We start from the raw sequence: 251113 nt of genomic DNA, 5'->3' as shown, positions 1-251113 counted from the left end.
TAAACAACACATGGCTTGCTGCTGTCTTGACTATGGGATAAAGAAGGAGTCATAGCCTCACCACTGTTTTAATTAAGGGCAGTCACATGGCTAGAAGCCACCTCTGTTATGTGTTGGAAAAAACAAAAATTAAAACAATGTTTCTTGCTTATTGACTCTAACAGCCAAACCTTGTAACATGATAAAAACACACTTGATATAAATTTTGAAGGTATTACATTGGTTTCTCTTGTTAGAACTTAGTTTTTGTCTTCCAAAATTTATGGTTTTGCTCTATGTCTTTACTCTTTAAATGGCACTTTATTTTAAAATGCAGGTGCAGTTTAGAGCAGATAACTAAAAACAGGCAAAGATTGTTTAACTCAGATATGCTTGGTGGGAACCAACCCTCAAACCTGTCAGAGAACCTGCTGAATATGGCATTTAAGATGCTTTAACTCACCATGACAGAGACTCCCAAATCCACCAGTGACCCCTTCAAGGTCTCCAAGAAGATATGGGCATAACAACAAAGGACTCCACCTGGATTGTGGTACACTGATGACAGCTCATAACTGCCCCAATGCCTTACCCGCTGCCAGAACCCTGTCCAAATTATGGACAAATTGGACACAGGACATGTAATGCTTCAAACAAAGTAAGGTCAGTCTCCTAATCCTCCACAGGAAGGTCTCTCAGATTTGCCAGGCCTGGCAGCCAAAGACTGCCATGTACATGTACATGGGACCTATGTCCCCAATAAAGCCATCGACACCAATGGAAACCTAGTGGGTTGGCCATCTAGGTAACTGGTAAGTCTCCACCACTTTGATTGCTACTTAGATCCTTTGAATTATACTTCCTGCTTACTCAGGTAAAATCTATTCTTCTCAGGTCTCTGAGAAGACTAGTGAAAGAAGTAACTTTTTATTATTCCTTTATCTAAAGAAACTCACTTTCCAGTAACTGATCCCACTTACAGCCACCTGTGTCTCATGATGAATAATTGGATAGGAAAAAAGTGTAAAATTTAAAGTTTATGTAAGGACTGAGGATTCAAAAGTTCTGAGAAAATGTTTGAGGGTCTAAGAAGGTGTTTTATGGTTGGTAAGTGCAAGTTAGGAGTGTTAGAAGATGTAACAAAAAAGTATGGAAAAGAATGAAAGAAATCCTTCCAGTTTCTTTCCTTCACTATGGTACTGGTATAGTAAGACTTCCAGAGTGGTATTGTTTTTAACTAAAATCATTTTACTGTAGCTTTTGTTGGGGATTGGTTCTAATGCTTTGAATTAATCCAGCCCCAAATCAGGAATCCTCTTATCCACACATTGAAGGTCCTTGTCTCCATTGGTTTTTGATCGACCAATAAAGAGTCAACGGCCAATGGCTAGGCAGGTAGAGTTTCCTTGCGAATAGTACATGTTGTTTAGCAGTGCAGAATTAAGTAAAGGATTAATTACTAGTGTTCCTTTCTCTGGCAAGCCAGCCAGAAGGCCCTCACCGCCCAGGCGAGAGGCTCAGAGCTCGTTAACTCTTATTGAACCAGAGAGAAAAGAAAAGGAAAGAAAGAAGTCACTTACACATACAACACATACCAGACAAAGCTGGAAATGGATACACCACCATTTTTTAAAATTACTTTTAGCTTATTATAGCTTTTCAACAAAATGTTCTCTGTATAAGACATAATTACCTCACAGATAAAATATTATAAAGAAAGGAGAAAAATTAAAATCCTTCACACAGGCAAATGTGCACAGATGCACATACATTAATACACACACATTCATACACACACATTCATACACACACATTCATACACACATTCATACACATACATTCATACACACACATTCATACACACCACACATTCATACATAAACATTCATACACACACATTCATGCATACACATCATATACACACATTCATACACACACATTCTGCTTGGACCTAACCACATGTTTCATCTCCTCCACAAGTGTTCATGCATACCTACACACAGACAAACAGACATACATATCTATATTCAATGGCTGGACCTGAGCCCCAAAAGCCACACACATACATTTGAATGGATGTATAGGACAGAGCCCCCCCCAAGCCAACACCTTATTTCTATTCTCTGGCCTTTTTAAAGACAAAAGTTCTTAGAAAATCACCTCATAGATAAAGTGTTAGATAAAAGGAGAGTTACAAAAGGATATTAATATTAAGTTCAAATCAGTGTTCATTATGAGTTCAAAAGTTTCATTGCATTCCTTATAATCCAGCCTTTAGTACTATTTTGTGAGGAGTCTGTACATTCTATTCTTGATTCTAACTTTATTAGATCTTTCTGGCAAAACAACTAAAACCATTTCTTAAAACTTTCTGCCTAAAATTATTTGAATCAAGTCAGGAATTCTATAAGATAATTAATTCATCTGAACAGTATAAATTCATGACAGTTCATCTTTATGTTAATTTGCAGGAAATCTGCTCAATGGGGTGAGCCAATGTCCAGGAACCCTTAGGTGCTATAATAGTGACAGGGAAGGTATATTGGCAGCAAGAAGCCATCCTGGGTTGAACTCTCTCGGGACCTGGCCTCCCATGTGACCTTGGGAATGCAGATATGTATGACAGTTCACCTATGTTAGGCCATGCGAAAAGGCAGGTCACCTTCAGCAAAATCACCGCTGGCCTTAGCCTCTCCTACATGGCTCCTGACAGACACTTAGGCTCATTCTTTAGCCTAAAATCTTTTTCAAATAGGAATGCTTAGTAGTGACAATTTGATCATAATATGTGTCGATCTCTTTGGTTAATCTCTAAGCTATTTTATAGTCTGAATGTAATGTGTTACTAGTATAAAGTTTCAGGAACTATTTTTCTTTTATTTATTATTATTTTAAACAGTAGGGATGTAGTGTGCATGCAATGGTGCAGATGAATAAGTGCTTTTCTTCCCCTTTTGCGTGGGTTCTAGGATTGAACCCTGACCATCAAACTTGTATCTTCTCACAATGTCAGTTTCTACCTTTTGAGCCATTTCACAGGCCCAGTTTCAGTGAATCAACAACAACTCTTAGAGATTAAATCTTTACTTTGTGAAGCTCAGAAGCGAGTCTGGTCTTGTTGTTTTTATTTGTTTGCTTTGTTTTGTTTTTGAGTGTGTGCAGCTTTGGCTTTTGAGAAGTTGACATTGTTAGAAGCGGGGCCTCTTGAGGGTTACCAGACCTTAAATAAAATTCTCATCAGTGTGTGATGACAACACTCAGTAACAATCAATTCTTGAAGGAAATTTGTCATGTGAAGCTCTTCCAGAGGCACAGATGCAAGGCAGCACTTCCCCACTGGGGAGAATTTTACCCTGCAGGGGTCACTTTGACAATATCTAGAGAAGATTCTTACTTTCTCTCATGTGTGATGTACGTGCATGTGTATTGGAGGCTCAAGGTTGGTGTTATGTGTCTTCTTTTCTTACCTTATTTGTTGAAGCAGTCTTTAAGTTGAATTCATAGCCCTCAGGTATGGCCAGTCTAGCTAGCCAGATTTCCCAGGAAAGCCATGTCTGCCTTCCCTGCATTAGAAACATAGGCAGGCTGCCACACCTACCTGGCATTTATGTAGGTGATGGGGGTATGAACTATGGTTCTCATGCTTCTGTGTGTGGCAAGATCTTTAGCCATCAACCTGTTTTTCCAACCACAAGATACAGTTTTTGATTGTGTGGCAAAGGAGGGGATGTTGCTGACTCCAGTGGCTGGAGCTGTAGAAATAGGTTATGTTCTGCTGTTCCATTCCTGGCCCCATCCAGTGAAAAATCACTTGGTTCACAATGTCCTTAGTGTTGCTACTGAAATACTGGCACAAGACACAAGATGGCAGAAGACTACTGTTTTCCTCAGAGATTACACAGAACTTTTGTGTCAGGTTGGACACAGCCTCTTGAGGAAACATAAAAACTAGGACATAACTGAACAAGGGCTGAGTGTGAAGCATGGCCTTTCCACTTCTTTCTCAAATGCAAGCCTCACTACAATTATTCTGAGCTTGAGTTTCATTAAAACTCAACTGTTTCCAGGTTCCTTCTAAAGGTGTGCATGTGCATGTGTGTGTGCATGTGTGTGCGTGTGTGCGTGCATGTGTACCTGCGTGCGTGTGTGTGTGTGTGTGTGTGTGTGTGTGAAAGTGTGTGTGTGTGTGCAAGTGTGTGTGTGTGTGTGTGTGTGTGTTTGAAGCATTTGGGCTTCACATTTTTCCCTTTGGCTGTCTACAAAACTTCGTTGGTTTCCCTTTTCAAAAACTGCTCCTGTAGTTTGACATTTGTGTATAGAGATGAAGAAAGAAAGTAGACTGAAAGGTAGATCATTTCCAGGTAATCTTTAATCAGAATAACTCATCAAAGAAAGCAACAACCATTTAACAATTTGTATCCTAAAGAGCAAAGAGACCTGTGAAAATACTGCACTGTGTAAAGTGTTTCAGATCCTTATTTGCTAAGGAAACCATGTGCAACATCTTTTTTGCTGCACCAAGGTTTCTCTAAGTAGGAGCACACCAGATCCTCTCTGCCACATCCCTGGAGCTTCCTTTCCTCAATGGATGGCTTCACTGAAGGAACTCTACTTTCAGCCAGGAATTTCCTAACTTTGCCTCTTTCATTGACACCCTGCTAATGGCCTGTCACAACCCCAGTTACTTTTTAAAGGAAGTCTCCTGTTCTCTGAGCAGGTAGATACCATGGGAAAGGCTGCCCTTCAGTTATTCTGATCTCTGAAGTCCTTTTCTTCCTACTTTTAGGATGATCTACCACCATTTACAGTGCTGATAGAAATCCCAGGATAACTGTTTTTGGAAATTACAAATAGATTTTTGGAGTGTGTCAAAATAGTGAAGGGATTCTGATTTGATAAAGTCTGAGAAATAATACAGGTTCAAAAGATGATTTTGCCATCTGTTTAATTTAAAGAAAGAGGATTTCACAGCTTGCTTGAGGTCTAGCTAAAGTAGCTGTGCTGACCTGCCTGGCATCACCACTGGAAAAGGAGAATTCCTACTCTAAAGCTGACATATGCAGAGGAAGACTCTGCTTGATCTGAATAGAGAAAAGTATTCTTTTCTGAGCTAACTTGCAAAACTCTCTGGGCCCCACAGTTCCCTTTTAGCAACACTGTTATCCCCACCCACCTACACCCTCCATGTTTGTTGTGATTTCTCTTACCTTTAGATTGCTAATTAAGGACATAGCTCCTTGCCTCTGTCCTGACTCTTAGCACAGAATAGGAGACAGAGAAACCTCTTCAAGTGTTTTAGTCCTCTGTCTTGCCCTGTGTCGCCCTTGGGTGCAGTGGGTGAGAAGGCCTGGAGCTCAGACTCTGGGAGCAAGTGAGAATGGTGCGGCAAGCTCGTTTATTCTCTGGGAGCGCCCTTTTTGCCCTCCACTGGTGTTCCATCGGTCCCAAGCAACCATGTCCTCCAAGCGTAGCACCCGACTGGCTGTCACTGTCTGCGGCACCAATCCCTAAGCTCTCACGCAGGCTTCAGTTGGTCCCTCATATGGAAGTTACCTCCACAGCAGCGCGGCCCCACTCACTGTTTATGTGGAAGTGGCCACAGCCTTGTCAGTGAAGCCTGCTGCTTCTCCGACATTCAGGAATGCTGGCCGGATGCCTGTTTTCTTCATAGGGTGGCTCAGATTATTTTGAAAAGCATGCATGTTTTTCCAGTTTGAAACTTAGGCATGTTGACATGCTTCCTCAGTGTAAAGCAAGAGCTCTGCATACCCACGTTAGTGAATTCAGGAGAAGAAACTGTGAATGATTTTTCTAAGAAATGCTATTTGCAGCTTGCCATTACATATCAAACTTTCATCCAGCCTACAACCAAGTTAGTAATGTGCTTTGAGATCTTTATGATTGTTCTGCTTACTTACAGTGTAGTCAACCTATTCAGAATTAATTGTCCTTTAAGAAAAACAATGTATTCAATCTTACTATGCTTTGGCCTCCCTAATGTGTGATTTACTCTATTTCTCCTTAATGATTCATTGATTCCTCACTCAGAGCAATGTATTTGTGCAAAAGATGTAGGGGCTAGAACTATGACCATTTGCTCGAAGCAGTAAGGTTTGAACATTTCCCTCCAATGTTGAAAGCAGTATGTGGGCATACACTAATAATAATACCTGGTTTTTGTCCTTGGGTGGTATTCTGAGTCAGTAGGGTCAGAGAAACAATTTTTCCCTTCATGAGACCTCTGTGAAAACTTAAGACAAAAGTTCCTCATTCCTTCCCATACCATATTTGCTCCGCTGTTTAATAAATAGATTGGACAGAATGGCCTTTGTTCAAGAGATCGGGTCAAAGGTATTCAGACAAACCGATCAGACTCACTCTTGGGTAAATGACACCAAGGGTCAGCTTCCTTTCTTAGCATCTGTGATGTTCCCTCCAAGATGAATTGGCCTAATAACCAAGTCCCCACACTTTGGAGGGGTGTAGGGATTCGAGGTACTGCCTTTCATGGAAGCATTTCCTGTTCACCCACTAATCAAAGATTGAGCAATGGCCTATTATAATGTTTGAGCAAGTCTGCTGGCTCCCAGAAACAGCTGTTAGATATCTTCCTTCTTCCATATGGTGTGTGTTTGGGGGCAGGATTAATTATTTTAAAAATACTGGAAGGAGCTCACAAGTTGATTTGTAATTAGATAAGCTAAAAATTATTTTTAGAATTTTATCCCAAGACAGAGTGTTTTGGACTTACGATAGTATGAACACAGGACAGATTCAGCAGAAACACACTTTGCATGTTGAATTTTCATCTTTTCTTGATCTGGTGCTGTGTCTCTTTGGGGTTCTTTACACTTTGCTCATGATTCTTTTGTTTTCCTTTAATGTGGAATCTGTGTTTTATATTACTTTGAAATATTTCAGCATCTGAGAATGATTTGTGTCTAGTAGTTCTGTAAAAACTTGAATCTATGGTATTTTATCTTCCCTTCTTTTGCTTTGTTTGATCTTGAGGAAGAGAGAAGTTTGCAAGCTGATGTGGCCAGCTGTGGGGGTCTCACCTCCTGTTGAATGGATTTCCTTTTCATCAACAGTTATTCATATTCATTTCTCCCTGCATCTGCTTCATTTCTCCCTGCATTCATTCATTTCTCCCTGCATTCATTCATTTCTCCCTGCATCTGCTTCATTTCTCCCTGCATTCATTCATTTCTCCCTGCATTCATTCATTTCTCCCTGCATCTGCTTCATTTCTCCCTGCATCTGCTTCGTTTCTCCCTGCATTCATTCATTTCTCCCTGCAATATTCATTTCTCCCTGCATCTGCTTTGTCAAATTGTTTTTCTAGGATTTATACATAACACTGTATTAGGCTTCTTTTTTGCCACTGGGACAAAATGCCTTAGAGAAACTCTTTAAAAGGAAGTAAGTTTTATTCAGACTGGTACTTTTAGAGATTCAGCCTGTGGTGAGGTGTAGCGTCATGGCTGAAGGCTGAGGCAGAATAAGGTCCCTGAAGGTCAGGAAGCAGAAAGTCAGCAAGCCCCAGAGACAGAATATACTTCCCAAAGGCCTGTCCGCTGTGAACTGCTTTCTCCTAGCAGCCGCACATCCTAATATGCCCTGTGGGCTGTGTTGTTATCAATTGCTCATTGATGAAGTCAGTGGTTTCATGAATCAATTATAAAAGCCCCTAAACAGGCATCCATGATTTCAGCAAGTGGAAATTTGGAGACATTTCATATCTAAGCTGCAAGAGTGGGCTGGACTCATTTTCCTGTCTTCTGGTTTTTGTACTCCTGATGAGAAGACTATGTTCAATTTTGTTGCAATTTCCAGTGACCGGATGCCTTTTCTCTGGCTCTCTTGAGAAGCTCTCCTGTGTCCATTTCTTTTCATATTCACTCACTAGGTCTTTGTATATTTTTTACTAATTGTTATATAAATCCTACCTACTCTACAATCATAGTTAGTTTGAGAGTCTATTTAATGGTATCTTTTCCCAGACCAAAACAAATCTCATTTGGTTTTTTGGACAGTGCATTACTTAGTATGGTGGTAGACTGAGGTGATTGCAGCTTGCTCCCATGATGGGGTCCTCCCATTTCTGGCACCGCTGAGTTGCAGCTCTTCTGAGGTCTAAACTGGAAACATGACTATTTTCTAGATTTTTGATGAAGGAAAATGGCTTCTGTTGTTTCCTTTCAGTCCCCTGGACTCTTGTGGTGCTATGCATTCTTTTCTGCTGCCACTCTTCACTCTGGCATGTGCTTCTCAGGGTCTGTGGTCTCATTGGCAAACCTCTTCTGAAAAAAAAATAAGATCAAATGGTGGACACACTCCTGATCCTCCCAATTCTTACAGCTATTTACTTAATATATATTTTATGTTTGTCTGGCATCTCTAGTTACATACAATGAGAAAACTTACCTGAGGCAGTTTACTACACTGTCCAAGGTGAGCATCACACTGTTGGGCTGATGTGAATGAAGAACAGCTTTTCATATGTAGGCACAGCTGTTCTCTGAACTTTGTACACGAGAAGACACAGAATCTCCCCAAGCTTCCTGTCATCCTAGTTTAGTATACACAGAGCTAGCTGTGTCCCTTTGAGAGGCTGGGCTAGCTGGACACTGGATGTTCTCACCCAGAATTAAGAGAAAAGTTCCTCATGCACAGCAATAATCCAAGGAAACAGCTTCATCCAAAATCTCAAGTACAGGTTTTTTGGCTGTTGCTTTTAATAATTTTATAAGCTTGAAACATTAGTCAGACCGACTTTTGAAATCAGAGGACCATTTTGTACTTTTATTTACTTATTAGTACCAAGCCTTGAATCACAGAAAAAGATAAGATTTAAATTTCCAAATTTCAATTTCCTTTGTGGGTAACACAATCCTAAATAATAAATTATTACTCAGTTTAATTCATTCATAAAAATTAGAGACCAGTTGTTTCAAAGATGACGCATGATATACAGGCATAGTATGCTGCAATATCTAAGAAATAAATTGGGGAATTTTGGATAATAGTTATCAAAAGAGATGGGAAATGTCTGGGCATGTTTAATAGTAAAGTAAAATAGGAATGTTTACAAAAATAGAACCATATTAAAAAAAAAAAGTACAGTTGGTCCCAGAGTGGCTGTGGGCCTGGGAGGTTTCTCAGAAAGGAGATAGATAGATGAATAGACAGACAGACAGACCCTGGAAAAGACAGAAAGCCACAGAAATGCAGCAGTATACTATCATCAAACAGTCATTTTAAGAGAAACAAGGTGTAGGAGGGAGGAGGCTAAAAGTGCACACAGCAGTGATGGGTACGGGAGAAGTTGAGGCCTCTCCTCTCAGGGACTGAGCATCAGCAAGGCATCTTTTTAAAGAGATCGCTGATATGACAATAGTTCTCTCTCCCTCCCTCCCTGCCCTCTCCTTCCCTCTCTCCTTCCCTCCTTCCCTCACTCCCTTCCTGCTTCTCTCTCTGTCTCTGTCTCTCTCTCTCCCTGCTCTCTCTCTCTCCTGTTATTCTCTCTTGCTCTCCTTCTCCCAATCCAACTGACATGCCAAATGCTTCATGAAGAGATAGGAGCAAGTATGAAGGCACTTCATGCTGGAGACTGGCCAGTAAGAGCCTCTAGAGCAGGGGTTCTCAAGCAGGGGTCATGGCTCCTTTGTGCAGAGGTTCCCAATCTTCCTAACTTTGTAGCCCTTTAATACAGTTCCTCATGTTGCAGTGACCATGAACCATACAATGTATTTTGTTGCTACTTCATAAGTATAATTTTGCTACTGTTATGGATCATAATGTAAAACCTGTGTTTTCCAATAATCTTAGAGAACTCCTGTGAAGGGATCATTGGACCCACAAAAGGGTCACAGCCACTGCCTTTGGGGTGTCCCCAGAGTCAAACTGGTACCTATCTTTATCTTTCCCTGGCAAATCTTAAACGTCCATCAGGAAGAGATTCATTTAAAATACCATTCTCTAGGTGAACAGAACCCAGAAAACTCCAACAGCCTGATCGGTGAATGTTTGTGATTTCCTACAACCAGAACTATTCCCCTTTTCTTGATTCCTTTTCTTCCAATGAATACTTTTTCTGAGTGTTTGAAGTCTGAGAAAACAAGACATTGTTTTACATATTTGAAAGAAACATGAAAAAACAAAACCACACTGTATGTCAACAGAGGCCATAGAGCTGCATGAAATAATTCTAAGACATTTCTTCTCTCATGTTTCATATTAAATGTTTCAAACTTCTGTGCATATTTGCATTTATTGTAGGTTTAACATACTTTACAAATGTTTATCTTCTTAAATCATTTGCTTTTCCCAAGTAAGGCCATCTCTTCTTCTAATGAATTGATAGAGTAGTGTATATTAAGCCCTCTGGGTGTCTTAATTTCTGGTAACATCTTTCCTTGCCATTTTCTGAAACCTGTCTGCTATCATTCTGCTCTGTCCTTTGTGTTTTTCTTTAACCCAGTCAATACCACAGAAATAATGAAGTTTCATTAGTTCTGGTCTCCAGTCCACCCTCAGAGTACCAAGCACCAAAGTACCAAACTGGCAATGAAGTTCTGCTATTTTAATCTTTCCTTGGTGACAAAAAAAACAAAAAAACAAAAAACAAATTCCTGAATCCACCTCAGTGCTAAGGAAGAGAACCTCACCTTCCAGAGTGGAACGTTTGACGTTAGGGTCTCACTCTAGTTATTTATTTTACTGTCACAGAGAAGAGTAGAACTTGTAATACAGACAGCTCATGTGCATGCACAACATGGTAGTAGTAGTTTGAAATAAAATTGTGTGATTGTTGTGCCATTGGACAGAAAGTTTTTTTTGGGGGGGGGTTGGTTTTGTTTTTGTCTGTCCTCCCACCTTTTAAAAATTCTTTGCACCAATGCTGAACTGTTTTTGCAGAACAGATTTGGTCTTCTTGAAAGTTTCTGTCTCTATTGTTGATTGATTTAGTTGTTTCCCTGTGCAATAGGCATCTATGGCTTTATTCATTGATTATTATCCCCAAATCTTTATTGTCAACTGCTTCTCCTCGTTCTTAGAAGCTACTGAATTCATATAATCATGTCTGTAGCTGTTTGGCCCACTGAATAGAATTGTGTTCTACTGCTTGTGGTCTTAAGCCTATCTAAGATATGCTATTAAAAATAATGTATTGTCTTTCCCCTTGAGGTGATTCATGAGGATGAAAATCCTGTAATCATGAAAAATTTAAAAATTAGTTAAGCTTAATTTATGTAAATGTGGTAAAAATCCTACAGGATACTTTTAAGAAATCATTTTCTTTCATTTATATATATATAATTAAGATAGTAATGAGTTAAGGGTAATTTCCTCTGCTTTTAGGCAATGTATGTCATGTGTTGGAAGAGATCCCTGTGCATCCTTGTCTGCTGTGCCACACAGAGACTCCAGCCCACAGCACCCCAGGCTTGCCCATGATCCGCACGGCCCACCCCAGCCAATGACCTCCTCAAGCTTAAGTGAAGAAAGTAGTGCATAACAAGTATAACAAGTGTGCCTTCAAGAAAGATGAGTAGACTTCTTACATAATAAAAGTATAAAAAAGTAATGATAAAGAACTCTATAGGATTTACAGTTGAGTGAAAGGAACTAATATGCTTTCTATGTAAATAACATCAGAAGCCAAATACAATGACATGAAAATTGGATCTTAGACATGTACCTAAGCCTCATACAGCAAAGAGCTATGGTTCCCATGATTAAAAGATAGAATCATGTGACTTTAAGAATAGTGTATGACTTTAAAGGAAAGTCTTGCATCACTAGCTGAGTGGCTCTTCTGGCTTTTCTGTCTTTGGTGCTCTTATTTAAATATTTCAGAAATCTGTATAAGCTTGCATTTTTAAGTATAAGTTGTATTTACAAATTTTTTATTTTTAATATTTTTTATTTATTTCATTTTTTACAGTACTTATTTATTTTTACAGTAATTATTATTACAGTCCACTGTAGCTGTCTTCAGACACACCAGAAGAGGGCATCGGTCACATTACAGATGGTTCTGAGCCACCATATGGTTGCTGGGAATTGAACTCAGGACCTCTGGAAGTGCAGTCAGTGCTCTTAAGTGCTCCAGCCTCGTATTTACAAATTTTTATCTTCTTGAATTCATGAGCTTTTTCACAAGACCACGTGCTCCTTACTTATCCATGAGGTTGTGCCTTCTGAGGCCTCTGGGCACCTAAATTTCATGTTACAAGCTGAAAATGTCCTTTATCATTTGCTAAATCTTGCTGACCATTGTCCTGTTTCCATGCTGGTAAATAGCAGGTTGTGAGCTGCATTGAGACACTGATGTAGGGAAGGACTCTAGCCCTCTTTCAAAGCACTGACATGCCTGTCCTTAACATGTGTCTCTTTCTGGAGAACACAGATTCATTTAATGACATTAGTATTCATACAATAGCATTTAACTTATTGTACTGCGGAAAACCAGTAAAGGTCACTATCTCATGTGGACATTAGATCATGTTATAATCTAACTTGGTGCAGATAGTCTACATAGATGCAAGACACTGTCATGAGGTGTAATCTAAAGTACAATTTAGACTTTGTTGTGTCTGCCAGTTGGTGTCCCTTAAAAAAGATGGTTTTGTGTGTTTCTCTTCCCCTTTTCACCTTTTAAAAGTGATTTGTTCCTACCCTGAGCTTTTTATTAGGTTATTTTCTTTCCAATTCTGTCTCCATGGTCATCTAACTTACAGCTTTCTTTTTTTTTTCCCTGAGACAGGGTTTGTCTGTATAGTCCCGGCTGTCCTGGAACTCACTCTTGTAGACCAGGCTGGCCTTGAACTCAGAAATTCCCCTGCCTCTGCCTCCCAGAGTGCTGGGATTACAGGCATACGCCACCACCGCCCGGCTAACTTACAGCTTTCTATGTGGTCATTTTCAGTGGCCGTTTTCCTCAACCATTTCCCAAGATTACTGCTGTTTCTTTTAGAAGAAGCAGAATCATTTTTATAGTTTATGATTTGTTAATATCATTTAGCATTATGCCATATAATTATAAACTGCCCTATATAATGTGAAGTAAAATTAAGCATTTTTTCCATTTGATCATGTTTGATAATTAAGGTTCTCAATAACTTAGGTTTGCCTACTAGCTATTTACTGACAAACAAAACAAAAAAGGGCTTAAATGTAGTGTTTGGGCTAAAAATTTTTAGGTAGGGTAAGGTAATTTCTTTTGCATGAGGCATCCTTTCTGATGGATTTTTTATTATTATTTTTATTCATATGAGTACACTGCAACTGTCATCAGACACACCAGAAGAAAGTGTCATAATGGATGGCACCTTTACAGGTAAGCCACCATGTGCTTGCTCGGAATTGAACTCAAGACCTCTAGAAGAGCAATCAGTGCTCTTAACCACTGAGCCATCTCTCCAGCTCCATCCTTTGTGATATTAAAAGTCACATAATTCTCTCTTTTTTTAAATTTAACAAATATATGCTGGTTGTAATCAGCACTGTAACCAATACTAAGTTAAGAATGTTGGTTCACAATCTTCTACTCTAGACAAAAGTAAAATCTTTTTATTTCTTATCTATAGCTAATAATGGTGTGAGTAGCAGAGTATACATGTAGATATGTATTATTTTAATTGGCAAATATTAAGTAGTTGTTCCTTTTTCTTCATCTGTATGCTGAAATATGTAAAGACAGAGTCATTTTGCAAACAAGCATTCCAAACATGAAACATTCCACATTCTCATCTTCAAAAATATCTAAAGAACAAAACTAAAGAAAAAGTATGACGGAAGTTCCTATACCCGGAGCAGCCTGCTGCCAAGACAGCGAAGGAAGTAGACCATGGACACAGTGGACCCAGAGCATGCTGTCTTAAGGAAATCATTAAAGATCACAAAGTGAGAATTTGCATAGTTCTTAGAAAACATAAAAACAATGTTAGTTCTAAGGAAGAACGACTACCTCATATCTCTAAGGGAAAAGAAAGATTGAATGTAACTCCATTTTACAAAACAGTACATTTTCTTTGAGAGAAAAGATGTGCTAGCCCATGTCTGCAGTGCTATAGAGTGGCCAGATAAGGAGATCTTATCAGGACAGCTTTGTTCATGTCCTGGGCCTCATACACAACCTCAGTCCAAACTGAATCCTTCTCTACTGACCATTAAAGATGTAAGTGAAAATAAACTACACTATGAATATAACAAACCAGAAATTAATAAGCCTTGTAAACAAATGAAAATTCTTATAAAATAAACAATAATTATAATAATAAAATGGGATCATGGTAAAAGACTAGCTACAGCTGAAATAAAAGGAACTGCTTGTTATGCAAATGAGTACAACATAAAACACAACATAATTAACTATACATTTGATATTAGACGTGTGCCAATGTGTGGTAAATCATAAACGCAGTGGCTCCCATATACAAAGAAATAAATCCTGTGACTATAAAACACCTTGTGATCATACTTGCCAGCATTGGGATCCATGGGTCTTCTGCCTCTGATGTTTAAAATGAAATATCTCACAATTGTGTAGGTTTGCATTTTAAAGTATGTCTTCAAAAATATTCATATTCTTGAATCCATGTACCTTTGCCTGGTAAGCCCACCTCCCACTACTCTATTTATTCTGATCTGTCTTTCAAGTCCTGTAAATCCTCAGATTTCATATGAGAAACTGAAGAAAATGTCCTGACATGTGTCTGGCTATTATTTCACTCTGTCAGGAGTGGGGGACTAATTTTAGGAAAGATTCCTGCTATTTATATGTTTTTCCTGTTATCATTATGCATTTATAATAATCAATAAGTAACAGCACACCCCTTTGGAGCAGATCTCTGCAGATCCACGAAGTCTTATAATGATGCTATATAGACAAATAGATGACTTTAGTTTTAATGATGATCCTATAAGAGTTCCTAAAATTATATCTGTGATTATTAAGCTCTTTAATAGTGGAACTTCTATTAGGTCCTTTTCTGATAGTTACAACTAAAATGAGAACTCTGCCAGTCTCCCAAGAGTCACCAGTTAATTGCTCTTAGATGGCAATCAGACTTTCTCCTACTCAGCACATTCCAAGAGGTTGTAAAACAGTTAACCTGCCTGCTGGTTGTGGTGTACACATGCCTGAAATCCCAGCACTTGGGAGGCAGAGGCAGGCAGATTTCTGAGTTCGAGGCCAGCCTGGTCTACAAAGTGAGTCCAGGACAGCCAGGTCTACACAGAGAAACCTGGTCTCGAAAAAACAAACAAAACAAAACAAAACAAAAAACAGTTAACCAAAGGTCATGAAAAGGGAAGTTGGATATATAATAGGTGTTAGAAGATAAAATATTGACTGGGTTTATCTATACAAAACTTCACTTATAATGTAGAGAAGACAAATAATAGATGTCTAGCTAGATAATTACTCCTAATGGATATGCATGTAAATATTCTCTGTTGTAAACTTCTATTTCAATTTATTATGGTATTTTGAGTGAACTTGTGATGAACTTTATAACATGTGTTCATGTATTCTGAAAGATGTTTAAGGGCTGAGGACAAGAGAAGTCAGGGCAGAAGAGTTTAGGAGAGGAACAGAGCTGAGAGAAGAACTGAACTAAGGAGAAGTTTTTAGTCAGAAGAGAACAAGATTAGGTGAATCCAGAGTGGAATAACTTAGAAACTATAGGTAACGTAAATAACTAAGAGAACAATGTGTAGGATGCAGAGGGAAAGAGGAAAAAAGATGTTGCGGAAAGCAGAAGGAACAGGCAGTCTTCTTACCGTGGGACAGGACAGGTCCCATTAAGAGAAACAAAGCCTTTTTCTTACAAATATGGATTTGATTCATTTAGCATTGAAAAGGTGGAAACTTTTTCTTTCTCGATGTAATAAATACTGGAGTCCATTTTTCATCCAGAATGAGTGAGTTCTTTCTGCACTGGTGCTGGTCTTTTGCTCCATATGCATATGTAAGTATGGATGTGTGTGTAAGTATGTAATTGTGAGAATGTATGCATGTATGTGTATAAGTATGAATTGTGAGAATGCATGCAAGCTGGGCCCAGATTACTTCATGAAAATATGTATGGAGCTGTATGTATGAATTTCTGTGAGATTATGCATATTCACTTATGTAAAAGTTTTTCTTTCTGCAAGTGTTATTCTCTTCTCCTGGCTCAATAGAAGTTTACTGCTCCTCACTTCACCCTAGACTGACAAGCAAAAGGCATCTGGACAATGGGGAAAAGGCTCTAGCTACTAATCCTTTAATCTCCTGCTGTTTTTGGGTGAAGTGCTAAGTGCCTGAGACTGCAGTCTCTGGCTTCAGAGGAACACAAAGGGCAGATCTACATTAGCATAGTAACTTAGACTTAGATAAATAAACCTTTTATTATACAGCACCCCTAAATTTTTGATGCTCTTCCCCCCTCCACTACCTCAAAAAAAAAAAAAAAAAACCAAGAAGAAAAAAAACACCTCTGCTGGGACTGACTCCAGGCTCTCTCTCTCTCTCTCTCTCTCTCTCTCTCTCTCTCTCTCTCTCTCTCTCTCTCTCTCTCTCTCTCTCTCTCTCTCCTCTGTCTCTCTTCCTCTCTCCCTCCCTCCCTCTCTCCCTCCCTCCCTCCTTAAATTCCAGATGCTTGATTGTTTGATCCCCTGTCATGAGAAACCAAAATGACACTGGGTGGTGTGCAGGTGAGCAGAGAACCAGAGCCCTCCCCACTAGAGTAGCACACTGTCTCACAAGCTCTAAGCTATTTGTTTATCTGACACTTCTAGACTCTTGGAATCATTTCAGGATCTCTCCTCCTCTTATTACTGCTCCCCTGCACATTGATCTCTCCAAGCCAGGAACAAAGGGTCTACAAGGGCAGAAAGAATGTATGTACTCCCATCACCAATGACATCCCAGCAGTTCCTTTCACACCACTAGACTGTCTACCTGTTTGCTTTATTCCAAGGGGCCAGAGAGACCTCAATTGAGAATCTCCACGAGGTTCCCAATTTTCTCTCTGACTGCATCTGATGCCTGGCTGACCCTTGGGAGGACCAAAGGAAGAAGGCTGGCTTGCAGATGATGGCATGAGCATTTGAAGGCAGAGAAGACAAGGTCAGTCCCTCTAACCACTCTGATTATCATCATCACTTCTCTCTAGCTCCCTCTGCCCCCTTCCTCTCCCTCTCTCTCTCCAAGCCAGGCCACCCAGTATTGCCTTACTTTGTTTCTTTACTTGTTTCCTTAATTCAAGGTTAATTATATCTATTTATTTTTCTCTTCATTTCATTAGTTGAGGGTGCTTAGCCCTTGAGACCAGTACCTATATCAGGCCTGCCTCCAGGTCATAGAGCTCTGCCTGTCTCCATCTACTGTGTCATGTGATTAAAGACACACAGCACCATACTTTTTTCATTGTACATGTAGTTTAATTTCAAATTTTATTCAAGAGAGAGAGAGAGAGAGAGAGAGAGAGAGAGAGAGAGAGAGAGAATAAGAATTGTAGGCTACACTTCAATTCTTCAGTAACTGTGTGACCACAGGCCATGTTTAACTTTCTGTAAGATAAAGCACAATGGTACTGATTATATAACACTGCAGACTTCCACTAAGCAAGCTGATTTTCACAACTCCTCTCTGTCTTTTAAAAATTTGACTCGACGACAACACCAGGGCTCCAAAGATGATTGTTTCCTTCATTTTCTTCTTCTTGATGTTCTCTTTTTGTTAGAAGTCAGAGTCAAGGTAAAACAGGAAAAAAATGACCCAAAGTGATTAGTGTGTCACCCTCTGAGTTCTTTGTCCTTTCTTTTTTGTCTTTGCTGTTCTCTGTGCTTGCTATCCTCTAGATGATAGGGATGTAAATCCAATTTACATGTGGTGACTTGTAAGGAGGCTCTACTGATCTAGAGAGTACCCTTGAAATAAAATGAGAATCAAAACAAGAACTTGTAATAAAATATATAGACAAAATACAATTTCTATTATTAACCTCCCCCCAAAAAACACAGCAACACTTTACTGACTAGACAAGTTCCTTTTCTGCACATCAATTATCTCCCCAATAGCTAGGTAGTGTGCAAGTCTGTCCTAGTTTGACTATCAAGGTTAAGAAAAGTGAACCATCATCAATACTAGTTAGTCTTACATATATTAAAGGACAATGAGTTGTAAAACATTCACACTAAAATTATGACTGATTTCATGCTGAAAACTGTCCATTGGAAAGACATAGGTCAGAATTTAAGAGCACTGGCTGCTCTTCCATTCCCAGGCCAACTGACACCCTTCTCATAGCCTCTGTGGCCACCAAGCTTTCTCAAATAGTTTGCAGACCAACAGACATGGCAACCCCCCTCACACATACAGGGAGATGTAGTTAGGTGTGTGTGGCAGGTATAGGTGTTGAGAAGTGTACAGTGCAAGAAGGAAAATGGGCTGTACCATATTTAGGGTACGACCTGTAGATCAAGAGGAAGGACCATCTTCTCTGAGATTGATCTATCCCTTGGGAAGAAGGACAGTCAGCCCAGATGTGCTGGTATGTATTCCTGGTTCTTTATCAAAAAGACTTTGACTCTGACCTTGCTTCTGATTCCCCAGTGCAGGTTAGGAATCCAGCACAGATAGAAAGCGAAACCACACCAAGGAAACCAGCATGCAGGAAAAAAGCAAACCAGAAAACATGTTATGTTGGATGCAACAAAGCAAGCTCACATTCACAAATCTGTGAGCCTAAGACTCATCCCTGGCTGAAAGGAGAGAACTGAGTGTAGCACACACACAGAGTTGGTCATCTCTGAGTCCATACTCACCCAGGCCCGATGTTCACGTCACTAGGCCACAGGCTCTAACACCTCACTTTATTACAGATAATCATGGTGGATCAAGCCTTTAATCTCAGCAATCAGATCTCCACTTTCTGGGTCAGCATGATCTCTGGAGTGAAAAGAAACAGATGAAGAAAAAACTCAATATTTCTTTGTTAAAACAGTTATTGTAAGTTTTAAGGAACATAATAGTTTGACATTAAAAATCTCTAGTTCACTATCACCTTTCTCACATGTCTAAGCCAATGCTTCCTAATGAGTTCTTCCTTCTCCATGACTGTCCCCCATCCCTGGGTGTTGTGTTGTATAGTGAATGTGTGTGTGTGTGTGTGTGTGTGTTCGCACATGCACACAGGACTACCATCACTGGAGGATTAAATATAAACAAACAAGACAGGAAAGCTGGAGGAACTATAGAAATAGCTGAATATTTTCTTTTTATCTTTTCATAGAAAGAAAAAAGAAAAAAAGAGCTGCCACTGCAGCAACATCTGCCACCATCATCTTCACCACCACCACCAACAAAAGATACTTGTCAATCTCCTTTTATTATAATAATTAAAATTTAAAATTGTGTGTGCTTGTTGGTGATCTATAGCACAACCCTCACAGGAGGATTAAATAAAATTAACTAAGAGATCCAAGGCTATATAATAAAAATGCTAAAACATAGATGATAGACAGACAGATAGACATATAAACAGAGACAGACAGAGATATAGAAGAGCATAAGAAGCCTTCCCCTCGAAAACAAGGAAGGCTGGAGAGAGAGGTCAGCCTCCTTATGTTTATTAAGGCAAAATCAAAAGAAAAAGTGAAATGAAACAAAACAAACCTAGCCGAATATTTTATTTTTCTTCAGATATTAAAAATATTTTTAAAAAGCACACAATCATCCAAAAGGGAGAGAGAGAGAGAGACAGAGACAGAGAGACATAGTGAGAGAGAGAGATGAAAAGATCTATTTTTTTACCACTTTTTATTGTAATAAGAAAGTAATGACTTTAAAAATTAAAGCTGGCCCATCTTACTTTAACACTTATTAATACAATTTATTCTGTTGAGTAAGACAGGGATACCTGGTCAACACCCCCATAATTTAATAAGGAATTTTAAAAAAACAAGAAAACAGCCAGTAAACTGCTTGAACTCATTATGGTTTTTATTATTAAAAAAGAAGGAACAAAATAAAGGTTAATGGTTGTATTTTCTAATTGTTAATAAATAATCATTAAATATTAAAAATCGGTCCACTTTTCTAAAAAAAAAAAATTGGTCCATCTTATTCACTGTTGTATCATGAGTACTGTACTAAAAACAAATTTTGGTTTTAATAAAAAGGACAACTTGTCAACTAGGAATCAAGGTGACATGGAGAACAGAATACCAACTTCACCATTGCCCTAATACTAGAGACCAAGAGTGATATACACAACAACCAGGCAACTAGCTGACAATCCTCTTAGGAAAAGAAAAGTTAAGGAAAATGGCCAACTTAAACCTCATTTAAATAAAGGAAAAAAAAAGTCCAGATCTGACATCTGGTAGATCTGGGGTGGAGGAAATTATGATGCAGATGGGCAAAAATCTGGCCAACATAGCAACATACTGGACTGGAGAGATGGCTCAAAGGTTAAGAGCACTGACTGTTCTTCTGAATGTCCTGAGTTCAAATCCCAGGAACCACATAATGGCTCACAACCATCTGTAATGAGATCTGACACCCTCTTCTGGAGCATCTGAGGATAGCTACAGTGTACTTACATATAATAAATAAATAAATCTTTTAAAAAAATAAAATAAAATTAAATAAATAAATAAAAAAACATAGCAAAATACAAGACAGAAGGAGGCAGGGGTGGGGGTGGGTTGCCTTTCCCCTACCCAACATGTACCATATTGTCATCATGCTTTGAGGGAATATAGAGAGTGGAGAAAGTGCCTACTGCCAGAGATCTGCATATCCCATCTAGATGGACACCAAGCCTAGGAAGCTAAGGTTCCCACAATTCTCCAGTGCCCCAGGATGAAACACAGAGATGGGTTGGGGCACAAGAAACATGAGGATCAGGTCCTTCCATGAGCAGACTAGCACCTCTGCCCACAAGACACTGTGTTATTCCCAGCTTGAAGGAACTAGCTATCCATCCCTCCAGGACAAAGAGAAACCTCAAGCGAGGTGTGAGGGCTGGAGACCAGAGAGACATAGGTTTTATCCCTCACCTTCTCCCTTGCCTGCACCTCTGAAAGGATGCTCTTGGCTATGGTAGGATAGGAGTGATAAACGACACTCAGCTCCACCTACAACTCCCCTACCACCGCTAAACTTAAACATGCTTGTACAAGACCAGTGGATAGCAGAAGTGGCAGCCACAGGAAACAGTCCACATGGTTCCTCTGAAGGAGGAGCAGGGGAAGCAGTATTGGTAGCTAGAGAAGACCAGAAAGGGAGACCCCATTGCCACCTTGTACAAAGGTATGCTTAAGAAACTAACCATAAACAATGAAGCAAGGCCTAAACAAGTTCAGAAAGTTACCCCATGATCTACTGACAAAAATCACTAAATCTCAAAATATTCTGAAAACAGATAACAGCTAATAAAAGCCTTAGAAAACTTGAAAAACTCATTTTATATATATAATAAAGTATAAATGTGTGCCTACAATTATGCTTCCCAATACACTGTGTAAGGAGATGATTACAATCAAGAAAGACTAATTCCAGAAAAGAAATCCAGATACCCAGACTCTGTTTTGCCTCATCTGGGTCTTTTATAAAATAATCCCAGTGTTTTATATCTGACAAAACAGGGAACCAAAGTAACTTGGATAAAACCCAACTCTAGATCCTTTCTACTGTGCTATATATCTGTCTTCTGGTAAATGCTTCTCTAAAAGAATGATTTTTTTTTAAAGATTTGTGGTTTTAACAATTTATTCCACAAGGAAACCAATGAGAAAGGATTCCCAATTTCTTTCAAATTATAATGCAAGGTAATAAAAACACATAAAGGTCTTATGAATGTAAAGAGACTAGTTTTCTAAGACAGCTATGAAAATATTTCTTCTAAAAAACAAGTTCACTCAAATGAGGCATTTAGATTCTGGTTCCAAAAGAGGTTGTGTCCTTTCTTAAATCAGGGTTTCCCTAGTCTGTAGCCTTCCCTTGAAAATGCTGTTCTCCTGGTGCTATCTCCCAAAGGCTGGGATTAGGTACCACCGTGTCTACCTTTAAATTCTTAAAAATACTGAAGAACACAAACTTCAGTGTCTTCACTGTGACATAAGCCAAATGGCTAATAACTTATTTAGTTAATACGAAAACAATTCACACCATGCTTTACAATCCCAATCTAAATTTATACACAGTAGATTGGGTTTCAGGAAAACACCATCATCCAATTCCAGAAAACATAACTATGCACTGGTCATCTGCTCAGATTTAGATTTTGTTGTGATTCAAGTTGTCACTTGTAGAAGTTTGCACATAGGTCTTCTTCCCAGCCCCATGCTCCCAGAAATAAAACTCAGACTCAAAATATGTATACTTACAAATATGTTGGCCTTATAGCTAGTCTTCTCTGACTAGGCCATAGTGCATTATAACCCACTTACTCAAATCTACTTTCTGACACATGACTACTTACCTGGGCTCAGGTACCATGTGTCAGTCTCGTCACATTTTCCCAGGCAAATATCTCATCCCTGGCTCTATCCCAGAATTCTTTCTGCCTTCTGAATGTCTCATCTTGTATTCTACACTTTCCTATAGGCCATAGTTTTCTTTTAGTACAATACACAAGATATTCTCTCTACAGTCACTAGCATCCTTAAAACCTTCAAATTCAAATTCTTAATTATTCTAATTCTACTTGTACTTCTAAGATACCAACACCACCAGCAACATCCAGAGGTTACTATGGCTTTTAAACACTCATGTGTACCTGCTTCTCCTTTCAGGATTTTATTTTGGTAATACTGCCACTCCAGCTGGATGTTAGCACCAGGATGAAAAGGTGACCTTCCTGTGCCATGGTTGCTGACAGAGCCACTGTTTTTCCTGTGAGAAAAAAAAAATTGAATTGTTTCTCTAAGTACAAAAGGATGTTAAGGTCATGTAATAGAATTTTTTCATGCAATTTTAATTATATAATATTTGTTCTTTAATCACTTATGCATTGAATCTTAAAAAGCATCACCATATAACATCACCTAATTTTTTTTAAGACAGGGTCTTCTGAAATTCTCTATGTAGACAACGCTGGCCAGGAACTCACTGATGTTCACCTGATAGGATTAAAAGCATGCACCACGCATGGCTCCAGCAATGTTTCTGATAAACCGACTCAATCTAAAATCAGCAGAGTCAGTTTTCCATGGCTTTTCATTTCTTACAATGAAAAGCAGACAACTCAGATCCCAGGCTCAAATTGTAGGAGTAGACAACAAAACAAAAACTATAAACAGACTTTTACAATTCAGATATAAATACGTTTATCCTCCCATTTTATTTTTTTTAATTTGATAGCAATAGAAACAAACTGGAGATTCATGCACAGCAATGAAAATCTGATGTTTAACATATAACCAAATGTGAATTTCAGACCCCCAGATTTTGCTTTGGTTAAGAACATTACTTTAATGTATCATTTCCTTTCATGTATAAAATGATAAGACAACAATAATGTTGTAAAATTGATGTGTAAGTAAAACACCACAGGCTTAGAGGGCAGGAGACTCAGAACAAAGAAACACATAACACAGAAAGTCTTCTTGCCTCTTCATATAAACTAGAAAAAAGAACAATTTACTAGAAGGTAAGTTGTCCCAAGGTTAAAACTAATTCTTTCAAATTCAAAATAATACTTTTCAGAGCTAAGTTACAACTACCTAGGACAAAAATAAAGCCTTGTTGGGAATCTAGAATTTTCTAGGATTTTCACATAAGAGAAAAACTGACTTTAAAAAGAAAACACTAGTGTAGCTATCTTGTCAAGAAAGAACTAAGGAAAAATCCTAAATAAATGTTTCAATACTAGTAAGTAGTACACACATAAACCTAAAATTTCATTTAAAAAAAAAAAAGCAAGACTGCCCAGATGACTGACCTCTAGAATATAAAATTATCAAAACCCAAAGGTTAGTATGTTTACCTACATTCATGGAGGAGAGTTACTTCAACAGAAGAACAGAAAGTCTGAAGACACAGGATAATAGAAATTTCCCCTTAACAAACAATAAAAAGATATGAAAAATATCCAGAAAATATCCTCATCTATTTGAGATAATACAGTCCTCAATTTAAGATACTCTTCTCTGTATATTTCAGCTTACACCAAGCAGTAGTTTTCTAATTTTCCTACACTTGTGAATATAGGCTCCAGCCAATTTGAACAAAGGAATAGATTTAACTAAGAAAAATCAAAATACATTCCAAAGAATACATTGTTATCAATTCAGACACACACACACACACACACACACACACACACATTGATATGTATCAACTTTCTTAAAACAAACAAGAATACAGACCTTTGAGATCTGTTATATTTCTTATAGCCCCTGAGACAAAGAAGCCATCAATATCAACATGTCTTACAGAGCTCTGCTGTCTGGGCCAGTTCAATTTGCCTAAAAGGAAAAAAGAACATTCAAACCCAAACTAATACTTATCATTTAAAACAGATTAGTTAATTTTAGAAATCACATTCAAGAAGAATGGTATCATAACATAATATAGAATATACTATGGACTGTATACCACCTTAATAGATGAATTTCAGTTTCTCTAGTTATCTGATAGAATTTTAAATCACTTCTAACAACACCATGGTATTCTTTCTTATTCTATTTTCTAATTGTTTTCTTTTAAAATTTAATTTTACAAGATAAATTTGATTATTTGTAACAATTTTGGTATGTGTAGTTTCACATACTTAGCTTTAATAAGCTCCATTCTGCACAACTCTACAAACTTTATTTAATGAAACAACAATAACAATGGCTACTGCCTCCCAGTGTTCCTTATAAGTATTAAAAAAAAGAGGTTTACAGGGGGATAGATTAATTCTCACAGCACTATGGAAAACATTACTACCACCCCCACCTTTTATAGACTAGTAATTTAAGTCCCACAGGTGATGAAAGCCCAAATTACAATTTAACTCCAGTCTGCTTGATTTCCAACTTTTTAGGCTATCATACTACTCTTCTAATTAGACATATTTCAAAAAGTCCACAGAAAAAAACAAAAATCTACATACAAAGGTAATTTTTCTTTCACCATTAGATGTTACTAGTTCTGCAGCACGTTTATTGCATTTATGGAGCTGAAAGTTAATATTATCTCGTAAGGACAATTACTGACTTAGAAAAACCAGAGATTGTTTATAAGGATTATTATAATCCAACTATTAGGATAATATTACTTTATAATAATTTTATTACAAATACCCCTCATTGTGTTCCAAAATATAATAGTACAGGTCCTAAATCTAAGAATCTAAACTCTAAGAACTTTCTAAGCTTATACCAAGTTCTGATTTCAAAGAATATGCTTGCGTATCAGCTTTAAACAACAAAACAAAACAAAATAAAAAACTTACTCCGGAACAACTGAGCCACTTCACGTACTAACTGTGAGGGGATTGTCTAGTCCCACTAGGTGCAAGGCACTGAACCTTTCTCCTTGCTGCTTTTAAGCAGATGTATGCTGGGCATCACTGATTCCTGTCGTTCCTCTTGCAGAGAGGAAATAGGCAAGAAAGGCAAACACCCATGCATGCTCCTGTCGCAGAAAGTGGCAGAGCAAGGACTCAGATCCAGGTTACACTAAATCAAACTCTTGCCATCCTCTATGTAAATTTCACTAATCACAATCTTTCTTTTGTAGAACAAGGTATCAAACTCAGGGCCTTGAACATGTAAGGCAAACAACAATCACAATTCTACTCTTCAAAGTACTATGAAACAGAAGGTAAACAACCTAAAAAATGTTAAATATTTAAGGGGTACAGAAGATTTAAATGAAATGCCTATCACATGGTTTCTTACAACATATAAATTTAAAAATTTACTCCCATTCATTGACCTAACTCATAATAGTATTCTAAAGCTTTCAAGATCAAGTGACCTTTGGTTTAAAAAAACCAAGAGACAAATAACAGATGGCATTATTATGAAATATTCCAAACTACTGACTAAAAGCCTATTTAGATATACAAACAAATAACATAAGAGCAACAAACATTCACATAGAAAGACCCTGCAACTTTCTAAAACCCCATTAGCATCTCCCTCTTTATGCCTCCCTTTCCACAGTTATAAAGATTACTATCATATAATCTTGAACCTTACTTTTTGCCCACAAAAAAAAAAAAAAGAGACCAAAACCTTTGTCAAAATAACTGAACTAGAATCTAGTTTAAGTAACAACTATCACAAAACAGCTTCCTGTTGGATTTGGATGACAAGTGTGAGCCACACACAGAAATGAGACAATCTACATAGATGTTAAAACAATCTCCCTAAGTTTACCACATAGTTACAACAGTTCTATTTCAATGTTAATTTTTAAGAGTGCATTATTGAAACAGCCTTCTAGAAAATCTCAATTACCGTTACCAATCAGCATCATTCTCACAGGAGATTAGGAACGGAATATAAAATGTCACGTTTACACAGCTCATAAATTCAGCTGTTTATAAAGTCCCCATGAAGAAGGAAAGCTTGGAATCCCAGTGCACACAGCACTGAAATGACCTGACATTTTGAGGTAGCCACAGTTAAGTTTAATGGGAAACATAGTAGCAAAGTTTTCAGTTATAGTTACTGTAACTTATATAACCTAACATTCCTAGAGGATTTTTATATTAAGAAGTTTGGAATCATTAGAATACCAGTAAGAACATCAGAATGAAAGCATCAAATAGAACTGTTTTGAAGAAAACAATTTTAGTACCTACCTGTGTCAGGTACAAGGGAAGACCAGCCTGTTTTTATTTTGTTCCAAATCAGAGGAAGCTTGCCTGTTAAGATAAAGGATTGAGCAGGAAGTGAAGATCCACTTAAATATATTTAAAGTGCAAATTTACTAGGTATCACCAAACACCCAGAAGTCAACAAAATGATGTATTTAAAAAAAAATCAAGCCAGGTGCAAGACTTAAACCACAGCACTCAGAGACTGAGGGCAGGCAGATCTCTGTGAGTTCGAGGGTAACCTGGTCTACAAAGTGAGTTCCAGGACAGTCAGGGCTATACAGAAAACCCTGACTCAAAACCAAAACAAAATTCTGACAGTTAGCTTTAGTGTTGAACCATTATGACTCTAAATATCAATAGTAGCATATCCGACAAACAAATATGCATGTATTACTGGCAAGAAAATACACTGTTAACAAAACATGTCTATGCTGCTACAGCAGACTAGACAAAGGCATATTTGGAAAACAGCTGTGTAAGAAATATAGTAAAACACACATTTAAATAACTAACACTATTTGGATTTGTATTAAAGAGTCAGACCACACAAGCAGACCATCATGTACTTAGGTGATGCCATGTGAACCTTCTCTCTATTTTAATTGGTCAATCAAAGGTTAGAGTCTATGATTGGGTAGTGGAGGGGAAAGGTGGGACTGGAGGCACAAAAGGGGGGGGGCAGGTAGAGGAAGAAAAAGAGAGAAGGAAGAGGAGAGGAGGAAGCCACTATGGACCACGTGGATGGGAGAAAGCACAAATCTTAGTGATTGGGAAGTAAGTATTTTGCCAATGAAGACATATGACTTATAATTAAAATATTTGGATTATGTGTCATTTATATGGGCTCTATGGGTTGGAAATTTTAGCAACAAATTTGTGCACCTTATATCCAGCTTAGAACTGAACTAAATTGAGAGGAAAATCCAGCCCCCTATATCCTAAACAACCAGAGGTAACAATGCAGCCCTGAGCTTGGCCACAAGGTGGCGCCAATGTCACAGCACAGTTGGGGTTCCCTGAGCCTGAGAAAAATTCAAGGACCCAAAATCAGTGCTGCCTGAAAAGCAACATTCACAGCTGAAGATCAGCAATTGAACAACAGCTATCTTTCCAAAACTTTCTTCACAGACACAGCAGACTGATCTAGGCATTTCAGCCGCAAGCTAAACTTCCCCTGCAGCTTTCGAATTTCCAATATCCCCCCACCACACTTCTAAACAGGGCACAGGACAGACAAACCAGCTCTCCCAAATGCTTACACTGCAGGCTGCCTAATATCAACACACATGCTGAAGGCTATAGGCCAGACAAAAGATCCAGAGGGCAAAAAAACACAAAAGCCAAGGATCTTTGTGCGGTCAGCCCCTCCCTACTAATAAAAGACCATTAATAAATACTAGTAAAGACTAATAAAAAGACCAATAATAAATACTAATAAAAAACTAATAATAAAAGAACCACAATTTTCTAAATCCAACACCAGAGGGAAACAAACATACGAAATAATAAGACCAAATAATAAGAAATAAATAGTAATTACTGCAATTGTTTGATCATTCATTTCCTCCCACATGAATAAGGTGCTACAGAGAATTAAGGAGTTTCTTAACTAGTGATTATAAAGAGCAATGATATTTTTAAACAATTTTTTGTTTCTCAGAGTATATGTGACCGAAGTCTAGAAATTAAATTTGCCAAGGTACATTGAAGAAAATTTTGCATTTTCTAGAGACTAACTCTAAAACCTGTACTACGATAGACTCTGAAGTAACACTTTACCAGCAAAACTTGTAATTATAAACAATATGATCTAACCTCATTAAGCAAAGCAAATATTTTGATTGATTAGTACTTAGTTTTAACTCAACAAACCTGTCCCTAATAGTTAGTTTTAGTCATCACAGAGACAACAGTACAATACTATACTAATGAAAATGTAGCTCTAGCTTTTGTCTCTATAACAAGGACCTACACTAAGGACTAAAGAGTGCTAATAATCACATACATTAAGAGTCACAGCCCAGAGAAACAATGAAATCATCTAAACCAGTAAGACAGACAGGCAATTGAGCAGTGATGTATTAACAGAGATCTTAAATGCTAAACGTGCTTCGGACAGCTGCACAGGTCAAAAAAAATAATACTGACATACATATTGAGAACAATTTACTGTGGGGACAAACATACACAAAAGTGACCCTAAGAAGACTCAAAATTAAGAAAAAAATTGGGGAGTAGTACCCAATAAACAAAGACAAGTGCTAAAATGATCAGCAAGGAAAAGAATTTAGATTGGGTAAATGAAAGCTCAGAAAGAGGTTATTTGGAATCAAAGGGAAAAAAATAAATAAATATCTGGGAGGTGGAGAGAAACTGATGGAACAGTCTCACTGAGCAAAAAAGTGGGTGAGTAGGTATCTTAGAGTTTTATTGTTGTAAATAGTCACCATGACCAAGGAAACTTTTATAAGGAAAACATTGCATTGGGCTGACTTACAGTTTCAGAGGTTTAGTTCATTATTATCATGGTGGGAAGCATGGCAGCATCCAGGCAGACATGGGGCTAGAGAAGTTGCTGAGAGTTCTAGATCTTGATGTGTAAGCAGCAGCAGGAGACAGTGTCCATACTGGGTGTAGCCTGAACATAAATTAAGACCTCAAAGCCCACTTTCATAGTGACGCACTTCCGTCCAATTTGGCCACACATGCTCCAATAACACCACACCTCCTAATAGCACCACTCCCTATGGGACAAGCATTCAAACCCATGAGCCTATGAGGCCCATTCTTATTCAAACCATCACAGTGGATATGTCTTCTGTCTGGAGCCAGCCCTGGCAGAGGTGTTTCTTTCTTCTTGGTTCTTCTTGAGGCAGCAGAAGGGGGAAGAGCATGCTGAACCCCTTTAATACAGTTCCTTGTGTTGTAGTGACCCCCAATTACATAATTATTTTCATTGCTACCTCATAACTGTAATTTTGCTGTCATAAATCGTAATGCAAACATCTGTTTTCATATGGTCTAAGGCACCCCCCTCCCTTATATGTGGGTCATGACCCACAGCTGGGAGCTGCTGGGCTGGGGATTAGGTGTTTACATGCAGCCTTACCAGTCTTGCTGGGGATTAGGTGTTTACATGCAGCCTTACCAGTCTTGCTGGGTCCAGCATTTTCTGACTGTGCCCGCAGTCCTCCTTTTAGGAATATAGTAATGTATATCTGTGCCACTGCATGCTGAAGTTAATACACATTTAGAATTCACAGGGTCTTATTGAGACGGTGGAAGATTATGGGGGCTTCTGAAGTAGGATTAAATACACTTTGCATTATAATAACGGCCTCTTAGCCTTTGGAGCCTGGGAGTGGAATGTAGTGGTTTGAATGAGAATGTCTCCCATAGGCTCAAATATCAGAACCCTGGTGGTGACTTTACAGCTATACCTTACCAGGGGCAGGCTCTGAGACTTGCATGTAGACTAGCCTCAATTCCAGTTCACTTTCTCTGTTCATGTTTGGGGCTTAACATGTGATCTCCCAGCTCCCTTCCATGATGGTCTCATCCCTCTGGAGGCACAAGCCAAAATAATCTCTTCCATAAATTCCCTTGGTCATGGTATTTTATTACAGCAACAGAAAAGTAAATAATACAGACTATAAATAATCAAAGATTAAAACAATTTTTACTTAATCTTAAAAAATTCATGATAAAATTGGGCACCAAAAAAGTAAAATGTACTCACCACAGTCTGTATTGCACTGACTATTGCAGCCAGTGTCCCTCTTCCTGCGTGGCAGAACGGCTGCTCCAGCTTCTGGACTCAGCCACAACCAAGAAAAGGCAAGACAGTAAACAACAGTTACAGCTCCTGCCACACAATTTACTTAAAACCCCCGACAGATTTACAAGTGCAGTCTCAGGTTTTAACCCTAAAATAATTAGGCTCCACTGTTTTGATTATTTTGTCTTTGATGTAAAACTATAGGTGACAACAATGGTATGTGCTGTCCAAATTGCAAACAACTTGTTTTAAACAGATTATTAAAATAGTATACATTCACTGTGTTTTTTCAAAATTTAGAGACATAAAAAGAAAAGGTTTTACTATATACTTATGACACTATGTACTAGATACTTGTGCAATGTTCCTAATTCTCAGTATTACCAGCAATGCTGAGATAAACTAAAATACGTTAAATTGTTCTATGCAAAATATCTACTTCCTCAGGACAAAATTCTTGACAGTAAAGTGAACTTTAAGGGTTACAGTTTATGAACGCTGAAAACACAGAGTTGGTGTATAAAGTCACATCATACCTGAAAGCATATCATAAACTAAAAAGAAAATAATTATATAGACATGTAACTGTCTTTATTCATTAAAACACACCCATTTTCCCAGTCATCATTCTCAGATTGCTTCCTCCAACAGCACTACCTCGTGGTGGGTAGAAAAAATTAAGTCAATTTTATATAATAATGTACTCTTCGTTGATATTTATCAAGGGAAATGGGAAATTTGAAAATTCAAATGTCCAATTAACGGAAGACAAAAGATTAATGCCAAGTAAATTTTGTCAAATGCATTATTTTCAGGATGCTTTATCAGTACAATCTGTCCAGAGAACTTCCTCCCTACAGGTTAAGCCTCATATTTAAACACATTTCAACCTTTCAACTGGCTGAGTGAGGTCTATAGAGAATGAATCCATGCCCTCCTGAATAACAACACTTAACATTCACTTTGCATAAAACATCAATAAATCAAATTAATAGTCACTTACTTGTTACCACTAATTAGTTACACAATCTACTAAAATATTCCCTTTGGAGTGTTTGTAGAAAGATACAGAGAGGAGGGGATATGTTCTATGGTGATGTGGTGAGGTATGGGAGAATGGGGTGCCTCAGCGGGCCCATGCCAAGGCATCCCTTCCCCCTGAGGACCAGTCACATGTTGGTATAGTATAGAATAGAGTTTATTAAGGGCATGGGGAGGGGAGTTAAGAGGGTGGTAGAGGCAGAGAAAGAGACACTAGAGAAGTAGAGTAGAGATGTAGAGGCCAACCATGGCACGTGGAGAGAGAGGGGGGAAGGCAATGAGAGAAGGGAAAAAGGGAAGCAGGAAAAGAGCAAGGGAGGAGCAAGAGACCAAGAGGGCAAGAGAGCAAAGAGGGGGCAACCAGGCTCTTTTATAGTGGGTCAGGCCTACCTGGCTATTGCCAGGTAACGATGGGGTGGAGTTTGGACAGAATGCTAACATCCTTCATCATATGACAGAAAATGGCTCTTAAATTGGTCATACTAGCCACTCAAGAAAACACACACAGTATAACACATCTGTCATGCAAACTGCACCCCGTGAGAAGTTCATTAAAAGAACACAACACAAGGGACTGATTATCATGAAAACAAATGTAATACATGAGGCTGAAATATAATACAGCAAGGGGGTATTACTGCACACCCATTCCAATTTGTGCTCTTGAGAAATTACTACATGCAAGAGATCAGGTGTGAGGAGGTTTACTGGGAGATGGCAGAGGGGTGAGGACCTGCAGACTGGGTAGAGGCAGACAAGAGTAGAGCCATGAGGGCAGATAAGGGAAGAGGGGGCCAGAGGACAGAAAACACTGGCAGAACTAAACTGTACCATACAACACCAGGATTACCAAACGCTGACACGTCTCTAGCTTCAGTCTTAGGGACTAACTAGTAAGCTCATTATTAGACCAAAAGAGGCAGAAAGTCAAATTTTTCTAGCCACAACTTAGACTATCACTACATTACATTTCATAAATTAATACAATATTTACACTGCTTTTGGTAATTATGCATGTTTATATCAAAGATTATTATATGAAGCATTAAATACCCTATTAAAGTCAAATTAGCTTTTGTAAGATTTAGAAGAATCTTTAACACTTAAAACATATTTTATCCACACACATGACTCTTTAGTTTTTGAAATGACCTTTTATTTGGTTTCTCTTTCTGAAATTTGTATTAATGGCATATTATATACAGGAAATCTGGCTAAAGACACACAAAAGTTGTCAGCTAAGTCATAGGAGTAAAAAGAAAATTTAAATGTTTTATGGGCGTATGGAAAAGGCCCTGAGAATAAATTACTAATTCTGCGAACAGAAGAGTTTTGCTTTCAAATTTGCTCCAGGCAGGTGTGAGGGTGTTCAATGGTGTATTCATTACAAGCCCAGAACTGCCATATGTTTCTCTTAAATTCTCCTTAAGTAGCTTATTTGCCAGTCCTGAAGACTTTATCACTTAAGAGTCAGAGAAATTCCTATTAGAAAATTACTGTTTCCAAGAAACTCTGAATCTATACACCTACTTTTAAAAGCAAATGACTTGAGAATTCTGCTAATGTGTATGTCACAGTCATTAATGTAACTGAAGAAGAATGTCCCCACAGACTCAGATATTTGGACACTTAGCTGGTGGTGCTCCTTGGAAGGGATTAACAGATGCAGCCTTGCTGGAGGAAGTGGATCCCCAGAGGTCAGTTTTGAGAGGTTAAAGACTGTTGCCATATTCAGTCTGCTTTCTCTGCTTCACACTTTGTGCCTGCAGATGTGAGCTCTCTGCGTTCTATTCCAGCTGCCATGCCTGCTGCTTGCTGCATTGCTGCCCATCATGATGTCTATTAAACTATAAGCAAAGTTACTTTCTCATGGGAAAGGGAGCAGGAAGGTCGCTTCCTCCGGTTTGCAGCTTGCTTGGGAGAACATCAGGTTCTCTGCGTGAGGAAGTGTCTCCTCTGTCTTGGTTGGCTGAGAATGACAAAGACCCTAGGTTGCCTGGAAACTAGCAAGCTGGGAGCAATCTCCTCATGCCATTTCTCTACAGATAATAAAATATATCTTCAAATTTAAAGCCAGGTATGGGGTATTACACCTATAATTTCAGTGTCTGGGAGGCAGAATGAGGGGAATCAGGAGTACAAGGACAGCTTCATTTGCATAATGAGCTCAGGACCTGGCTAGGCTACAGAAACAGTATCTGTTCTGAATGAATAAATACATACATACATACATACATACATACATACATACATAAAAAATTAAAAATAGTAATTCATTTGATTGCTCATTTAAGAGCACCTATGCTCACCAAGGTTTCTGCTGTGAAAAGCCAGTGAGAAAATCCTTATTGATGGTGTAATAAGGAGGGTAGACAGGTCTGATACTCAGATAGATGCTTAGACTATAGATATGGATCAGGAGTGCAGTACTTGCCTGTCTTTCAAGAGGCTGTGAGCTTGGTGTCTATATTGAAGGAAAAACAACACCAAGCAAAGCCCACAAGAAACTAAAACTGTATTTTCTATACAAAATTGTCCCAATCAAAGACACCTCCCAAGTAATGGAAATTAGTCAAGTATCAGAAGAGAACCAAATTTACAAAGATCTGCTACTTCTTCCCAAATGGGGTTCTTTCCACTCTGAGACCAATCTGTCAACTCCAGAGGAGTGGCTGAAAAGTAGCCATGTTTTTAACAAACACCATACTAAAAGAATGAGGAGTGCAGTCTACAAATCTTCCAAATATTCTGATCTCTATATAAGGGCTTAGTATCTCAGAAATAAGAACAAACTAGAAGTAAACAAATCAAGTTTTCCAGAAATTAAACCCTACTTCACTTTAGTTTATCTGTGAAGTGGACTGAAGTAACTGGCAAGAAGCAACTGGCAAGACCAACTATATTCCATGTAGTGGCTATCCCTGGTGGTCAACTTGACTATATCTGGAATGAACTCTGACCTGGATCTTGGCTTAGAGATCTTGAGACACAGTGGCTATGAATCCCAGAAGATTTTGACAGGGAAATTTCTAAGTTCAAAGTCATCAGGGAGCAGGGCGGTGGTGGTACACACCTGTAATCCCAGCAGTCTGGGAGGCAGAGGCCGGTAGATTTCTGAGTTTGAGGCCAGCCTGGTCTACAGAGTGAGTTCCAGGACAGTCAGGACTATACATAGAAACCCTGTCTCAAACAACCAAAAAAAAAAAAAAAAAAAAAAGGAAACAAGAGTTGAACCTAACCAACTCTACAGTCTACTATCATTCTATACACTTAAAGAAAACAACACACACAGATACACACAAACACACCCACAAACACACACACACAAAAACCCCTCATGGGCTAGAGAAATGTCCCACTGGCTCCACAATTTAGAGTACTGAATGATTGTTTAAAAAAAAAAAAAGGATTTGTATCTAGTACCTTTATAGAGGCTCACAATCACCTGTGACTACATATGAACAGATACCATAGGCAAAATGCCTACCATATTCTTTAGTTTTACCCTCCCTAGTACAGAGGATCAAATTCCTCTTTTATTTTTATTTTTGAATTTTCGAGACAGAGTTTTTCTGTATAGACCTGGCTGTCCTAGAACTTACTCTGTAGACTAGGCTGGCCCTCAAACTCAGAAATACGCATGTCTCTGCTCTCAGAGTGCTAGGACTACAGGTATGTACCTGTACCAAGGCCTGGCGAAATCCTCTATTCTTAAAGGAAGTTTTGTTAATTCAATATCAAGAACACATTTGTAGAGTCGGGCGGTGGTGGTGCATGCCTGTAATCCCAGCACTCTGGGAGGCAGAGGCAGGTGGATTTTTGAGTTCGAGGCCAGCCTGGTCTACAGAGTGAGTTCCAGGACAGCCAGGGACTACACAGAGAAACCCTGCCTCGAAAAAAATCAAATCAAAAAAAAAAAAAAAAAAAAAAAAGAACACATTTGTAAAATGTTAATATCTGGGAGTGGTTGGATATGCAGAGAAGGAACATTTGTAATCAGTTTAATTTCTTTCTTTCTTTCTTTCTTTCCTTCCTTCCTTCCTTCCTTCCTTCCTTCCTTCCCTTCCTTCCTTCCTTGTTTGACTTCTGCTTACTTTTTTTGGATTTTTCGAGACAGGGTTTCTTTGTATAGCTAGCCCTGGCTATCCTGGAATGCACTCCTGTAGCCCAGCTATTGTTATGCATTTTGATTAAAAAAAAAACTTTTAAAAGGATTTGGTTCATCTGGCACTTAAAAGAAATAGACAAAAAGCAGGGAGAAAAACATGTGGCTGTGACTTCTTTCTGGTGGCTTAAGTGAAAAACTCTGACTGTGAGTTTGAGGGCTAGCCAAGTTGACAGAGCAAGTTCCAGGCCAGGCCTACAGGGCCTACACAAAGAGAAACACTATTTTGAGGCCAGACAAAGCAAAGCAGAAAAGGTTCTGCTTTTTAATTTACAGACATATGCTTTTTGTGTTGTTGTTTGGTTGGTTTTTGGGTTTTGGTTCCCCACCCCCACCCCCAAGACTGGGTTTCTCTGTATAGCCCTGGCTGTCCTGGAATTCACTCTGTAGACCAGGCTGGCCTCAAACTCAGAAATCTGCCTGCCTCTGCCTCCAGAGTGCTGGGATTACAGGCATGCGCCCACCGCCTGGCCTTTTCTTTTTCTTTTTTTTTGGGTTTGACGTATGCTTTTTCTAGTACTATTGACCATAGAATTTTGATCATGAAGGCATGTTGGATTTTGTTTGTTTGTTTGTTTTGTTTTTTTGTTTTTCGAGACAGGGTTTCTCTGTGTAGCTCCAGCTGTCCTGGAACTCACTCTGTAGACCAGGCTGGCCTCAAACTCAGAAATCCGCCTGCCTCTGTCTACCAGAGTGCTGGGATTACAGGCGTGCACCACCACCGCCCGGCAACAAAACCAACTTTTAATAAACAAAGTAGATACCAGGAAATGCTCACAAAAATACTTAGCCTTTATTTCTCTTTCCTATAACAACCATTCAAAGAATGCAGAGATAATAGTAATTTTTAATTTTTATTTTTTCAAAGTAAAAAAAAGGCCTCAGCCGGGCAGTGGTGGCGCATGGCTGTAATCCCAACACTCTGGGAGGCAGAGGCAGTCAGATTTCTGAGTTCAAGGCCAGCCTGGTCTACAGAGTGAGTTCCAGGACAGCCAGGGCTACACAGAGAAACCCTGTCTTGAAAAAACCAAAAACCCAAAAAAAAAAAAAAAAAAAAACCAAAAAAGGCCTCAAACCAAGACAACTACAAGATAATTTTTATGAACATATATCATAATGAAATCCATTATTTTGAATACTAATGAAAAGGAATAGATTTTAATTGTTCTTACTAAAAAATTAGTGAGGGAATTAATGTATGCCAACTAGATCAATTTTGCTATGGCACAAGTATCTAGATATTGTGCAATATCTGGCTTCTCATAACCGTATTTATCCTACATATTTCAAAATAATCCATTATACATAGATTATACAAAATAATCCATTATACATAACAAATTTTTATTTTTATGAAAATGTGGACACAAAGAGATGCATATACGTAGTAAGTTTCACGTTGAGTTTTATTAAGAGAGAATAAAAAGGGTAAAGGATTGAAGGAGCAGTTATTAGGCAAATACCTTACCGCAGCATCTACATTTGCAGGTGAGTCTCCATTAGGATCTGCCAGCATAGAAATGACACTAATCATGATGGTTTCCACAGTATGGATAGGTAAACAGTGTTCCTCTGGCTTCTCATAACCATATTCATAACCATATTTATCCTCCCCAGGCTCATGAAGAATAGAAATGCAAAACATCACCATTTTTATCAACTGTAAAATTATAGAATAAGAATTGTTTAAATTTGGTTACACATAATCTATTACAAATGCATAATCTGTTACTTATGCATATAAAACATTATTTATATGGAGATTTCCTAAATGTAATCTACTAACTTTTAAGAATGTTACAGATTAACTATATTTTACATTCTTTAAAATTACAAGTAATTGCAGACCTCCACTGCTGTCCCTGATTCAAAGGACATGCCGTCTCTTTTCTACTTCTCCAATTCTTTATTCTCAGCATTTACAGTTGTCTTTCTCAAATTCTAGTTAAGATGGTCCTCAAGGTTCAGCAAATAAAAATTTTAAAGGGGGAGGGTGATGTAATAATAATAAAAATTAACAGACTCAAAGAAAGACACACATTGGAGAGATATCTCAGTGATTAGAAGCATTGGCCATGAGCTGGAGAAATGGCAGCGGCTAAGAGCACTGACTGCTCTTACAGAGGTCTTGAGTTCAATTCCCAGCAACCACATGGTGGCTCACAACCAAATGTAATAAGATATGATGCCCTCTTCTGGTGTGTCCTAAGTCTGCTATAGTGTACTCACATATATAAAATAAATAAATATATCTTTAGAAACACTGGCTGCTCTCACAGAAGACCAGAGTACGATTCTGAGAACTCACATGAGAGTTCACACCCTACAGTCCCAGAGAATCTGACACCCTTTTCTGGCCTCTGTGGATACCAGGCATGCATGTGGTATACAGACATATATATATATATATATATATATATATATATATAAGCACAACATCCACATACTAAAAATAATAAAATAGGGGCTAGAGAGATGTTGCAGTGGTTAATAACACTGGGGCTCTTGCAGAGGACCTAAGTTTAATTCCCAGCACCCACAAGGCAATTCACAATCATCTGTAATTCTGCTTCCAGGGGAGCCAACACCTTTGTCCTACATCCATAGGTACATGGTACACATACATATATGCAGACAGAACACTCATAAACATAAATATACACAATAACAAAAGCTTTAAAATAAATAAGTGATACTCATAATCTACTTCACAAACTCATTTTAAATGCAAGTTCCATATAGTAACAGTCAGTGGGGTAGAAATACAGAAATATCGTCAATTTTATAGGGGATAAAGAAAGACACAACTATATCTCACTTTGCATTATTTTATCCAAAAGTAAATATTCTCAAAAAATCCTACAGTGTTAATCTATAAACATATTCAAATAATTATATCAGCAATTAATAAAAGTAACTTTTCACAGTAAATGTCTTCTGTCAAAAATACTATTACTTGAAGAAGTTTACAAAACAAGTAGGAATAAATAAATTTTCTGAGTATAAAAAGATTTCAATCAGTAATAACATATGTATGCTTGTTTGGTTGGCTGTTGTTTTGAAAGAGTTTTAACTGTCCCTGTTAGCAATCTTCCTATCCCAACTCATGGTTAAAGAACACAGGGAGACTGAGGGAATAGGGAGAGACAGAAACAGAAGGAGGGAGGGAGGAAAAGAGGGCGGGTGGGTGTTTGTATGTCAAGGGATATAAAATTAATCAATCCAACAAGTACTTTTGGAAGCCCTACTGTAAAGCAAAATTACTCTTCACATGTAATCAAAAACTCATGTTTTTGCTGATTTATACAGAAACTTTCCTTTAACTGAGGTTTCTCTTCTTAACCCACTCCCATGGCTTGTGAAATCCAACAAAATGGAATTAACAAATAAAAAAGGAACAGTATTAAACATTGTAACATTCAGCCCAAAATGTTGTTTTTGTTTTCCACTACGTTTTACAAAATAAGGAACTGTCTTTGAAAAAATGAGATTGAATAATTGTATATAATTCCATCAGAAGGAATCTACTTAAGATCAAGATTTGGAAGATAGGAACTGAAGGGTATATGTAGCTCAGAGAAAAGAGGACTTGCCCAGAATGCATAGCCTTGGTCCCACATCCAGCATCCTATAAACCAGTCATGACAGCACATATTTATAAGTTCAACACTCAAGAGGTAAACATAAATAGAAAGATTAGTAGTTCAAGGATATCCTTAGCTACAAGATCAAGGCCAGCCTGGAATGCATGAGACCTTGTATCAACCCCCAACCCCCAAATCATTAATGGGTCTGTTAAGATTACTCCATTGTTAAGAGTATTCGCTGTTCTTCCAGAGGACTTGAGTTTGATTCCCAGCAATTATGTGGCAGCACAACCTTATATAATTGTAGTCCTAGGATATACAAAACCCACTTTTGTGATCTTGAGGCACCAGGTACACATATACAAGGACCCACCTACATGCAGGCAAAGCACCCATACACACAGAACAAATTAATAATAATATAGTGTGGTGGGCCATGCCTTTAATCACATAATATAGGAGGTGGAAGCAGACAGATTTCTGAGTTCCATGCCAGCCAAGGGTAGATGATAAGACCTGATAGATAGATAAATAGATAAGATAGATAGATAAGATAGGTAGAATAGATAAGATAGATAGATAAGATATATAGATAAGACAGATAAGATAGATAGATGATAGATAAGATAGATTAGATAGATAGATAGATACATAGATACATAGGATAGATAAGATAGATAGATAAGATGGATAGATAGATAGGATAGATAGATAGGATAGATAGATGATAGATAGATAATAGATAAGATAGATAGATAAGATAGATAGATAGATGATAGATAGATAGATAAGATAGATAATAGATAGATAGACAGATAAGATAGATAGATAGATAGATAGATAGATAGATTAGATAGCTAGCTAGCTAGATAGATAGATAGATAGATAGATAGATAGATAGATAGATAGATGGATAGATAGATAGATAGGTAGATAGATAGATAGGATGGGTGGATACATACATACATACACACATACATACATACATACATACATACATACATAAGCAAACACCACAATAATAATAATAACAATTTTAAAAGAAAATGACTTTTAAAAAGCAATCATTTGGTAGAACAGTAATGGTGAATGTTTTTTGTCCCAGTACTCAGAAGGCAGAGGCAGGAAGATCTCTAAGAGTTAGAGGCCAGTCTAGTTTACAGAGTGAGCTCCAGAACAGCCAGGACTACACAGAGAAACCCTGTCTCAAGAAACAAAAACAATTACTAGTCATTTAAATTTGAATCATTTTAGATTTAAAGCTATAGAATCTTAAAATATTTTAATTTTACACATCACTTCAAAAATGAGAATATCTATCTCATTAATTAACAAATTAATATCTGTTGACATGAAATTTATTTTTATTGTACTATATATAGCAAATAAAATTACAATTTTTTCCATTTCTCAGTTAAGAATTAAAAATCACAATGATACACAATTACAACCACTATACATCTTCCTCAAATCAAATTGCCTATACAAATTCTTTACTTTCCCTAAATCTTCAGTGTCTAAAATGCCCCGTTCTATTTTAATTAAATATTTCACTGAAGCAGAATCACACAATCAGTTTTGTTCTTTTAAATTTGTCATATTTCAATTATCATGTCTTCAAGATTCATCATTAAATGTTGGTAGAATGCATTCCAAGTTGAATGACCAAAATTAGAATCATGCCGAATCACATTTTTAAAATAAATATGTCATTTATATAGTCATCAGAAATAAACACTGATGCCATTATGGCTGTCTTATTCAAGACAAAAGTTCTTCTATACTGACACTGTTTAAATTCTAGTGATCTCTGATTTAAGCAACGTTTCCAAAAGTATGTTGAATGACAACTATGTTCTCTGTGAGATGTTAATTATTAACTCTATAGCTAGCTATACACTTAATATTTACATTTATTTTGCCAAAATGCTCTTAATTCCCCATACAATGTTTTGTCTGTTATTTTTTCCCTTTCATCTCATTGCTCTTTACAAATGGATTTATTTCTAATACTAAATCCACTTGAAAACCCTGTCCAGTCAGAATGGCTAAGATTAAAAATTCAGGAGACAGCAGGTGTTGGAGAGGGTGCGGAGAAAGAGGAACACTCTTCCACAGCTGGTGGGGTTGCAAATTGGTACAACCACTCTGGAAAGCAGTCTGGCGGTTCCTCCGAAAACTGGGCGCCTCACTTCCAGAAGATCCTGCTATACCACTCCTGGGCATATACCCAGAGGATTCCCCACCATGTAATAAGGATACATGCTCTACTATGTTCATAGCAGCCCTATTTATAATTGCCAGATGCTGGAAAGCACCCAGGTATTCCTCAACAGAAGAGTGGATGCAAAAAATGTGGTATATCTACACAATGGAGTACTATTCAGCCATTAGAAACAATGAATTCATGAAATTCTTAGGCAAATGGATGGAGCTAGAGAACATCATACTAAGTGAGGTAACCCAGACTCAAAAGGTGAATCATGGTATGCACTCACTAATAAGTGGTTATTAACCTAGAAAACTGGAATACCCAAAACATAATCCACACATCAAATGAGATACAAGAAGAAAGCAGGAGTGGTCCCTGGTTCTGGAAAGACTCAGTGAAACAGTATTTGGCAAAACCAGAACGGGGAACTGGGAAGGGGTGGGAGGGAGGACAGGGGAAGAGAAGGGGGCTTACGGGACTTTCGGGGAGTTGGGGGGGCTAGAAAAGGGGAAATCATTTGAAATGTAAATAAATAATAATAAAAAAAAGAATTGAAAAAAATCACGTGCAATTTGGGATAATTTTGTAAGGTTTTCATTAAAGGGACTTTGTTTCTAAAAAAAAAAAAAAAGAAAGAAAGCTAGGCATGACAGTACAAATCTTTAATTCCAGCACATGACAGGCAAAAGCAGGATAATTTCTGAGTTTAATGCCAGCCTGATCTACATACATAATTTCAGGCCAGCCAATGTTACAGTGACAACCTGTCTCAAAAATAAAAGAACCAACCAACCAAACAAACAAACAAAAAAAAAAACTAAACCAAAATGACAAACAAGTAAAAACCAACAACAGAAGAGAGAGAGAGGTCTAAACTGACATACATCTAAGCTACACAAATTACTATTTGCTATGTAGTGTTTTTGGAAATTATTTTATTATTATTATTGTGTGTATCTATGAACACATAGGCCACAGACCATGTGCAGAGGCCAGAGCATAACTTAGTGGAATGCGATCTCTACCTCTATATGGATTCCAGGGATCAAACTCAGATTACGAGGCTTCCATGGCAAGAACTTTAACTCACTGAACAATTTTACCAGCTATCTCCATAATAACTTTAACACCCAACACATTATTCATCTAGTTGAAGCATACAATCCAATTGTTTCTATATAGTACACTTCTCAGTTATACAACCAAAGCACACACATTTTTAGGAACTTTTGTCGTCATTACCACCCCCACAAATTCTTTTATAATCTATATTGACCCTTCTCCCCTTCAAGCTGTCCAGCAGTCCTAAACAACCATGAATATACTCTTCAGAGTTGCATATTCTTGAAATTTCATAAGTGGAATTATTAAATGATTGCTTCCATCTGTTTGTTAATTTGAAAAAAATATTTATTTTCCATGTATGAACATATGCCTGTGTATGGCCGTGCATGTGAAGGCAGACACTGACAGATACCAAAGGCATCTGGTTTCATTTTTTTGTTACCAAATCATACCAAACACTTTTATAAATCAAATCACGTTTCATTATATGTATATGCAGTAGTTTGCTTTTACTTTCATCAACTGATAGGCACTAGTATTATGGCTAACTTTTAGCCATGACTTTTTAGCTAACATAAATAATTCTGCAATCTATAAGATTTTGGGATACGCCTTTACAACTTTCTTTGTTATATAGCTAGAAGAGTACATGTTTGCATCATCACCACATACATTTTATGCAATGTTGAAGAGCAAATCTAAGATTTTGTGCATGCTAGGTAAACATTCCCAGAGTGTGGTAGTGGCTCTTGCCTGTAAGCCAACCAATTGGCAACTTAAGACACAAAGATTACCAAAAGTTCAAGGCAAACTTTAGCTACATAGTGAGGTCCATGTTGATCTGGAACTCAAGCCTGCTACTCCTCATCTCCAAACAAAGCAGAAAACTAAGAAAAAAGAAAGAAAAGGGAAGGAAGGAAAGGAAGGAAGGAAAGGAAAGGGAAGGGAAGGGAAGGGAAGGGAAGGGAAGGGAAGGGAAGGAAGGAAGGAAGGAAGGAAGGAAAGAACCTAAGAACCTTTGTATTTAGAGTCAATTACAAGACCATATGCACAAAAAAACCATAAAATCACTTAGCACTTTTACTGAGATAGTTGTGAAATCTTTAGTGACAGATCATTAAACTTGCAAATGTGAAAATAAAATTAGAAAACTTACCATTTGGGGGCCAAATATCTGTAATGAATTTCATTTTAGGAGGCCGGAGGGGATAATCTTTTGGGAAAATGAGATAAGCCTTAAAAACACCACCTTCACTGAAAAAATAAAAGAAAAACCAGGTTCATGAATTTAAGTTATTCTTTATAAGTACTCAATCAGACAAATAAAAGGGTACAGATGATAAGCCAACAAAAAAGGTAGACAAAAATACTAGTTTCCTAAATACAAATACACAATTTAATAAACTACTATAAGTTCTGCTTTGCTAAACTCTCAGATAATTAGTAAAACTAAAAGGAACACTTGGAAACAGAGGTGTCCAGATCAGATTATTGGTGATATGGTAAAAGTCTTTTCAGTACATGTCTTCAAATGAAATTCAGGAAGTTTAATCTTGTCTACATGATTCAATTTGCTGAATTTTCTATATTGGTTTCAAATAATCTTTCTTCTATGCTCTGGTCATACCCAGACCTCTTTCTCATCTTAAAGTTTAGGCATATATTTTGTGATTTCCCTTTCTGATATCAGATTGCCATACTTCTATTTATCTCGTTTGTTCATTTCATCATATATTAAAACTTCATTAGAAGGACAGTAATAAATAAAAACGTCTCCCAGAGAGGTTTTATACTACTAACTTTCCAGAAAGGAAATGCTGCAATATTGATACTCTGTCTGTACTATCTAATGTACTACCCAGTAACACTCTGAAAATGGCTTGTGTCTTGGTTAGTTTTTATTATCTACTTGACCCTAGAACCACCTGAAAGGAGAACACTTCCATTAAAGAATTTTCTGGGTCATATTTGCCTATGATAATGTCTGTGAAAGATTGTCATGACTGATGACTGACATGGGAGGACCCAGTCCACTGTGAATAGCAATCCCTGAGCAGATGAATTATGTGAATGCTAACTGGAGACTACAGAAATTATTCAATTGTTAAGAGTACTTATTCTTGCAGAGGATATAGGTTTGATTCCCAGCACCCAAATGGCAACTCACAAGTAACTGTCCATACAGCTAGAAGAAATCAAGCCAGCCTTAGGAAGCAAAAATGACTAAATGGTGATATTCACATGGAATTCTAGCACCTGATATCTAGCTCAAGGTCATCCTGGGCTACACAGCAAGACCCAATCTCTAAAAGGTGTGTATTAGACTGATAAGATGGTTCAGGAAATAAAGGCACTTGATACACAAGCCTGACACCTGAGCTCTGTCACCAAAACCTACTTAAAGATGGATGGAAAGAACAAACTCTACAAATTTGTCACCTGGCCTCTTTATCTATGCTGTGGAGCACATACCCACATACACATTATGCACACTCACACTAATAAGTTAATTTTTAAAAGATGGGGACAGATGTTTGTACACTGACATAAAAATAGAAACACAGCTGTGGTCACAGCCAAGTGGTTAAGGCAATAGACTAGAAATCCCTTCTCCAAGCACAGGTTCCAATCCTGCTGACTATTTGCTGGTCTGTTTAAGCCCATGTGTAATGTTAACACTCAACAGAATGCTGTTCTTCATCCTTCAAGTTTGAGGGAAGTCTCTAGTCACTGTGGTTATGAGCTTGGAGGATTGTAGTGCGGGATTATGAATAGAGATATTGCTATATATGTATACTAAAAAAAAAGTGAGGGGCTGGAGAGATGGTTCAGCAGTTCGAGCACTCATTGATTGCTCTTCCAGAGGTCCTGAGTTCAATTCCACATGGTGGTTCACAACCATCTGTAATGGGATCTGATGTCCTCTGATATATGTGAAAATAGCTACAGTGCATTCATAAACATAAATTAATCTTTAAAAAGAATATAGGAAAGAAAAAATGGCAGAGATCCTATCTCAAAAGAAAAAAGCCAGGCTCTGAGTTGGAAGCCAGCCTGGTTTCCAGAGTGAGTTCCAGGACAGCCAAAGATACATAGTGAAACCCTGTCTCAAAAACAAAATCAAATGGTGATGATGATGATGATGATGATGATGATAACAGCAATAATAACAATAAGAACAACACGTTACATGTAACAGTTATCAACTGTAGGATATAAGACATGGGATCCTTTTAATGTGCTTTGCACATTTCAGTACAGATTGAAATTTTAATTATAAATACTGGATTTTATTACTTTTTTCTGCTTAAAAAATGTTTGAGATTATTTAGCAGTTGAGGAAACTAGCTGATATTCCAGAAAACCAGGGTTTAATTCCCAACACACACAGAGACAAGCATCTGTAACTCTAATTCCAAGGCTATCAGCCGCCCTCTTCTGGACTCCATAGGCACTGCATGCACAGGGTAAACATTAAAGGGGACGTGGGGAGCTAGGGCGTGCTATTAATATCAAATATTTCCAAATAGTAAGGAGGTAAGCTGAGGGCTCAGAGTCTGAAAAGAAAATCACACTTGATGAAAACAGTAAGAAAAAGTTCATAAAAGATTAAATGGAAAAATGGTAAAGCGCACAATGAAGGGGATAATTTGGTGAAAAAATTAACATTTATATATGGAGAGTCTGTGTGGTTGTGCATGCTTGGCAACTCAAGGTGATTCTCATAAGTTCAAGGCCAGCCTAGTCAAATAATAAAGACCATATCAGCCTGAGAAAGATCTTTTCTCTTGATTTTAAGGGTGGGGGATTAAAAGAGGGTGGTACATAATACAAATAAAGGTCTCTAAAAAAGGAATAAAACTAGTTTCTGAGGCAATGGGAGGAGACTAGCAGAAAGACAACTAGGAACAGAGGTCCTCTAATATATAGCAAGGTACTGAAGGCTAGTCTTGGATACATGAGACCCGGCCTCCAAATAATAAGTCATCAGAAATTAGCTAGAAGTGAAAAAAATAAAATAAAGCTAGTATAAAGCATAACCATGAAAAAGGAACGATGTAAGGCTGGAGGAATGACACAGAGCACTTACCACTCTTGCAAAGGCTCAGTTCTCAGCATCTGCATGTGGCAGCTCACAGCTGCCTGGTCCTCCAATTTCAGGGATCCAGTGCCTTCTTCAGGCCTCCAGGGGCACCTGCACCCATGTGATGTTTATATTACTCATTCAGACACATGAACACAATCTTTTTAGTTTTTTTAAAAGCTGTTTTTTCCCATGGAGGGATGAACATAAAATGTAGCACAGATATCAAGGATTAAAAAGAAAGTAATTAGTCTTAAAAATAAGCATTTTAAAATTAGAGTAGAAAATAAGTAGACAGACAGAATTTGAGAAAGCTAGAAATCCATAAAAGAGCCAAGAATATATGTAAAGGGGTATTAGAAAAGTCTCTACAAAATATCTGCACCTCATTTCTCCCAGGTCACTTCATTTTGGTTGATTTAATTCATTCAAAAGCTTCACAATATCTGACTGGAATTCTCATGCTAAAAAGTAGCTACTGCCCCTCCAAATTGTGTAATTAAATAAGTAATTGTCAAATTTACTTAATAGTGTTGCCCTAAAAAATTTTAAGGCAGATGTTTTTCTAATAAATACGCTAGTTCTCAAATGTTTTTTTTAAATGGATTCACTTATCCTCTACTTTACCTAAGGATCATCTACCTGTGCCTCTCCTACCTCACTTTACCCACTCCCCCAAAAAACCACATAAATAAATAAATAAATAAATAAATAAATAAATAAATAAAATAATTAATAAATTAAAAAATTAAAAAAACCCACCTGGCTTAGTGGCAGCCAATTTGTGAGTATACAAACTTTCAGTGTCAAGTTAGGACAGAGGAACTAAAAAACTCATAGGTAAAAATCACAAAGTAGACAGACAGACTGTATTTATTATTGTTCACACATAAAAAGATTTGACTATGGGGAAGAAAAAAGACATTGAAGTAGCAGTGAAGTAAAAATATTTCTCCATGTAGAAAGTATTGGTAGAAAGTATTGGAACAATTAACATGATGTTAAGGAATTATATAACCAACTGCTGAACATTTGAAAACCAAGGTCATATTTCTGGCACAAAACCTCCTTTTGTTATTTTTGTAAATTAAATCACAAAAGTCTTAACTGGGTATGGCACATGCCTATAATCTAGCATTGGAAAGTATGAGGCAGAAGGCCTACTGAATTTAAAGTAACCCAAACTACATATCAAGACCCCCTTTTCAATTAAAAACAAAAACAAAAACAAAAAACTCTATTTTGGGGTTCAGAATCTGTCAGTGGTCCAGCACTTGCCTAAAGAGCTTGGTCCTTTCTTTCCAAATGTTATACACATAAGAAAAGTTACTTGGAGGAAGCGGTTTGGGTCAAGATAGGGTTTCTCTCTGTAGCACTGACTGTCCTAGAATTCTCTCTATAGACTAGGCTGGCCTCAAATTCAAAGATCAGCTTGTCTCTGCCTCCCAAATGCTGGGATTAAAGCCATGCACCAGCAAACCTGGCTAAGAAAATCTATTCTTGGCAGCACTAGAAAAATTCAATATTGGATACAGATTTAAAAAAAATTATGCTAGGTGAAGATGGGTAAAATAACTACATGTCTTAGGGTTTTACTACTGTGAACAGATACCACGACCAAGGCAAGTCTTATAAAAGGCAATATTTAATTGGGGTTGGCTTACAGTTTAGAGGTTAGTCCATTGTCATCAAAGCAGGAATCCAGATACTCACTGGTACAGGAGAAGCTGAGAGTTATATATCTTCATCTGAAGGCAGCTAGTAGGGCTGACTTCGAGGCAGCTAGGGTGAGGGTCTTAAGCTCACACCCACAGTGACACACCTATTCCAACAAGGCCACACCTCCTAATAGTGCCACTGCTTGGAACAAGCATATAAGCCATCACACTACATAAATACTCAGTAACTATCAATCTTTTTGTTTTGTTTTTCAAGATGTTTCTCTCTGTAACAGCCATGGCAACTATCAGTCTTAAAGTAACACTTAAATGTACTAGGCACTGATTACACAGACTGTAAATAGTGTGGAGTGTCCTTTAGTAATTAAGTGAAGGTTAGTTATACTATCACAAAACAGCATACCATATTTTTACAGAATTTTGGCATAACACTTTCTCTGAGTTAACACCTCAGACCACTATCACTGAGATTTAAATACCACTCAAATCCATGCCAACTTATTTTCAATCAGTCTATCCTCTTCACATTATTGAAATAACTACAAGATCACTTTCTTGCACTTAAGTCAATAAGTGCTTTTTAAGAACATACTATAAAGTACTTAAAATTAACAGCCTTGTAAATGTCATTTAAGTCTGTCTGCTTTTCCTTGTCTTCTTTATCTTTTTTTTTTATTCGATATATTTTTTTACTTCCATTTCAAATGATTTCCCCTTTTCTGGCTCCCCACTCCCCGAAAGTCCCATAAGCCCTCTTCCCTCCCCCTGTTTCCCCATCCACCCCTTCCTTTAAGGTTTATTTATTTTATATATGAGTACATTGCAGCTATCTTCAGTCACACCAGAAAAGAGCATCAAATCCCATTAACGATGGTGGTGAACCACCATGTAGTTGCTGGGAATTGAACTCAGGACCTCTGGAAGAGCAGTCAGTGCTCTTAACTGCTGAGCCATCTCTCCAGCCCTTTATCTTTCTTTTGTAAGCACACTTCCCTAACACAGTAGTTCTTAACCTTTCTAATGTTGCAATCCTCATGTTGTGGCGACCTCCAACAATAAAATAATTTTTTGCTGCTACTTCATGACTGTAATTTTGCTTTTGTTATGAATCATAAATGTAAATATGATATGCAGGATGGTATCTGATATGACCTCTATGAAAGGGTCATTCAACCACCACAAGGGGTTGTGCCTCACAGGTTGAGAGCCACTGCCTTACCACTTGGCCCTTTCCCCAACATTTTGTGCTTCCTTACTCTTTTTCTAAGCTCCCTCCCACCCTCCACCACAGCCATGTAAACTAACCTCTTATGTGGACAGTTTAAATGGCAGGGTCTTCTCCTTCTCTCCTCCGTTGTCCTCCACTAAGAAGGAATTAAGATTTAGTTTGCCAGATCTCGGGTTTTTCTTTCAAACTCTAATAAAATTGTCCTAGTACCTATCTCCCCCAACAAGTAACATTTTAGAAAGCTTCCATTTATAAAGTCTTTCCCTGTCCTTTGTCCTGACACCTTTCTAGCTATTTTCTCAGGACCTGTCCCAGGCACACGGTCTCTTCTTCCCTAAACAAAAGTTACAGATTTCAGAAAAGCACTGGATAAAGTGGCCAGTGTCTCATTAGTACATTCAAAGTTGCCACAAACATGTCTGCCATTCACATTACAAACCAACAGCCAACACTTTTAGAAACATACAGTGAGAAATACATTTTATAACCCACAATCAGAGTTGAATAGATGGCAGATGGTTCAGCAGTTAACAGCATTGATCTGTTTGAGGAGTCAGGTGGCTCACAACCACTACAAGCACAGTTCCAACGAGATCTTACAAGTTCAACCTCTGAGAAGCAACTCCACTCACATACACATACCTACACAGAGACCTGTATATGTACTGGGTTGGCTTGATATTGCTTGTATTCTAGTGCTAATACTGGTTCCTCAAGACCAGTATTAGCATTGCTCCAAAGACCAGAGAGTCCTAATGTAGAGTCAATTGATGCTATGTGACCTGGGCCCCAAGTTATTTCCCATTGGTAAATAAAGATGCTCACAGCCTACAGACATAGGCAGGGATTAGGATTCCAGGGCTGGAGGTCAGAGGAAAACCTTGAGAAAGGGAAAGAAGGAAGTGAATGGAGGAGAAGCTGCCTCCAGTTAGATTAATCTTGAAGTAATGGCCATGTTGTATGGCCAGTTAGAGTTAAGTGCAACCCAGAAGAAACATGGCAAATTATATAATAGGACTATTGGCTGGGAAACAGAAATAATAGTATACAGGATAGATATCTCCCCAGCTCTTAATGCTGATTAAGGCTTATTACAAATACAAAGTTTGAGTGTGTCTTTTATCCAGGAACTGAATGATCAAAGGAGGGTAGAAACTCGGGATTGGGATTTAAAATTTCTACAACATGAGCACATAATTATAGATAATAAAAATAAGCTGGGCAGTAGTTATACATGCCTCTAATTCCTGCACTCAAGAGACAAAAGCCAGCAAATTTCTGAGTTTGAGGCCAACCTAGCCTCACACACGTGCGCAGGGAGGGGGCAGTAAAATGGGGTGTTAATAAAAAGAATGAGCTGTTAACTAAAATGGTCTTACTATATGGACTTTATATGAGACAGGGTATCACTATGGAGCCCTGCTGCCTGGTGCTGGGATTAAAAGCTTGCACCACATGCTCGAGTAGCTATCTTTTAAAAACCCAGAAGTGTGTGTATTTGTTGATCAACTAATAATACTTGACACAAATGCATGTAAGGATAAAAAATTCAGTGATCCCTTAAGAGTTGAAGCTTTAAGCCTGGATTCCTAAACAATGTTCCATAAGAACTTGGTTTAGGAGAATAATTCTCATTATTTTATAGCTACACTAAGGGTAAAGGAATCCTATCATCAAAATGTTCCTCTGTATCCCCTAGAGGTACTATGCCTGGAGGGAATAAAACCAAACACTATTTTAAACACAGAAGAATAAACATGAAGAACAGACCAGAACTGTGTTAGGATCATAGACCAGGTTACTTACATAGTATGATTTGCAAAATTTATAAAATTTACCTCAAATAACAATGTGATTGTGAGGGAGTTATCTCTAAACTGGTTTCCAGTGGCTACTGGCAGCTATGAAAGAATCCTAATGCCATGCCATGACCAGATTCACCTAAATCAACTGGCAAAACTGATGGATGCAAATATATCAATTTTCAAAGAAACATATGTTGTTTTCAAAGAAACATGTGAAGCCGGGCAGTGGTGGCGCAAGCTTTTAATCCCAGCACTTGGGAGGCAGAGGCAGGCGGATTTCTTAGTACAAGGCCAGCCTGGTCTACAGAGTGATTTCCAGGACAGCTAGGGCTACACAGAGAAACCTGTTTCAAAAAACCAAATCCAAAAACAAAAACAAAAACAAAAACAAAAACAAAACAAACATATGAGCAACAATGACTGCTAAAAACTATAACAAAGCATGAACCACCCTTTGCCCACTGTGTAAAACATGAACTCCCACATTGCTTTAACTTTTTCCTCTCTTTTTCCACCTTATTTTTGAGGGAGCTTCCCTCATTTCTGCCAAATGTCTACTCCAAGATAACTGGGTTAATTCTCCTCTTTCTATCTCTCATCTTGCAACAGGAGTGTTGGGATCACAAACACAGGCTACTACATTATACTTTTTTTTACATGGGTTCTGGGAATTGTCATCACATTTCTATAGCAAACATTTATTGAGTCATCTTCACCAGCCCTTCTTTTTATATATATCCACTTTTTGAATATATATATATATACATATATATATTCAAACAGCTACTTGAGGGCTAGGGGGAAGGACTTACAAGAAGGAAGTGCAGTCCCAAAGAATTGCAGATGTAAAGATCTGTTATCATTCTCTAGCTCATTCGCCTCATTTTCAACAACTGGTAGTCAGTTAATAAGTTATTTTATGTCCTAACACTAAACTAACAAAATATAGTCTTATAAACTATACTCTGTGAAGACCAGGTTATAAAATTATTAAAATAGACCTTGAAAGTTCCCTTAAGTCATAAAACACAGATATACAGAATACATTCTATGTAAAAATCTCAGGGCCAGAGAGATGTCTCATTAGTTAAGAGTACTGGCTGTTCTTCCAGAGGCCCTAGGTTCAATTCCCAGCACCTATTGGTGGACAGGTCACAGCCATCTATAAGTACAGTTCTAGAGGTTCCCATGCCATCCACCTCCTCAGATACCAGACAAACACAGTGAAAATATATATGCATGCAAAACACCATACACATAGATATTAATTGATTTAATTACATAAAAAGGAGCTGTTTTTAAAAAGAAAAAAATTGCAATCTTATTCTTTAATAAATAAGGCATTAAGAACAGTAAAACTGGGGCTGGAGAGGTAGCTAAGCAGTTAAGAGCACTGGCTGCTCTTCCAGGGGACCTGGGTTCAATTCCCAGAGCCCACATGGCAGCTCACACTTGTCTATAATTCCAGTTCCAGGAGATTAAACACCCTCACACAGACCTACATGAAGTCAAAACACTAATGAACATAAAAGAAAAATAAATTATTTTTAAAAAGTGGTGTTAAAAAAATAGTAAAACTGTCATCCTTAATTATGGTGTTTCCTTTGGGGTCAATGCATGGTAAACATGAGAAGGAAAATCATTTCCATAGGGAATTGAACCTAGGACCTCAGTACTCTTAACTACTGAGAAATTTCTCTAAATTGCATAGGACTTTTTTATCTTTTGGCTGGAGCAATGGCTCAGAGCTTAAGAGCCTCTAAAGGATTTGAATTTGATCTTAATACTCATATCAAACAGTTTATAATCAGGTGTTACTCCAGCTCCAGGGGATCCAACAGCTATGGCCTCCTAGTGCACCTTCATTCACATGAACATAATCTCACAGAAGCACACATAAATATATAATTAGAGATGAAATTTTCTCTTCTCCTCTAAGCTTACAAAAATAATATCCTAAATTATAGAAGGGGTGTGTGTGTGTGTGTGTGTGTGTAAATTATTTACAGTCAGGCAATAGTAGCACATAGCACACATCTTAAATCCCAGGATTAAGGGGGCAGAACCACGCAGATCTCTGATTCTGAGGTCAATCTGGTCTACAGAGAAAGTTCCAGGACAGCCAGGGCTACACAGAAAAACCCTGTGTGTGTGTGTGTGTGGGGGGGAGGGTTACATATAACCTCACTAGAAAAAGCTTTTCATAACATATTTATTCCAGCAGCAACATAGCTTAAATTTCTGAAGCTATCTTTTTAAAAACATGTTTTAGACATTAGAGCTTCAAGCATAACACAAAGGCTCTACACATGATCACATTGAAATGATACTCGATATAACCATTTTGCTTGCTACTTTAGAATTTTTTTCAATTTTCAAAATTAAGTTTTAATTTTAGTTGAAGGAGTGAAGATGTCAGTTCCAGTATACTTACTAAAGTGTATCTGGAGGACCAATAATAAGGTCTTCCCAACAATAGAGATCATTGTCATCTATTAAACCTGCTGAAAAGCCTCCCACTGGATTTTTGTTGAGTTCTGTGGAAAAAGAAAATTTCAATAAAAACTTTAAAACAGTTTTTCTCCAACAGGTAAAGTATGACCATAAATAAGCTATAAACTATGAAAACTATTAAAATGCTACTTCATAACTATAACATTTCCATACAACAAGGAAGCCATGGGTATATTAACCTATCCAGATGGAATTGTTTTGTCTTCCTACATCTACCTTGGGATTCAACCAAAGCTCTTAGAATTCTGGGTAGGTTTTATGAGAGGCAATCAAAATGCAAATAAGGCTGATTCTCACAAGAGATTTTAGTTGAAAGAAAATCAAAAGTCAAATCAAATCAGAAATGGCAAGTTTTCTATAGCCTTTAAGACTAATTCTTAAAAAACAACCAAAAGCACTTTTACGTCAGAATTGCCGAGTGTTTTCAACTCTTACTTACATTAACATTTGTCTGATTGCCATGATGCCTTGAGGTACATTCAACTATGCAACAGGAATAGCTTTCTAAGAATAGCTGGTGCCTACAGAAATAGTGATGGTATCATAAGATTCTTCTCTTCTAAACAGTGTTCTGCCATGAAGAATAGATGATGAGGGCAGAAAATTAAGAATCGAGACAAGCAACTAGTAAGGTAGAAAAACAAAGGCCAACAAAGGATCATCAAACAACAGGTTAGGAAGAGTATAACCTTAAGAGTTTACAGAGATGGACGTAATAAAATAAGGATGTCTTTGTAATGGGCAGATCACATGAGTTTTTCAAATAGCCTTAAGTAAGTGTAACTGACATTAGAGGTATACTATATATACCTATAGGTATATATAATAGGTATACTATATAATTTGATAATTTTAATATACTATCATCTTTGAAGGCAGGATAAGAATCATGATAGTAAGTATACACAACAATCACCAGAAAAGTTATTATTTTGTCAAGAGAGCTGAGGACTGACTGATTCAAACTGGGCAGTGAGTAAGGACAAAACATGTTTAAGAGCAGTTTAGAAAGGACTTGCCAGAAATCTAAATGAGTACATGATTCTCATACAGTACTTGCCCATCATCAAGATAAGCCATCTAATCATGAAAGCAAATATAATACAACACAGAGTACTATAAAATGCCAAACAGTGTGCTGGTAACTATGGAAGCACTAACTCCATAACTTTGAGCAATCAAAGGTGGTTTTAGTTCAACAATTACAACTTCATATAGGGCTATTAGGTCCATCTTCATTTGTCAATCTACTGGAATTTGAAATTACTTGGGAGACACACCTCTTGTGCATGTCTGAGGGTGCTTCTAAAACAGTTTAATTTGGAATGTGGTTGGAACTATTCTAAAAGGATTGTGAAACAGAATACAAGACTCATACCCACTCCCATCATTTTACTGCTGTCACATTGCAGCTATCATACCTTACCAAGCATGACGAACTAAATAATTGATGAACCATAAACAATTCTTCCTAAAGCTGTTTTGATCAATTATTTTGTCCAACTAACAATAAAGTAATTAATGTACATCACAACATGCAGACAACAACAACAAAATGATAAAAATAAAGAATTAAATTGTATTTTAACACAAAGAACTTCTTTTCTTGGATTTTGAACACAGATTTTATAAATCTAATAAGCAAAGCAAACAGATAAAATCTGTATTTTAAAATACCATTAAGATATGATTTGCATTTTAAACTTATTATGTTTATAATCATATACCTTTCACTGAATCCCAACTATGTTGCTAGCTACTAAAAAAGAATACACATACACACTTTAGTGTTGATGGGAATGGTTCCTTTGAGGTCTAGCTCAAGAACTGCCCTCCTATCTTTGAAACCTTTTTAAAAATAATTTATTAAATAATCTTGACTTCTGTTAAAAATCCTATTCATTATAGTTGCAGCCTGTATTGTATTACCTAGCATTTGACTATCATGGGTTCATTGTTCCAGAAAAATATATAAGTAAGGACAATGTGAAATAGGTAACCTAAAAGTAGTACAAGGAATAGGGGTTAAAGAAGTACAAAAGAAGGGCATATAACAATCTTTAATAGCTTTAAAAAAAAAAGGCAGAAAGAGCACCACAACTCTGAGGCCAGCCAAGTCTATATTGTGATGTCTAGTCTCAAAAGTTTAAAAAGGGGGAAGGGGGTACAGCACAGAGGGACACACACATTTTATTCCAGAACATGGGAAGTAGAGGTGGGTTAAGTTGCAAAATGACTGTGACTAATAATGAGACCCTGCCTTGGAGGGAGAAAGGGAAAGAGAAAGACTTATAGAATATCTACAATGAAGAACTGGGCCTATACTGAACAAAGAGGCATAAATGAAACAAGACAAAATGGCAAAAACTTGAAAGTAAAGGCGTTTGTTAGCCATATTAAGTTTCAACTTCATACATGGAGCAATGATAACCCTTGGAAGAATTGGAATGTATTTGTTCTTAATACATTTTCAAAAAGTAGGGCGAGCTTGGGAGGTTTAAATGTTCAAAAACCAGTTTTAGAAGTTGGATAGATAGCCGGGCGTGGTGGCGCACGCCTGTAATCCCAGCACTTGGGAGGCAGAGGCAGGTGGGTTTCTGAGTTCGAGGCCAGCCTGGTCTACAGAGTGAGTTACAGGACAGCCAGGACTACACAGAGAAACCCTGTCTCAAAAAACCAAAAAAAAAAAAAAAAAAAAAAAAAAAAAAAAAAAGTTGGATAGATGGCTCAGAGCTTAAAAGATGATATACCAGGGAGCTTGAGAGATGGTTCGTTATTTAAGAGCACTAACTGCTCTTCCAGATGTCCTGAGTTCAATTCCCAGCAACCATATGGTGGCTCACAACCACCTATTATAGGATCCGATGCCCTCTTCTGGTATCTGAAGACAATTACATTGTACTCATATACATAAAATAAATAAATAAATCTAAAAAAAGAAAAAGAAAGAAAGAAAGGAAAAGAGAGGAAAAGAAAAAAAGAAAAAGATGATATAGCAGTTGCAGAGAACTTGAGTTTGATTCCCAATACCCATATTAGGTGTAACTCCAGCTCTAGGGGAGACGATGCCATCTTCTGGCCTCAAATGCACAAACCCATATACAGACACAAATGTATACATAGTTAAAAAGAAAGCAGTCATTCTTTAAAAACCATGCTAGGCATGTTGGTACATACTTATAAATAACACAAACACTGAAGATACTTGATGAAGTGGTGAAATGGTTTTGAAACTAGAAAAGGTTAATGGTTGTATAATACTGTGAACATAGATATGTTTATCTACTATTATTTGTATATATGTTGTTTATTACATTTGAACATAGTATATCTCATCTTAGTTCTTAAAATGACACAAATGTATTAAAATAGGAAACACAAGATGAGATACTTGTTTGAAAGGGGGAAACTTACTTAATGTTAAATTTCTACAGCACATATATGTTGTATATGTTGGGAGAGGGGCTGTCTTTGCAGAGTTATAGACTGTACTTTGGACCTTGCATACACTAGGCAAGTCTTCTACCACTGAGAGACATCCTCAGAATATATCAGGGTTTTTGCCAGAGAGGAAAGCAGGAAAACAAAGAAGCTAATATGTTTAACAGAGTAAATAGCCAACAATGATAAGTTCACTCTTCTACAGCATGGAAACGCTATTTCAATTAAGGCCATTGGGTTCAAAAAAGAGAGCCAAAACCGTCTTCAGCATAAGCAGTAAAGATAACTAGAACAACACTAACAAGGTTAAGGTGGAAAAGTGCAAGTGAAAATTGTTTCTCTAAGGTTTCGATAGATAGAAAAATTACAGTAGCCATAGCCACGAGCAAATGAAATTCATGCAATCAAGTAGTTTTATTTGGTTGATTTTTCAGGTTTTTTTGGTTTTGTTTTGTTTTTTTTTAAGGCACGATTTTGTCTTAGTGGGCCTGAAATTTGTATGTAGACTGGCTGGCCTTACCCTTTAGCCTCTTTGCTAAGACTACAGACACATGACACTATAATGGTTGTGGTTATTGCTGCTGTTGTTTTAAATAGGATCTTCCCTTGCAGCCCAGGCTATAGAATCAGACCTCGCTCTGAGAAATAATCAACTAATTTGGGGCAGGGGGAGAGGCATGAATCCACAAAAACTAAGAGTAAGCATAATAGTGTATACTCTCTGATTTCAGCTTTTGGAGGGTGGGAAAAGAAGATCCTGTCAGACATGTCTCTAAAAAGATGAGAGCATATGAAAAGTGAACAAACATGAATTATTAGGATCAATACAAATTCATAAAGTGTTTTTTTAAAAACTAGGCTTATACACCAGAAAAGGTTCAGGGAAACAGTCATCTCAGTATGATGAACATTCCTAGTATCCACAATATGGTCTTCTAATACAAATTTACAGCTAACAGTGAAGCAGGGTTTTGTGAAGAAATGACAGATTCTAAGTCTGAGGCATAAGGAAAAAATATGTTAGGCTCTTCTCAATACTCAATAAAATGTGTTAGGCTCTTCTCAATACTAAATAAAACAAAAGCTATCAGTTAGAAGCCCCACTGGCTAAAAATGTTATGAGTTGAGTATTAGTATGAATAATAACCGTGAAGGATAGACAAATGTAGTTCAATACATGAGTAACTAACATACACACACAAAACCAACCAGCCATGGCTGTTATAATTAGGTGCTAGTAAACCATTTTGTCATTTTGATTTGGGTCTTATCCCACAGCTGGCTTAATGCCAGCACTCAGGAGGCAGAGGCAGACAGATATCTGTGAGATCAAGGCTAGCCTGGTGTATAGAATGTGTTCCAGGACAGCCAAAGCTACAGAGAAAAAAGGATGGGAGGGAGGGATATACTTCTTCAACCATGTAAAGAATCAATCTCAGGTCAGCAGGCTTGGTAACAACATCTTTTCCACAGAGCCATCTCATCATCCAATTCTTGGCCTACTCTGTGCAAGCAATACATTATTTTGAAAACCAAAGAAAGTAGAAGAACCTTGCACTCTATTATCAAATACTGAAATAATAATTATGTTATCAAATAACATTTCTCTCTAAAAAACTCCAGTTATGCGATTGTTTATGGAGCCCCTGGGTATGGCTAAGTTGAACATGCACAATTTTCTGAATTACTCAAACAAATTTAACTTTTCCTGATTCAACAGACATAGCTTCTTCTTCCTCCTTTTTATCTTCCTACTTTAAGAAACTGCAGAAATTTAAAGTTTGCCTTCTCTGGGTTTTTGGGACTTGTTTTGCTTTTTTTCTTTTAAAGCAAGATTGTCCTCTGGCTTAAAAAATAAAAATACATTAAGCTGAAAAGTTTCAGAAATGTCACTTTATTACTTTTTCTACATTTTTTAAAATTTCTATGTAAAATGAATAAGCCAAATAAATCTTTAAAAGATAAAAGTCATTATTTTTGAGGTAATCTCATGTAGCAAAACTGAACCTGTTCAAAGCTCATAGTAAGAGTCAAATATAAAACGGGGCGTGGTGGTGCACACCTGTAATCCTAGCACTTGGGAGGCAGAGGCAGGCGGATTTCTGAGTTCAAGGCCAGCCTGGTCTACAGTAGAGTGAGTTCCAGGACAACCAGGAAGAAACCTGTCTCAAAAAAAAAAACAAAAAAAAAAAAACAAAAACAAACAAACAACAACAACAACAACAAAAAAGAGTCAAATATAAAACACACAGAGAAACACGTTAAGAGAATCCCTGTTATGAATATAACTAATAGAAGCTACATGTGAGAAATTATAAGGACAAGACCTGGGATTGCAAGCAATTTTCTATAGAATCTAAACATTAAAGAGGTGAGAGATGTTTATGAGTTAACTGAATATATGAAATCTGACTAGATAACAGATATTAAGAAATATCTGCCAGGCAGTGGTGGCACATGCCTTTAATCTCAGCACTTGGGAGGCAGAGGTAAGTGAGCGAATTTCTGAGATCCAGGCCAGCTTAGTCTATATAACAAGTTCTAGGATAGCCAGGGCTATGCAGAAAAACCCTGTCTCAATAATAAACAAACAAACAAATAACAATGATGATAGTAATAATAAAAATAAACATTTTGGTTTTTTAGACAAGGTCTCACTATCTGTCCCTAGATAGCCTGCTCTGCCTCCCTAGTGCCCCAGAACTAGGGTTAAAGGCAAAAACCATGACCCCAAACTTAGAGTCCCATCTTTACAGCAGATCCTCTTTGAATCTTTTTTTTTTAACTTTCCATCTTTGCAAGTTTCTGGCTTTCTGAGGTAAAGTCTCACTATGTAGTCCAGGCTAGCGTTGAATTTATAATCCTGCCTCAACTTAGAATTGAAATTACAGAAGTGCACCATCATGCCCAATTCTTTAAACCATTAAGGTAACATATAAAACCTTTTATCTAAATATTCTGTAGATTCTCTTAAGTAAATTATGGTTTACCAAAATAATGTTAGCACTCTATCACAGGAATTGCTACACATCTACTGTAATAGTGTTGAGAAACAGAAAAGAGGTGTGTTTTGTAATTACTGTAACTACACAAACAATCATTTCCTCAACCTTCATTAATAAATCAATATTGGAAAAATACCAGTGGTGGTTTGAATGAGAACAGCCCTCATAGGCTCATGTTCATATACCTGGTTCCCAGTTTGTAGAACTGTTTGGGAAGGATTAGGAGGTATGGCCTTAATGGAGGAGATGTGTCAGCAGCAGTGAGCATTGAGATTAGCACTGTGTTTCTTGCTTGCTGTTTAAGAGTCAAATTCTCAGGTGTTCCTGCCACCATGCCTTTATTCAACCATCATAAAGTCTAATCCTCTGGAACTGTAAGCCCAATTAAACACTTTCTTTTATAAATTGCCTTGGTCATGGTGTTTTTTCACAGTAATAGAAAAATAACTAATAAAGTGATATATCAACAAACAACTGCAAAAATTTTATTACATTTCTACTATAGTTTTTTTTAAAGATCCAATCTAATAATCTTTATAGATTTCTAATCAACATTAAAACTGCTTACAATTAGAATATTTTCTTTACATTTGAGTCATAGGCTACAGTGAGCTGACTTCCTAACTGGTTAAAAAAAAGGGGGGGGGGACCATGGAGCAGACAGGCAAAAAACAGTCATTCCATATTTATAAAGACTTTCTAATATTCTGCCAAAAGGATTTTCTTCCTTAGAATTAACAGGTACATTCTACCACCTACATCTGACCATGGTGTGTCATTCTCAGGTTAAATAAAGCTGTTCTGTTGTCAAAGTCATCTAAATTCTCATTCTTTCTCTCTCCCTACAAACTTAAATGACTCTTATATTCTAAACATATCCTGATGAGTTTATCTAGACATATCCTGATGCCCTTTGTATGTTGTAGCTCGTGCTTAAATACAACATCATCAGCATACTTCTCTGCTGAAATCTGATGCAGCAGGAATTCCTGAGAACAGAAGACCATATACATTATATGGTATTATATGTCAGGACTAAGTCTGCATTTCAATTCTCCTTAGTCTTGCCAAATTTAGTCATCTCATTTTTTTTCCCAAGCTTCATTTTCTTATCCATAAAGTAGGATAAAACCTATAGTGGTATTATAAAACAGAAAAATAAGATGTGTGCATATAAGTGCTTGAGTCTGGAAGGCAAGGACCAACAGCTGGTGGTTTCAGATTTGAGACAGGGTCTCTCGCTGAACTTTGAGCTCACTGATTTGACTAAATTGGCTAGCCAATGAGCTCCAGGGCTGCCCCCGGCCCTTCTAGCATTAAGTCCCTGCAGGGAATCTAAACTGGGATCCTCTCAAGCTTTGGAACAGGCAATTTACTGACTGAGCTGTTTCCTCATCACCAAAAGAAGACACAAAATATTGTCCTATCTTAGGATACATGTAGAAAATGTTAATTATCCATTGTCTTCCCATAGTCTAACAAATACAATGTTCTTTAGAATCTCAAGAACAGTCTCAGGAAGTAGAAGGAGGGTCTTTGAGTTGACGGGTAGTTAAGACAGCATGGAGAGCCGGGCAGTGGTGGCGCACGCCTGTAATCCCAGCACTCTGGGAGGCAGAGGCAGGCGGATTTCTGAGTTCGAGGCCAGCCTGGTCTACAGAGTGAGCTCCAGAACAGCCAGGGCTATACAGGGAAACCCTGTCTCGAAAAAACCAAATTAAAAAAACAAAAAACAAAAAACAAAAAACAAAACAAAACAAAAGAATCTCAAGAACAAGCCTATACCTTCGCTACCACCTTTTAAGAAAAATACTAGCCAGCTCCAAACATCATCCAAACTATGTTTCTAATGAGAGTTGCTGTGAGCCCTCCTCCCCTGACTCCCTGCTTACAGTAAAAATATTCTAACTTCCAATATTCCTGAGGGAAGACTTTTTTCCTCACCATTTGTAAACCTACAAGACATCTATTAATACATGCTTAAACCTGTATTAAAATGTTTACTAAACTCTGTCTGCTTCATAATATGCTGTCTAGTCCTGACTTCTTTTCAAGTCAAATTCACAAATGCTGGTTTGGCTTGAGTCAATTTTCCTAAAACTCTTTGGGAATATGTTAGGCTGCTGAGGTAGACAGTGTGAAACTGCCTCCTTTACCTGTATCTCAAAACGCTGACAATAAGATACTGTATAAGTTTACTTTTAAAATGTAGTTTAAAAAATAAAAATGACTAACTATAAAAGTTGAAGCTAGAGAAATGTCTCAGTGTTTAAAAGTCATATATAAGCTTTCCGTAATAAATACAGCCTAAACTAATTCACAAGAAAATAAAAATATAGAATAAATAGAACATATTTGAGCAAGAAGTACTAAACTTAAAGCAATAACATGGGCATCTAGGAGAAGGAAATCAAGTAAAAAAAAATGTGGGCAGAAGAATCAAGTTGGTCTCAGATTTATTTCTCCATAACAATGCATAGCTGGTAGTGACAAAACTACAGAATTCTAAAGCAAAGTGTGATACAAAGAATAAGGAAGTCAAAGAAATCAAACTAGGATGAACAAGATTGTGGATGAACCTTAGAACTTGTTTCTTAAATTTTTTTTCTTTTTTACATCATTTATAGTGTGAACATGTACACTGCACCATACTGTACATGTGGAAGTTAAAGGACAGCTTGCAGGACTTAGTTCTCCCTTTCTACCATATGAATTGAATTTTGGTGGTCAGGCTTCGGGACAGGAACCCTTACCCAGTGACCCATCTCTCTGGCCTGCTTCTTGTACTGCTAAAAATGAATTTTGTAATCCGAAACACAAATAATAATTACTGAGTCCACACAAACACCCAAAACTAAAAATATTACCACAAGCCTAAAAATATACACGATTGCTCAGCAGTTAAGAATATTTATTACTTGTGAAGGTACCTAGGTTTGGTTCCAGCAACCAAATCGTGGCTCATAGCCATCTGTAACTACAATTTTCAGAGATCAGATACCCTCTTCTAGACTCTATGTGCACCAGGCATGCACAAAATATACAAAAATATATGCAGGTAAACCATACATACAAAAAAATTAAAAGGCAAATTAATACATATGTATGTGTACTTTTATATATATACATAGATTGGTTCAATCTCTGTAACTGCATGGACTGATGATTTGGTCAAGTACAAGAGTACTGTTTTTATCTAAAAATTGAATTGATGAGTACCAAAATAATTTGGCTGGATATTTTTTGGTTGAGACAAGCATGACATGAAAACTTAAGTCACATAGGTCAGAATAACAGTCACCTATACAGAAATATATCACCTTAAATAATAAAGTAAAAATACTTATATGATTAAGTAGTAATCTATTTTCATGTAACTATAGAATATTTATAAAAATACAAACAGTATACAAAACAAACACTCAAATATATGTATTCTAAAACACTGTTGAGAGAGCTAGAGCAATGACTCAGTAGGCAAAACACTCATACATATGATGTAAAATCATTCTTTTGAGAGGAGGGAGGGAGGGAGGGAGAGAGTGTGGGAAGGAGGGAGATGGAGAGAGGAGGGAGAAGGAGAGGGAGGGACGGAAGGAGGGAGGAGAAAGAAAGAGAGAGAGAGAGAGAGAGAGAGAGAGAGAGAGAGAGAGAGAGAGAGAGAGAGAATTGAGAGCTAGAGAGCTGGTTCAACACCTAAGAACACTTACTATTCTTGCAAAGGACCCAGGTTCAGTCTTAGCATCTATGTGGCAGCTCACAACCACCTATAACTAAAGATCTAAGAGGTCCAATAACCTTTTCTGGCCAAGGGTGGTACACTTACAAATATCCAGGCAATATAATCATACACACACAATAAACCTATTTAAAAAAAAAATCAAGCCAGGTGTGGTGGTACAAGCCTTTAAAGCAGAGGCAGGCAGATCTGTGAGTTCAAAGCTAGCCTGTTCTACAGAGCAAGTTCCTGGACAGCCAAAGCTAGAGATTTCAACAGCCCCTACCCCTGCAAATCTTCCACTACTTCTTAGACCTAGGTGTATGGGAGAAAATAATCTTAGCTAAGCATCAGGCCATACCAGGTTCAATACAAGGCATATCAAGTAAGACAGTATTTGAACCAGCTATGATACACTCTATTATGGTTTAAAAATATATGAAACATCATGTATGTTCACGCGTGGAGCATTTGGCCACCAGCTGGTGTTGCTGTTTTGGGAAGTTGTGAAAATTTGAGGATTGTGGCCTAACTAGCAGAAGTGGACTGGTGAGACAAGGCTTTAAAGGTGATAGTAATTTCTGGTTCTAGCACAAATGCTCTGAATCCTGATCCATTAGGCTATAAAGAGCTCCAGGAAAGTGATCTATCTTCCTGCTGCAACACTATTCCTGACCATGAAAAACTATACTTTTTAAAACCATAAGCAATTGGGTGGGTGGTAGGCGGTAGAATCTTGGTGGGGGGGGAGGAGAAATAGAACCATGATCCAAACAAAACGAACTTTTCCTTAAGATGATTCTGTATTGATCATAGCCACAAAGAAAGTAATGAATATACAGATGCATATTGATTCACTTTCTGGTATATCCCTCTATCATGCTTTAAATTCATTTTCAAATCTTTACCTAAGGTGATGGAAATAATATACTTCTGTGATCCGAATCATGACTGACTTTATCCCTTATTCACTTTCTAGTAATAAAAGGGAGAGTTCTGACCATTCAGAAATGGTATACATGCAATCAATATAATCTTTACTGAAAGGTATTCTGGGCCTTTTCACCATTAAGAAGCTTTGAAGAAAATAAGACATTATATAAAAACAATGAGTATAGGCAGGAGGCCTAGGAAAGCACATGAAACAAAATAAAAGAGCAAAAGGGAATGAGGGGATGAAAATATATGTGGCCATTATGGACGAAGTATGGAGGTTCTTTATAACCTCAAAAACTAGGACTGTCCTATCCAGCTACATCAATCCTATGTATATACCCAAAAGAATCCAAAAACAGCATTACCACAAAAGGTACCTGCGCGCACAATACTTACTGCAATTCTATTCACTATTAAAGATACAAGTCAGCTTAAATATCCATCAATAGATGAAGACAAATAAAATGTAATTATGTTTACAAAATGGAATTTTATTCAGCTATAAAGGATACAATGGCTTAAAGGGCAAAGTACTTGTCATACAAGACCAACAGCAATTTTAATAAGCAGAATCAACATGAAAGTGAAAGAAGAAAAACAACTTGACAAACTTGTTCTCTGACTTCTACAGGCACTCTGTAGTACAACTGTGCAAACACTTACTCATAAAATATCACAGTTTCAAAAAAGTAATAATTTAACATTTTAAAAAAGGAGTGAAATATGTAACTTGCAAGATAATAAATAGAAATAGAACCCATCATATGTTGAGTGAAATAAGCTAAACTAAGATAAATATTTAATGTTTTGTCTTATAAATCTCTCAAGACTATATTATGCATGTATATGTGCACATAAGTATATTTGCATGTGTTTGTATATCATGAATATAGAAGGAATACTATTTGAGAAGTGGAAGGAAACAAGCAGTAGGGGAGAGGAAAGAGAACAATAGAAGTGGTCATAGTGCAAGTGCGAAAACCAAAACAACTTAACAATGAACAAAGCCATAAAAAAAAGCACACATTAAGATTGTTTTCATGGGACTGGAGAGATGGCTCAGCAGTTAAGAGCATGACTGCTCTTCCAAAGGTCCTGAGTTCAAATTCTAGCAACCACAAGGTGGTTCCCAACCATCTGTAATGAAATCTGGTGCCCTCTCTTCTAGTGTGTATGAAGACAGCTATAGTGTACTTAGATATAATAAATAAATCTTTTTTTAAGAAAAGATTGCTTTTATGTTAGCTCAGTGGGCTCATGCTAACATACATAAAGGCAAAACACACATACACATAAATTTAAGCCAAAAAAAAAAAAACCCTCAGCTGGGAGGTAGTGATGCAAATCTCTATTTGCAGTACTTGGGAGGCAAAAACAGGCCTATATCTTGAGTTCCAGGCCAGCCTGGTCTACAGAGGGAGTACCAGGACAACCAGGGCTACACAGAGAAACGAACACTGTCTTGGGGGTAGGGGAAAGGAGATTGTTTCTATGCAACAGAAAAGTGAAGGTGAAGATGATTTACACGTTTTCTGAAAACAAGTGGTAATTTGCCCCACAAATTTATAGACACAATCAATATGGACACTACTGAGCACTGCATGAAGAACAGTTGTTCAGTATCTTCATAGTTCTAAAAGACAAAAGATAAGTTGCAAAGCAAGCCATGAATTATTTGAGAAGATTAAAAACTATACCTGGAGGCTAAGAGGATGGTTCCACACTTGACTTATAAGCACCAGAACCTAAGTTTGATCCCAGAACCCACAAAGAATTACCAGGGTTACAAACGGCACATAGTTAGTTGTAATCCTAGTCGTGAAGAGGCCAAAACTAGAGAATCCCTGTGGGTCTCTGATCACCTATCTCAAAGGAAATAGAAAGTGTCCTGAAGACAACATATAAGGTTGTTCTCTGGCCTTCACATGCACACATATGCACTGGCATGTTATGTGTACATACACATATACACTTTTTTTAAAATAAAAAAAAAATATTTTTTGAGACAGGGTCTCTGGCTGGCCTTGAACTCAAGAGATCCACCAGCCTCTGCCTCTGAAATGTTGGGATTAAAAGGATATACCATCATCCCCAGCCTTAAGATATTTTTAAAATAATCCATAAGGAGGACTGGACAGATGGCACATTGGTCCTTGCTGCTCTTGCATAGTATACAGCACACACATGGAAGCTCACAATCACTTGTAACTCCAATTCAAGGGAACCCAATGCTCTTTTCTGGCTTTCTTAAGACACTAGGCCTACACATGGTATGTATGTATACATATATACACACATACATGCAGGCAAACCCTCATTGTTAACAAATAATTCTTAATATATAATTAACTTTTAGAAACCTACAGGTAAACACTGTAGCACAGAAAGACCTATAATTCCAGCAACTAGCAAGCCTGATGGAGAATACCTAGGGTTCAAATCCAATCTGGGCTACAGAGTGAATTCAAAACCAGTTTTGGCATTAGAAAAGAGGAGGAAGGAAGGAAGGAAGGAAGGAAGGAAGGAAGGAAGGAAGGAAGGAAGGAAGGAAGGAAGGAAGGAAGGAAGGAAAAGAAAAGAAAGAGAGAGAGAGAGAGAGAAAGAAAGAAAGAAAGAAAGAAAGAAAGAAAGAAAGAAAGAAAGAAAGAAAGAAGAAAGAAAGAAAGAAAGAAAGAAAGAAAGAAAGAAACAAAGAAAGAAACAAAGAAAGAAACAAAGAAAGAAACAAAGAAAGAAACAAAGAAAGAAACAAAGAAAGGGGAAAGACAGAATGCCCCTCTAGCTCTTGCAAACTTGCCTAGCATGTTTAAGGACATAGGTTCAACCCCTGGTACCACAAAGCAAGCAAATCTACAAGAATATTTAAAAGTCAGTGATAAAGCAGTTTATACAGTTAGCACAACTGTAATAGACTTCCCAGCTAACTATAGAAAACAATTATTAAACATGAAAATATTTAAAAAATAAATTTGGGGAATCTGGAGAGATGGTTCAGCAGTTAAGAGCACTGAGTGCTCTTCCAGAGGTCCTGAGTTCAATTCCCAGCAACCACAGGGTGGCTTACAACCATGTGTAATTGGATCTGATACACCCTTCTGGTGTGTCTGAAGACAGCTACAATGTGCTCATATATTAATTAATTAGCTAATTAATTAATAAGTCTATCTTTTTAAAAAAAGGTGAATTTGAAGTAGTGAGATGGCTCAGTAGACTGCCACCAAGTCTGATGATCTGAATTCAAGCCCTGAAACCATTACATGGTAGAAGGAAGAGTACCAATTTCCACAAGTTGTCCTCTAACCTCCACATGAGCACATTAAACACACAATAAACACATTGGGGTGGTTTAAACTAAAATGTCCCCAACAGGCTCATGTATTTGAATACTTGGTCACCAGCTGTTGTTGCCATTTTGAAGATGTTATGAAAACTTTATGAGATTTGACATTGCTAAAAGAAGTCTATCACTAAGAGATAATTCCTATTTTGGCCATGTGCTGCTATGTTCCTCAGCCCCACACCCTTGACATTATATTCTTCTGGAACCACAGTCAAAATAAATTCTTCTCTAAGTTGCATTTGGCCAAGGTATTTTATCACAGCGAAAGAAAACTAATACATGGATAAATATAACAAAAAAATTTAAATGAATTTACAATCCCAACAAAAAATTTACAAAGTCTTCTAGTGGAAACACATGTGGAAATAAACATAGTCTAAGAATTTGAATAGGCCACCATAAACCAAGTTAGAGTAAGAAAGGAAAAAACTTGCACAACTTTTTTAAAAAGTAAAGGACTTTCTGTGCCTCTATTCTCTTATGGGGTGTAACCAAATTTCTTTGACAAACCAAACCTGTCCTCTAAGATTTTACTGTATCTCAATCCTATTCATCCTCTACTGATCTGGACTCCTGACATTCTCACGTTGCCTCACAGTTTCTTCCATCATTAAACCCTTCCAAATTGGAGGGCAACTCTTCAAGACATGGAATGAGACAAAAGAAAGTGAAACCATATGATTTAAGACAGGACATTTATAGAGAAGTTAAACATTGTATGCAGCAAGGACACTCCTTAAATTGTGGGAGTAAACTACTCAAAACACCTTCAAGAAGTCCTTGAAACTCATTAGATTCACTAGGCTCCTCTTTTCCCAAGCATATGCATAATGTAAAGACTGCTGAGAGTTACTCTCACACATTCTGAGTTACCTAGAAGAGGCAGACACCAGCTAAAATGAATGCCCCCAGGGGGAGGGGGACGACGACTAGAAAGGACACCCCCAAATTGCTGAACTGCTATCAGGTTATAAAATGAAGCCCAGGTTTACAATTTTCATGAGCTGTCACCCGTCTGGGTGGCTTTACTGATATAGTGTCTTCTGAGTCATTTCTGCTTTATCACTGACTTTTAATTTAAATATTCTTGTAGGTTTGTTTGCTTTGTGGTCACTTTTGAGCCCCCCATAAAAAAAATTTTTTAAAAGCTAGGGTGGTGGTTCATGCCTGTAACCTCAGCACTCAGGAGGCTAAGACAGAAAGATCTCCAAGCCAAAGCTGAGATAACTGGAACATAAAAATATTTTTGCTGGAAAAATTCAATAATAATTCAAGTAATTTTAATTACAACTTTAAAAACTCAAAATGAAAGAAATATTATAGTACCAGGATATGAAAAAAAATTACATACCTATTTAGTATACTTTGAAAGAGTAGATGCTGACATGAGAAAATTTAGTTGTTTGAAGAATGAAATATGGCAATTTGTAGCTGAGAGCTACAAATTAAGTTTTGGGCCAGCCTAAGCAAAGACTTTCTTTATATTTATGTGAATATATCTATGTGAGTTCCTCCTGTAGCTTCTATGGCACTTCTCCCTATGTAAAATGTTCTCTTTTTTTAAGATTTATTTATTTATTATATGTAAGTACACTGTAGCTGTCTTCAGAAGACACTCCAGAAGAGGGCATTGAATCCCATTACAGATGGTTGTGAACCACCATGTGGGTGCTGGTATTTGAACTCAGGGCCTCTGGAACAGCAGTCAGTGTTCTTAACCACTGAGCCATCTCACCAGTCCCAGAAAGGTTCATTTTAATCTCATTGATAAAGACATTGAAAACAGAAATAACTTCACATGGATACAAACATTAAATTAAAGGAGGGAACCCAGAACCCTCCTTTCAGGCAGCTCAACATATTGGACAGAGAGCGCTTCCCAAGGGACGCAGTTGATCTACATCTATTTCACATAGCTGGGTTGGGTTTTGAGTCTTTGCAGCTTGGCTTGTTTGAGAGTGATTCACACAGCGGCTTGCCTTGTTTATTCTTTGGAAGAAAGAGCCTAGAAAGTCTGGTTACTTTCAGGGACTCTTGATGCTAGTTGGAGTTGTTTCTCTTCCTGCTGAAAAAGAGAGTTCCTGTGGACTAGAAAGCTTCAGTCTCAGAGGAAACTGTTACAGAGTAACAGTGCAAAGCTAGAAGGAGGGTTATCTGAGGTTTCTTGTGAGACAGTGCTTTAGAAAGGGTGGACACAACTTAAGTTAGTAATCTAAATAACAAGTACAAAGAACACACGTCCATGGTGATTCGAAGAAAATGTTCCTCTTATATAACCATGCATGCCACAGATAGATGGGTTGAAATCAATCCTGAGAATAATGATTTCACAGTTATCACTGTCCATTTTCATTTAAGAAATTTTCTCCAGATTTATTAGTCCTTTTGAAATGTATAAATGAAATGCATAGTCTTTCCCTATAGTCCCTATAGTCCCTATAGTCAGTGGAACATCATTTAAAAAATAAACTAATGATTTTTTTACATATATACAGATTCTTTTGACAACTGTTATTGGCAATATTTTCAAACTGGAGACTGCTATAAGCCCTTCAAATGTAAGATATTTAAAATTAAATATAGAAGAATATGTTACATGGGTATGAGCATACCTACAAATAATACACAGTAAAATTGATCACTAAATGAACCTCCAGTAATGATTATTGGAAAGAAAATCCAAAAGCCCAAATACAGCTTATGCTCCTCAATATACAATATTCACAGAAATAAACCACAACAGAAATGGAAAATGGGTTGATAATGGGTTGAAATGGGTTGAAAATGGCTGTATCTGACTCTTGGTTAGGGGGTGTGAACTAGTTTTAAGAAAATAATCTACCACTGATAAAATACTTACTTTGAGATATATGTAAGTGATGCCAATAGCACCTTTTCTGCTACATTAATTACTGGTAAATTATACCTCCTTCAAGGGAGGATGTCATCAAACCACAAGTTTTTATATGCTTCAAATCTACCTAAAAATAAATGTAGTAAATAATAGAGCTTTTAATAAACAATATCTAATATAAAGATTTAGAGAACTTGGTAATTTCAAGTACTGTTTCAATGTACTTGGGATTTAAAGAGTTTCTACCAAATTCGGCTGTAGATGAGGGTATTGTAAAGTTTTGGAAATTCATATTTTCCTAACATCTCAACCACAACATACCCCCTATAGAAGCGGTAAACACCCTGCCTGGACAGCTTTCTTACACCAGAGTGAGAAGGTTAGTCTCTGCAGCAAGCGTTCCTTCATCTTCTCCTCTGCTGTGCTCCAGCGAGGATCAGTGCAGTCCCCTGGAGCCTTTTACTTGTGGATCTCTGCTGACACTACTTGCCTAAAGTCTGTACTTCTAGCTCCCTGTCTGCTCCGTCCATCCACCCCTGCATTCTCCTATCTCTCTCATTCTGAGGGCCACTCAGAAATAAGGAAGTCATGACAGCCTTTACCCCTGAGTGCTTTGCTATCCATACCCCGTTCTCCCACAGTTATCTCAGCAATGTCTATGCACAGGAGTCCTGAGTCGTGCGTTGCTTTTATCAGGTTCACAGTTTCAAACAGCAGGGAACCAATAAAATGTACTCAGTTTAGGTGTCCCTAATTCTTCCTCATGATTAGATTCAAACTATGAATTTTTATAGAAATATTAGGTCTCATGTCAGAAGGTGCATGATAATGAATTTTCCTGTTGTTGGTGACATTAATCTTATCTGTTTTGAAATGCTGACTCTCAGGTTGCTCCTAGCAAAGTAACAACTTTGCTATTTGTAACTAGTAAGCATCTTGTGGAGAAGTGCCTATGACTACAGACACCTTCCAGCAAACCTCAGATTTCTCCTAAAGTAAGGGTCAAAAAATTATTTCATAATGGTATTTTTTATATATTTATTGTCTTGCCTTGTACTTTAATTTAAAATCTTTAACTTTCTTTTCTTTTTTTTTCTATATGGGCTCATCCTATAGCCCAGTCTAACCTAGAAATGTGTGTAGTATAGCTGAAACACTTGTGAGCAAAAGAATGTAAAACACAACTACTATACAATATAAAAATATGATTTATCTAATGATGTTGGTCAGAGTTCAACAGCCAAAATATTACTATAAAATTGTTGTGTGTGTGTGTGTGTGTGTGTGTGTGTGTGTGTGTGTGTACTGAGAGGCCAGAAAATAATATGAGATCCCTCAGAGCTGGAGTTCCAGGCATTTTCAAGATACTCAGCTTGTTACCTGGTGCTAGAATCAGAATTCTAGTTGTCATGGTAGATTAGTAAGCCCTTTTAGCAACTGAATTATCTTTCCAGCCCAATAAAAATGTTACTGAAGCAAAAGATGAGAAGCAGCGTAACTAGAAAAGAAAGAGGATAGGAAAATGACTTATTTGAGATGTAATGCTGGATGAAATTTATTTCAGTAAATAGCTAAGGTAATGCAAGTGTATAGCTCATTCAGTATGTTTATCTGCTGTGTATATAATATTGAGTACAAAGCAAGAACAGGGCCACATCCAGTCTATTGTTATATTTTTAAGGTTGACAGTATATTTTAAAAATTAAACTATCAATGCATTCCTTCCCCATTATCCTTTCCTCCCTTCAGCTTCTACTATACCCACCTCAAAGGGACTAGTCTTCTTTAAATGTGATTATCACACACACACACACACACAATTTAAATTTCTTTGGGTTTTGTTGTTGTTTGTGTATTTGCTGGTGCACACCTTTAATTGAAGCATTCACGAGAAAGAGTCAGGTAGATCTCATGTCAGTCAAGTTCACATACTGAAGTTTAAACTACTCAGGGCTACACAGTGAGAACCTGTTTCAAAAAAAAATACACACACACACACACAATAATTTAATATAACGTAGTTTATTTGTTTGTAGCATGTGGGATGGGAGAGGCACACATGAGGAATTAAGATGTCAAGTCGTAGGAGTCTGTTCCATCCAGCTACCTCGTGGGATTCCAGGGCCAAACACAGTTACTCTGGCCTGCTTTGAAATGCCTTTTCCTGCCAAGGCTTGCTAGTCATAAAACACTTTTTTCTTGAAGAATTTCTTTTGTTTTTTTTCCATTTTTATTTAAGTTCCAAGTAAGGTTAGCCCAGAATCCCTAAATACCCAAGGCACAAATCACATAACAAATGACTCCCATGAAGAAGTATGGAGAGGGTCCTGATCCTGGAAAGGATTGATCTAGCATTGGAGGGGAATATAAGAACAGAGTTAAAGGAGGGAGGTAATTGGAGAATGGGTGGAGAGAAGAAGGTTTATGGGACATATGGTGAGGGGGGATCCTGGAAAGGGGAAATCATTTGGAATGTAAACAAAGAATGTAGAAAATAAAAATATTTAGAGAGAGAGAGAGAGAGAGAGAGAGAGAGAGAGAGAGAGAGAGAGAGAGAGGAGAGAGAGAGAGAGAGAATCTCTTATAAGCATCACCTGACACTAAAAAAACCTATGGCCAATGAGCTGAGGTAGGAAATCGGAGGTGGGGCACAGGCAGGAGAAGAGAGGATTCTGGGAAATAGTGAGACAATGAAGAGAGATTCAAGAGACACACTGGGAGAGATGCTGAAGGAAGACAGTAAGGAAGAAGCAGTCAGGGACTGAAGGAGCTGTAACTAACCAGCAGGTAGATGAATTCAGGATAAAGGGAGATTCACCAGGGAACACTGTGGAGGCCCAAAGCATGAGATCTGAGCAGAGCTTGAGGAGATGTACATAAGCCAGCAGGTGGCTGAACTCAGGATAGAATAAAGAAGGTTAGCACCAGGCTTGGACATACGAGGCTGAGGACCGGTAAGTAACTGTGTGGTAGAGAGAATAGTTTCATTGGGTTACATAAGTTATGAGTTAGTAAGGAAATGAACTAAAGCTTACAGCCTAGGAATCTATTAATAAATGATTAGTTTCAAAGTCATCATTGTGGGAGCAGGGGCTAGGAGGAAAAATTGAATTTTTTAATCATTTCTGTATTATTGTTAAATTTCAAAACTGTTGGAGGAGCTGACAAGATGGTTCAGCTGGTAAATTAGGCATTTGTCACCAAGTCTGATGACTTGAATTTAATCCTGGCAAGGATTAAAGTAATCTAATATTTTCTAAACCCCTCCCCCCAAAAGAATAGATTGCATTGGATTTGAGGTATGCAGTCTCAGAATTGATTGTTTTTTATACCCTTGTGGCTCTGGGTCGATCTCTATCACCCCAAACCATTAAGAAGCCCCTTTTATCTAACTAGTAGTTTAGCCTGCTTAGGGCTAAGAAGCAAAGAAGAGGGCCTCCTCTCCGCCTGTGCCTGGCCGATCCCCACTCCTGGGCTGAAAGCTCTCTTGAGGCCAGTGAAACCAAGAATTGGGGCGCAGGGGTGGAGGGAGTAACTTCAGAGAGTTCTCAGAGAGTTCAGAGCTAGAGTGGCTCTGGAAGCTTAGCACCACCTTAGACCATTCTCTGATCTTCCCCTGACTCGCAGGATAATGACTGAGAAACCAAGTGGACTCAGAACAGGGGCTTGAGACCTATTATTGACTTCAGCTACCTCAGTTTCTGAAGGATCGCCCTGGGACAACTTTGCCTTGGGTGCAGATCACAGGGTCCAGGGACTTTGACCTCAGCCAAAAAGTGAAAGGGAGCTAAGAACAACCCTGGGAGGCCTGGGAACTTTCCTACCTCAGTCAGGAAGGGCAGGAAGGAGAGCCTGGTGCACATGCTGAAGCCTGCAAGGACCGGTCCTTCCCAGTCTTTGTGCCCTGCTGCTTTCCAGCCTGGCAGTGGGGTTGCCAATGTCAATGTGACCTGAGCCAGGTAGCTCTTAGGGCCTCTCTCTCCTCAGATTTACCCTTGGTCTGTGTCATCTCTGGAGGTCCCAGCTCAGTTGTAGCTACTCAGGACTCTTCTGCTTATATTGGGATTAGTGTTCATTCCTTGTTAAGATGATATTTTTTTCTTTTTTCTCTGGGGGGTGTTGTTTGTGTTTATGTGTGAGGAACTGTTGACTGGCTGTGCACAGGAATGGAACGCTGGTGCCCATAGACTGCAGCCTGCTCCATCTTCCCTAGCTGTGCCTGAGGCAGCTTGCTGGGGATCCTGGCTTCTGAGAGAACAGGTGTCTTCCCCCCCCCCCTCGCTCTACACTTGTTCCTGTTCTTTGACATAATTTTAGTGAAGCTGAAAGCACAGTTCAGTAATAGATTCCTACCTAGTTGTGTAGGAGTCTGCAGAGTTAGGACTTGTTTATTCTTGGCAGGAAGGCTACTCCTGTGGGCTGGGAAAAGAATACAATGAAACATTCTTCTGGTAGTCTCTCAAGGCCTGCTTAAGCACTGCAAAAGCATCCAAGAAAATCTACTGAGAGTGTTTAAGTATAAAATGGACCTAAAACATAATGAAATTTGCCTTACTTTTATCAGAGTTTTGGGTCAAAGCACAAAATAAAACTTAGGGAGAATCCACTTGAGTGCTGGGAGCTCTGTAGCAGCATGGGAGCGAGGGACCACAGCAGGTGGGGTGGCTTGGGGTTCAGGTACAGGTGTGAGGCCATATGATTTCCCCATTGCTCACTCCCCATTGCTCACCCCAGTAAAATTATGCTCTCATCCCACAGATTTACAAAGAGGAGCGCTCCCATTTGTCCTGGAGCCTTTCAGGATGGGGAGCATGCCCACATCTGGTGCTTCAGGATGCCACCTCCAGCTATGAGCTTCACAGGAGTCCTTGCCTGCATGCTAACTCCCTGTGTAGGGGTTGTGGCCAGAGCTGCCGCCAAACCTCCTAACACAGAACTGTGGATTGTGAGGAGGATGGTAAGTGAGGGCTGACTCAAGGAACCTGCCAGTGGGTTTGGGTATGTGGGGCCATGGTGGCGGCCAACAGAACTTTGGGAACAGCAAATCCCATGGGTGAGGATGTGTCTTAGGTTGACCAGCAGCACTGATTTCCCCCTCTAATCCACAGACTGCTATGTGGCAGTTTATGAGGTGTCAGGAGCCTCAGAGCCACTACTCAAGTGGTTCTCCCTGACTGTAGTCCCCGGGGCTCCTCAGCTGAAGGTTTCTACAGCTTCTTTGATCATTCAATTCCTAGATGAAAGACCTAAAAATTTCATATTAATAAAAAGGCTTACTGAGCACTAGAGCTGGGCAGAAATCTACCCTCTCTGCTGTTATGTTGACCTCTCTGCCAATAATCCCACAATATGATTTGTCATATTCATCTAGACTGCTCTTACTCCACCTGGCCAGCCCTCATGGCCATGTTTTCAAGATTCCTAACCCATGATCTCTTCTCTTCTCTCTACCTTCTTCTCTTTCCCCTTGTAGTATTGCCTCAGACCACAAAGATAATAGTATTGTTGTTCTTGCCTGAAGACAGACTCACTTACATTGTGAATCAATATACCATCCTATACTATCACAGCTTTTTTCTAAATGTTCTTGAATTTTAGCAGAATGGTTATTGGCCAAGGTAACTTCAGCCCACAATGCATGTTTTATTCCCCTATTGGTTGTCAACTTGTTCAGATGCCTCTATTAAAATATGAATTTCAGATTAAGTTTACTCAGCTTCTAGTGTAGTGTTTTGTCACTTAGAGAGTCATTAGGTAGCTCAGTACAATTTTTTATTGACATCTTTCTGCATTTTTTCATATGCAGTCCCATTTGCATATGAGAATTGTGTATGCCTCTTAACAAAACCCTTTACAGCTTGTGAATTTTTGCACATGTTTCAAATTGAGCATGGAGAATTCCTAAAACTTAAAATATACAGCAAGAAGAAAAGGGTAAAGATGATCTTTTAAAACCTCAACAGTGATCATAACGTTTTTTTAAAAAAGTCCCTTGCCTTTTTTTTGTATGTATAGGAGGCATCACATCTCTCCTGAAACTGTCAGAAAGCCAAGTCATTTTCCTCTACCACTAGATAGATACCTCACATACACTCATTTATTTTCTTGTTTGGAATCATCCACTTCCAGAGATCCTAGTTACGAAACACTTAAGGAGTTAATAGCTGACACTTCAATGGGCTATATTAGTTTGCTAATTTTAGACAAAGAATTACTAGAAGAAAAAGGGTTTAAAGAGCACCCTGTATCATCTTATGGTTCTGTGGGTCAGAAGTCCATACAGATGAGTGGGTTCTTGACTTAAGATCTGAAACCCAGTGCCAGTATGGGAGGGCTGGGGAGAAAGCCACTTCTAAATTGTTTCTGGTTGTAGACAGTGAGTGAACTTTTTCATGCAGCTATAGGGCAGAAGCCTTGTTGACTGTTGATCAGAGCTCACACTCAGCATGAAGAGCCTTCTCTCAAGGCCTTCTTTGCAGCTCATCATCTTCAAAGTCAGCAAGGGCACTCTAAATCAGTCCCATGCTTCAAATTTCTCTGACCTCTCTCCAGCTGTCACCAGCCATAAAGAACACTCTGCTTTTAGAGGAATGTAATGAGATTGAGCCCAATCACATGGCCTCTCTTTTGATTATCTCAACGTCAAGTCATTGTTATTTTTAATCACATCTTCAAAAATTCCTTTAACAATAACATTATATGATCATGGGTTGAAAATATGATAAAAATCCAAGACTTAATTAAACGTGACTCTCATCAGATAAAAATTTGTGGCACTGATTACCAGCTGGACATGCACAAAGCCAAAACTAGAAGAGAGACAACTCAGGGAGCGGCACATCTCAGCCTCAGCACTGTTGGCATATGTGTCCAGATGCTGGGATGGGTTCCTCCCCCAGAGGGTCCCTAACACTTGCTTATGGGATCCATTATCATTATTTTGACATTATTTTTTAAAATAATATTTATTTATTTATTTTATGTGAGTACACTGTAGCTATCTTCAGACACACAAGAAGAGGGAAACATTCTTCTGGTAGTCTCTCAAGGCCTGCTTAAGCACAAGAAGAGGGATCAGATTTCCTTATAGATGGTTGTGAGTCCCCATGTGGTTGATGGGAATTGAACTCAGGACCTCTGGAAGAGCAGTCAGTGCTCTTAACCTCTGAGCCATCTCTCCAGCCCCTATTTTGAAATTATTTTCTTTTTTTAAAGATTTGTTTATTTTGTGTATGTGAGTACACTGTTGCTGTCTTCAGACACAGAGAAGAGGGCATCAGACCCCATTACAGATTATTGTGAGCCACCAGGTGGTTGCTGGGAACTGAACTCAGGAACTTTGGAAGACCAGTCAGTGCTCTTAACCATTGAGCTATCTCTCCAGCCCTGTATTTTGGAATTCTTAACACTCTGCTCACACAGCCATGTAAGAAAATACTTCTGTGTCAGAGATGAAAACAAGACTTGAAGGGATCAGTGAGCATCCCCTAAGGCCAATCAGCTCCATGGGAATGGAAATAAGGCTATGTGTCCATGGCCAACCATCCATCCATGTCCCTAGAATCCTGCACGGGCTCCTGAACCTGCCATGTGATGTGTCACCAGAGTGCATCTCACAGTTCTGAAGGAGTCTGGAGCTGAAGTGTGAGGAGGGTCTTGTTCCCTTGGAGCATTGCAGAGCAGACTTCCCTTGCCTCCAGCATCTCCTTGTGGTTTCTGTCCACCCTTCCCATACTCTGACTTGTAGATGTCTCACTCCAGTCTCTCTGCTCAAACATCCTATGGACACATCTGAGTCTTCAAATGGCCTTAATGAGGACTCCAGTCATGGGTTTGGGACCTGTCCCAGCAGCACTGCACAACCTCATCTCAAGTCCCTACATCTGCAAAGGCACTGCTTGCAAAGGAATCCACATGAGCATGAACTGGGGTGGGGGGTGGGGGGGGAGGGCACTATTTGATCCACTGCAGTCATTGGGCCATACTGCCTCCTTCAAGGGATATGACTGCTCTGAGGAACTCTTTGGTCCAGGAAACTATGAAAAAAAAATCATCTTTTGATATGGCATGACTGAAGATATATTACCATTTGGATATTGATCAAGCCAGCTCATAAAAATGACAGTTGTCTTTTACCTGCTCAAACAGGAAGCAAAAATTCATCCTTAACTGATCTGTGCACCTTGCACATTCCATGCAAATATCTTTTTAGAACTAAATATTGTTTGTCAGGTTATATATTACAGAATGACATACCAATAAGGCAGCTCTGATAAGTTCACCATCATGAACTGACCTGCTGCTCCAGCTCCTTGCCTGATCTTGACTCATACTGATGCTGTTTCCAGAGATTTGAACACTTCTCCTATCATTGCTCAATGTCTGTCCCAAAGCTTCTCTCCATTGAAGATGCCCACAGTTCAGTGCCATCAAAGGCCACAGTGTGGTAGTGGCTGTACTGGGGTGTCCTCAGGCCACACAGATAGAACCAGAGTAGGGAAAGCTCTACAGAGAAGCCCTCCCTGTCAGAAGCTTAGCCCTGACTCCTGGCAGGCTCCAAAAGCCCAGGCTGGCAATCCACTTGCCACTCTCCCAGCTTCAGCTCTCCCTGGGTAAAACCATCAAGAATCGACTCGTGCACCATGCTGCCCTCTTGTGGCCACCAGGAGTCTACACACAGACAATCTGGGCAAGCAATAAGCCAGAGGCTTTCAAGTTTGTTTACTGCAACCTCAGACAGGGATGCCCAAGGAACACTTAGGAGAGGCACTTGTCCATGTACAAAGCAGCCCCCAGATACGCACGCACGCACAACACAATTTACTGCTTCAGGAAGCCTGTATTAGGACTCTGAGTCTCCTTTCTCTCTCCAGAAAAAATCACGAATCTTTCCTGCCACTGCAATCCCTGAGCCTCAGGTGCAGACATCAAAGGGCATTGGGAGGAGACCTAGGGCAGCAAGTCTCCAGCATCCCTGTCTGCTTTGTGCTCCTAGCTCACTGGGCGGGGACATATCAGTTCATCTGTCCGTCAAGTTCTTCCTCTGAAAAAACTGATCTAGCCCAAATTATCCTCCACTTCATTTTCCTGATTTATGGTTCAAAGTCTTGATCTTCTACCTAACTCAAGTCCTCCCAGACATCCAGAAACAGAAACAACCAACATAGTATTAGACTCCTCACGGAGCCTGTGAAGGAGGTTGGTCACATCACCCACTTAATAATGTCCCGTGACCCTGCAGGAAAGGACAAGTTAGCTAACCCCACTGCAGGAGTAGAAACTGAGGCCAAAGAGGTTCTATGATATAGCAAGTCCATACAACCATAGGGCAGCAACAGTAGGGTTTGCCCAGCAATGTTTGTGCTGGACTCTCTAGCTGTCTCCATGGGGGGACAATGATTGTCATCTCTCATGCTCATGGCTTTTCCCTACAGGACAGAGATGATACATCTATGAGCAAGAGACACAACAAGTGTAGGAAGAGGAAGGGGCCGCAGGCAGTGAAGACTACAGATTCACAGAGACAGCAAAATGGAGGCCCAGGAAAACCTAGGACTCCCCACCCAGGTATGCGACTCCCAATCTCAGGTGCCAACTCTAGCTAACCAGCTCTTTAGATTCCCCACCACACACCCTCTCTTGTATCTGAAGAGTGTTCTGATACCCTAAAGCTCTAAGAGAAGTTACCCAGCCCTCTCCTCCCCTCTCAATGTGGGAAAGCTAAGGGTGCCTGGAAAAAGGGTGGGACACAGCCTCCAGGAAGTCCAGTACTTTGGGAACTGATTGGGGAGAAACCAAAGCCTCCCACCAAAGCCTCCCTCTCCATTAGAGGTCTGTCTGAGGCTTGGTTGTTCTGCAAACACTATCCTCATAAGCATCCTGCCAGCCTTCCCTGCACTACCAGCCAGAGTATTTCTCACCCATGGAACTAGAAGGGTGTGAAATAAAGCCTTGAGAACCTCCCTGACTTCATGTCCAGCCTCTTATTTTATTATTAATGTATCAATAGTAATATATTCACCTATGTGTGCCTGTATATCTAGGCACATAATTATATTTATTTATCCACAGCATACAGAAGGATATAGACAGTCACCTTAATATTCAAAAGTCAGACTGTATGAAATCAAGGTCCTTCTTAGACCCAGTTTTCCCATCTGTAAACAGGACTGGTGTATATTTAATTGACAGTGTTGGAGCAGTGTTCTAGGATACATTAAGTGTTGAATAAATGATAAACTATAATCATCTATGTAGTCCTTCCTGTAATCAATTATCTAATACTTGATACTGTGATCAGTTACTGACCTCTCAGTAAGAGCTGCTCTTAGTAGCAGTGGTCATGTGTGGGTGGTTTCTCTTCACCAGGCTATGCCACGGGACACTGAGTTTTAACAGTGCTCTCCTAGGCTAGTTCCCATGTCTTACAGATAAGAAACTTGAGGCCCATGAGAGCAAAAGGGTTTGTCCAGAGCTAGAGAGAAGCCTGGCTGGGAAGAGCAGTGGGAAACAGAAATGGCCCAAATCTCCAAGTCTAATGCTTGAAATTAGAATCCTGAGTCTTCAACCACCCTAAACCAGACGACCCTTTCTGGCTGTGCAAGCCAGGCAGAGGCAGCAGAGACAGGAGTTGAGGCCAGGCAGAAGGACTCCCAGTCCTGCTGAGTGCCCCATTCCCCCAGCCACCCATGTAAATAGCTCAGCAGAGCCCTCTGAGTTTCTTTGTAATTGGAGTGGGCTGCAGGCTCCAAGGAGCCCTGGGGCTGCCAGCTTTCACAGGATTGCTGTCTCTGGGGACCCTGAATTTGTAAACATTGCCCCAGAGGGAGACACAGGAATGGAGGAGACTCTGCCTTTGGCAAAGTTCCCCCAAAGAGGAGGCAGGGTCATGCAAGAGGCCACATCCAGCACCTAGTTACCTAAGACTCCAGTTCTACTCTTGTTTAATGAATCTGTAAAATGGGAATAATCAGCCCTGCTTATACTACTCAAATAGTTCTTGAAAAAAACACCTGAGCAACTGCAAACTGGGACTTGTGATACAAATGCCTGTGGGCAACTCTGGACGATGCATCCACTGCTGAAGGCATCATTTGAGTGACAGCGTGGCTCCTGGGGGATGTGACCAGCATTGAAACCTGTGATAGAGAAAGGAACCACTCCTGGGCCCACTCAGCCTGGTCCCATCTTGTATCCCATGTATCCATACCAGTTAACAAATGCCTTCAGCAAAGAACTGAGTAAAAAGTAGGAGAACAGATTCCAAAGTCACCTCTCCTGTCCAGTCCCCTCCAAATGCCATGTCTACCACTTGCAACAAGGGCAACATGTTGTTATGCTTATGCATGATTTAGCAATAAAAAATATATGTCACAAAACCCAAACACTTTTATTTATTAAATTACCATATGCTTGGATATCTCTAATCCATACATTAAATATTAAATTTCTCCTGTTGTAGGCAGCAAGAATATTTTGCAATAGATGTTCTCATTTTTCCCATACACAGTGGGAGCTGCCTCCCTCCAGCAAATGGAGGACACCTTAGCAAGGACATCTCTTCTAGGCCTGAGCCCAGGGCTGGGAATGAGGGTCATAGAGTCAGTTGCCCAACCTCTAAGGAAAGGCTAAGGACCCTAAAAACAATCTAGAAGTCCACACATTTGGTCCAGGCAGTTAATGAAAAATTGTGTCCTGTGTCACAAATTCCGCCAAGTTCTGGTTGACCTGACATTTCTAGACCTGGGGAAGAAAGATTCTCACAGCCAGGGTGGACTCACCTGTGCCCTACTCTTAGTGGTATCACAGGGTCACAGGGTCATTCTAATTCCACAAGAGAGACCCTTAAAAGAGGCTAACTCTCCTGGGGTATGTTTCCTGGTTCTGAGAGGGCAGATGTCCAGGTTGGAAGGGACACTCTGACCCATGGCCTGAATTCATAGTGAGAGTTACAGGTTCGAAGTGTCTGCAGCCCTCCAGAACAACTCAAGAGAGGTGGGGGGAAAGCCAGGATATAACTCACTGTATCCTGTACCTTTCTTATTCCTAGTCTGCCACTGTGCCCCCCCAAAGGCACATGAGCCCTGCAAGAGCCTCTCAATGGAGAACCTGAGATGGGGACTCCAGGTCACAGAGAAAATGTCACAACACTGCTAAGGGCCATAGGCAGAAAGGGCCAAGGATAATCATATACCATGTACTCAAGATTCATCTGGAGTTGGGGCCACCATCCTTTTCAGATGGGAAGGGTCAGCTGGCATGGTTGGGCAGGGCAGAGATTAGGGTTTCAGTGCAGGCCACAGAGAGCAGTTGGACCTCTGAAGGACCCTAAGGAATCTCCCAGACTCATTGGCAGTGCATGAGTGCCATATTTCCTGAATGTGTTGAGAATTAATAATGTCAAAAATCAATAATATAAAATCAATTATTATATGTCATAGGTTATGATGTATTAATTAGAAAATAGATATTCTAACTTGTATTGAACTGTGAATTAACTGTATAGTTAATAATGACTCATATGTTTATTTGAAAATAATTAGAAGATTAAAGTGTTTTAACAGAAACCAATGAAAATGCTTGAAACAATGGATTGATTACTGATGCTGATTTCAAGTTTCCATAATGTAGATTATTTATTTACACAAGATATAATATCTCACTGATGTTTAGAATTGGTAAAATTCACTGAAAAGCATTTTCTTAAAAAAGCCTGAATATCAGGCGGATCAGTGGAATAGGATTGAAGATCTAGAAATGAACCCACACAGCTATGGCCACTTGATTCTCAACAAAGGGGCTGAAAACATCCAATGGAAAAAAGATAGCCTTTTCAACACATGGTGCTTGTTCAACTGGTGGTCAGCATGCAGAAGAATGTGAATTGATCCATCCTTACCCTCCTTGTAGTAAGCTCAACTCCAAATGGATCAAGGACCTCCACATAAAGCCAGACACTCTGAAACTAATAGAAAAGAAACTAGAGAAGAACCTTGAGGACATCAGTACAGGGGGAAAGTCCCTGAACAGAACACCAGTAGCTTATGCTCTAAGATCAAAAATTGACAAATGGGACCTCATAAAATTACAAAGTTTCTGTAAGGCAAAGGACACCATCAAAAGGACAAATTGGCAACCAACCAACTGGGGAAAGATCTTCACCAACCCTATATCTGACAGAGGGCTAATTTCCAATATATACAAAGAAATCAAGAAGTTAGACACCATAAAACCAAATTTTAACCCAAAGAACTTTGGATAGCTGAGAAGCATCTTGGAAAATGCTCAACATCATTAGTCATTAGAAAAATGCAAATCAAAACAACCCTGAGATTTCACCTCACACCAGTCAGAATGGCTAAGATTCAAAACTCAGGAGACAGCACATGTTGGCGAGGATGTGGAGAAAGAGAAACTCTCCTCCACTGCTGGTGGGGTTGCAAATTGGTACAAACTTCTGTAAATCAGTCTGGCAGTTGCTCAGAGAACTGGGCATGTCACCTCCTGAGGACCCTGCTATACCACTCCTGGGCATATACTCAGAGGATTCCCCAGCATGTAATAAGGACACATGTTCCACTATGTTCATAGCAGTCCTTTTTATAATAGCCAGAAACTGGAAAGAACCCAGCTATCCCTCAATAGAGGAATGGATAAAGAAATGGAGTACTATTCAGCCATTAGAAACAATGAATTCATGAAATTCTTACACAAATGGATGGAGGTGGATAACAGCATACTAAGTGAGGTAACCCAGTCTCAAAAGATCAATCACGGTATGCACTCACAAATAAGTGGATATTAGCCTAGAAAATTGGAATACCCAAATATATAATCCACACACAAATGATGTCCAAGAAGAACAGAGGAGTGTCCCCTTGTTATGAAAAGACTCAATGTAGCAGTATAGGGCAATACCAGAACAGGGAAGTGGGAAAGTGTGGATGGGGGAGTAGGGGGAGGGAAGAGGGCTCATGGGACTTTCAGGGCGTTGGGATCCAGAAAAGGGGAAATCATTTGAAATGTAAATAAAAAATATATCGGAAAGAAGCCTGAATATTGAGTATTGAAATATGATTATCAGAAAATCTAATTTTGTGTCTTTGATGCTTTAGGGTGTATTCAGCAATCATTCAAAGATAACTGAGACCTTTTAATACAATTCTGTTATGTATATTGGCACATGCTATTTTAATGTTCTTTGGATGATTAGCTGCTAGACCCATTCTATTTCCTGGCTCTTTGAAACAATGCAGCCATAATCATGCATGTGCAAGTATTTGTGTGGAATTGGTTTGTCAATTAAATTCTGCTGGCCTATAGTTTAGACAGAATGTAGGACGTGGGGCATACCGGAAGCAGAAAGGATTTAGGGACAGTGCTGATTGGACAATTCACCTCGGAATATGTCACAAGACAGACATATGGTATCTGAGGAAAGGTAACCAGACACACAGCAGAATATGAATTAGAATAAATGGATTAATTTTTGTTATGATCAAGTCAGAAATTAGCCTAACTATATGACTAGAGTATTTGTAAATATATGTTGAGTTTGAGTCTTATTCCTGGGAGCGTGGGGCTGGGAGGAAGAACCAAACTTAACTTCTACTGGGCTGGCTGCCTCTGCTCAGATGAAAGCCAGCAACAAACTGAGTAGAAGACAGGGATATATACCTGTTCTTGGGGTTGGGCACAACTCTTTGAAGATAGGGATTGGTGGGATTTCGACTTGTGTGCTTGGGCTACTCTGTTAGGATGGAGTGTGGATGGGGAAGACTGAGGCCTGCCTGGAGGGCAGTTAGAGTGTTCTCTACATGGAAATTGGCAGTTGGAGGTACTCAGGGGAGTTTTGCCACTCCTGTGCCTCAAGCGATTTACACACACTGACACTGCTTGAGTGGCCAAGAACGGAAAGTAGATATTCAAAATACTTAAGTGATATCAATCCTACAGATCTAAAAATGCATGCATAAATAAATAAATGTAACAATTTAGTTGGTTCTTGTGATATTCTGATATACTCATAAATCAGTGCCTCATTTAGCCATCAGAGGAGATTTTTCATGTATCTGATGGGAACAAATACAAACAATCAGACATTATGAGATAGAGAGACAGAGATACATACAGAAAGAATAACAGACAGACAGACACACACAGAGAAAAGAGAGAGAGAGCGACAGAGAGAGAGAGAGAGAGAGAGAGAGAGAGAGAGAGAGAGCAGCACACACCACTCCATATGAGATATCTCTATTAAATACCCCTCCTCAGAGTTAAGAAAATCCTGAAGTAGAAAAATAAGAATAAATAATATACTTTCCATAAGATAGACTAGATACAAGGAGAACAAAGTCTTTTAAGTCAACTGATCAAAGCTTATTTGTATACACAGACACTGAGGCAGCAAACATGGGACGTACTGGGGTATGCAAACAAGTCTTCCCCAAACCTATCTTTCGGTTTAGTATTTTTATGGGACTCCTGAATGTGCAAAACTATGTCTCAGTTTCTTGTGTCTTCTCCTAAGCTCTTTTCTTTTGTTGGTTTGCCAAGTCTTACTGTGTTGAGCTTTTCTGTTTGGTAGCCTAAGTTTCATTATCAAATTAAATATACAGATCTAGAAGAGAACCCCCTTCCTGAAATTATCTGCTGGTCTCCAAACCTTTATCCCTTTAGCAACCCATATCAAACAAACAAACCAACAAATGTTAAGTATCTTAGATGAGAGGTAGAGAGCTGCTTTAGTGATTAAGAGCATGTACTGCTCTTGCAGAAGATCCAACTTTAGTTTCTAGTACCTCATAAGATGGCTCACAACCATGAAAGTTGAAAGTGTCCTTTGCCTTACAGAAACTTTGTAATTTTATGAGGTTCCATTTGTCAATTCTTGATCTTAGAGCATATGCTATTGGTGTTCTGTTCAGGAACTTTTCCCCCCTGTACCAATGTCCTCAAGGTTCCTCCCCAGTTTCTTTTCTATTAGCTTCATAGTGTCTGGCTTTATGTTTAGATCCTTGATCCATTTGGAGTTGAGCTTAGTACAAGGAGACAAGGATGGATCAATTCACATTCTTCTGCATGCTGAACTCCAGTTGAAGCAGCACCATTTGTTCAAAAGGCTAGGTTTTTTCCATTGGATGTTTTCAGCCCCTTTGTCAAGGATCAAGTGGCCATAGGTGTGTGGGTTCATTTCTGGATCTTCAATCCTGTTCCATTGATCTACCTGCCTGTCACTGTTTTTAACACTATTGCTCTGTAGTATTGCTTGAGGTCAGGGATATTGATTCCCCCAGAATTTCTTTTATTGTTGAGAATAGTTTTAGCTATCCTGGGGTTTTTGTTATTCCAGATGAATTTGAGAATTGCTCTTTCTTACTCTATGAAGACTTGAGTTGGCATTTTGATGGGTATTGCTTTTGGCAAAATGTCCATTTTAACTATATTAATCCTGCTGATCCATGAGCATGGGAGGTTTTTTCCATTTTTTGAGGTCTTCTTCCATTTCCTTCTTCAGAGTCTTGAAGTTCTTGTCATACAGATCTTTCACATGTTTGGTAATTAGAAACAATGAATTCATGAAATTCTTAGGCAAATGGATGGAGCTGGAGAACATCATACTAACTGAGGTAACCCAGTCTCAAAAGATCAATCATGGTATGCACTCACTAATAAGTGGATATTAGCCTAGAAAACTGGAATACCCAATACATAATCCACACATCAAATGAGGTACAAGAAGAACGGAGGAGTGGCCCCTTGTTCTGGCAAGACTCGGTGTAGCAGTATAGCACAAAACCAGAACAGGGAAGTGGGAAGGAGTGGGAGGGAGAACAGGGGGAGAGAAGGGGGCTTATGGGACTATCGGGGAGTGGGGGGGGGCAGAAAAGGGGAAATCATTTGAAATGTAAATAAAAAATATATCAAATAAAAAAAAGAAAGTGGAAGGTAACATAGAGCAACATCGGAAATTGTCTTCCGAGCTCCACATTTGCATGCTGTGTGCACATATCCACCCATTGTTCAGGTGACATTCCTTACTGTATATGAAGGTGCATCTCGGTATTTTCAATTGTTAAATCTGTACTGACAAAGAGCTAAGTGATGGCAGGAGTTTGATGCTGTCATTTCTGAACCATCACTGTATTTTGTATTTTAGATTTTACATTTTGTTGATCTATAGCTGCTCAAAACATGAGTGTCTTTGCCTGGTGGCAACCCAAGAGATATTCTGGCACTGCCTTACTGCTGATTGCTAATTATAAATATCTGACAGCTAATAGGCAAGTCAAAAAAACAAAACAAAACAAAACAAAACAAAAAAACCTACTGGGATTGACCAGGGCAGGAGACAGACAGAGGGGAGAAAAGCAGATGCAGGAGTATGAAAAGATACTGATGGAAGCAGAAGATAGGGAACAGAACTGTAAACAGTGAGAACCAAATGGGTAGGTAGATTGTTGTACAACTTGAAGTAAGTTGAAATGAGCTATCCCATCAAAATGCCTACAGCTTTGACCTATCCAGAAATCTATGTTTTATTTATCCTGGGAGCTGCTCTGTGAAAAGCCCTGTTTTCACCCATGATCACAACAATACACACCTGCAAAACAGTATGTGATGCAGCTTCTTGGGTGTATGGATGATTAAACTGATGGACAATCTCATGGTTTCCTACATAGAAGAATCCAAGGAAGCTTCTACCCCTCTTCCAAACACAGTTGACTTTCTTGCCTAACAAGTGTAGCCCAGCCTTCTCACATCTCTCTCTTGCTCAAATACCCTTTGAGCCTTGGTAACAGGCTCTCAGGGCAGCAATAGAGCCTCTGAGAACAAAGTCTTTGATTTATTGGTTGTGCTGCATGCATAGAGGCAGAGGAGGCCCACACAGAACTAAGTACACATGTATGAATGCTCACATCTACAAGCATAATCTCTCACTCATGGAGACCCTCATCTCTGTACATACTCATGTATCACACACAATTGGAGAAACCTCCCGTGACAGAGAGGCACATGTAGAAACACATACTGCAAAATGGTTGTTTACAATTATATAGCCATTTTCTCTACTGTACACTTGAGAAGCTGCCCTGAGTCACCATGAAAGCAGACTTGTATGTTAGTTCATGATAACTGTGGCATCCACTGCTTCCTCCTTTTCCTGGACTTCCATCAACCACTGTCCAATCAAGTTCTCTTTCAGATATCTCTGGATAAAATGGCTAAGGGTCCTGGAATGCCAACTGCAGGACCAGTGTGTTGACCAGTCTTTCAGCCTGGTACATCTATCAAGAAAGCCATGTCACAGATGGAGGTAGATGCATAGTGCTCTCACAAGGCAGAGAGGGGAGAGGCACTCAACAGTAAGTGACAGGCATGCCACTTACCTCATTCAGCTTAGAATCTCTGTCTCCTCAGTTGGCTCCAGTCAGTCTGTGGAGAACTCCATCTCGTTGCTCCCTCGGAATCTTTCTTGACCATTTAAAGGTATGTCACCTAAGAGATCACAACAACACAGGTTGTGAGCAATGAATATTTCTTTATTGTCACCTGTGCCTTTGTGTAACTATTTAGTATCTTTTAGCTTCTGGCAGCTATATTGGTGATTTGTGGGGTTTGGATCTCCAGAACTTGAGCATGCTATATCATTAACTCTGGTCTAAATAGAACATCAACATCACTGTCATTCAAAGCTCAGTGAGGTTGAGGTAAGAAAATCATGTGGCTAGCTTGCCTTATATGGATATCCTACCTCACAAACTGCATGATTGTCATTCAGGAATGTCATTGTACCTGACACCTCATAGACTACAAATGTTCTTATTATGCAAACAGGAAAATGCCAGCAGCAAGGAGGATAAACTGCTCTTTAAATGTGTTAATGAAATCACCTGAGAGGTTCCTTGCTTGTGGATGGAGAATCACAAACATATCAGCACATCCCTTCTCTCCTCTCTAGAATTGGCTTTACTTGTGATCAGGTCTAACTATGTAATCCAAACTGGCTAGATGCCTGGGTATATTTCTGTCTCTATCCCAAGAAGCAGGACTTGAGATGTAAGGTAGAATAGCATACTTTTTGTCTTCTGGGTGACTTATCTGATTACCTTGAACCTTAGTGAAAATGAAAGGAAAGATATTAGCAACTTTCTACCTAAACGATCATGAAGTTCAGAACATTTGTGCCTTCTTCATTGCTGAATTTCCGCATCCCAAGTTCCTTCAGACACTGTTTAAATTTTGCATTTAACTGAGCCCAAAACATATATACGTAGTTTATCCCAGTCACAATAAACTCCTAGAGCAATTCCTGAGGGGCCTATGCTCAGGACACTAAACAATAGGAAAATCGGCAAGATTTTCTATCTTTTATTATCTCCAACAGGTCCTCAACTTGTAGCCACAAGGTCTCCCCAGAAAACACATTCAGAGTCTACAACATAAATACTATTATTCTTTCTCTGGTTCAAATTAAGGAGAGCTAATGGCTGAGTAGGAAGTCCGTACACACCTGGCTAAAATATTCCATGTTCTCCTTCTCTTGCTGTCGTGGGGTTTTCAGGGACTTTAAGCTTCCACTAGAACTCCACAGTCTCTACTTCCCCATGGTTTCTTTGCCTGATCCCCCACCCCACCTCTCCTTCAGTACTTGCATCAAGACTGAGGAAACCCAGGCAGGCTCATGAGCAGGTACACAGTTACAGAGTTCTATGTTCATGGATTTCTATTTTTTTCAGAAGACTTTGTGCATGTGAATTTTGGTCTATATGTAGTTATATGAATTCATTACTAGAACCAAGATTACCGGAGGAATTTAGAAACTGAGTACAGAACTTATGTGCAAACATATAGGTGCTTAGATCAAATAGGATCCAGATTGAATGTGTTCATAAATTAATTTGTACTCTAGAGAGCATTGGAGATCAGAATGCTTTGTGTCCTCCTCATGTTTTGATCTAGGAACATTAACAAGTGATGACCTGGCCCCTCAGCCTAGTCCTATACTGATAGTACCACCTAAGTCGCCCCAGCAGCTCCTTGGAGGTCACCAGGCCAGCCAAGGCAGCGAAGATGACTGGGACAACAAGTGGGACGACATCTCCACGGTGGCCTAGGAGCCAGCGAGCATACCCGGAGCTGGCTGGCTGGGCAGAGTCGGCCAGCAGCTACCTCGGTCCACATGCTTGGACCTGTCACTGGGCTCACGCAGCGTCTCAGCACCCCCGCTGTAGCAAGCTTCTGGAGCCAATAGCCACCCTTGCCCTTATTTAAGATGAACAGGAAGTAAAAGTAATCGTTATTCATTTTCCTTAGATTTCCATTCCTTCCGAAACATCTCCATCAGCTTATGCACTAAGATAACTCCCAAAATGTTATAGAAGCACCCTTTGCTTTATGAAGGCAGTGTTTCTCTCACTCCCCCAGGTATGTCCAATATTCTACCTTGATATTGTCTGTTCTCTCTTAGGCATCAGTCGTAAAATCAAGCTTCAATCGGCTGTAAACATTTTTAGATGCCTCTGAACATTTTTATCTAATCCATAATTACCTCCTTTCCTATAATAGTGAAGTGGCTACTTTTTGGTGGTTTCTTTTCTCTACCCTGCTCATACAATATAAATATTAAAATTATATATTTAGTGACTATAATTCTCACCAAAACATATGACGTCTTTCAAAGAATATGTAGAGAGACACCAGCATTTATGTGGAAAGCCTATGAGACCCATGAGATTCAAAGTCAGGAGGAACAGCAGTCAATGGTTGTCATCGCATACTTCAAACACTAATGTGAAGATATGTTACAAAATAATAGCAACTAAATTTTGTGATGGACAAACTGAAAGGAAATTAACATGTCTGGAAAGTAGTTCCTGTCTAATTAGAATTAATGTTCAAATATTCAGAAATATATTCCAAAGAACAAAATATGTGTTGTAACTATAACAATTTGAAGAAAACCAGGGAGTTCTTAGGTTTAGGGTCTACAAAAAAGAATGACCAATTCTTTTAAAAAATATTTGTAGTCATGGTGGTTAAAACAATTGGGTTGCATATAAAACAATACTCAAGCATAACCTGGACACTTTTTTTTGGTAAGATTTACAGAAATTGTTCTCCTGTATGCTTAAAGCATACCTCCCTTCATATAATAATGTTGTTTCTACAGAAGATTGGTACCGAATATGGCTTGAATGTCTACCTTTTCAAGAAACCACTACTGAGTTGAGAGTTAGTTCATATGATCTAGAGGAATAAATAGAGAACACTTCCTGATATGATTAAGCTATCATGAGAAACAAATTACTTATAAAAAAAATACCTTTTTGGTGGAGCCTGGAAGGGAGAACCTTTTAATAAACTCGAATTTTGCCTTTCTAGTCCTGAATAGCAAACTGGTGACTAAGGTTGGTATTCAAGCTACTGAAGTTCGAGGATTCTGTAGCAGTCAGGATGAAGAACCATTGTGATGTCAGTATTCTAAGGGCCATGACAACGGACAAAAAGGCACACGCATTTCTTTCCCTTACACTTAGTGGCTTTAAATTTGAGCCATACATCTTTGTAAGGATTCACATATTTTCACAACCATATATATACTGATAGCTACTCTTTCGGTAATTCATTATGCTACCCTGCTCATATAATTTAAATATTAAAACATATTATGTGAATATCAAACTGTTCAAAACATATGACATATTGTTCAAAGAATATGTAGATAGACACCAGCTTTTATGTAGAAAGCATTTGTGAGTCATGAGATTAGAGGAGTCAGGAGGAACAGCAGTCACTGGTTATCATCACACACATCAAACAATAATGTAAAGAAATTTTACAAAAATAATACCAATTCAGTTTCATGATATTAAATATTAAAAGTAAATGAACATATGTGGAAGATGATTCCTTTTTATGAATTAACATTAAATCTTCTAAACTTTTTAAAAAACACAATGTATTTAAGAAAAAAATAACAATTTGGGGAAAACTGAAGCATTCATAAATTTTAGGTTGAAGTTTGACCAGTTTACAAGAAAAGTTTGTGTTTTAATGGGTAAAAACAAATTTGATAGTCTAGAAAATACTACTGTCTTATGTTCATGGTAGGTATTTTTTGAAGACTTATAGAAAGCATTCTCCTGGAAACAAAAAGCATAGCACTCCTTAATAACTTTGTTTCTTTAGGGAACTGGTACTGAATATTGCTACTGAGTAACTTTCCATGAAGACACTGCCAAGTTAAAAGCTAGTTTTCTAGATCTGGAGAATCAAGATAGAACACTTCCTGATTCCATTAGACTATCATAAGAATCAAATTAGTTATTATATACATACATTTACAGTGCAGCCTGGAATCGAGAACCAATCAATGGATGTGAAATGATCACTTTCCTTCTTGGCACTAAATACCAAACTGAAGACTGCAGTTGGTAAGCCAACCACTGAAGTCTGAGGATTCTTTAGTAGCCAGGGTGACAGGCCTGCAGTAAAACAAGGATAGTCCTGTCACCGACATATTTGTATGTGAGGATAGCACCACATTCCTGAACTTACCAAAATGACAGATTGGTAAAAGGATACCTGATTCAATAGTTGTTACTTTCAAGCACATTTTAATTCCTTTGCATTAGGCAAAAGAGAGGCAGTAAAACTAAGGAAGCAATTGTCAAAGGGATGTGTCCAGTTTTGAGGAGAAGCTTTAGAATAAAAATATATTGCATGAACTTCAAAGAACAACCAAGCTACCCACAGCACATATTTTAGATAGGTGACAAACAAGAAATACTATATATGAATCTTTAAAATTGTTAGAGATGTTCAAATTTTTTTGGGAGGGTTAGAAACCAGAAAAGAAAACACACATCATTTCCATTTTGACTACAAATCCTATGACTGGAACTGTATTTGTCCTCATGATTTGAAAATACTAAAAGACTACTGGAAGAAAAAATTGTATTGAGCACTCTTGTAAATGATTTCCAAAAATATTATTATATATTTCTTATATATCTTTTAATCATTTCTCGGAAGTGCTAGGTTTTATACTAGTCAAAAAGTTTACTCTGTCATATCTCTGGTGAGCAGATGGTCTGGTAGTAATGTAAATCACTGATATAATTTTTAGCTTTCTCGATTTTGTCCCTCACCTATCTAGGAAATGATTTCTCTGGTGATAACTAACACATCATGCTAATGAGAGAATCTAATACACAACAGAAAAATGTCACTACTAATAATATTTGCATGAAGTTAAATAAAGCAACTGTAAAAGAATGTCAGACAGTTGTTCTTTAATAAGACACAGTTTCACAATGAAATTATGTTGTTAATTTTGTTACATCATTGGGTGAATCCTAAATTACTCCATAATGATGCAAGGCGTCATTTATAATTCTAACTTGGTATCTCACTCTACTCTGAAAAGAGACCTTATTAAGGGATCTGCATTTTATTTGAAACAGGTTAAGTATACCTGAGCAATAATAAAAGGTATAAACACCTCTGGTAATATGGGAAAAGTACACTATCACCATTATCTGCACAGTGTCATTTCTTAAAAAGATTTCAATTAGATCGAACTGTACCTGCTCTTAGAGGAAGCTATAAGGATTTTATTTGCTACTGTCTCAAATACACAAACGTACAAATTATGTAGAAAAAACAGCTTTCAAAGTATGATTAAAAAAAACAAAACAACCTTCCAAAAGCAAGCTCCTTTCTCCTACCACCCCCATCTGTCTTTTTAACAACACCTTAAGAGAGTATCCTGAGAAAAATAACCTTTGAAGTTTTAAGAGATAAGGAAAAGGAGAAAATGGTTTTGGACATTATCAACTCATAACTGAATCCAGAACTCTCAGTTACAAAAGTCAACAGCTACACCTCTCAAGTATCTTGCTACAAGGAAATATTATTTTTCTAAACAACAATAACAACAACAAATCATATTGATTTTTAGAGGAATAATCTTTGATTTTAGGGAAAATAGTGTAAGGTAGGGAGATGAAGCCAGGAAGTCCCATTTAAAGCTTTAAGGGGAACAGACTTAACTCCACTGAGTCTGAGTCCAATCATTTGCTAATGTTAGATAAAGGAAAGATTTACAGTTAAGGAAATCTAACTTTGTTCAGGGGAAATGCAAGATACAGATTGTCCCATGCCTCTGCCTAGCTTACGTTTAGAAGACACAGACCTAGATTCTTCAACTTCAGCGTTCATCAGATTCCCAAGCATACATTTTTCTGTAGCTAACATCATATGTGGTGAGTTCTCTATAGCTCAGTCTTTAAACATCTTTTACTGGCTCTAGTTGTCAGTTTTGTCCAATGCTTACCAAGATATTCAAGGAAATATTAATTTTTATTCTACTATAGAAAACTGTGAAAAACTGTACTTAAAAGATTTCATTCACTCTATGAGCTAAATTTTTACTCAGAGATTAAAATAATCAAGCAGAAAAGCCTCTTTTATCCTAAACAATTATATATATAGAATTGTACATATTTGATTAAATTAGAAAAAAACCTTTTTATCTTTAGCAAAAGGTGGCTTAATGTGGATATTGAAACTATTATTCTTCAAACTGTTGACTTTTAAGAGAGCATTTCAAGAATCATTGCCTCCCCCCACCCCATCCCCCATGCACACACTCTGTCCCACTCACACTGAACCAGCACTGCTGACCCACTACCCATAAGGAAAACAAAAACATTAGGCATGCACAGCACAGGCTTATATTTAGGCAGATTTTGAATTTAAGACTACACACTCTGAAATGGCATCTTGAAAGAGAAAGAAAAGTACATCTACACATGTAAACATATACTCTTCTTAGATGACTTCCAAAATACACAAAAGGTAAACATTTAGTAACTCTGAAAGTAAATGGGAAGCTAAGCATCACTAACAACACCAAAACAACAACAACCACACAAAAAAACAAAATAATAACAAACTACAGCTAAATGGTTGATTTACAATACTTTTTAAGTTTGTGATTTTCATCCTTTGTCATAGTGTTCTGTGTCATAATCTGTTCATCAAGCATAAAGGCCTTCCCTGTGTCTATTCTCACAGGCACCAAGGCTCATAGTCCACATACATTCATACAGGTACACAAGCAAACACACAGAAAACACCACAGTGAGCTGATCATACAAGTTTCTCTATGAGGAATTTAAATTATTTTCCTAATTCTGACCTATTTTTATGTAATTTGCTTTTATTTCTTTTAGTCCTAAATGTTTTGCATCACTTAGTCTCCTTAGATGCAAATCTACTTGGAAATGGGTTCTTGCCAAAGCAGCAATCTAACACATCTATGTGGTTCAATAGCCATTTATCTATTGATCATTATCTCTATCTGTTTTATTAACTCTTTTTTCACTAGAGGGAAAAACCTAAAGCAATCTAACCTTTCACAGCATGCATGTACATACACACAACTCAAGGAAAACCCGGATTGGTGATATCTAAATTTTAAAGTGGGGCACAAGTTATTAGATTCTAAGGTTAGTGAAAACACACTCTGTTCCAACCACAAGAGAGCCACCCAGACAGAAAAGTGCTTCAGAAAAACATCTCGAAAAGTGTTCTGCAGAGACAAGCAGCATCTCTGTCAGACAAGAAAGGAACTTTTCAGTGTGAGAAAAAAAAAAAAAAAAAAAGGATTGCACATAAAGAGTTGCTTACTGGGCTTATGTTGATTGCATTTAAATGTCAGCTTCCTGGATCAGTAGTTATCAGGGTCCCTCTGCAGGATGTCAAATACGCCTTATTCAAATACATTTCTCCTATCTAAAACTGGCTGATAAAACTGTTTACCAATTAAATGTTCAAGAGCTGGGCTTTATGCACTTTCTTTGGCAATTGTTATTTCAAATCTTCTGGCAGTTTACAGCCTTTAAAGTAGTTTTATTTCATTACCAAACATTTTAAAATCTACCCCAAAGTATTCAATTTCCACGAACTCTTACATACAAATGAGCAGTTGCAGTTATTTTAAACCAGTGGGGCAAGACCAATCTTTAAACAACTGCCATCTACTTAACATCCCAGTATATTTGTTAGTACTACTTTGGTGCTGCATGGAAGATAAACTAACTCTTGCTTTGTATGGGTTTGGGGTAGGCTTCTGAAAAGAGGAAAGTTTCTGGGTTGTTTCCCCTTTGCCTCCACTTAACCCTCGCTCCCCCGCGGAGCCTGAGAGCCTGCAATTGTGCAAGAGGAGCCGGGCACGTAGGGCTGCAGGGCGCAAAGCACTGAGCACTGCGGGTGATTAATCTGCTGCTGCCCTGGCGCTCTCCAGGCAGCTCTCCCTGCAGGGCAGCAGCGGAGCTGCTGGTGGCTGAGCAAGAAGCGGCTCTGGGAGAACGCAGGGGCCGCGCCCAGTGTGAGTGCACCATGCCAGGCGGTGGGCGGCAGGCGGCAGGCGGCGGGCAGGTGACAAGCCGAGCTGGCTGCACCTGGGCCAGTGGAGCACAGGGGAGAGCGAAGGCACCGAGCCACCGAGAGCCAGAACGGAGGCCGAGAGCAAGCCTGAGTGCAGCCTGCCGCCCTTCGGCTTGACCCGGCCCGCAGGGAAGCCTGCACAGCCTCGCTCGGGTCTGAGTCCAGCTGCTCCAGACACCAGAAGTCAAACCCGCTGCTGTGAGGGGCCCGCGCTTTATGACTGTTCAGTTGCAAGACCTACTTCGAGACAGCAGACACTTTGACCAAGTCTTTCACAGTCAGAAAGATACATTTGTTGAGTGGCCTTTTCTCTTTTTCGCGGGAAACAAAGAAATAAATTAAGGCAGGGCTCAGGCTGCACAAGGTGAAACTTTGCAACAAATGCCTTTGCTTTCTCTAACTTCGATGTCCTTTCCCCCCTTTTCCTTAAAGAGCCCTTGGGGAAGCCATGAAGTAACACTGCACATTCCAGTAACACAGAAATGACAATATATATATATATATATATATATATTTTTAATTTCAAAAACATTTAGAAAGAAAAGTAGCAGGAAGAAAAGGGCACATAACAACTTGAGGTTTCTTTAAAAAAAAAAATGAAAGAAAAAGTTACTTACTTGTTGGGACATTCTGAATAAGAGGTTAGTATCAGCGTTTTGCCATGTCCCCATGAACCCTGGTCCAGCCGCAGTCGTTCTGGTTCCGAACTGCATGGAGTTGTCAGTACAGGAGTCTCTTAAAGTCAAGTCTCTTGCCCTCTTTGGCTCTCTGTCTCTCTGTATGTCTCTTTCTCTCACATCCACTTCTGCCTCTTCTGACTGAAAAGTGAAGGTGGATTTTTTGAGCTTCTTGGCAGTCAGTAGCAGGAGTACAGTGTAGGTAAGAAGCTGGCTGAACTGTGCATTTCATTCGGGAAGGGGGAGATCTGGGGGAGGGGGGGGGTCAGAGCTTCCTTCGCACCTTCTGCACAGATATCCCTATCATTTATGCATAGATTGTGACTCCCCTAGCTTGCCTCTGCTCAGTTTCACAGCTGCCTGTCAGGTGCGCAGGCAGCACTGGAGACCCAACCATCAGCTTCAAACCCTCAGCCACTGCATGTCATTGGACAGCAGAGCTAGGAGTCAACTGCACTGTTCCACTGTCAGGCACCAAATGACACTGTACTAACCCCCCTCCAGATACACAGATAGACACACACACTGGTGCATACTCCACGGACTGCCACGATCACCATCCACAAGGCCAGGGAAAGCCAGGGCTCTTCCATGGGAATTTTTGCCAACAATGCTTTCTGCTGTAACATGTTATATCCAGCACCAGTCCTTTCTTTAACACTTGCAAAACTATGACATTTAAATATTTTTAATTAAACTGGAAGCAAGTAAAGATTCATCTGGAGGAGAACATAAAGTTTGCTTAGTGGCTTTTTAAATATTAGCTGCCACAAGTCACACCGTAATGCTGGGGCTATTTATAACCACATATAAACTCATAGGGAAAATAATATACAGAGATTTGACCTTATATTATAAAGGGTGAACAAGCAAAGCTACCAGTTAAACATGGAAGATGTACACTAAACATATGCAAAAATAAATATATATCACTTAATACCCAGCACCTCAGGCCATTAATTACCAAATGGAAGGTTAAGTAAAGAGACACTGAAGGAAGAGAAGAAAAATGAATACCTTTTCTTAAAGCTCACATGCAGAATAAAATCCTTTGTTAAAGTTCTCAGGTAAGACATCTACATCAACCTTTTAAATCTTAAAAAAAGGGCAAAAGATGAAGAAAAAAAGAAACCTGTCCTATTTCAGGCAAAAAGTAATGCATATAAAAATGCCATTTTTCATTTAGGACCTCTATGGAAAATTCTATAATGTTTCCCTGCCTGATGAAATATAACCCTGATAGCAGGTCATATTTTTAATTAAACCAGTTTTAAAACAAAACAACCATTTGTTAGCTAGTATTTATCTCCCTTATTTATGGAAAAAGCAGAACTGAACAAAATCCACTGTACATAAACACTGTAACTTCAAAATGGAAAGCTAAATTCATGCCATCTCATAAAAGTAGTCAGCAGGAAAAAGCCATCCTTCCTAAATTAAAATGTAAGGAACATTAATCTTCAGCCACTTACAAATACTGAGGACAAATGTAGCACTCTGTTCGCTCCTTCTTAACGAAAGAATAACAATAAACCTTCCTCTCAGAAACAACAAAAGAAACAGAAAAGCGTTTCGATGGCAGCCTGTGTCATTAGTGGACAATGAGAAAAGATGAGCAACCGTACACTATGTTGACACAAAAGTGCCTTCCCTTCTAGAACTGACATCTCCTGAAAGCTTTTCTGTTAAACTTCCCTCCAGTTCACCACCATTAAGCACAAAAAAGTCTCAAAAGAAGCCAATTCAATATCTGAAAGGAGACAAACAAGAATCCAAAGAATTGTTGCCTTAAAATATATTAAGTCTACCTGTGGTCAATAAAAATATTCTTTCGAGGGGGAGGGCGGGAAAAGCCCCTATGAGTCAATTGTCAACGGTGACTGTACCTTTATTATTACCCACTTAACTCCCTCTAAAATTTGCTAGCCTCTTGATTTCTGAAGTGGCACTCAGTGCCTCAGTCAAGCTGCCTGCTCAGCTCCTGACCTTCCCACTAATGGCTGTTATTTGTGGGAGGCTTAAGGACACTGTCAACAGCAAGCTTCCTCCTTGCTCCCCTCAAGCACTGTTGTATCCTCTGCCTGCATGTTCTCTCTGGCCTCTTCTGCTTCCTCTCCCTCTCTCCTAGTCCTTCCCCCTCCTTCCCCACTCTCCCTCACTCCCTCTTCCTATTTTTCCAGCCCCACCCCTTTTTCTCATTTCTGAGATCCTCTTCTTTCCCAGGTATTTCCCCTAATCCCCACACATGCGGGCATGAACGAATGAACACACACATACACACACACACACACACACACACACACACCATACCACACCACACCACACCACAACACAAAAATCAATTTTCATGCAGCAGCAAGCACCTGCAGTAATAGACTCTTTTATTAAAACTGTTATTCTACAAGACTTGAAATTCCCCAGGGATCGGGCCATGTCAAAGCCGATATAATTAACTAGAGGCTCAGCAAGGGATCAATTACCAGACAAGCAAGTGATAGTGAAATCAATGAAAGATCATCAGCCACATTATCAGTGTTGCAACTCATTAGGGCAAAACTGAGAAATGGGCTCAACGCGAGCCCAAGCAAGGTGGCATTACAAAGCAAAGGGCTAATTTGGAGACCCTGCTGTGAACAATCTGTAACTGAATTAGCCCTTTTCCCCCCTAAACTGCACAGCTCCATAACTAAATGTGACAGACTGAGAGAAGCAGTTTATTAACACACCAACCCCAAGTTTTTTTAGTTCATAAACTCTCTCCTAGAAAATCAATACAGTCTGTACAGGGTTATCAGGTTGACTAGCTAATACATCCAAATCTGCTATGCCCAGCCACAGTCCTCTGACAAAATGCTACCCAGAGTATGCAAACCGGTCTCTCTCAGACTGCAAGGTCTAACCAAATAAGTCTGCAGCAAAACTATTACCTAAATATTCCTGCCGTAGCCACGCCTTAAAAACATCAGGATAGGGCTGGAGAGATGGCTCAGCAGTTAAGAGCACTGAGTGTTCTTTCAAAGGTCCAGAGTTCAAATCCCAGCAACCACATGGTGGCTCACAACCATCCTTAATGAGATCTGATGCCCTCCTCTGGGGAGTCTGAAGACAGATACAGTGTACTTACATATAATAAATAAATAAATCTTTAAAAAAAAAAACATCAGGATAGCCTCGTAAGATTCACAAGAAAAATCTCAACAATTACACAGTACTGTACCTCCTAGATGGATTTTGTCAAACAAAATTTTAGTTAATTCCTAAAATCAGTTAAAAAAAAAGTAAAAGCTTCATTATAACAACAGACACCAGTCCAAAGAGTTAGCTATATATAAACATGCTAAAGTACAAACCTTGAATGTTTATGTTTTGTTTATTATGTTTAAAACCATTTTTTAATAAATTTTAGAACATAAAATTCTGACTCCTATAGAAAGTCCCAAAATATGTTATGTGAACTTGCCATCCATTTCCATAGGGAAATGTAGAACCTTGATGCTTTTCTAGCCAGTAAGAGACTTGAATTGTTTTTTAGAGACTCAGGTCCATGACTAACAACAAAACCAAGGCACCAAGACATCTCCTGAGGCTTTCCATTGGCTCAACATTCTGTAGATTACAGAATAACCCTCTGAAATCCTTTGTATCCAAGATATTTACAACTAGGCCATGGGGATAAACTTCATTTTCACAATTATTGCTTTCTTCCTGATTCAAAGTCATGTACTTCAGATTAGGGGATCACAAATCTGAAAGGTCACGTGATGCTCCTCACAGTCCCTGAGACTGAGAGTTAGGCTGTGTACACTGAGAGATCCACCAAGGAGCTCTCAAGGTCCTGAAGAAACTGTAGAACTAGGAGTAACTAACTCTTCTTCATAACACACAGCAGTAACACACACACACACACACACACACATACACACATACAACTCTGAAATACTTTTACAACAGTAACATAAGACCAGGAGAGTGGACAAGGTAAGCAGCTCTGGAAATAACTAATGATGTTTTAACACTTACAATGTTTTTACTTATTTATTTATTTATTTAAAAAAAACCTGTACTATTAACATGCCATCAGTATACTCAACTGGCTTCAAATTCTAAATCCTAAATGTTAATTTTAAAAAATAGTTTAAATTCAATTTACAGATGCTACAATTACACATTTGTTTTTAACTGGTATTTATCAAACATTTCACCAGTCATGCTTCTAATAATATTTTTTAAAGTTAAGCATATATACTAACCCTGCACTAACTGCACACTTTGGATAGTAATTAAAAGTTGTAATTACAGGAAATTCATACTTTTGAAAACCTTTTTGCACATAACTACACACTGTGCATGTACCCTCAATGAGATCCAATTAGTTACAAAGAATTTGCATTTCAGTTAGTGTAGGATAACAAGACTACAGAGAGGTGCAGTGCAATCCCACCAACAGAGGAAGGCAGTGTGTTCTTTCCTGTTCGCTCTGTAAGCAGTAATTCCCACAAGTGATTGCTTAGAATGTTACTATCTTTTTAATATTTTGTAGTGAGGTGAATTTGGGTCTTTTCTTTTATTTTCTCAAAAATTACACAGTGATGGAAAAGTTAGTCACATTTACTGACTACTGACAGGCCAAAGAATGCTCTTTTGCATATACTTTTGGAATAAACTAGTGTGGGAAGCCATCCTGAGCTATTCGGACTATTGCTTACTCATGGCCCTAAGGTGGTGGCTGCTAAAATATAAGAACAATTAACTAGAGCCTCTCCCGTGGGCATTGGTTTAGTCATTGTCTCGAAGATAACTACAGAATGATCCTGCCTGCACCATCACCCACCGACTCCAGTAATTGCGATGGAAGGAAGTCCTGAGATAACTGAGGCAGGCTCCGGCCTGTGCAAACACCTGTTGTCTCCACCGGAGGACTCTTATCTCCTCCTGCTGAAACTGCTAATTGCCCTTCCTTCCTTTGTCCCTACCTTGGGGTACGCCCCTCCTGAAAGCCTTATAACGTGGGTACCCTAGAACATTAAACGAGGCTTTGACACAACTCAGAGTGGCTTTTCATTCTTGGTGCTTGGCCTCCGTCTCTCTCCCCCCCCTTTTGACCCACAGGTAGCACCCCTTCGGAACCCTGGAATAACTGACCCGCGGGACGGGTTACAGTGGCGCCCGAACCAGGGACCCGAAGTACGGTCAACTACCGGACGACGGAGGAGAAATCCCGGGAAAAGGAATGAAGGACCCCACAGACCGCATCGCTCGTGCGTCGCTGGAGGGGCAGGTGAGTGGCCAAACATTGTTGTCCGATTGTCATTGGGGAAATAAAAAAAGAGGCTAAAGAGGCTTGATTCATAGGAGAAATCAAGCAATCATTCAGGGAGAGAGGAGTAAGAGTTAAGAAAAAAGATTTAATTAAGTTCTTTTGTTTTGTCATGAGAAATGTCCTTGGTTAATTTTAAGTGGACCTGACATTCACCCGTTAACTTGAGATAAGGTTGGTAAAGAAATTAATAAGATTTTAAAAACAGGTACAGGTGAACCAATGTTTGATACATTCTTTAGTTACTGGAGGCTCATTCAGAGTGCGAACGAGGACCCTGCTGAATATTGCCTCCGCCCTTTGTCGCGGGCAGCTTCTGTGACCTCACTTTCCCCTAAAAAGAACTCTCCAAAACCTTCCTTGGTCATTATAGACAGGTCTGAGTCCCCGCCATCCGCTCCTGTAACTTCTCTTTATCCTCCGCTCCTGAGGGACCCATTCCTTGCTGATATGTCATTAAGTTAAGAGACCCCCGGGGAGAAAGCCAACTTAGAGGAGAAAAGTTGCAGAGAGCAAGCAGTCCTCTTAAAGGAGCTACGAAGGACAAATGGTCATTCTAACTTCAAGATTTATTTCAAAGTCAAATGCCTAGAAAAAGCCAGAGCCAAAACAAGCCCCTCCACGTGGCCCACCACCCTATACCCGGCGATAGGCATGCAGCGTGGCTCCTCTCAGCCAAGTCCCTCAGACCTTAACTGGGTCCAGGCAATCACCAGAGATCGTCCTATACTCAGCCTTAAAATAAATGGTAAAAGCTTTGAGGGCATCTTAGACTCAGGTGCCGATTCTACTGTGATCTCGCAATGTGCTTGGCCCCTGCTTGGCTTTTGCAAGCCTCTCTGACCCTTCTGCAGGGGATTGGACAATCAAAAAAATACTCTCCAAGAGCTCACAGTTGCTGACTTGGGAGGACAGAGGGAAATACTGGCTCTACTCAGCCCTTCGTGGTTCCTGGTCTGCCTGTTAACCTCTGGGGAAGAGACATTCACTCTCAAATGAAAGTCCTTATGTGTGGTCCCAATGAGGTTATTGCTCAACAAATGCTCTCCCAGGGCTATCTCCCTGGACAGGGACTAGGCAAAAATGGACAGGGGAGACCCATGCAGGTAGAAGTCAGAGACTGCTGCTGAGGCGGCCAGAGAAAAACTGCTCATGGGCAGCATGTAAGACCTGGACTGCAGAGAAATTCCTGGGCTCTCCTCCCACCCCTCTCCACAGGTGTGTGTGTTCGACTAGGCATCCTCCTTCCCCCTTGTTAAATCTTAAACAAGAGAAAAAGCAGGTTACAGAAAAGCAGTTTTTCCATGTGTAGGATACGGTATCAAAAATAAATAAATAAATAAATAAATAAATAAATAAATAAATAAATAATGGTTAGAAGCTATTTCAAAACTCTCCTGGAAAGGAGAAGAAAACGGGAGACGTCCTGTTTTCTCTCTGAAACCTACTGGAGATCTCCTTAGTTCAGGTTAAGATATTTGGATCTTTTGGGACATGAAGTTCCCTCGTTGTCTATTGTACGTCTTTGGTGCACCAAAACTTGTCTATATGTGTGTCAATTCATGTTGTCTGTTGTTTTGTTTGGCTGAATGATTGGTTGTTTTTATGTTTTATGTAAAAAAAAAAAAAAAAAAAAAAAAAAAAAAGGTAAAAAGGCTTTATCTTGCTGGCAGTCCTGCCAATTGTGGTTTACACAGAAGAGGCTAATTTGAGGTGCCTCACATTCTAAGGTAAGAGTCTAAGACAGCTGGGAAAAAAAGCTGCTTCTTAAAGGGCCAGGTGCCGGACAAGTGGAAATGGTTAATTCTCCTAGAAAAATTTCTACCATGATGATGATTGGGTTCAAAGTGCTTTATTCCTCTGAAGTTACAGCTAGAAAAAAATATATATTTGGTTTAAATTTATGAGATTTGTATGATCGCTTCATTTTTATTTCTAATTAGTCTTAAAGTTATAAATGTTTTACATATCTTGGCTATAGAGTTATAAATTAATTGGTTATAATTTAAAAGGTATAGTGTTTTTAAGAAAAGGTTAGTTTAAAACTGGTGATTTAGTGTCAGAGCCATCTTAACTAGCTACACGTGACATGACGCAACCCAGGAAATACAGGCCTCTAAGATGCTTTTAAATTGACATGGTATTTTGTGTGAATATTGGCCTGGAGATTGGATTTATAAGAAATACGATTTAAAATAATGTCTCTTCAATAAGTTACAAAGTCATACATTCAAACACAAGATGATGCACAAACTTTACAATATAAAAATATATTTGCCATTAATTTTAAGGAGAAAAGATTGTTTAAAACTGGGTTTTGCTTTCAACAAATTGTAGTTATTCTTTGATATTACAGGTTCCTTTTGTTATTTGACCTCTATACAATAGGGTCTGATTACAGGTTACTCTTTACAGGACCTGGTGGGTGTAGGTCTGGCCTTAGAGATAACAAACTCAAATCAGGAGTTTTACATTTGAGTTAATACAAAGCTCAGAGCTGCCTCAAAGCTGCTCAAAGCTGCAGAGGCTTGAGAGATGCAGTTTTGTCTTGCAGGCCTCACTTAGAGAGTTTCTGGCCAAAAGAACATTTTTAACAGATCCATACAGATGTGGTTCAAAATGAAGTTCAAACTTAGATCTAAAATTTTGGCCTGCCTACTACATACAAAATTATTATAGATTTAAGATTTTCATTAGAAGGTTATTCCTCAAGAAATGGTTTGCTCTTAACATTGGGCTTTTAAATTTTTTAAGAAAATGATTTTCAAAAGATGTTAAGATAAATATTTTGCCTAAGACACTGCTTTAAGCTTGTCATTTAAGTCTCTGATGTTCTCAAGATAGATGCAAAACAAATACTGAGAGACATAACTTGGAGAAAGCTACCATAAGTATTTGTCAACAGTTTATGATATATGCTCACTTCCATTCCTTAACAAAGAGAACATTAATGTAAAATCTCTCCAAATACGATTTTGACATCCTCCAATAAAGATTTGATATAATAATAAAATGTTACAAAATAAAATAAAAAAATATTTTAAAAAGAATGTTTTAAGAGCATGATAAAATGTTTGTTCCTTATTTTAAACAACAATCAAATTGATTATTATTAATTGTTAATCTATTACATGACAAGCCTTTTTGACAAAATTAATAATTGTTATCTAAAAGATACAATTTTGTTTTAAAATGTTAAAAATCAAACTTGATTTTTATATTAATAATATACATATATAGCTCATGGCTTGCAATTGCTTAAAGTTGTTTCCTTTTAATGATACTAATTCTTAACTTTTACAATTGTTTGTACAAATACAATTCAAAAAATTAATCAAAAATATACATACGACTATTGACAGCTTTTCAGGCTTTCTAGTTATAACTGTTTTAACATAAGAAACAAAAATAAAATTAGTCATTACATATGTTATTTTTTATACTAAATGTTCCAAATCAGATTAAGACAAATATTATAACTGATTATTATAACCAGTCATTTAAGATGTCTTATTAACAATTTGATATTAGTCATATTACTGAGATTCCTCATAATTCGCAAAGACAAGATATTATAGAACAAGCCCATAGAACTTTGCAATATTTTTATAATAAAAATAACTTTGCAATATTTTTATAATAAAAGAGGGGAGAATAACATCTCTATATACCATAAAAAATTTTAAATTTTAATGCCAGGGAACTCTAAGTGTAGAGAAGAGGTATGTTTGTGTTTTTTCTACAGGATGCTGAAGGAACATGCTAGCTGCCAGAATATGCTGATGCTGAGATTTCACCCTGACTTTCCACCTTGCTCTCCAGCCTTTTGGGGCCCCTCCTGGGTCTTTTGTTTCTTTTGTCATTTGGCCCCTGGGCCTTTAACAGATTAACCAGTTTTGTTAAATCACAGATTGATTCTGCCTTGACAGACATGGAGGTAGCAACCATCTCGGCCTTCAGTTCTCTACCCTTGCTGCAGGCACAGAGCTTTCTTGGTTCCTAAGCAGTAGAAACGTCAATGCCAGAGAGGGTGACCTCCAGCTCCTAATAGTGGCTGAGGGCCATAAGCTGTGGAGTAGCCAATGACGGGAAATATTGTGGTGCCACAAGCCAGATGCACACCGCCTATTGGCTGCAGGGTGACTCCATGACGGGATTATTGTGAGTCCGCTACCTGGAGGCCCGTCACACCCACCAAGGGCCTGATTAAGCCATTGGAGTGGGATGTGATGCCAGGAGTGGATGCAACTTACATAGCCTAAGACAGAGGCCCTGCCCTACTAGGATCAGAAAAGGGCCTAGTTACTGCGGTGCTGGACGTGGGGGCAAAACCACATAGCCTAAAACAGGCTCTCCACCGACCCTCTTTCCATAGCCACCCCTCAACTTAAGAAAGGAAAAAGGAGGAGATGTGGGAAGCCATCCTGAGCTATTCGGACTATTGCTTACTCATGGCCCTAAGGTGGTGGCTGCTAAAATATAAGAACAATTAACTAGAGCCTCTCCCGTGGGCATTGGTTTAGTCATTGTCTCGAAGATAACTACAGAATGATCCTGCCTGCACCATCACCCACCGACTCCGGTAATTGCGATGGAAGGAAGTCCTGAGATAACTGCAGCAGGCTCCAGCCTGTGCAAACACCTGTTGTCTCCACCGGAGGACCCTTATCTCCTCCTGCTGAAACTGCTAATTGCCCTTCCTTCCTTTGTCCCTACCTTGGGGTACGCCCCTCCTGAAAGCCTTATAACGTGGGTACCCCAGAACATTAAACGAGGCTTTGACACAACTCAGAGTGGCTTTTCATTCTTGGTGCTTGGACTCCGTCTCTCTCCCCCCCTTTTGACCCGCAGGTAGCACCCCTTCGGAACACTGGAATAACTGACCCGCGGGACGGGTTACAAACTAGTTTATTTATTGTGTTGCTTTTTGTTTGTTTGTTTGTTTGTTTATGGGAATATAACCCATCATTTCTTTATATATATTACAATTATTTTTTTTTAAAGACAGAGTATCATCATGTAGCCCTGGCTGGCCTGGAACTCACTTTATTGACCAGGTTGATTTCGAAAGATCTGCCTGCCTCTGCCTCTCCAGTGCTAGGATTAAGGGTGTGCTCCACCATACCCAACTTTACTTTTCTTCACTGGATTTAATTTCTTCAAAACACAGGGCTTTCTTAAGGTCATTCTGTGACTGGGAACATAGCAGCTATATAAAGGTCGTGGTTCTGTGCTAAGAAACTCAGGCCCTGCACTAAGAAAGCACTTGAAGGCTTTCTTTCTTTCTCTCTCTCTCTCCCTCCCTCCCTCTCTCTCTCTTTCTTTTTTTTTTTTCAGTTTTTTTTCCTCCCTAGCTAGGGCTACAACGTAAATCCTGAACAAATATAAAATAAATGTATGGCTTGTGCACACAGTTTAAGAAGCATCCGCAGGACTACTGACAGCTTACAGAACCGCACCTGTGACTCCCTGGGCCTGTCAGTTCTCTCGCTGTTAGCAGACTCTGTAATCTGTAATGACAGTGTACTGGCCTTTGCTCTTCCTTCAGTCACAATTTACTTCCAAAGCTTGGTTAAGTACAGACCTGGGTTAAAGATCAGTGGTTTTTCATGTGACACACGCTGGTATTCATCTAATGGCTTGTCAAGACAAAACTGTCCCTGTTCTTGCCAAAATAATAAAAATGATGCTTCACATCGCATGACAATCAGCACTTCCTCGTGGTGGGACAGCTCGAGCTTTCTGTAACTCATCTATTTTATAGAAAAAAATATTGCTAACTGGCTATCCACTCTCAGTGTACAGAATCAGGTTGCCATCCTCAAATCTCTTTCCTTCTCAGAACTCTAAGGCAACCTGTATACTAGTCACTAATGACATGCGACCTTAACATATAAAGGAATGCTGAAGCTCAGGTTCCTAATGCATTAAGGCACATAACTTAATATATGCAAATTATGCAGGAGCAGCAGGCTGGTCTCAGTCACAGAGGTGGGGCAGGCAACTGAGGAAATGTCATTTTTCTTGAGAACGAAGTGTAGGACTTGCTTTGCAACATCTGTTGGTCTGTGTGGAATGCTAACAGATGTGTTAAGTGGGAAAAAAAGGAGAAAGAACTAATGAAGGAAAACTCCTCTGAACAGATATTTCCCTCACTTCCATACTCCTAAGGAAGAAGGTTGACAGCCACCCTTTCCCCTAGTGAAGCCTGCCACCCTTTCCCCTTGTGAAGCCAGACACCCCTACTTTATTGTGCCATTTCTTTTCAGACACAAAGTTAAGGAGGAACAAATTTGGTTCAATATAAAGAATAGGAAAAAGTAAAGCTAATAATAATTTCAATTTTAAATTTTAAATAATAATTTCAATTTTAAATTTTAATTTCCACTTTTTTGTTTGCTTTATAATTGTATAGTTATCTATGTTTATACAATTTGATGAGACGACAGTAAAATATTTGTTTCCCTTAACACATATAAACCCAAACATAATGAGTACACAAGCACATCTATGTGCACTCTGTGGAGAAAAGAAGAAATGACATTTAAAAGTACTTCTTAAGATCAAGAGCTGCTTGGTTGATAATGTTGTTCATTTGAAATGTAAATAAGTAAAATAACCAAAAAAGATCATAAAAATAAAAAATGATAAATAAAAGATCAAGATCTGAATTATCTTTTCGGTTTTGTTTGGTTGTTACAGGTGTTTTTGTTTGTGCTTTGTATCGTTTTGTTTTTGAGACAGGGTTTTTTCCACATAGCTCTGACTGTCCTGGAACTTACTATGTAGCTCAGCCTGGCCTCAACTCGAACTCACAGAGATCTGCCTGCCTCTATGAATTATCTTCCTTAATGTAAAGATACTCATTGTTACAATTAAGATTCACCTAATATTTACACCTAAATCTTTGCTTGCCAACTGATTTCCAATTTCTTTCTTTCCATTTCGATCTCTGTAAGAGATGGACAACTGTGTCTCGATTGCCAATGTTCCCAAACAGTAACATCTGGTAATCATGGGTCCTCATGTTTAAATTTTAAGGAACCAGGAAAATTTTTCTTATTTAGCAATTGTTTTTCTTGTTTCAGTTTATTCGGTGACTGAGCTGTAAGTAGCAGACTGACATGTATGTAGCAGTCTTTAATTCAGGTTAAAAGGATGACGCATGGCAGGGGGTACATGGGGGTACATGGTGGTTCAGATTTTAATCCCAGCCCTTGGGAGGCAGAGGCAGGCAGACCTCTGTGAATCCCAGGCCACTTTGATCTCTATAGTGAGTTTCAAAGCAGATAGGAGTGAGATCCTATCCTCAAAAAGATATATGATTCATGCACGCCAACAACTAAATGTAACCAAGTGTCATATGTAAACGATCTAAACTACACAGTCTATTACTCTTTCTATTAAAATCTTTATGGTAAGAGTTTAGGTTTAGAGTCCATGAATTAGCTAATTTAAAATTAGCTTAAAGGGTCTTTATGAAAAGGAGAAGAAAAATCTAAATTCATGTTATCATCTTTGATTGGCATCTCAATCCTTCTCCTCCAAGAGTCTGTGTTAGAATTCACTTGTTCCTTCATATTTATAATATTCATATATAACTATATATAAATGCCAGATGGCTTTGACAACCTAGTTGGACATTTCAACATATAGTAGCTTCAGCCAAAACAGCCCAAAGATTCTGAGGAATAAGACCATTGTTCAATTTTTAAGTAAGAGTACCCATGCCTTCATTTATAGTCAGCTTTCTGCCAAACCATTATAGACATACTAAATACTCAGATGTGAACTCACAGGAACACCAATCACATCAGTGCACGAGACATATATAACAGCTGCTATGCACTGAGAGAAGAAAATGGTGACCAATACTAACAGAGAAAACCTTATGCAGTAAAAATATCTTTATGTGACCAGAAAAGGAACACAAGCCCCTTAAACAAGGTTCGAGCTACTTCAGAGAGTGACATTAACATTCCACTTAGGAAAATATTGCCTAAACGCTTTACTGAAAAGGAGAAAATGCTCCAATTGACACTTGTCTAACTTGCCTGAGATGCTGTGTCTGACACCCTAGTCAGGGCTGAGCGCCGGAATACACTTCCAGGAAATGTTAAAAGGCTATAATCCATGGATGCAAAAGATCAGAAAATGGACAGATGTGGTTAGGTACAGTAGATCAGGTAGCTTACAAAATGCTAAGGAAATGAGAATCCCTTGGAATCAAGATTCACATTTCAAAAAAGCATCTTCAGTCAGTACAAATCTTATGCCTACAAAAGATCAAACATTTTCCTATTTTGTTTTGATCTAAAAAGTAAAAAAGTGACTTTAATTTTTTTGTGTGTACAAGCAGTGACAAAAGCTGTCTTACTATCACAAGCTTCAGTTGATGTCCTGTGAGAAAAATCTTCTGAAAGAATCAGTGGTATCTTTCCTTAAATGACTATGAGGATAAAAATAAAAAGCAAAAGCAAAAGACAAAAATCCAGCAGGCTGGGGCACGGAAGTGCACTGGGGAATTACTTTCATATGACCACGAAAGTTGTGGGATTTTAAGATAATATTAATGCTTTTATTTACTTCCTTCTAAAAACTGTAGCCTGAGATGCTGGCAGCTCTAGTAAAAATGTCACAGTAATAGTTTAAATTACTGTCAAGAAGGAAGATTGAGATTCACTTCTGCACAAGAAAACCCTGTTACAAGGCTCAATACACACAAACACACACAAACACACACATACATACATACATACAAACACATATACAAGTACTCACAAACACACACACATACATACATAAATACACACAAACGCACACATACATGCACAAACACATGCACACATACTAACAAACACATATACAAGAACATACACACATATACATACATGCATACATACACAAACATACACAAGCCCTTACAAACTACTTAGACACAAAAACATGCTTACACACAAAATCATGCATATGCCCACACAAACATACATTTAAGTGAAAAATATTGATGCAAAGAAAATTTGTATGATTTCTGGATTGTTTTTCAAATTAAAAAAACTTAAATGGGAGAGTGGGGGCCTTTGGTGTAGGACCTCGGCTGGACGCAAGCAGGCAGGAAGCTTTTCACACACAACTGCACTGTCTGTCCATCAGCTGATGTCCTGGTTATGATCATCTTAGGGAAACTCATTAGTCTGCACGTGTATGTGTGTGTCTCTGTGTGTGTGTGTCTGTGTGTGTGTTACATATGTGTTACATTTCAATTCTCAAAGATTACTACCCTAACACATCCATTTTAAAAACAGTGACAATTAGAATAAATCTTCCCTAGAACTATGTGTAAAAAATGAAAAGGGGAAAAAGGGGATGAAATAAAAGAAGACACTTTATCACAATCAAAATCATTCGAATTATTGCCACAAAATTCTATTTCATGCAGTATCTTCAGAGGTTAAAAACTGTTGAGAAGCAAGAAAACACATTCATTTCCTAGCGTGCACATGAGTGTGAAAGACAGTAAGAGGGTGGAACAAAGAATAATTATGTGGGAACAAACCTCAATAGGACAGTCAGAGAATGTGAGCATATTTAAGTGACTTAAATAAGAAAGAACAACATACCTCAAGATGAGATGGATCAACTCCACAGCATGGGACTTTAAAATGTGCTTGCCAGTCCTGGTCACCAAGCCTGCCTTCTGATTTGTAACTGAGGCAATTTGGAGGCGGGGAGGGCACAAAATGTGCCTGTTGAGAGATTAGAAGAGGAAATTTTATATAGTCTGCAGGCAGTATTTTACAGAAATCCTGGTTGCATCAAGATACTTTATCTTAAAAACTACAGATATAATATACTCCTCTGACCACTCAAACACTTGTAAAAAAGAGTTAATTACTAAGGTGTATAGCAACCAACAGTTAAATATATGAACCATAAGAAAACAACAATGAGGAATAACAGAATAGCTAACTGAAGGGTGACAGGACAGGGGAGCCACTCAGGGCTTCTTGAGTGCAAGCCTGTGTGCTAAGAAGCCAAACCAGCATTGCACTTAAGATTCTTTCTTTAAGGAGGAACTGGACAGTCGGGTGGGTATCTGACACCGGGGCTGCCAAACACAAGTTCTACCACTGAGCCACACTCCAGTCAATACCCCAACTTACTCCATTTTCTTCTACTAATCATCAAGAAAATCATTATAAAACTTTTTACTCACTGTTGAAGAACTATTTATCAAGCTTCACATACCAAGTACAAGAAGCTGTGGGGAACACCAAAATAAGACATGGTCCCTGCTCACAGGTTACAGAATAAAAGCCATGCGCGAAAACGACCTAACATAAATAGAGATAGTGTTAAGGCAAGCACAGTAGATCCTTATGATTTAGGGAATGATGCCTTCCCTCTGATATGTGAAAGAAGCATCTAAGAAAAGGCTGCCTTTGTTCTAGGCCCTGAGAGACCACCAATATTCCTCTAGAGAAGTGATCTAGTTTCACTAGGGCGCAGGGAGGATGATGGATAAAGCAGTAATAAATGGGAAGATGCGTGGGTAATGGAACTATGGGTAAGAGTCCCACAGTCCACTCAGTTGCTATTCTGTTATCCACCAAGTGATCAGCCAACTCTACAAAAAGACAACCTCAACACAGGGTAAATATTAATATTTTTAAAGAAAGTACATCTATGACAACAAATTAAAACATAACTAAAAGAAAGCTAAGAGATCAATCAGGGAACTATTATAATAAACAGGTAAAATAAGCAGATAAGGCCGATGGAAAAAAAAAAGCAAAACACAAAAGACACCGTGGGAATGAAATTAAAGCCCTAGGAATGACAGACAGGACATGTGTAAGGACATGGGACAGATAGCTCACTGGTTAAGAGCACGCTGCTCTTGTGGAGAGCCCAAGTTAGTTTTCATGTTGGGTGGCTCACATCTGCCTGTAATCTTGTTAATTCCAACTCCAGGGGATCCAATGTCCTCTTCCAGCCTCTGTAGGCACTTGCATGTATGTGCACACACAAGCTCCCCTCCCAAGATGCAGACACATACACACGATTAAACATGTAGATCACAAGAGCCAGTGTGACACTAGGGATCTGGCTGGCAGCACTTTCTAGAGAAAGGAGAATACAGTTTAGCTCAGTCTGAGGAGCAAAGGAATGTGTAATTTGGGGCAGGAACAGTAAAATAACCTTGGGGCTTGAAAAGCTAGCAGGGTTTAAAGAAGTGTCCCTAGGAACAGACAGCTTGTTTTCCACTATGGGAGGTTTAAAAAGAAAAATCTAGAGTGAGTGAAGGGTACCAAGACAGTTAAGAGGATATTGAAGATCTAAGCCAGAGGGAAAATGATATAAAGGGTCCTAGGAGAGAATGTGGTAAGAACACAAATGAAAAGGTTCTCTGAAGAGAGGAAAAAAATCCCTCAGACACAAAGGAATGATATAGAAATTTTTCCCTGGTAAGAAATTCAGGCATTAAGGCCAGGCAGTGATGAATACCCCTTTAACCCCAGCACTCAGAAGGCAGAGGCAAGTAGATCTCTGAATTTGAAGCTAGCCTGGTCTACAGAGTGAGTTCTAGACAGCCATGGCTACCCAGAGAAACCCTATCTCAACCCAACAAAAACAAAGAAATTCAGGAATTGGTGTGTGTGTGTGTGTGTGTGTGTGTGTGTGTAAATAGGACCTACTCAGTCTACTCAGTTGCTTGCATATACATGCTTTGAGGACCAGACACTTGGCATTGAATAACCAATGAGAGGGCATCTTCCATAGGGAAGACAACCTCTCTCAGCATCCCTTAGTTGCCTGTAGTTCTTATCTGAGGTTGGGGTCCCACGGGATTCCCTCTTCCACTTTTCCCCCCTCATTGTCCTTGTTCAGGCCCTGCCATATTGTAACAATTAAAGAAGATGAGGCCAGAAACTTGAGAAGGAGCAAGGGTGGGCCATGGAAGTTGTTAGACTAAGGAAAGGGAATGGAGAGAAATGATGTAATTATATTTTACTTAAAACAATAATAAATACACTTAATGTTTTTAAAAAGAAACACAGATATTACAACTCCAGTTAAGAGCACAAACTAGAGAACAACTGGAGAAGAGAAAAGGAACAGTCTACTTAAAAAGGCACAATGAAAGAACCCAGGTATCCCTCAACAGAAGAGTGGATGCAAAAAATGTGGTATATCTACACAATGGAGTACTATTCAGCCATTAGAAACAATGAATTCATGAAATTCTTAGGCAAATGAATGGAGCTAGAGAATATCATACTAAGTGAGGTAACCCAGACTCAAAAGGTGAATCATGGTATGCACTCACTAATAAGTGGATATTAACCTAGAAAACTGGAATACCCAAAACATAATCCACACATCAAATGAGGTACAAGAAGAAAGGAGGAGTGGCCCCTGGTTCTGGAAAGACTCAGTGAAACAGTATTCAGCAAAACCAGAACGGGGAAGTGGGAAGGGGTGGATGGGAGGACAGGGGAAGAGAAGGGGGCTTACGGGACTTTCGGGGAGTGGGGGGGCTAGAAAAGGGGAAATCATTTGAAATGTAAATAAATTATATCGAATAAAAAAAAAAGGCACAATGAAGGTCAGAATCCATGAGTGGTGATCAGAAGACAGGTCAACTGCAGAGAGGGCTGCCCCTGAAAGTACTTAGGAAGTCTCCTCCCAGTCAAGACAATGTTGGCTTTAAGACAACGCATTGGGCTTAGTAGTTAAGAATATGTACAATTTTTTTTTTTGCATGGGATCCAAGTTTAGTTCCCAGTACCTACATGAGATGGCTCACACCTGCTGTAACTATAGCTCCAGGGGATTTGATAATCAGGTGCATACATACATACATACATACATACATACATACGTATGTACATAGGTGCATTCGTTTTCTCTCTCTCTCTCTAAGATTTATTTATCTTTTAAAATTTAAAGAATTTTTTTTAAAGGCAATGTAGTTAGGAGTTGGAAATACTGACACTGAAATCTGAAATACTGAAAACCAATAAAGGGTTCTGAATGCAGAGAGTAATGCCTTGCTCCAGAACATATAGCCCAGGAAAGAAACAGAACTTTGGGAACTACAGTGATCACATACATTCCCACACTGATGAGTTCATGTAAAAGAATTAAAATGCCAAGAATACATTTTAGACCAAATTATTTGATCTTTATTTATTCATAAACCCAATTCTAAATATATACAGAGCATTTTTTTAAAAAAAAATGGCTGCAAGTTTACTCCTGGCTAAAGAAATTCCCCAAAGCAAATAAAAACTGGAAATATTTTGAACTATATCACATATATGATTTGAATTAAGGAGAGAGGAGATGTCTAAGAATATTGCTTCATTAGCAGACATGAGACAAAGCTGAGGAGGTAAGCCCCCCATCCCTTACTGCCGACTCCTCCCTCCAGGCCCATGTGATCCAAAGTCACATCAACTCTCTACCCAATTAGTGAGGATTGCATTAGGAGAACTCAGCACTTTTAGTCCAGAATCCCTCTAGAGACCAGGGAAAAGATGAGTTCCATCACATGGCCAGTATCAACAGCCACTGAACAAATATCTCAGGGACATGGACAAAGACATTTATCTCCTGTGCTGGCAGCCACTACAACCAGCCTTCCTAACAGAGTCCTTTCTGTAAGGACCGCTGTCTAAGTGACCTGTCATATAGCTTTATAAAGTAGCATTAATACTGTGGGCCAAAATGAGATTGATCTTTGAGCTTCGTGGTCTCCTGTTGTCAACAGTGCATTATAAAACCAATACTAAATACTTTATAAACAAGTCTCCCTACAGTGTATTAGAGAAACAGTGCATATTTCATGCTCCATAGTTAGGTAGCCACATATCCATCAAGCTAATAAATTATTTATTAGATACCCCGAAGTGCAATAAGAGTCAATAAACTAACTTCTGAATACTTGTATGCGATGAGAAAACATTCTCACTAACAATGGCAGATGGAAGACCCTCTCTCAAGTATACCATTAGAAGGGAGCACATACGTTGAGAGAGAGAGAGAGAGAGAGAGAGAGAGAGAGAGAGAGAGAGAGAGAGAGAGACAGAGACAGAGACAGAGAGAGAGAGAGAGAAGAAATTCCTGTCTAGAAGATAATTTTTGTTACTGAACTTTAAGCGATACCCAACACCATACACATTTCTTCTGTTTGTATATACAGGCCTCTGATTCCCCCATCCTCAGGGAAATAATAATTGGTAGAAACATGTCTATCATACCTCAACTCAGATGACAGCTCCTACTAATGCTTTGCAGTTGTGATTTCAAAGAAACTATGCAATGCCTTGAGAGTGTATACAACAAGGTCTGTGATATACACGCAGTAAGGAATGCAGAAGTTATTAACCAAAGATTTAAAGGAACTTTAATTTATTTTTTCATTTCTTTTTTTCTCCCCTTGTACTTTTGGTTAAAGCTGCCAAGCCCTTAGATACATGTGATGCAGTCCCCAATGCCCAGTCCAACATCACTAGACTAGAATTAATCAGTGGTTAATTCTACCATTTCTGAAAGAGGACCTTCTGTTCTGGAATGTATTCCAGCCCTCCAAAGAAAACATTTCTTCAGCTGGGAGTTATTTCTCAAACTATCAGAGGCGTGGACCTCTGTGTAGTATTGCGGTGCCATGGTTTCACATGCTGGCCACATTAATAGTGAAGAGCAAGCATCTGTAACCCACAACTGTGTGTGCTCCAGCCCCAAAGCCCCCACAGGGCCGGTGCCAATGCAAACCACTCTTCCCGTCCCACATCGGAACCACACTGGTTTTCTTCAGGAGTCAGAGACTCGAGATACAGTTCTGAAAATGGGTTTTTTGGTACTTTCCACTCACGTGATGGGTATGGACTGTCAAGAAGAATACTGTCAGGGTCACTGGCTCTTTCCTTCTCCCCACCCCACATCAAGTGGATAAGCTAGAAAGGGGAAAGTGAGGGGGGAGTGCAGTGGAGGACAGGCTCAATGAATAGCAGATACATCTATAAAATGTGCGTATATGCACAATGAATATATACAGTGAAAATATTTTTTTTCAGAGAAGGAAAAACAAAAGTTATAGTGTTGAAGTATCCTAAAAAGCCCCTGGGAAACAACCTAAACAGATAAACATATAGGGTTTTTTCCCCCACAGTATTTTTATTTTTCTTCCTAATATCTTATAGTTTTATTCCTATAGGCAAGAGTTGTGAGGGTTGAAACACATTTTATGAGGGTTAGGTGAAAAAAGCAGAAATAAAGGAGGAGCATGAGAGGGATGATTTCACATTACTTTCTCAAAAGACACATCCCTGAGTCCTAGGCATCATGAAAGCAGATAGCAAAGCACAGACTGAGACTAACTTCTTTGTATTATTTTCGCTACTACAACCACTACTGCTAAGATGACTCTTCATATTAATGACTTTGGTATGTAGACAAACTATAAAAGATGCAGTCTCTGACCTCAAGTACTTATCGATGTCTGTGGGGATTTACCACTCTTGCTAGATTTACTTTCTTCTTCATACTCTAGCCCAGAGGAAGTGATCATCACTCAAGACTTGGAGCCTTTCCATGAGTGGGGTTTATATATGGCAAGGAGAAGGGGTATTTGCCCTTGGACACAGATGGTACTAGATCTAAAGCTCAGTGAGTCTGGTTTGCTTGCAGCAAAGAGAAAGACTAAAATTTCTTTTAAAAAATGACAATGATCTAACTGAGCTTTATTAAAAAATCATAAAGTATAAAAGTACACAGTACTCAGTATTTTATCCTATCACGCACATGTATGCACTGAACTGGTATCATACAGCTGTCTCCATACGACTCAGCAGCTTCTGCCATACAGCAGCCCATGTGCCATTTATTCACATTGCATGCCCAGCAGTCAACTGTGCATGTGGTTAGAAGTCCAGCAAGGAGACGTTTTTTAAACATAGGATTGACTATCTGTAGAAGCTTTTACTTACTGACCAAATCACTTAACCCAAATTTTCTACCTCCAAATGGTAGTAGTAGAAGTAATTCATAGAATCATTGTGAAAACCAAATACTTTGGTTAGTACAAAAGGTTTACCTAGTTTCTAGACATAGATACTCAACAAATATGAATCTCTCTCTCTCTCTCTCTCTCTCTCTCTCTCTCTCTCTCTCTCTCTCTCTCACACACACACACACACACACACACACACACACACATATGCACAGTATATGTGTGTGTGTGTGTGTGTGTATAGATTTCAAACTAGATGGCTTTGGGCATTTTTGTTTGGCCTGTGTTTTAATTAATGGCCAACATATAAAGTTCACATATAAAGGGTGAGTTAGACAGAGACAAAAGGTAAGTGTTGGGAAACTAATGGTATAGCATAAATATTCCTTTTCAACAACTCTAAACTGGGGTGGAACAGAAGCTACTGTCTTTTTAGCAGGCACCCCTCCCCCACCAGTCTCTTCAACCATCACCTGTTTTCCTCATTTTGTTGTTTGCCTGGCTACTTGAGCCTTTCAAGTACTACATATGGAGAGTTCATTCCCACACACAAAGGAAAATAGTATTTAAACAAGGCTGGCCTTGAACTCACTGAGATCCACCTTCTTCTGCCTCCTGAGTGCTGGGATTAAAGGTGTGCACCACCATGCACAGCTCCACATGTTTTCCATTGCATTTTCTTTCAATCAATGGAAATCTTTTCTCTGAAAAATGAAGATGTGAATTCTGAACATGGGGGAAGAGCAGTGCAGAGCCTGGGTGTCTTAGCCTTTGTAATTTGAGGCATCCCGCGGGGAGGTTGGGGGTGACTAATTTAATATGATTGCTTTACAACCAAGGAAACTGAGGCTGAACACAAAATGAGTTGGTAACAGAACCAGGACCATTTTCTGGGCTTGGGTCTACCATATTGCTTTGACAGCAGAGTTTAAAGCAGTGGCCATATATTGAAAACTCATGGTATACCAGAGTTTCTCCTACTGACCTGACAAAACCAAATATTAAACTTTCAAGAAACTTCCCAGGCAAATTGTATCTAAACTGAGAACTTAAAATAGGTAAGATTGGAAGTCATCAACAGTTGGACAGATTCTAGCTCTTTGCATATAGCCCCATGAGCCAGACAATGAACTTTTCTAAGCACAAGCCCTGGTAGATACTCTGACTCGTGGCTAACTCCAGCACTGGGCATTCTATATACGGTGCATAGAAAAAACAGTGTTTCCATGCCCTGCTTTCCAGAGATTGCAAAGCCAAGCCATATCCTAAGAGTTAAGGAAGAAAGCAAATATGTCCATTGACTAAGATCACTCACTCTATAAGGCATAGTGACAAGTTACATAAAGATGGAATTGGTCAAAAATCCAGCAACTAGAATTCTTACCTTAATCATTATAAATAGACATTTATTGCATTCAGTGTTCACCTGCTGTATGCCAGATACTGTGAAAAGGATCAAAATTCCCCTACATACATTCCGTTTTTCTTTTCATAAGCCTTATTATAAAAATGCAAATGTCCCCAGAGTCCCAGACTGCCCGCCGCTCACCTAAGGCGCGGGGAAGCCCTCGCTCCCGTCCGCCCGCCCGCAGGCGCCTCGAAAACTTGGGGCCAAGTTGAGGGGTGGGGGTGGATTTCGGGAGCGCTGCCGGCTGCCCCGCCTCCTCGCTGAGCGGCGCTAGAGGAGAACGCGGTCCACCGCCGCCGCCCCGGGGCACCCCAGCTCTGTCCCTACCCAGTGCAGCCGCAAGCGGAGAGGTGGTGGAAACTTCTTACCTTCTCGGCGCGCTGGTTGTCGAGTGCAGCCCCGCCTCTTGGTCTCCTCTTAGCGGCCGCGCCTGGACCCGCCCCTTGGCCTCCTCAGCTCTCCGCTCCGCCTGCTCCCCCCCCCCCCGCCTGCTCCCCCCCCCCCCCCTCGCCCAGGTGCTCCGGCTGCGCTCGCTGCCCGCGCCACTCCCCACCCGCCCGAGCGCCCTGGCCGCGGCCCCTCAGGTGATGGATTTATTTACACCCGCGCCCAGGGTCGCGCTAGCTCCCTAGAGCCGACGCTCGGAGTTGTCCCGCTCCTCCCCGGGCCGAGGGAGAAAAGAAAAAAGGGAACGGACTGTCCGGGAGGGGAGAGGGGCTGCCGGCGGGGCACATATGCTATCCACATATAAAGTACACTGTGTGTGGTTTCCTAAATGTAGCTTTATATAATGGTATCCTGTTTGCTTTTAATTCCTAGATTTATAATAGGCAAAATAAATCTTGTATTTCTCTGCATCTATGAAGGAAGATAAAATGTTTCCCTCCTATCAAACCTTGATAATTTTATTTTAGATTTTTTTTTAATTTTTTTTTGAAAAGTGCTTTTTGGCAAGGCAGGAGAAAGCAATGTGGAGCCTGTGTGATGGCTGTTCACACTTGGTAATGAATAAACTCTGTTGGCTTTCATGGAAGTCAGAAGGGAGTCATTGGTTTACTAGAGATGTGGCCTGCAAACACCAAGCCAGCTCATCCAGGCTCTTGATCTCCTGCCCTTCCTCTGGCAAACCATGTGCAGGATGTGGTAGGAGAAAGAATCTCCCTTTCAGCAGCAGAATGTGTGCAAACTACACCCTGAATGGTCCTGTGATGACCTTGCAAATGTAGCACATGCCCTTGTGACCACAAGACCCAACAACTGTAATTTCCTCTGCTTTTCATTAGAGCTCTCCTGTTGCTGGCAGCAGGCATAGCTTGCTCAGATATAGCTGCTCTGGGACACCCAGGACACCTGCCCTCCCCCACTTAATGCATATGTGCAAAAGAAGGGTTCAGTAGGACACCAGCCACACTGGTTATGTAAACTCGGAGTCTGTCCTCCTGAATGAACTGAGAGGACTTGCTGATGTGTTCTGCAAAGCCAATGGAAGTTTTTTAGGCATTATCTAATGCACTTGCTGAAGTCATTACAAAGCTCAAGATTAGGCAATTTCTTGGGGCAGTGCAGTGCACATGTGGAAGAGGATTTCCCCCAGTGATGTCACCAAGGTTGCTTCATTTGTGTATGCACCTTTTCTACTTGCTAGGCTCCAGACATTGCTCTAAAGTGCTGGTGATAAGCCTCTGAATAAGGTGCTGCTTTCTCCTCCTAGCATACATTTAGTGGAGAAGACAATGAAGAAGTTAGCAAATTAAACGTGTAGATGGCAATAAATTTCACCAATTTATTTTATGAAAAGAAACTATGGTCTGTGAACTCTGGTGCCTCAGGGCTGTTGATGTCACAAAACTCTAGGTAGACCAACCTAGTCACATGTTTAAGAAGGGATGCGTTCTGAGAAAGACTCAGGTATGGATCTTCCAAGTAGAGACCTCTATTGAATCGAAGTTACAGTGGACCCTTGGGTACATCCTTCTAAACTGTATCTGGAGGCCAGATTTCTGCCCATTGAAAATCTCCAATTCCAGTTTGATCAGCACTACCTTTCAAGGTCTCTGTAAAAAGCTTGTAGTGACTTTTACAATATATATTCTCTCTCTCTATCTCTATCTCTCTCTCTCCCTCCTTCTCTCTCTCTCTCTGTCTCCCAAAATTATACTAAGAGTAAGACATGTACATGAAGAAATAGCTATTTCCATAAACATGAAGTGGCTCAACATTCAAAATAAAGACCCTCAGACCCAGTTAAGTGCTAGCTAGCCATGTGTTTTCTAAACTGTATTCAGAATGTTCACCTGGCCTTCCACAGTCACTGGTTTTTATTCTGCCTCTCTGGTCCTCTGAAGCCTCCCATGTGCCTTCATCTTCCCAAGCTAATGGGCATCCTTTCCAAGGAACACTATGTGGCCTTAGCAAAAGAGCAACATACCTGTGGTTGGGTACTGAGTGAGCTGGGCCAGGAGACTGGGGAGCAAGCCTTTGTTCCCATCATTGCCAGTCACTCTGGGAACCCAAGCTAATCAAGTCCTCTCTGTGCTTTAATTTATGCCCATGCAAAATGGAAAACATAATACTGTAATAGTGAGCTGAACATGCACAGCCAAATAAGTTGGGAACAGAATGTTTGGAGTATTTGATTTGCTCCAAACTCAAAGACATGATGACCGGATATCTCTGGCCGCAGAGACCAGGCACTCTTTTTTTCTTTCTTTTTTCTTTTTTATATTTTTTGTTTACATTCCAAATGCTTTCCCCTTTCCCAGTTCTCTACTCCCCATATGTCCCATCAGCTCTCTTCTCTCCACCCATTCTCCAATCACCCTCTCCCTTTTCTCTGTCCTGGTACTCCCCTACAATGCTGGATCAAGCCTTTCCAGGATCATGGCCTTCTCCTTCCTTCTTCATGCTCCCATGAACATGAAGATATGCTAATTTTATGTCTTGAGTATTCAGAGCTTGTCCCTCAATGGAGAAATGGATACGGAAAATGTGGTGTATTTACACATTGGAATACTATTCAGCAATTAAAAACAATGAATTCATGAAATTTTTAGGCAAATGGTTGGAAATGGAAAATATCGTCCTAAGTGAGGTAACCCAGTCACAAAAGAATACACATGGAATGCAATCACTGATAAGTGGATATTAATTAGTCCAGAAGCTCTGAGACCAGGTACTCTTAAGGGAACCTAACATAAGATAGGATAAGGAAAAATTAAGCCCTGAACTACTTTGGATATAAGCATTTAAATCTGATCATTATGCCTTATGCCTGAATATTGAGAATAGTGAGAATATTGAGAAAGTTAATCAAAGACTAGGTTGCATAAATATCCTCCCAGCAAAGGTTGCCATTCACTTATGTATGCCCATAATCTCATTAAATTCAACAATCTGCTTTCACTTAAACTCTCTCTTAACTGACCTAGGCCCACAGAGAAAGGTTCCATTTAAATGCATTCTTATTTTAGGGCCGGCCTGGTGGTACATAGTTGTAATCCCACAAATCTGGGAGGTGGAGGCAAGAGAGTGTCAAATTCAAGGCTAGTAGTGTGGGCTGTGTAGTAAGACCCTGCCTCAAACACATCAAACACAAAAGTCTTGACTTAAACTGGACCATTGTGGTCCCCACTGGGGGACAAATGTTGTCCTATACTATGGTTGTTTACAGTGTATAGGATATGGGGCAGTACAAAAGAAGTGTCATCAAAAGAAGACCCGAGCATGGATTTATAGTAAATCTAGGGAAATGAGATATTCTTATGCTCAGGGAATAAGTAGAGGGACCCAGTAAGATGTCAGTAACAAGGGCTGATTCTAGATAGAAAAAAAAGTGTTGTTTAAAAAAAGTGTTTGAGAAGTGATGGGGGAAGAACAGAAAGTTATAGAAAATAGCAGTTACTTCTCAACCTGTTCTGAAGAATGAACATGGGAAAGTTAATAAAAAACACAGGTTTCTGGGCACCTCCCCGCCTTTTTCAAAGGAAGAAATATAGATTTTTATGCCTCTTAAATTAATAAATGTAATTTTAGTTTTGAAAATGATTTTTACAAACAGGCTTGAGTTATGCTACAGGAAGATTTGTGGGAATTGTAGAAACTTACTGTACTGGATGGCTTTATGTCATTTTGACACAAGTTAAAGTCATTGGAAAGGAGGGAACCTCAATTAAGAAGATGCCTCCATAAGATCTGGCTATAAAGCATTTTCCTAATTAGTGATCAGTGGGGGAAGGCCCAGTCCATTGTGGGTGGTACCATTGCTGGGTTGGTGGTCCTGGGCTCTATAAGAAAGTAAGGTGAGCAAGTCGTGGGGAGCAAGCCAGTAAGCAGCATCCTCTATGGCATAGGATCTTCTGCCTCCAGCTCCCTGCCTTTGTGAGTCCCTGCCCTCATAGCTTTTGATGATTGTACTGTTAGATTGACTGAACTGTGAGCAAAACAAAGCCTTTCCTTCCTAAGTTGCTCTGACCATGGTGTTTCACCACAGCAATAGTAATCCTAACTCACCATATTTGAACATGTTTCAGAGTGACATTGTATAAGTCTTACTTATGAAATTGTGTATCTTATCATGAACAGCTGCATCCTAAGCAGACATAAGGCCTGGATCCCAGTCCCAGAACTGCCCAAACTGAAACAAACAACACAATGAACTAACTTAGTAACATGTAAAAAGAAAGAAATCTTATTTGTTTCTGGGTGAACGTGTGCTTATTTGCATGATTTCTGTGTATATATGTCTGTTCTAGGCTATCATACAAACTATCTCTTAGTAATTTCTTAAGTGAAAATAATGAAAACATTTTGAAGATGGTACATATATACATATATATGTACATATACACACATATACATACATACAAACATACATGTGTATACACACACACACACACTCACACACATTGATTTTCTGAGACTAGGTTTCTCTATGTAGCTCTGGCTGTCCTGGAACTCATTATGTAAACCAAGCTGGCCTCTAACTCACAGATATCTGCCTGCTTCTGCCTTCTAGTTGGTTGGATTAAAGGTATATGCCACCACCAACTGGCCTTGAAGATGGTATTTATTTTTGATGGTAATTGGAAAGATAAAGAAGGTTTTAAGATAGAATGGAACATGATCAGATTTACTCTATTGAAAAATATGTAGGCAAAGCTTATAGGGTGGATTTAAGTGAAGAAGAACAGCATGTCAAAGTTAAAAAGACTATATCCATCACCAATTTCTAAGAATCAGACTAAATATTCATAATTTCTAAAAAATATCTATATTACTAATAATTATAGATGATGATTTTCTTCAATGGGTTTGAAAGCATACCAGGTCGAACAGGCTATTGTTACCATCTGTTAGAACATAGGTTATTAGGTTTACATCACCAAGGAAGATGGGCCCAGGGTAATTATTACATTATGGACAGTGTCTTAGCCCATCTGACTCAACACCACAGAATACCACAATTGATTTATAAAAATCAGATATTAATTTCCTACAGTTGGGGATGCTGGGAATGTCAAGGCCGTAAAATGTAGTGCATAATAACGACAGTCTTGTGGAGTCCCCATATGGTCGAAGAGACAGAAGAGCAAAGGAATAAAAGGAAGTACTGTCCTTACCTGGTGCTACTCCTATTCAGGAAGACTCTCTCCTCAGTACTTACTAACCTCGTAATGGCCCCCAAGGTCATTTCAATCTCTTAGCCACTGAGTTTTGCTTGTTTTTGTGTTTCTGTGATGGAGACTTCGACTCTTGTGTTTCCCTGGTTGGTCTCTAAAACCTAGGCTCAAATGGTCCCTTTATGTCAGCCTCTCTACTAGATGGGATTCCGTGTGTGTGCATGTACTACTCAGAGCAAATATTAACACACTTAACGCATGAACTCCAGGGGTCACATTCAGACCATTTAGCAAGGAAACAAAGAGATTTAAGAAAATAGTTTTAGGGAAAGGCAGGCAATATACAAATGACCAATGAATGCATATATATCATTGGCCATAAGGGAAGTGTCAATAACACACACACACACACACACACACACATGCACTGAGAGAGAGAGACAGAGAGAGAGAGAGAGAGAGAGAGAGAGAGAGAGAGAATGTATTATAGCATATGCCAGACCTGAGGAAAATTGCCCAGTGAATAAACCAATAACTCAAGAATGAATACTGAATGGTCTGCTTACATGAGGTACTTGGACTTACTAAACACTTATGGTGAATCCACTTTAGGAAACCATCTTGACAATTCTTCAAAAAGTTAAATACAAAGTTAATTTTTAGGTATATTCAAGATAATTAAGAACCTATGTCCACAAAAATTTACAAGGGAATATTTGTAAGACATATTTCATAATATTCAAAAGGTCAAAACAACCTCAATATTCTTCAATTAGTAAATGCATTAAAGGTGTCCAAGTACAGAGTCTGAAGTTGTGTGTCACCATGCTTGGCTAAAATAAATCGTAAAAGACATTGAGGGAGGGACTTGAAGGGGTGAGTTCTATAGATATAAATCATATCTCATTTTAGAATTGGAAGAAAACTTACCCTTAGGTAAAAAAAAGAAAATACGGAAATTTATACTTGCTGATTAAGAGTACATGCTTAGAAATCAGACTCCTTGAGTTCAGAGCCTCAGTTGAGGGTTTCATTATGGAAAGCATAATGAAGTGGTTTGCTATAGAAAATGTATTTAGTTTCTGTGTGCTAGAGTTGATCTGAAACAAAGTAATAGCCGTACCCCTTAATAGAGACCTTGTAAGAGCCAGTTTGTAAGTCAAAGAAAACAGCTTTCTACCCCACACATTAAGACCTCAGTAAATGGTGGCTAATGTTAAGAGTTTTAAATTTATTTCAAAAGTATAGAACAATGTTGTCTGCATCATGAAGGACTAGGCTAAAAGGATCCATGACTTCTGAAACTAATGTTTGTTTACATCTCCACATGGGGATGAAAGCTTTCTTGGTGCAGAGTTGGTACTATTCCTTCTTGCTCTTCCTGACTTCTAGGAAGCAGAGGTTGCCCCACAACAGGTGTTCCACGAGAGAAAACAACTAGACAGCCTCCTTCTGGTGTATATTCAAGTCCATGTTTGAATCTAGTGTGTGTTACTGTGTCATCAATGACTTTTCTGTGGACACAGAGGAATGAATATTCAGAATCCAGTTAGACATTATGGTGTTTTGGGAAAATGGCAGGAGTAGGTTCTATTGTAGGTTCTATGACCACTCCAGTCATTGGTAGCTGGATAGGTTTACAGTATCAGGTATGAATTCCCTATTATTAAATGGGCCTAGAGTCCAATTAGATGCCTTTAGTTATCCTGTAGATGTAAGTTACATATTGTACTTTTGGGGGTATCTGATGCTTAATAATCTTAAAATGTAAAGTCATGTTGGCACAACCATGTGTTCACAGCTAATGGGAGTGCTAAGTCAGGAACCCATCTTAAGTCCAGGATTTTGAGAGCAGTCTACACTGGCCCTTACCTTCAAAGTAAAGCCAATCTTAGGCGCCATATAATTATAGATGCAAGAAGTTTAGCATCTGGCAAATGTTACAGATGCTTTATTTGACTACCAAAAGTTCTAGGTCAGAGCTGGAGACTGGAGCTCCAGACCCAGTACTAATTTTATTTATTTGCTACATGACATTAGACAGATAGCACAAGTGAGTTTCCAGGCCCTAACCAAGGAAATTGTGATGCTAAATCATTACCCACCATTGTTTGCACTCAGAGTGTGACAAAATGTGCTTTCTTCTTAAGACATTATAGAAAAGCAACTTGGAATAATAGTTACTGAAGTCAATAATTACCATTTTAATACTTTCCTGCACAAAAGTGTGGAGAGCAGCCACACCCATGTACTGCTGTGGAAAGTATAAACTGGTCCATCTGAGTGGTAATTCAGGTAAGAGACATCTTTCTGCTGTACTTTGTGGTGCTATTTGCGGGGGGAGGTGCTATTGAGTCTTCAGGAGTAGAACTTTCCTGGAGGAAACACATCCCTAGGGACCCCACATCCTGGTCCCTGTCTCCCTCTCCTTCTCCCTATCCCTCCTCTCCCCCTCTCTCTGCTTCCTGTGTGTGGATAAAGCATAACCAGACAACTTCCGGTTCCTGTTGCCATGTTTTCCGGGCCATAATGGTCAGAAAACCATTTGGCAGCATGTGTAGTAATTACAAAAGCATGTACCCTTTGAATTTCTAGAAAAGCATAGGTGTATTTCTATTTGAGGAAAGCAGCACTGTCATTCCTGGGAGCTTTGTTTAGAATGACAAAAGACAGGAAACCAGCCTGGCAGTTGTGGCTCACACCTTTGATCCCAGCACTACAAAAACAGGCAGATCTCTTTGAGTTCTAGGCCACACAGAGAAATTCGGTCTTAGAAACAAAAACAAAACCAAAACCAAAAAAAAACAAAAAAACAAAAAAAAACTAGGATCCTAGCCAATGTCAGTTCAACAGTGTTTAAAGACATTAGGATAAAAGAAATAATAATAGGTTGCACTGGTCATGGTGTCTCCGCATAGTAATAGAAAAGTAGCTAAGACAGAGTTGTGCCTGCTGCATTCCTGCCCCCCCCCACTCTGATACACACACACACACACACACACACACACACAGCCTCTCCTTTTGTCTCTCCAGGGGCAATGTGCTGCAGAATAAATGTGGTGAGGAAGAACACCTTCAGCCTTTGCACAAACTACAGTCTGTACCAGCTAGGAGTAGGCCTGTGAATAAGTTCTCAATGATAATAATTCTCCCCAATCTGGGACACCTTGCAATTCTTTCACCTTGAGTGTTCAAACTTGGGAAGAGCATTGGAGATCTGGAAGCTGCCTTTGACCCCAGCAAGTATGGTTTTCTAATCTAATTATACTCTCGATATCCAAGTGTGAATGCCACTGAATTGTGTGGTACAGAGTTTAAGTCACTTACATCCCTACACCACCCTTGCTCTAGTTAATATTTGGCTGCATACAGCAGACTTTGCAGAACCAAAGAGTTGATATGACCTTCTTGCTAGATTATTAAGAAGTTTTAAGACAAAACCAAAACAGCAATAACAGCAAAACAAGCCTTCAGGCAGGCATTCATCGTATTAAATAGGGTAACCTTCATCAGGTGACCCACGTGTACCAGAGATATTTAATAAGGCCTGGAGGAACGTAGCTGCTTGTACCAGGGACATGTGAGTTTTCAATGTCTGTCAAAAGACTGTTGAGTAGAGCTACAGTGCATTTGAGTCTTGTGCCCCTCAACACCAAGCCAGTGTCTAGCACATAACTGGCTCTCAACAACTGCTGGTTAAATTATTGACTGACCAAATAAAGACTCCATTGAAATAAATTCCTGGGATCTACTGAGGAACCTTCAAACATTTTGTGGAAAATGAACATTTGAATATCTTGACGCTAAAGTGTTTTTGTAATGGTATAAATTAATAGAGAGAGTAGGACTAACCTTTGAGAGAAAAAATTACAAGCAACTGTTGTAATAGACTATTGGTGTAATATTTTCCTTTAAAAAATGCTTAAATTTTATTTTATGCTTGGGGTCTGTGAAAGAGCAGGAGAGGGCTCTTGTCTGTTTGCAGAAATAGGTTATTTAAAGCCAGGCATAGTGGTGCTTGGCTGTAATTTCCAGACGTGAGGGGAAGAGGCAGGAGGGTCGAGAGATCAAGGTCATTCTCAGCTACCTAGTTGAAGGCTAGTCTGGTCTACATGATATTCTGCCTGAATTTGTTTTAAAGGATAAACTATTTAAAATTTAAAATAAGTTTTCACTAGATTGCCACTGGGTTGGGGAGGTATGCTTTTATAGACAGGGTTTCTCTGTGCAGCCCTGGCTGTCCTGGAACTCAATCTGTAGACAAGGCTGGCCTTGAACTCAGAGATCCACTTGCCTTTGTGTCAGAGTGCTGGGATTAAAGACTTGCACTACCACTGCTCGACTAGATTGCTGGTTAAATTTACCCAAAACAATAAACAGACAAACAAACCATGAAACCCTCCTGTCTGCCTTTTCTTTAGGGGAGTACAATTAAAACAGCTGCCATGCTCTGCAGAGAGACTAGAGCAGTGCCCACCAGCTAGACAGGCACTGTGTTCCTGAGTGAAGCCCACAGCCTCCAACCCAAGAGGCCTGCACTTGATTGTGTGCCCTGGGCATCAAGAAATCACTACAAAATTAAACCTTATATTTTTTGGGGTTTGACTCTTAAACTACAGAAATATAACACTTAGATATTATTACATAGTTTCTTATACTTTGACAGTATCTATGAACACATATACTCTGGTATCAGTACACTTTAAATATTTCTTTATGATAGCAAACAGTATGTGTTCCTGGTGTTCCAGTATTTCAGTACAGACTGCCTACTAAATGCTAATTCTGTGTTCTGAGCACAGAGTCTAAGACCCATCTTGACCAGAGAGACAGTGGAAGAAAATGAGAAAAAGAGACAATCCATGCCAACTGTGGCTGAGAGTGAATAGTGGCTCTGTGCTGTCCTAAAAAGAAAGCTCAAAGCCAATCTGGGTTCAAATTCCAATTCTTCTACCAACTAGTCCTGAAAACTTAAGGAAGCCATGTAGCCTCTGGAGAGCAGAACCCTCTGCAGGCGGCTGAAAAGCACAGGCTTCCTGATTAAAACCAGCATAGCAGCTAGAAAGACAAAGTATCAAAACGCTGTATGCCACCCTGCTGTATGCCATGAGAATTTCACACAACAGCATGCGTACACCCACACAAACATAGATACAGACACAACACACACAATATACACAGTATATTCATAAAAGATACCAACTGTGAAAAAGTTGCAGATATCATTTCCAATAAACAAAAACTGAAAGATATGTTTATTTTCCAAAAACAAATTTACAGGGCTGCTAAGTACTTGTAGTCTCAGTCTCCTGGCAGGTTGACATAGTAAGATCCCACAAGTTAAAGACTACCTTAGGCAACATAGTGAGATACCACCCATGGAAAAATTAAACAAAATCCAGTAACAGTATTGACAAGAACGACCATGGGCGTGGTAGCATCCTAAAGAACCTGTATATTGCTGTCCCTCATATCATTTCCATATTTAATGCTGTAAGTATCCTCTTCAAGTCAATGACTCAACTTCAAAATCCTGAAGGAAAATACCTAAGTTCCCCTTCCCCTTCCCTCCCCTTCCCCTTCCCCCTCCCCTCCCCTGCTCTCCCCTCCCCTCCCCCACAGGTCCACTCCCCTCCTCTCCCCTCCCCTCCCCTCCTCTCCCCTCCCCTCCCCCACCCTTCCACTCCCCTCCTCTCCCCTCCCCTCCCCTCCCTTCACCTCCCCTCCCCTCCCTTCACCTCCCCTCCCCTTCCCTTCCCTTCCCTTCCTAAGTGCACACACCTGAAGACTAGACAGCTTCTCAGGAACAGCAGGGCCTTAGCATGGGAGTAACTCTTAAAAGGATCAGTTTAACTACTTGTGACTCAAGATTCCTTCAGGATGACTTCTGGTTAGAAGGCCGACCCAGGCAAACTTCCCCCTGCCTATTCTAATTTGTGGTCCAGTGATCCGGTCTATCTTTGTGTCTGTCTGCTCCAGACCTGCTGAACAATGTTAAGAGTGAGGAAGCCTTGGCCACTTAATAACTTCTGAGTTGTGGTTTTCCTAGTGAGCTAGACATGAGAAATGATAACTTCACAAAATGAAGCAGGAGAGAGTTAGTCTTTTTGGAACGGGGACAGCATATAGGTTAGATATACCTGCTACAGTTTCCTGGTATCATGGCAGATCCCCAAGGATTCACCACTGGAGAAATCATGTATTAATAGGGCTTGCAAGATTAGAGTCTAGTTGTGGCACCCAGAGATTGAGTTACCAGTTGTTTCTGAACTAAATTTGTGCTGCATTTTCCTTCACTCAGCAGCTCATCTGGGTTTAAGAGAGAAAGCTACAGCAGCAAAGCTTGTGTTTGCCACATGTGCACCACAAAGGCCATGGGGGATTTGAAGCACGGATTGGCATGGTAGTGACTTGCCAGTGGGAACCTAGCGAGCTGGGTGGAGACATTTCCGGAGCTCCAGGCCAGTGAATCCCAACAAGATAAGAACAGGTTGTCCAGACAGTAGCAGGGCAAGAGCGGGAACATGACGGTTCTACTTTTTTAATATTTCACTAAACATACACATATATATCAAGATAGATATATATGTACACACACACACACACACACACACACACACACACATATTAAGAATGCTTTCACCTTTCAATCATCAGATCTAGCTTATGTCACCCAAACATCGTTAGCTATTGGTAGTTAAGACACTTGTTATGTCCTTTCTTACTGTGCATCCATTCTCTGTTCCTTAACTGATGATGGAGATTCAGAAACAATATACATATAGTTATGTGTCTATAAAGAAAAGGATAGTACAGGTTGTAATGTTAATTTTTTCAAACCTTACTTTTAATAATGGTTCTTAAACACTTTAACCTCCTTTTAGCCCACCACCTACCAGAGGTAGCAGGGGTGGTGGGGGTGGGGGAAGGATACAGGGGAAGTGGACCTGGTTAGAAATGGTTCTCTGGAGCAACTCCTGTCTGTGTTGTCTGGAAATCGGCAGTTTACTTCATGGTTAGAGATGGCAGCTCCATCCATACCCGAACACTTTATAGGTGTACCAGCAGTCTGGTTTGGTAGAGTAGGGACAGCAAACATAAATCAACTGTGGTGGCACTACCTAGAAGGGACAGCCAGGCTTCAGTCTCAGCACAAGTTAACAGGAGGGACCAGGGAGGACCAGGAGAAGTTCTGGGCTGTGCCTCTCTGGGTAGTGAAGATCAGTGAAGACACGAGACCCACAAGATTTGCACTAACTGGTGCTGTAAGCAAGTCAAGCTCATCCTCCGCCACTGTCTGTGAGACCTATTTATTTTAAAGATTATATTTATTATATGTAAGTACACTGTAGCTGTCTTCAGACACAGCAGAAGAGGGCATCTGATCTTATTATGGATGGTTGTGATCCACCATGTGGTTGCTGGGATTTGAACTCAGGATCTCCCAAAGAGCAGTCAATGCTCTTAACCACTGAGCCATTTCTCCAGGCCCTGTGAGACCTATTTATATCCTCCAAGCATATCCTGTCCTCCACGGGTCTTGCTTCAGCTGACATCACGCTGCCAGTAAGCCCGAGTCTGCAGAAGTGGTAAGAAAATATGGCATGCCACCAGATGGTTTTTGGTGCATTTCTCTCCATGGAGTCCTGAGAAATGCAGTTCAGCTATGCAATATAAGGCCGACCAATACATGTATGTTGTTAGCAAAGAATCGTTCATCATGTGTCTAATTAGATTTAACAGATATATATAGAACATTCTATCCTAAAGCAAAAGAATATACCTTTTTCTCAGCACCTCATGGTACCTTCTCCAAAATCGACCATATAATTGGTCACAAGACAGACCTCAACAAATATAAGAAGATTGAACTAATCCCATGCCTCCTATCAGATCACTATGGAGTAAGAGTGGTCTTCAATAGCAACAAAAACAACAGAAAACCCACATACACGTAGAAATTGAACAATGATACCTTGGTCAAGGAAGAAATAAAGAAAGAAATTAAAGACTTTTTAGAACACAATGAAAATGAAGACACAACATACCCAAATCTATGGGACACAATGAAAGCAGTGCTAAGAGGAAAACTCATAGCCCTGAGTGCCTCCAAAAAGAAAATGGAGAGAGCATACATTACCAGCTTAATGACACACCTGAAAGCCCTGGAACAAAAAGAAGTTATTTCACCCAGGAGGAGTAGAAGGCAGGAAATCATCAAACTCAGGGCCGAAATCAATCAAGTAGAAACAAAGAGAACCATACAAAGAATCAACAAAACCAGGAGCTGGTTCTTCGAGAAAATCAACAAGATAGATAAACCCTTAGCCAGACTGACCAAAGGGCACAGAGAAAGTATCCAAATTAACAAACTTAGAAATGAAAAGGGAGATACAACAACAGAAACTGAGGAAATCCAAAAAAATCATCAGATCCTACTACAAGAGCCTGTACTCAACACAACTGGAGAGTCTGGAGGAAATGGACAATTTCCTTGACAGATACCAAATACCAAAATTAAATCAGGACCAAATAGATCATCTAAACAGTCCATAACGCCTAAAGAAATTGAAGGAGTCATAGAAAGTCTTCCAACCAAAAAAAGCACAGGACCAGATGGTTTCAGTGCAGAATTCTATCAGACCTTCAAAGAAGAGTTAACACCAATACTCTTCAAATTATTCCATAAAATAGAAAAAGAAGGAACACTACCCAATTCCTTCTATGAAGCCACAATTACGCTGATACCAAAACCACACAAAGATCCAACAAAGAAAGAGAACTTCAGACCAATTTCCCTTATGAACATCGATGCAAAAATACTAAATAAAATTCTTGCCAACAGAATCCATGAACATTTCTTTAGGTCCTTCTCAGCCTTTTGATATTCCTCAGGTAAGAATTCTTTGTTTAACTTTGTATCCCAGTTTTTAATTGGGATATTTGGCTCTCTGGAGTCTAACTTCTTGATTTCGTTGTATATATTGGATATTAGTCCTCTGTTGGATGTAAGGTTGTTAAAGATGTTTTCCCAACTTGTTGGTTGCCATTTTGTGCAATTGACACTGTCCTTTGCCTTACAGAAACTGTACATTTATGAATTCCCATTTGTCAATTCTTCATCTTACAGAATAAGCTATAAGTGTTCTGTTCAGGAAATTTTCCCCTGTGCCCATGTGCTCAAGGCTCTTCCCAGTTTCTTTTGTATTAGTTTCTGTCTGTCTGGTTTTATGTAGGGACTCTTGATTTACTTGACTTAAGCTTAGTACAAGGTGATAAGAATGGATCAATTTGCATTCTTCTGCATGCTGACCTCCAGTTGAACCAGCACCATTTGTTAAAAAGGCTACCACTACTTGGCATATACCCTAAGGATTCCCCAACATGTAATAAGGACACATGTTCCACTATGTTCGTAGCAGCCTCATTTGTAATAGACAGAATATGGAAAGAACACAGATGTCCCTCAATGGAACTATGGCTACAGACAATGTGGCCTAATTACACTATGGAATACGACTCAGCTATTAAAACAATGAATTCATGAAATTCTTAGGCAAAAAGGTGGAACTGAAAATATCGCCCTAAGTGAGGTAACCCAGTCACCAAAGAACCCGCATGGTATGCACTCACTGATAAGTGGATATAGCCCAGAAGCTTGGAATACCCAAGACACAATTCACATATCAAATGATGTCCAAGAAGAAAGAATGAGTGGGCCCTGGTCCTGGCAAATCTCGATGCAGCAGTGTAGGGGATACCAGGACAGGGAAGCAGGAGGGGTTTGATTGGTGAACAGGGGGAGGGAAGAGGGCTTGTGTGACTTTCAGGGAGGGGAACCAGGAAACAGGAAATGAGATGCTGATTGCCAGCAAAAAGAATGCAAACAGGCAACCTTGGGAAGTTGGAAGTTGAGGGGAACCTCTAGAATGTATCAGAGACCTGAGAGGAGGGACTCTCAAGACTAAAACCTAGGGACCTTAGATAAGTCTTAGTGTTTACTGACTCTATTGAATACAATGAATTAACTGTTTGTATATGATTTGTCAGAAAACAGATTCCCCAAATAAGAGATACCTGTGAAAGTATTAAAAGCATACAGATCATCAAGTAGACACATAATACTCAAATATTACATGTGCAGAGGAATCAAAATAGTAAAATCTATGAAGAAAAACAACAATGTCACATATAAAGGCTGATTAGAACAATGCCTGACTTTTTATTTACATAGAGATATACTTATATAAATAGTATATATATATATATATATATATATATATATATATATGCCACATAATCAACAGATAGATGGTGTTTCTTAGTCTTAAGTCAGGCTGAGGAGTGAACGACTTCTCTGATCAATTAGTGAATTAGTTTTGGGGACACTGGCAGCTGTGGGAATGAATGACTCCAAGTACTACCCTAGAGCTATAAGGAAAGGAAGCTGGTCCCTTCTTGATTCACCCCATTCCTTATGTTGAACAAGCAGGTAGGCAATAGAAAAGCCAGGATTGTCTCTACACTTGTCTATCCCTGGACACTGGGGGGCAGGAGGATGATTCAATTAAAACTGCAGGTTTATTTTCTGTTTACACTTTAAACATTTTGCACTTGGGAGAAGGAAAACTACAGCTGGGTCCTCCCTCTGAGGTTTCTCTGGTGGCAATGTAATGCATTTCTTTGTTCCTGTTTCTCTGCTCAAGCCCTGGCTTTGAGCCCAGAGGGCTAATAACCAATATATACAAAGAACTCAAGAAGCTAGACTCCACAGAGCCAAATAACCCTATTAAAATGGGGGTACAGAGCTTAACAAAGAATGTTTACCTGAAGAACTTTGAATGGCTGAGAAGCACCTTAAGAAATGTTCAACAGCATTAGTCATTATGGAAATGTAAATCAAAACAACCCTGAGATTTCACCTCACACCAGTCAGAATGGCTAAGATTAAAAACTCAGGAGACAACAGGTGTTGGCAAGGATGTGGAGAAAGAGGAACACTCCTCCACTGCTGGTGGGACTGCAAAATGGTACAACCACTCTGGAAATCAGTCTGGTGGTTCCTAAGAAAATAGATAGAATATCTATCTATTTTTGCACTCCAGATTTTATTCTCATCATCTGCACTCTGACTGTTCCACTTCACATACCTCCTCCCCCTCAACCCCAGTCTCCACAAGGATGTGCCTAACACCCTCACCACACCCCCGCTCCATCCCATCAGATCTCTAAATCCCCTGGGGCAGCTAGTCTCTTGAGTGTTAGGCGCACCTTCTCTGACTGAAACCAGACCCAGCTGTCCTCTGCTGTACATGTGTGGGGAGCCTCGTATCAGCTGGTGTATGTTGCCTGGTTGGTTGGTGGTTTAGTGTTTTGAGAGACCTCGGGGTCCAAGTTAATTGAGAGTGCTTTTTCTCCTACTGAGTCGCCCTCCTGTTCTCATTCTTCTAACTTTCCTCTAATTCAGCCATGGGAGTCAGCAGCTTCTGTCCATTGGTTGGGTGCAAATATCTGCATCTGACTCTTTCAGCTGCTTATTGGGTCTTTCGGAGGCCAGTCATGATGGCACCCTTATTCTTAAATCTCCATAGCCTCAGGAGAGTGTCAGGCCTTGGGGCCTCCACTTGAGCTGGATCCCACTTTGGGCCTGTCCCTGGTCCTTCTTTTCCTCAGTCTCCTCTTCATGTCCATCCCTGCAGTTCTTTCAGACAGGAACAATTGTGGGTCAGAGTTTGTCTGTGGGGTGGCAACCCTATCCCTCACTTGATGCCCTGTCTTCTTGCTGGAGGCAGGCTCTATAAGTTTCCTCTCTCTACTGTAGGGATTTCATCTGAGGTCCTGCCCTTTGAGTCCTGAAAGCCTCTCACCTCCCATCTCTGGTACATTCTGCAAGCTCCCCCCACAACCTCCTACTTCCTGAGGTTGCCTGTTACCATTTTTTTCTGCTGGCCCTCAGGGCTTCAGTCCTTTTCTGTCACCCAATAACAGACCAGGATCCCCTCCCCCCACCCAAGCTCCCATCTGTCCACGTTCCCTCCCAGTTCTTTCCCTACCCCCTTGTGATTGCTTTCTTCTTACTCTGGTGGTACTGAGCCATCCTCACCTTCAGCTTGTTTAACTTCTTGAGTTCTGTGGACTGTATCTTTGGTATTCTGTATTTCTTTGTCTTTTTTGTTAATATCCACTTATTACTGATTACATACCATGTGTGTCATTTTGTGTCTGAGTTACCTCACTCAGGATGATATTTTCTAATTTCATCCATTTGCTTGCAAAACTCAGGATATATATAATGTATTAATGTCTCTGCTTAAGGAACTGATATGGGCAAACTAACAATGTAACTGGGTTCTACAATTCCTTTCATGGTTCTTCGAATGTATAAAAGGAAGAAGCTTACTGAATATGAATATTCATCATCCTCTGCTTCTCAACTAGGTAAAGGATTTCACTATTTACAACCTCCTGACATCCCAAGTGCTCTTTGATGATATCTTGAGCCCTCAAATAATGAGCTATTTTTCCTAATGTAAACAATTTTCTAGAGCACCATTTTACTGGAATACTATTTTCTTTTAAAAAAAGTGTTGCTCCAATGCACAGGAGTGAGTCTGATTTTATTGTACAACTAAATAGTTGACACATAGCCATGGGGAGTATTTTATAGTGACAATATGGAAGAATTTGGGTAGATAAATCCCTACCTTTCATTTATTGAGCAGTACATAGAATGCCCATTTTTGGAACTTTGGAAGAAACAAATACTAACATGAATCTGTCACAGGAATACAGGTGCCTAAGTAACAGAGGTGAAGGAGAATACTGAAAATGCCATTTTCCAAAGACTATGGAGAATCATGAATCAGACAAATTGGAGTCTAAGCAATAACATAATTTAATACCATTTATTAATATTAATAGATAAGAATGTGTAATACACAACATAAAATAAATATAGTGAGTGAAACTATGTAACAATATGGTTAAATATAAAACTGAAGTTGTTTCTCATAATAATCTTTTCTGCTGTGGTTAAGAGGGAGGTAGAAGGGAACATTGAAATAAAATGACCAGCAACTTCTTCAGTCATGAGGAAATTTCCATTGTGAAAAGATATATGTTGAAGTTGTTTCATTTTCCCCTGCTAAAGGAAACATAAAAATTTCATTGTACAAACATTCTCAGATGATAGATTCACCCCATTTCAGATAACACTCGTTTTTCAGTATATTTTATGAACAAAGAATCTACACAAAGAATTACTTGAGTTAACACTATATCTGAATTTGAATAATATTGCAGGTTAAGATTCTCACATATGTGTTGTGGTAGATCCCATGCAAATTAATATTTATACCAAATGCTAGGCATTTGGCAAGATCATCTCTCAAACATCATTGTTTTTGTACAAGGATAGCACAGCTTGCTGTCACATGGTTTAATCTTGTAGTAAGTAAGTTTAGGGCATTTTTAAATCAAATAATTGTTTCTAAGTGAACTTTTTTAAAAATAATTTCATATCTAAGTTATTCTAAATGACTTATGGACCATGGGAAGAAAAGGATAGAAATATAGCAAGTAATATTCTGGAATTCTTACAGGGTTTAAAAAAAGAATTCCCTTATCATACATACATGTATGTATGTATGTATGTATGTATGTATATATGTGTGTCTGTATGCTTACCTATGTATATATACATATAACCACATAATTTAAGTGTTGTTTAAAATATTTTCCAATGCTTTAATACCATGATATGCTAAAATGCTGTTCTGATATTTACACATTTATGAAATCAAGAAATGATATTATTGTTCATTCCCTGTGATAATTAATTAAAAGTTCTCTTAACTTGTAGGACCTTCCACCTGAGGAGCATCAGATGAAATCTTTACTTCTGTAGTATGAGCATCTGTGGTTTCCCACTGTGGCCATTCATGTTTTTTTATCATAACAAGTGACTTACCAGCAGTATTTACTGATGTCTTTATGTCATCTGACCTCTTTTGGTTATGGTCACAACGATATTGTTATTCTATCCAAATATATCTACACAGTTGTCAATCATGATATGTATGATAGATATCTGTAACACCACATGGCCAAAAAAAGATTGGATAATAAAAAATTGATATCCAAAATGATAAGGAAAGTAGCAGTAACTACAAGCAGATATGAAACTGTGAAATGAAGTCTATGTCTGAAAGGGAGACTCTAAGTTCTTTGCAACTAACTTAACCTAGTTAAAATTTCATATATATTGCAAAGAATGGGGAAACTACTAAAGCAATGTAACATTTCAGAACTGATATGCTGCCATAATGACTGGTGAATCACAGCAATGACTTCCAAGGTTTCTTGAATTGGTGATTTTTTTTGCAGGGGTTTGGGGACAGAGGCAAAGTTTTATTTTGATGCTTTGAATGGGATGGCCGTGTAACTGCAGGCATCACAATATATGACACCATCTTTGTGACAACTTTTGGGTGGTTGAAGTGGCTTGGCCTCCTCATAGGAGGTTTGTCATTGATTAAATTTAAGGTCACAGAAGGCAGGTGCCATTTGCAGTGTACTCTCTGTGCTTTGTGTTTGCTGCCTAAGATGAGAGCCACCAGCTCTCTGCTTCCTGTTGGTTGTCCTACCTTCCTGCAGCTATGCTCCTCTGTCATGACTGTGAAGGACATTAATCTCTCTGGATATCTAATTCCCAAATAAGTATTTCATTCTATGAGCTGCTTTAATCTCAGTGCTTTATTAAAGCAATAGAAAATGAATAAGACAAGTTGGTGAGAAGAGGAATTTTAGTTGAGAAACTGTAACACCAGATTGGCCGATTGTCTAGGGAAATCTATGGGATATTGTCCTGATTAACAATGGAGTTTGTAAGGACAAGATCTGCAGGATGGTGCCACCCTTGAGCTATATTGAGATAAAGGAAGGTATGAGGTGCAGGTCATGAGGCAGCACTCCTACACAGCCTCTGCTTCAGTTCTTTCCTCTAGATTCCTGCATTGCTTCAGTTTGGGCCCTGACATTCCTCAGTAGTTAACTGTAACAAGGAGTATATTGTGAAGTGTTAACCTGTCCTCTGTAGGTTGCTTTTCACCAGTGTTTTATCATAGCAACAGTAATAAATTAAGACACTTTCTAAATTTAGGAACCTATTTCTTGGCCTATCTTCCTCTTTTTTGAGTAATACTAGTATGACTTTCTTCCTGTGGACGTTATTTCTGGAAGCTAGTTGTTAAAGAGAATCCTAGCTTTCTTTTCTTCTTTTGTTATTGTCTTTTTTGGGTTGTCTAACTTTTTTCCATTTCAAAACATATGGTATTTATTGATTCTCTGTGAATTTCCATCGTGCCATCCAGTAACACTCCTTTTCTAGTCTGACCACATCTACTCTTTCCCCTGGAAACTTCCACCCAAAATTAAAAATTAAATATAAATTAAGTAAAGTTTTAAATTAAAATTAAACCGATAGACGAAGGGGTTTTGAGGATGGGACTTAGAGGAGGGTACTGCAATCAGTCTGCTGCCCGGGCATGCGCAGTCTGCCTAGAATCTTGCTTTCCACATATACTTTCATTTTAACGTCTCATTGAGGTTATGCTTTAAACAAATATGGACTAGAGATGCAATTTTACACATTTAGGCAGATAGGAAGTTTACATAGCAAAGATATTACCAGAATTATTCCATATGTATACCAGTACCCTAAAAGTGACAGAGTCCTAAATAGAAAGTCCCAGAGGATGAGAAAGATAGTAAACGTAAAGATGTAAAATATACAGTGCTTTCCTTGTCCTGTGCCCCCTTTCTTCTCCGATATAATCCAGTGGCCATGAGCATCTTCTGGAAGCTGAGCAAGAGGCACACAGTCTCATGCACTGCCCATACCTGGGTCTTCTGGATTTCAGCAGAGAGCCTTTCAGGAAAGAGCCTCATTCTTATACTAGAAGATTGTCACTGGGCAAGGCAGAGAGAGGCCTTCACTGTCAGCAGGTCCAGACAGCTACTTGTCTCTCTCAGTGGCCTGGAGGAATATCCAGAAATGTCTCATAGAAGCCTCCAAATGAGTAGCTCCTAATTCTGGTAACTCTCCTTGCAAGTTTCATAAAATACCTTCTCTTGGTGTTGCACCGCAGCCAGATTCCACTTCTCAGGGAAGTATGCACAGGTGACATTTGACATCAGGTTCCCAGAAACTTTTCCATGGAGGACAAAGGACTAACTGCCTCTAGATAGAGAGGAGACAGAGGTGATGCATAGGTAAATGGAGATTATAAAGGTAAAATGGAGAACACTCCTCACATATTCTCTCTACCTCTCTAGCCACGCAGATTTATATTCTCCATTTTTTAAGAATAACACACACACACACACACATGAAAATCAAAACAAACAAAAAACAATAATATAAACAACGTTTTAAAAAATGAAGGAAAGTGTTCCCACAAAAATTCATGAATTCTATATTCTCTGGTTTTCTAATTCTGCGCAGCAAACCTGCCCTGAAATATAGATGCTATACTAAGTGAAACTCTATTGGAGAAAACTGATTTTCCCTATGCCAGCTTATGTCAATGGCAGATAGTTTCTTAGTTACAGCGTGGGACCCATGTCTATGACCAGTTCAGACTCAGACATGGTGATAGAGTGCCTCAGGGATCTAGGTTCTAGCTATTTTAACTACCTGAAAGCTACCTAGTCTGACCATAACCCTCTCAGTGTTGGGGTGCCTGTGTGGGTCATGTGCATGACTCCACAGTCACTCTGATTTCATATGTGCATCAGTTTCTATTGTGTATGGAAGTCACTGTTTCCTTAGAGTCAACAGTCAACACAGGTTCTTACAATGTTTCTGCCTCCTCTTTGTTGCAGAACCCTGAGCCGTGAGGGCTGCATCACTCCCTGCACAGTACTAGTCGTGAATCTCTTTGTCTGTTAACATCTTCTACAAGAAGCTCCTCTGATGTGAATTGATCAAGGAACCAATCTATGGGGAGAACAATATGTCATTAGGATTGTCTTATTGTTATGTTCCTTAGCAGAATAAGAGCACTGTGCTTTCACAAGATTCCAGACCTATCTAGTCTCAGGTTCCTGGTCATCTCCAAAGGACAGAGGTGCCTATAAGGGGGAGGGAAGGAGCTTTAACTTCTCTACCCCTGCGCAGCAGGGAAGTGCAGAGGCAGGCTCCTTGTGTCTCTTCACATTGACTATACAATTGGTGTCTTCAACAACAAGGATTCACCATCAGGTTATGAGCAGTGTGATGGTGGACATACTGTTTAAATGATAATTTACTGGGCTGTAAAGGCTTGTTAAAACAAAATTGCTTTTAGCTTGTATAATCCATGAGGATATTGTCCCTATCTTGAATATACCCTGTCAGCTAACTTGCCTAAGAAAGACAACCTCCCTGTGCACTTAGGCTATTATTAGATGCTTTTGATTGCTGTTAAATGATTCACTACTTCAGCTTTTCTTACAAAGAATAGGTAATGGGTCACAAGATTAAACAGGCTAACTGCCAAGTTTCACTTTTGTGTGAAATGATTGCTTGCTTGGATGGCTGAGTCACCTACTGGGTGTCTGCTACATAATCAATCTTTACCTGCACCCAGACAGGAAATGAGTTAAATTGGCTCCCTAAAATTATACCTTTGTGCTTTTGTCTTCCTAATCCTTGAACTGTCCACAGCTGACTAGAGGCCTCACCTACAGAACTCTTTCTGGTTTGTTCCTGTCAATTTATTATTATTATTTTTTAAATAAAAAGCATCTATTTTTTTCTAAAAAGAAAACTTTAGTTATATTGGTGAATCTCTGAATGGACCCAGACCCACAAGAGAAGCTACCACTCTTGGCTATAGCCTCAGATGTTTGAGGAGAGGGGTGTCTATGGGACCTTTGGAGAATATAATTATTACTCATGGCTATAGCCTCAGGTGTTTGAGGAGAGGGGTGTCTATGGGACATTTGGAAGTTACAATTATTGCACCAACTTAGTCCAGAGTCTGTAAAATATGCACTTTACAAAGAACTTGAAAGTTATGATTATTTGCCTTACGTTTTAATGGTTGGTAAACTTTTAAGTAAACTCAGTAAACAGTTGTATTACAAAACTTCTGCTTCTTACCCCAGATAGAGAGCGCAAAACAGACAAAAGTATGTATACCACACAAGTATAATTAATAAAACAGTGAGTTTTATTGGAGTTATTTACAGAAATACTGGTGAGAGCTTACTCACAGGAGAACAAATGATTCAAAAACAATCGCATCATCAAAGTCCACCCCAGAACTGGCAACATCATGAAAATTTTGGGAACCCAGAACCCTCCTTTCAGGCAGCTCAACATATTGGACAGAGAGCGCTTCCCAAGGGACGCAGTTGATCTACATCTATTTCACATAGCTGGGTTGGGTTTTGAGTCTTTGCAGCTTGGCTTGTTTGAGAGTGATTCACAAAGCGGCTTGCCTTGTTTATTCTTTGGAAGAAAGAGCCTAGAAAGTCTGGTTACTTTCAGGGACTCTTGATGCTAGTTGGAGTTGTTTCTCTTCCTGCTGAAAAAGAGAGTTCCTGTGGACTAGAAAGCTTCAGTCTCAGAGGAAACTGTTACAGAGTAACAGTGCAAAGCTAGAAGGAGGGTTATCTGAGGTTTCTTGTGAGACAGTGCTTTAGAAAGGGTGGACACAACTTAAGTTAGTAATCTAAATAACAAGTACAAAGAACACACGTCCATGGTGATTCGAAGAAAATGTTCCTCTTATATAACCATGCATGCCACAGATAGATGGGTTGAAATCAATCCTGAGAATAATGATTTCACAGTTATCACTGTCCATTTTCATTTAAGAAATTTTCTCCAGATTTATTAGTCCTTTTGAAATGTATAAATGAAATGCATAGTCTTTCCCTATAGTCCCTATAGTCCCTATAGTCAGTGGAACATCATTTAAAAAATAAACTAATGATTTTTTTACATATATACAGATTCTTTTGACAACTGTTATTGGCAATATTTTCAAACTGGAGACTGCTATAAGCCCTTCAAATGTAAGATATTTAAAATTAAATATAGAAGAATATGTTACATGGGTATGAGCATACCTACAAATAATACACAGTAAAATTGATCACTAAATGAACCTCCAGTAATGATTATTGGAAAGAAAATCCAAAAGCCCAAATACAGCTTATGCTCCTCAATATACAATATTCACAGAAATAAACCACAACAGAAATGGAAAATGGGTTGATAATGGGTTGAAATGGGTTGAAAATGGCTGTATCTGACTCTTGGTTAGGGGGTGTGAACTAGTTTTAAGAAAATAATCTACCACTGATAAAATACTTACTTTGAGATATATGTAAGTGATGCCAATAGCACCTTTTCTGCTACATTAATTACTGGTAAATTATACCTCCTTCAAGGGAGGATGTCATCAAACCACAAGTTTTTATATGCTTCAAATCTACCTAAAAATAAATGTAGTAAATAATAGAGCTTTTAATAAACAATATCTAATATAAAGATTTAGAGAACTTGGTAATTTCAAGTACTGTTTCAATGTACTTGGGATTTAAAGAGTTTCTACCAAATTCGGCTGTAGATGAGGGTATTGTAAAGTTTTGGAAATTCATATTTTCCTAACATCTCAACCACAACATACCCCCTATAGAAGCGGTAAACACCCTGCCTGGACAGCTTTCTTACACCAGAGTGAGAAGGTTAGTCTCTGCAGCAAGCGTTCCTTCATCTTCTCCTCTGCTGTGCTCCAGCGAGGATCAGTGCAGTCCCCTGGAGCCTTTTACTTGTGGATCTCTGCTGACACTACTTGCCTAAAGTCTGTACTTCTAGCTCCCTGTCTGCTCCGTCCATCCACCCCTGCATTCTCCTATCTCTCTCATTCTGAGGGCCACTCAGAAATAAGGAAGTCGTGACAGCCTTTACCCCTGAGTGCTTTGCTATCCATACCCCGTTCTCCCACAGTTATCTCAGCAATGTCTATGCACAGGAGTCCTGAGTCGTGCGTTGCTTTTACCAGGTTCACAGTTTCAAACAGCAGGGAACCAATAAAATGTACTCAGTTTAGGTGTCCCTAATTCTTCCTCATGATTAGATTCAAACTATGAATTTTTATAGAAATATTAGGTCTCATGTCAGAAGGTGCATGATAATGAATTTTCCTGTTGTTGGTGACATTAATCTTATCTGTTTTGAAATGCTGACTCTCAGGTTGCTCCTAGCAAAGTAACAACTTTGCTATTTGTAACTAGTAAGCATCTTGTGGAGAAGTGCCTATGACTACAGACACCTTCCAGCAAACCTCAGATTTCTCCTAAAGTAAGGGTCAAAAAATTATTTCATAATGGTATTTTTTATATATTTATTGTCTTGCCTTGTACTTTAATTTAAAATCTTTAACTTTCTTTTCTTTTTTTTTCTATATGGGCTCATCCTATAGCCCAGTCTAACCTAGAAATGTGTGTAGTATAGCTGAAACACTTGTGAGCAAAAGAATGTAAAACCCAACTACTATACAATATAAAAATATGATTTATCTAATGATGTTGGTCAGAGTTCAACAGCCAAAATATTACTATAAAATTGTTGTGTGTGTGTGTGTGTGTGTGTGTGTGTGTGTGTGTGTGTGTACTGAGAGGCCAGAAAATAATATGAGATCCCTCAGAGCTGGAGTTCCAGGCATTTTCAAGATACTCAGCTTGTTACCTGGTGCTAGAATCAGAATTCTAGTTGTCATGGTAGATTAGTAAGCCCTTTTAGCAACTGAATTATCTTTCCAGCCCAATAAAAATGTTACTGAAGCAAAAGATGAGAAGCAGCGTAACTAGAAAAGAAAGAGGATAGGAAAATGACTTATTTGAGATGTAATGCTGGATGAAATTTATTTCACTAAATAGCTAAGGTAATGCAAGTGTATAGCTCATTCAGTATGTTTATCTGCTGTGTATATAATATTGAGTACAAAGCAAGAACAGGGCCACATCCAGTCTATTGTTATATTTTTAAGGTTGACAGTATATTTTAAAAATTAAACTATCAATGCATTCCTTCCCCATTATCCTTTCCTCCCTTCAGCTTCTACTATACCCACCTCAAAGGGACTAGTCTTCTTTAAATGTGATTATCACACACACACACACACACAATTTAAATTTCTTTGGGTTTTGTTGTTGTTTGTGTATTTGCTGGTGCACACCTTTAATTGAAGCATTCACGAGAAAGAGTCAGGTAGATCTCATGTCAGTCAAGTTCACATACTGAAGTTTAAACTACTCAGGGCTACACAGTGAGAACCTGTTTCAAAAAAAAATACACACACACACACACAATAATTTAATATAACGTAGTTTATTTGTTTGTAGCATGTGGGATGGGAGAGGCACACATGAGGAATTAAGATGTCAAGTCGTAGGAGTCTGTTCCATCCAGCTACCTCGTGGGATTCCAGGGCCAAACACAGTTACTCTGGCCTGCTTTGAAATGCCTTTTCCTGCCAAGGCTTGCTAGTCATAAAACACTTTTTTCTTGAAGAATTTCTTTTGTTTTTTTTCCATTTTTATTTAAGTTCCAAGTAAGGTTAGCCCAGAATCCCTAAATACCCAAGGCACAAATCACATAACAAATGACTCCCATGAAGAAGTATGGAGAGGGTCCTGATCCTGGAAAGGATTGATCTAGCATTGGAGGGGAATATAAGAACAGAGTTAAAGGAGGGAGGTAATTGGAGAATGGGTGGAGAGAAGAAGGTTTATGGGACATATGGTGAGGGGGGATCCTGGAAAGGGGAAATCATTTGGAATGTAAACAAAGAATGTAGAAAATAAAAATATTTAGAGAGAGAGAGAGAGAGAGAGAGAGAGAGAGAGAGAGAGGAGAGAGAGAGAGAGAGAATCTCTTATAAGCATCACCTGACACTAAAAAAACCTATGGCCAATGAGCTGAGGTAGGAAATCGGAGGTGGGGCACAGGCAGGAGAAGAGAGGATTCTGGGAAATAGTGAGACAATGAAGAGAGATTCAAGAGACACACTGGGAGAGATGCTGAAGGAAGACAGTAAGGAAGAAGCAGTCAGGGACTGAAGGAGCTGTAACTAACCAGCAGGTAGATGAATTCAGGATAAAGGGAGATTCACCAGGGAACACTGTGGAGGCCCAAAGCATGAGATCTGAGCAGAGCTTGAGGAGATGTACATAAGCCAGCAGGTGGCTGAACTCAGGATAGAATAAAGAAGGTTAGCACCAGGCTTGGACATACGAGGCTGAGGACCGGTAAGTAACTGTGTGGTAGAGAGAATAGTTTCATTGGGTTACATAAGTTATGAGTTAGTAAGGAAATGAACTAAAGCTTACAGCCTAGGAATCTATTAATAAATGATTAGTTTCAAAGTCATCATTGTGGGAGCAGGGGCTAGGAGGAAAAATTGAATTTTTTAATCATTTCTGTATTATTGTTAAATTTCAAAACTGTTGGAGGAGCTGACAAGATGGTTCAGCTGGTAAATTAGGCATTTGTCACCAAGTCTGATGACTTGAATTTAATCCTGGCAAGGATTAAAGTAATCTAATATTTTCTAAACCCCTCCCCCCAAAAGAATAGATTGCATTGGATTTGAGGTATGCAGTCTCAGAATTGATTGTTTTTTATACCCTTGTGGCTCTGGGTCGATCTCTATCACCCCAAACCATTAAGAAGCCCCTTTTATCTAACTAGTAGTTTAGCCTGCTTAGGGCTAAGAAGCAAAGAAGAGGGCCTCCTCTCCGCCTGTGCCTGGCCGATCCCCACTCCTGGGCTGAAAGCTCTCTTGAGGCCAGTGAAACCAAGAATTGGGGCGCAGGGGTGGAGGGAGTAACTTCAGAGAGTTCTCAGAGAGTTCAGAGCTAGAGTGGCTCTGGAAGCTTAGCACCACCTTAGACCATTCTCTGATCTTCCCCTGACTCGCAGGATAATGACTGAGAAACCAAGTGGACTCAGAACAGGGGCTTGAGACCTATTATTGACTTCAGCTACCTCAGTTTCTGAAGGATCGCCCTGGGACAACTTTGCCTTGGGTGCAGATCACAGGGTCCAGGGACTTTGACCTCAGCCAAAAAGTGAAAGGGAGCTAAGAACAACCCTGGGAGGCCTGGGAACTTTCCTACCTCAGTCAGGAAGGGCAGGAAGGAGAGCCTGGTGCACATGCTGAAGCCTGCAAGGACCGGTCCTTCCCAGTCTTTGTGCCCTGCTGCTTTCCAGCCTGGCAGTGGGGTTGCCAATGTCAATGTGACCTGAGCCAGGTAGCTCTTAGGGCCTCTCTCTCCTCAGATTTACCCTTGGTCTGTGTCATCTCTGGAGGTCCCAGCTCAGTTGTAGCTACTCAGGACTCTTCTGCTTATATTGGGATTAGTGTTCATTCCTTGTTAAGATGATATTTTTTTCTTTTTTCTCTGGGGGGTGTTGTTTGTGTTTATGTGTGAGGAACTGTTGACTGGCTGTGCACAGGAATGGAACGCTGGTGCCCATAGACTGCAGCCTGCTCCATCTTCCCTAGCTGTGCCTGAGGCAGCTTGCTGGGGATCCTGGCTTCTGAGAGAACAGGTGTCTTCCCCCCCCCCCCCTCGCTCTACACTTGTTCCTGTTCTTTGACATAATTTTAGTGAAGCTGAAAGCACAGTTCAGTAATAGATTCCTACCTAGTTGTGTAGGAGTCTGCAGAGTTAGGACTTGTTTATTCTTGGCAGGAAGGCTACTCCTGTGGGCTGGGAAAAGAATACAATGAAACATTCTTCTGGTAGTCTCTCAAGGCCTGCTTAAGCACTGCAAAAGCATCCTAGAAAATCTACTGAGAGTGTTTAAGTATAAAATGGACCTAAAACATAATGAAATTTGCCTTACTTTTATCAGAGTTTTGGGTCAAAGCACAAAATAAAACTTAGGGAGAATCCACTTGAGTGCTGGGAGCTCTGTAGCAGCATGGGAGCGAGGGACCACAGCAGGTGGGGTGGCTTGGGGTTCAGGTACAGGTGTGAGGCCATATGATTTCCCCATTGCTCACTCCCCATTGCTCACCCCAGTAAAATTATGCTCTCATCCCACAGATTTACAAAGAGGAGCGCTCCCATTTGTCCTGGAGCCTTTCAGGATGGGGAGCATGCCCACATCTGGTGCTTCAGGATGCCACCTCCAGCTATGAGCTTCACAGGAGTCCTTGCCTGCATGCTAACTCCCTGTGTAGGGGTTGTGGCCAGAGCTGCCGCCAAACCTCCTAACACAGAACTGTGGATTGTGAGGAGGATGGTAAGTGAGGGCTGACTCAAGGAACCTGCCAGTGGGTTTGGGTATGTGGGGCCATGGTGGCGGCCAACAGAACTTTGGGAACAGCAAATCCCATGGGTGAGGATGTGTCTTAGGTTGACCAGCAGCACTGATTTCCCCCTCTAATCCACAGACTGCTATGTGGCAGTTTATGAGGTGTCAGGAGCCTCAGAGCCACTACTCAAGTGGTTCTCCCTGACTGTAGTCCCCGGGGCTCCTCAGCTGAAGGTTTCTACAGCTTCTTTGATCATTCAATTCCTAGATGAAAGACCTAAAAATTTCATATTAATAAAAAGGCTTACTGAGCACTAGAGCTGGGCAGAAATCTACCCTCTCTGCTGTTATGTTGACCTCTCTGCCAATAATCCCACAATATGATTTGTCATATTCATCTAGACTGCTCTTACTCCACCTGGCCAGCCCTCATGGCCATGTTTTCAAGATTCCTAACCCATGATCTCTTCTCTTCTCTCTACCTTCTTCTCTTTCCCCTTGTAGTATTGCCTCAGACCACAAAGATAATAGTATTGTTGTTCTTGCCTGAAGACAGACTCACTTACATTGTGAATCAATATACCATCCTATACTATCACAGCTTTTTTCTAAATGTTCTTGAATTTTAGCAGAATGGTTATTGGCCAAGGTAACTTCAGCCCACAATGCATGTTTTATTCCCCTATTGGTTGTCAACTTGTTCAGATGCCTCTATTAAAATATGAATTTCAGATTAAGTTTACTCAGCTTCTAGTGTAGTGTTTTGTCACTTAGAGAGTCATTAGGTAGCTCAGTATAATTTTTTATTGACATCTTTCTGCATTTTTTCATATGCAGTCCCATTTGCATATGAGAATTGTGTATGCCTCTTAACAAAACCCTTTACAGCTTGTGAATTTTTGCACATGTTTCAAATTGAGCATGGAGAATTCCTAAAACTTAAAATATACAGCAAGAAGAAAAGGGTAAAGATGATCTTTTAAAACCTCAACAGTGATCATAACGTTTTTTTAAAAAAGTCCCTTGCCTTTTTTTTGTATGTATAGGAGGCATCACATCTCTCCTGAAACTGTCAGAAAGCCAAGTCATTTTCCTCTACCACTAGATAGATACCTCACATACACTCATTTATTTTCTTGTTTGGAATCATCCACTTCCAGAGATCCTAGTTACGAAACACTTAAGGAGTTAATAGCTGACACTTCAATGGGCTATATTAGTTTGCTAATTTTAGACAAAGAATTACTAGAAGAAAAAGGGTTTAAAGAGCACCCTGTATCATCTTATGGTTCTGTGGGTCAGAAGTCCATACAGATGAGTGGGTTCTTGACTTAAGATCTGAAACCCAGTGCCAGTATGGGAGGGCTGGGGAGAAAGCCACTTCTAAATTGTTTCTGGTTGTAGACAGTGAGTGAACTTTTTCATGCAGCTATAGGGCAGAAGCCTTGTTGACTGTTGATCAGAGCTCACACTCAGCATGAAGAGCCTTCTCTCAAGGCCTTCTTTGCAGCTCATCATCTTCAAAGTCAGCAAGGGCACTCTAAATCAGTCCCATGCTTCAAATTTCTCTGACCTCTCTCCAGCTGTCACCAGCCATAAAGAACACTCTGCTTTTAGAGGAATGTAATGAGATTGAGCCCAATCACATGGCCTCTCTTTTGATTATCTCAACGTCAAGTCATTGTTATTTTTAATCACATCTTCAAAAATTCCTTTAACAATAACATTATATGATCATGGGTTGAAAATATGATAAAAATCCAAGACTTAATTAAACGTGACTCTCATCAGATAAAAATTTGTGGCACTGATTACCAGCTGGACATGCACAAAGCCAAAACTAGAAGAGAGACAACTCAGGGAGCGGCACATCTCAGCCTCAGCACTGTTGGCATATGTGTCCAGATGCTGGGATGGGTTCCTCCCCCAGAGGGTCCCTAACACTTGCTTATGGGATCCATTATCATTATTTTGACATTATTTTTTAAAATAATATTTATTTATTTATTTTATGTGAGTACACTGTAGCTATCTTCAGACACACAAGAAGAGGGAAACATTCTTCTGGTAGTCTCTCAAGGCCTGCTTAAGCACAAGAAGAGGGATCAGATTTCCTTATAGATGGTTGTGAGTCCCCATGTGGTTGATGGGAATTGAACTCAGGACCTCTGGAAGAGCAGTCAGTGCTCTTAACCTCTGAGCCATCTCTCCAGCCCCTATTTTGAAATTATTTTCTTTTTTTAAAGATTTGTTTATTTTGTGTATGTGAGTACACTGTTGCTGTCTTCAGACACAGAGAAGAGGGCATCAGACCCCATTACAGATTATTGTGAGCCACCAGGTGGTTGCTGGGAACTGAACTCAGGAACTTTGGAAGACCAGTCAGTGCTCTTAACCATTGAGCTATCTCTCCAGCCCTGTATTTTGGAATTCTTAACACTCTGCTCACACAGCCATGTAAGAAAATACTTCTGTGTCAGAGATGAAAACAAGACTTGAAGGGATCAGTGAGCATCCCCTAAGGCCAATCAGCTCCATGGGAATGGAAATAAGGCTATGTGTCCATGGCCAACCATCCATCCATGTCCCTAGAATCCTGCACGGGCTCCTGAACCTGCCATGTGATGTGTCACCAGAGTGCATCTCACAGTTCTGAAGGAGTCTGGAGCTGAAGTGTGAGGAGGGTCTTGTTCCCTTGGAGCATTGCAGAGCAGACTTCCCTTGCCTCCAGCATCTCCTTGTGGTTTCTGTCCACCCTTCCCATACTCTGACTTGTAGATGTCTCACTCCAGTCTCTCTGCTCAAACATCCTATGGACACATCTGAGTCTTCAAATGGCCTTAATGAGGACTCCAGTCATGGGTTTGGGACCTGTCCCAGCAGCACTGCACAACCTCATCTCAAGTCCCTACATCTGCAAAGGCACTGCTTGCAAAGGAATCCACATGAGCATGAACTGGGGTGGGGGGTGGGGGGGAGGGCACTATTTGATCCACTGCAGTCATTGGGCCATACTGCCTCCTTCAAGGGATATGACTGCTCTGAGGAACTCTTTGGTCCAGGAAACCATGAAAAAAAAATCATCTTTTGATATGGCATGACTGAAGATATATTACCATTTGGATATTGATCAAGCCAGCTCATAAAAATGACAGTTGTCTTTTACCTGCTCAAACAGGAAGCAAAAATTCATCCTTAACTGATCTGTGCACCTTGCACATTCCATGCAAATATCTTTTTAGAACTAAATATTGTTTGTCAGGTTATATATTACAGAATGACATACCAATAAGGCAGCTCTGATAAGTTCACCATCATGAACTGACCTGCTGCTCCAGCTCCTTGCCTGATCTTGACTCATACTGATGCTGTTTCCAGAGATTTGAACACTTCTCCTATCATTGCTCAATGTCTGTCCCAAAGCTTCTCTCCATTGAAGATGCCCACAGTTCAGTGCCATCAAAGGCCACAGTGTGGTAGTGGCTGTACTGGGGTGTCCTCAGGCCACACAGATAGAACCAGAGTAGGGAAAGCTCTACAGAGAAGCCCTCCCTGTCAGAAGCTTAGCCCTGACTCCTGGCAGGCTCCAAAAGCCCAGGCTGGCAATCCACTTGCCACTCTCCCAGCTCCAGCTCTCCCTGGGTAAAACCATCAAGAATCGACTCGTGCACCATGCTGCCCTCTTGTGGCCACCAGGAGTCTACACACAGACAATCTGGGCAAGCAATAAGCCAGAGGCTTTCAAGTTTGTTTACTGCAACCTCAGACAGGGATGCCCAAGGAACACTTAGGAGAGGCACTTGTCCATGTACAAAGCAGCCCCCAGATACGCACGCACGCACAACACAATTTACTGCTTCAGGAAGCCTGTATTAGGACTCTGAGTCTCCTTTCTCTCTCCAGAAAAAATCACGAATCTTTCCTGCCACTGCAATCCCTGAGCCTCAGGTGCAGACATCAAAGGGCATTGGGAGGAGACCTAGGGCAGCAAGTCTCCAGCATCCCTGTCTGCTTTGTGCTCCTAGCTCACTGGGCGGGGACATATCAGTTCATCTGTCCGTCAAGTTCTTCCTCTGAAAAAACTGATCTAGCCCAAATTATCCTCCACTTCATTTTCCTGATTTATGGTTCAAAGTCTTGATCTTCTACCTAACTCAAGTCCTCCCAGACATCCAGAAACAGAAACAACCAACATAGTATTAGACTCCTCACGGAGCCTGTGAAGGAGGTTGGTCACATCACCCACTTAATAATGTCCCGTGACCCTGCAGGAAAGGACAAGTTAGCTAACCCCACTGCAGGAGTAGAAACTGAGGCCAAAGAGGTTCTATGATATAGCAAGTCCATACAACCATAGGGCAGCAACAGTAGGGTTTGCCCAGCAATGTTTGTGCTGGACTCTCTAGCTGTCTCCATGGGGGGACAATGATTGTCATCTCTCATGCTCATGGCTTTTCCCTACAGGACAGAGATGATACATCTATGAGCAAGAGACACAACAAGTGTAGGAAGAGGAAGGGGCCGCAGGCAGTGAAGACTACAGATTCACAGAGACAGCAAAATGGAGGCCCAGGAAAACCTAGGACTCCCCACCCAGGTATGCGACTCCCAATCTCAGGTGCCAACTCTAGCTAACCAGCTCTTTAGATTCCCCACCACACACCCTCTCTTGTATCTGAAGAGTGTTCTGATACCCTAAAGCTCTAAGAGAAGTTACCCAGCCCTCTCCTCCCCTCTCAATGTGGGAAAGCTAAGGGTGCCTGGAAAAAGGGTGGGACACAGCCTCCAGGAAGTCCAGTACTTTGGGAACTGATTGGGGAGAAACCAAAGCCTCCCACCAAAGCCTCCCTCTCCATTAGAGGTCTGTCTGAGGCTTGGTTGTTCTGCAAACACTATCCTCATAAGCATCCTGCCAGCCTTCCCTGCACTACCAGCCAGAGTATTTCTCACCCATGGAACTAGAAGGGTGTGAAATAAAGCCTTGAGAACCTCCCTGACTTCATGTCCAGCCTCTTATTTTATTATTAATGTATCAATAGTAATATATTCACCTATGTGTGCCTGTATATCTAGGCACATAATTATATTTATTTATCCACAGCATACAGAAGGATATAGACAGTCACCTTAATATTCAAAAGTCAGACTGTATGAAATCAAGGTCCTTCTTAGACCCAGTTTTCCCATCTGTAAACAGGACTGGTGTATATTTAATTGACAGTGTTGGAGCAGTGTTCTAGGATACATTAAGTGTTGAATAAATGATAAACTATAATCATCTATGTAGTCCTTCCTGTAATCAATTATCTAATACTTGATACTGTGATCAGTTACTGACCTCTCAGTAAGAGCTGCTCTTAGTAGCAGTGGTCATGTGTGGGTGGTTTCTCTTCACCAGGCTATGCCACGGGACACTGAGTTTTAACAGTGCTCTCCTAGGCTAGTTCCCATGTCTTACAGATAAGAAACTTGAGGCCCATGAGAGCAAAAGGGTTTGTCCAGAGCTAGAGAGAAGCCTGGCTGGGAAGAGCAGTGGGAAACAGAAATGGCCCAAATCTCCAAGTCTAATGCTTGAAATTAGAATCCTGAGTCTTCAACCACCCTAAACCAGACGACCCTTTCTGGCTGTGCAAGCCAGGCAGAGGCAGCAGAGACAGGAGTTGAGGCCAGGCAGAAGGACTCCCAGTCCTGCTGAGTGCCCCATTCCCCCAGCCACCCATGTAAATAGCTCAGCAGAGCCCTCTGAGTTTCTTTGTAATTGGAGTGGGCTGCAGGCTCCAAGGAGCCCTGGGGCTGCCAGCTTTCACAGGATTGCTGTCTCTGGGGACCCTGAATTTGTAAACATTGCCCCAGAGGGAGACACAGGAATGGAGGAGACTCTGCCTTTGGCAAAGTTCCCCCAAAGAGGAGGCAGGGTCATGCAAGAGGCCACATCCAGCACCTAGTTACCTAAGACTCCAGTTCTACTCTTGTTTAATGAATCTGTAAAATGGGAATAATCAGCCCTGCTTATACTACTCAAATAGTTCTTGAAAAAAACACCTGAGCAACTGCAAACTGGGACTTGTGATACAAATGCCTGTGGGCAACTCTGGACGATGCATCCACTGCTGAAGGCATCATTTGAGTGACAGCGTGGCTCCTGGGGGATGTGACCAGCATTGAAACCTGTGATAGAGAAAGGAACCACTCCTGGGCCCACTCAGCGTGGTCCCATCTTGTATCCCATGTATCCATACCAGTTAACAAATGCCTTCAGCAAAGAACTGAGTAAAAAGTAGGAGAACAGATTCCAAAGTCACCTCTCCTGTCCAGTCCCCTCCAAATGCCATGTCTACCACTTGCAACAAGGGCAACATGTTGTTATGCTTATGCATGATTTAGCAATAAAAAATATATGTCACAAAACCCAAACACTTTTATTTATTAAATTACCATATGCTTGGATATCTCTAATCCATACATTAAATATTAAATTTCTCCTGTTGTAGGCAGCAAGAATATTTTGCAATAGATGTTCTCATTTTTCCCATACACAGTGGGAGCTGCCTCCCTCCAGCAAATGGAGGACACCTTAGCAAGGACATCTCTTCTAGGCCTGAGCCCAGGGCTGGGAATGAGGGTCATAGAGTCAGTTGCCCAACCTCTAAGGAAAGGCTAAGGACCCTAAAAACAATCTAGAAGTCCACACATTTGGTCCAGGCAGTTAATGAAAAATTGTGTCCTGTGTCACAAATTCCGCCAAGTTCTGGTTGACCTGACATTTCTAGACCTGGGGAAGAAAGATTCTCACAGCCAGGGTGGACTCACCTGTGCCCTACTCTTAGTGGTATCACAGGGTCACAGGGTCATTCTAATTCCACAAGAGAGACCCTTAAAAGAGGCTAACTCTCCTGGGGTATGTTTCCTGGTTCTGAGAGGGCAGATGTCCAGGTTGGAAGGGACACTCTGACCCATGGCCTGAATTCATAGTGAGAGTTACAGGTTCGAAGTGTCTGCAGCCCTCCAGAACAACTCAAGAGAGGTGGGGGAAAGCCAGGATATAACTCACTGTATCCTGTACCTTTCTTATTCCTAGTCTGCCACTGTGCCCCCCCAAAGGCACATGAGCCCTGCAAGAGCCTCTCAATGGAGAACCTGAGATGGGGACTCCAGGTCACAGAGAAAATGTCACAACACTGCTAAGGGCCATAGGCAGAAAGGGCCAAGGATAATCATATACCATGTACTCAAGATTCATCTGGAGTTGGGGCCACCATCCTTTTCAGATGGGAAGGGTCAGCTGGCATGGTTGGGCAGGGCAGAGATTAGGGTTTCAGTGCAGGCCACAGAGAGCAGTTGGACCTCTGAAGGACCCTAAGGAATCTCCCAGACTCATTGGCAGTGCATGAGTGCCATATTTCCTGAATGTGTTGAGAATTAATAATGTCAAAAATCAATAATATAAAATCAATTATTATATGTCATAGGTTATGATGTATTAATTAGAAAATAGATATTCTAACTTGTATTGAACTGTGAATTAACTGTATAGTTAATAATGACTCATATGTTTATTTGAAAATAATTAGAAGATTAAAGTGTTTTAACAGAAACCAATGAAAATGCTTGAAACAATGGATTGATTACTGATGCTGATTTCAAGTTTCCATAATGTAGATTATTTATTTACACAAGATATAATATCTCACTGATGTTTAGAATTGGTAAAATTCACTGAAAAGCATTTTCTTAAAAAAGCCTGAATATCAGGCGGATCAGTGGAATAGGATTGAAGATCTAGAAATGAACCCACACAGCTATGGCCACTTGATTCTCAACAAAGGGGCTGAAAACATCCAATGGAAAAAAGATAGCCTTTTCAACACATGGTGCTTGTTCAACTGGTGGTCAGCATGCAGAAGAATGTGAATTGATCCATCCTTACCCTCCTTGTAGTAAGCTCAACTCCAAATGGATCAAGGACCTCCACATAAAGCCAGACACTCTGAAACTAATAGAAAAGAAACTAGAGAAGACCCTTGAGGACATCAGTACAGGGGGAAAGTCCCTGAACAGAACACCAGTAGCTTATGCTCTAAGATCAAAAATTGACAAATGGGACCTCATAAAATTACAAAGTTTCTGTAAGGCAAAGGACACCATCAAAAGGACAAATTGGCAACCAATCAACTGGGGAAAGATCTTCACCAACCCTATATCTGACAGAGGGCTAATTTCCAATATATACAAAGAAATCAAGAAGTTAGACACCATAAAACCAAATTTTAACCCAAAGAACTTTGGATAGCTGAGAAGCATCTTGGAAAATGCTCAACATCATTAGTCATTAGAAAAATGCAAATCAAAACAACCCTGAGATTTCACCTCACACCAGTCAGAATGGCTAAGATTCAAAACTCAGGAGACAGCACATGTTGGCGAGGATGTGGAGAAAGAGAAACTCTCCTCCACTGCTGGTGGGGTTGCAAATTGGTACAAACTTCTGTAAATCAGTCTGGCAGTTGCTCAGAGAACTGGGCATGTCACCTCCTGAGGACCCTGCTATACCACTCCTGGGCATATACTCAGAGGATTCCCCAGCATGTAATAAGGACACATGTTCCACTATGTTCATAGCAGTCCTTTTTATAATAGCCAGAAACTGGAAAGAACCCAGCTATCCCTCAATAGAGGAATGGATAAAGAAATGGAGTACTATTCAGCCATTAGAAACAATGAATTCATGAAATTCTTACACAAATGGATGGAGGTGGATAACAGCATACTAAGTGAGGTAACCCAGTCTCAAAAGATCAATCACGGTATGCACTCACAAATAAGTGGATATTAGCCTAGAAAATTGGAATACCCAAATATATAATCCACACACAAATGATGTCCAAGAAGAACAGAGGAGTGTCCCCTTGTTATGAAAAGACTCAATGTAGCAGTATAGGGCAATACCAGAACAGGGAAGTGGGAAAGTGTGGATGGGGGAGTAGGGGGAGGGAAGAGGGCTCATGGGACTTTCAGGGCGTTGGGATCCAGAAAAGGGGAAATCATTTGAAATGTAAATAAAAAATATATCGGAAAGAAGCCTGAATATTGAGTATTGAAATATGATTATCAGAAAATCTAATTTTGTGTCTTTGATGCTTTAGAGTGTATTCAGCAATCATTCAAAGATAACTGAGACCTTTTAATACAATTCTGTTATGTATATTGGCACATGCTATTTTAATGTTCTTTGGATGATTAGCTGCTAGACCCATTCTATTTCCTGGCTCTTTGAAACAATGCAGCCATAATCATGCATGTGCAAGTATTTGTGTGGAATTGGTTTGTCAATTAAATTCTGCTGGCCTATAGTTTAGACAGAATGTAGGACGTGGGGCATACCGGAAGCAGAAAGGATTTAGGGACAGTGCTGATTGGACAATTCACCTCGGAATATGTCACAAGACAGACATATGGTATCTGAGGAAAGGTAACCAGACACACAGCAGAATATGAATTAGAATAAATGGATTAATTTTTGTTATGATCAAGTCAGAAATTAGCCTAACTATATGACTAGAGTATTTGTAAATATATGTTGAGTTTGAGTCTTATTCCTGGGAGCGTGGGGCTGGGAGGAAGAACCAAACTTAACTTCTACTGGGCTGGCTGCCTCTGCTCAGATGAAAGCCAGCAACAAACTGAGTAGAAGACAGGGATATATACCTGTTCTTGGGGTTGGGCACAACTCTTTGAAGATAGGGATTGGTGGGATTTCGACTTGTGTGCTTGGGCTACTCTGTTAGGATGGAGTGTGGATGGGGAAGACTGAGGCCTGCCTGGAGGGCAGTTAGAGTGTTCTCTACATGGAAATTGGCAGTTGGAGGTACTCAGGGGAGTTTTGCCACTCCTGTGCCTCAAGCGATTTACACACACTGACACTGCTTGAGTGGCCAAGAACGGAAAGTAGATATTCAAAATACTTAAGTGATATCAATCCTACAGATCTAAAAATGCATGCATAAATAAATAAATGTAACAATTTAGTTGGTTCTTGTGATATTCTGATATACTCATAAATCAGTGCCTCCTTTAGCCATCAGAGGAGATTTTTCATGTATCTGATGGGAACAAATACAAACAATCAGACATTATGAGATAGAGAGACAGAGATACATACAGAAAGAATAACAGACAGACAGACACACACAGAGAAAAGAGAGAGAGAGCGACAGAGAGAGAGAGAGAGAGAGAGAGAGAGAGAGAGCAGCACACACCACTCCATATGAGATATCTCTATTAAATACCCCTCCTCAGAGTTAAGAAAATCCTGAAGTAGAAAAATAAGAATAAATAATATACTTTCCATAAGATAGACTAGATACAAGGAGAACAAAGTCTTTTAAGTCAACTGATCAAAGCTTATTTGTATACACAGACACTGAGGCAGCAAACATGGGACGTACTGGGGTATGCAAACAAGTCTTCCCCAAACCTATCTTTCGGTTTAGTATTTTTATGGGACTCCTGAATGTGCAAAACTATGTCTCAGTTTCTTGTGTCTTCTCCTAAGCTCTTTTCTTTTGTTGGTTTGCCAAGTCTTACTGTGTTGAGCTTTTCTGTTTGGTAGCCTAAGTTTCATTATCAAATTAAATATACAGATCTAGAAGAGAACCCCCTTCCTGAAATTATCTGCTGGTCTCCAAACCTTTATCCCTTTAGCAACCCATATCAAACAAACAAACCAACAAATGTTAAGTATCTTAGATGAGAGGTAGAGAGCTGCTTTAGTGATTAAGAGCATGTACTGCTCTTGCAGAAGATCCAACTTTAGTTTCTAGTACCTCATAAGATGGCTCACAACCATGAAAGTTGAAAGTGTCCTTTGCCTTACAGAAACTTTGTAATTTTATGAGGTTCCATTTGTCAATTCTTGATCTTAGAGCATATGCTATTGGTGTTCTGTTCAGGAACTTTTCCCCCCTGTACCAATGTCCTCAAGGTTCCTCCCCAGTTTCTTTTCTATTAGCTTCATAGTGTCTGGCTTTATGTTTAGATCCTTGATCCATTTAGAGTTGAGCTTAGTACAAGGAGACAAGGATGGATCAATTCACATTCTTCTGCATGCTGAACTCCAGTTGAAGCAGCACCATTTGTTCAAAAGGCTAGGTTTTTTCCATTGGATGTTTTCAGCCCCTTTGTCAAGGATCAAGTGGCCATAGGTGTGTGGGTTCATTTCTGGATCTTCAATCCTGTTCCATTGATCTACCTGCCTGTTACTGTTTTTAACACTATTGCTCTGTAGTATTGCTTGAGGTCAGGGATATTGATTCCCCCAGAATTTCTTTTATTGTTGAGAATAGTTTTAGCTATCCTGGGGTTTTTGTTATTCCAGATGAATTTGAGAATTGCTCTTTCTTACTCTATGAAGACTTGAGTTGGCATTTTGATGGGTATTGCTTTTGGCAAAATGTCCATTTTAACTATATTAATCCTGCTGATCCATGAGCATGGGAGGTTTTTTCCATTTTTTGAGGTCTTCTTCCATTTCCTTCTTCAGAGTCTTGAAGTTCTTGTCATACAGATCTTTCACATGTTTGGTAATTAGAAACAATGAATTCATGAAATTCTTAGGCAAATGGATGGAGCTGGAGAACATCATACTAACTGAGGTAACCCAGTCTCAAAAGATCAATCATGGTATGCACTCACTAATAAGTGGATATTAGCCTAGAAAACTGGAATACCCAATACATAATCCACACATCAAATGAGGTACAAGAAGAACGGAGGAGTGGCCCCTTGTTCTGGCAAGACTCGGTGTAGCAGTATAGCACAAAACCAGAACAGGGAAGTGGGAAGGAGTGGGAGGGAGAACAGGGGGAGAGAAGGGGGCTTATGGGACTATCGGGGAGTGGGGGGGGGCAGAAAAGGGGAAATCATTTGAAATGTAAATAAAAAATATATCAAATAAAAAAAAGAAAGTGGAAGGTAACATAGAGCAACATCGGAAATTGTCTTCCGAGCTCCACATTTGCATGCTGTGTGCACATATCCACCCATTGTTCAGGTGACATTCCTTACTGTATATGAAGGTGCATCTCGGTATTTTCAATTGTTAAATCTGTACTGACAAAGAGCTAAGTGATGGCAGGAGTTTGATGCTGTCATTTCTGAACCATCACTGTATTTTAGATTTTACATTTTGTTGATCTATAGCTGCTCAAAACATGAGTGTCTTTGCCTGGTGGCAACCCAAGAGATATTCTGGCACTGCCTTACTGCTGATTGCTAATTATAAATATCTGACAGCTAATAGGCAAGTCAAAAAAACAAAACAAAACAAAACAAAACAAAAAAACCTACTGGGATTGACCAGGGCAGGAGACAGACAGAGGGGAGAAAAGCAGATGCAGGAGTATGAAAAGATACTGATGGAAGCAGAAGATAGGGAACAGAACTGTAAACAGTGAGAACCAAATGGGTAGGTAGATTGTTGTACAACTTGAAGTAAGTTGAAATGAGCTATCCCATCAAAATGCCTACAGCTTTGACCTATCCAGAAATCTATGTTTTATTTATCCTGGGAGCTGCTCTGTGAAAAGCCCTGTTTTCACCCATGATCACAACAATACACACCTGCAAAACAGTATGTGATGCAGCTTCTTGGGTGTATGGATGATTAAACTGATGGACAATCTCATGGTTTCCTACATAGAAGAATCCAAGGAAGCTTCTACCCCTCTTCCAAACACAGTTGACTTTCTTGCCTAACAAGTGTAGCCCAGCCTTCTCACATCTCTCTCTTGCTCAAATACCCTTTGAGCCTTGGTAACAGGCTCTCAGGGCAGCAATAGAGCCTCTGAGAACAAAGTCTTTGATTTATTGGTTGTGCTGCATGCATAGAGGCAGAGGAGGCCCACACAGAACTAAGTACACATGTATGAATGCTCACATCTACAAGCATAATCTCTCACTCATGGAGACCCTCATCTCTGTACATACTCATGTATCACACACAATTGGAGAAACCTCCCGTGACAGAGAGGCACATGTAGAAACACATACTGCAAAATGGTTGTTTACAATTATATAGCCATTTTCTCTACTGTACACTTGAGAAGCTGCCCTGAGTCACCATGAAAGCAGACTTGTATGTTAGTTCATGATAACTGTGGCATCCACTGCTTCCTCCTTTTCCTGGACTTCCATCAACCACTGTCCAATCAAGTTCTCTTTCAGATATCTCTGGATAAAATGGCTAAGGGTCCTGGAATGCCAACTGCAGGACCAGTGTGTTGACCAGTCTTTCAGCCTGGTACATCTATCAAGAAAGCCATGTCACAGATGGAGGTAGATGCATAGTGCTCTCACAAGGCAGAGAGGGGAGAGGCACTCAACAGTAAGTGACAGGCATGCCACTTACCTCATTCAGCTTAGAATCTCTGTCTCCTCAGTTGGCTCCAGTCAGTCTGTGGAGAACTCCATCTCGTTGCTCCCTCGGAATCTTTCTTGACCATTTAAAGGTACGTCGCCTAAGAGATCACGACAACACAGGTTGTGAGCAATGAATATTTCTTTATTGTCACCTGTGCCTTTGTGTAACTATTTAGTATCTTTTAGCTTCTGGCAGCTATATTGGTGATTTGTGGGGTTTGGATCTCCAGAACTTGAGCATGCTATATCATTAACTCTGGTCTAAATAGAACATCAACATCACTGTCATTCAAAGCTCAGTGAGGTTGAGGTAAGAAAATCATGTGGCTAGCTTGCCTTATATGGATATCCTACCTCACAAACTGCATGATTGTCATTCAGGAATGTCATTGTACCTGACACCTCATAGACTACAAATGTTCTTATTATGCAAACAGGAAAATGCCAGCAGCAAGGAGGATAAACTGCTCTTTAAATGTGTTAATGAAATCACCTGAGAGGTTCCTTGCTTGTGGATGGAGAATCACAAACATATCAGCACATCCCTTCTCTCCTCTCTAGAATTGGCTTTACTTGTGATCAGGTCTAACTATGTAATCCAAACTGGCTAGATGCCTGGGTATATTTCTGTCTCTATCCCAAGAAGCAGGACTTGAGATGTAAGGCAGAATAGCATACTTTTTGTCTTCTGGGTGACTTATCTGATTACCTTGAACCTTAGTGAAAATGAAAGGAAAGATATTAGCAACTTTCTACCTAAACGATCATGAAGTTCAGAACATTTGTGCCTTCTTCATTGCTGAATTTCCGCATCCCAAGTTCCTTCAGACACTGTTTAAATTTTGCATTTAACTGAGCCCAAAACATATATACGTAGTTTATCCCAGTCACAATAAACTCCTAGAGCAATTCCTGAGGGGCCTATGCTCAGGACACTAAACAATAGGAAAATCGGCAAGATTTTCTATCTTTTATTATCTCCAACAGGTCCTCAACTTGTAGCCACAAGGTCTCCCCAGAAAACACATTCAGAGTCTACAACATAAATACTATTATTCTTTCTCTGGTTCAAATTAAGGAGAGCTAATGGCTGAGTAGGAAGTCCATACACACCTGGCTAAAATATTCCATGTTCTCCTTCTCTTGCTGTCGTGGGGTTTTCAGGGACTTTAAGCTTCCACTAGAACTCCACAGTCTCTACTTCCCCATGGTTTCTTTGCCTGATCCCCCACCCCACCTCTCCTTCAGTACTTGCATCAAGACTGAGGAAACCCAGGCAGGCTCATGAGCAGGTACACAGTTACAGAGTTCTATGTTCATGGATTTCTATTTTTTTCAGAAGACTTTGTGCATGTGAATTTTGGTCTATATGTAGTTATATGAATTCATTACTAGAACCAAGATTACCGGAGGAATTTAGAAACTGAGTACAGAACTTATGTGCAAACATATAGGTGCTTAGATCAAATAGGATCCAGATTGAATGTGTTCATAAATTAATTTGTACTCTAGAGAGCATTGGAGATCAGAATGCTTTGTGTCCTCCTCATGTTTTGATCTAGGAACATTAACAAGTGATGACCTGGCCCCTCAGCCTAGTCCTATACTGATAGTACCACCTAAGTCGCCCCAGCAGCTCCTTGGAGGTCACCAGGCCAGCCAAGGCAGCGAAGATGACTGGGACAACAAGTGGGACGACATCTCCACGGTGGCCTAGGAGCCAGCGAGCATACCCGGAGCTGGCTGGCTGGGCAGAGTCGGCCAGCAGCTACCTCGGTCCACATGCTTGGACCTGTCACTGGGCTCACGCAGCGTCTCAGCACCCCCGCTGTAGCAAGCTTCTGGAGCCAATAGCCACCCTTGCCCTTATTTAAGATGAACAGGAAGTAAAAGTAATCGTTATTCATTTTCCTTAGATTTCCATTCCTTCCGAAACATCTCCATCAGCTTATGCACTAAGATAACTCCCAAAATGTTATAGAAGCACCCTTTGCTTTATGAAGGCAGTGTTTCTCTCACTCCCCCAGGTATGTCCAATATTCTACCTTGATATTGTCTGTTCTCTCTTAGGCATCAGTCGTAAAATCAAGCTTCAATCGGCTGTAAACATTTTTAGATGCCTCTGAACATTTTTATCTAATCCATAATTACCTCCTTTCCTATAATAGTGAAGTGGCTACTTTTTGGTGGTTTCTTTTCTCTACCCTGCTCATACAATATAAATATTAAAATTATATATTTAGTGACTATAATTCTCACCAAAACATATGACGTCTTTCAAAGAATATGTAGAGAGACACCAGCATTTATGTGGAAAGCCTATGAGACCCATGAGATTCAAAGTCAGGAGGAACAGCAGTCAATGGTTGTCATCGCATACTTCAAACACTAATGTGAAGATATGTTACAAAATAATAGCAACTAAATTTTGTGATGGACAAACTGAAAGGAAATTAACATGTCTGGAAAGTAGTTCCTGTCTAATTAGAATTAATGTTCAAATATTCAGAAATATATTCCAAAGAACAAAATATGTGTTGTAACTATAACAATTTGAAGAAAACCAGGGAGTTCTTAGGTTTAGGGCCTACAAAAAAGAATGACCAATTCTTTTAAAAAATATTTGTAGTCATGGTGGTTAAAACAATTGGGTTGCATATAAAACAATACTCAAGCATAACCTGGACACTTTTTTTTGGTAAGATTTACAGAAATTGTTCTCCTGTATGCTTAAAGCATACCTCCCTTCATATAATAATGTTGTTTCTACAGAAGATTGGTACCGAATATGGCTTGAATGTCTACCTTTTCAAGAAACCACTACTGAGTTGAGAGTTAGTTCATATGATCTAGAGGAATAAATAGAGAACACTTCCTGATATGATTAAGCTATCATGAGAAACAAATTACTTATAAAAAAAAATACCTTTTTGGTGGAGCCTGGAAGGGAGAACCTTTGAATAAACTCGAATTTTGCCTTTCTAGTCCTGAATAGCAAACTGGTGACTAAGGTTGGTATTCAAGCTACTGAAGTTCGAGGATTCTGTAGCAGTCAGGATGAAGAACCATTGTGATGTCAGTATTCTAAGGGCCATGACAACGGACAAAAAGGCACACGCATTTCTTTCCCTTACACTTAGTGGCTTTAAATTTGAGCCATACATCTTTGTAAGGATTCACATATTTTCACAACCATATATATACTGATAGCTACTCTTTCGGTAATTCATTATGCTACCCTGCTCATATAATTTAAATATTAAAACATATTATGTGAATATCAAACTGTTCAAAACATATGACATATTGTTCAAAGAATATGTAGATAGACACCAGCTTTTATGTAGAAAGCATTTGTGAGTCATGAGATTAGAGGAGTCAGGAGGAACAGCAGTCACTGGTTATCATCACACACATCAAACAATAATGTAAAGAAATTTTACAAAAATAATACCAATTCAGTTTCATGATATTAAATATTAAAAGTAAATGAACATATGTGGAAGATGATTCCTTTTTATGAATTAACATTAAATCTTCTAAACTTTTTAAAAAACACAATGTATTTAAGAAAAAAATAACAATTTGGGGAAAACTGAAGCATTCATAAATTTTAGGTTGAAGTTTGACCAGTTTACAAGAAAAGTTTGTGTTTTAATGGGTAAAAACAAATTTGATAGTCTAGAAAATACTACTGTCTTATGTTCATGGTAGGTATTTTTTGAAGACTTATAGAAAGCATTCTCCTGGAAACAAAAAGCATAGCACTCCTTAATAACTTTGTTTCTTTAGGGAACTGGTACTGAATATTGCTACTGAGTAACTTTCCATGAAGACACTGCCAAGTTAAAAGCTAGTTTTCTAGATCTGGAGAATCAAGATAGAACACTTCCTGATTCCATTAGACTATCATAAGAATCAAATTAGTTATTATATACATACATTTACAGTGCAGCCTGGAATCGAGAACCAATCAATGGATGTGAAATGATCACTTTCCTTCTTGGCACTAAATACCAAACTGAAGACTGCAGTTGGTAAGCCAACCACTGAAGTCTGAGGATTCTTTAGTAGCCAGGGTGACAGGCCTGCAGTAAAACAAGGATAGTCCTGTCACCGACATATTTGTATGTGAGGATAGCACCACATTCCTGAACTTACCAAAATGACAGATTGGTAAAAGGATACCTGATTCAATAGTTGTTACTTTCAAGCACATTTTAATTCCTTTGCATTAGGCAAAAGAGAGGCAGTAAAACTAAGGAAGCAATTGTCAAAGGGATGTGTCCAGTTTTGAGGAGAAGCTTTAGAATAAAAATATATTGCATGAACTTCAAAGAACAACCAAGCTACCCACAGCACATATTTTAGATAGGTGACAAACAAGAAATACTATATATGAATCTTTAAAATTGTTAGAGATGTTCAAATTTTTTTGGGAGGGTTAGAAACCAGAAAAGAAAACACACATCATTTCCATTTTGACTACAAATCCTATGACTGGAACTGTATTTGTCCTCATGATTTGAAAATACTAAAAGACTACTGGAAGAAAAAATTGTATTGAGCACTCTTGTAAATGATTTCCAAAAATATTATTATATATTTCTTATATATCTTTTAATCATTTCTCGGAAGTGCTAGGTTTTATACTAGTCAAAAAGTTTACTCTGTCATATCTCTGGTGAGCAGATGGTCTGGTAGTAATGTAAATCACTGATATAATTTTTAGCTTTCTCGATTTTGTCCCTCACCTATCTAGGAAATGATTTCTCTGGTGATAACTAACACATCATGCTAATGAGAGAATCTAATACACAACAGAAAAATGTCACTACTAATAATATTTGCATGAAGTTAAATAAAGCAACTGTAAAAGAATGTCAGACAGTTGTTCTTTAATAAGACACAGTTTCACAATGAAATTATGTTGTTAATTTTGTTACATCATTGGGTGAATCCTAAATTACTCCATAATGATGCAAGGCGTCATTTATAATTCTAACTTGGTATCTCACTCTACTCTGAAAAGAGACCTTATTAAGGGATCTGCATTTTATTTGAAACAGGTTAAGTATACCTGAGCAATAATAAAAGGTATAAACACCTCTGGTAATATGGGAAAAGTACACTATCACCATTATCTGCACAGTGTCATTTCTTAAAAAGATTTCAATTAGATCGAACTGTACCTGCTCTTAGAGGAAGCTATAAGGATTTTATTTGCTACTGTCTCAAATACACAAACGTACAAATTATGTAGAAAAAACAGCTTTCAAAGTATGATTAAAAAAAACAAAACAACCTTCCAAAAGCAAGCTCCTTTCTCCTACCACCCCCATCTGTCTTTTTAACAACACCTTAAGAGAGTATCCTGAGAAAAATAACCTTTGAAGTTTTAAGAGATAAGGAAAAGGAGAAAATGGTTTTGGACATTATCAACTCATAACTGAATCCAGAACTCTCAGTTACAAAAGTCAACAGCTACACCTCTCAAGTATCTTGCTACAAGAAAATATTATTTTTCTAAACAACAATAACAACAACAAATCATATTGATTTTTAGAGGAATAATCTTTGATTTTAGGGAAAATAGTGTAAGGTAGGGAGATGAAGTCAGGAAGTCCCATTTAAAGCTTTAAGGGGAACAGACTTAACTCCACTGAGTCTGAGTCCAATCATTTGCTAATGTTAGATAAAGGAAAGATTTACAGTTAAGGAAATCTAACTTTGTTCAGGGGAAATGCAAGATACAGATTGTCCCATGCCTCTGCCTAGCTTACGTTTAGAAGACACAGACCTAGATTCTTCAACTTCAGCGTTCATCAGATTCCCAAGCATACATTTTTCTGTAGCTAACATCATATGTGGTGAGTTCTCTATAGCTCAGTCTTTAAACATCTTTTACTGGCTCTAGTTGTCAGTTTTGTCCAATGCTTACTAAGATATTCAAGGAAATATTAATTTTTATTCTACTATAGAAAACTGTGAAAAACTGTACTTAAAAGATTTCATTCACTCTATGAGCTAAATTTTTACTCAGAGATTAAAATAATCAAGCAGAAAAGCCTCTTTTATCCTAAACAATTATATATATAGAATTGTACATATTTGATTAAATTAGAAAAAAACCTTTTTATCTTTAGCAAAAGGTGGCTTAATGTGGATATTGAAACTATTATTCTTCAAACTGTTGACTTTTAAGAGAGCATTTCAAGAATCATTCCCTCCCCCCACCCCATCCCCCATGCACACACTCTGTCCCACTCACACTGAACCAGCACTGCTGACCCACTACCCATAAGGAAAACAAAAACATTAGGCATGCACAGCACAGGCTTATATTTAGGCAGATTTTGAATTTAAGACTACACACTCTGAAATGGCATCTTGAAAGAGAAAGAAAAGTACATCTACACATGTAAACATATACTCTTCTTAGATGACTTCCAAAATACACAAAAGGTAAACATTTAGTAACTCTGAAAGTAAATGGGAAGCTAAGCATCACTAACAACACCAAAACAACAACAACCACACAAAAAAACAAAATAATAACAAACTACAGCTAAATGGTTGATTTACAATACTTTTTAAGTTTGTGATTTTCATCCTTTGTCATAGTGTTCTGTGTCATAATCTGTTCATCAAGCATAAAGGCCTTCCCTGTGTCTATTCTCACAGGCACCAAGGCTCACAGTCCACATACATTCATACAGGTACACAAGCAAACACACAGAAAACACCACAGTGAGCTGATCATACAAGTTTCTCTATGAGGAATTTAAATTATTTTCCTAATTCTGACCTATTTTTATGTAATTTGCTTTTATTTCTTTTAGTCCTAAATGTTTTGCATCACTTAGTCTCCTTAGATGCAAATCTACTTGGAAATGGGTTCTTGCCAAAGCAGCAATCTAACACATCTATGTGGTTCAATAGCCATTTATCTATTGATCATTATCTCTATCTGTTTTATTAACTCTTTTTTCACTAGAGGGAAAAACCTAAAGCAATCTAACCTTTCACAGTATGCATGTACATACACACAACTCAAGGAAAACCCGGATTGGTGATATCTAAATTTTAAAGTGGGGCACAAGTTATTAGATTCTAAGGTTAGTGAAAACACACTCTGTTCCAACCACAAGAGAGCCACCCAGACAGAAAAGTGCTTCAGAAAAACATCTCGAAAAGTGTTCTGCAGAGACAAGCAGCATCTCTGTCAGACAAGAAAGGAACTTTTCAGTGTGAAAAAAAAAAAAAAAGGATTGCACATAAAGAGTTGCTTACTGGGCTTATGTTGATTGCATTTAAATGTCAGCTTCCTGGATCAGTAGTTATCAGGGTCCCTCTGCAGGATGTCAAATACACCTTATTCAAATACATTTCTCCTATCTAAAACTGGCTGATAAAACTGTTTACCAATTAAATGTTCAAGAGCTGGGCTTTATGCACTTTCTTGGGCAATTGTTATTTCAAATCTTCTGGCAGTTTACAGCCTTTAAAGTAGTTTTATTTCATTACCAAACATTTTAAAATCTACCCCAAAGTATTCAATTTCCGCGAACTCTTACATACAAAAGAGCAGTTGCAGTTATTTTAAACCAGTGGGGCAAGACCAATCTTTAAACAACTGCCATCTACTTAACATCCCAGTATATTTGTTAGTACTACTTTGGTGCTGCATGGAAGATAAACTAACTCTTGCTTTGTATGGGTTTGGGGTAGGCTTCTGAAAAGAGGAAAGTTTCTGGGTTGTTTCCCCTTTGCCTCCACTTAACCCTCGCTCCCCCGCGGAGCCTGAGAGCCTGCAATTGTGCAAGAGGAGCCGGGCACGCAGGGCTGCAGGGCGCAAATCACCGAGCACTGCAGGTGATTAATGATCCGTCTGCTGCTGCCCTGGCGCTCTCCAGGCAGCTCTCCCTGCAGGGCAGCAGCGGAGCTGCTGGTGGCTGAGCAAGAAGCGGCTCTGGGAGAACGCAGGGGCCGCGCCCAGTGTGAGTGCACCATGCCAGGCGGTGGGCGGCAGGCGGCAGGCGGCGGGCAGGTGACAAGCCGAGCTGGCTGCACCTGGGCCAGTGGAGCACAGGGGAGAGCGAAGGCACCGAGCCACCGAGAGCCAGAATGGAGGCCGAGAGCAAGCCTGAGTGCAGCCTGCCGCCCTTCGGCTTGACCCGGCCCGCAGGGAAGCCTGCACAGCCTCGCTCGGGTCTGAGTCCAGCTGCTCCAGACACCAGAAGTCAAACCCGCTGCTGTGAGGGGCCCACGCTTTATGACTGTTCAGTTGCAAGACCTACTTCGAGACAGCAGACACTTTGACCAAGTCTTTCACAGTCAGAAAGATACATTTGTTGAGTGGCCTTTTCTCTTTTTCGCGGGAAACAAAGAAATAAATTAAGGCAGGGCTCAGGCTGCACAAGGTGAAACTTTGCAACAAATGCCTTTGCTTTCTCTAACTTCAATGTCCTTTCTCCCCTTTTCCTTAAAGAGCCCTTGGGGAAGCCATGAAGTAACACTGCACATTCCAGTAACACAGAAATGACAATATATATATTTTTTTAATTTCAAAAACATTTAGAAAGAAAAGTAGCAGGAAGAAAAGGGCACATAACAACTCGAGGTTTCTTTAAAAAAAAAATGAAAGAAAAAGTAACTTACCTGTTGGGACATTCTGAATAAGAGGTTAGTATCAGCGTTTTGCCATGTCCCCATGAACCCTGGTCCAGCCGCAGTCGTTCTGGTTCCGAACTGCATGGAGTTGTCAGTACAGGAGTCTCTTAAAGTCAAGTCTCTTGCCCTCTTTGGCTCTCTGTCTCTCTATGTGTCTCTTTCTCTCACATCCACTTCTGCCTCTTCTGACTGAAAAGTGAAGGTGGATTTTTTGAGCTTCTTGGCAGCCAGTAGCAGGAGTACTAGGTAAGAAGTGTAGGTAAGAAGCTGGCTGAACTGTGCATTTCATTCAGGAAGGGGGAGATCTGGGGGAGGGGGGGTCAGAGCTTCCTTCGCACCTTCTGCACAGATATCCCTATCATTTATGCATAGATTGTGACTCCCCTAGCTTGCCTCTGCTCAGTTTCACAGCTGCCTGTCAGGTGCGCAGGCAGCACTAGAGACCCAACGATCAGCTTCAAAACCTCAGCCACTGCATGTCATTGGACAGCAGAGCTAGGAGTCAACTGCACTGTTCCACTGTCAGGCACCAAATGACACTGTACTAACCCCCCTCCAGATACACAGATAGACACACACACTGGTGCATACTCCACGGACTGCCACGATCACCACCCACAAGGCCAGGGAAAGCCAGGGCTCCTCCCTGGGAATTTTTGCCAACAATGCTTTCTGCTGTAACATGTTATATCCAGCACCAGTCCTTTCTTTAACACTTGCAAAACTATGACACTTAAATATTTTTAATTAAACTGGAAGCAGTAAAGATTCATCTGGAGGAGAACATAAAGTTTGCTTAGTGGCTTTTTAAATATTAGCTGCCACAAGTCACACCGTAATGCTGGGGCTATTTATAACCACATATAAACTCATAGGGAAAATAATATACAGAGATTTGACCTTATATTATAAAGGGTGAACAAGCAAAGCTACCAGTTAAACATGGAAGATGTACACTAAACATATGCAAAAATAAATATATATCACTTAATACCCAGCACCTCAGGCCATTAATTACCAAATGGAAGGTTAAGTAAAGAGAACTGAAGGAAGAGAAGAAAAATGAATACCTTTTCTTAAAGCTCACATGCAGAATAAAATCCTTTGTTAAAGTTCTCAGGTAAGACATCTACATCAACCTTTTAAATCATAAAAAAAGGGCAAAAGATGAAGAAAAAAAGAAACTTGTCCTATTTCAGGCAAAAAGTAATGCATATAAAAATGCCATTTTTCATTTAGGACGTCTATGGAAAATTCTATAATGTTTCCCTGCCTGATGAAATATAACCCTGATAGCAGGTCATATTTTTAATTAAACCAGTTTTAAAACAAAACAACCATTGTTAGATAGTATTTATCTCCCTTATTTATGGAAAAAGCAGAACTGAACAAAATCCGCTGTACATAAACACTGTAACTTCAAAATGGAAAGCTAAATTCATGCCATCTCATAAAAGTAGTCAGCAGGAAAAAGCCATCCTTCCTAAACTTAAAATGTAAGGAACATTAATCTTCAGCCACTTACAAATACTGAGGACAAATGTAGCACTCTGTTCGCTCCTTCTTAACGGAAGAATAACAATAAACCTTCCTCTCAGAAACAACAAAAGAAACAGAAAAGCGTTTCGATGGCAGCCTGTGTCATTAGTGGACAATGAGAAAAGATGAGCAACCGTACACTATGTTGACACAAATGTACCTTCCCTTCTAGAACTGACATCTCCTGAAAGCTTTTCTGTTAAACTTCCCTCCAGTTCACCACCATTAAGCACAAAAAAGTCTCAAAAGAAGCAAATTCAGTATCTGAAAGGAGACAAACAAGAACCCAAAGAATTGTTGCCTTAAAATATATTAAGTCTACCTGTGGTCAATAAAAATATTCTTTCGAGGGGGGGGGGCGGGAAAAGCCCCTATGAGTCAATTGTCAACGGTGACTGTACCTTTACTATTACCCACTTAACTCCCTCTAAAATTTGCTAGCCTCTTGATTTCTGAAGTGGCACTCAGTGCCTCAGTCAAGCTACCTGCTCAGCTCCTGACCTTCCCACTAATGGCTGTTATTTGTGGGAGGCTTAAGGACACTGTCAACAGCAAGCTTCCTCCTTGCTCCCCTCAAGCACTGTTGTATCCTCTGCCTGCAAGTTCTCTCTGGCCTCTTCTGCTTCCTCTCCCTCTCTCCTAGTCCTTCCCCCTCCTTCCCCACTCTCCCTCACTCCCTCTTCCTATTTTTCCAGCCCCACCCCTTTTTCTCAGTTCTGAGATCCTCTTCTTTCCCAGGTATTTCCCCTAACCCCCACACATGCGGGCATGAACGAACGAACACACACACACACACACACACACACACACACCATACCACACCACACCACAAGACAAAAATCAATTTTCATGCAGCAGCAAGCACCTGCAGTAATAGACTCTTTTATTAAAACTGTTATTCTACAAGACTTGAAATTCCCCAGGGATCGGGCCATGTCAAAGCCGATATAATTAACTAGAGGCTCAGCAACAGATCAATTACCAGACAAGCAAGTGATAGTGAAATCAATGAAAGAACATTAGCCACATTATCAGTGTTGCAACTCATTAGGGCAAAACTGAGAAATGTGCTCAACGCGAGCCCAAGCAAGGTGGCATTACAAAACAAAGGGCTAATTTGGAGACCCTGCTGTGAACAATCTGTAACTGAATTAGCCCTTTTCCCCCCTAAACTTCACAGCTCCATAATTAAATGTGACAGACTGAGAGAAGCAGTTTATTAACACACCAACCCCAAGTTTTTTTAGTTCATAAACTCTCTCCTAGAAAATCAATACAGTCTGTACAGGGTTATCAGGTTGACTAGCTAATACATCCAAATCTGCTATGCCCAGCCACAGTCCTCTGACAAAATGCTACCCAGAGAATGCAAACCGGTCTCTCTGACTGCAAGGTCTAACCGAACAAGTCTGCAGCAAAACTATTACCTAAATATTCCTGCCGTAGCCACGCCTTAAAAACATCAGGATAGGGCTGGAGAGATGGCTCAGCAGTTAAGAGCACTGAGTGTTCTTTCAAAGGTCCAGAGTTCAAATCCCAGCAACCACATGGTGGCTCACAACCATCCTTAATGAGATCTGATGCCCTCCTCTGGGGAGTCTGAAGACAGATACAGTGTACTTACATATAATAAATAAATAAATCTTTAAAAAAAAAACATCAGGATAGCCTCGTAAGATTCACAAGAAAAATCACAACAATTACACAGTACTGTACCTCCTAGATGGATTTTGTCACACAAAATTTTAGTTAATTCCTAAAATCAGTTAAAAAAAAAGTAAAAGCTTCATTATAACAACAGACACCAGTCCAAAGAGTTAGCTATATATAAACATGCTAAAGTACAAACCTTGAATGTTTATGTTTTGTTTATTATGTTTAAAACCATTTTTTAATAAATTTTAGAACATAAAATTCTGACTCCTATAGAAAGTCCCAAAATATGTTATGTGAACTTGCCATCCATTTCCATAGGGAAATGTAGAACCTTGATGCTTTTCTAGCCAGTAAGAGACTTGAATTGTTTTTTAGAGACTCAGGTCCATGACTAACAACAAAACCAAGGCACCAAGACATCTCCTGAGGCTTTCCATTGGCTCAACATTCTGTAGATTACAGAATAACCCTCTGAAATCCTTTGTATCCAAGTTATTTACAACTAGGCCATGGGGATAAACTTCATTTTCACAATTATTGCTTTCTTCCTGATTCAAAGTCATGTACTTCAGATTAGGGGATCACAAATCTGAAAGGTCACGTGATGCTCCTCACAGTCCCTGAGACTGAGAGTTAGGCTGTGTACACTGAGAGATCCACCAAGGAGCTCTCAAGGTCCTGAAGAAACTGTAGAACTAGGAGTAACTAACTCTTCTTCATAACACACAGCAGTAACACACACACACATACACACATACAACTCTGAAATACTTTTACAACAGTAACATAAGACCAGGAGAGTGGACAAGGTAAGCAGCTCTGGAAATAACATGATGTTTTAACACTTACAATGTTTTTACTTATTTATTTATTTATTTAAAAAAAACCTGTACTATTAACATGCCATCAGTATACTCAACTGGCTTCAAATTCTAAATCCTAAATGTTAATTTTAAAAAATAGTTTAAATTCAATTTACAGATGCTACAATTACACATTTGTTTTTAACTGGTATTTATCAAACATTTCACCAGTCATGCTTCTAATAATATTTTTTAAAGTTAAGCATATATACTAACCCTGCACTAACTGCACACTTTGGATAGTAATTAAAAGTTGTAATTACAGGAAATTCATACTTTTGAAAACCTTTTTGCACATAACTACACACTGTGCATGTACCCTCAATGAGATCCAATTAGTTACAAAGAATTTGCATTTCAGTTAGTGTAGGATAACAAGACTACAGAGAGGTGCAGTGCAATCCCACCAACAGAGGAAGGCAGTGTGTTCTTTCCTGTTCGCTCTGTAAGCAGTAATTCCCACAAGTGATTGCTTAGAATGTTACTATCTTTTTAATATTTTGTAGTGAGGTGAATTTGGGTCTTTTCTTTTATTTTCTCAAAAATTACACAGTGATGGAAAAGTTAGTCACATTTACTGACTACTGACAGGCCAAAGAATGCTCTTTTGCATATACTTTTGGAATAAACTAGTGTGGGAAGCCATCCTGAGCTATTCGGACTATTGCTTACTCATGGCCCTAAGGTGGTGGCTGCTAAAATATAAGAACAATTAACTAGAGCCTCTCCCGTGGGCATTGGTTTAGTCATTGTCTCGAAGATAACTACAGAATGATCCTGCCTGCACCATCACCCACCGACTCCAGTAATTGCGATGGAAGGAAGTCCTGAGATAACTGCGGCAGGCTCCGGCCTGTGCAAACACCTGTTGTCTCCACCGGAGGACTCTTATCTCCTCCTGCTGAAACTGCTAATTGCCCTTCCTTCCTTTGTCCCTACCTTGGGGTACGCCCCTCCTGAAAGCCTTATAACGTGGGTACCCTAGAACATTAAACGAGGCTTTGACACAACTCAGAGTGGCTTTTCATTCTTGGTGCTTGGCCTCCGTCTCTCTCCCCCCCCTTTTGACCTGCAGGTAGCACCCCTTCGGAACCCTGGAATAACTGACCCGCGGGACGGGTTACAGTGGCGCCCGAACCAGGGACCCAAAGTACGGTCAACTACCGGACGACGGAGGAGAAATCCCGGGAAAAGGAATGAAGGACCCCACAGACCGCATCGCTCGTGCGTCGCTGGAGGGGCAGGTGAGTGGCCAAACATTGTTGTCCGATTGTCATTGGGGAAATAAAAAAAGAGGCTAAAGAGGCTTGATTCATAGGAGAAATCAAGCAATCATTCAGGGAGAGAGGAGTAAGAGTTAAGAAAAAAGATTTAATTAAGTTCTTTTGTTTTGTCATGAGAAATGTCCTTGGTTAATTTTAAGTGGACCTGACATTCACCCGTTAACTTGAGATAAGGTTGGTAAAGAAATTAATAAGATTTTAAAAACAGGTACAGGTGAACCAATGTTTGATACATTCTTTAGTTACTGGAGGCTCATTCAGAGTGCGAACGAGGACCCTGCTGAATATTGCCTCCGCCCTTTGTCGCGGGCAGCTTCTGTGACCTCACTTTCCCCTAAAAAGAACTCTCCAAAACCTTCCTTGGTCGTTATAGACAGGTCTGAGTCCCCGCCATCCGCTCCTGTAACTTCTCTTTATCCTCCGCTCCTGAGGGACCCATTCCTTGCTGATATGTCATTAAGTTAAGAGACCCCCGGGGAGAAAGCCAACTTAGAGGAGAAAAGTTGCAGAGAGCAAGCAGTCCTCTTAAAGGAGCTACGAAGGACAAATGGTCATTCTAACTTCAAGATTTATTTCAAAGTCAAATGCCTAGAAAAAGCCAGAGCCAAAACAAGCCCCTCCACGTGGCCCACCACCCTATACCCAGCGATAGGCATGCAGCGTGGCTCCTCTCAGCCAAGTCCCTCAGACCTTAACTGGGTCCAGGCAATCACCAGAGATCGTCCTATACTCAGCCTTAAAATAAATGGTAAAAGCTTTGAGGGCATCTTAGACTCAGGTGCCGATTCTACTGTGATCTCGCAATGTGCTTGGCCCCTGCTTGGCTTTTGCAAGCCTCTCTGACCCTTCTGCAGGGGATTGGACAATCAAAAAAATACTCTCCAAGAGCTCACAGTTGCTGACTTGGGAGGACAGAGGGAAATACTGGCTCTACTCAGCCCTTCGTGGTTCCTGGTCTGCCTGTTAACCTCTGGGGAAGAGACATTCACTCTCAAATGAAAGTCCTTATGTGTGGTCCCAATGAGGTTATTGCTCAACAAATGCTCTCCCAGGGCTATCTCCCTGGACAGGGACTAGGCAAAAATGGACAGGGGAGACCCATGCAGGTAGAAGTCAGAGACTGCTGCTGAGGCGGCCAGAGAAAAACTGCTCATGGGTAGCATGTAAGACCTGGACTGTAGAGAAATTCCTGGGCTCTCCTCCCACCCCTCTCCACAGGTGTGTGTGTTCGACTAGGCATCCTCCTTCCCCCTTGTTAAATCTTAAACAAGAGAAAAAGCAGGTTACAGAAAAGCAGTTTTTCCATGTGTAGGATACGGTATCAAAAATAAATAAATAAATAAATAAATAAATAAATAATGGTTAGAAGCTATTTCAAAACTCTCCTGGAAAGGAGAAGAAAACGGGAGACGTCCTGTTTTCTCTCTGAAACCTACTGGAGATCTCCTTAGTTCAGGTTAAGATATTTGGATCTTTTGGGACATGAAGTTCCCTCGTTGTCTATTGTACGTCTTTGGTGCACCAAAACTTGTCTATATGTGTGTCAATTCATGTTGTCTGTTGTTTTGTTTGGCTGAATGATTGGTTGTTTTTATGTTTTATGTAAAAAAAAAAAAAAAAAAAAAAAAAAAAAAAAAAGGTAAAAAGGCTTTATCTTGCTGGCAGTCCTGCCAATTGTGGTTTACACAGAAGAGGCTAATTTGAGGTGCCTCACATTCTAAGGTAAGAGTCTAAGACAGCTGGGAAAAAAAGCTGCTTCTTAAAGGGCCAGGTGCCGGACAAGTGGAAATGGTTAATTCTCCTAGAAAAATTTCTACCATGATGATGATTGGGTTCAAAGTGCTTTATTCCTCTGAAGTTACAGCTAGAAAAAAATATATATTTGGTTTAAATTTATGAGATTTGTATGATCGCTTCATTTTTATTTCTAATTAGTCTTAAAGTTATAAATGTTTTACATATCTTGGCTATAGAGTTATAAATTAATTGGTTATAATTTAAAAGGTATAGTGTTTTTAAGAAAAGGTTAGTTTAAAACTGGTGATTTAGTGTCAGAGCCATCTTAACTAGCTACACGTGACATGACGCAACCCAGGAAATACAGGCCTCTAAGATGCTTTTAAATTGACATGGTATTTTGTGTGAATATTGGCCTGGAGATTGGATTTATAAGAAATACGATTTAAAATAATGTCTCTTCAATAAGTTACAAAGTCATACATTCAAACACAAGATGATGCACAAACTTTACAATATAAAAATATATTTGCCATTAATTTTAAGGAGAAAAGATTGTTTAAAACTGGGTTTTGCTTTCAACAAATTGTAGTTATGCTTTGATATTACAGGTTCCTTTTGTTATTTGACCTCTATACAATAGGGTCTGATTACAGGTTACTCTTTACAGGACCTGGTGGGTGTAGGTCTGGCCTTAGAGATAACAAACTCAAATCAGGAGTTTTACATTTGAGTTAATACAAAGCTCAGAGCTGCCTCAAAGCTGCTCAAAGCTGCAGAGGCTTGAGAGATGCAGTTTTGTCTTGCAGGCCTCACTTAGAGAGTTTCTGGCCAAAAGAACATTTTTAACAGATCCATACAGATGTGGTTCAAAATGAAGTTCAAACTTAGATCTAAAATTTTGGCCTGCCTACTACATACAAAATTATTATAGATTTAAGATTTTCATTAGAAGGTTATTCCTCAAGAAATGGTTTGCTCTTAACATTGGGCTTTTAAATTTTTTAAGAAAATGATTTTCAAAAGATGTTAAGATAAATATTTTGCCTAAGACACTGCTTTAAGTTTGTCATTTAAGTCTCTGATGTTCTCAAGATAGATGCAAAACAAATACTGAGAGACATAACTTGGAGAAAGCTACCATAAGTATTTGTCAACAGTTTATGATATATGCTCACTTCCATTCCTTAACAAAGAGAACATTAATGTAAAATCTCTCCAAATACGATTTTGACATCCTCCAATAAAGATTTGATATAATAATAAAATGTTACAAAATAAAATAAAAAAATATTTTAAAAAGAATGTTTTAAGAGCATGATAAAATGTTTGTTCCTTATTTTAAACAACAATCAAATTGATTATTATTAATTGTTAATCTATTACATGACAAGCCTTTTTGACAAAATTAATAATTGTTATCTAAAAGATACAATTTTGTTTTAAAATGTTAAAAATCAAACTTGATTTTTATATTAATAATATACATATATAGCTCATGGCTTGCAATTGCTTAAAGTTGTTTCCTTTTAATGATACTAATTCTTAACTTTTACAATTGTTTGTACAAATACAATTCAAAAAATTAATCAAAAATATACATACGACTATTGACAGCTTTTCAGGCTTTCTAGTTATAACTGTTTTAACATAAGAAACAAAAATAAAATTAGTCATTACATATGTTATTTTTTATACTAAATGTTCCAAATCAGATTAAGACAAATATTATAACTGATTATTATAACCAGTCATTTAAGATGTCTTATTAACAATTTGATATTAGTCATATTACTGAGATTCCTCATAATTCGCAAAGACAAGATATTATAGAACAAGCCCATAGAACTTTGCAATATTTTTATAATAAAAATAACTTTGCAATATTTTTATAATAAAAGAGGGGAGAATAACATCTCTATATACCAAAAAAATTTTAAATTTTAATGCCAGGGAACTCTAAGTGTAGAGAAGAGGTATGTTTGTGTTTTTTCTACAGGATGCTGAAGGAACATGCTAGCTGCCAGAATATGCTGATGCTGAGATTTCACCCTGACTTTCCACCTTGCTCTCCAGCCTTTTGGGGCCCCTCCTGGGTCTTTTGTTTCTTTTGTCATTTGGCCCCTGGGCCTTTAACAGATTAACCAGTTTTGTTAAATCACAGATTGATTCTGCCTTGACAGACATGGAGGTAGCAACCATCTCGGCCTTCAGTTCTCTACCCTTGCTGCAGGCACAGAGCTTTCTTGGTTCCTAAGCAGTAGAAATGTCAATGCCAGAGAGGGTGACCTCCAGCTCCTAATAGTGGCTGAGGGCCATAAGCTGTGGAGTAGCCAATGACGGGAAATATTGTGGTGCCACAAGCCAGATGCACACCGCCTATTGGCTGCAGGGTGACTCCATGACGGGATTATTGTGAGTCCGCTATCTGGAGGCCCGTCACACCCACCAAGGGCCTGATTAAGCCATTGGAGTGGGATGTGATGCCAGGAGTGGATGCAACTTACATAGCCTAAGACAGAGGCCCTGCCCTACTAGGATCAGAAAAGGGCCTAGTTACTGCGGTGCTGGACGTGGGGGCAAAACCACATAGCCTAAAACAGGCTCTCCACCGACCCTCTTTCCATAGCCACCCCTCAACTTAAGAAAGGAAAAAGGAGGAGATGTGGGAAGCCATCCTGAGCTATTCGGACTATTGCTTACTCATGGCCCTAAGGTGGTGGCTGCTAAAATATAAGAACAATTAACTAGAGCCTCTCCCGTGGGCATTGGTTTAGTCATTGTCTCGAAGATAACTACAGAATGATCCTGCCTGCACCATCACCCACCGACTCCGGTAATTGCGATGGAAGGAAGTCCTGAGATAACTGCGGCAGGCTCCGGCCTGTGCAAACACCTGTTGTCTCCACCGGAGGACCCTTATCTCCTCCTGCTGAAACTGCTAATTGCCCTTCCTTCCTTTGTCCCTACCTTGGGGTACGCCCCTCCTGAAAGCCTTATAACGTGGGTACCCCAGAACATTAAACGAGGCTTTGACACAACTCAGAGTGGCTTTTCATTCTTGGTGCTTGGCCTCCCTCTCTCCCCCCCTTTTGACCCGCAGGTAGCACCCCTTCGGAACCCTGGAATAACTGACCCGCGGGACGGGTTACAAACTAGTTTATTTATTGTGTTGCTTTTTGTTTGTTTGTTTGTTTGTTTATGGGAATATAACCCATCATTTCTTTATATATATTACAATTATTTTTTTTTAAAGACAGAGCATCATCATGTAGCCCTGGCTGGCCTGGAACTCACTTTATTGACCAGGTTGATTTCGAAAGATCTGCCTGCCTCTGCCTCTCCAGTGCTAGGATTAAGGGTGTGCTCCACCATACCCAACTTTACTTTTCTTCACTGGATTTAATTTCTTCAAAACACAGGGCTTTCTTAAGGTCATTCTGTGACTGGGAACATAGCAGCTATATAAAGGTCGTGGTTCTGTGCTAAGAAACTCAGGCCCTGCACTAAGAAAGCACTTGAAGGCTTTCTTTCTTTCTCTCTCTCTCTCCCTCCCTCCCTCTCTCTCTCTTTCTTTTTTTTTCAGTTTTTTTTTTCCTCCCTAGCTAGGGCTACAACGTAAATCCTGAACAAATATAAAATAAATGTATGGCTTGTGCACACAGTTTAAGAAGCATCCGCAGGACTACTGACAGCTTACAGAACCGCACCTGTGACTCCCTGGGCCTGTCAGTTCTCTCGCTGTTAGCAGACTCTGTAATCTGTAATGACAGTGTACTGGCCTTTGCTCTTCCTTCAGTCACAATTTACTTCCAAAGCTTGGTTAAGTACAGACCTGGGTTAAAGATCAGTGGTTTTTCATGTGACACACGCTGGTATTCATCTAATGGCTTGTCAAGACAAAACTGTCCCTGTTCTTGCCAAAATAATAAAAATGATGCTTCACATCGCATGACAATCAGCACTTCCTCATGGTGGGACAGCTCGAGCTTTCTGTAACTCATCTATTTTATAGAAAAAAATATTGCTAACTGGCTATCCACTCTCAGTGTACAGAATCAGGTTGCCATCCTCAAATCTCTTTCCTTCTCAGAACTCTAAGGCAACCTGTAAACTAGTCACTAATGACATGCGACCTTAACATATAAAGGAATGCTGAAGCTCAGGTTCCTAATGCATTAAGGCACATAACATAATATATGCAAATTATGCAGGAGCAGCAGGCTGGTCTCAGTCACAGAGGTGGGGCAGGCAACTGAGGAAATGTCATTTTTCTTGAGAACGAAGTGTAGGACTTGCTTTGCAACATCTGTTGGTCTGTGTGGAATGCTAACAGATGTGTTAAGTGGGAAAAAAAGGAGAAAGAACTAATGAAGGAAAACTCCTCTGAACAGATATTTCCCTCACTTCCATACTCCTAAGGAAGAAGGTTGACAGCCACCCTTTCCCCTAGTGAAGCCTGCCACCCTTTCCCCTTGTGAAGCCTGACACCCCTACTTTATTGTGCCATTTCTTTTCAGACACAAAGTTAAGGAGGAACAAATTTGGTTCAATATAAAGAATAGAAAAAAGTAAAGCTAATAATAATTTCAATTTTAAATTTTAAATAATAATTTCAATTTTAAATTTTAATTTCCACTTTTTTGTTTGCTTTATAATTGTATAGTTATCTATGTTTATACAATTTGATGAGACGACAGTAAAATATTTGTTTCCCTTAACACATATAAACCCAAACATAATGAGTACACAAGCACATCTATGTGCACTCTGTGGAGAAAAGAAGAAATGACATTTAAAAGTACTTCTTAAGATCAAGAGCTGCTTGGTTGATAATGTTGTTCATTTGAAATGTAAATAAGTAAAATAACCAAAAAAGATCATAAAAATAAAAAATGATAAATAAAAGATTAAGATCTGAATTATCTTTTCGGTTTTGTTTGGTTGTTACAGGTGTTTTTGTTTGTGCTTTGTATCGTTTTGTTTTTGAGACAGGGTTTTTTCCACATAGCTCTGACTGTCCTGGAACTTACTATGTAGCTCAGCCTGGCCTCAACTCAAACTCACAGAGATCTGCCTGCCTCTATGAATTATCTTCCTTAATGTAAAGATACTCATTGTTACAATTAAGATTCACCTAATATTTACACCTAAATCTTTGCTTGCCAACTGATTTCCAATTTCTTTCTTTCCATTTCGATCTCTGTAAGAGATGGACAACTGTGTCTCGATTGCCAATGTTCCCAAACAGTAACATCTGGTAATCATGGGTCCTCATGTTTAAATTTTAAGGAACCAGGAAAATTTTTCTTATTTAGCAATTGTTTTTCTTGTTTCAGTTTATTCGGTGACTGAGCTGTAAGTAGCAGACTGACATGTATGTAGCAGTCTTTAATTCAGGTTAAAAGGATGACGCATGGCAGGGGGTACATGGGGGTACATGGTGGTTCAGATTTTAATCCCAGCCCTTGGGAGGCAGAGGCAGGCAGACCTCTGTGAATCCCAGGCCACTTTGATCTCTATAGTGAGTTTCAAAGCAGATAGGAGTGAGATCCTATCCTCAAAAAGATATATGATTCATGCACGCCAACAACTAAATGTAACCAAGTGTCATATGTAAACGATCTAAACTACACAGTCTATTACTCTTTCTATTAAAATCTTTATGGTAAGAATTTAGGTTTAGAGTCCATGAATTAGCTAATTTAAAATTAGCTTAAAGGGTCTTTATGAAAAGGAGAAGAAAAATCTAAATTCATGTTATCATCTTTGATTGGCATCTCAATCCTTCTCCTCCAAGAGTCTGTGTTAGAATTCACTTGTTCCTTCATATTTATAATATTCATATATAACTATATATAAATGCCAGATGGCTTTGACAACCTAGTTGGACATTTCAACATATAGTAGCTTCAGCCAAAACAGCCCAAAGATTCTGAGGAATAGGACCATTGTTCAATTTTTAAGTAAGAGTACCCATGCCTTCATTTATAGTCAGCTTTCTGCCAAACCATTATAGACATACTAAATACTCAGATGTGAACTCACAGGAACACCAATCACATCAGTGCACGAGACATATATAACAGCTGCTATGCACTGAGAGAAGAAAATGGTGACCAATACTGACAGAGAAAACCTTATGCAGTAAAAATATCTTTATGTGACCAGAAAAGGAACACAAGCCCCTTAAACAAGGTTCGAGCTACTTCAGAGAGTGACATTAACATTCCACTTAGGAAAATATTGCCTAAACGCTTTACTGAAAAGGAGAAAATGCTCCAATTGACACTTGTCTAACTTGCCTGAGATGCTGTGTCTGACACCCTAGTCAGGGCTGAGCGCCGGAATACACTTCCAGGAAATGTTAAAAGGCTATAATCCATGGATGCAAAAGATCAGAAAATGGACAGATGTGGTTAGGTACAGTAGATCAGGTAGCTTACAAAATGCTAAGGAAATGAGAATCCCTTGGAATCAAGATTCACATTTCAAAAAAGCATCTTCAGTCAGTACAAATCTTATGCCTACAAAAGATCAAACATTTTCCTATTTTGTTTTGATCTAAAAAGTAAAAAAGTGACTTTAATTTCTTTGTGTGTACAAGCAGTGACAAAAGCTGTCTTACTATCACAAGCTTCAGTTGATGTCCTGTGAGAAAAATCTTCTGAAAGAATCAGTGGTATCTTTCCTTAAATGACTATGAGGATAAAAATAAAAAGCAAAAGCAAAAGACAAAAATCCAGCAGGCTGGGGCACGGAAGTGCACTGGGGAATTACTTTCATATGACCACGAAAGTTGTGGGATTTTAAGATAATATTAATGCTTTTATTTACTTCCTTCTAAAAACTGTAGCCTGAGATGCTGGCAGCTCTAGTAAAAATGTCACAGTAATAGTTTAAATTACTGTCAAGAAGGAAGATTGAGATTCACTTCTGCACAAGAAAACCCTGTTACAAGGCTCAATACACACAAACACACACAAACACACACATACATACATACATACACATATACAAGTACTCACAAACACACACACATACATACATAAATACACACAAACGCACACATACATGCACAAACACATGCACACATACTAACAAACACATATACAAGAACATACACACATATACATACATGCATACATACACAAACATACACAAGCCCTTACAAACTACTTAGACACAAAAACATGCTTACACACAAAATCATGCATATGCCCACACAAACATACATTTAAGTGAAAAATATTGATGCAAAGAAAATTTGTATGATTTCTGGATTGTGTTTCAAATTAAAAAAACTTAAATGGGAGAGTGGGGACCTTTGGTGTAGGACCTCGGCTGGACGCAAGCAGGCAGGAAGCTTTTCACACACAACTGCACTGTCTGTCCATCAGCTGATGTCCTGGTTATGATCATCTTAGGGAAACTCATTAGTCTGCACGTGTATGTGTGTGTCTCTGTGTGTGTGTGTCTGTGTGTGTGTTACATATGTGTTACATTTCAATTCTCAAAGATTACTACCCTAACACATCCATTTTAAAAACAGTGACAATTAGAATAAATCTTCCCTAGAACTATGTGTAAAAAATGAAAAGGGGAAAAAGGGGATGAAATAAAAGAAGACACTTTATCACAATCAAAATCATTCGAATTATTGCCACAAAATTCTATTTCATGCAGTATCTTCAGAGGTTAAAAACTGTTGAGAAGCAAGTAAGCACATTCATTTCCTAGCGTGCACATGAGTGTTAAAGACAGTAAGAGGGTGGAACAAAGAATAATTATGTGGGAACAAACCTCAATAGGACAGTCAGAGAATGTGAGCATATTTAAGTGACTTAAATAAGAAAGAAAAACATACCTCAAGTTGAGATGGATCAACTCCACAGCATGGGACTTTAAAATGTGCTTGCCAGTCCTGGTCACCAAGCCTGCCTTCTGATTTGTAACTGAGGCAATTTGGAGGCGGGGAGGGCACAAAATGTGCCTGTTGAGAGATTAGAAGAGGAAATTTTATATAGTCTGCAGGCAGTATTTTACAGAAATCCTGGTTGCATCAAGATACTTTATCTTAAAAACTACAGATATAATATACTCCTCTGACCACTCAAACACTTGTAAAAAAGAGTTAATTACTAAGGTGTATAGCAACCAACAGTTAAATATATGAACCATAAGAAAACAACAATGAGGAATAACAGAATAGCTCACTGAAGGGTGACAGGACAGGGGAGCCACTCAGGGCTTCTTGAGTGCAAGCCTGTGTGCTAAGAAGCCAAACCAGCATTGCACTTAAGATTCTTTCTTTAAGGAGGAACTGGACAGTCGGGTGGGTATCTGACACCGGGGCTGCCAAACACAAGTTCTACCACTGAGCCACACTCCAGTCAATACCCCAACTTACTCCATTTTCTTCTACTAATCATCAAGAAAATCATTATAAAACTTTTTACTCACTGTTGAAGAACTATTTATCAAGCTTCACATACCAAGTACAAGAAGCTGTGGGGAACACCAAAATAAGACATGGTCCCTGCTCACAGGTTTATAATCTACTACAGAATAAAAGCCATGCGCGAAAACGACCTAACATAAATAGAGATAGTGTTAAGGCAAGCACAGTAGATCCTTATGATTTAGGGAAGGATGCCTTCCCTCTGATATGTGAAAGAAGCATCTAAGAAAAGGCTGCCTTTGTTCTAGGCCCTGAGAGACCACCAATATTCCTCTAGAGAAGTGATCTAGTTTCACTAGTGTGCAGGGAGGATGATGGATAAAGCAGTAATAAATGGGAAGATGCGTGGGTAATGGAACTATGGGTAAGAGTCCCACAGTCCACTCAGTTGCTATTCTGTTATCCACCAAGTGATCAGCCAACTCTACAAAAAGACAACCTCAACACAGGGTAAATATTAATATTTTTAAAGAAAGTACATCTATGACAACAAATTAAAACATAACTAAAAGGAAGCTAAGAGATCAATCAGGGAACTATTATAATAAACAGGTAAAATAAGCAGATAAGGCCGATGAAAAAAAAAAGCAAAACACAAAAGACACCGTGGGAATGAAATTAAAGCCCTAGGAATGACAGACAGGACATGTGTAAGGACATGGGACAGATAGCTCACTGGTTAAGAGCACGCTGCTCTTGTGGAGAGCCCAAGTTAGTTTTCATGTTGGGTGGCTCACATCTGCCTGTAATCTTGTTAATTCCAACTCCAGGGGATCCAATGTCCTCTTCCAGCCTCTGTAGGCACTTGCATGTATGTGCACACACAAGCTCCCCTCCCAAGATGCAGACACATACACACGATTAAACATGTAGATCACAAGAGACAGTGTGACACTAGGGATCTGGCTGGCAGCACTTTCTAGAGAAAGGAGAATACAGTTTAGCTCAGTCTGAGGAGCAAAGGAATGTGTAAATTGGGGCAGGAACAGTAAAATAACCTTGGGGCTTGAAAAGCTAGCAGGGTTTAAAGAAGTGTCCCTAGGAACAGACAGCTTGTTTTCCACTATGGGAGGTTTAAAAAGAAAAATCTAGAATGAGCGAAGGGTACCAAGACAGTTAAGAGGATATTGAAGATCTAAGCCAGAGGGAAAATGATATAAAGGGTCCTAGGAGAGAATGTGGTAAGAACACAAATGAAAAGGTTCTCTGAAGAGAGGAAAAAAATCCCTCAGACACAAAGGAATGATATAGAAATTTTTCCCTGGTAAGAAATTCAGGCATTAAGGCCAGGCAGTGATGAATACCCCTTTAACCCCAGCACTCAGGAGGCAGAGGCAAGTAGATCTCTGAATTTGAAGCTAGCCTGGTCTACAGAGTGAGTTCTAGACAGCCATGGCTACCCAGAGAAACCCTATCTCAACCCAACAAAAACAAAGAAATTCAGGAATTGGTGTGTGTGTGTGTGTGTGTGTGTGTGTGTGTGTGTGTGTGTGTAAATAGGACCTACTCAGTCTACTCAGTTGCTTGCATATACATGCTTTGAGGACCAGACACTTGGCATTGAATAACCAATGAGAGGGCATCTTCCATAGGGAAGACAACCTCTCTCAGCATCCCTTAGTTGCCTGTCGTTCTTATCTGAGGTTGGGGTCCCACGGGATTTCCCTCTTCCACTTTTCCCCTCTCATTGTCCTTGTTCAGGCCCTGCCATATTGTAACAATTAAAGAAGATGAGGACAGAAACTTGAGAAGGAGCAAGGGTGGGCCATGGAAGTTGTTAGACTAAGGAAAGGGAATGGAGAGAAATGATGTAATTATATTTTACTTAAAACAATAATAAATACACTTAATGTTTTTAAAAAGAAACACAGATATTACAGCTCCAGTTAAGAGCACAAACTAGAGAACAACTGGAGAAGAGAAAAGGAACAGTCTACTTAAAAAGGCACAATGAAAGAACCCAGGTATCCCTCAACAGAAGAGTGGATGCAAAAAATGTGGTATATCTACACAATGGAGTACTATTCAGCCATTAGAAACAATGAATTCATGAAATTCTTAGGCAAATGAATGGAGCTAGAGAATATCATACTAAGTGAGGTAACCCAGACTCAAAAGGTGAATCATGGTATGCACTCACTAATAAGTGGATATTAACCTAGAAAACTGGAATACCCAAAACATAATCCACACATCAAATGAGGTACAAGAAGAAAGGAGGAGTGGCCCCTGGTTCTGGAAAGACTCAGTGAAACAGTATTCAGCAAAACCAGAACGGGGAAGTGGGAAGGGGTGGATGGGAGGACAGGGGAAGAGAAGGGGGCTTACGGGACTTTCGGGGAGTGGGGGGGCTAGAAAAGGGGAAATCATTTGAAATGTAAATAAATTATATCGAATAAAAAAAAAAGGCACAATGAAGGTCAGAATCCATGAGTGGTGATCAGAAGACAGGTCAACTGCAGAGAGGGCTGCCCCTGAAAGTACTTAGGAAGTCTCCCAGTCAAGACAATGTTGGCTTTAAGACAATGCATTGGGCTTAGTAGTTAAGAACATGTACAATTTTTTTTTTTTTGCATGGGATCCAAGTTTAGTTCCCAGTACCTACATGAGATGGCTCACACCTGCTGTAACTATAGCTCCAGGGGATTTGATAATCAGGTGCATACATACATACATACATACATACGTATGTACATAGGTGCATTCGTTTTCTCTCTCTCTCTCTAAGATTTATTTATCTTTTAAAATTTAAAGAATTTTTTTTAAAGGCAGTGTAGTTAGGAGTTGGAAATACTGACACTGAAATCTGAAATACTGAAAACCAATAAAGGGTTCTGAATGCAGAGAGTAATGCCTTGCTCCAGAACATATAGCCCAGGAAAGAAACAGAACTTTGGGAACTACAGTGATCACATACATTCCCACACTGATGAGTTCATGTAAAAGAATTAAAATGCCAAGAATACATTTTAGACCAAATTATTTGATCTTTATTTATTCATAAACCCAATTCTAAATATATACAGAGCATTTTTTTTAAAAAAAAAAATGGCTGCAAGTTTACTCCTGGCTAAAGAAATTCCCCAAAGCAAATAAAAACTGGAAATATTTTGAACTATATCACATATATGATTTGAATTAAGGAGAGAGGAGATGTCTAAGAATATTGCTTCATTAGCAGACATGAGACAAAGCTGAGGAGGTAAGCCCCCCATCCCTTACTGCTGACTCCTACCTCCAGGCCCATGTGATCCAAAGTCACATCAACTCTCTACCCAATTAGTGAGGATTGCATTAGGAGAACTCAGCACTTTTAGTCCAGAATCCCTGTAGAGACCAGGGAAAAGATGAGTTCCATCACATGGCCAGTATCAACAGCCACTGAACAAATATCTCAGGGACATGGACAAAGACATTTATCTCCTGTGCTGGCAGCCACTACAACCAGCCTTCCTAACAGAGTCCTTTCTGTAAGGACCGCTCTCTAAGCGACCTGTCATATAGCTTTATAAAGTAGCATTAATACTGTGGGCCAAAATGAGATTGATCTTTGAGCTTCGTGTTCTCCTGTTGTCAACAGTGCATTATAAAACCAATACTAAATACTTTATAAACAAGTCTCCCTACAGTGTATTAGAGAAACAGTGCATATTTCATGCTCCATAGTTAGGTAGCCACATATCCATCAAGCTAATAAATTATTTATTAGATACCCCGAAGTGCAATAAGAGTCAATAAACTAACTTCTGAATACTTGTATGCGATGAGAAAACATTCTCACTAACAATGGCAGATGGAAGACCCTCTCTCAAGTATACCATTAGAAGGGAGCACATACGTTGAGAGAGAGAGAGAGAGAGAGAGAGACAGAGAGAGAGAGAGAAGAAATTCCTGTCTAGAAGATAATTTTTGTTACTGAACTTTAAGCGATACCCAACACCATACACATTTCTTCTGTTTGTATATACAGGCCTCTGATTCCCCCATCCTCAGGGAAATAATAATTGGTAGAAACATGTCTATCATACCTCAACTCAGATGACAGCTCCTACTAATGCTTTGCAGTTGTGATTTCAAAGAAACTATGCAATGCCTTGAGAGTGTATACAACAAGGTCTGTGATATACACGCAGTAAGGAATGCAGAAGTTATTAACCAAAGATTTAAAGGAACTTTAATTTATTTTTTCGTTTCTTTTTTTCTCCCCTTGTACTTTTGGTTAAAGCTGCCAAGCCCTTAGATACATGTGATGCAGTCCCCAATGCCCAGTCCAACATCACTAGACTAGAATTAATCAGTGGTTAATTCTACCATTTCTGAAAGAGGACCTTCTGTTCTGGAATGTATTCCAGCCCTCCAAAGAAAACATTTCTTCAGCTGGGAGTTATTTCTCAAACTATCAGAGGCGTGGACCTCTGTGTAGTATTGCGGTGCCATGGTTTCACATGCTGGCCACATTAATAGTGAAGAGCAAGCATCTGTAACCCACAGCTGTGTGTGCTCCAGCCCCAAAGCCCCCACAGGGCCGGTGCCAATGCAAACCACTCTTCCCGTCCCACATCGGAACCACACTGGTTTTCTTCAGGAGCCAGAGACTCGAGATACAGTTCTGAAAATGGGTTTTTTGGTACTTTCCACTCACGTGATGGGTATGGACTGTCAAGAAGAATACTGTCAGGGTCACTGGCTCTTTCCTTCTCCCCACCCCACATCAAGTGGATAAGCTAGAAAGGGGAAAGTGAGGGGGGAGTGCAGTGGAGGACAGGCTCAATGAATAGCAGATACATCTATAAAATGTGCGTATATGCACAATGAATATATACAGTGAAAATATTTTTTTTCAGAGAAGGAAAAACAAAAGTTATAGTGTTGAAGTATCCTAAAAAGCCCCTGGGAAACAACCTAAACAGATAAACATATAGGGTTTTTTCCCCCACAGTATTTTTATTTTTCTTCCTAATATCTTATAGTTTTATTCCTATAGGCAAGAGTTGTGAGGGTTGAAACACATTTTATGAGGGTTAGGTGAAAAAAGCAGAAATAAAGGAGGAGCATGAGAGGGATGATTTCACATTACTTTCTCAAAAGACACATCCCTGAGTCCTAGGCATCATGAAAGCGGATAGCAAAGCACAGACTGAGACTAACTTCTTTGTATTATTTTCGCTACTACAACCACTACTGCTAAGATGACTCTTCATATTAATGACTTTGGTATGTAGACAAACTATAAAAGATGCAGTCTCTGACCTCAAGTACTTACCGATGTCTGTGGGGATTTACCACTCTTGCTAGATTTACTTTCTTCTTCATACTCTAGCCCAGAGGAAGTGATCATCACTCAAGACTTGGAGCCTTTCCATGAGTGGGGCTTATATATGGCAAGGAGAAGGGGTATTTGCCCTTGGACACAGATGGTACTAGATCCAAAGCTCAGTGAGTCTGGTTTGCTTGCAGCAAAGAGAAAGACTAAAATTTCTTTTTAAAAAATGACAATGATCTAACTGAGCTTTATTAAAAAATCATAAAGTATAAAAGTACACAGTACTCAGTATTTTATCCTATCACACACATGTATGCACTGAACTGGTATCATACAGCTATCTCCATATGACTCAGCAGCTTCTGCCATACAGCAGCCCATGTGCCATTTATTCACATTGCATGCCCAGCAGTCAACTGTGTATGTGGTTAGAACTCCAGCAAGGAGACTTTTTTTAAACATAGGATTGACTATCTGTAGAAGCTTTTACTTACTGACCAAATCACTTAACCCAAATTTTCTACCTCCAAATGGTAGTAGTAGAAGTAATTCATAGAATCATTGTGAAAACCAAATACTTTGGTTAGGACAAAAGGTTTACCTAGTTTCTAGACATAGATACTCAACAAATATGAATCTCTCTCTCTCTCTCTCTCTCTCTCTCTCTCTCACACACACACACACACACACACACACACATATGCACAGTATATGTGTGTGTGTGTGTGTGTGTGTGTGTGTGTGTAGATTTCAAACTAGATGGCTTTGGGCATTTTTGTTTGGCCTGTGTTTTAATTAATGGCCAACATATAAAGTTCACATATAAAGGGTGAGTTAGACAGAGACAAAAGGTAAGTGTTGGGAAACTAAAGGTATAGCATAAATATTCCTTTTCAACAACTCTAAACTGGGGTGGAACAGAAGGTACTGTCTTTTTAGCAGGCACCCCTCCCCCACCAGTCTCTTCAACCATCACCTGTTTTCCTCATTTTGTTGTTTGCCTGGCTACTTGAGCCTTTCAAGTACTACATATGGAGAGTTCATTCCCACACACAAAGGAAAATAGTATTTAAACAAGGCTGGCCTTGAACTCACTGAGATCCACCTTCCTTTGCCTCCTGAGTGCTGGGATTAAAGGTGTGCACCACCATGCACAGCTCCACATGTTTTCCATTGCATTTTCTTTCAATCAATGGAAATCTTTTCTCTGAAAAATGAAGATGTGAATTCTGAACATGGGGGAAGAGCAGTGCAGAGCCTGGGTGTCTTAGCCTTTGTAATTTGAGGCATCCCGCGGGGAGGTTGGGGGTGACTAATTTAATATGATTGCTTTACAACCAAGGAAACTGAGGCTGAACACAAAATGAGTTGGTAACAGAACCAGGACCATTTTCTGGGCTTGGGTCTACCATATTGCTTTGACAGCAGAGTTTAAAGCAGTGGCCATATATTGAAAACTCATGGTATACCAGAGTTTCTCCTACTAACCTGACAAAACCAAATATTAAACTTTCAAGAAACTTCCCAGGCAAATTGTATCTAAACTGAGAACTTAAAATAGGTAAGATTGGAAGTCATCAACAGTTGGACAGATTCTAGCTCTTTGCATATAGCCCCATGAGCCAGACAATGAACTTTTCTAAGCACAAGCCCTGGTAGATACTCTGACTCGTGGCTAACTCCAGCACTGGGCATTCTATATACGGTACATAGAAAAAACAGTGTTTCCATGCCCTGCTTTCCAGAGATTGCAAAGCCAAGCCTTATCCTAAGAGTTAAGGAAGAAAGCAAATATGTCCATTGGCTAAGATCACTCACTCTATAAGGCATAGTGACAAGTTACATAAAGATGGAATTGGTCAAAAATCCAGCAACTAGAATTCTTACCTTAATCATTATAAATAGACATTTATTGCATTCAGTGTTCACCTGCTGTATGCCAGATACTGTGAAAAGGATCAAAATTCCCCTACATACATTCCGTTTTTCTTTTCATAAGCCTTATTATAAAAATGCAAATAAATAAAAACACTACATACCAGACCCAAAGCGTATGTAAGGTAATGAACTTATGTTCTGTTAGAACTGCAACTCAAAGTAGAATCTATGATTTTTTCATATTAAATTTTACTCTTTAAGTATTGAATATATTTTATGTATTCATCTAATAAAAAAAAGCCCAAACTCTATGACAACATTTCAATCAGAAAAAACTACTCTGTTCCCTTAACTCATCAATGACCTGAAATCAATGACCACATCATTCCCTTGTGCTTAGCTTGTCTTCATGTTACAGGGTATCCACAAGTACATTTGTCAACATCTACACATACATTAGTGACTTGATTCTGCATGAGAGAAAAGATGTGATTCATTTGTTTTTGAGGTCATGTGACCTTGCTTAATAATGTAGATTCTACGTCCTATATATATTCTAATTTCTCTATTATATATATGTATATAATCTATATCAGTGTGTGTGTGTGTGTGTGTATTAGAGTAGATTAGTATCCATCCACTTGACCTGAGCGAGCAGGAACAGGGGTCCTTAATGACAAGGTGTTGAGTGAAAGACCAGGGATAAGAAATAAAGAAGATGAGAACAACGATGACAAAGGCTATAGTTAGGAACAGGAGCTCTTCTATAAGCCTATGATGCAGTCCAAGCAAGTTTACTAAGAAGTACAGTATTTGAGATACAATTTGTAGCCAAAGTCTGATCATGTTGACAGAGAGAACAAGAGATACCTCATATGTATGTGTGTGCGTGTGTATGTGTATGATTCCCATTTGTATCAAATACATTTCATTTTGTTTTTCATAAGCCCCATGAGGTAGGTACTAATGAGGTAGGTACTAATATCAGTGTGTCTCCCTTATCAATGAGGAAACTAGCAGGATGAAATCACTTGGCCAAATCTTGTTGAGGTGAAAATTTAAGACTGAGTGGGTCTACTTTCAAAGCATGTACTCACCTCAACTGGCTGTGTTGTTTCATTTTTACCATTTCCTTGAAAATTGTTAAATACTATCTTGATTCCTTAAGAAGTAAAAGTATTTGTCAATTGTTTTTCAATCTGAACACCACTTAACATGAATCTCTTTAGGGCTTGGGGAAATTATTTCCCAGAAGAGTTTAAATCAAAAGAAATCTGGGAATACACCATTTTTAAAATTTCAATAATCTACCAAGTTTATCCTTTTTGTAGTCAGCTTATCATTTTATGTACAATAATTACATATTGTACAACTAACATGTACATTTTTGTGCTTTTAGAATTTGTTTTAATTTATTATGATATTTCTATGGAATATTATGTAGCTGTTAAAAAGAAAGAGAAAAATGTCTATAAACATAGTGCCAACGCTCTGCTGTATTTAATTTGCGAAATTATTTTGAGGTAGAAAAAAATTGGGCCGCAAATACAAATACTGATACTTAAAATTTTCTGTAAACAAGTTTTTGAGTTATCCTACATGATCTTTTTAAAATCATCTCCAAGCAAATTTCTTGGATCTCCAAGAAAGTTATCCTATACGATCTTTTTAAAATCATCTCCAAGCAAATTTCTTGGATCTTCAAGAAAATCACAAAAGGTGCAGAAAATCCTCACTGTCTGTGGCATTACTGTCTAAAGTATAAAATAAAAAGAGAGTACAAAGGAGAGAAGAGCCCAATACTGTGGCCTGGACACACAGATTGTTCCCCTGCTATCTGTAGTCCAAATGAAGCTGTGTGACAAAGGGTTACCTTCAGGTGGGAAGCTGTTTGGGATGCCTTTGTTTCTTTCTTGAATTGATTCTGACTTACTAGTGCCCAGCTCTGCGTTTCGCGCATGCGCGCTCTGCGTTTCGCGCATGCGCGCTCTGCGTTTCGCGCATGCGCGCTCTGCGTTTCGCGCATGCGCGCTCTGCGTTTCGCGCATGCGCGCTCTGCGTTTCGCGCATGCGCGCTCTGCGTTTCGCGCATGCGCGCTCTGCGTTTCGCGCATGCGCGCTCTGCGTTTCGCGCATGCGCGCTCTGCGTTTCGCGCATGCGCGCTCTGCGTTTCGCGCATGCGCGCTCTGCGTTTCGCGCATGCGCGCTCTGCGTTTCGCGCATGCGCGCTCTGCGTTTCGCGCATGCGCGCTCTGCGTTTCGCGCATGCGCGCTCTGCGTTTCGCGCATGCGCGCTCTGCGTTTCGCGCATGCGCGCTCTGCGTTTCGCGCATGCGCGCTCTGCGTTTCGCGCATGCGCGCTCTGCGTTTCGCGCATGCGCGCTCTGCGTTTCGCGCATGCGCGCTCTGCGTTTCGCGCATGCGCGCTCTGCGTTTCGCGCATGCGCGCTCTGCGTTTCGCGCATGCGCGCTCTGCGTTTCGCGCATGCGCGCTCTGCGTTTCGCGCATGCGCGCTCTGCGTTTCGCGCATGCGCGCTCTGCGTTTCGCGCATGCGCGCTCTGCGTTTCGCGCATGCGCGCTCTGCGTTTCGCGCATGCGCGCTCTGCGTTTCGCGCATGCGCGCTCTGCGTTTCGCGCATGCGCGCTCTGCGTTTCGCGCATGCGCGCTCTGCGTTTCGCGCATGCGCGCTCTGCGTTTCGCGCATGCGCGCTCTGCGTTTCGCGCATGCGCGCTCTGCGTTTCGCGCATGCGCGCTCTGCGTTTCGCGCATGCGCGCTCTGCGTTTCGCGCATGCGCGCTCTGCGTTTCGCGCATGCGCGCTCTGCGTTTCGCGCATGCGCGCTCTGCGTTTCGCGCACACGTGTGCACAGTTTGATAGCTGAAACCATATAAGTGAATACTGCTGTGTTTGGCCTCAGCTCAGATCTCAGCACATACACAGATGATACAGGAAGCACTCTTATTTGGTGGTTTTCTTTTGTGTCTTTCTGTCAACCCACAAATGTAGAATCCAATCAATGGATGTGAAATGATCACTTTCCTTCTTGGCACTAAACACCAAACTGAAGACTGCAGTTGGTAAGCCAACCACTGAAGTCTGAGGATTCTTTAGTAGCCAGGGTGACAGGCTATTGGGATGTTAAGATTCAAAGGCTCATCTATAACTGACAAAGTGACAAGTGCATTTCATGTCCTTAAGTCATTTGGCTTTAAAATTGTATTCTTTTAACCATCAATTGAAACATAGGAATTTTTATTAAATAACATATTTTATAAAAAAATATTTGTGACTTTATAATTGATATATCTATCTATCTCTATTTACCTATATATAGGCTTTAAAATTGTAATCTTTTAACCATCATTGAAACATAGGAATTTTTATTAAATAACATATTTTCATAAAAATATGTGTGACATGATAGATGATATATATATAGGTAAATAGATAGGTAGGTAGATAGATAGATAGATAGATAGACATCAGTAATAATACCTGTTCAAGGAGAGGAGGAATTATGCCCTGTTTTCTGAGGAACCACCAGACTGATTTCCAGAGTGATTGTAGCAGCTTACAATCCCACCAGCAGTGGAGGAGTGTTCCTCTTTCTCCACATCCTCCCCAGCACCTGCTGTCTCCTGAGTTTTTGATCTTAGCCATTCTGACTGGGGTGAAGGGAAATCTCAGGGTTGTTTTGATTTGAATTTCCCTGATGACTAAGGATGTTGAACATTTCTTTAGGTCCTTCTCAGCCTTTCGATATTCCTCAGGTAAGAATTCTTTGTTTAACTTTGTATCCTACTTTTTAATTGTGATATTTGGCTCTCTGGAGTCTAACTTCTTGATTTCTTTGTATATATTGGATATTAGTCCTCTGTTGGATATAAGGTTGTTAAAGATGTTTCCCCAATTTGTTGGTTGCCATTTTGTGCAATTGTGTCCTTTGCCTTACAGAAACTGTACATTTATGAATTCCCATTTGTCAATTCCTCATCTTACAGAATAAGCTATAAGTGTTCTGTTCAGGAAATTTTCCCCTGTGCCCATGTGCTCAAGGCTCTTCCCAGTTTCTTTTCTATTAGTTTCAGTCTGTCTGGTTTTATGTGGGGGCTCTTGATTCACTTGACTTAAGCTTAGTACAAGGGGATAAGAGTGGATCAATTTGCATTCTTCTGCATGCTGACCTCCAGTTGAACCAGCACCATTTGTTGAGAAGGCTACCACTACTTGGCATATACCCTGAGGATTCTCCAGCATGTAATAAGGACACATGTTCCACTATGTTCGTAGCAGCCTCATTTGTAATAGACAGAATCTCGAAAGAACACAGATGTCCCTCAATGGAACTATGGATACAGAAAATGTGGTCTAATTACACTATGGAATACAACTCAGCTATTAAAACAATGAATTCATGAAATTCTTAGGCAAAAAGGTGTAACTGGAAAATATCACCCTAAGTGAGGTAACCCAGTCACCAAAGAACCCACATGGTATGCACTCACTGATAAGTGGATATAGCTCAGAAGCTTGGAATACCCAAGACACAATTCACATATCAAATGATGTCCAAGAAGAAAGAATGAGTGGGCCCTGGTCCTGGCAAAGCTCGATGCAGCAGTGTAGGGGATACCAGGACAGGGAAGCAGGAGGGGTTTGATTGGTGAACAGGGGGAGGGAAGAGGGCTTGTGTGACTTTCAGGGAGGGGAAACAGGAAACAGGAAATGAGATGCTGATTGCCAGCAAAAAGAATGCAAACAGGCAACCTTGGGAAGTTGGAAGTTGAGGGGAACCTCTAGAATGTATCAGAGACCTGAGAGGAGGGACACTCAAGACTAAAACCTAGGGACCTTAGATTAGTCTTAGTGTTTACTGACTCTATTGAATACAATGAATTAACTGTTTGTATATGATTTGTCAGAAAACAGATTCCCCAAAATAAGAGATACCCGTGAAAGTATTAAAAGCATACAGATCATCAAGTAGACACATAATACTCAAATATAACATGTGCAGAGGAATCAAAATAGTAAAAGCTATGAAGAAAAACAACAATGTCACATATAAAGGCTGATTAGAACAATGCCTGACTTTTTTTTACATAGAGAAATATTTATATAAATAGTATATATTGCCACATAATCAACAGATAGATGGTGTTTTCTTAGTATTAAGTCAGGCTGAGGAGTGATCAACATCTCTGACCAATTAGTGAATTAGTTTTGGGGACACTGACAGCTGTGGGAATGAATGACTCCAAGTACTACCCTAGAGCTATAAGGAAAGGAAGCTGGTCCCTTCTTGATTCACCCCATTCCTTATGTTGAACAAGCAGGTAGGCAATAGAAAAGCCAGGATTGTCTCTACACTTGTCTATCCCTGGACACTGGGGGGCAGGAGGATGATTCAATTAAAACTGCAGGTTTATTTTCTGTTTACACTTTACACATTTTGCACTTGGGAGGAGGAAAACTACAGCTGGGTCCTCACTCTAAAGATTCTCTGGTGGCAATGTAATGCATTTCTTTGTTCCTGTTTCTTTGCTCAAGCCCTGGCTTTGAGCCCAGAGGGCTAATATCCAATATATACAAAGAACTCAAGAAGCTAGACTCCAGAGAGCCAAATAACCCTATTAAAAATGGGGTACAGAGCTTAACAAAGAATGTTTACCTGAAGAACTTTGAATGGCTGAGAAGCACCTTAAGAAATGTTCAACAGCATTAGTCATTATGGAAATGTAAATCAAAACAACCCTGAGATTTCACCTCACACCAGTCAGAATGGCTAAGATTAAAAACTCAGGAGACAACAGGTGTTGGCAAGGATGTGGAGAAAGAGGAACACTCCTCCACTGCTGGTGGGGTTGCAAGCTGCTACAACCACTCTGGAAATCAGCCTGGTGGCTCCTAAGAAAATAGAATATCTATCTATTTTTGCACTCCAGATTTTATTCTCATCATCTGCACTCTGACTGTTCCACTTCACATACCTCCTCCCCCCAACCCGGTCTCCACAAGGATGTGCCTAACACCCTCACCACACCCCTGCTCCATCCCACCAGATCTCTAAATCCCCTGGGGCAGCCAGTTTTGAGATTAGTGTTCATTCCTTGTTAAGATGATATTTTTTTCTTTTTTCTCTGGGTCGGGGGTTGTTTGTGTTTATGTGTGAGGAACTGTTGACTGGCTGTGCACAGGAATGGAACGCTGGTGCCCATAGACTGCAGCCTGCTCCATCTTCCCTAGCTGTGCCTGAGGAAGCTTGCTGGGGATCCTGGCTTCTGAGAGAACAGGTGTCTTCCCCCCCCCCCTCGCTCTACACTTGTTCCTGTTCTTTGACATAATTTTAGTGAAGCTGAAAGCACAGTTCAGTTATAGTTTCCTACCTAGTTGTGTAGGAGTCTGCAGAGTTAGGACTTGTTTATTCTTGGCAGGAAGGCTACTCCTGTGGACTGGGAAAAGAATACAATGATACATTCTTCTGGTAGTCTCTCAAGGCCTGCTTAAGCACTGCAAAAGCATCCTAGAAAATCTACTGAGAGTGTTTAAGTATAAAATGGACCTAAAACATAATGCAATTTGCCTTACTTTTACCAGAGTTTGGGGTCAAAGCACAAAATAAAACTTAGGGAGAATCCACTTGACTGCTGGGAGCTCTGTAGCAGCATGGGAGCGAGGGACCACAGCAGGTGGGGTGGCTTGGGGTTCAGGTACAGGTGTGAGGCCACATGATTTCCCCATTGCTCACCCCCATTGCTCACCCCAGTAAAGTTTTGCTCTCCTCCCACAGACTTACAAAGAGGAGCACTCCCACTTGTCCTGGAGCCTTTCAGGATGGGGAGCATGCCCACATCTGGTGCTTCAGGATGCCACCTCCAGCTATGAGCTTCACAGGAGTCCTCGCCTGCATCCTAACTCCCTGTGTAGTGGTTGTGGCCAGAGCTGCTGCCAAACCTCCTAACACAGAACTGTGGATTGTGAGTAGGATGGTAAGTGAGGGCTGACTCAAGGAACCTGCCAGTGGGTTTGGGTGTGGGGGGCGATGGTGGCAGCCAACAGAACTTTGGGAACAGCAAATCTCATGGGTGAGGATGTGTATTAGGCTGACCACTGATTTCCCCCTCGAATCCACAGACTGCTATGTGGCAACTTATGAGGTGTCAGGAGCCTCAGAGCCACTACTCAAGTGGTTCTCCGTGACAGTAGTCCCCGGGGCTCCTCAGCTGAAGGTTTCTACAACTCCTTTGACCATTCAATTCCTAGATGAGAGACCTAACATTTTCATATTAATAAAAAGGTTTAGTGAGCACTAGAGCTGGGCAGATATCTACCCTCTCTGCTGTTACGTCGACTTCCCTGCCAATAATCCCACAATATGATTTGTCATATTCATCTAGGCTGCTCTTACTCCAACTGGCCAGGCCTCATGGCCATGTTTTCAAGATTCCTACCCATGATCTCTTCTCTTCTCTCTACCTTCTTATCTTTCCCCTTGTAGTATTGCCTCAGACCACGTAGATAATAGTATTGTTGTTCTTGCCTGAAGACAGACTCACTTACAGGGCATTGTGAATGAATATACCATCCTATACTATCACAGCTGTTTTGTAAATATTCTTGAATTTTAGCAGAATGGTTATTGTCCAAGGTAACTTCAGCCCACAATGCATGTTTTATTTCCCTGTTGGTTGATAGAGTCAACATGTTCAGATGCCTCTATTAAAATATGAATTTCAGATTGAGTTTACTCAGCTTCTAGTGTAGTGTTTTGTCACTTAGAGGGTCATTAGGTAGCTCAGAACAATTTTTTAATTTACATCTTTCTGCATCTTTCTCATATACAAGCCCCTTTACATATGAGAATTATGGATGCCTCTTAACAAAACCCTTTACAGCTTTTGAATTTTTTCATGTTTCAAATTGAGTGTGGAGAATTCCTAGAACTTGAAGCATAAAGCAAAAAGAAAAGGGTAAAGATGAACTTTTAAAACCTCAACAGTGATCATAACATTTTTTTTAAAAAGTCCCTTGCTTTTTTTTTAGTATGTATGTATAAGAGGCATCACATCTCTCCTGAAACTGTCAGAAAGCAGTGCTAACCATATACTCTAAGCCAAGTCATTTTCTTCTACACCAGATAGATACCTCACATACCGGCATATATTTTCATGTTTGGGATCATCCACTTCCAGGGTTTATAATTCAGAAACACTTAAGGAGTTAATAGCTGACACTTCAGTGGGCTATATTAGTTTGCTAATTTTAGCCAAAGAATTACTATAAGCAGAAGGGTTAAAAATAGCACCCCTGTATCATCTTATGGTTCTGTGAGTCAGAAGTCCATACAGATGATAGGGTTCTCTACTTATGATCTGAAATCTAGTGCCAGTATGGGAGGGCTGGGGAGAATGCCACTTGTAAATTGTTTGTGGTTGTAGAGTAAGGGAACTTTTTCATGCAGCTATAGGGCAGAAGCCTTGCTGACTATTGATCAGAGCTCACACTCAGCATGAAAAGCCTTCTCTCAAGCCCTTCTTCACAGCTCATCATCTTCAAAGTCAGCAAGGGCAGTCTAAATCAGTCCCAAGCTTCAAATTTCTCCGACCTCTCTCTATCTGTCACCAGCCATAAAGAATTCTCTGCTTTTAAAGGAATGTAATGAGACTGAGCCCAATTGCATGACCTCCCTTTGGATTATCTCAACATCAAGTCACTATTATTTTTAATCACATCTTCAAAACTTCCTTTGACAATAACTTAATATGATCATGGGTTGAAAATATGATAAAAATCCAAGACCTAAATAAATGTGATCCTCATCAGATAAAAATTTGGGGCACTGATTACCAGCTGGACATGCACAATACCAAAACTAGAAGAGAGACATCTCAGGGAGCAGGACATCTCAGCCTCAGCACTGTTGACATATGTGTCCAAATGCTGGGCTGGGTTCCTCACCCAGAGGATCCCTAACACTTGCTTATGGGCCCCATTATCATTATTTTGACATTCTTTTCTTTAATTAATTAATTAATGTGAGTACACTGTAGCTATCTTCAGACACAACAGAAGAAGGATCAGATTTCATTATAGATGGTTGTGAGTCACCATGTGGTTGCTGGGAATTGAACTCAGGACCTCTGAAAGAGCAGTCAGTGAGTGCTCTTAATCACTGAGCCATCTCTCCAGGCTCTATTTTGAAATTCTTAACACTCTTTAAACTTGTAAGTAAAATACAGGAGGACAAAAGAGTTTTGTCTATGAGCAGGACACATATCTGATAGTCATGGCAATAGTCCTCGTTGCCATGTTTGAAAACTGGTGAGTGTTTCAGTCCTTGTGAGCACTATGATAATTTATATGAATTCTAGTGGACCCATGGGACATGAAAGTTCAGTGAAAAGCAGAGAAAGCAGAAAAGCAATGTGTTACACTTATGACTGAGAAATACAGTAATTCTCAACTTTTCTAATGCTCCAATACTTTAATATAACTCCTCCTGTAGTGGTGAATCCCAACTTATAAGATTATATTTCAATGCTACTTCATAAATGTGAATATGGTACAGTTATGAATTCTAATGTAAATATCTGTGTTTTCCGATAGTCTTAGACAACCCTGTTGGAAAGCTCATTCAACCACAAAGGGGTCTTGACCCACAGCTTGAGAACTGCTCAACTTACTCAGTAAGGAGAGCCTTTAATAGGTGTTGAGGTTTGGTCTTGCTGTGTATTGTAATGCTAAGTGTAGGTCCCCAAGTTTTGGAGTCGGTACATAGACCCAAGGGGCGCTATGTGATCTTGTTCCCAAGTTATTTCTGATTGGTAAATGTCAACAACAAATTAATGCCAGTCCCTTGTAGAAATAATGCTTGTCAGTAATGTGGTGTCTTCAATGCTGAATCAGCGGCCAAGCCTTACTCTGAACTCCAAGCTGTGTTCCACCCTTTCTCTGGTAGTTACTGCTTACTTCTAATTGCTACACACTGTACTTTCCAAAACACGACTATGCACCTACTATGCTCCTAGATGTGGTAGTTTGTGACGGTGTAGGAACTCATTAGTGACTGACCATCACCAGTAGAGCTCCCTCTCCCCATCCTCTCTCCTGACACTCATAATGTAAATGGTTTTGGAGACAGAGGTTTGCCAAAGGGATCACAATGCACAGGTTGAGAACCACTGCTACAGATAGATCCAACATGCTATTTGTTTATTTATTTATAAAGATGTCTAGCTGTTCCTATTGTTGGAGTGTGAAATGTGCCTTTTAGGCTTATGTGTTTGAACACTTGGTCCCTAGCTGGTAGCACTGCTGGTTGTTTATTTTTTCAAGACAGAATTTCTCTGTCTAACTGTGGTTGTCCTGGAAATCGATCTGTAAACAACATTGGACTCAAATTCACAAATATCTACTGGCCTCTGCCTCTTGCTACTGGGAATAAAGGCATGTACCACTACTGCCTAGCAAAGTGGATTCTTTTTAAAAAATATTTTCTTACTTCTAATTGTATGCATGTGTGTCTTAGTGTGGGTTTGTGCCTGTGCTTTCATGTGCCTGTGGAAAACAGGGTTATAGGGGTTGTGAACCACTCAGTATGCGTGCTAGAAAATGAATGTTAATCCTCCATAAAAGCGCTAATCCTTAACCATTGAGCCTTCCCTCAAGTCCTGAGTCTTCTTAATTAAAGAAAACTTAAATGCACAAGGGAAAAAAGATGCAGATGAGAACAGTTAACAAACGTTTAGAAGCTGGAACTCAGGAGGCCGTCTATAACATGATGCCTGGTAGGAGAAGCTGCACATTAAGGACTTGGGCAAGGAAGCAGGAGGAGCATGGCAGATTCTCTTAAGAACTGGACATGGGAAGGAAAACAAAATCCAGGAAGATCTCGGGTTTTCTCTCCAACTCCCAAGGAAGCAACCAGAAAACAATGTAAACACTCAAGCCCACCTGTCTCCTTGAGTTTCAGGGAAGAGGGTGCCATTACCATTTACAAGTATGTGGTAGAGAGATGGAAGAGAAAGAGAAGTGGAGAGGTTCAAAGCTTTAGAGGGAGGCTGGACTGGAGATACAATAGCAATGATGCCCAACAAATCAAAATGAGACCAAAAAGTCTACAAAAAAATCCTTGAGTTAGTTTTGTGTTGTCCAGCTGCTCTTGGGAATGGGGCCTGCCCTGAAGAAGGCTTAATATAATCACCTGGGTTTACTTCTATGTTTTTGCTTTCTGTTGTTTCAATCCAGAATTTGACCTACTTCTTTATGTGATCTATCCAGATAGTTCCCTCTCTATTGTCAAGTGCTTTGATCACTTCTAGTCCTTACATTGAGTTAATTGTAGCACGTGACTCTCTTGGCCTTTCATCCTTGAAACATTACCTCCTTTTGTAGAATTGTGTTTCTTTTCCCGTTTTCTACTTCTCTAACAATTCATCCTTCTAAGTCTACTTAGCTGGTCCTTCATCATCTTGACAGCATCTAAACAGAGTGCTTCAAATTTCAGTCATCAGGTCTTTTTTCTCTGTTATTCACCCATTATCTTTTTGACTATTAACTTCTACTAACATCTATGTGACTGTCTTAGTCAAAGTTTTTATTCCTGTACAAACCTTGATGACCAAGAAGCAAGTTGGGGAGGAAAGGGTTTATTCAACTTACACTTCCACACTGCTGTTCACCACCAAAGGATGTCAAGACTGGAACTCAAGCAGGTCAGAAAGCAGGACCTGATGCAGAAGCCATGTAGGGATGTTACTTACTGGCTTGCTTCCCCTGGCTTGCTCACCTTGCTTTCTTATAGAACCAAAGACTACCAGCCCAGGGATGGCACCGCCCACAATGGGCCCTCTCCCACCCTTCATCACTAATTGAGAAAATGCCTTATAGCTGGATCTCATGGATTTATTTCCTCAACTGAAGATCTGTGGCAACTCCAGCCTATGTCATGTTGACACACAAAACCAGCTATCACAATGACTTTAAAAATAATGTGCTGTCTTTAGCCAGAACGCAGCTATACATAGCTTATAAATCTTGTTGGCTACAAATTCCTCAAAATTCATCTCTGCCATCCTTTGATATGGCATGACTGAAGATATATTACCATTTGGTTATTGATCAAGGGAACTCATAAAAAGAGTTGTCTTTTACCTGCTCAAACAGGAAACAAAAATTCATACTTAACTGATCTGTGCACCTTGCACATTCCATGCAAATATCTTTATGGAACTAAATATTGTTTGTCACATTTTATATTACAGAATGATATACCAAGAGGGCATCTCGGATAAGTTCACAGTCATGGATCCTGAATTGACCTGCTGTTACAGCTCCTTGCCTGATCTTGACTCAAACTGATGCTGTTTCCAGAGATTTGCTTTGAGAACATCTTCAGGAAGGACTGCTAAAACAAATATTACCTGTTGCTTTTATTTTGAATTAACCATTTTTCCAATGTCTTTCTTGCCCCCCCCCAAAAGAAATTCTTTACCCAAATGATCAGGAAGCAATCATAAGAAGACAGTTGTCCTAATTCTTTAAGTTTTAGTCATTTAATGAATTATAGATATGTTGTCATTTTAAGGAATGATTTACAAATAATTATAGTTTTGGACAAGGATGAAACTAAATAGCGTTCCTTTCCTTTTCTCTTCCTTCTTTCTTAGGTAAAGGGAAGGGGGTCGAAAAGATAAAAGGGAGATAGCATAATATTATAAGAAATTAAATATATTGGATGAATTACTAGATTTACATTTTTATAAAGCATTTTATAGCTGTAATCTGACACTAGTAGAAATCTTTATATTTTGATGCAGAATTGTTTTATATTTTCTTACATTGGTACAGAATTTATATATTGATACAAACTTAAGGTTTTCATTGGTATAAATCTTTGTATATTAATACAAAACTTAAATTTCTTGTTATTCTTAGATAGGCATTGTGCCTATGCAACTCATTTAGAATACAAAGTTTCATCCCAGTCTTTTTAATAACTGCTATTACATACTGTTTAGGATAATTAAGTAATGCAAGTTAATAGACTGTCAAACTGATAATTATATTAGACTCTCATTTAGTTAATTACAATAATATGCTTTCAAGGTTTTTTAAATAGTAAATAGTTAAAAATAATCAATGTTTAACAATTTGAAAGAGTTAACTCAGAAACTTAAAAAGAGTCAGGGGCTGGGTTGCATTCCTCAGACCACAAGGGGGAGGGAGAGACCAACCTAGGGGTAAGGATGCATTCCAAAGACTGACCATACTGACCATTTGCCATTTACCTCATCCCCTAGTGGACCAATCTGTTTAAGGATATTACTGTTCTGCCAATCACATTGTGCCTAATGGAATCTGCCCTGGGGTCTGTATAAAAAGTCCTTGGTGTGGATGGTGGGGGGTCATTCCATCTTTATATACAGAGTGACCCTAGCATGCTAGTATTTTTTAATAACGTTCCTCGTGCGTTTTGCAGTGATTCCATCTCCACGTGGTTCACTCAAGGGTCCCTAGTAAGTTAAGACTGTTCAGTTTTAACAAATTCAGCATGCTATATATATAGATAGCACACTTGAAAAGTGTCAGAGATCCACCAAATATGGCATTTAAAGTTACTTCATTATTAAAAGATCTTGTGACTACAAGACCCGTGTGCTCCTGACAGTGCCTGTTGGGTGTTTCATAAAAAAAGAAAGAGAGAACCAGAAGTGTGTTTGGTAGAGGAAGAAGGGGTGCCTCTGTGGGCCCATGCTGCGACAACCCTTTCACAGAGGTACCAGTCATATGAAGGATATAGTATGGAGTAGAGTTTATTTAGTGTATGGGGAGGGGAGTTGAGGGAGTAGAGACAGAGAAAGGCAGAGAGAGAGGGAGGGAGGGTGAGGGAGGATGAGAAACAGCAAAGACAGAAAGAGAGAAGAGAAGAGTGGTAGAGGTTGGCCATGAATACATGGAGAGAGGGGGGGAGCTGAATGTGGAGAGGACAGAGAGGGAAGTGGGGTAAGGGAAGGGAGTAAGAGAGTGAGGAGGTGGGCAAACAGCCCCTTTCATATTGAGCCAGGCATACCAGGCTCTTGCCAGGTAACTTGAGTTGTGGCGCTTAGAAGGACTGTGAACAGTACCCACATTCCACTTCAAAGAAGGGGATAAACATCACTACCTACATGGGGAGTTGCTTTGATTCTGTTAAGCTAGCCACTGGAAATGCCATAATTTTATCTGCAGGCAGAATGGTGTCAAAAAACAAGTGGAATTTGGGCTAGGATTTGTTTGGTTCTATGAGCATTCCAACAATGAAGACTATCCTAACAACAATGCAGTCTCAGATTAGATTTTACAGAGGCCTCCGTAGCCTACAAGCAATGCGCCGCCCACGGATCTGCATCATAAAGTCCCTCCTTCCTCCAGCGCCGGTACATCCTGGCCATTCCTTCCCTCTGAGTTGGAGGTCTGCTCAGGCTTTTGCATTCATGGCAGCGACGCCTGGGGCTCACACCACAGTTCATTAGTTTCCTCCCGCTGAGGCTCATCCCCCGCCTTTCCCTCTGTCTTGCCCTCAGTATCGGGACACAATGTCTCCCATACTCCTTTTTACTTGTTACTTATTTTTCCCTTCATATACAGTGCCCCTTTCCCTATGTGACTCTACAGGTGCTCTGTTCACACTTGTGTCTGCTGTTAAAATAGCAGCCCAGGTAGACTGAGAAGGGGGCACTTGTCCCAGTTTGGAAGCACTTTGTCTTGTGGCTGGTTCAGAAAGTCCAGACCATCAAGTAGGAAGTTCCTTAACTGTTTACAAAACAGTAGAGGTGATACAAATCTAGGATTTCGCTGGTTTTCTTGGGCCAGGTATAATGTAGAATTATGATTTTATGAGTCTGCTTTCTCACATTGACAGGGCTTAGCCCAGGGAAATGCTGCTAGAATCTGCCCTTTCTGCCCTTCCAGTGCTGCCTGTGCTTGTTAGAGCTTACCTGAAGCTCTCCATCCAGGAATTCAGTCTGCTAGAGAGCACTCAGCTTACTGCTTAGTCTAGTTATTTGCCATTTTCCTGAATTACTATGTTTTCTTATTTGTGTCTTTAGGTCACTTAGTATTACTTTGTTTATATTGTTGTGAAACTTTACTCCTTTATATGTTAACTAATGCGTATTTGTTCATTTTTTTAAATGGTGGGGTTTACTTTTGAAGATTAATTTCTATGTTGTCTCAGGAAGAAAAACAAAAATTTTCAGAGTTAATGTGTTTAAATATGTAACTCCATTCCTTTAACACCAATCGAAAACTAATAAACTACATAGGAAAAAAAATCTCTTCTCCACAACCAATCAAGTTTCAATGATTACTTATACCTATAAAGTCAAACATACAATCTGCAATGGCTTTTGAAGTTGAAAGGTCAAAACTTTAGATATGGGTTTGATTCTGGCTGTATGACCTTGGCTAAGTTTTTCATTCTTTTTTGAATACAAAAATTTCCTTTAGTTTTTAAAAGGAAGGTATTTCTTAAGACTGAATTTGCAGGTTCTAGGTAAGTGTTTTCTATGGAACACACTAATAGCTATGTACTAAATATAGCCAGATATGCTGGAGAAAAGACCATGAGAAGAAACTAGTCAGAGGAGACCTTAGGTACCTGCTGTCTACAAGTGAACAGATCCTGAAATCTGGTATGGTCCTTAGTGATTTATTAGAATGTAAAGGATTGTAAATCATAGTATAAACTGGCCTTGGTTAATCTCAGCACTAAGTAGGTAGAGGCAGGGGGATCTCTGGTCGTTTGAAAACAACCTGATCTACATAGTGAGATATAGACCAATTAGGGCTTGCATAGTTAGACCCCATCATAAATAAAGACCAACATCAATCAAAGGGTAAATTAAACAGAATATTGAAACACAAACAATCAAAAATATTTTTTTATTTATTTTCTAGTAACAATAATGCCAACTGAAGCATTATTAATGTGGATATTAATAGATATCTAAAAATGTAATTTTCTTTGAACAGAACTTGAGAGTATAATATGCATAATTCAAATAGACGTTGCGGGTTCTTTTAGTATCTCATCTCCTTTTAAACCATGACAGATTCAAGTCTTAAGTTCCAGCGTTATCTTCCTTAGATTGCTGGGTTAGCACCCTCACTGCTGTCCTTATTTTGCTTGCTGTTCCTCACATAACAGTAAGAATGGTGTTTTTAAAAAGAACTTGGATTGAACTATTTGTGTTCAAATCCTCCAAAAGCTCTGGGTTACATACAGAATTGAATCTACGCTGCTTCTCCCTGCCACTAGGGCAGCTTCCAACCTAACCTCAGCCTTACCCCATGACTCTCAATCTCACTAGGGCTTTAGGATGCTACCCTGGCAGATGTACCGGGCACCATTTCTGGCTGGTGGCAGTTGTTCTTGACTTCTATTGCTGTTCTTTACTTGAGAGAACTTCTCCTGGTTCCTAACATAGAAGCAAGTCTCTTCCTGTTGTTTGACTCTTTTGTTTGGCATTAAGTTAAATATTTTTTCTTTTTCTTGTTCTTATTTATTATCAGATACACTTTTCACTTGTTAATTATTCCCATTAGACTTGTTGGCTTTCTCTTCCTAACTACGGGGTAGAGATTGCATTAGATTTATTCATAATTTTATCCCTAGTACTTAGAACTATGCCTGGTACCTAATAGGCTCTTGGTAAAAATTGTTAACTAAATGAATCCTGTAGTTGATTTGAACATTTGACATCTTCATTCCAGATTGTGCCTGCTCCCACTTACTGATTGCATGACTGTGGACCGGTTAATGACTTCTGGGGCTTCATTTTATTCATTTTCTAAGGGTCTAAGCTTAGGTTCCCATGCTTGCAGAGCAGGCACTTTATTTATTTAGCATCTCCTAACCCTTAATAGCAAATCAACCAAACTCCTCCTCCTCCTCTTTTCCTCTTCATCTTCTTCTCCTCTTCCTCCTCATCTCCTCCTCATCCTCTCCTTCCCCTCCTCTCCTCCTCCTCCTCTTCTCTATCTCCTCTTTCTCCTCCTTCTTCTCTTTCTTCTCCCTCTTCTCCTTCTTCTTTTAGATGCAAGGTTTCTCTGTGTAGCCCTGGTTTTCCTGGAATAGTCTGTAGATTAGGCTGGCCTCGAACACAAGAGATCTATCCACCTCTGTCTCCAGAGTGCTGGGATTACCATTGCCTGTCTTCTGACAACATATTTTTTATTGTGGTCCTAACTTAAAATAGAATTAGTTTTTATTTTTTATTGTTTTAGGATTTATTTATTTATTTTATGTATATGAGTATACTATAGCTGTCTATACATGTCTAACACATGGGAAGAGGGTGTTGAATTCTATTACAGACGGTTGTGGGCTACCATGTGGTTTCTGGGAATTGAACTAAGAACCTCTGGGAGAGAAGTCAGTGCTCTTAAACACTGAGCCTTCTATCCAGCCCAGAATTAGTTTTTATATTTAGATTTTTGAATGAAATTTTGTGGTCACCAAAATTTACTTGACTTTCTGTATAGTTTCTCACAAGCAAAGACTTTCCCTTATGGATGAGAGTGGAGGCACCAGTGAGCTCACCTCGGCCTCACATCCCTCTGTCAGCTTCTTCCTTGAAATCCTCATTAGTCTGAGATCTTATTTCATGGACACTGATTGCATTTGAGAAGTGTCATTCTTATGATGTGAAATATTTGCCATGCGTTCATTTACATTTCAAGTGGTTCAACATGAAAATTGTACATGTGGTAAGCATCAATCCTTTATTAGGAACAAATATATTTAAAAGTTCCATATTTTGTCCTGCTTCATTTGAAATGAGTTACTAAATAATTGCTGGAAACATTTTTTGAATTTCCAACATCCCTACAAGCACTATTCTCAATGTAGGGAAGTTTATGTTACATGGAAATAAGCTTAACGTTTTAGATAAAAGATTGTACTACAATAAGTTTATAAAACTTACATGTTTTATAAATATAGCAGTAGCCACAGCTGCTATAATCGTACCTCTGAAAACTAAGAATATCTTCAGTAAGGTTTTATGGAGTCCACAAGGACACAGAATAAATCAATGACAATTGGATAGATTGTAGTTTCTGTAGGTTTGTTACTCTGATAGCATCTTTCTACACTGAGAGCTATAAACACTTATAGAGAAATGAGTGATTCAACAGATGTTTCATCAATAAAACCTTGAGAATCCATATATAAGCTGCATTTTAAAAGAGTGCAGACATACAGGAAGGCTGAATGGGGTCTTATGCAGTCAGCTAAATAAGGACAAACTAAAGAGAACAGAATGACAGACTGTGGAAGGGTTTACCTATGAAAGAACAGCAAAATTGAGAGCAAAATTTCCAGGGGCTTGGAGGCAGAGAAGTCTGATTTAATGTAGTCAGCTCCCTGAAGATAAACCTGTGATCTAAACACATTTTCTGTTTCCAGGGTTAAAATTTAGAGTTCTTTGAGGAGAAAATACTTGAGTTTCAACCCATTAGTAATAACCTCAGAATCCCAAAACTGTGTTGGTGTCGCATTAGGAAAGGCAATCAAATTATTTCTCTTTAGGGTAGTTTAAGGAAGAGCATACCCAGAATTGCATGTTCTACCCTGCTTTCTGTGTCTTCTGTCTAAGTACTGTCTGTCTGTCTGTCTGTCTGTCCATGGTATATGTCTGAATATGTACCTGTTGAGTTCTTTCTTGTTTGTTTCTCCCTGTGGTTGAAATCCTAATAAAAAGCGATGATTTTTATTGAACAGATCAGAAATCATCACATTTGGAAAGAACAGGAGATACTTCATAGAAATCTTTAAGCTTTAGAAAGGATGAATCTTACTGACTCTAAGTAGCCTCATTTGTTGGGATCCATAATGGGACAAGCTTATATACTAGCAGCTGACCATCCTAAAATGTCCTGCTATGAATTATTATATAATTCAGCAAGGCTGTGTGGTACTAATTTTACAAAAGTTTCCTGCTATTAATATGCTTTTCCTGTTATTATTAAACATATAAAATAATCAATAAGGAATAGCACATCCCTTTGGAGCAAATCTCTGCAGATCCATAAAGATGTACTGTCTTATAGTGATGCTATGTAGACAATAGATGACAAGTTTTGTTAATGATCCTATAAGAATTCCTAAAATTATATCTGTGATTATTAAGCTCTTTAATAGTGGAACTTCTATTAGGTCCTTTTCTGATAGTCACAACTATAAAGGGAACTCTGCCAGTCTCCCAAATGTCACCAGTTAATTGCTCTTAGATGGCAATCAGACATTCTCCTACTCAGCACATTCTACAAGGTTGGAAGGCAGTTAACCAAAGGTCATAAAAAGGGGAACTAGGATTTACTATAGGTGTTAGGACAGAAGATAAAATATTGAATGGGTTTATCTATACAAAACTTCACTTATAACTTAGTTATGGTTTTAAATTTTCTGTGAACCTGTAGAGAAGACAAATGATAAATGTCTAGCTAGATAATTACTCCTAATGGATATGCATGTCAACATTCTGTTGTAAACTTTGATTTCAATTTATGACTTTGTATTTTGTGTGAACTTGTGATGAACTTTGTAACTTGTGATCATGTATTCTGAAAGATGTTTAAGGACTGAGGACAAAGATAAGAGAGACCAGGAGAATTTAGGTGAGTGGAACCGAGCTGAGAGAAGAACTGAACTGAGGAGAAGTTTTTAGTCATAAGAGAACAAGATTAGAAAGAGAATGCAGAGTGGAATAACTTAGAAACTATAGGTAACATAAAATTACTAAGAGAGCAATGTGCAGGATGCAGAGGCAAAGAGGGGAAAAAAGATGTTGCAGAGAACAGAAGGAGCAGGCAGGCTTCTCCTTACCATGGGGCGGGACAGGTCCCATGGTAAGGACAAGACAGGTTAAGTCTTATTAAAAGAAACAAAGCTTTTTTTTCCTTACAAACATGGATTTAATTCATTTAGCATTAAAGGGGTGGGAACTTTTTCTTTCTCAATGCAATAAATATTGGAGTCCATTTTTCATCCAGAATGAGTGAGTTCTTTCTGCACTGGTGTTAGTCTTTTGCTCCATATGCATATGTAAGTATGGATGTGTGTATAAGTATGTGATTGTGAGAATGTATGCATGTGTGTGTGTAAGTATGAAATTGTGAGAATGCATGCAAGCTTTGTCTTGCTGACTTTGCATGGAAATTTGTATGTTTGAAGCTGTGTATTAATTTATGTAAGATTATGCATATTCACTTATGTAGAAGTTTTTCTTTCTGCAAGTGTTATTCTCTTCTCCTGGTTCAATAGAAGTTTATTGCTCCTAACTTCACCCTAGACTGACAAGCAAGAGGCATCTGGACAATGGGAAAAAGGCTCTAGCAACTAATCCTTTCCTTAATCTCCTGCTGTTTTAGGGTGAAGTGCTAAGTGCCTGAAACTGCAGTCTCTGGCTTCAAAGGAACACAGAAGGCAGGTCAGCTACATTAGCATAGTAACTTAGACTTAGATAAGTAACCCTTTTATTATACAGCAACCCTAAATTTTACATAAAACAAAGTCTTACCCCAGAATTTTGTAAGACAAAGTCTTACCCCTGCAGATGCTCTTCCCCCTTCTGCTGCCTCAAGAAGAACCAAGAAGAAAGAAACACCTCTGCTGGGGCTGGCTCGGGCACTCATTGATCCAGATAATAAATGAAAGAGTATATTAAGCAATGTACTATCAAGCAGTATTTATAAGCTGCATACAGTATTCATGGTAGATATTTCTTATTAGGACTGCTATCAACCTGTTTTCTGGATTAAAGATTACCATCTCTCACTCTCACTTTCTCTCTCTCTCTCTCTCTCTCTCTCTCTCTCTCTTTCACACACACACACACATACACACACAGACACACACACATACTCACACATACCCCTCTTGGTTCAGAGTCATGTCAGCTTTTGTAATTTAATATTAATGCTGTATTTTTTATTATTTTTTTTAATTTTTTTATTCGATATATTTTTATTTATTTTTCAAATGATTTCCCCTTTTCTAGCCCCCCGACTCCCTGAAAGTCCCGTAAGCCCCCTTCTCTCCCCCTGACCTACCACCCACCCCTTCCCACTTCCCCGTTCTGGTTTCACTGAGTCTTTCCAGAACAAGGGGCCACTCTTCCTTTCTTCTTGTACCTCATTTGATGTGTAGATTATGTTTTGGATATTCTAGTTTTCTAGGTTAATATCCACTTATTAGTGAGTGCATACCATGATTCACCTTTTGAGTCTGGGTTACCTCACTTAGTATGATGTTCTCTAGCTCCATCCATTTGCCTAAGAATTTCATGAATTCATTGTTTCTAATGGCTGAATAGTACTCCATTGTGTAGATATACCACATTTTTTTGCATCCACTCTTCTGTTGAGGGATACCTGGGTTCTTTCCAGCATCTGGCAATTATAAATAGGGCTTCTATGAACATAGTAGAGCATGTATCCTTATTACATGGTGGGGAATCCTCTGGGTATATGCCCAGGAGTGGTAAAGCAGGATCTTCTGGAAGTGAGGTTCCCAGTTTTCGGAGGAACCGCCAGACTGTTTCCAGAGTGGTTGTACCAATTTGCAACCCCACCAGCAGTGGAGGACTGATCCTCTTTCTCCACACCCTCTCCAACACCTGCTATCTCCTGAATCATTATTTGCAGATGACATGATAGTCTACCTAAGTGACCCAAAAAACTCCACTAGAGAACTCCTACAGCTGATAAACAACTTCAGCAAAGTGGCAGGTTATAAAATCAACTCAAGCAAATCAGTGGCCTTCCTATACTCAAAGGATAAGCAGACTGAGAAAGAAATTAGGGAAATGACCCCCTTCACAATAGCCACAAACAGTATAAAGTATCTTGGGGTGACTCTTACCAAACATGTGAAAGATCTGTATGACAAGAACTTCAAGACTCTGAAGAAGGAAATGGGAGAAGACCTCAAAAAATGGGAAAACCTCCCATGCTCATGGATCGGTAGAATCAATATAGTTAAAATGGCCATTTTGCCAAAAGCAATCTACAGATTCAATGCAATACCCATCAAAATTCCAACTCAATTCTTCACAGAGTTAGAAAGAGCAATTATCAAATTCATCTGGAATAACAAAAAACCCAGGATAGCTAAAACTATTCTCAGCAACAAAAGAAAGTCTGGGGGAATCAATATCCCTGACCTCAAGCAACACTACAGAGCAATAGTGTTAAAAACTGCATGGTATTGGTACAGTGACAGGCAGGAGGATCAATGGAACAGGATTGAAGATCCAGAAATGAACCCACACACCTACGGCCACTTGATCCTCGACAAAGAGGCTGAAAACATCCAATGGAAAAAAGATAGCCTTTTCAACAAATGGTGCTGGTTCAAGTGGAGGTCAGCATGCAGAAGAATGCGAATTGACCCATCCTTGTCTCCTTGTACTAAGCTCAAATCCAAATGGATCAAGGACCTCCACATAAAGCCAGACACTCTGAAGCTAATAGAAAAGAAACTGGGGAAGACCCTTGAGGACATCAGTACAGGGAGAAAGTTTCTGAACAGAACACCAATAGTGTATGCTCTAAGATCAAGAATTGACAAATGGGACCTCATAAAATTACAAAGTTTCTGTAAGGCAAAGGATACCATCAAGAGGACAAATTGGCAACCAACAAATTGGGAAAAGATCTTCACCAATCCTACATCAGATAGAGGGCTAATATCCAATATATATAAAGAACTCAAGAAGTTAGACTCCAGAAAAACAAACAACCCTATTAAAAATGGGGTACAGAGTTAAACAAAGAATTCTCACCTGAAGAACTTCGGATGGCGGAGAAGCATCTTAAAACATGCTCAACTTCATTAGTCATTAGGGAAATGCAAATCAAAACAACCCTGAGATTTCACCTTACACCAGTCAGAATGGCTAAGATTAAAAATTAATCCTGTATTTTAGTTGAAGTTGTAAAGTTGATTTCATGGGAAGTCCAAGGCAAATAAGGCTGGGTGATAGACTATTCTCCTCAAGGTAGAATAAACAAACAGGTTGAGCATACTGCAGATTATAGGTCTTAAATCTTAAATAACCTCAAGGTATATTTTTAACTTGCCACTGAAGTCCAAAAGTGAGCAAAAGTTCCAGTCTCTTAGAATGTAGGAGGTATTTCAATATTAATGTATCATCACATGGAAGAAAATGTGTGTGGAGGATCAGGTACAATTCAAAGTTCCCACTTTCCAGCTCTAACTCTGCAGTCCTGTATAATGATACAGTGAGTACTATAGTAAGGCTCACACTGTAGGTCTGAAAGGGTGGATCTGCAATGGCAGGTACTTGGCTTTCTCCCATATAGGGTATGCTTCCCTCCCCTCTCTCTCTCTCTTAAAGATTGTATTTATCTTAAGTATGAGTATATTGTAGCTGTCTTCAGACACACCAGGAGAGGGAATCGGATCCCATTACAGATGGTTGTAAGCCACCATGTGGTTGCTGGGAATTGAACTCAGGACCTCTAGAAGACCAATCAGAGCTCTTAACTGCCGAGCTGTCTCTCCAGCCCAGGTATGCTCTCTCTTATCAGTGATAAAGACACAAAATTGATATTCAGAGAGTTGACCAATACAAGATCATGCCAGGCCCTCAAAGAGAAGCTGGACGTAGGAGAAGAAGCATACATACTCAGGGATTCTGCATGTTGTGGCATCTGCTGTAAAGGTTAGGGAAATTTTAGTATCATAAGGATCATAATGAAGGAAACTTCATTATGAATCATTATGTATCTTCTGGGTGCTCTGATAAAGTACCATGACCAAGGCCATTTTAGAAGACAATCTATAATGGCTTACAGTTCCAATGGGATACTGTGGCAGCCTGTGGCACTGACACATGGCTAAGAATAGGCTTGATGTACTGAGGGAATCATGTCTTCAATGGCAAGCACAAAATAGAGAGGCACTGGAAGTCAAGCATGCCAATGAAGTCTGCAAGCGTGCATTCAGTGGGAACCCTCCTTCAGCAAGGCTGAGCAACATCACAAAACATTGCTATTAGCTGATGATTAAGGGTATGGAGATAAAACATTTGAAGGCCTGAAGAATTGATCACAAGGCTTCAATTTAGAGAAGTTATGTTTGAGACTAAATGCTGTACATATCAGGTCTTACTTGTTTGTAATCTCAAGCCACCTTCTTAACATCATCATTGAAAAGTACAAGCATTAGTCAGGCAGTGCCTTTAATTAATGTGCCTTTAATCCCAGCACATTAGATAGGCAGAGGCAGGCATATTTCTGATTTTGAGGTCAGCCTGGTCTACAGAGTAAGTTCCAGGACAGTTAGGGTTATACAGAGAAAGCCTGTATCGAAAAATCAAAAATTGAAAAATACATTTTAAAAAAAGTATAGGCACAATAATATCAAAATTATTAATGAGATACTCTTTAAAGTACAAACTTGTCCTGCAGAACACTTGTCAAAACTCAGAATCCTGTATTTGAGTTCAGTACTGTCTTTCTCATGAATGTATCATTCAAAAGCTATACATTTTGAATTAAGAGAAAAATTACAAAAATTTGACATTATAAGCAAACATTTGTCTCATTTGAAATGTATATACAAGGGCTATTTTTCTCAAATATATTTTAGAGAATTTTTATTCTTAAAAGAGATTCATCTTCATTTCCAAAACTCCAAAACTCTGTTCTTAGGTTTCTAGTCCCAGTGCAGTAAATCCAAACTTCTATTCTTACTGTGCCAGACAGTAGAGTTCAGGCAATGTTCTGTGTGGGACTCATGTAGGGATCCGTGAAGGGTTGGGGGCTAAGGTGAATTCTTCAGTTGAATATTTCTCTGTAATTGTTTTCTATACAAACAGCAATTTCTTAAAATACATATAAGGATTTCCTTTGTCATATCCACAGAGGTAATGAGGCACTATTTGTTCGTTGCACAACAAACTTTAAGGTTTTATATTCTTAGAGCTAAAATTGTGGCAAAAAAAATGACACATTTTATTTGCTTCTACATGTGAATAGTGTTTTGGGGTTTTTTTTGGGGGGGGGGATTTGGTTTTATTGAGACAGGGTTTCTCTGTATAGCCCTGGCTGTCCTGGAGTTCACTCTGTAGACCAGGCTGGCCTCGAACTCAGAAATCCACCTGCCTCTGCCTCCCAGAGTGCTGGGATTACAGGCATGAGTCACCACTACCCGACCTGAATAGTGTTTTGAATAAAGAACTACATCCTAAGTCCTGCATGATGGCACATACCTGCAATCTCAACACTTTACAGGCTGAGAGTATTTCTTTACCAAGAGTTAAAAGCCAGACTGGGTCACTTCACCATTAATGGATAGTCATGACTACAATGGCAGATACTGCTTCCCAAATATTATATACTTTATGTAAAACCTCAATTATAGCAATTCTGACTACTTAGAGTAGCTTATAATTATAAACACCAAAACCACAAATGCTGTATGTATGTATGTATGTATGTATGTATGTATGAATGTATGTATGTATGTATGTATATATGTATGTATGTATGTTAGTTCTTTTGCTTATTGTATTGACAAAATACCTGACAAAATCTGAAGAAAGACGACTTTATGTTAGCTCATGGTTTGGGGTTATCCAGCTCATAGTATGTAATAATATCAGGAGCATGAAGTGCTCTAGTAGCGTATTCAGTCAAGAAACAAAGAACAATGAAAGTGGGTGCTCACTTTGCTTCCTGAGTTATCACATTTTTATTCAGCTAAACATTACAGTCAAAAGATTGTACTTCCACATGCAGCATAAGTCTTCTGCTCTGAGTTAAAACTCTCTAGGCCATCATATCGATAACCAAACCAATCTTCTAGGCCATTCCAAATCTATTCAAAGATGCAATGACGATAAGTCACCATATTACTTAATTTGACCATTAGCTTATTGTGTTTGATTGACTGTTTGGTGGTATCTTACAATTTCTGTCCAGTGTAATTTTGTAAATATAATTTTTTAAAGAGGAAAGTTGCTCACACACACACACACACACACATACACACACACACTTATATATATACATGCATATATATGTATATGTATATATATATATGAGTATGCATATGTGTATATATACACATATATATATGTATATACATATATATATGTATACATACACTAGTATATGGTACAGACCACCCCAGTCAGGTATGGGCATCCCTGGGATGAGGGTCTTTGAAGTCCAGGTGGGTAAGGATTTGTCAGTGACAAACAGAAACAAACACAGCAGTCTGAATCTGAGTGTATTTTGCAACTCCCAAGCAGGGGATTTTATACATTAAAAATCAAACATATCAACTCTTAGAAACCTTATTCAACAAAACTATCATGAACACCAACAAAAATCATTTGGCACAGTAAAATACAAAAATCATCTACAACTCTGAAACTACATGTTCAGTAAATCACAAGCAGAACAGGTAACATTATTATTAATAATATAAGTTATCAAAATATAACAATTCTATAAGAATGTATTCAATAGAGCGGTCATCCAAGGCTAGTAGCATATTCTCAAGAACAGGCTAATAAATCTTTATAGTCAGTGCTCTTAACCATTGGGCTAATTTTCCAGCCCCATATGGTTAATTATTATTTAACATCTAATGCCTGATTTTTTATAAATCTTTATAATACACAAAATTTAAACTATTTTGATTAAGGCTTTCTTTAGCATATACTGAAACCTACATCTAATGACACACATGTAGCCATATGAAATCTTATTGTTGGGAAAGCTTTTATCTATCATAATAATTTTGTAAACGATTTGAAAAGAAAAGCATTGGTTTTCCCAGAGATAAGGTCATGTTAGTGACCCCATTTCTAGGGATGGTTTTGTACCCAAACCTGTAACTAATAAAAGGAATGAAAATTTGTTGCCATGAGAACTACAGCTCAATATGTTTGCTTCTGGTGAGGGTTCCACAACCAGTTCCAGGAGACCTCCTTCTTTTGAAGTCTAATGCCTCAGTCGTCTGTGGAACTTCTCACACAGATTTTATTGGGATCGATGTGGAATGTATATATATATATATATATATATATATATATATATATATATATATATATATATATATATATGTGTGTGTGTGTGTGTGTGTGTGTGTGTGTGTGTGTGTGTGTGTGTGTGTGTGTGTGTATGTATATATATGTGTGTGTGTTTATATGTATATAAAGATTTATTTTATTTATATGACTACACTGTAGCTGTCTTCAGGCACACCAGAAGAGGGCACTGGATCCCATTCCAGATGGTTGTGAGCTACCATGTGATTGGTGGGAATTGAACATTGAACTCAGGACCTCTGGAAGAGCAATCAGCACTCTTAACCATTGAGCCATCTCTCCAGCACGCTCATATATTTTCTAGCAATGAAGTTTTTCCTCTAGATTCTGAATTTTACATTTTTCTAAGCTCTAAAACTCTGTGTCAAATGTGATTTACAACTCTGTCAAATGACATCATGACCTATTTGCCCTTTGTTTCGTATTTCTCTCATACAATATCTCATTGAGAACTACTTGAAAATACTTGGAGAAAACATCAATACATTTTTTGGGCAAAAGTTTGGTGATGTGTAGTAACACTAAGGGGATTTTGGATACTTTCAATAACTTCATCGATTTTGATGTGAATGCTACCCCATATGCTCACTTTGGCTGTGCTAGTGAAAGGACACATACCAAGTGGAATAATGGACCACTTCTGTGAACTTCTGTGCCTAGTTACAAGGCTTGACTCACAGGGGAGAGAAGGTTTCCTACATAATTAGATTTAAAAGCAGTGTAAGAGGCCATACATAAATCTAGATAGATGCTAATCTCCTTTTAGAAGGATCACAAAATACCATTTTTTTCCATTTAGCACCTGTTTAACCAAAACTAAGTAATTTTCCAGGAGTATGGACTTTCCAGGAGTTTGTGCATGATCAATATTCGCATTTGAATCCTGTGTGAGGTATTCACTGTACTCAAGCTCATGTCTTACCTGTCTATTCACTTCCTACTAGCCCATGGGACTACACAAGATGGCACAGTTCTTTGAAATGTATGAAAGTACCAGGATCTTAGAGAAAACAATTACTTGATTAAAATATCAAGCTCCAATGAACAAAGCTCTGTGTCACTATTCATCTATTATCTGTGCTGTTACTTTCAAAAGGTTCTGTCACACTTCATCTCGATGCAGATAAAATACTAAAAAATTATCTTTACAAACCGGGTTAAATGTATGTCAAAAATTAGCCTTACGTTAGTAAGGCTTAATAAATAATAAATAGTAAGGCTTAAATAAATAATAAATAAATAAATAAATAAATAATAAATAGTAAGGCTTAAATAAATATTACAAAATGAATTTCTGAAATAATAGAATTATTATCGTAAAGTTTTCTTAGCAGTCAGCAGTTAGCATCATAAAAGCCCAGGATTTATAGTGAATGAGCAGTTCATAATTCACTGTCTAGAATGGAGATGTGTTTCAGAATGTGAAGTTACATATCTTTATGCCTTTCATCTTCAGATTCCGGATATGTTTTCACTTGATATTTGTCTAATTGTTTGAGGAAATCTTTAGAATCAATTTCAACAAGAACTGAGGTGAGTCTAGTGTCTGAGAGGATATTTGTAACATCAGCAGTAAATATGGAGCAACCTGTTGGCACAAGGCCATTAAATGCCATACTGTTCAGCAGGAGGGACAATTGTAGTAGGCTGTCTGAGGTCTCTTCTGGATCTGCCCAATTAGCTAGCTGTACATAATTATTTTTTCATTTATTAGAGACTAAAATCCCTATAGCCACACATTTCTTCATTCTTCTTTGTTTGAGTATTCTTTCCACAACTCCTTTTCAAAATGCTAGCAGGATTTGTTAGAACTTGTCTTAATTGATTTGACAATTTTTCTGTCTTAATTGATTAAAATTCTATAAAGTATAGTATATAAATTAATTGTATTTGCTTATTTATATTGCACTTATTCTTTATTGTAATAATAAATATCCCATAATTTCATGCCTGAAGAGTCCTGTTTTATTCATGACTCACGTTAATTCTTTGTACGATGATCAGATCAGCATTTTATCTGATCAACTGGGGTTTGCTATCATGTCTGTCATTTGAACTGGGTAGTGATTTCTTCTACATTTATGGCTAGCTAGTCTAGCCTGCTTTACATGGTAGAAGAAGAGTTTTCAGAAGCTGGAGAGGTCAGTGTTTACTAATGTCCCATTGGTCAAAGATTACTGTGCCCAGTTCCAATCTAAAATAAATTTAGGAGCTCCCTGTAAGATGCAATATATGATCAACCAGACAATATAATAAAAAAAGTCATTTATGGGCCAGGTGGTAGTGGAGCATGCCTTTAATCACAGTACTTGGGAGGCAGAGGCAGGCAGACTCTCTGTGAGTTCAAGAGCAGCATGATCCACAGATAGATTAGCAGGATAGCCAAGGCTATAAAGAGATTTCCTGTCTTGAAAGCCAAACTACAACAAACAATCAAACAAGCAAAGACTTATTATTTGGCTCTAGGTATATGTGTTAACAAAAACAACATAACATCACTAACAATAACATAATTGTCTTCAGCTTTAGATACTTGCTGAATGCATTGGAAAGATAGCTGAAAAGAATTGAACAATTTAGAAGAATTGAACAGGTTTCGGGAATAATTTAGTTATTCCAAATTGGACAACAATTGCAGTGATGCAAAAGCTTATTCAATGTTGGTGTGTTGTACACTCCTTCGTTATTGAAATAAAATTCTCAAGCAAACTGGAGGGGTCAAGGACACCACAAGAAGACCTACAGAGTATGTTGTAGAAAATATTTAATCCCATTTGGGGCTTGTTCCCTGCTTTGATCATTTAGTACCTGGATCAAAAACACACAACTTTTATTATTTACAATAAGCCTAAATCAGCGCTAGAGTTGGCCAGATATCTAACATCTATACTGTTAGAATCTACTTTCCTGTCAATAACCCCAAGTTATTACTTACAATGTTTTATCTGGGCTGCTCTTAACTACAATTGGCCATACCTCAGAGCCATGCTTTCTTGACTCCTAACCAATGGTGCTTTTCTCCTCTCTCCACCTTCTTCTCCCTCCCCTTTAGGCCTCCTTTGACCCCAACCCCAGAACACCAAGCCTATGTCAATTCTGCCAAGCTATAGGCTGTATTCAACAGTTAGAAATAACTTGGGAGTTGGGTGTCAGTGGTGCATGCACTGTAATCCCAGCACTCTGGGAGGCAGAGGCAGGCGGATTTCTGAGTTCAAGGCCAGCCTGGTCTACAGAGTGAGTTCCAGAACAGCCAGGGCTATATACAGAGAAACTCTGTCTCAAAAAAAAAAAAAAAACAACAACAACAACAACAAACCAAAATCCAAAAAAAAAAAAAAAACAAAACAACAACAACAAACCAAAATCCAAAAAAAAAAACCAAAAAAAAAAAAAAAGAAAGAAAGAAAGAAAGAAGAAAGAAAGAAAGAAAGAAAGAAAGAAAAGAAAAGAAAGAAAGAAAAAGAAAGAAAGAAAAGAAAAGAAAGAAAGAAAAAGAAAGAAAGAAAGAAAAGAAGTAACTTGGGGTCAAGGTCACATTGTATCCCTTTGGTCTACTTGAGGACTCTTGCTCTGGGGCAACTAAGTCTTGGAGTTTGCACTTAGCATTACAATACATAGCAACAGGCCAACCCTAAAAAGAGTCAAGTAACTTGGGACCCTGCAGGCTTACTGAGCCTTGGTCACCAACCAGGGAGCATATAGGGGCTTGACCTAGGGACTATACATATTTGTAGAATATGTGCTTCTTGGTATGGGTACTAACAAGTGGAACAGGGGCTGTCTCTGTCTTTGTTCTCTGTCATTGAATGCCCTTCCCCCTACCTGAATGGCCTGGTTGGGCCTCAGTGCAGGAGAATGTGCCTAATCTTGCTGGGACTAGATGTCTCTAAGTAGGGTCTATCCAAGGAGTACTCTCCTTTTTCTGAGAAAGAGAGGGGGAAGTTGGGGGAGAGACTTGCAAGGGTAGGACTGGTAAGAGAGTAGGGGATGTGGTGTGTTATTTTGATGTAAAGTGAAGAAAAAATCAGTTATTGGAGCAAAAACAAAATGAAATTCTCAAAACTCTGAAGAATTCTGGACCTTGGGTGATTTACAAGAACAAATACAAATAGGATCTTGTAGACATAGGCATAATTAAACTTACAGAAGCTCAAATCAAGAAATATTTGCTATAAATACGTATGGTTAATGTAAAAGGATAAAGAATTCTCACTAGCGCATCTAAGCATGGTATGTCCCCTTATATACAAAACATTACAATAGCAAATCTCTTCAATACAATATTTTAAAAATGAACAGAGTGAGTTATTCTTAATAAAAATCAACATAATCTACAGCAAATTCCAGGTTTTGAAGGCTGATAATTTAAAATGCACTTTACATTATTCAAGAAAAATAATATAACACTTAAATGGCTATTTAAGGAACCTCATTTTGTTTCCATATTCACTAAATTAACTGCAGTTTTCTCCTGACATAATTCATCAGTTCTCCATAGGACAGGGATGAACATCATATCCCAGAGGAAAGGATTCAGACTTTCTTAAGCATATTTTATGAAAATTTTATCTATGCATCTCACAGTCATCTAAAGTTATGTGATTCTAATTGTTCATTAAAGTTCCTGTCAATTATATTTGATGAATAATCTGTAAAAGTTAGAATAAGTTTTCAGTTTTAATAGCTGGCCTGATGACACTTAGAGATGTTAACATTTTGTATAATACTTGTGCATTTGTGTTTTAAACTTGTACAAATTCAAATCATAGAATAGTCTCTGTAGCTTCATGTTTTTCTTACTAGTTTTCTTCTGTTTGAATGAAAGACTATGGTCAAAACCATCTTAAGAATTAAAAGGTTTATTTCAGCTTAAATTTGCAGTCCAGCATTAAGAGAAATTAAGGCAGAAACACAAAAGTACATGCAAACATCTCTCTCTCTCTCTTTCTCTCTCTCTCTCTCTCTCTCTCTCTCTCTCTCTCTCTCACACACACACACACACACACACACACACACACACGAAAGGAAGTCATAAGACATGTGGAACACCATCAAATACACAAACATTTAATTATTAAGATATATAAAAGAGACACCAAGTCAATGGCATGGATATCTTCAGCATGCTCATATATAGAATGTCTGAACAAGGCTCCTCTATGCATAACAACCCCCCAAAGAACAACAAATAAACAAGACAAGGAAGGAAAATCCTTTGAGCATTATTAAAACACTTAAATATATATAACAACGAATCCATTTCCTAGACAGATACCAAATACAAAAATTAAATCAGGACCAAATAGATCATCTAAACAGTCCCATAACCCCTAAAGAAATAGAAGGGGTCATAGAAAGCCTTCCAACCAAAAAAAGCCCAGGACCAGATGGCTTAAGTGCAGAATTCTATCAGACCTTCAAAGAAGACCTAACACCAATACTCTTCAAACTATTCCACAAAATATAAACAGAAGGAAACTACCCAATTCCTTCTATGAAGCCACAATTACGCTGATACCAAAACCACACAAAGATCCAACAAAGAAAGAGAACTTCAGACCAATTTCCCTTATGAACACCGATGCAAAAATACTCAATAAAATTCTTGCCACCCGAATCCAAGAACACATAAAAATGATCATCCACCATGATCAAGCAGGCTTTATCCCAGGGATGCAGGGTTGGTTCAATATACGGAAATCCATCAATGTAATCCACTACATAAACAAACTCAAAGAAAAAAAGCACATGGTCATTTCATTGGATGCTGAAAAAGCATTTGACAAAATTCAGCATCCTTTCATGCTTAAAGTCTTGGAAAGAACAGGAATTCAAGGCCCATACCTAAACATAGTAAAAGCAATATACAGCAAACCGGTAGCCAACATCAAACTAAATGGAGAGACACTTGAAGCAATTCCACTAAAATCAGGGACTAGACAGGGCTGGCCACGCTCTCCTTATCTTTTCAATATTGTACTTGAGGTACTAGCTCAGGCAATTAGACAACATAAGGAGGTCAAAGGGATACAAATTGGAAAGGAAGAAGTCAAACTATCATTATTTGCAGATGATATGATAGTCTACCTAAGTGACCTAAAAAACTCCACTAGAGAACTCCTACAGCTGATAAACAACTTCAGCAAAGTGGCAGGTTATAAAATCAACTCAAGCAAATCAGTAGCCTTCCTATACTCAAAGGATAAGCAGGCTGAGAAAGAAATTAGGGAAATGACACCCTTCACAATAGCCACAAACAGTATAAAGTACCTTGGGGTGACTCTTACCAAACATGTGAAAGTTCTATATGACAAGAACTTCAAGACTCTGAAGAAGGAAATAGAGGAAGACCTCAAAAAATGGAAAAACCTCCCATGCTCATAGATTGGCAGTATTAATATAGTTAAAATGGCCATTTTGCCAAAAGCAATATACAGATGCAACACAATACCCATCAAAATCCCAACTCAATTCTTCATAGAGTTAGAAAGAGCAATTCTCAAATTCATCTGGAATAACAAAAAACCCAGGATAGCTAAAACTATTCTCAACAACAAAAGAAATTCTGGGGGAATCAGTATCCCTGACCTCAAGCAATATTACCGTGCAATAGTGTTAAAAACTGCATGGATTCCCAGAGGATTCCCCAGCATGTAATAAGGATACATGTTCCACTATGTTCATAGCAGTCCTATTTATAATAGCCAGAAGCTGGAAAGAATCCAGGTGTCCCTCAACAGAAGAATGGATGCAAAAAATGTGGTATATCTACACAATGGAGTACTATTCAGCCATTAGAAACAATGAATTCATGAAATTCTTAGGCAAATGGATGGAGCTGGAGAACATCATACTAAGTAAGGTAACCCAGTCTCAAAAGATCAATCATGGTATGCACTCACTAATAAGTGGATATTAGCTTGGAAAACTGGAATATGCAAAACATAATCCACACTTCAAATGAGGTACAAGAAGAACGGAGGAGTGGCCCCTAGTTCTGGAAAGATCCAGTGTAGCAGGATAAGACAAAACCAGAACAGGGAAGTGGGAAGGGATGGGTGGTAGAACAGAGGGAAGGAAGTGGACTTATGTGACTTTCAGGGAATGGGGAACCAGAAAAGGGGAAATCATTTGAAATGTAAATAAAAAATATATCGAATAAAATTAAGAAAAAAACTGAAAGAATGCATATTGAAAGCTGTAAGAGAAAACTAACAGCTGATTTTTCAGTGAAAACTGAAATCGCCCAGAGGCTGTCGCAATACATACAGTTCTTAAAGACTATAACAGCAAACCTAAAATAATATATTCAGCAAAACTGTGATGATTTAAGGAGCGTGCATAATTTTCCATGACATAAACAGCTTAAACAAATTATATTCAAGAAACTAAAACCTAAGGGAAATATAGGAATCATTATTTCTCCCTGAAAAGAGGATTCAGCATTCTCTTCTCCCTGAAGTCATAATGTGGAAAGTCTTCATTATTAAAGAATAAAGTACACTAAGAAGAAAACATCAAAAATCAGCGACAGGATTGGCCCTGCTTACACATGCATATCAACTGTAAATATCAGGGTCCTCAATTCTACAGTCAAAGCACAGACTAAATGAAAGAAAGGGACAGGGAAGTAGACCACATAGACACATATGTAAATATGTAGATATATAGATAGGTATCCATACATTCTGTACAGACAGACATATATGCATATATACACATTTGATGGATGGAACAGAGTCCTAACAGGCATCCTTTATTTTTAGAATCAGCCTTTTTAAAACTTGTTAGACAAAAGTTATTTTTATAAAATTACCTCACAGATATAATGTTACACAAAAGGGAGTTACAGAAAGCTGTTGGTAGTTCAAAGCAAGATTTCATTCTCTATGCTCATAAGTTCAAAGAACAGTTTCATATAGCCTTATTTTTTTAAGATTTTATCTTATATATGTGAGTACACTGTCAGTGTCTTCATTATAGATGGTTGTGAGTCGCCCCGATGTGACTGCTGGGAATTGAACTCAGAAACTCTAGAATAGCAGTCAGTGCTCTTAATCACTGAGCCCCCTCTCCAGCCCCCATATGACCTTATTTTATTCTAATGCACACCTGACCTGGAATTATTGATTTTCCACGATCATTAATTTGTTCCAATCCTATTTCTCTTCTTAGTGCAGTTTATGAAAGCTGATTCTATTTCTTATTACTCAACCTTCACTTACTATTCTGTGTGGAGGGGACACATTCTATTCTTGATTCTAACTTTATTATATGATTCTGAGAAAAAAAAAACTAAAACCATCTCCTTAAACATTCTTTCTAATAATATTTGAACAAAATCAGGAATTCTATAAAATCAGTAATTCATCTAAATAGTGTTATTTCAATGAAAGTTCTTCTTCATGTTGATCTGCAGGAAATTTGTCCAATAGGGTAGACTGATGCTCAGGAATCGTTAGGATATGTAAGACCATCAGGAAAGGCATATCATTCGAGAAGGAATTCTTGGATAAAGTATCTGACACCCATGCCTCTCAGAGCTCCCCCATAATAGGCCATTCAAAGAAGTGGACCAACTCTAGAAAACTCATTTGCCATGTCCTATATTGCTTGTGCCACTGGATATTCATTCTTTGGTTGCTTCTAGGAAGAACCTGGACATCTAGGCAGCTGTGCTCAGTCTTAACACTCATGTTACATGGGGACTGGGCTCATGACAGAGCATTTCCTTAGTATGCATTCTCTATTTCCAATCCCCAGCAACAAACACACAGAAAAGGCTCAGGGGGAGGTAGCATAGTACGCAGTGTGTAAATGGGAATCCTGATTCAATCCCATATCCTAAAGAATGGGACTCAAGAAAACAAGGGTGAGACCAGCAGGATGAATGGTGCCAGTCCTACAGAGAAATCCTATGATAAAGAAATAGGATGTAAAACAAGAGGCACATAGGCAAGCGGCTGGTGAGATGAGGCCTTGCAGTCTTGTGGGACCTGCTTAAATCCAACATAACTCAAATATCAGGTCTAGGCAGCTAACAAAATATGATTGTCATCAAACTGCTACTGGAAGATCAGGGCAGCAGACCAGACTTGGAAGCTGAAGTATGACCCTTGAGGGATGTTCTGCAACACTTTGTTTTTCAGGACATTTATTGCCATTAATTGGTGATGTGATAAGACAGTGTTCAGGAGGCTTGAAAGTTGTTCACAATCACAGCGAGTCCTACTCCAGCCTAGCATATACAAGGGAATATAGAAATCAGAGAGATGTGTTCAGGTATGTATCAGGATGTATAAAAGTGATGCCACACATTTATACAGCTTCAAAAGATAGAGGGCCAGCCAGTGTCACTTTGCTTCAGTCAACACTCACTTCACTATACAAAAGGTATCTTTTAAGCTGTCATTAAGATTTCTGATGACGAGGCAGTGACATGAAAGTATATGGAGCTGCTGTCAAGTCTGTAGCACTTACAACTGGAAGGAGGCAATAGGGAAGCAAAATAAATTCGGCTTTAACAAGTACCCCAGAAGGAATATTCATGCTTTAGATAATGTCTTTATGTAATACTTTGTGAAGAGAATAACATACTGTTAGGAAGAAGACCCGGTAATTAACCGCTCAATTTATTTTGTGGCATTGAAAACAACATGATTATGACCATTAAAACTTCACCTCAGAGAGCCAAATGTTACTTGGCCTTAAAAGCTATGTGTTCAATATTAGGAAGCTCATTGTTCCCTGTTCTATTCATTCAGAATACTTAATGAAGTTTAGTATAAAACAGCATCATTCTAAGTTAGTCCTCTTAAAGCATCTATATTCCCTTTTTAAAAAAAATGTATGTTGTATACAATATGGGTCTTTGGTATAAATTTGGTTGCTTAAATTTTCAATAAACTTTCATTCATTTGATCTGTGATGTGTCAATTCCCTTTATTCTTATGTATTCTGAAATACTATTCTAGGCTTTGGTTTCATTAAAACCAGAATTCACATAATTTAAGTTTCCTTTTAAAAGTACAATAGCAAATGTATTTTGCTAAATTGCTGGATAATACATGTATATAGATGTATTTTTCTATAAGCACATAATTATGAGACTGACCTTAAAACATTAAAATGTCCAGAAATGGTAAGTTACTTTTTCTACATTTTCCTAATTCATATTTATGACCCTTAAATTATCATTTGATTAACCAAAGTTCCCTTTAAAAAAATTGAGTAGGCCTGAATGAAGCAGCTCTGCAAAACACTAATACTGACCAGACATCACCTTACACCATTAGCTAACATTGACGTGAGAGGCAGTGAAGTGCAGTATGAAGTGCCACAAGAGGTCATCAGCCGGGGAAGACAGCCATTGGATTATATTTTCTTATTTGTATTTTTTTGGAGGAGACTCTCTTGCTATATACCTGTGTGTTTTTTAGGAAATCATTGTTCTACAACCCCACCTTAACAATAGAAACTTCTTATTTCTGGCAGCTAGGGTAGCTCAGATATAGGGCATTCATAGAATTGTAAATTTTGTATTCCTATCACAAAGATGAAATCCCATATCTTTCCTTTCTTCAGTACAACCAGACATTTAGAGTACACATCAGGGAGCAAAGGTCAAAGTGAATATGGGTTGCTGGTCTGTATTCACATTAGCTAATACCTTCCCTATCTGTTTTCCTCAGTTGCCATATCCAAGACTGAGGACAGTGGGGATTGAAACCTTTATTCATACCAAACACAAGTCTCAAAAGAAGGTAGAGAGGCAGGTAGCAGAAGGATCTGGGGTCTCTATAAAAACCTTAATTTTAATGGCTCATAATCCGGAGACAGTCTATTTGGCAGCATCTGTGGCTTTTACTTCCTTGACTTGGGTGTGGTAGACCCATGGTGTAATGCCAAGCTACATTCACAGCCATAGGAATGGAGAGAATGATTGTGCAGGGATTTTATTTACAAGTTTGCTTAATTTCTCCTTCAGTTATGCATTTGACCCAGATAGGATCACTCTACTTGAACAAGGGAAAAGTAATAGTGGACTCAGAAGTTGGCCAGGTCACTTGAATAGTCCAATAAATAGTTTCTTTGGAGGACTGGATGACTTTTACTTCTTGAGAAAGGAATGATTAGAGAGTTCTGCCAACTGTTGGTATCAGAACTTGGGAAACAATGAGAAAGGTCTTTCAACCATAATGTCATAGGGAAGACAATACCTCCCTATGTGAGGTATAATGGACCCAAATCAAAGCAAAGGAAGGACATCTGTGCATCCTTTTCTGGACTCTAACAAAAGTTTTTGGTAGAGTTTCCTTCAGTGTCCGGTGTTTGTTTTGTTTTTTGTTTTTCTACCTGCCCAAACTCGGATGTTTATATGCACAACGAAGTTTCCCATCTATGTCTAAAACTTTAGCTATTAATTGAGAAGTTTTGGCTATGAAAGGACTAACATCTGAGAAGTATGAATGGCCCTGAAAAGCAAGAGTCCCCTAATTATGAGAGCAAGAAAATTACACTTGGGGAGGACTATGGAAGATCTGCTCCTCTTTGCTAGGCCAATGCTAAAGATAGTGTACAGAATCCAGGGAATGGTGAAATAGCAAGTGCCAATATGGTCCAGAAGAGAAGGGCTTTGGTAAAAATTAAGAAGCCGTGAAGCTGAGGTGTTAGAAAGATTATCAAGCCCAAATGATCCTGGTTAATGGTAGTCTTAGAAACAGTGACTCAAAACCGAAAGGAAATCCTTGAGACTCTTCAGGAAAGAAGAGTGAAGGTTGGTGAGGAAAAAGTGGCAAACCATCAACCAACCTTTCCTTCTTCTTATAACCATAAGTTGGCAATTGTAACTCTGCCACAGATCTCCACATCAAAAAAGCAATCAGTTTCTCCAGGTCTGTTGGTGCTATGCATAAAGTTTATTTCAGTGAACGGGCATAATTGAGCACAAATGATGGTCTATCCATTTGGAACCAAGGCTGCAAAAGTCTTAAATGCTACTTCTTGATGAGACACCAGCAAATCAGTCCAGGTTAATCATATATGTTTTTGCACTTCCTATATATTCCGGTAATATTTAATCTGTTCTTAGATCTCTGATGGGGTTGAAGACTAGTTATAATCTCATAATCAAACTTAAGTTATGTAACATTAAGACCATCTAGATTTAAATAGATGGTTTTTAGGTGATTTACAAGTTAAAGTCAAAATATAATTCAAATATACAATATACATTTTTTTGTTTGTTTTTTTGTTTGGTTTTTTTTGGATTTGGTATTTTTTTCAAGACAGGGTTTCTCTGTGTAGCCCTGGCTGTCCTGGAACTCACTCTGTAGACCAGGCTGGCCTCGAACTCAGAAATCAGCCTGCCCCTGCCTCCCAGAGTGCTGGGATTACAGGCGAGCGCCACCACCACCCAGCTAAAATATAAATTCTTAATTAAGATAGATGATAGAATACTATATCTAAATGTACAATATTGATAGACTAGATAACATCTAGTCTATGAGTAGATATCATACCTTATAATTTACATAATTATTATAATTATACTTGATTTATATGTGAAAAAAAGAGACTTTTTAACTGGAAAAAAAAGCAGGAAATGGGGATTGGTCTAATGCTGCTTGGACTATGTTAATCTGGGTCCGCAAAATTACACAAAAATTGAAGAATGTACTGTTGACGCCCGGATCAATTTGAGTGATTAATTGAATTCTGCTACCTCCTGTGGTTACATAGCTGTGTGTCTTTCCTGAAATCCAAAGTGCAGGTGCCAACTATACTGTGAAAATTCAGTTTACAATTTTGCATAGATTAGAAAGAAGTTCACCATTCATTATGCAGCTATTTCGAAAGTTAATTAGTAGCAGAATCTTCTAGGAAATTAATTAAGATTTCAGGTATCTTGTAGATTCATCTACTGTCATGCTGGGTGTTGAGTACATGTAGTAGGAAGCACATCTTCACCAGCAGCTGAGAGGTTACTCTACATGAAGATGGCCAGCTTGTAGTTCTAGAACAGTAGACCCCTAATAGAAGCCACAAGCTGGGAAATCTCCCCCAAGTAAAAAATTCCTTTTCAGATTTTCAACTTTAAAGGAGGTATCTTCCTAGACTTGTGTCAACTTGACACAGGCTAGAGTTACCTGAAAGAAGGGAAACTCATTGAGAAAATGTATCCATAATATCCAGCTCTAAGCCCTTTTCTTACTGAGTTGTTGATGAGGGTAGGCCCAACCCATTGTGGGTGATGCCATCTCTGGGCTGGTGGTCCTGGGTTCTGTAAGAAAGCAGACCATGCCAACCATGGGGAGAAAGCCAGTAAGCAGCATCCCTCCATGACTTCCATCATCTCCTGCCTATAGGTTCCTGCCCTGTTTGAATTCTTATCCTGACTTCCTTAAATGATGACCAGCAATAAGGAAGTATAAACAAAATAAACCCTTTCCTCCTCAACTTGCTTTTTGGTCATGTTAAAAACTCTTAGATAGGGAATTGAACAACACTGTCTGACTGAAGAACAACAACACTTGAAATTCAACATTGTAGCATTTTCAGGTTTAGGAGCAGTCATACTTCAACAACACTTTAAGCCTTTGCTAGGCAAGTTGTTAGGAAACTTTTAAGCTATAGAGAGCATGAGAGGCAACACTTGAGACAAAGGACAAATTTAGCATCCGGAGTGTTATTGAAAGATGTTTGTTTAAGAGGGAAAAGTATATGGTAGAATCTTACCAAACATTTCTTGACCAGGACTTTCAGTCTCAGTATGTGAATTCACATTTTCTCTCTTTCTCTCGCTGCCTCTGTCTCTGTCTCTGTCGCTCCTCTATCTGTCTCTGTCTCTCCTCCATCTCTGTCTCTGTCTCTGTCTCTGTCTGTCTCTCTCTCTCTCCTTATCACCATAAGCTTCTTTTTTTTCCATGGGAGAAGCAGCTGGCAGGGATATGTAGCCTGCTTTGAGGAACTCCATCAGAGTGGATGACAGGATGCAGTTTTTGCTGTGCTCTGCAAGGAAGCAAGCCTTGTGAAGAGGATTGCCAAGTCAGTGAAGTTGTGGAGCAATCTGGAGTGGAGGATCTGTCATTCCTGAGGTGAGGAATGCAGGAGGAGGACTGCCCTACCTAACAATTCAGTACTGAATTGTTGCATTATTAGTGTCTAAGTGAAGTGAAATTCCAGGAAAGGTCCTGGAATTTAGGTAGAGATCAAGAAAGCAGTGGCCTCTAAGAGGCTACATCTCAAGGATTGTTTCCTGTGGTCAAGTACCCTTTCCCTCATTCCACCACCATCACCCCCAGCCCTCTGCTCTGAATTTTGCAACTGTTACAGAGTGCTAAAAACCTGCTGGAAGAAACCATTCTGTGGGTGTTTGGTGGTAATTGAGACCCTAGAGGGGGTAGGGGAGAGATTCAGGAAAGGTAGGGAGACAGGCCACTCCCAGGAAGACTGAGCTAGACTGTGTTCTGCAGAGCAGGCTGAGTATCTCTGCACTCTCCCAGTGTGAAGCTGCTGCTTTCTCTGCAGCTGTGGCTTTGTTTCTTCTGCCCAGTGTGGAACTGTGGAGTTCCATTTGCATTCCCTAGTCTGTTGCTTTCCTTTTCTCCACATTGTTTTTTTTTTTTTTACAAGACATATAATTAATCGTCATTCCCACACAACTAACTCTGCAGTGTCCTAGCCAAACTACTCACACCCCCAAACCCCTGTAACATAAGAATTAGAGGCTTCTGACATCTTTGGGCTCTTCTTTCCAAGGAACATTTAGCTACTGGCTCAAGAGTGTTTCTGCAGAAGGATCAGCCTCTGAGGTATTGATGTGGATACACTATGCCTAAGAAGCTGCACAGGTCCAGCTCAAGCTGACCGCTCATCATCATGGAGTTTCCGTACCCTGTCTTCTAAGGCTGGGCCCTAGCCATTGCACACTCCCTTCTCTAGGGCAAAGTCTGGTCTACTGTAGAAAATCCTCGAGGGTGTCAAGCAAAAACTTCAGTTCTACCCTGGAGTCTCTCAAATATAAGGTGTTAATACAATTTGGAAGGTATCTTTGAATTAATGAGGTTCTTAGGAATACAAAAAGGACAAGGTAGGTCAAGAATATAGATGGTTGTTTAGCTCTCTGGCAGTGCAGGTAGAAGCCAGAGTCTTACACAGGCCAGGTAAGTGCTGTACTAATTGCATCTCTCAACCTTCAAGAACACTTTCCTGAACTTAGAAGCATGTTTGACAAGGAGGATTCTAGAGAGTTCATTGTATGTATTTAAGATGTATTTCAACAAATCTTGAATAACAATCTATTATTTTTTGACACTGAAAAGCCTGTCATTCTTTAATCTGATTTTCACCTCTGTATTAAATCATTATAAAAATGTGAGTTTTCATTATGGCGTATATGTACTATTTCAATTTTTTTCTAACTATTGCTTACAATTAAGTTGAATTTCCCTAAAGCACACGTCATTTTTGTTTTTCTTTTGTTTGCGTTTTTAATCCTCTACCTCGTCTGCTAATGGGACCTTGAAAAATTTTAGGTTTAAAGTATTTTCATAATATTAATTCTTAAGGCTGTTCACAACTGAGGTGAGCTATTGATTTTAATAGTTGTTTTTTGTTTGTTTATGTTTTATTTGTGTAAACAAATGTAAATCTCAAGCCTACAATGTAAATTGGCTCTGTAAGGTTGCAGGATGCCACAGTTGGCAGCTCTAGGCATCAAGAGCATCAGAAAGGATTACTTCAATCTTGTTATGTTCTGAAAATGTTTTTATTCTTTAAATGTGTTTGTGACTAGCTGAACTCCTCATTTTCTATTTGCCCAATGTAGTAGAAAATCTGCCTGAGATTCCCATTCACAGCAAGTTGAGTCGACCAAGACCATGACTTCTTGGAGCTGGTGATGAGACATGGAACAGCACAGTCAGGTTCTTTTGTATCCTGGACAACAGGCTAAGTAACCAAAGATGACCTTGAACTCTTGATTTTCCTTCCTCTGAGCCCTCCCCAGTAGTTGAGATTACAGACCATGTATAACCACTGGGCAATTTCGTGCTTTCTTCACTTGGGGATGAAGTGAATAAGAGTAGAAGTAATATTTTCCCATCTCTTATTTTCCAACAGAAAATGTGATTTAAAAATAAATGACAGTTCAGGTGGCCACCATTTTATGAACAACTCTCCAACTCTGTGTTTTACAGGTATATTTCATTCCTCTCAGGACTATTTGGCTTATCTTTCTTAAATGAATAAAGGACAGTTATCATTGCATTGAGCACACACTTTTCCCAGTGCAAGGCCTGGTGTATTCCTTGCCGTTCATGTCACCATCTGCCAGTAATGTCAGGGCCACATAGCTGCTCTGGGGAGGAGAAAGCTAGCAGGTGCTGCTGGCTTATGACAGACGCTTGCTTTGTTAGTCATGTAGAACTCCTTGGGAGATGTAAGACTGCTAAAAGTTCTAGTTAATGTCTCTCATTGTGTACACTGAACCCCGAATGTGTAGGACAGGTTTTGTTACAAAGATTCTACAATAGACAGCCTTGTCTAGTTCCAAGCCTAGGCAGCTACTTGGATGTTTTTGCCATATGTGTTGAGGGACACTATTAGTCTGTTGTTGCTGCTTAGAACTCCTTCCTCCTGATGTTGTACTTCAGTTTATCACATGATGATGATGACTGCCACCAACTCCAAGACTAAAGAATCAGATCCATCATTTTAGGTATCCCCATTTTCCTATCACCTGCGAGACTCTGGATATATAGTTCCATAATAGAGTGTTGGTCTGACAAGTTTCAACTCTAGGTTTGCAAAAATTTGGAGTGCTTGTTCATATCATTGGGAATTAGAATCAGGAGGCTCAGAAGTTCAAGGACATACTCAGCTGTATAATAAATCCAAGCCCAGGCTTAGTTATTGGCGACTCCATCCTAAGCAAACATGTGCAAGACTGAAATAGAGCATCATTATACAGATCGGAGAATAAGAATGCACTGTTTTTGGGTATAGAATGTTAACCACAGAACAGAAGGGATGCCTGCCTCATTCCAGTACTGCTACATATGGAGTAAGTAGTGGCCACTCTCCAGGGAGCCTGCCTTTGCGAACTTCAAGTACACAGTTTTCTTTTGTTTAGTTTGTAAATGAAAGATTAGAAAGATCAGATATGTGTCACACAGCAAGTTAGGAGGCACTACACACTGGGCCCCCCACCTCATGAATTCACTTTTCTCTTTCCCATCTGCCAGTAAGTTGAAGCCCATGTTTGTGTATTTTGGAAAATATCTTCAGAGATATCGTTAGGGAGGCTGAGGCATTCTCTTGGGATGTCACATGGTCTCAGTATGTATTCTGGACTGCAGGTTGTGCTCCAGACTTCAAAAAGCTGATTTATGTGCAGGTGATGACATCACAGACATCTTTTATCCTGTGGTCTGGTTTGCATTTGCTTCCATTTGAGGTAAGTAAGAGGTTAAATATTCAGTTTTCAGACTTTCCATTTTTCAATCAACAAAGACCAAGTTTTATAATGTCTGTTCTGTGTAAATTCTTCCCTGATGCGATCCAATAGATAGCACATGTGTAATTTTATATTTTTTATTATTCTGTAATAATCAGATAAGACATACTAATTTATTAGGTGTGACTCTTCAGAACTTCTCAAATAACTACTTGTCACACCTATGTACATGTGGATGCCAAATTACACCTCTGCCAAGGTCCACAGGGTAAAGCTGTAGAGTTTTCGGATTTTTTCCAGGGGAGCCCAGCAGTGTGAACTCACGAGAGCATGTGACATGAAACAAGTTCCTACATCTGTGTTGTCTCCGTGGGAACTGCTGTTTGGCATGATAAGCTTCTTCTAAATCTGTTACTGCTGTGATTGAAGGGTTTGTTGATAGTGTGACCAAACTGTTTATATATGTTACAGTTTTATAAAGAGGCTGTTTGTATCTGATAATAAAGCTGGCTGAGTGCAGTGGTTTAGAGCTGGATGGAAACTGAGTTGTTCAGAGAAATAACTACATACAGTGTGCACAAAACATCTCCCCTATTTTTTCTAATTTTTAACTCTATTCTCTTGTTTTCTAAATAGAAAGAAACCCTGTCATCTGCTTAAACCCCAGCTAACCAAATGTGTTATCTTAGAAGCTTGTTCTGGGATGATACACCTTGTGATGGTTAAACCTGTTTGTCTCTTTAATTAGTTTGAAACACACTTGAACTATTCCCCATGAATCTGTGAGGGGATTTCCAGAAGCAACTGGAACATGGCTCAGGAAGGAGTGGAATGTCCACCCCACAGGCAGCATCCTTGGATGGAGCAGGTACAGAAAGAGTGGAGAGGCTCGCACAGGAGTCTGTGTTCTGTTCACCTGCACTGGGGTCTGGGTCTACGGCTTCATCAGCCATGGATACCTGACTTGAGTATGTCACATGGTCTCAGACTTCTGATCCCATCCTCAGGTTTCAGGCTTCAATATTAGTTGGTACTGTAGTTCCAGCCTGTCTTTTTCTGATGTTTCCTGTGCATTGAACTGAGTTGCTGTTATTTAGGTTAGCTCTCAAGCCTAGAGTTGCCCACTAAAGGACTCCTCACCTTCTCAAGTATAGGTCAGTCTCATCAAGACTCCATTTTGGGAGGAATTGGGGAAGGGGAAAACCTGATCAAAATATGTTGAATGAAAATTAAAAAAAAATAAATAAAAAGACAAGAATCCACTATTAATTTAGAAATTCTTGGATTGATCACGTACACAGAGTGATATAAATCTCAGACATGGAAAAATTGTTCTCTCAGCAAGGAGTGAAGTGGTGGCTCCAGCTTACAGGAAACTGAGACAAAGGAACACAGGGACAGGCTCAGCTCCCCTGGGTCCCCTGCTGTGACATGAGACTGGATGATTGCTCTGAGGCAGAGATAGTAAAGCTAAAGCTGCCTGCTTCTTACAAACAGGCAATCAAAGGATAGGGTTCTAAAGTTTGGTTTAATTGTTCTTAAAGCTAGAAGGGAATATAGATTTTGCTGGAGCCACGAGAGGAATTCTTCAATTCTTCCTACAGTTTGGAAGGATTAGAAAGAGCTGCTCATGGGTGCTGGTATTCCTTGCTGTGCAAAGATAGGCTGTTTGGAGGAAGGCAGAGGCAGACAGTAAAAGGCTGCTGGCCTCCAAAAAGCAGACAGAGGATAGAGACAAGGAAATTGGATTTAATTGTTTTTAGGGACAGAAGGGATTATAATGGTAATTGTTTAAGTATACAGAGATATTAAGCTCCCACAGAAGAGAGACTGAGTGAAAAAAATGCTTTAGAAGTGATATAAAAAGGTCTTGCCTGGATATTTCTTTTTTATTTTCTTTTTAAATTCTTTCTTTAAAATTTCGATATATTCTTTACTTAAATATCAAATGATTTCTCCTTTCTTGGATCTCCCCTCCCCGAAAGTCCCATAAGTCCTCTTCCCTGCCCCTTTTCCCCAATAAACTCCTTCCCACTTCCCTATCCTGGTATTCCCCTACACTGCTGCCCTGAGCCTTTCCAAAATCAATGGCCTCTCCTTCCTTCCTTCTTGGGCATCATTTGATATGTGAATTGTGTCTTGGATATTCCGAGCTTCTGGGCTAATATCCACTTATCAGTGAATGCATACCATGTGTGTTCTTTTGTGATTGGGTCACTTCACTCAGGATGACATTCTCCAGTTCCACCCACTTGCCTAAGAATTTCATGAATTCATTGTTTTTAATAGCTGAGTAGTATTTCATAGTGCAAATATACTACATTTTCTGTATTCATTCCTCCATTGAGGGACATCTGGGTTCTTTCCAGCTTCTGGCTATTATAAATAGGGCTGCTATGAGCATAGTGGAGTATGTATCCTTATTATATGCTGTGGAATCCTCTGAGTATATGTCTTAGTCAGGGTTTCTATTCCTGCACAAACATCATGACCAAGAAGCAAGTTTGGGGGGAAAGGGTTTATTGAGCTTACACTTCCACGTTGCAGTTCATCACTAAAGGAAGTCAGGACTGGAACTCAAGCAGGTCAAGAAGCAGAAGCTAATGCAGAGGCCATGGAGGGATGTTTCTTACTGGCTTGCTTCCCCTGGCTTGCTCAGCCTGCTCTCTTATAGAACCCAAGAGCACCAGCCCAAAGGTGGAACCACCCATAAGGGGCCCTCCCCACTTGATCACTAATTGAGAGAATGCCCCACAGCTGGATCTCATGGAGGCACTTTCCCAACTGAAGCTCCTTTCTCTGTGATAACCCCAGCCTGTGTCAAGTTGACACACAAAACTAGCCAGTACAGTATATGCCCAGGAGTGGTATAGTGGGGCCCTCTGGCAGTATCATGCCCAGTTTTCTGAGGAACTGCCAGACTGATTTCCAGAGTGGTTGTGCCAGCTTTCAATCCCACCAGTAGTGGAGGAGTGTTCCTCTTTCGCCACATCCTACTGAAACTACTAGAAAAGAAACTGGGGAGAGCCTTGAGCACATGGGCACAGGAGAAAATTTCCTCAACAGAACACCAATAGCTTATGCTCTAACATCAAGAATTGACAAATGGGACCTCATAAATTTACAAAGTTTCTGTAAGACAAAGGCCATTGTCAAAAGGACAAAACAGGAACCCACAAATTGGGAAAAGATCTTTACCAACCCTATATCTGACAGAGAGCTAATATCCAAGATATACAAAGAACTCAAGAAGTTAGACTCCAGAGAGCCAAACAACCCTATTAAAAATGGGCTACAGAGCTAAACAAAGATTTTTCACCTGAGGAATGTCGAATGGCAGATAAACACCTAAAAAAATGTTCAACATTTTTAGTCATAAGGGAAATGCAAATCAAAACAACCCTGAGATTTCACTTCACACCAGTCAGAATAGCTAAGATCAAAAACTCAAATTCTTTAAAAGTGGACTTCATGGGAATTCTGGAATTGATTTCTGGCATGACAGATTAGAAGCCTAAGAAATGACTTATTCAGTAAACAGAAGGGAATTTATAGATATTAGAATATTGAGGCACTCAATCTTAAAAAATTAGAATGAAGGCAGGGAATAGAGTGCCTAGCCTATCTCAGACAGTAGAAACATAGGCTTTGAGAATTATATCAAAAGAGAGGCTGGAAATAGGCTCATACAGTAAGCAGATAGAGTTATTAAATAAATAATTTAGACCTTAATCTCAGGAAGGTTGGGGCAGGGGACAGTACAAGCACTGTCTCAAAATGTAGTATTTGTTTAGATTGCTTTATTTGCTTTGAATTATTTTAATTATCAAATAACTATAAAATAGTTATTTTAATTATCAAAATGAGTGTGATTTTAAGTTTGGTGGTTGTATTAGATTTCCTCTGGGAGAGAGGTCAAGCTAAACATTTAATGATTTCCGGTTGCTGGACCAAAGAGTTGCTATTTTTGGAGAAAGGCTCTACATTTGTGTTGACAGGAAAGGAGAACAGGCTCTAGATCCCTTCCAGAGTGATATGCATCCAATATGACAGGGGAAGACCCCTGAAGAAGTAGAGATATTCAAGAGAATCAAAAAGGACAGGTAAAGAGTCACAGTGCCATCCTTCACGTGGCAGGGATAAAACCTGATTATAATTGATTATTAATAAAATTAACTCATATTACAAAAGACAGCTGTCTTTCACGTGCTCAAACAAGGAACACAATGTCATCCTTCACTAATCTGTCCACTCTGCACAGTCTATATGGATGTCTTAATGGTACTAAATTTTTGGTTGTGAGATTTATATATGACAGAATGTACAGCTTTGGTGAGATTCATCCTCAGACACGCTGAACTGACCTGCTTAGACCCCATGTGTTATGGATTCCGGGTTGTCTTGCCTCATTCAACCTTTCAGATGGATCTAGTCAGAACTTCAGTCAAGCCCTGAGCTTTCTAAGTGTACAGAGACTGGATAACGGTTGCTAAAGCATTGCTTTCTGAAGTCTAACAAAATTTTCTACTTCTCCCCAGCCCTTCAATTTTCCATTGGCCCTGTTCAGCTGGAAGAAGCTACAGAGAGTTTTAAGACCAATTCCCTGGATTTGAGTGTCTGATAATAGTTATTTTACAAATTATAGAGTTGTCATTTTAAGGGATAATTTAGCAATGGTCATAATTTTGGAAATAGATGGGATGGTTTGTGTAGCGATAATCTTATTTGGTAGAAATCTTCATATTGATGCAAGGTTGAAGTTATAAGTTATTACATTTATATAGAATTTATTTTGATAGAGATTTGTAGAGAGACTTATTGGGGTGCCATGCCACCTGGCAGGAACTTGACATCAACCAAGGTGAAGTTCCTCTCCTAGCCTTTGAGCTGGAACTCTTGTGTTAGCCATAATCCCCTCCACTTAGGGTGGACTGCTCAGACCAAGGTGAAGCCCATTGTTCTTCCAGGACCTGCAGTTTCCTGAGATACACTAGCCTCCTGCTGAGCAACCGAACAGGTTCTGTGGAAAGTTCCCAGCCTTTGGGGGAAGGTTCTCCCCTGCCTATGTATTTGGAGTCCTCCATTAAACCTTGAGACCTTGAACAGCAACTGCTGTCTTGTTCTCGTTCTCTTTTTGCCTCTTTCCCATACATCTCCAGCTTCCCTTGCAGTTACAGAGATGTAAGGTTTTCATTAGTATGGATTTCTTTTATTGATACAAAATTTGAGATTGATATTGTTACTCTTAGATAGACATTGTGCCATGCAATTCCTCTAAGAATAAAAAGCTTAGACCCAGTCCTCCTAATAACTGCAATTATAGACTGTTCTTAGAGGATTAATCGCTACAAGTTAAGGGCCAGGTAACAACTTCATGTTTATGTTAGATTCCGATTTAATTATAAAAGCATGTTTTTCATATATTTCAATTAGAAATAGCTAAATAGTCAATGTTTAACAGTATATATATATATATATATATATATATATATATATATATATATATCCTCAAAAACACCAGAAACCTAGAGAATGTGACATTTAATGTTATTTAATCATTTAACAATGAGAGATATCTGCTCCTGAGAGCATACCTTTCTTGGTTCAAAGAAGATATCAAGCATCTTCACCTCCAGGCAAGGTTGCTTATCATGGCAGGGTGGCCACTGGGCAGAATTTGCCTATATGATCTGCAGGCAGGATGCTGTCCAGGAAAAGGATACATTATACAGAATAGTATAAAGTGTTAGCTCTGCCAATATAGGGTAAACAGTCCTTAATAATTCTACTCTATAAAGGTCTGACAGATGATCCTGGGCCAGAAGGCTGAAGACTGATGCATCAATGTTTTTGAGGAATTGGGGTTGCTGTCCAGGTAAGTCAGCTGTCTCTACAGTTGTTTAACTTTGAGAAGCTACGTTTGGTGCTTCTTATATAAACAGGAAACCTTTGAGTCATTTTCAGATTTCTGACTGGGTTGAAGACTAGTTTTAGTCTTGTAATCAATCTCAAGTTTTTAACATTGAGAGAGAGGTTATAGAGTGGAGGGCATGGTTTTCAGATGGCATAACAGGCTAAAATCTAAACATAATCAAGGGATAGGATCATAATTCTTGCCGGGTGTGGTGGCACATGCCTATAATCCTAGCACTTGGGAGGCAGAGGCAGGTGGATTTCTGAGTTCGAGGCCAGCCTGGTCTACAGAGTGAGTTCCAGGACAGCCAGGATTACACAGAAACCCTCTCTTGAAAAAAAAGAGATGCATAGTTCTTTCAGTTAGAAATGATGGTAGAATTACTTTTTCTAATTGACAAATATGATGGATTGAATGTTATTTGTATACCATACTGTGTAATTTACATGATTGTTATGGTTTTGTTCAATTTATGTCTGGGAGAAGAGATTTTTTTTTGGATAGAAAAGGTGAAGTGTAGGGGTCGTTTTTGATGCTAAGTTCCTGTTTCCCAGTTGGTTCTTGATTTGTTAGTAAAGGAAGCCATAGTGAGACCTCCAGGTCTCTGGAGATAAGCAGGTAGACAAAAGGATGGAGAAGGAGATTTACAATGCTTTGGAGGGTAAAGAATCCAGCAGGCATGTGAGCACTGGGAGGAGCCAGGGCCTCTGGCCACTACTACAGGAGGATGGTAAGGGATGTTGGCAGGGGCTAAATGGAACTAGCTACTGAAGTTTAGGGCAGATAGGAGGAACAGAGCTAAGGGTAATAATAAGGGTACATTTTCCAGGCAAGAGATAGTAGAGCCAGCAATAGTGTTCAAAGGCAAGTTGCAAAGGAACAACTGTCTATGTGTCTTTTATCTGCAAATTTAAGGGAAGCCTGGTGGGAGTGGGTGGTGTGGCCACTTCCTGGAACAAAGGGAGGAAGTGCAGAACTAAACACAACACTGTATTTTTTCCTAGAGCAATTTCTTTCTTTCTTTCTTTCTTTCTTTCTTTCTTTCTTTCTTTCTTTCTTTCTTTCTTTCTTTCTTTCTTTCTTTCTTTCTTTCTTTCTGTCTCTCTCTCTCTCTCTCTCTCTCTCTCTCTCTCTCTCTCTCTCTCTCTCTCTCCCTCTCTTTCTTTCGGTGTTTGTATTTGTTTTTTTTTTTTTTTTTGAGACAGGGTTTCTCTGGATATCCCTGGCTGTCCTGGAACTTACACCACCGCCCAGCACTAGGGCAATTTCAAATACATCCTTCCTTTGATGTCCAGTGACTTTGACTTCAGAGTACATTGTTACCTGCTTGAGGTCAGGTGTTGGGATCCTGTAATACTCAACATATCGCTAGCAAAGAACAGGCATTTGGTGGATGACATCTGGATGGAATCAAGTTCACAACACTGAATTTTGTTATAAGCCTACTCACAAATTTCTCTTTTCACCATCAGTGTGTTGCTTATGTTAACATTGATTTCCCAAAAGATAATGTTAGCAAGAATTCTTCATAAATGAAAGAGTTGTACATTAAAAATATGCTAACATAGACCATATAACTTCGAGAAAATTGTGCTAAGTGAAGGATAGTGGTTGCTGTACTGTCCATCCAACAATTTAGTATCATATACTCGCTTTTCTGCTCCTGTAGGAATTAGTAATGGTTCCCAAAATAGCTTATATTCTTTCTTCCCAGTTCTATTGTATGATAACTCTTGAAATGAACTTTCGTTTTAAAGATTTATTATTTAATATACATGAGTACACTGTGACATGCCAGAAGAGGGCATCAGATCCCATTACAGAAGGTTGTGAGCCACCATGTGGTTGCTAGGATTTGAACTCAGGGCCTTCAGAAGAGCAGTCAGTGCTCTCAACCACTGTGCCATCTCTCCAGTTCCCTTGAACTTTTTTTCACAGTTGTTATTTTAGTATGTAAGTTTGCTTGCTAAACATCCAGGAGTTGCCTTGAGGCTATGTCCATAAAGTGAGACTTACTTTCCCTTGGAGGAAAGGAAATTTGGCTTCTCATTCACCTTTATTGTCATGGATTGCCTTCATTTTTCTCTGTCCTTCCATTTCATTACAGCATGAGTCCATTTGACACCTGAATCCAACATCATTTAGAGTCCAGATTCTTCAACTGTGTGTTCAACCACATATGGCAACCAAACATGAGTGTGGTAGAAAAGTTGATGATACCAAAATATACCTGAAAGCACAAGAGGCAATAGCAGAAGAATCCTGCCTAAGGAAGGTTTTTTTTTTTAATTCAATATATTCTTTATTTACATTTCAAGTGATTTACCCTTTCCTGGATTCCCCCTCCCTGAAAGTCCCATAAGTCCTCCCCCACCCTGTTCCCCAATCGACCCCTTCACACTTCCCTGTCCTGCTATTCCCTGACACTGCTGCACTGAGCTTTTCCAGGACCAGGGGCCACTCCTTCCTTCTTCTTGGACATCATTTGATATGGGCATTGCGTCTTGGGTACTCCAAGCTTCTGGGCTAATATCCATTTATCAGTGACTGCATACCATGAGTGTTCTTTTGAGACTGGGTTACCTCACTTAGGATGATGTTCTTCAGTTCCATACATTTGTCTAAGAATTTCATGAATTCACTGTTTCTAATGGCTCAATAGTACACCATTGTGTATATACCACATTTTCTGTATCCATTCTTCCGTTGAGGGACATGTGGGTTCTTCCCAGCTTCTGGCTATTATAAATAGGGCTGCTATGAACATAGTAGAGCATGTATCCTTATTACATGTGGAGAATCCTCTGGGTATATGCCCAGGAGTGGTATAGCACAGTCCTCTGGAAGTATCATTCCCAGGTTTCTGAGGAACTGCCAGACTGACTTCCAGAATGGTAGTACCAGCTTGCAAACCCACTAGCAGTAGATGAGTTTTATGCTTTCTCCAGATCCTCACCAGCACCTGTTGTCTCCTGAGTTTTTGATCTTAGCCATTCTGACTGGTGTGAGGTGAAATCTCAGGGCTGTTTTGATCTGCATTTCCCTGGTGAGTAAGGATGTTGAACATTTCTTTAGGTGCTTCTCAGCCATTCAATATTCCTTAGGTGAAAATTCTTTGTTTAGCTCTGTACCCCATTTTTAAGGGGTTTATTTGGCTCTCTGGAGTCTACCTTCTTGAGTTCTTTGTATATCTTGGAGGTCTGGATTTGTGGAAAGATACTGTGTAAATTTGTTTTTGTCATGAAAAATCTTGGTTTCTCCATTTATGGTAATTGAGGGATTTGCTGGATATCGCAGTTTGGGTTGGTATTGGTGTTTCCTTAGGGTCTGCATGACATCTGCCCAGGCTCTTCTGGCTTTCATAGTCTCTGGTGAGAAGTCTGGTGTAATTCTGATAGGTCTACCTTTATATGTTACTTGACCTTTTTCCCTTACTGCTTTTAATATTCTTTCTTTGTTTAGTACATTTGGTGTTTTATTTATTATATGACGGGATGAATTTCCTTTCTGGTTGAATCTATTTGGAGTTCTGTAGGCTTCTTGTATGTTCATGGGCATCTCTTTCTTTAGGTTAGGGAAGTTTTCTTCTATAATTTTGTTGAAGATATTTGCTGGCCCTTTCAGTTGGAGATCTTCACTCTCTTCTAGGCCTATAATCCTTAGGTTTGGTCTTCTCATTTTGTCCTGGATTTCCTGGATATTTTGGGTCAGGAGCTTTTTGCATTTTTCATTTTCTTTGACTATTGTATCATATATCTTCTATATGTTATTATACATATATTTGTATGTTATATACATAGATATATATTTCTATGTATCTTCTGCATCTGAGATTCTCTCTTCCATCTCTTGTATTCTGTTGTTGATGCTTGGATCCATGACCCCTGACTTCTTTCCTAGGTTTTCTATGTCCCGAGTTGTCTCCCTTTGTGATTTCATTATTGTTTCTACCTCTTCTTTAGATCCTGGATGGCTTTGTTTAATTCCCTCACCTGTTTTGTGTTTTCCCTTAGGTCTTCAAGGGCTTCTTGCTGTTTACTTGTGTTCTCTTGTATTTCTTTAAGGCAATTATTTATGTCCTTCATGACGCTCTTCATGACGCCCTCCATCAGCATCATGACCTGTGATTTTAAATCCAAATCTTGCTTTCCTGGTGTGTTGGGGTATCCAGGACTTGCTATTGTGGGAGAATTGGGTTCGGATGGTGCCATATTGCCTTCATTTCTGTTAGCAACGTTCCCACCTTTGCCTTTTGCCATCTGGTAATCTCTGGTCTTAGCTGGGCCTGCTGTCACTGGCAAGAGCTTGCCCCTCCTGTGTGTGTGCCTGTAGGTCTATCTCAGCAACCTTGGGTGAGCTGCTTTCTCCTGGCACAAATTGCTGTGATGCTGCAGAGTTCTTGGGTACAGATGGAGTCCTGGTGTGGTATGTCCCAAGTGATCCTCTACTCTGGTGAAGCCTGCCTACCAATCTGTTGCACAGTCACAGAAGCAAAGATGACAGCCGAGACCTACTCTCTTGTAGTTGTATTTGGGTATGTACCTCTGTGGCCCCGATCAGCTCTGGATGCAGGCTGTGCTGGCTGTCTCCTCTTCACTGGCTGCTTCGTTTAGAGTTGGCTTCCTGCACTGCTTAGAGATGGCGTGCTGTGGCCGAGGCTGTTCCCAATCCAGAGGCAGAGACCAGAAGGTTCTTGCCAGAGGCCTCCGGACTGGATCCTTCACTCTGCAAGGCCAGACTCAACCTGTGCAGGCTGCCTCTTCCTA

At 39.3% G+C, this 251113-nt stretch overlaps 1 long non-coding RNA gene across 7 annotated transcripts; it reads right to left on the bottom strand.

Moving 5' to 3' along the window:
* Positions 1 to 17780: 17780 nt before the first annotated feature.
* On the bottom strand, positions 17781 to 120403 carry LOC127666766 (uncharacterized). Of its 7 annotated transcripts, XR_007973699.1 has the most exons (13): positions 120315 to 120403; positions 113325 to 113450; positions 98328 to 98528; positions 93595 to 93740; positions 53880 to 53982; positions 46740 to 46844; positions 43806 to 43903; positions 26784 to 26846; positions 24352 to 24450; positions 22761 to 22876; positions 18802 to 18925; positions 18448 to 18577; positions 17781 to 17904 (listed from the first exon to the last, which is right to left on the bottom strand). It is a non-coding gene; the product is annotated as an uncharacterized LOC127666766 (long non-coding RNA). The 7 variants fall into 7 exon arrangements; XR_007973698.1 differs by lacking the exons at positions 43806 to 43903; positions 46740 to 46844; positions 53880 to 53982; ... (2 more) ...; positions 113325 to 113450; positions 120315 to 120403 and adding exons at positions 25425 to 25606; positions 37254 to 37372; XR_007973701.1 differs by lacking the exons at positions 43806 to 43903; positions 46740 to 46844; positions 53880 to 53982; ... (2 more) ...; positions 113325 to 113450; positions 120315 to 120403 and adding exons at positions 25425 to 25606; positions 29299 to 29391.
* Positions 120404 to 251113: the final 130710 nt, after the last annotated feature.

This window comes from Apodemus sylvaticus, chromosome 16, assembly GCF_947179515.1.
Source record: "Apodemus sylvaticus chromosome 16, mApoSyl1.1, whole genome shotgun sequence".
In the NCBI taxonomy this organism is placed as follows: Eukaryota; Metazoa; Chordata; class Mammalia; order Rodentia; family Muridae; genus Apodemus; species Apodemus sylvaticus.
This window is presented reverse-complemented; position numbering and strand designations above follow the sequence as displayed.